Here is a 288,358-nt window from a genome sequence, read left to right as displayed (position 1 = left end):
GGTTACGGTTTTTTGACACAGCGAGTAGGGAAACAGGGGAAAAAAAAGTTTCCAGGTTCACACTTATCAATGTTTTCCCATTTGCTGGCCCCTAAAAGCTTTCCACTGGCTACACAGATTTCTGTGTGAGACAAAGCCCACTGACAATAAAATTACTTTTCTTAGACACTTCCATATACTTTGCAAAATAACAGCCAATGTCCCAGTGACCAGCCACAGAACAAAGACATTTGTCCAAGCACAGTGCTGCACTTTTATGTTGAGGAGAGCCACCTTTTGGTTCACCGTGGTTTCGTATTGTACTCCAGCTCCCTAAAAGAAAACAGCCACCTTAAATCTTTGTGATCATCAAACGGCAGCAGATGACTCATTTTGAACTAGCAAAAAACTATGAGAGAAAGAAAATGCCAAAGATCCTAAGTTCAGCACTCCAAAAATTACTTTCAATTTGATGAGCAGGAGTGGAAAGAGCTCTTCACCAGACTCTGAACTACAGCTCTGATAGCTCGGGAGCTGCAAAGCACAGGTCAGGCCAGTGAGATATGTAATGAAGAGCAAAACAGGGAGCACTGACAAAGCATTTGCCTTCACAGAAGAAAAAGAGAGAAATCATTCTGACATCAATCTAAAAAGCCTGATGAGAATTTTGTTCTTAACTGGAATAGTAGAGGGGTGGATATAATTCTAAAAAAGGGTGTAAGCCCTAGGAGGAACCTGGAAGACTCTCAGGGGACCTCTACATGGAAACATGAAGCACTAAAGCAACCATAATATTATTGAAGAAGTTCCATACGGATTTCACAGGTACATAATTCAGGAATAAAGCTGTTGCTAATCTCCAGAGAATCTCCAATGGGGCACAGATCAAAAGCCTGAAAGCAAAAGGAGATGATTCATCTCTGAGATGCGCACCCATCTTGCTGGGAGCAACACAGAGGAACCAGTTAAACCCCCAGAGAAGGTGATCAGAGAAAAAGGGATTGCTGAGTAACCTGTCAGCAGCTAAAGATACTATCTTATGACAATAAAGTTTTCTACAGTTTGTCAGATTCAGTATATGCTCAAGCCCTTAATCAAATTATTACATTCAGATATTTCTGAACGACAGAATGACACAGACTCATCACGCTTCTCAGAACATTTTGATTTCAAGACCTTGGTAAAGAAAAAACATCTTTTCTAGAAAGGTCATCCAGTTTGCAATGTTGGGGAGGGGCTGCGTTACTGCCGTGTAGTAGGAAAAGCAGCCACATCATTTTTGGCAGAAGCAACCACAGCTTTAGAGCAGAAATGCAGCACAGAAGCATTCAGCTTAGCTGCATATAGCAAGTAGGCACTTTCTGCACTACAAGAAGCTCAAAAAGAACAAGATGTGGAAGAGTTTAGGGAGTTTTTTGTCATATCTTAAAAGAAGCTAACAGCATGCAGGCAAAAAGCTGTAACTAGAATTATATCATAAATACAGCTTACTTGCTCTGTGGGCATTTTTACCTTCACTTCCTAATCTGTCTTCCAATGGGACCCTTACTAACTTTCCAAATACGTCAGAGGCTTTCAAAGAACCATTGTGTCTTTTATAGTGAGTAGCTTCAAATAAATAATTATCTTCCCTGAAGGTCATTAGTGATGCTCTGCTCTTGCAGTAGCTCATCCTTCACACTGATAAGGTGGTGACTTTTTCAACTAGTGTATTGTAATTGTATTTCACATCAGAGGAACCCTCTCACAGAGGCTCACTGCAGGTTAAGGGTGGATGCCCAGGCTGGCAAAGTCAAGATGAGGAACTTCCCTTCCTGTTGCAGCTGCAGGGGTGAGTAAGAGACTGTGACCAGAGAATATGCAGAGTTATTTTATTTAATGTTTAATGTTCATTAAAGTTAATGAAAGTTTTGCATGAATGAGAAAAAGCTCCAGAGCAAATGAACGAATGGCATGATGACAATTAGATACACAGATGTATTTTTTCCCAAATACCATCAAACCTCTGTGATATAGGGAGGAGTAGCAAAACGTGTACAAGCAGGAATCTAGAGAACTTTTCTTTTAGCTTCTACCACAGTCCCAAGCTGGGAATTCAAGCCAAGAGGTGTTTTGCAAAACAGAGTAGAAAAAGGAGACCTGTTAACATCCCTGAGTCTATGGGGTCCACGTTTCCAGCTGTTTGCCTGTTACAGAGCTGGTAAGGTAATGGACCTGTGTTTTCCTAAGGCTTGGCAGAGCATTCTGCACTGCAAGAGCGCTAGCATGTTCCTGTGATAGCTTGAAAGAGAACATGGGACATTTGACTGAGGAACATAAGTGTAGGAGGTTCCTTTCACCCTCCCTGCCCTTTCCAAGCAATGCAGGGCTCCAACTCAGCAGCATATTCCACATCTCTCAGCCATGGTTTGCTTCATTCTGAGAACCAAAAATCCTAAACGCAGCTGAAAAGATTTGCATCATACAAAGATTGTCCTAATGCCAGCACTGAGTATAAAATATCCAGGCCACCCAGAAGTGAGCACCCATGGGAGAGAGCCACACCTGAGCTGCTGTAGTCTGAAGGCCACTGAAGGACCTCAGAGCCCACAGGTGAGGGGACACAGCCTGACCTCCAGGCTGAAGTACAAAGGAAAGTGTCCAGCTTCCATATTGTGCAAGGACTCCTCAAAAGAGTTACCCGAAAAGCCCCCAGCACACTGGATAGGGCTGTCTAGAGCTGGTGTCAACCACAAGGTCTTGGAGCAGAGCTTGGGTCTCAACTCAGGACTGTAAAATGGATGGAACTCTTGGGGTCTAGAGATTAAGATCTGCTGGGAAGGTGTCAAAGAACTCCTTTGAGCTTGTTCCTTTCTCTGTTGCTCACCTGACATGCAGTAATCTGGTGGTTAAAGCACAGCAAGCAGCAGAGCTGGATTTATTGCTTTATTTTGTCTGGAATGGGATGTTCAAGCTTCAGCTTCCTAGAACAAATTTAGACAGATCAGCTAAACTTTTCTACAACATTGCTTAGGCTTCCGCAGACATGCCCCAGGTGTCTGTGTGATCTTTACCTCTTAAAATTAAAGGAAAAATTGTCTTTCTAGCCCTAACTAGGAAGTGCTGTGTTGCCAGCTCTGCAGCTCAGATCATGACTCAAACCTGACAATCATGAGACAGAGAAATCATCTCCTAGTCTAGGGGGAGCCAGGAGGGGAAAAAAAAGAAATCAAATTTAATCACTAGTCTTTGTAGCTTCCTACTTCACCTCCCTTTCCAACATAGCTGTGATAACTATTAACATATTTCCTTGCTAATTGCACTGAGGAAGAGTTTACTTTTATTCTTTTCAAAGGAAAATAATACTAATTTTTGATTTCTCCCTTGATTCGTTTCTTCCTTAGATTCTTACTTCCAGTGCGTAAACATCCACCCCAGATACCCCCTTTCTTCCTCCATACTCTTCCTTGCCTGCAAGTGCCCCCCTCTCAACACCAATCCAATGGCAAATCCTACAGCTGGGCCTCTGCTCCTTCCCCTCTCCTTCCTCCTGCTTCCGAGGCTACTTTGCCAGTCCTCACTGTCTGTGGGTACATCACTAATTTACATTGAAGATACATTAGGGAAGAAGAATCATACTGATCCCCCGAGCCACAGAGAGTCCTTTGCTGTCCCAAACAGCAGCTGTGCCTTCAGCCACAGGACCAAATTCAGTGTGATGGCCTTCATGTAAAGTGACCAAGTTCATGCATGTTCACAAACCTCAAGTTTAAGGCATCATCCTGCAATCACTTCAATTTTTAGAAGTTCCTGACAGGGAACATGGCCTTATTTTTCCTGTAAAATCCTGAAAAAGTTGACATGAATGAAAAACTGATGGGTTTTTCAATCCTGGCTTCTGCTTCTCACTGCTTTGTTGAGAACTGGGGTGGGATTTACCAGATATATGTAGGAGGCATGTAGGCTGCCACCTGCTTGCACTTCACTGTGAAGCTGAGGGATTGCATAGGATGCCCAGCTCTGCTCACACCAGGTCACTCTGCCCCTGGTACTGCACTAAAACACATGTGCTTTACCTTCTCTACAGTTCTGTAAATCACCCACAGTGATGACTACAGAGTGACCAACAGGCAAGGGAGAAACACTGGTATCATCAGGGGATTGGTAAAAATAGAAAGACAAATATTACCTGGAAATTTGTATGCTCTTATCAGCTTGTGTCATTTTTAGCTGAATTGGATAGAAAATTGTGAAAAGAGGTTTTAGCTTGGATTGAAAGTGGATATCTGAAAAATGGCTTCTAAATAAGAACAAATGTAGCTTAACAGAGTCGTGAGTCAAGTTTCTAGAAGAAGAAGAGAAAAGATTTCTTTTTCTAATGGTAATGATAGTTCCACTGGCATAACTATCTCTCAATGCGTGATTGAAGGTAATACTCAGACAAATGTCCGCATCATTTAGAGACATCATAATCACCCATGAATTTGGGGCATATTAAAAAAATTGCATTTCATCAGATCATCCATGCAAACAGCAAATTCTTCAAGTCAGTCTACTTTAGACTACCTTCACTTTGCTGTTTCCACCTACAGAAGGCACCAGGCAGCCATCAGCTCTTCCCCTTCTTTTTTCTGTTTTCTCTGTTTAAGGCAGGTCTGGCAGGTCACTGAGATACCATTTCATACACCATGGTATGAGCAGGAAAGTGGTGGAGGCCATTATTGCCCACAAATAACTCACAGGGAACAAGTCCCCGAAGCTCGTGGTAAGAGACCCTGTGCCCTGCCTGCCCTCCCACCCGGCTGCCTGTGCCTGGGGGTTGGGATGGGGTTTCCTACAAGCCCCACCAATATCACAGAGCTCCCTGGGCTTGGGACCATCCCACCCAGCTGCAATGGCACCTCCAATCCAGCCCTAATGGAGATTTTCAGCTCTTTCTCTTGATTTATAACAGACTCTGTCTGTAAGCAAGGATATGCCGTAACTGCCTTCTATCACTATTGCTTTCCTTGTAACTTTCTCTGTTTTAAAAGCAAGAACCCCATTATTTTTCTCTGGTAGGGTAATTTCCCCTTGTATTTAAAAGCATCCACAGTAAAAGGTTATGCTAGCTAACACAGTGAAATAACAAGGTCCTTGAGCATGGTGTTGCTTTTGTTGACCTTATGCTGATGTGGATAAAACACTAGGATGATTTTACACTGACAGGTCAGACACAAATCTAGAAGCAGAACTGTCCTCCAGTGGTATGGGGAAAGAGAAAAAGAAAAGCAACAGTGAGAACATTTGTGGGTTAAGATAAAAAATTGTTTAATAATTGAAGAATGGAAGGGAAAAAGACAAAACAAAACAAGTGATGCAAAGACAATCACTCACCACCTCCTTTGTGTAGACTGATGTCCAGCCAGTTCCTGACCAAAAGATGACTAACCTGCCTAACCTTACTCCTGCCTGCTTTATCACTGAGCGTGACATTCTATGGCATGTAATGCCATTATATGTCATTGTTCTGGTCACAAACCTAAAACACAGGACCTGTTTTTAGCAACCTATAAGGGCTGCTATGAAGAAAATTAACTTCATCCCAGCCAGACCCAATAGAGACAAGCTGATTTTCAGATAAGATATGCAGGTCAGGCTGTAAATAGCTACATTAATAATACAGAATTCAGAGCCTGAAGCTGATCATATTTTTGTTATAGTTATCAAAATTGCCTCTGCATCTTCAAAGACAGAATTAATGTGCTTGGATGAGCTGGCCACTGAAAAATCTTATGAAAACAATAATAATTTCATGTCAGAATTGTTTATGTAGCACAATTTGCAGAGTTTTATTGTAGATGTGGATTTGTTTGCTTTCTACAGAGAATGTAATGATAATTCTTTTACATTGCACCTAGCAGGCTTGTCTTTAGCTTAGGGGGTTTTTTTGTGGGAGAGGAAAAGAGCTGGGGGAAATAAAATATTGCTGACAGAACTTGCTAACAATTTGGCAATCAATTGAAGAAATACATATTACTTTAAATGCATCTGAGTGAAATATTTTGACTCAAATCCACACGTTTCAATCTCTTGTTTGGAGTCTGAGGTACTATCTTCTAGGTTGAGAAGGGAGAGAATCAAACTTTGTGAATTTCTGGACTCATCAGATCTTGGCTGTCAGATGCACCTCAAAACCTGTCAATGCATGACAAGTCTTTCGTTATAGGTCATCAGCTTTAAAATCAGATTTGTCCTAAGAAGGATATAAAAATGACAAACCCACTCAGTTACAAAACTACTCAGTTACTGCTATTAGTGCAGGATGCTGCAGTTACTCTTCTGCTGTTTTATCTACCTCCAAATTTTAACACTGAAATAAAATAGGCTTCCACATTTTAATTCTGGGAAGGAAAACAACAGTTGGCCTTTGCATGCAGCCCTGCTTCTTCGCTCCCGCCATACCCATATGGCTTCTGCCATTACTGCCACTCACACACCTACAAAGGCAGGACTGGGACTCCCATACAACACTGTCTACAACATGTTCTGTCATTTAAAAGAAGTGACAGGATTTGCTTCCTCAGCCTAATACTTTTTTTCCTACTAAACCCCTCATATGAAAGTAGCTATAATCCTCCAGACAAGGAAAGAAGACTGACTGAAGATTTTTTTAATGCCATGCTATCTGCACAGCACTGACTCAAATGGTTAATGATGTGTGGGAATATTAAGTAAAACTTGAGTCATTTTCTTTTATCAGGCCTTCTGCTTCTTAGATGTATAATCTAAAAAATAACTTCAATATTTTCCCAGATCTGTATAAGGTAAGATAGCTACTCCAAAACTTGTCCGTAAGATTGAAAATACATAGAATAAAAGACAATTATCTGCCAAATCATAGAATCATAGAATAGTTAGGATTGGAAAGGACCTTAAGATCATCTTGTTCCAACCCCTCTGCCATGGGCAAGGATGCATCACATTAGACCATATAGCCCAAGGCTCTGTTCAACTTAGCCTTGAACACTGTCAGGGATGGAGCATTAGCACTTCTTTGGGCAACCTGTTCCAGAGCCTAACCACCCTCACAGTAAAGGATTTCTTCCTTATATCTAACCTGAACTTCCCCTCTTCAATTTTAAACCCATTACTCCTCGTGCTATCACTACAGTCTCTGATGAAGAGTTCCTCTCCAGCATCCTTGTAGGCCCCCTTCAGATACTGGAAGGCTGCTATGAGGTCTCGTTGAGTTGCACTAGTGAGTCAAACTCTTTATCTGAACCACACTTCCTGCTTTGATTTTTTTTTGGCTTCTTCTGCCAGCTGCTTTGTTATCAAATAATAATGATTCCTACCAATCTATTGCAAAATAAACCCATGTTCTTATGAAGACAACACGCTAAGATGGTGTAAAAGTGCCATAATTTATCTGAATCGGGCCTACCGTAGTTACAGGGTACTTAACCTAAACTAGGGAGGCTGAACTGTAGCAGGGCAGATGTTTTGTACAAGAACTGTAAGGGTCATAAACAAGTCCTCTTGTTTATGTCCTTAAGTAAAATGTAACTGAAAAATTTGGAACCTTTTACCTTTAAAGTATATGTGCTCACAGACAAACTAGACTGAGTGTTTTTGTTCTCTTTGCTATGCAACAGAACTAAGGAGGCATTAGATGAAACAGAAAATCAAAAGCTGATCATAGCAACCAATTTTTCAAGCAGCTTTTGACATCTGCAGATTTGAAAGTGAAACTGTAAAGAACTTCTAGGACTGAATTGGATCTTCACACAATCTCCAGAAATATCTAAAATTAGTCAAAATGGTAGAGGAGTCATTGCTCATCAAGGCTGCAAGGACAGCACTATTTTATAGCAGGTAGTAGTATCTGTTATTAGCCTTTATGGCAAAGAGACTTCCAATCACATGCACTTTGCTTCATCAGATACAGAGGTGAAGTATTTCAGACATGAAGAGGAGCTTTTGTTCCCAGAAATGTTAAATATAAGATATTATAGCCTCCTCAGAATTTATAATAGCCAGTGACAACAAAAATCATGGACAGAGTATAAAACACCATGCCTCAGACATGTATTTTAAGCACAATTTAACAAGGAACAGCTACAGAAGGGAAAATGACTTCATTTTGAGCTGCAGTGTTCAAAAGCATTAGACAAACCATGCACACATCTTACCAAGCGTGACTTCTTTTCTTCTGAAATTTTAGTGCAAGATTTTCCTGAAGACCAGCAACCTCCCTCCCTGCTCCAGGAAACAGTTATTTACTCATTTTCAAACACCTTCAATACCAAACCAATAAGTAAGACATAAACTTATAGAAGAAGTATAATTAACACTTTGCCATACCCACATTAGGGCTTATTAAAAGTTTGACAGCAGACATTCAAGTCTTTTCAGTGCTCTTCCTCCACTGCTTCCTGCGGGAAAAACTTCACCCTGTGGGACTACAATGGTTTATCTTGCACTCAATGGAATTCATTAATCCTATAATTACTAACCATGTTTGGATTCTAACCAGAGGCTAAATACAGAGACACTTTGTATAATCTGTTTTCTAGGTGTCTTCTGCTGCTGTATGAAATATTTGCTAAGAGGTGGAAGTGGTAGGAAGCAACTGAGGCTGCAATGAAGACAGAAAGCAATCCAAGTACTGCTTGCTAATCCTAGAAAGTTTCTTGTTGTTTTTTTTACTTCTTAAGCGTAATTTTGTCAGGCTGAAATTCTCATCTTTCCTTCTAATCAAATTCAGAGGTTTACCAGTGGGGAGCAAATTAAACCAGTGGTGTGGCACAACATGGGCTACAGAAGCCAAGGATAGGAAAGCAATTCTAACTTCCTTTTAGCTCTCAGTTTTGGAAAATTCAAAATGAGTGAAAACTGTGAGATGGGAATACCAGCAATTAATTTTATCAAGGACTTTTGATCTGGACTAGGCCATTGAACAGATGGGAACAGTACCCAGGCTAAGTTCTCAAAGCACATTGCTTACATTGGTACCTTATGAGCTCTGCCAGCTGGAAGAAGAGAACTGAATGGAGAAACAGTGCCAGTGTGAGCCTGGGTGTGAGCTGCCTCTAAATCTGTTCTTGCTGGAGGAAGGAGATATACAAGTGTAGCCAGTTCATGAAGACCCAGCCTTGCATGGGATGCTGGGACCATGTAAGTCTTTGTGTAGCTGGTCACTTTTTCTTATATTTCGGCCTTCTTCTTTCCTGTGTTATCTTCTTGTGTATGGATATTCTAACTCATAAAGATGGAGACTGGTCGTAATATGTTGTTCATCCTGCAGAGGAGGCAAGAAGACAGCACATGAGACCACTCTCACTGTTTAAAGCCTCAATAGATATGATATCAGTCCAAAGTGCTGGCAGTTAAAGTTTGTGCAGATCCCACCTCCTTCCATACAGTCAGAGACATAACTGAATAGTTGAGAGTAGCAGGACTTCAAAACCTGACACAAGTGACCAATAAGACCTCCAAGAACTTAGGAAGCTCTGCATCTCCTTTCTCAAAAGAGAACAGATTCTCAAGGGGAAATAGTTTGGCTCCAGTGCTGGACAAACCTGAAGTCAATACACCATGCTGGTGGACCTAGAATTGTTCACTCTCACGTCAGTCATAGGTCAGTTGCAAGTAAACTTGAAGCCCAGTTTGTGGGTGACCGATATAAACAGTTAACGAAATGGATCCAGGCGTTATTGCCCTGGTCTGGCTTAAGCCTTGGGAATGGTAAAGAAAACACCTGGTGCTATTGCCCTGGTCCAGCTTAAGCCTTGGGAACCGTGAAGAAAACACCAGGTGTTAATGCTCTGGTCGGGCCTAAGCCTTGGGAACTGTAAAGAGAACAATGAAGGGTAAAGATCAGTTAGCAAAACAAGCAGGTGGTTTGCAAGACAAAGCAGGATGTGCATCTCAAAGACAGACCAGTGTGAATGTTTGTAACCCTTAGTAGTTCTGCTAAATCGGGATGATAAGGGAGTAACAGAGTGGAAAGTTACTGCTTAGCACTTAGTAGATTATAAAAGGGATGTGAGATGCGAAATAAAGGTCTTCAGATTTCACCAGAACTGGAGTCTGTCTTTGATACGCCACACCAATTCCAGTCTGTCCTGAGATCATCACTGCTTGCCAAGTAGGAAGAATACAAAGAACCAAAGTGATATTATCACATGACCTGAGAGCCATTGACTTGAACATAGACCTAGACATGAGTCTCTTCTGAATTTGGAATTTGGAATTTGAATTTCACAGGGAAAAAGAAAAGAAGTTTGTGGAGGATAATTTCTAGCATATAATCTTTCTAGCTATTGTAGGTGAAAGAAAGAACTTCATGTGCACATTTACAGGCTGCAGATAACTGGTATGGAGGAGCAGTGTCTGAAATCAGAAGCTCTGAACTCTCAAGGAGAAGCCTCCTACTGCAACCAATACAGACTGGTAAATTTTGGTAAAACCTGGACTGAACTAAAATGACACATCCTGAATCCTCCAGTAATAAAGAGGTGTGAGGCAGTCATCAACTAGCAGTCTGATTATGCAATGTGCTTCTGCACATAGACTGTGGTTCTTGGAGTCCTGGAGAGCAGAGGCAATGCAGAAAAGCAGTGCTTCCAAAATGAAGTAGTCATCTTGGAAAGAAGAAGGAAGCCTGGAAAGAAGAAAGTTGAGATCTTAGCTAGAGGAAAGATCTGGAAAGTAGGTTTCCTCCAGCTATTGATTAGCAGCTCCTCCTAAGGAGGCTTTAAGACACTTTTAGGACAATTTATGCTATCTAACAAAATAGAAAATAACTTTTCTCCTGCACCAAACAACTTTCTCTAGGGTTCCAACTAATATGCTAGGAAATCAAGGAGAGAAGAGGACAGACAACAAAAAGACAACTTTAGAATGGCAAAGTCATCATCTTCACCACTGAACAATCTGTCCTAGTAGATTAAATTTATAAAGATTGTATTGCTGCCATCACTGAATTCTTCACATTTGCTCGTATCATAAGCACTGAAGCATACCAGCTTTTAAAAAAGCAACTGAAAGCTGGCTGTGCCTCTTTGAGCCACAAAATAAAGCTCTCAGCCCAGAAACTTTAAATTAAGGACATGCTTTAGCCTCCTAAAGGAGGCTGCCTGAATGTGCAAAGAGGCACAGACGTAGCACAAGCTATTCTCCAGTCGGCCCAAGCTGATGGAAATGTCACATAGGATGGTCCTCATTTTACATCTATTGCTCCCAGTGCTGCAAAATCCTGCTCCAGGGTCTTTTAATAGCCCCTGTACATGAATGGATGAAGTAGTATGTCACGGTCAGTGATCTGCTTCAGTTCACAGTGAGAAAACATGAAGCAGACACTGAACCAAGTGATGCTTACAAGCAAGAACGGGTGATCCTGCTTAATCTGTGCTTGCAGAGCCATTCATTTTCCACACTTTTATGTTGCATTTCAAAGTCTGTCCAGCTGGGATCCAGATTCACTTGCAATATATACAGGCATGTTGCAAATGGACTGAGTAAATGCATCTGTAATCTGGAAGATATTAAAATTACCACATTTACACTTATGTGGAATTTTGGACAACAGTCTTGAAAAGAAATCCCACTTCCACACCCAGCAGATTTTCAAAGCAATATTGTCTCCAAGTGCCTAAAGCTATGCCATTACATATACCACACTGCTCTTCATTTTTGCTGAGACACCTTCCCATCATCTGTGGAGGGCTGGCACCTGAGGACTAGGTATTCCTGCATTGCTGGCACTTGCTTGATTTAGCAAGCACACTCAGGGCCTTCCATTTAGCATGACTCAGAAATACAGCCAGTAAAGACAGTATCTGCAATGTGTACCATACTCTAGTGGTTAGAGACTCTGCTGAAAACAGGGATTAGCTTCTGCCACCTCCAAGGACAGCTGCTGAGCTGCAGTGTGTTCTCTCCCTTTCTCAAGCCTGGGGCACTACTAGGCCAATACTGTGGTGTGCACGGATCCAGAGGGAGTACCAGGATGAGATGCTGGGTTTTACCTGGTGCAGGTCTTTCTGCTAACATAGTGAATACATTCAAGCATTGTTATTTTCACTTTTCCTCAATAGTATATAAGAAAAGCATTTAAATTTTGGAGTTTACTCTGCCAATCTCCGCAGGCTGTTACCATCACCTGGTTATCCTGAGAGACACCACTAAAAGGTTAAGAAAAAAGGACAAAAGTATTCTTCAAAGATGCAAACCAGTGTGAGTCTTGTACAGTATAGAACTGAAGATATGACATGATATCTAAATATTTATTTAAGAAGTTAAGCTGTCTCTTAAGTTCATTTCCAATCATCCCATCACTGTACAAAAGAATCTCTACTCAATAGGCAAACTGATAAGAGAAGTTGGTACCTTTGTATCTGAAAAAAAATACCACTAGCATTTGTATTTAGCAGAAAGCAGAACCCCCACATCTTTCGTACTTGCACATTGGCAGATTTGGTCTTGAGTCACCGAAAGTCAGCTCCATAATATCATGTTACAAGGCACCACAGGAGATCAGCTTTTCACAATGAATATATGCATAGCATCAGATTTTGACTATTTTCAATACCTTATTTGCAGAGATTAAAGAAATCATAATACTGACACACACAGCACCATTCTACCAGAGATTTCAAATGGGACTAGGCACCTTCAGAAAGCTTCTAGAAGACAGACTTGCCGCAGAACTAGGACAAACCTCTCAAATTCTCTACCATCAAGCAGTAAAACAAGCACTGTAAAGCACAGTGGGAAGATGATCTCAAAGCCCTCTTTGCTCTCAATTCCTTGACTAAGTATTCCTTGCAGGATGATGTAAGGTGTCACTGTGGAAATTATTTTCCAAGCTTTAACACAATGGGATGAATATTACAGCTCTTTATCTGCTGCCTAGCAGGCTCGCACTTGAGTTGTACCTGTTCAATGATAAAATGAAGTGGCAATTATTAAGTTATTCAGAAGTGGGAGGAGGGGATAGCACAGGGCAAGAGACTCTGTGGATCCTGGGAGGAGAACACGATTGTTCACTTTCAGTCCTCTGTCATCTTCCCCTCAGAAACCTCACCCACCTCTGTACAGCCTCCCAGAGCCCACAAGCCCTCAGGGGTGCTCACTGCCCAGACCCCATCCTGACCCCTTCCAGTTCGTTTCACCCACTTGCTCTGAAACATACTGACCTCTGTTATCACTCCTGCCTCAGCCCTCTGGAACAGTGTCAGTTCCTCCAGGTCCCCTGCCTTCTTCAGCTGCCACCAAATTTCCAGCTTCCTGGACCCTCAGCTGGTTTCTCTCATTCCTCCATAAAATTGTCTCCTTACCTCTTACCAGGCTATTTTCTTCCCTGTGTCAGACATGGCTTTGCTGTTACCAGGATGTTCAATCGTGCTTACTTTGGTCACTGCTGCTGAGCTGGTCCTCAAATTGGCACTTTTCTCTCCCATTTGACTTATGAAACCTTGATCCTTTGAAAATACTATTTTTAAAAGAAGGGCATTGTTTGAATTATCAAAGTAGCTTTTTTAATACAGAAAATACTTCTACCTAAGATGCTGTTTAAAATTCAGACATTGTGTTATCTAAACAGGATGTTTTGAAGGGTCATGCAATACATTTTACCTTCTGAGGAGGCAGAAACTCTTTGCACGCTGTCAAAAACTCTGCACTTTTGTTTCACTGAATATTAAACAAAGCATTGTTTAATATCCATCACCAAGAGACATCCAAGAGGTACTTCTAAATCATCCCCTTTTCTTATTTATCTCCAAATGCTTAGAGACAAAGATCAATTAGCAAATCATTGTGAAAATGCTTTGAATATAAAATAGTTGAGAGAAATAATTTTGTACACTCCCTCTCCCTGCACAATTCAAGTTTGGGTTTTCAAAGATTCTCAACTCTACACATACGGGAGACTGCATAATTGTATTTGATTGTTGTGATGAAAGAATAATAGTAAAATGGGTAGATCTGACTTGCTTCCTTCTGGATGAATTTGCACATTTTGTTTTTAGAATGAGAGAAACATTTAATTATCCTGTAAATATGATGAAATATAGTTTTGTGTACATATATATAAAAGAATATATGCATGCATGTAGGTGTATAATATCAAATGCATATACTCTTCACAATGAAAACATCCAGTCTTTATTTCTACAAAAAGCTAAAAATTCAACCTCTGTAGATAATATCTTTGTTTATCTCTATGCCTAATACTGATTCATTCTCATTTTGTATTATGAAGCAAACTCCCTAAGAGCTTTAAAAAAAATCTATTTGCACTTGTCCAATAAATTGTGTTTCTGTTGAATATTCTTGTGTTCAAGAGGGAAATGTTGTTTGGGAAAAATACAACCAAACAACCAAACAACATTAAAAGATCTGAAAGATTCCCTTTGGGCTAGAGACATAACGTAATTTAAGTGTAGCTTGAGGTAGTTCCAGGTTTGGTGACAATGAGGTACCCAAGCAGCTAACTCCATGCCAGGAGCTTCTGTTCACTGAAGGAGACTAATTATATGAAGCTAACAGAGAAAGCAAAAGGTCAAGGCCAAAGGCTAGAGATGTGGATTTTTAATCTTACTAAAACCCTTTCCAATTAGAAAAATGAGGCCAAAGGGTAAAAGAGGGCACGCTGAACCTCTTTGTTAATATTTCACTCATAGGACATTTTCAAAACTGCAGCAGGTCAGCTGCAGACAGGACTTCTCCAATGTCCTCCAAAGCAACCAAGCTCACGCTGCTGTTGAGGCTCATCTCTGCTTTGCAGCCACCAGACTCCTCAACAGCTCTGAAAAAACTATAGGAATTTAGGATTTCTTCCACTCAGTATTAGGCCCCTAAACAATGGCATACGTGCAGTTCAGAAACCAAAACCCTGAGCAGCTATTGTAGCCACATCCACTCAAGTGCTAACCAAGAAGCAGATAAACCAGAGAGACTACACCAACCAGATGTCATTTACAACTACTTTTTTCAGGGTATAACCTCACAAAAGAAAAATGTGGTTTCTTTTTTATGTAGTAAATGCAGGTCAAAGCAGTTGTTAAAGAGTTCAGATTTCCTATTACATGCAGATTTTGAGCATCGCCCTTGGGAGCAAGGGGTCTACTGTGCAGCCAAAGTCAAGGAAGCTGGCATTTGTGGTCAAGGCCAAGGTGCTTGCACATTAGGAATGACTCAGTGCTGTGCAGCCCCCTGCACGGGCTGACTCTCACTGGACCAATTTCATGTGAACTGAACTTATCTGTACATGTTGCTACTGTTTCCTTCCATATTTTTCAGATCTCCCTGCTAACGCGAATCAGCATATTATTAGTAGCAGAGCCAGAGCATTCCAGCTTCTTCTGGTAGCAATGAAAGTGCAGTACAAGATATAAACAAGTATTTGTTATTAACAGTGGGGAGTAATTCATGGGAAAAGTTCTTAATATTTTTTTATGATTACTGCAATGTATTTTTCAAACCTCAAAAATGTGACTGTGATGGCTGTGATATAAATGATTAAGCCCATAAAAATGTTTATCCTCCTTAAACAGCTATCTGTCCACTATAAATATAATTGAAGGTTATCTCCACTCACAACTGAGAACGGATTTAGACAGATAACAAGATAAAATCATCTTGTAAGTTTTCTATTAAACTGAAGTTCCCTGTGGCTGGCCGGCAAGCTCCCCAAAAGAAACCAATCTATCACCTGCTTCAGATGACAATATTATTTCCATTCTTTATACCCTTAATCTCATTATTGTTCACTGCAATCTTACCACTGCTACAATAAACAAAAAGTTAAAGAAAGAGGCATATCTTTGGTGCCCCATTACTAACGGAAATGTCCTCATCTATAGGTGTGATTGTGCACATCAGTGCTTTTAGACCAAAAGTATACCCTTATCTTTGAAACATCAGCTCAAACTTAGAGACGTTTTCGTCTGTTCATGAAAACATAGCGCACTATACAGTTACCAGGGCACTAAAATGCATTCAGTTGTGGCAGATCTGAGATATGATTAAAGTGGAGTTTCTCTATGTGAACTTTGTGAAGCTCCTGGAAAGACTGAAAAGTCTTCCAAAGTTTAAAAACAAATAAGTAAATCTGAATAAAAGAATTATTTCTCCATATCAGCCGCTCAGTGTGCCAACTTTAACTTGTCATCACCCACGAGCAGAGAATAACAATAGTAATGTTCATTAGAAGTAACAGTAGTAATATTTATAAGAAGCCATGAGAAATAATTTCATTGCTCTGTGACCAAAGCCCACATCCATCACGGAGGTCTTCTAATGATTTAAATAGGCACTGAATAATTTTAAAGATCTGATGAATCCAATTAAACAGTATCAAAGATGGCCTCAGAGGAGAAAAACAAATCTCTGCATCATTATTAGCACCAACATAGGTGTATACCCTGCCTTCTGTGTGACAGTGATAAAAATGCCCCCTGTGTTAGGAGTGGTGATTTTGGCACACACAAACAGCTGAGGGACTTGTGACCTCTCATGCCTCCATGTCTGATGCATGTTCTGAACACTGCCTCCAGTCTTGTCAGTCTCTTCAAAGCTGAGTTTACACATGGTTGACTCCTAAGTGGTGTAAGATTGTGCTTAGTGTTATTTCTACAAGAAGCCTTCCTACTTCTGAAGCCCTTTTTTGTTATATGTTACAAAAATACAGGAGTGCTCAGTAGGGAGCCTCCCTGCAGATACACACCAGATGTGGCTGGCAAAAGCAAAAAACACAATGAAAACAAAGGGATGAAGTACCTAACTTACAAAAAATATTGCAGCAATTTCTCTCCCTGTGGAAAGTGTTTTGTTTGTGCTCATCTCTGAGAAGTTCATCTACATTTCTTTAGCTTGGGGAGAAATAACAAACATTGTACAACCCACCATCCCTTGTTAAAGCCAGAGCTTTAACAAGACTCCCCTCTGGGGGGCTGAATAATGAAAGAGTCTTCATGGTGTTTCCAGCATTTTACACAAAACACTGTTCTTTCATGTACTCCATGTCCCAGCTTCTTAAAAATGAACTGACATACCTTCTTATGTTCTGTTCTTTCACTGAAATGAACTCCATACCTTCTTATGTTCTGTTCTTTCACTGAAATGAACTCCTCTGTCATCAGTTAACTGAGGCAGATAACATATGGGCTACTGATACACTGACCCTCCTTTGATATGGAGTTATCCAGGAGTAACAAAGTAAGCTGTAACGCAAGATTTGGCTGGCCAAGAGGTAATTTAACAGTGACACATATTGCAAGGTAAGATTTCTAAACAGTAACATGAAAAGGAAACTGGAAATAATCTGGGAGCTTGAAGGTCAGCCATCACTCAGTAGTAGAGTAAGTAATGATGATTCAAAGCCAAACTGCACCATACATTCAAATCATTAAAGTACAAAGGACAGAAAAGAAAACAAACCTAAAACAGAGCTAGCAACAAGTGATCATGCTTAATTAGGAAGTAAAATGCATGACAGGAGCAAGGTGACTTTAACAGAAGAAAACATGTTGATGGGAGGCACAAAACCATTGGCACAGATGAGTTCCAGAGTGACACCACAAGGATATGAGGATTATAAAAATCTGCTTGCACTTCCAGTGAACTCTGCTGTAAGGCTAGGCAGATGCATTAGTCCTTAAGAGAGAAACCATTAAAAAAGTGGGGCAGCAGTTTCATCTGAGAGAAACAAGTTAAAACAATCCTTTTGGGGGATGTTTTCATTAATATGGTCAACCCCTTTTTATAGTTCTTTTTAAAATATTATCTTACTAATTCTGAATACTCTAGCTTTGCCAGTGGTAGGTAATTAGGACACATTAAAAGGCAACAAATTATGTTATGAGTCAAGGAAAGGGTTTTCTTTTAGCTACATAAGGTCAAACTTTGCTTCAAGCAACAAAAAGTACCTTCTGTCTGTCTTTTGAAGCAGAAATGTTCCCTTTCAGATGCTCCTGGACTCCAAGGGATGAAGCCCTGTGACAGGTACACTTTCCAAGGACAGAGTCTCTATGATAAAGCCACCACCAGAAATCATTTACCAGCTGGAGTCATAAACTAAAAATTAGTAATACAGTTTTCTTTATTGTCTTAATCATGCTCCCAAATTCTGGGGGCATGCTAACAATTGCCTTCCTTCAGATCTAAGATAATACTGATTGTAATATTCTGTGCAAAGCTGTTACATAAACCCACTGATGGAGCTGTCATCTTCCTGCATCCCACCATTAGCCCACCCACATATTTCAGACACCCAGGCAGGTAAAGCCTCGACAAGGAGAAAAACACCTGTCAGGGTGATGCACTGGCATCTTCTTGTACACATCTACCTCTCCACCACACCTGCAGAGAATGAGGTCCAAGGGAACTGTCATACCACCGGCACAGGGATTATTTGGAAGACGAAAGGCTTCTTGTGGAGGTGGGGGGCCACCCTCTTACTTTCACTCTTACTAAGACTGAAACTGTTTGGCTGCTCTGTTCTGCTGCTGGAGCAGGATGTAACAAGCACCATCAGACTGCACAGCCTGTTGGCATGCAGGTGCTCAGAAACAGATCATGTTTTAGCTTTCCCCATGTCCCTGGGCTGCTTCTCATTCAATACGAACAAAATCGGATGAAATACTGGTGTTGCCCTGGGAGCTGGAGTCAGCACCAGGTGTCTGCACCTCTTGCACCTGGTTATGATAGGCTTTTTGCACAGATGCAGAAAGTTTAGCATGCTGTGCCAGCCTCAAAATGTGAGTAGTAACTAGAAAATGAAAAAATATAAATTCTGGTTAGGATAATTCATCACAGCACCACAAGAAGCAGTTTCCTTCATTTTTATTTGGGAAAATTATTTTATTCTAGGCAAGTTTATCTAACCAGCACAGGTAGAACTATGGTTAACTCCTGGCAACATATGATTGCTTTAGCAGAGGAACAGTAACATACTTCCCCTCAATGTCAAGCCATTACTAGGTTGAACCTGGTCATGAGCATTAGACCTGTTTTTCAAGCTTCCCTAAGCCACAATCACAATACACTTTTCTGAGGTCAGCTGTAGATGGGTATTACACCAAGATTTTATGTCAACAGCAAAGAAAACGCTCAGGCAGATGTCAGTCTTCAGTGACAAGCAGTTGAAAAAGTAATCCAAAACAATAATATAACCCATTAATATCAAAGACTACACACAAAAGAGTGCTGCTTGCAGACAAAACCAGACTGCAGCAAGGGAAACCACAACAGGATTTCAATCACGTGCTTTCTGAATTTCTCCCACCCCATACCGTAAGGGGAAATAAGACAATCCCCAAACCAGTATTAAGAACTTGACTTCAAAGAGGCTCAATAGTAAGTCTGTAACATTCACAACTCCCAGCACCTGATTTAATGACTTCCCCTGATCCGTGCTGCCTACTGCAGCTCCTACTTCTATACCCTACATTATATGGGGGCCTTCAGTTTCCAGTTAGGCAGGATGGGGGAGGCTCCAAGTCAGAGCCATTAGCAGTGAGTGCTACTGAATCTGCGTTTACAATCCCATTTAAATCTGCTCAGCTCATGGCACGGGTATTTTTAAAGGGTAAATGAATTCAAAAGTTGTTCATTTTGTGAGCCAAAACTTGAAATAAATACAGGTAATACTTTTACTATCTTTGATCATTTGTCTTGGAACTAAGATGACTTGATTTCTGAGCTGAAAGCTTACAAATGTTTCTAAATAAAATATTCCATTTGATGTAAATCTTTCAATAGAAACAGAGTTTAAAATACCCTTTTTCACTTTTTAAAGACTGCTTTAAAATTTTTGTAGAGTCTAAGCACTTAAAGTATATTTAGATTCTGGTTAATAAGCAAATAACTAAAAATAACACATCACCTGCATCTTTTTTCTTCTCTTGGTTTGAATGATTAGTTTGAGTTCTCTAATGTCTACACTGGAAAATTATTATTATATGATTATCAACATCATTTTCAAAAATAATTGTTGGGTTTTGACACATCCAGCTCCTAATTCTGTCACCAAATTCTTCTCATTAATAGCATCTTTAAAAACATTGAAGTATAGAATTAAGTGGAAAGTTTTCATAGCTTGTGGATATGTATAGTTGATATTCTTAGCTGCAGAGAGGGATAGCTAAAGAAAAACAGGCATAAATCTAGCAGTAAGTAGAGCCATATAAAAAAAGTTCATGTAAGTCAATCATGCCTGAGCCTTGCTTTTATTCCAAAATTGTATTTTCTATACAGACTATTTTGCTTTTCAAATAATAAAGTTTAGCTGTCAGTCATTCTAACCATCCAAATAGAAACATGGAAGCTTGAATACTTGTTGTAAACCTTGCAGAGTGACAAATGAAAGATAATAACCCTTTGATCAATGTAACTTTTATTTATTCATCTGGGAACACGGCAAGGATATCATAGGCAGCCACGCCGCCTAGGAGAACATGGATTTCACATAAACTGTTTTGGCAGAAACACACATTTAAATAATCATCCTAATCACCACCTCATAGCTCTATCTTAAAAATAAAAAATAGAAAAATAAATAGAGGAAGAAAATGAAACCCAAACCAACAGAGAAAATAAACACAAGATCTGAACAAACGAACAGCCTAGAAGTTTTCTCTGTTTAACGTCTCTGCCAGCCACATCTGTCCCTGACTTTAGAAGTTGCAATACTTAGCACTGACAATGGCATCTTTCATTTGCAAACATGTTATAAACAGGAACTGACTGTAATTATACCACAGTACCTCACCCCAGCTAATCAACACGACTGCATGGTCCTCTCTCAGCCTGGGGAAGTGCTGAATTAAGCCTGCGCTGCCAGCTCCCTGCATGACAGTGTCTACATCCTGCAAAGTGCTACACGTAGAATTGAGTTTAGCATGAAGTGACTGACCAAACTATAGTGTAAAATCAAGCAGGTTTTTCCACTCCGTGATAATATTCAGTTTTATAATCCAAGAAGAACTGACCAGGGCAGGATGCAATTTAATGTAAACCATTTGAAGTGAAAGGTGTTATTTTGCCTAGTGAAATCTCCTTCTCACAGTCCAGCTCACAGGCAGAGTCAGTGGCAATCTCATGGTCAGGGGAGATCTGGGACATCCTATCAAAAGGGTCCTCACGATTTTCCTCACAGTCAACCACATTTGGGATCATGTTAACATAAGCTGTCACTATCTCCTTGTGGAAAAGGGTGTCCTGGTTGTAAGACATAAGCTCGTTGCTTATATTAACAGTCTCGACTGGAGTACCAGAGCAAAACTGACCGCATCCCAGAAGGTTGGAGAAGACCTTTCTAAAGTCAGCATTAAAGGCATAGATGATGGGATTGAGGGAGGAGTTGGCCCAACCAAACCAGACGAAGATATTAAAGGTGGTCTCACTGACACAGGGAAGACCAGCGTGGGGATCACTGGGTGGGCTCTCACAGAAGGGAACCATGCAGTTCAAGATGAAGAATGGCAACCAGCAGCAGACAAAGACACCCATGATGACAGAGAGCGTCTTCAACACCTTGGTTTCTTTCCTGATGGAGGACTTGAGGCTCGTGTGATGGTGGCAGTCAACGTGGCTGCTCCGGCAGCTCTGTGCATGCTCGACTGCCCTCTCCAGGGAAGAGATACGACGAATCTGCACCTGGGCAATGCGGTAGATTCGAGTGTAGGTAACTATCATGATAGCCACCGGGATATAAAAACTGATCAAGGAGGATGAAATAGCGTAAGTCCTGTTGAGGCTGGAGTCGCAGTTCTCTGAGGGTCCAGTGAGGGTATCATTGCTGCCAGAGGTCACATCAGAGGGTCTCATTGCTGCTAATGCCACCCATGTGGTGCTCATATCTTCTGCCCAGGTGGTAACAGCACCTGCTGCTGCCCAGCCAGCGCCAAACCCATCTCCAATATCACCAGCATCCACAAGATCCCCACCTTTGTGCCAGTTGAGCTGGACAGGGATGAAGGAGATGAGCACAGACAAAGCCCATGCCACACTGATCATCACCAGCGCCAACCGCTGGGTCATCTTCCTCTCATAGCGGAAAGGGCTGGAAATAGCCCAGTACCTGTCCACGCTGATCACGCACAGGTTCAGGATGGAGGCTGTGGAGCACATGATATCAAAAGCCACCCAGACGTTGCAGAAAGCCCCAAAGGGCCAGTACCCAGCCACCTCTGCCACTGCCTTCCAGGGCATGACTAGCACAGCAACCAGCAGGTCCGAGACAGCCAGGGACACGATGAAGATGTTGGTGACCTTGCTCCTCAGGTGCCGGTAGCGGACGATGGCCGCGCACACCAGCACGTTCCCGAAGAGGGTCCAGAGGATGAGCAGAGCCAGCAAGCTGCCCGCCGCCACCTGCGCCGCCCCGGGGGCGCCCACCGGCTCCCGCGCCCCGCCGGGGGGTCCCGTCGCCGGCGGCAGCGGGCTCCGGCCGCCCCGCAGCATGGCTGGCGGCTCCCGCCGGCGGCGGGACGGCGGCGGCCGGGACGCGCCGAGCAGCCAGTGCCGCCCGGCCCCATGGGCCCACTGCCCCCCCGCCCCGCCGCCACCCCGGCCGGATGAGCTCCGATCGGCGGCTCAGCGCTTACCGGGCTCCGGACTCCGCCGCTCAGCGCGCCCCGCGCGCGGAGTCCCCGTCCCGCGGCTCAGCGCGTCTCCCTGCGCGGGGTCTGCGCCCCGCGGCCCCTGATTGGCCTTCCCACCCAGCGGCTCAGCGCGGGTTCCCCTGTGCGGGGTCTCTGCTCCGCGCCCCGCGGCTCTCAGCGGGGATCCCCGCTCCGCAGTTCGGTGCGTTCCCAGTGCGTTCTCTATCCCGGCTGTGGATACCCGCCTCTCGTCCTCTTGCCTGCGCTCCCCGCTGCGCGGCTCAGCGCGCACCCTGCTCAGGGTACCCTCTCCGCGCCCGCTCCTCGAGGTGGCCGCTTCGCGCTGCGCGGCTCCGCGCCCCCGCGGCTCCCGGTGCCTCCCGCTCGGGCTGACAGCTCCGCCCGCTCGGCGCCCGCTCGGCACCCGCTGGCGCTTCAAGCACAGCAGAGCGGAGCCCGTGCGGCCGCCTGCCGTTGCATGCTCCCGACTGCCCGACACCCGTTCCCCGGGCAGGCTCTTCCGCCCGCGGCCGCCCTATGAGCATGCTCCGCCGCCGAGGCGCCCCGTCCGGGCCGGCCGCCCTGCGGTGCTCCTCTCCTCTCGTCAGAAACCCTCGTAATTATTTTGCAGCCGTTACCAGCTTTGCGCGGTGGTTTTGCGCCGCTGGAGGCAAAAGCGCGGTCCCACAGCGGGGAATGGGGAATACCCCTCAAGCATCCCCTAGGAAACGAGCGGGGCTGCCCAGGACGGGCATGGCTTCTCTCTGAGAACGAGCAGGGCTGAATATTGCCGTAGGGGGAGTGGAACGGGCCGGGTTACTTTCATCTGGGAGGAGAACCTAGCCTACTTTGGTAACTGCTTCAAAGGGTTCTGTTGGGTGGCAGAGATATGCTACAGGCAAGAAACCTGACAAAGGAAATCCAATTCTCTCTCTTTTCAGTTTTCATGGGATGAATCTGTCTTCTTGGTAGGGCTCCACCACAGCAAGAAAACCAAGCAATACAGATGTGAATGCTGCATGGCTGGACTCGCCATGCACTGATGTCATGCCTGTGTTTTAAAGAACATAGATTCACAGAGTGATTTGGGTTGGAACGGACCTTAAAGGCCATCTAGCGCCAAGCCCCCTGCCCTGGGCAGGGACACCTTCCACTAGACCGGGTTGCTCAGAGCCCAATCCAACCCGGCCTTGAGCACTGCCAGGAATAGGGCAGCCACAGCTTCTCTGGGCGACCTGTGCCAGTGCCTCACCACCCTCATAGTAAAGAACTTCTTCCTTATATCTAATCTAAATCCACCCTCTTTCAGTTTTAAGTCATTCCCCTTTTCCTATCACTACATACCCTTGTAACAAGCTCCTCTCCAGATGTGCCCTTTAGGCACTGGCAGCTGCTTTAAGGTCTCCCCAGAGCCTTCTCTTCTTCAGCCTGAACAGCCCCAGCTCTTCCAGCCTGTCTCCATAGCAGAGGTGCTCCTTTAAACATGCTTTAGCTATTTTTATTAAAAAATATTACAGACTTAGTTTCTCCAAAACTTAATTCTGTTTTAAAACTGTGGTGAGGTCAAACCCATTCTTGACTCAACAGCCTGTTTGATCAGCACGAAGGCTGAGAAAGCCATTCTTCGGGAGCCTGCCAGCTACTTCTCCAGGCAGATGGAGAAAGACAATACTCACTCTACCTTGCTGGATCTGCAGTGACATGAAGGAAGATTTAAATGTTAGAGTTACTAAATACAGAGTAAGAAAAATAAACTCTTCAACCTTTTAGGTAATTTTCTAAAATTCTCACAAGAAAAACTGGAGCTTCACTTCAGCTCTTGCTTAAGAAATTGGCACTTTTCCATGTTTAGGCAGAGTTATATATAATATTGGAGGGAGAATTTAGCTTTTGTCACCACTGAATTCTAAACAGCACGACTAAAGATGTGATGCTGAGGCAATGTGTTGCTTGCACAAACTCTGCTTTCCTAAGCAATGCCTCCTACAATTCCTATAAACGAAGAACCACATTGCATAGGTAGCTCTGCACATACCTTGTTGAAGCTGCTGGTCCAGAAATGTGGGTATTTTATGCAAAAAAGCAATGATCTGATTTGATTGTTAAGCTTATATTTGTTGTTTGACCAATGTAAGGTGTGTGCATATGCATACAAATCCATCAGCATAGATGATGTATGTAATATGGTGTCTATATGCACATACATACTTACATGTATGCAGTCAGTATACATTAGCTATTTAAATAACCATATGTGTAGGTATCTGTCTGCTTGGTAATAATAGTAGCCCAGTAATAAGACAGCCTGCCCACAGCTCAGCAGCACCACACACACTGGTGGCTCGGGACAGCTCTGTTCTTGTAGTGAAGATGCTGGGCTGTGGTTGGGAGCAGCAGAAGCACAGGCACATGTTGTCTCCCAACAGCTCTGCTGTATGTGATGGAGTCAGGTGGAGAGGGGGTGCAAGCAGCTGGGAAAGATGCCTTAAGCCATTTAAACTAAAATTGTCAGGATTCACTTGCCAGACGTCTAAAGAATTAAATTTTACTATGTTTCCTACAGAAGTGTCTGCAATAGGCAGACCCAAAGTAGAGAGGAGTTTCCAAACTATTTTATCAGCCAAGCGTTGCATTTGGCTCTCTGGCTCCTGCATAACTCATAATTTAAAAGATATAATATCCTCTCCCACCTATTTTATCTTTAGCAAATGTTCTGGAATTTCAGTTGGTGTGAACTGAAGGTACTCACCAGAGATCCCAATAGAAAAAGATCTATCATTTAGCTGGGGGAAGTTTCATCAGCTCAAGATGCACTTCTACCTATACATACACTGGTGGTACAGTCTTCAGTGTTGATCCAACATGTCATGCACACTCAAAACTTCCTTTCAAATCAAAGATATGCATCAGGAGATTGAGAGTATTTTCAATGGTAGTAGAAAAAAATATTGGTATGTGATGGGGTGGCTCATGTTTGGTTCATATTTTGTATAAGACTAAAACCCACAAGCTAATAGAGTGTGATGAGCTGGGAATAAGTGGAGTAGGAGTGGGCAACAGTACAGCTGTTTGTACCAGATCATTCACAGCAGCACTAGGTCAGAGCAGCAACTGTGTAATGGGGATGTTTGTGGTGTGTTCCATCCATTGTCATCAACGCTTTTGAGCCCGAGATAAAAACCTTTAACAGTTATAGGTTATTAGTATCTTTTTTTTTTTTTTCACTTTCTGTAGGCAGTTTGCTTATAAATCTTATTTTAAGAATGCTCCATTAAAACCACAGCTGTCACTTGCTGAGAGGTTTGAGGTGGGGTTTTTTTCCATCCTGAAATTATCTTTGCAATGGCTTTTGTGCTTTTCCTTCAGAGCTTTGTCTTATTTTTCCTTTTTTTTATTCACCTGTTAAAATTACACTTCTGTCTCACAGCTGGCAGATTGGAAGTAATGGAATTTAACTGCTACTGCAATGGTTCTGAGCAGCAAAAAGAATCTTTGCAGTTCCTCATTTTAAAAACCTATGTATTGCTCACTCTTTCCCTTCATTGCCACTCTGTTTCCATTTCAAAATACACAGACCCACTGTTCTGCCAAATGATATTTATTTGAAAATAGACAACAGTCAGAAATTCACACATTCTCTCATCTGAAAGATACTTGATGCAAAGAGATAAAAAATAAGTAATGCTGAAAGGAAGTTAAAATATATCGACACAGATGTACCGCTGAGGTTTAGGTTGTAAAGGCATCCTATCAAAAACCTCCCATTAGTTAGGCTCTGTAACAGGCAAGAAGAGGTAAAAGTAGAGGTGGGAGAAGCTGGAAATCATAGAATCGCTGTACATGAGGCCAATTTAGCCAAGTAGCCAGACATACTCTCAACTGTAGAAGTATGCTGGAGTGAAGCTATATTTAGGACCACAGTTGAATGTAGGCTTAAGGTCTATCAGTTTTACTCACTGAAGCTGAAATGCTTTGCTGCACAGGGATGAACAAAGGTGTGGGTGTATATATAGTCACACAAAAATATTGAGGAAGGAGGGGAAAGAACAAGTATCACCAACTTATTCAGCACAGAAAAATCCTCACAGACTAGTCTGGGTTCTGCTGTTCGTGTTTCAATTTAAACTAAATATGAGTAATTGGAATATGATCAGAAAACCATCACAGGAATTATGTCTGGGAAACTTTCTTAGCTGAGCAGAGGGCACCAGGAGGATTAGAAACAGTTGGCGATGCCTTATAGGGGGAAATATTTTCTGATAATAGATAACTTTTAATCTCTCAGGTACAGTTCTAAGAACTGCAGTGGCTACAAACAATCTGTGAGAAATCAGGGTGGAGGTGAGGTGCACATTTTAACAGTGAAGATGTTTAATGGCTGATGTGATTGATTTTGCGTTGTAAAGGATTTGCCATCCCTTGCAGCTTGAAAGCTGAGGCTGAATGCATTTCTTCGAGGCTGTGCCTCAGCTCATCCCCCAGCTCTGTCTTGATTCAGATGGTATCAAACAGCATTCTGTAGTCTGCACTGTGGGAAAAGTCATTTTAGACAGTTACAGTTATCCCTGCTGGCCTTAAAACCTATTCAAGTTTTTGTTGACTTGGAACAGTGATGGATAGTATTAATTAACCACATGTAACAGAATGAACAGTTCTCCCAGTACCTCTGTTGCTTTTTTCTCTGTAATGAGTGCAATGTGGTTCCTGCATCAGCCATAGATCACTCTCTGGGTGAGATCATGAAGTAATTGATGCTGTCAGAAGAGATTTCTACAAATTTCTCTTTTCTTTTTTTTCTGACCCTGACTTCATTTAAAGCAGTGGTAAAAGATGAATGGTGGCGAAGACCAAAAGAAAAGAGAACAGGATTTTTGTAAATGTGATTTCCTGGTGGACTTAGTCACTTTTGTGGCTTTTCTCTAATAAAAATGTTATCCTGTATTTGTGGATATTTATAATTTTATAGTAAAAATTAGCATCGTTATTTTTAACATGGCAAGAGCTTACCTGGTGGAAAAGTACTGAAGATCAGTGACGTTTGAAGCAAGATGGATAGAGAAAAAGATGTAAACACCCTGATTTGTACAATGGTACATTTTGGATATATTATTTGCATTCTCTGGCTGTGCATGGCTATATCTGTCCTGAGAAAATGATCTAAATGAAAAAAAAGTTAATTTAATTTTCTAATATTGAACATTTCAAGATTTTTATTTTTTTCTTTTCTCAACTATATTGCCAAACCACAAATAAAAATCAGATGGGCTTAATTCCCAGAGAAACCACTGTAATTTTGTCTCTGGTTCAAATAGTGCAACAGTTGGAATAACAGAGTAATTTCAAAACAAATGTCACTGTTCTGATTACTCTGTTTCTCTCTGTTTCTCTATATATTAACAGGACCTATGAATTTTATATTGAATGTGCAAATTACAGGCTTTTTTAGCTAATATTTTTTATTGGAACATTTGCAATCAGCATAATTTATCTTAGGATTTTACCCTGCCCATTAACTTGGTGTGAGATTGTCTTCCACAGAATGAGTAGGAAAAGCTGATCCTTCATGGAATCAAGCAATCAGTAATTTCCATAATGAAAACAGATGCTATTGTGAAGACTTTTAAGTCTGATAGAAAAAGGGAACTCAGAAGACAGAAGTCAACACCTGGGTTTTGTCCTCTTGAGGAACACAGATGATGTCTCGTAAGGCCAGACAGTAACTCATCATTGGGCTTCCCTTCTCCCAAAAGGATGGAAGGGAATGAGGTTGGGAAGCAGGACCCCCACACTTAGTCTGCTTTGCTGGCTCTGTGGGACAGCTGTGTCTCACAGGATAGCCTGTTGAAAGCGCTAAACAGAAAACGACAATGCAAGGTGATTTTACAAGTGTGTCAACAGTTACAGCTGATATGGAGTTTGATCTGTATTTTTAAGAGTTGTACAGGACCAGGGCTCAATTTTGTAGTTCAGGATTTCTTTGGGAAAAGAATTCAGCTTCAAATTCTTAAACGGTAGTGGTAAGAACAAGCAACTTTGTCACTTTGAAATAAACAGCATGAAATTACTGCTTTTACTTAGTTCTGCTCCTTTTTTTTGCCTCTAGTAAGACTTAAAATAAAATGCTTCTTTAGAATCAACAAGTCTTGTTCATCTCTGTAGCAGAATTTCAGCAGTAGGGGTTAGAATGTTCTTTGTTAAACACCTATTGCAATAATGCTTAGGACTATTAGTGCTATTAAGGAACACAGATGAACAGCTGATGAAGACACCATTAGTCTGCTGACACAAGAGCTGTACTGGAATTGACAAAGCAAAACTAAAGTATATTCTTCTGTTTATCTGTGAGAGAGCAGTGACTATTTATTCTGAATTGTGAATAGCCTTCTGCATGCTGAGCAGCGGCATTTCATCCTACAGTGTGTCTAGATTTTTTATCCTCATGGTTTCTCCTTATCCAACACACATAAGAAGGGTCAAAGAAGAAATACACTTTTTTTTTCAGGTGCAGAGAGCATCCAGCACCCCCTGTAATGGACATTATGACTCCCATTTTTCTGTCTCACACACTGCACATCACAGGAAGGAACATACAGATCAAAAAGCACATGCTTTTTGCTCCAATAAATCAAGACAAATACCCAAATTCCACAAAAAAGCACAGCCACAGTGGATTGGCGCAGCATGCAACCTTGGAACAAAAATCACCTTTGGAAAGGAAGGAGATAGGACTGTGGCAGGATCGTGTGGGGCAGGCTCAGAACCTGATCAGTCCTGGTGAATTAGTCAGTCTCATGTGCATTTAGAAAATGCCATGCATCTGCACTCCCCTCAGGAAAGCCTTCTGTTAAAACTCACAGTGAGACCTAAGTGGTGGCTGTGACACTGGGAGTCAACAGTTTGTAATCCTTGTGTTGGTAAACCAGTAACTCTACCCAATGAGATTTTCTGTATGTTACTTTGGCATTGTTGGTCAATCAGAAGACTTACATATACTAACTTTCAAGATATGTTAAAAGACTATTTGTCCCTTGGGGATTCAGCAGAGGTAACTGTACACAGGCCAGCCTTCATGAGACATAAAATGTGCATTGATCTGTGATAAAAACAGTTGCCACAGGGAGCAGGGATTCCTGAATATCAGAGCAGAAAACAAAGCCAAGGATAGAAACTATCAATTGAAATATTGTCTAAATGCTTTCATCAAAGAAAATATTGCATATCAAATTATCAGATACTCGTGAATTGTTTGTTGCACGTAGACTGTACTGATTGCTCTAGCTACCTGCAATAATGATACCTAACTCTGGAGCTGAATTTTAATCTTAGAACAATTTGCAACTACTTATTTTTGCTTTTGTGGCCTTTACAGTTAAAAAAAAAAAACCTAGATAAAGCAATTCCTTTAGTACTATTGACTGAGATTTGTGGCCTGAAGAGGGATGGGCTATTTTATTTTAGCTGTATCTCTATCCTTTATCTTATGTTTACTTTCTTAATTGCTCTCCACTAATTTATGTTGTCTCAGTGTCAGGTCCCCACCTAGCAGTATGTGTGCTGGCTTGCTCCTGTCAGGTCTTATCCGTACTTGATGGACACATCTTGCAGTTTCAGTGTTGGTGCCACATCTACACACAGACCTGATGTCAAATGCGGGCACAGTCATCTCTCCTTGATATATTGAAGTTTGGGTTCTTGACTCTTACTGCACTGTGTTTTCCAAACTGGTGAGCAAAGAAAACTAAAGGTTTGGAGAGAAAAAAAGATGGTCTGATGCTTGGAAAATAATAATATTTTCAAAGGTATGTTTGGCCAGTGTTGTGTCTTATTAAAGTATTTCCTTGTAAGGAAGCTATTTGATTAAAGCAGGCACTGGTGGAAAATGCTACCTGCAAGCACTGCAGGAGTGCCCCTCATACCTAGGAGAGGAGCAATGTGAGGGACAAGGAAAGGGGTTCATGTAACCAGCTACCATTAACACATTCTTACAAACCTATTGCTTACTAACTCATAGCTTTTAGTTGCTGCCTTCCTACAACGATCATTGCTTCACAGAGGCTAAGTAACTAAATTCAGAAGATGATGGATTCAAATCTGAACCAAACACCAAGCGCAGATTTTGCTCTAGGTATGTTAATTGTTTCCATGCATCTTTAAAAGCATTCTGATCTTCAGTGAAGCCTGGTAGATATTTCGTTGCAGAATAAATTAGAATAAAAAAGTGACTGTGTTCTTGATAATCCTGACTGTGTGTTGGTGTGGTTTAACCCCAGCTGACAACTGAGTCTCACACAGCCTCTCTCTCACACACACACCCCCAGTGTAATGAGAGGGAGAATCGGAAGGGTAAAAGTGAGAAAACTTATGGGTTGAGGTAAAGATGGTGTAATAGGTAAAACAAAAGTCACACATGTAAGCAGAGCTAACCAAAAAATTCATTCCCCACTTCCCATGGTCAAGCAGGTGTTCAGCCATCTCCAGGCAAGCAGGGCTTCACCATGGGTAATGGTTGCCTGGGAAGAAAAACGCCATCACTCCAAATGTCCTCCCTTTATCTTTCTTCTTCCTCCAGCTTTATATGCTGAGCATGGTATGGGATATCCCTTGGGTCAGTCGGGGTCAGCTGCCCCAGCTGTGTCCCCTCCCAACCTCTTGTGCACCCGCAGCCTGCTCACTAGTATGGTGGTGTGAGGGGCAGAAAAGGCCTTGGCTCTGCCTAAGCACTGCTCAGCAGTAACAAATACACTGCTGTGTTACCAACACTGTTTCCAGCACAAATCCAAAACACAGCCCATAGCTGCTATGAAGAAAATTAACTCTGCCCCAGGCAGAACCAGCACATGTGGAGAGGAGCTGTTCCTCACTCTGCTGTGATTAAAATGCTGATGTGGTTCCCTGGAATTAATGGATCTATGTGCGCTTTTCAGAAACTGGCTTTTAATTGCAGTGACATTCAAGCAAAGATGTATTGGAAAATAAATATGAAGCACTCACTGCTTGTGCAAGTTTTGATAGAAAATCTTGTGTGAAGACAATAAATTGTGTTTGTTGCAAGTGAAGGAGGAAGATGGCAACTGGCTTTCCTGACATCCCTCTTCTTTCACAAATTTCCACCTACTACATTCATCTTTATTTCATAGCATGTTTATAGGCCTGAATTGTGCTCCATTTTTTTCTGGCAAGAACTAGAAAATGTGTTGGTAAAGATTTTACCAAAGGACATATTTAGAGAGTTGAAATTCAGGTCTCTTTTAGGTAAAAATAGTAGCAGAACTGCAGAACTGCAAGTTTTGCTTTAAATCTCAGCCAAAAAAACCCCAACAAACTTTAATGATTGACTATTGACATCAAAGTGAAACTCTAAGATCAAATTCATCCTTCAAACCTAATAAAGCCAGCCCTGTTTTTTAAGGTTCCCATTACCAATTGTAGCTGCTTCTATTCTGTTTAAATACAGATCTCATTTTATTCATATATGCACAGAATGAGGCCAAATCCTTGGGGACAAAAGCTCTCAGGGAATCCAGTGAGCCAGAGCTGTACATACATCATCTCTAATCAGACAGAGCCAGGTAAGAAAGTTTAAAAATGAGTGTTTGTATTAAAATCTTGAAGCTTTTTATTTCATAGGTTTTAGGTGAAATTTAATGAATGCATGTTTGGTTTTCATAATATATCATATGTAAGATATGGTCAAAGGTGTCCAGAGACTCGTTTTGCAGGATGCAGAAATGAATCATTTAAGAGTATTTGCACATGACTGCACATAGGCACTCATATCTCCATTCAACCTGTGTTTTGCATACTGTCAGGTCACATAGAGAATAAATAACACTCGAGTAGCATTCATTGATTTTGCCAGGCTGCCTTCTGTCCTGCCTTACTACAACTTCAACAGGGCAATGGCAGGCCTACTCTGATAACAAGTAAAGATGTAGCGTTACCTGTTAAAATGAAACATCGTTAGTAAAAGCAGAGCCAAGCAGTGTCCAGAAATGTCACCTTAGAGAAAGAACAAACCTTTTAAAAAGCCTTTTTCTCTTTATCCTTGCAGACATGATTTATGAGCATTTCTTAATCTTATTAAGTCAGAAATTAAATTAAAGCTCATATTGGCTGCACAAAATATTATCTTCAAAGTTACAAATAAATTACCCTGGTCACATCATTATGATTGAAATTTACACTTCATTTTCAGCTAGAAAAAAGTCCATCAAGCAACAAAGCCTTCACTTTAACTAAAGTACTATATCTTTCATTTTCTTTCTAACCAAATCCTGCTTCATTCAGAGCTCTTGCAGGAAACGGCAGAATAACACAAGCAGGATATAATACTATGTGCTCCTACACGGAAGAGCAGCTTAGATCTTGAAAGATGCTGCTCAATAGAAGAAAGAGTCAGCTTTTTTCTTTTTTAATGCCCTAATTAGTCTCACCAGGACCTTACGTTCGCAGTCTATGGAAAGAAGCATGTACTTAAATTACCTGGATAATTGCCCTCTTTGCTGTTCTCTGGAGCCATCTACTTCTTTGCACTGGTATAGTCCACTCAAAGTCTATGGACCACAAGAGGGCCATACAACAACACAGGAATATTTCCAAAATTATGAAAATGGTTGGAGATTTTTTGAAATTATTAAAAGAGGAAATTCAAAGAAATATCAGTAAAAGGAATTTGTTTCTTTTAGCAAGACTCGACCATGGCCTTCTTCCACCTTACAATTAGTGTCACTGACACTAAGAAAACATCAGAAAAATCTATGATTATGCAAATTTGACTCTTTAGGCAAATACTTGAAGATTGTAGGAATCTTTTTGCACCTTAACAGCCTTTGTTCCTGCAAATGCATGAATTTAAAAGCTACCCAAGAATATATTATTGAATAAATGAAATTATCTAGGGTGGAAGGGAGGGAGTGGAAGAGTCTAACAAAAGCATATGATGAACATCAGAGTATAGCTTTCTGATTATGTAGCAAAAATTCAGGATTCTTTACATACCAAGTTCACTTTGGAGTTGACTAAAGAAATTCCCTTAAAAATAAAAAAATTCTTTCTAAATAATATTAAATTTATCTCAAAGACATTCCCTAAAGGTCTCTAAGTAGACCAACTGTCCCCTAGAGGTACCTCAGGAGCATAGCAAGGAGCAGCTGTTACAGCTCTCTCCTGGGTAAGCCAGCCCTCCTGCCTTCTGTCACGTGCTTGAGCAGATAGGTAGGCAGAAATAGGGTATCTTCGTGCTATTTCTTATATTTTAAAACCTGTGATAAATTTGTATTGTGATATATGCGAGAGAAAAACAAAAAAAGAGAAGTTTGAAAGCACTTTTTGAACCAGTCAGGTTTAGCACTGATCAGCAAGCTAGGGCTCACACTACAGCAATCTGATTACTGTTCTGGTCCAAAAATCTGTGATTCTAAAATGTTCAGAGCTTCATACTCACACTTGCTTCCACAGTAGTTAAAATAAGACCCGCTTCTGGAAAATGTTCTGCATTCGGATGAAACAATATTTTTTTTAGAGAAATTCTCTTGCAAAAACCTCTTAAGTTTCTCAGGTTGTCATGGTTTAGACAAGTCTCTGGTCCTGAAACAGCACCATTTAAGTCAACAGGGTTTCATCGATGCAGCTAGGAATGGAATCTGCCAATTTGCATGTTGAGAGCATTTCTTTACTGCTAGACTTCTGCCTTAGTTCACTTTTCTGAATAAATTTCCATTTCAGCATTCAAAATTAATTTAATATTGTGGACAAATGAAATTATTTTCATAGTAATGTTAAGAAACTGAAAGGGCTAAGGAATTGCAGATGAAATTTAACTAAATAAGCATATTATTTATTTTTGAAACATCAAAATGTGTGCTGATTGTTTGCAGTAGAGCATAGGGCCCTTTCTTGGCACTAGGGATTAGCTAGCTCTGCTTTGGTTGAACACAAATGCGAATCAACTAAAGAGCACCAGTTCTAACAGAAGAATGACATGTGACCCATCCCACAGAAGCAGAGGAAGAAGACACAGACTCCCTCTAGCCATCTTCATGAGCACTTAAAAGATGAAGTGGAATTTATGAGCCTCCCTAATTAAATGATTTTTTTTTTCTGGTATCTGAATTAGTTGGAGTGTTGGTCCAACAGTTGATCTGGAAGGAAGATTAAAGCTTTATTTGATTATCTGGGTGGCTCTATTTAAAGTGGAATCAGTCTGAGAGGCAACCAAGGGAGTTGGTTAGAGCTGGTATTTGCATGGACATAGGTGAGATCAAGCTACTGGGCTCAAGGGGAAAGACAAAAGATGTTACTGTCTCGAATGAATGTATGGACTAATTGAGATGTGACAAAAGAGCATGAAAAGCAGCCCTAGAGAAAAGCAGAGATTACAGCAATATGATCAGGTGGTGACTCTTAAAACTTCTTAAAATTGAACTGAAATTGCTTTGCTTAAGGAGTTCTCACGCTCAGGTTGATTCATTTAATTCAGACTTCACCTGAGACTTCAGATGAAAGTTGCTTTACTTGATCTGGCTTTTGCAAAAGGTAAAGGTGGTAGCAAAAATTCCAGTCCAACCAGAAAGATTAATTATGATGTGAAGCGAGTCCTTGCGGGGATCAGGTAATTTATCGAATGGTCTGTGGTTGCCATCTAGTGGTACAAAGCCAAAGCTTTTGTTCTGCTGCTTAAGAGCAGACAAGGCTGCTGAAACCTGTCTCAGAAGCAGACCTCTCCCATTCAGATGTATGAGTGCTTTCAGGCAGATGGAGATGACAACTGTTTTACCGTCCTTTTAGGAGCTAGGTAGGGGCGGAAATTTTGCAGCCTTTCACCCACCAGGTTTAGGACTAGACCATTAATGTGTTAGCAAGGGTTATCCAGTAACTGATCTATCGCTCCCTGTTAGTATTCTGGTCGTTGTTCCAGTCTTTCGATATCACAAGTGCAGATTCTAAAATTATTCAGACATCCAACTTTTCAATGCTTTCTGTGAGAAGTCAGGCAACTAAATATCCTAGGGATCTGAGATTATGTTCTAACAGCATGCAGACCACACTTGTAAATCACACTTAAAAAACCCTTGGCCAAGGGCCCTCCAAATTTCTAGAGGCATTAGCTATGCTTTACAGCATCCCTATATGGAGATATATGATTATCTTCCAACCAGGACACTGAACTACAAAGCCATTAGCTGCTCATAAAAAAAATTGTACAGAGCATATACACCATTCCAGCAATGGAACATATATAACTAAACATAAACCTTAAGACTATTGTTTGTTCTCTCTTAAAGCATTTCAAGAATGTGTGAATAAAGAATTGAGAGGATTAACTTTATTTCTCAGTTATGTTGTATAGTAAACAAAAGACAAGGGAGATGCATTAATAGAAATATATTTTATCAGAAGAAATCGAATGCAGCATGATACCTAACCATACATGTTACTTCACCTGGATTTCTTGCTATACAGTTAAGAAAATAGTAACTATATGTTGATTTTTTTGTCAGTATTCAGGAGGTTTAAACCAATTCCCACATCCCATCTAAACAGCAAATTTTTTCAGGTTTTACTATAAAAGCATTGCTAGGAATTAAGAGTTAGAGTTTTCATAATATCTCTGTGATCCAGGAGCAGCACTCAGTTTAGCTGTTCCTGGGATTTTTCCCTCCTACATAATACAGATGAGGGTTTTTTAAACCCCTTTCACAAGCCACAGTGAATGAAAACAAAGCAATACAAATTATATAGAGGAGAAATCCCAGATGATTAAAACAAAGATTAATGAGACTGAATTAACTTTACTACATAGAGTTAACCACATCAACACTAATATGATTCTGAAAAGTGTACCTATACAATAACACTACATATATAACAAAATACGTGGAAGCAAAAAATAATTACATGCTATTAGCTACAGTCCCTTCTTTTTAAAGAAATTATTGAATCTTCCGTGTATTGAGCAGCTGTTGCTATGTTCACTCATTCATTCATCCACTCATTCAGCTGTTACTTATTTAATTAATTATTCAATCAATTGTTCACTGAGGGACCCTATATGATCTATGTCTTACAATTGACCTCAAAGAGTGAGGCAGCTGAATGCATCCGATAGAAAATAGAGAAAGGCATTGCAAGGTTCACAACAATTATCCAGGGTTCAAAGCCAAAAACTATTTCTTCTAGTCCATTGTCATATTCTGGGCGGCACCCGAAAGCCGGTGGTATCCACAGCTGCAAGGAAAGAATGCAAGGCAAATATTAATCACCAGCAATACTAGTCAATAGCCTGTAATGACTGTGACCCCATCGAACTGCAAATTGGTTTCAGAAAGGCTAAGAAAATCCTCCCTGTTGCTACTGGCACACACTGAAGAGGTTTCAGCTTCTGCTGCTGCTACAGTTTTTGTACTACAACTAAAGCAAGCCTAGGCTCCCACATTCCATGTTTAAATAAACTGTTCCCAAAGGCAAATTCACTTATTCTCCCAGAAGTAGTAAAATTTACTTGATACAAACTATAGAGCTTTGTAACTTTAATATACTTATCAGACTTGAGAGGTTGGGAAGCTTTTGGCTATTAACTTGTGAATTATGTTTAAAATGTCTTACCGAAAGGTTGCAGAGGAATAAAAATGCAGCGATGTTCTTCAGAATTCTCCTCCTGTGGTTAGTAACGGAGTTTCTACTGCAAAATGAGAAATCTGAGCCTGAGTGCATGACCAAACTATTTTCCTGACTTGCTTCTTCCTTGGCTCCACCACCACCATTTTCTCTCCCACAGATGCTGCTTTTAAATAAGCAGGGTACCTCCCCATCGTCATGAGTGGCTCTGTCATTGTAAATCTCTTTGTACGAGGGGGTAAGTGATAAAGTGTTTCCCCTAGATATAGTCACTATTCGAAGAGTTTTAATATCATCATTCACCTTGTCCTGCTCACGATGTATGGATTCAATGATGAAGAGGTTCTGAATATATTTCTCAATAATAACCAAGATGGAGTAGGGCAGGTTATACCAAGTGTATTTTGGATGCGCTTGGGCACAGATAATGGCGAGGATCGAGCCCCAGGAGAGGAGCCATGACCCTGCAGCTGTGCCCACCAGCAGCTCTGCATCAAGTTTTCGAGCAGGGTTTTTTGAATTATCCAGTGATCTGCCTTCCAGTCTGTAGATGAGAAGGGCGACAATTCCAGCTGTGCACATGAGAGCCAGCACAAAGATAGCATGCAAGTAAAACATAGTAAGTGCCAACTCGCTTTTGATTTTTGAACGTCCAATCTGGATTAAATACACTACAACTATGGCTATTGTGCTGGTTAAGATGATTAGACCAAAAATCATTCCAACAGTTATGCCATGGAATTTGAATAGAGTTTTGTGTTGCTGGTGGTGCTCGACTTTGCGGCCGATGTTCTTCCACAGGACATAGAGCATTGTGGATGCTAGGATGTGGTACTCTATATTAAAGGGATACAGGTAATATATTCCTTGAGAAAATACAGAGCAGAGAGTTGTTGTTGTGCAGTTGCATTGAGGTGCATGATCATCTAAAACTAAAGGAGAGGAAGAGATTAGTTATACCCATTATAAAGACTTATCATTTAAAGTGCATAGATACAATATAAATAAAATAACAAAACATAAAAAAGGTAAGATTTCAGTCAAACAACACATTATATGACCAAGTTAGCCACCTAAGAAAAGGTCTTGCCATTAATTCATTAATCTAACAAAGCCTTTGCAGGTTCACTGTAGTATAGTTTCTGACTTCACTGCTCAGGCTCTGAGCAATAATCACATCATGAACAAATGCTGCACCAAAGTGCACCAAACTTCAGCAGGGTCTTGGTAAAAATGCTTTTTTATGACACAAAAAAACAGATCCAAAGGGCTTTGAGTTCTCAGCCCTTCAGCTTAGAAGGCTTTTATGGAAGCCCAAAGATCTGTGGATCAGATCAAGGACAAAATTAACAAGGAAAGGGTTCAGTTCTACTCTCATTTTTATCAGTTATTTACATAGTGTGGTCTCTAATACCAAACCCACTTTATTAAACTCACTTTATTAAAATGTCTAGAAAAGAGGCCAAGTAAGCCACAAATACTTTCAGTCCATGTCCCAGTATTGTTTTAAGGTTAAAAAACATTAAAAAAATAAAAATCAGCCTTCTTCTTTTGAGAAGAACTAGAGGAGCTATGAAATCATAATCTCCCTGCTGTGCATCCACTTGCATTGTAAACCCCTAAGGCATGTCAGTGAACAATTGCTCATATTTGCAAAATACATAGATTTAATGTGCATTTTCACAATGTATGTATTTATAAATGTGTAAACGCACATGCTGAAGAACACATTTTTAGGCACTGCTCTCAGATGTGTGCCTGGAAGTTTTTCATTTGTTTTCTATAATTTTAGAAGAGAAGAGGAAATGAGAAAGTTGGAATTGTTTTGTCTCAAGCACACAGTGTTAAGAGATGACAAAAAACTGCTTTTACAGTGGATGGTATGTTAATGCCAGACTTGTCTTGTAGACCACTACTTCTCTCCCCCTTTAAGATGTTATTTCTGACTGTTCTTAATTGTATAATGATTCTGGTAGCAGAATAATACGACGTAATATAAGGAAACTGCTTCTATTTAACAAGTAGAAATATCAAGAAGAGCCACTAACTTCCGATTTACCTGTTCTCACCTAATGTACCAAGATTATGGCCATAGACTTAAACACAAGAAGTTTTGCCTCAGCATGAAGAACTTTACACTGAGAGTGGCAGAGCACTGGAACAGGCTGCCCGGGGGGGTCGTGGAATCTCTGTCTGTAGAGACATTCAAAGCGCCCCTGGACATGTTCCTGTGTAACCTGTTCTGGGTGACCTTGCCCTGGCAAGCGGTTGGACTAGATGATCTCCAGAGATCCCTTGCAACCTGGATCCCATATATGATAATGATAATGATCATATAACATTTCATTATGATCTGAACTATCAGCTCACTACCATTTGTCCAGGAATGACTATGCTGAAATAGTCATGAATGACCCAGCCCCGTCCTACAGTGACAAAGTATTTTGTACAAGAGTGTGCTAGAGCAGGAATTCAAAATGTACCAACCTTTTCACTCACCTATTGTTATGTTCCCAAAACCAAGCGTGATTAGTCTTTCCTTATGTTCATTCAGTTGATGTTTTGACTCTGTTAACACTCCATTTGTCCACAGGAGCAAATTTGTGAACACAGAATGGATAACTCCAAACCTACAAAATAAGGTTATTACTGAAGGAATCTGAACAGAGTATACCTCCATATAGGTTAAATTAAATGGATTAACTTTCTGTAGACAAGCTACATGGTACTATTTGTTTGTCAGTGCAGTGGAAAAATAAATCATAACTGATCTCTAAAGATGTTGTGTAATGGAGCACAATGAATGTTAGACTTCCAAAATTTACAGAAATACAATGGCCTAATGTATTAAAACATTAATAGGATGCTGTTATTAATTGCTATGCTCCCTTATGTTATAGGTTTTATTCTTTGGGCTGAATAAGCTTCATGTTAATGACAGGGATTGAACAGCCTGAACGGGGTTAATATTTTGCAAGCCATATCTCAAAGCCTTCTGCAGTGCTTCTTCATACTCACTGTGGCTGGTCTTTCTTCACAGATACCGCCTTCTCTAACTTCTGGTCTATGCATTTTTGCCTCCTGGAGAGAGCAAAAGCTAACAGAGGGCTTTATTCCATTCAAAGTATGGGTACAGTGAGGTAGGTCTCCATGCATTTTTGAGACTCTTGATTTCTGACAAGCTATTTCAGCCTTTGTGAAACAGAATAGCATTGGTGAAAGAAGTGGGTTAATTGTTCTGAACTTCCTAACAAAGTCCACACAATAGTTCTCTGTTGCCCAGCACTCATCGCTCCACTTTTGTAGAAGGCCGTCATACCTCTTTCCTAGGCGCAGTTCTATCATCTACCATTCTCCCAGGTATGGTTCTCCTGCACCCGAAGCTGATAATGTTTCTTCACCAAGAACAGTTCCTTATTACTGCACTGTTCTCAGTGATAAACTTGCAGTTAGGGATTTTTAAAACCTATTTATCAACCAAGCTGATTTCACCAGCTGACATTGCAAAGCCTTCTGTGATCACCCTCCTCATTGGCATGGGGCTTGAACACTTGCCCAAGAGAGCAGAACAAATGGAGAATCTTCACCACAGACCGTATTTCTAAGTAAATTTATTTTACTTCCTGTAGAAACTGGTCAGCTCATTGACAATTTGAGGTAAGTATTTTTAAAGTGACTATGTTTGCTTATTTATGTTCTACGTACAGATAAACTACATTAATCCACCTTCTCACAAAACCAAAAAACACATTGGAACTGGCTCTGCTGCCTCAAACACTAGTCCTCAGTTCTATAAGAAATGTGTGTATTCAGCTGTTTCAGGGGACACATCAGTTACCCTGCAAGAACCAAGTTCTTGTGTCAGAAACATGTACAGCCCTTACTGATTTGGGTACATAAGATACCACCAGGGAGGCTGCGTTTCCCAGGGCATTTGCACAGTTGCATCTAGCACAGCTGACTGGTGTGCTTGACGTGCTTGAGGGATAGGATGCCATCCAGAGGGACCTGAGCTTGGGAAGCGGGCTCATATGAACTTCATGAGGTTCAACAAGGCCCAGTGCGAGGTCCTGCACTGGGTCAGGTCAACCCCCAGTATCAATTCAGGCTGAGGGATGAAGGGGTTGAGAGCAGCCCTGTGGAGAAGGACTTGGGGATATTGATGAATGAAAAGCTGAACATAAGCCAACAATGTGCACTCACAGCCCAGAAAGCCAACTGTATACTGGGCTGAATCAAAGAAGGATGGCCAGCAGGTCAAGAGAGGTGATTCTGACCCTCTGCTCTGCTCTGGTGAAACCTCATCTGGAGCATCACATCTAGCTCTGGGGTTTTCAGCATAGGAAAGATATAGACCTGTTGGAGTGGGTCCACAGGAGGGGCACAAAAAAAACCAAAGCAATCAAACACCACTGCTAGGATGAAAGGCTGAGAGAGCTGGGCTTGTTCAGCATGAAGAAGAGAAGGCTCCAGGGAGATCTTACAGAAGCCTTCCAGTATCTAAAGTGGGCTTAGAAGAAAGATGGGGACAAAGTTTTTAGCAGGCCCTGCTGCAATAGGACAAGGGGCAATGGATTTAAACTAAAAGAAGGGAGATTTAGACTAGATAAAAGGAATAATTTTTTTACAATGAGGGTGATATAGCACTGGCACATGTTGCCCAGAGAGGTGGTAGATGTCCCACCTCTGATAACATTCAAGGTCAGGTTCGACAGGGCTCTGAGCAACCTGCTCTAGTTGAAGATTTTCCTGCTTATTGCAGAGGAGGTTGCTCTAGATGACTTTTAAAGGTCCCTTCCAACCCAAACTTTTCTACGTTTCTTTGTTCTAGTTCCAAATGGTGATTTCCATAAAAATCAATAAAAAATACTTCTGATATATTGCACTAACTGCAGGTTGCTGATGCAGATTCCCTTTCAGTAGCTAAATAAAGAACACATAATATAGTGCATAGTCCCAGGACACATACATGATGCTTCCTTCCTTCAAAAAAATCCAAATGACACTTTGGTATCATACATTGCCCATATCCCTCTCTCTGAGAAAAATGCATGTATTCTGTGACTAATGTATATTATAAAATATAAGCACAGATTATAAGGGTAAATGGATTTACTTTCTATTTAACTGCCCTATTTCTTTCTAGTTAACACAGTCAAGAGGAGAATCAATCTCTGTAAACTTTTACTGTCCCTCATAAAGTAAAACTGTAGGTGTTGAAACAGACCTACAACTATTAGCATTCTATGTAAGGATCAGATCCACTTTACCTTTCAAGTGTTTTGAAAGACTGGATAATATCCTTTGCATGGCACCACAGAAAGTAGACCTAAATGAAATGAATACAGAGAAATGTCATTACACCAATAAGCATGTGAGACACTCAAAAAGTCAAGTGCATCTGTTGTCAGAAACACGAATGTTTAAATCCTCTGATGATTTAAACTGAGGTAGCTCTGTCTCCTGGCATGTGAAATAACTCATGTTTTCCTGTGACATTCACTCAAGAACCTCTCTGGCATGAAGAGCCTGAGATTTCTTGTATGCACAGTGGCTCAGTATGACTTCCCAAAACATACTTTGCTTCTGTATCTGGATAGGCTTTTACTTCAATGACAAAGGAAATAAAGCTACCAGAGGTGGACATCAATATGATTACTGCAGGGCATGGCTTGAATAATTTATTGAATATATAAAATTTTATTGAGGGAGAGAAATAAGTGAAAGGATGCCAGACTCGATTAATAAAACAGTGGACACCCAAGAAGCAAGAGAAAAGTTTGTACTATCAGTCTGAGACAAACACATCAAGAACACAGCAGTTGCACTTCAAGGATAGCACAGAAAGCTCATCTGGACAATAAAAAAGTGAGATAACAGTACTGAGTTAGCAAGTAAATGAGAAAGAAGCATAAAACTGGGATGGTCTGTTTGTGGGAATATAAAGGAGACCTCATGATAGAGATTGTTGCTGGCACAAACCCAGTTTCAAGTGCTGATAAATGCAAGGAGAATGATACCAATATTATTCAGGGATGTTAGGGTACAGCTAGGAGTCCTATTTACTCAGAATAGCTCCTAAGACACTGAGCTTGACAGTAGGTGAACGATTAGGAGAGAAATGGTCCAAAAGGTTTCTCTTAGAAATCTGCCTGGTTTGGTGTTCCAGGAATGGTCTGGAAAGTGCAAAGAACTTTGGGCTCTTTTTCAGTAATAACTGGAAGTCCATTTTATCACTAAATATGCCAATTAGTGTAGGGTGCCTATGCCACCCAGCACTCAAATGTTCATTCACTCCCCTACTGATGTGTTTATCAAAAGGAGGTGTGAGGACTGTAAACCCCCAGATGTAAAGACCAGAAGATATCATGGAGAATTCAACTTAAATCAAACAAATTGAAATCAGCACCTTACTCTCATCTAATGTCACGTTCAATTTCCTGTTCTGGGATAGATGCAGCAAAATCTAACAGCAGAGGTAGAAGTATCCTTCAAAACTTAAAAACCAACATAAGTTTTGAAGACCTGTTCAGACATTAGAGTCAAGAAGATGAAAGTCAGTAAGGTAATGAAATACCATAAAATCCAATATTTGTTCACAGAGTAGTCATTGCCCCAAGGGGAATTCTGCCCAAAGGGACAAAGGCTGTGCATTATGTGAAAGAACATGATGTACAACATAATGCACAGCCCGCCTTGGAAAGACAGGTATGTGTTAGTTCATTGCTTGCACAGGTGCAGTATGTATATATTTGTTAATTTAATGGCACGTATCAGGATGCCTCATTTAGTGTAAAACACAAGAGAATCTGACACATATTCGGTAGAAAACACATCTTTCAGTGTTTAGATGACACATAATTAGGGATGTTCTCTGCTGTAATTTCATCCTGCGTTTCAAAGACATGATTAGATTTGTCTGAGGTAAGAGGTAGCTGTTAAACCACTTTTTAATTTTTTTCTTTGATTGCTCAGGCAAACATTCAAGCTTTCATTGTTTTAAGCTAAGCAGATGATAAATTCAACAACATTGGGTGATGTAAAATTTAAATTAGAATTCAATTTAAATTAGTTCCCTTTGTTCAGCGTTGTTAGTACACTGTTTCTTCCGCACTCAAGTTCACAGTAAACGGAAACCTTGTCAGCCCAGGGCCACTGAATGCAATGAGGAATGCTACATGCAGATCAGCAGGGGAAAATGTCTTAATTTCTTTGGTTTGTTTTCAGAGCTAAAATGAAGAAGGTGCAATACACAGAGAGTAGATATTACAGGAATGTGAAATTAAGATTATTTCAACCAAAACAGAATTTCACCCTCAGAGAAAAAAACACAAGAGATCACAGTTACTGCTTAAATTTCAATGCTTTTTTTTTTTTCTTACAGAAAGCAGAAAAATGAAAGTTGTTCAAATGCTCATTTCCATGTAGCTACAACTGCCCGGAAAAAATTTCTGTTCTTTCTGAATGACTTACTGATTGCTGAAAGTGCATTAAATGACCTGGCTATAAGTGAGCATCTTAGTTGACTGGCTTTTTCTTTCCTTTTTTCCTACAAACCTGCTGACAGGGACTCAAAGAAATTCATGTGGTAAGCAATCAGCTATGGAGTATACAATACAGACCTAAAGCCTTACAACAAAAAAGCAGCTAGAATATTTTACAGGAGTCATTATGTTTGCTACTGTGTAGCCACTCATAAGCATACCCAAATGGTTCTAGAAGGAAAATCCACATTTGTTTGTTATAGGAAAGGTGTGCAAGTATTTTATAACCAGGCAGGAAATGTTTTTTGCCTTTTGAACTGTCAGGCCTTCACCCCTAAACCACAATGGGGCATCAGGATAGATTGAATTGAACTTGTCTGGCAACTCCTACCTACAGAAACAAGTGAATTGTCTTTAGCCAAGCTGCTCATTTCAGCCTGAAATTTCTGAAAGTTAAATATTTAATTTGAACTAAAATTAAAAGCATGTAACTTCAATTCCAGACGAGCATGTTTTGATTACTTCTTTTTTGAACCCATGTGAATTTTACAGCTGAGCAGTTTCAGGTTGCAAAGCCTGAATTTACACATAGAAAGGATATACACAAACAAGAATTCATCCCTCAGAAGTATACTGTGATATGCTTAGAAATGAAATAAGTGTAAAATCTATTGATGACAAGAAGATAAACTATATTTTTGTAAGAAATACAGATATAAAATAAAACTGCAACCAGTAACTTTTACCTGTAAGATGGTGTGCACAGCATGTGTAACAGGAAAAATGCCCTCAGTTGGTGATAAACAGTTTGAAAAATCAATATAATATCCAATTTCAAAAGAGTCCAGAACTAAAGTAATCACTGCAAATAATGTAATCCCACCTGCAAATGAAAAAGATATTAGAAAATATTAACATACAGTTACAGTGTCTAAAGACAACTTGTACAATATACTAAAATCTTTTTAGGGAAATAAAAGTCAATCAATATCTCTGTTCTTTCTTAGGGAAATACAAGGAGATCAATGTTCATGAAGACAATTGACTCAATGTAGTAAGTCCCTCTAATTTGTGAAAGCCTCTGCCCAATATGCTAGGAAAGTACATCACAGTACACACCTTGCACAGCCAGTTTAGAGGAGCCATCCCAGCAATCGCCAGGACCTGGAGACACTCAGCACCTCGCAGATGACTCCTGGCTCCCTGCAAAGTCAGCCTCTCAGGTAACGGTAGCACTGAAGCAACCATACAGCACATGAATTAACGCTCTATACAGCCCCATTGCAAACTAGACAGTTTCAGGGAGCTGAACAATCATGTTACAGTCTCCTGGCCCAAGAGCTCGACAGTAAGAAGTAACACAATCACTTGGTATGCCTTCCCTGTGGTTCCGGAGGTTACGCTTTAAGTCAGAGACCAGAACTACAATGAGCTGTAGGGTTCGTTCTCCTAGAAAGGAACCAAAGATTTCATTTCACTGTTATTTCCACACGTACACAAAAGAAACCCTAATAAGTTTCTCTGTGTATTTTGTATCCTAAAGAACTTTCAAAATATATGTTTCCCTTTGATTATTTTGTCTTTTTCTTTTCAGGAATGTAAATGTGACAGACTTATTCTGGGAAGCTATACGATAATACAACATATATTACTAAATTGGTGGGTTTGTACCTGTATGGCCAAGCACTACTGGCAATAAAATTACTGAACCAAACTCTGGAGACTTCATTTGTTTTTTGTTCTTTTCCCTCTTTAGGCTTTCACTGAATTTAACTTGGGCTCATTTGAATTAAGACTACATAAAAATCTATCAACAGACCTTAACTGCACCTTAAGATCCAGATCAGCGTCATTATCTCTGTATTTCTTTGTAATTCCCCACATAATAAATAATGTTACTTGTGTTGATTTTGATGAATATTTAGCATTTATGAAGGACCATAACCTAACTTCCTTATAAGCACCATGTTCCACTTGAGTTGTGTTAATAAAATATAATACTACTTTAATAATTTATTTAGTTAATAATACATTTATTTTTAAAGTTGCATTGATGAAAATTAAATATAAATGTTAAAATATAATGTATTTTTTGTTAGTATTTCATTGACACTTTAAAATTAAACAAAAATAAACTTCATTTATTTTTACCACAAGGTTATGAATTCCAGTAGGATTTTATGTTTCTGTTTTACAATTTCTTTATAATAAAAAGAATGGCAAATTACTGACAGTGTAATTTCTACCAAGAGATAGAAACCTTTGCTTTCATATTTAAAAATCTAAATCCCGTGCTCTGTACTTCATGAATGTGTACAAGCCCATGCATATTGTTTATATATGTTATTTTGTATTATCTCTAACACATATAGCAGGACTGGAGCCCACATGTAAATAGATGTGCCATTTTCATTATGTATATATAGCAAATGGCATCATAAAATGCAAAAGTTTAGGCTACTCTTGAGATCAAATCATACATTTCCTTCTTTATTCAAAGAATTTTAATTACTCTAAAATAAATCAGAGTTGTTGATTCTTCTGAAAGAGCTTTACCTGAGGTAACTGGACGTGTTCTGGACAAGGTGTTGAACCAGATGACCTTAAGAAGTCCCTTCCTACTTAAATCTTTCTATGAGTGATTCTATGAGTCATGGTTTATTTAGAAAGCATGCAGGAAACAGACTATTTTGTGGGAACTGCAAGCTGTCCTGTTCCCGCTATGTAGATAATTGAAGAAGAAGAAGAATTGTTGATAGTGCACCTGCATCTTCAGTAAGCCAGGGAGCGTCTGGGGGCAAGATCGGGCTGGGAAACAGCCTGGGGAGTGATTGTTTGTAGAATGGAATTTACAGTGACTGAAAACAGTCACTGGGAATGATGTTGTTGCTGTTTGGTTTTATGTCTCAGGCCCATATCTGTATGCTATATATTACCATGCTTGAGTGAATATAAAGTGGAACTAGTTGTGAATAAAGTGGAACTGTGTGTGTGTATATTTAGCCTTTTTCTTTACAGGCACTGCACTGTTTCACTTTGCTCTGAAAGGTCTATAAGAGGGACTCAATTTGTATCACAATTGTTTCAATAAGAAGGTAAATGCTGTCATCTGAAGCAAAAAGATTATGAAAATCTTCCACAATTACTCTACAGGTAATTGTGCATATGTTGCCTTTACAGAGTATTTTAGAAAGGTATTTAATTCCTGAGTCACAACACTAATAGGTTAATTTCCCAATGAATTCATAGTGTGAGATCAAGCCCTGAGGAAGTGCTGTAGTGAAGTAGTAATGTCAGAGCAAAATGGGTGAAAAATGTGTTTTACAATGTAAAAGTTCTGCATCCTTGTTTCCATTACTCATGAGAGAGGCTCAGCAAAATAGGATCACATGGGACTTATTAACTAAAAGGAATGGGAGGAGAGAAGGCAAGACAAGGCGCAGATTTGGGTTTAAATTCACAAAAATAAAGAGCAAACTCAGATTAGCAATCTGTCTCATGCACCGTACATACATCTTGTCTTTACAAGGATGACCTGTACTGTAGTTCTACTCTGTCTTGCTTCCTTTTCACAAGGTATTTCAGTTGAATAGTTTTACACCCCTGTCCAGCAAACCATTGGGGAGGGAAAAGAAACCATCAACAGCAATAACAAAAACTCAACAACAAAACAACCCCATAAAGTTTCTTTGACATTGAGTACTTTGATTTATGTCTTAGTATCTCTCTTCGTGTTTCCTTTACATCCATCAGAGATTAGTGAGGTTCAGTCTGTTCCCATTAAAATCTATAGTTTTGCCATTGTCCTCTAAGGATTAGAAGGCTTTATATGATTCATTTCTTTTAATATTTGATTATTTCATTTATTCAAATGATATCTCGATGTTTCTGGTAATCACACAGGTGGTCACACTGTAAGCATATACTAAGTGTCCAACATGAATATTTAAGGGGCTTCAAAAGAAAATGATCATACTAATTTGCTTAGTCAAAAATCAAAGCATAACATATAATGACCATACATATGGTATGCTAATGGTTTCCGTGTTAACTTTCTCTGATGGGAACTTAAGGAGTATATGCTAAATACCAAATACTGGACAAATATCAGTAATTATAAATAAGGGAGTTAATTCCACTGGTTTGCTATTTCTATTTGAAAGTTAAAGAAGTGTGAAATGATTGCTATTGAGCACTGTATTATTTAAAGGAAAAAAAAGAGGGTTTTTTTAAATATTAATTGAAACCTGTGCATTTGAGGAGATCAAGAATAGGATTTTCAATATTGCCAAGTGCTGCTTAATTCTTTTAACCATCAAGACAAAAAAGAAAAAAGCCATAATGATACAGTTGCAAAAATGCCATTCTAAACTTGAAATATTGTTCGAATAATGGATGATCCAATGCAAGCAGTAAATAAACACAAGTTGAAGTCTGCCAAAAGCTTTGTAACTTTTTGTTGACTCGCTGCTTATATGCTTATGCGATGCTGTGCTGCTGGAGAACATGATAAAGTAAAGCCATTGGTGAAGCCAATTGATTTTCATTTTGCCCTCTTTGACTCACTTGGCTGAACTTCCAAATAATGGCCAGAGAGCTTTTCCTAACGGGGGATGAACTCAGGGGAATAAGTCAAGGAAAGGACTTCCTAAGCTTCCCTGTGATTATAGGGTCAGGAAAACTGTACCTTATTAAAGACAAAGCTCCCCCTGAAACCTTTCCCACACTCAGACTGTAAGAGTGGCTCCTGATCTACCACACAAGCAGGAAGACAACTGTGCTGTAGGATTCACACAGTTGATGTGTTGGTGCAAAAGCCTCTAGGAAATCTTTCTGTGGGCAACTCTTGTAAATTGACCATCTGTCCTTCTAGCATTGTTAACCATGTTGTTGACTCATTTTTTTTGTTAAATCATCCTATTTCAACATGTGTCATAGCAAAACGCTCTACTACTACTACTGCTTTTACCAAAGTTATATTCACAGTTCAAATGGAATCATGGAAATACACTCATTTTAATCTGTTTAACACATTTGCTCTCACAACCAGAGCAAGGAGATACACTTCAAATGGAGCTGATAGAGCTAGTAAAAAATGCAGCAAGCTTTCCGTGGAAAAACTTGATGAAAATTTGCCCTGCCCTTCTCCTATTTGGACTTTTAGTCTTTCAGATAAAAGATCTCTATGACAAAACCATTGATAAAGAGGAGGGCAAGGGAGATCTTGGCAGAGGAATTGCTACCTGAGTTTTTCCTTAGCTCAAATAAGTTTTCTTTTATCAACAGAGGGTAAAGGAGTTGTAGAGGTTTCTTATAACTACAAGAAACTTCCAAGAATAGCAAAGTGTAGGTCTCTCCCTAAGGGCGAATTTGTTGAATTGCAGCCTAGACATCCAAGAGAAGCCATGGAAGCCGCACCACTTGAGAAGCTAGTACAAAGAGCCATCCTGTGCTGGGAAAAGAAATGGATAAGGTAACCTAGTAGTTCAATCCAGTATCTTATTTCTAAGTTTCTGTGACTCCTCATATCCTGCAGGACAAATGAAATGCTGTGAATGCTGTGCCAAAAGAAAAAGGGCAGGGGTCCTGCTGTAGGAGAGGAAAGGTACCCTCTAAATAACAAAAGCATAGCTTGGTCCAAAATAGGATCGAGTTAAGCCTTGCATTAATGAATTCCGGGAGGTTGTAAGCCACATGAGCTAATAAATGAAAAATGACTGAGAAGTGATTATTGTTTTGGAAAACAGTGAATAATCACGGAGAACAATTTAATAGTTGTTACATGAACTCCATGCATCTCAGAAGAGAGTCTACAGACCATGGCTGTATGCTAGACATTAAGAAAAGAAAGTAAGGTTTTCCCTGAGCAATTCATACAGCACAATTGTTAACAATTGCAAAGAAAATGAAAGACACACAAGCCCTGAGACCAAGAACAACTGACGTTTCTACAACAGAACCTTACTTCTCAAAATATTCAGGTTTTAGATGATCCTGGGATTTTCATTTAGATAGGTCATTAGCTGCTGTGATAATTAACTGCTGTCTCATTGCTAGTAGGTAGGAAATATTTTATGGAAAAGATGCCTTACACCACTCCACTTAAAATACTTACTTTCCAACCTAGCATTTACAGTGCTGAGACTGGAAAAGAGATTGGTAAAACAGGGCTTGCCTACTACTCTGCATGGTGCTGATGTAGGTTGTTTCTTTTTCTTGGGATCCAGAAACACATCATTGCTGTCACTATTACCCTGTGAGGTTTCCCCATCTACCTTCTCTCAATACACCTACATATCCTCACCCTAGTACACACCGGACTCTGCATAGAGAGGCCATCGCATCCCACCTTGCAAACATGTACACTTTTCCTACAAGCTAATGCTAGCTTTAGAGTCCTTGTTTGGATGTTTAATGTACTAATCTACAAACTGATCTGGCAGTGGAATTTTGTCCTAACTGCAGATGTTTCTAAGGCATCACTGTGCACATATAAATGGGAATCTCTATATACATTAGTATAGAGTGCACTTGAGGACTTTTCTGACTAAAGTAGCCTAAAGTAAGTTGGATTACAGTGTCTGGAAAAGGTGATTATTCCAAAAGGATTTCATGACACCAACAAAACTGCCTCCTCCACTAGCTGTACTTTATTTTTCAAGTGTTGCCTCACCAGCCTGCTAAGGAAAAAAAGGCACCGGAGCTTTCAGCACTGTAAATGGTAGGTTGGAAAGCCAGGATGTTTAGCAAACAGCTTTCCCATACAATCTCCTAGTATGTTCAGCTTATGTATATATTTACTTTAGAGCGCACTGCATGTGCGTTAAGTTCGTGAATACCAGGATGCCTGCTGGTAGGGATGGAGAGGGTAACAAAGTGGTAGCAGAGACAGGTGATGGCACGGATGTCTGCAGCTCGATACCACCCTTTGTGCCACAGGCTAGTACTCACACTTCAGCCAGCGGGCTCCAGCGTGTGTGTCCTTGTCCCGGATCAGCCTTCTCTGCGTGCAGCTCCTGCAGAGGTACCACAGCATCCACAGGAGCTGGATGAGCATCAGCGTGATGAGGTAGGAGAGCAGGTGGCTCTTGCTGATGCCCACAGCATGCACAGCCCAGGCGAATGTGAGCAGCAGCCCGGCCAGGAACAGGTTGATGCCGTACTGGCTACTCAGGATCTCGGCGTTTTTCTGCGGGTAGCTGCCGCCCAGAGAGGGGGAACCGACGGCTTTCTCCATCACCCCTCCGCCCTCCAGGTGCTGCAGGCAGGCGGCCTCGCTTCCCCCGGGGAGCTCGGAGGCTGGGGGCTGGCCCGTCCCCCACCGGCGGCTAGGGGCGGAGCGGGACCGCCGGCCCTCACCGTGCCGCCGGGCGTGGGCTGAGGGGGTCCCGGCTGCGGGAGCGCCTGGGTGACCCATGGAGAAGGCAGGCTGCCGGGAGATAAAGGCTGCCGATGTTTTGCGGGACACGGGGGGTCTTAGCGCAGGCTGAGCCAGGAGCTAGGGCAGAGATGAGGGTAAGGGAGGTTAGCCGCGCGGTGCCACGGCCCTGCAGAGGGGCAGGGAGTCCCGCAGGGCTGGCTGCAGTGAGGGACACGGAGCTGACGTCCGTGTTGATAGAGACATCTATCAACATGCGGCAGAACATGTTCCCTAGATAGGGAGGCGGGGAAGATAGCGAGCGGTAGACAAAACACCTCCGACGGTTAATGGCTGGCTGGAAAGCTGAGGAACTGCCAACGTGTGGGAAGCTTTCGGAGGAAGGGAGAATGGGCGATGGATAGAGCCTGCCTCGCAGCCGGAGAGCCAACAGCCGGCGATGCACACAGGTGGCAGTGGGGTCACCCACCACACGTTCATGCTCTGGGCCTCACAGTCCAGCTTCTTTTTGGCAACTGGCACTTCCATTGGCAGGAAATAACCTTGATGTTCAGGAATTTCCTAAACCTTTCCAAGGCAGAAATTTACCTTAATCTTTTTTTAGTAAGTCCCGTTCTGACAAGAGTATTACAGCGATTGCTAGCTGGAGTAGCATCGACTCAGCTCAAAGTAGCAACAACTTCAGGAAAGACTGCAGGATTTAGTCTACTGTTTATTTATGCAGTCATTTTCACAATTTTTATGCCCATTTTAATTTCAACTGCTAGGTTGTAACTGTGACCCATATCATAAGTTACCAAGGTGTGCAAACCTCAAGACTTGGAGCACCAGTTGGCTGTCTGTAGGGGTTGAGAGGAATTTAGCCCAGTGTAAAACACTAAATATTTTAAATGGTTTGGTTTTTTTTGCATACAATACAAATTCCCTTAATTCTAAGCATTTAGGTACCTAGCCATAGCTTGGAGGCCAATACCAAGACAGACTAGTCCTTGTTCTGGCCAGGCAGGTCTTACATTTTTACCCTGTATCTGTTGGTAGCATATCAACTATCCAGAGCATTGTTTTTTACAGTGAGTGACCTATGTCTCACATGAAATTAAGCCACTGGCTCAGCTACATCAAAATAAATGAAATAAATGAAAAGACATAATCTATTTCACTCCACTTCCGCTGACAAAACTTAGAACAGCTTTTAAGGCTTTTTGTCTTCTGAAATCAAAAATTATTAAAGTTTTTTTTTCCTGAAATAATAAAGGACATTTCTGGACTTATATGTACATTCCTGACATTCACATTCCTCTTAAAGAACAGGGAAGAAATACAAAATAGCAGAAGGGTGGAATGAGTGAGTTCTACACAGTTACCTATGTAGGTAAGCGTAAGGAAGTAGTAGCTCATGTCCTTTATTCATCTTGCCCTGTTCTCAAGAAACAGGTATTTTAAGCCATTTTCCTTTTGAAAAATGCACTTAACTGAAAGCCAGCTTTGTTTCAGCCAGGCCCATAACAGCAGTATAAATAGAAAGTGTAACTAGTCAAGCCGTTAAGGCTTCAACCACCTCTAGCTCAGAGCTACATCCAGCATTATTCGAAGCTTATGGAAGTGCCAACTTCTATTTTTACCTTAGGTAATGTAACCTTTAAAGAATAACAAAGATGCTTTCATATTACAGAGCTTCAGGATAACTGTGATAAATTATCTTCACTGTGTGAACTATTTACTTCAAGATTATTCTACAGCACCCCTTGTCACCTGCGAAAAGCTCTTTGTTGCCAATACACATTCTCAACCTCAAATGAAATCAATGTAAATTGATACAGAAAATACCTATGGTGGTCTGCAGCCAGCTAATACATTCAAGCTTAGGGAGAGGTAGGGATTTTGATAGCCTAATAACTGTTTTCAGCAAACTATTAAGATATCTCTTTCTACTCTCTTGCCCCGAGTTCTTTATTTTATGGTGAGGAAAATAACAAAAGCAAGGAGTTCATAGAACTGTTAGTGGCAGCAGCATTTTGTCAGGTCACCTGTTACAGCAAACACTGCAGCGCAGTCCTTAAGAACAGTGGAATTAGTTAAAACAATTAAGTAATGAACAATAACTGAACACTTTTATACAAAGTTTATTATGTCCAGAAGAACAAATGTGAAAAACAATGTAGCAAACAGTAATTTTAATTCAAGAGTACAAGGCAATTTAAACCAGCTAGAGCATTTATATAGCTGGCAAATAAAAATACAGTGATAATTACCATCCCTGAGCAGCACTGCTTTTTAAATACCATAATAAACAAGTTACTCAAATGTACCTGTGTATGCGCATGTAAAATAGTTAAAAATTGTTAAAAGATGAAGATAAGCAACTCGCCTTTTAAAGATGAAGTACAACTGGGTTTGGAAAACTTAAATATTACATTTAAACAAATCAAGCTGTTAACTTACTCTATGAGCTACTTAACAGTAGTGCTAAATATATTTTAGTTTGGTTTGACTGATCCTTTGCATTGAATACCAATAGCAACATTTTTCCATACTGAAACACTAGCAGCTAAAGACAATGTCTATCATTTTCATTACTAAATATTCCATGTATTTTGTACTCAGCAATGGTGTGAATTTGAAAGTCAGAATGAAAAACACAGTCTCCTCTAACAGTCCAGTCTTCAAGCACCAGTCACAAGGAGTATATTTTAACAAGTTTCAATACCCAGCTTCTACATTCTCCTATCTTCCAAAAGGTGTGGGTATGTATTTAACACAAGGATCTATATAAAATGGTCAAGCAATTACATGGTGCCCAGGTTTCCAGATGATTAAGCACCTCAGCCAAGATGAACAGACAATGTTGTTTTGTTTTCCCAACTGTGCATGACTACTTGCATTTAAATTAATATCAGCCTCTTTATTGCTGCAAATGGAAAGAATCTAGTATTAAGATCCCACAAGATTTGAATTTTCAAATGAAACAACCTGCTTTGAGCAGGAAGTTAGACTACGTGATCTCTGGAGTTCCCAGAGATGAGCCTTATGGTCCCTTCTAACCCAAACTATTCTATGACTTATTACCCAGCTGTTTAAAAATGAAATATGAATAAAAGCTTTACAAAATAGCGAGGAAGTGCTTTATGTCTCTAAGAGAGGTAAAACCTATGCATCCTTCAATTATTTACTAATCAGTTGCTTTCTCCCAGTCACTGGCTGACCCACGGTTATGTCCATTTGATTTATAAATCAGGCAGTACAATAATTACAGTATCAGTTAGAACAAACAAGCAGTATTAGAAACAATAAAAGCATTGGAGTGTTACAAAAGTGACATCCACTTGGCAGGATAACAGTTGCTTGAGTCCTTCACATGAAGCTGAAAGAAAAACAAATCCAACTTTAACAAAAATACAGTAATGCTGTATATACTGCACAAGTTTGTCCTAATTTGACATTATTAGTTAATTATTTTGGATCACCAAGTAATAATTTGGTCCTGATTATTAGCCCAATAATTATTTGGTCTAATACAGAATTAACAAATTCTGTATAACACAATTGACTTGGCTGTTCATACAGAAAAGCAGAATGTTTTCATAAGATTCAGCTGTTCAGGATATCTGTAATTCACTTGTATTTCTTACTTTCTATATACAAACTAATACAGAATGTTCATTCTAGTCTGTTAATACAACCAGCTCTAACACACTGAAATGTGTCTTTCCCCCACATCCTTCCAGTGCTCAAAACAGAACATAGCTAATGACAGAACAAACAAACATGATTTGAAGAAGTTTACATCAGCAAGTGTGACTGAAGCTCCCATAATGCAGCAAAGAGGCTCTGAATCAAATATTGTATTTTTCAGAAGTCTATAGGTGTTGTCAGAGTATGACTTAAGTTAATTACCTCCTTAAAAAAATCAGGCTTCTTGATATCTAGAGAGCAGGAAAAATTGCAACACTAGTTTCAGTTTGCTCATGCAAACAAAATCTGTGTTTCACTGTCCCAGCCATTAAATATTTTTTGCCTACAACTCTGACACTGTAAGAGGCTACACTCAAAATCCAGCACTGTCTCATTCTTCTTCATGTGCTCATAAAAATGCTCAGGGACTTCCTCACTGAAAAGGATTTATGATGGCAAGCAAAACTAAAGAGGCTTCCCCACATTCCCTTGAGAAGTATGGACAAGGAAGACCTGCCGAAAGGAGTCACTTCCCTGGATGATGTAGACACCTGTGGTACAGAGGATATCCCTTACCCTACATACTGAGCCATCTTTGATGTCTTCCTTAAGCTTTTTCAGTTTCATTTCAATAGTATACTTCAACAAAAGATGCGAGAACCTGCTTTCAACATAGGAGTTTTTCAAGTCAACAAAATACCCAAGTTTGCCTTTGAAAGGTTGTGGTGTTGTTTTGCTTTGTTTTTGAAAGAACAAAGAACTTCTGATACCTGGCAATTTTCCAGGTAGCAGGTTGATCTGGACTGCTCATCACAGAAAATCAAAAGAGTGTACTTAAAGATAAGACAAGGGCAGTTGCATGCTGACATTAATAGCTTCTCCCCTTTACAATCAGGACAAGCAACTCCGCTAAGAGTTTTTCTCAGTCTGGGAAAAACTGCAGGTATTTGGGCTATATGCCCCCAAACCATCCGTTCTCACTAATCACATCTTTTCACTGTCTAGAATGGAACCTTAGAGAAGAAAAAAAAAAAAAAGGGGTATTCTTCCCCTTAAGATACTTGCATGTTCTCCAGTTACTCTATATGCCACAAAATGTCAACATTCTAGAAGTGTACAAAAAACAGAGAAGGAATTCTTACAATCCTTAAATGTCTAATAAAGCAGTTCATGTGGAAAGATGCCTATTTTTATGTGCTTAAACAATTAAATTATTTACCTGAAGGATTTATCCCAGGAGTGACACAAGCATCACAACACCCATAAACTGAATGAAGAGCAACAAAGGTGTCATAAATGACCAGACAGGCCACAAGGCAACATTGAAACTGCAGATAAAAGCAGGAAAGTTTTGGTAAGTTCAATGGCCATATTATGGAAATACCAGTAATACATAGAAAACATGGCACCTGGAAAAATACTTGTTTCTTTATGAAAACAAACCAAAAAGAGCCCAACATCTACTTATTGAATTGATAGTTTAGTTTACTGCTTGTTTACTGACAGCTCATCCTAAAACTTCAGTAGCTGCTGCAGATTTTACACTGAGCAAATCCAGTCAGTCCCACCAAGGGTAAAAGTATCTTCTACTTTCAGGATCTCTGTATGGCCTGTACGGACTAGGGAAGCAATAATCCCCCTGAACTCAGCACTGCTGAGGCCACACCTCAAATACTGTGTTCAGTTCTGGGCCCCCCACTACAAGACAGGCACTGAGGTGCTGGAAAGGGTCCAGAGAAGGGAAACAAAGCTGGTGAAGGGTCTGGAGCACAAGTCTGATGAGAAGCAGATGAGGGAACTAGGGTTGTTCAGTCTGGAGAAGCGAAAGTTCAGGGGGTACCTTACTGCACTCTACAACTACCTGGAAGGAGGATGGAGCAAGGTAGTGGCTCATCTCTTCTCCCAAGTAACAAGTGATAGAACAAGAGGAAATGGCCTTAAGCTGCAGCACGGGAGGTTTAGGTTGGATATTAGGAAAAATTCCTCCAGTGGTAGGGTAGTCAGGCATTAGAACAGGCTGTGACATGGTCTAGTAGTGGACTTGGCAGTCCTGTGGTAACAGCTGGGACTTGATCTTGAAGGTCTTTTCCAACCTAGTTGATTTTATGATTCCATATGAAGCACCTGAAAATGAACTACCCTTGTTCTCCCATGGGCATACATGGCAGCTGAGAAAAGCCTTAATTTTTACTTCCAGACAAGCAGATATAACTGAAGAGAAAGCAGGAAAACCAACTTATTTTACAATTGGATTAGATTATAGATTTGACTAATGCTAAACAATACGGAAGCTTTGTCTTCTTCAGACTTCCTTTTTTCCCAGCACTGAAACAAATACTGACTGGAGTGATACAGATACAACACTTAAACAAGAGAGAACGACCTTTCATGCAAAGAGCAAACAAATATACTGGCACATATGTATATAATTTTTTTTATTCATGTGCACATTTGCTCAATTCTGATCCCCATAATCTCATAAATAAAGTAGCTCTTACCAAAAGTACCATTCTCTGACAAGATATAAAGTAGCTCTTACCAAAAGTACCATTCTCTGACAAGATATAAACCTTAAAGCTCATACAACAATAGCCAGAAGTATAAATTTCACTATACATTTGCTATTTATGGATTGTTTGATAATGAACACCTTTGTATTAGAAACTGATCAGGCATAATTTTTTCTCAGCTAAAGAAAACTCCTTTGTCTTAACTGGGTTGGGGCAATCCCAGGCACAGCTACAGGTTGGGCAGAGAAGAGATTCAGAGCAGCCCTGTGGAGAAGGACTTGGGGGTGCTGGTCGATGAGAAACTTAGTATGAGCTGGCAGTGTGCGCTCGCAGCCCAGAAAGCCAACCGCATCCTGGGCTGCATCAAAAGGAGCATGACCAGCACGTCGAACGAGCTGATCCTGCCCCTCTACTCTGCTCTCATGAGACCTCACTTGGAGTATTGTGTGCAGTTCTGGTGTCCTCAACATAAAAAGGACATGGAACTGCTGGTACAAGTCCAGAGGAGGGCCACGAGGATGATCAGGGGACTGAAGCACCTCCTGTATGAGGACAGGCTGAGAAAGTTGGGGCTGTTCAGCCTGGAGAAAAGAAGGTTGCGTGAAGACCTCGTAGCAGCCTTTCAGTGTCTGAAGGGGGACTATAAGGATGCTGGGAGGGACTCTTCATTAGGGACTGTAGTGACAGGACAAGGGGTAACGGGTTCAAACTTAAGCAGAGGAAGTTTACATTGGATATAAGGAAGAAATTCTTTACTGTGAGGGTGGTGAGGCACTGGAAGAGGTTGCCCAAGGAAGCTGTGAATGCTCCATCCCTGGGGGTGTTCAAGGCCAGGTTGGACAGAGCCTTGGGTGGCATGGTTTAGTGTGAGGTGTCCCTGTCCATGGCAGGGGGGTTGGAACTAGATGATCTTAAGGTCCTTTCCAACCATAACTATTCTATGATTCTATAACATGTAAACCTTATAAATAGCTGTCAGAGGTGAGCAATTTACACTAACAGAGCTAAGAACTTCAGCTTTCAGTGGAATAAATTATGCTACATAGAACTGGTATTGTCACCAATGTACTTAGTAAAATTACAGCAATTACACTTATTATAAAAAGATCCCATTAACACAGTTAGACTTGCTCAGGTTTAGGAGAAGTTTGTATAGTGTTCGAACTTACCAAATTGCTGCTGCAATAAAGGTAGCTGTTGTGATAGGTATCAGTGCTGGATACTGTGTATCATAGTCCTCAATGCCACAATACCACTCAAGATACAGTATGCAGTAAAAGGCAACAGATAAACATGCAGCCAACAAACAACTGCCAGAGGCAAGCCACCAACTGTGGGGAGGAAAGCATGGTAAAGCATGTTACACACAGGCACATTGCAATTTGCACATTAATCTTCATTCTAGTCCAGCAACAGAACAGGCAATTATACATATTGGCCTAGAGTTCCTGTAGGTTATTTCTTAAATTACTTTTACAAAATACTTTTTGCCCTTGTAAAGCTGTGTAATACACATCACTGAGTTTAATTTTCCAATGCAATGTTCCTGTCAATTATTATTCACTCAAGTATTTTGGAAATACAATGAAACAGAACCTGTCAGTGATCTAATACACTACCACACCAAAAATCCTTTGTCAGTAATTAAACAAAATAGGCTCCACTGTAACTGTGCTTCTCACTATAAAATATTTGCAACAGAAACATTACAGAAAGCTTTAATAAGGTTTCAAGTTTATGAACACTCAAATTTAGCAGACAACAAGCATGAAGTTTCTTCTTCAAAAAGAAGAAAGGTGGAGACACCGTGACCTCCCTGGCCAGCCTGTAGCGGTGCTTGGTCACAGTGAAAAAGTGTTTCTTGATGTTCAGAGGGAACTTCCTGTTTCAGTTTGTGCCTATTGCCCTTGGTCCTGTCACTGGGCACCACTGAAAAAAGCCTGGCTGTCTTGTATGTATCCTCCCATATTTATATGCATGCTAAAATCCCCGAGCCTTCTCTTTTTCAGCTCTCTCTATTCCTACTGTACCTTTTGTTTATCCAAGATTTAAAACACAGTGTTCAGATTTAACAAACTGAGTAGGGCTGTAAGATTACAGCACAAATTTCTTTGTAAGAAAAGGTGCCTTACCTATCTGCTTGAATAGTTTCTTTAACAGTTTTAAAAAAATCAAAGTAGTATGTCACAGCAATTGATGCCAAAATCCAGAACGCAGAATGAATATTCAGTCTGGCAAGAGGCTGCTTCTTCTTTTCTACAGCTGTAGACTCTTCTGTAAATAAGAGCATAATTATAGCACTAAGGACAGTCATTAAATGGAGGAGGATTATAGCTACATAAAATACGATGCTTTATCCTTTTAATTCATTTATCTTTGGAGATTATTATACTCGGTATAATACGCTTTGTATTACAGAGGAACTATTCTAAAAAGCTCTGAAAATTTCCTGAAAGACTAAGCAAGGTACTCTTAGATAAAATATAAAGCACCAACAACCAGCACATTCTGTGTCTGTTGCATCCATTTAGGAAATTAACAGCTGACTAGATTTTGTAAGGGTTATTTAACTGATTAAAAACCTTATGGTGTAACTAAAGCATTTTTATTAATCTAGCATACCGAAAGTCAAGTTGGTATTTCCACTTACTGGCTTATTTCTATCATTTTTTTTGTTAATTTTCATAGTTGCAAAAAAATTTCAGGCACAAATCATTTCCTTGTGCTCAACTGCAGCTCCTTCACAAGAGATGTTCAACTTCATTTCAGGAGCTAGCTTGATGCATGCTGCATACCTTCAGCAGGTAAACTACAATTACCATTGTGCAGAAAAAAATCTTTTTTTCCCTCACTGGGGAGGAAGACAAGAGCGAGCAGATCAGAAAGTGTATTTTTGTGCATGACCGTAACCACCTAACACACTCAATATTTATATGCAGGGTCAAAAAAGGTGCCTTTGATGTTTCCTAATTTGAACATTATCATTAGAAGTTACTGGCGGGGCGGCCTGTGTGCCCCCAGCAGTGGAATGTATGCTGACTCCTCCACATGCATCACCAGCCGAGTGCACTAACAGCTCTGCTGGAGTTTACAAGGCGGATTTATATTCTGTTTCCTAGATTCATCCTCATCTCCTGCAGCTCAGGTCTGGAGCATTTAACCACGTCACCTCATCAGGAAATCCGCGGCTGCACGTCTCGACACGACTCACGTCTCGCTTGTCACATCGTACTGCCACGGCCAGGCACCCGGGGACAGCCAAGCTCACCGCACCAAGCAGCACCTCTCCGGCGACGCAGCGCGCCCCGTTACCGAGTCCCCTCGCTCCAGCCGTGAGCGGGGCTGGCCCCTGCCCGCCCTCCCCACCCGAGCACTGCTGTCACACGGCCCGCCCAGAAGAGCCTGGCTCCAGCTCCGCTCCGCGCCCCCAACACCACGCACCGGCCGTCCCTCCGGCCCCGAAAGGCGGCTGCGGCAGCAGCGGGTCGCGGGGCTCTGCCCCTGGCCGTAAAGGGCGGCGGAGCCTCGGGAGCCCACCCCCACGGCTAACGCCAGCCTCCATCTTGGGCTGCTCCGGCAGTGACGCAAGCGGGGCGGGGAGTGCGGCGGCCGTTGGCGTGAGGGGCGGTGACCCGGTGTGTAGGGGAAGGGTCGTGGTAAGGGCTTCTTGGATTGGGTAGGGTTTATCGTAGTCTCGCTAAGCTCCTGCTCGGTCGGGAAGCTCGTTCGTCCTGATGTAAATATAAATGCTTGAGTGAGGGCTGTTGTCACAATAAGAAAAATAGGGGAAAACGGGGTGCCTATGTAAGAAAGTTGCAGAAGGGCTTTTTATAAGAGCGGGTAGAGATAGGAAAGGGAAAATGGCTTTAAACTGGAAGAAGGGATATTTGAATTAGGTACTTGGAAGCCTTTCTTCGCGGTGAGGGAGGTGAGACACTGACACAGGTTGCTCAGAGAAGCTGTGGATGCCCCAGCCCTGTGTTCATGGCCGGGTTGGACAGAGCCTTGAGCAACCTGGTCTAGTGGGCAGTGTCCGTGACCGTGGCAGAGGGAACTGGGTGTGCATTATTTGCATGTTGTTAAGCATTTATCAACATAAAAGCCTTGCAGATACTTTTCTGTAGTTTCACGTTGAGAAAACAGGAAGAATGGAATGTAGGCTTGGGATAAATAGTTATGTATTTTATCAGTAAACCTTAAAAAATGTCAGGCCATCCTATGGGTACATACTAACTGGTAGAAACTAATTAGGGTACAAGCTGGAGTTTTTCTGACCTGCACCGTTTTAAAGCAGTTTTAAACCTGTTGTGTAACTAGTGACCTTACCAAATGCTCTTTGAAATGGGTGGGGAAAAAAATTGAGATAAGTATTAATAAAATAACAGATATTCTGCATATATAAACTAGTTCTTACAGTGTTGCAGCAGGTTTAACTCAGTAGACTTACATCAGTTGAACTAGTGCAATGATGAACCCTGAAAGTACATAAGACTAAGCTTTGTCAATGTATTTAGTTATCATAATTCTATTTAATGTTTGGTTTGAACTGTAGGTACAATTGCATTCTACAGTTACTGTAGAAACAGCACTGGCTCTTCATTTGTCATGTAACCCAATCTGTAGGTACCCTGTGTTGTGTAATCCACCTGGAGATTTCACCTTTTCAGCAAAGGGGAGGCTAACAGTAATTTATCAGGAAAAAGACTATATTTTCCTAACTACCCTATTGCCTGTTTTAAAGGTGAGTGAGGTTCTAGGGACAAGGGATGTGAGGGTTTTGGTGGTTGTTTATTACTTTGCATTGAGTTTTTTGTAAATTCAGCCAAAAAGATACAAGAATGGAAGAGTTTTCTTCTTTTCTCTGCAGAAATTCAGGCCTTCATTTACATCTGAATTTCATGGGAGCCATGTCGTAGTGGGCAGAAATTGTTTTCCCAGCCTTAGAACACATTTTATTTAACAGCCAACCACATCATAGTCCTTAGTGACTATAGGGATTATTTTTTATGTAGTTCAATTGAATATTTTGAAGTTAACAGCTCGTGGGAGCCTCTGAGCTCTGCTTTCTTAGCAATGAAATAGAGGTTTCTTTGTTTTATTTCCTTTGAGTGAAATGATTACCTCAGCCTTCACTTTCATGCTAGTGATTCAAAGAAGAAACAAAGGAAATCTTCATGTACTTTCTTTGCAAAAGCTATTCATAGGAAATATCTTTGATTTAAACATAGCAATTAAATAAATATGTATGCTTGAAAAGGTAAAGATCTATTAGTGTTGTTAAACTGAAGACTCCTGTTTACCTACAGAGTAGGTATTGTGCAAAGAGCTGAAATAAGAGCTTCCCTTCTCTGGCTCAGTATTGACCTTAACCGAACCGCTTATGTTCAGTGTTTGTAGAGCTGAGATGTTCTCTGTGATCTTTTCACAGAGCTTCTCTGATTCAGAAATTATTAATCTGTTAAAGAGTAGATAGCAATCAGGAGCTGAGCTGAGCCTGTTAGAACATGAACAACCTAATTAACAAAGCAGCTAAACAATGGGCCTGCTGGATAAGTAATTCTTGCAAGTTAAAGACTCCCTGCAGAAATGTTAGGAAGTATTTTAAAATGTGGTGCTTGATCTGATAAATTTAGTTATCCATCTGTGAGAGGAATTTGTGAATTTAAAGATTCTGTGAAAGACATGTACAAAAGGTGAAGGTTGCAGCAAGTTTTTGTGTTCAAGTGAATTCCTGGTCTCTCATATAACATGAGTTCTTCCCGCATTTTCGGAAACTAACTTCAACACCTTCGTGTTCTTTTCTTTTGAATAGAAAAGAATGCTTTGTAAGTTATTTGAATGTTTTTAAATATTCAGGTTTTGTAATTAGTGAGGGCTGAATTTTGAAATCTGTTTGGACATTTTGAACTTAATTTCCTTGTTGCTTGATGAGTATTTACTATTTACTGATTAGTTGGTTTTATGTTGATTTATAGCTAACTTAACAACACAAACAAGTGGTAGCTTTTTATGTTCCTTGATTGGGTACATATAAATTTTATAATTAGACTTCCCAGTTAAATTCTCACTTTTAGAAAGTCAAATTAGTTTTCTAGTATTCTAGCAAATATTCATAACTTTTTCCCTGTTACAGAAGTCAGTAGCTAAATTGCCCTAGATGTTACCTGTTCACAAAAGACCTGATGAGAATTGTCTTCATTTCTTATCTAAGTAGTGCTGGCTTCTCTCTCCCTGTGTTAATTTTTAGCTGAAGTATGTTGGATACTGTGTAGGCATAGTCTTTATTTTGAGCAATGATTGTGCAAAATACTCTGTGCTTTCTATTCATGGACTAAATAATAATAATAAATAATAATAATAATAATAGTAATAATGTGCTGCTTATCTTCCACTATCAGGAGTAAAGGGATTGGATGGGTAGAGATTCTCAATGCTTTCTGAACATTATTCTTGGAGTAAAGCATTGCATGTCCTCTCTTACCCTTGAGTGAAAACGTAAATACATTGTCTTAACTCATCTAGGTAAGAAAAAAGCCTTCAAATAGTACTACAGTTCTCTTGCTTTCATCTAGCATCCTTTTAATTTCTTTTAAATACCATACAATGGAAAAAAATCAGAGAACGGCTTAAAAGCACTTGGTGTGAATAACTTAATGCAGATCTGAAAAACAACTGAAAGTTAAAACTCAGTCGACACTGAATGTGGTACATACACAAACTATTGAACTCAAGTTGAATTCTCATGTATTAAATTACAGTGAAGCCCTGAATTGGCCCTTTAGGAAGGAAACAATACATATAATAGTGTGTTTGATACTAAGAATGCACTACATACAAGCATGCAAGCATTTGAACTTCATGAAGAGAAAGAGAACAGAAAAGATGAAGGTAGTTGAAAAGGCAAAGAGGGCATCTAAGAAAACAGATAAAGCATGCACCACATAATGTATAACGTCATCTGATTCATCTAGGTATGTTATTCTTCATCTTGAAACTTGTCTGCAAAATACAAAAGAGCAGTTGGTCCAGAAATTACTTTAATCTGAAGTATTGATTTGATGGAAGATCATTTCAACACACTCAATTGTCCTAATTAAAAAGGTTAGGTAGCTTCAAGGTTTTGCCTTTGCCTTTTGCTGTAATTGGCATTAAGACATAACATAAGAAGACTGTTCATTCCAGCTTGGATCTTCAAATATGTAAACAAAAACCATAAAATAAATCTGGATAAACCATTCTCCTAGAAGTTGCTATGTAAATCTTCCTACTCTCTCTTCTAAATCATTTCTTGAGGTTAGTTCCACTTAACTATGCTAACTTTCATAGGGAGTACAATGGCTCTCAAAATGTTTCCTAAGACTACAGTTTAATGATACAAAGCATTTGGCAGCAATACTCCACCTATACTTGTTCTTGACTACTCAATCCCCAGTAGTGGTATCTAATACCTCTCAGTTTGAGGATTTGATCTGGTTTTAAAAGCCTGCAAAAATGCAGGGGATGGCAGAGAGGCAAAAACAAATGGCCAGATGTGGGAGGGTGGGAAAGGAAACACTTGGAAATTACTGAAACTGATTTTCTTACTGAAGAAAAAGCCTGTGCAATCATGCATCTGTAATAATACAAGAATTGCATACCTGGGGCATTTATGAACATCCTACAGTTTTGGAGTTTGGGGTTTTTTTAATAATGAAGATCACAGATCCAATTCACACTATCAGGAAAGACTATCAGTTGTGGGAATGGGCATTAAAGTTATTGTTCATCGAACATCTGCTCTATAGGAGTATTGCTTTCCTTAGGCATGACACTTTATTTCTGTATTCATAGAGGTTAGCATTTTTTTTCAGGCTGTGGTAACATGTTAATGATTGTTTTGGAGATGGTCTTGTGTCCCCACTGCCTGTAGTTTGCTGTAGTGAAGCAGGGACAAAGTTTCTTTGGAGGAGACATGGACCTCACTGTTAACAAGATTGGAAGGTACAGATAATTTTCATAATGTGTTCAGCATGGCAACACCTCACTGATGCACACTGTGGAATTCAGCTGTTTGCCTGGAGAATTTTTCTGTGGAGTCCTGAAAAAATCAACACAATAAAGTGTGCTCTTACACACTTAATTTAGGTGGTTTAAAGCAGGTTTTATAAGCATTTATAAGCAGGTTTTCTTTACCGTTCTCCTTACAGTCCATTACTACTTATGTATCCTGTAGGGTAATTTTTTTGTGTATTTTGATCTGGTATTGTAATTGAACAACAGAGTTAGAGGGAACACTCTGTATCCTGGGCTGCATCAAAAGGAGCGTGACCAGCAGGTCGAAGGAGGTGATCCTGCCCCTCTACTCTGCTCTCATGAGACCTCACTTGGAGTATTGTGTGCAGTTCTGGTGTCCTCAACATAAAAAGGACATGGAACTGTTGGAACAAGTCCAGAGGAGGGCCACGAGGATGATCAGGGGACTGGAGCACCTCCCATATGAAGACAGGCTGAGAAAGTTGGGGCTGTTCAGCCTGAAGAAGAGAAGGCTGTGTGGAGACCTCGTAGCAGCCTTCCAGTATCTGAAGGGGGCCTACAAGGATGCTGGGGATGGACTTTTCATTAGGGACTGTAGTGACAGGACAAGGGGTAATGGGTTCAAACTTAAGCAGGGGAAGTTTACATTGGATATAAGGAAGAAATTCTTTAGTGTGAGGGTGGTGAGGCACTGGAATGGGTTGCCCAGGGAGGTTGTGAATGCTTCATCTCTGGCGGTGTTCAAGGCCAGGTTGGATGAGGCCTTGGGTGGCATGGTTTAGTGTGAGGTGTCTCTGCCCATGGCAGGGGGGTTGGAACTGGATGATCTTAATGTCCTTTCCAACCATAACTATTCTATGATTCTAACACTGACAGAGTGCTGTACTGTCAAGAGAGAGACAGAAATAGAGGAAAGATATTTCCTGGTCTGAAGACTGAATACCTCAGTTTCAGATTTTACCTGGACAATAGTTGTACAATTCCTGTTATTGCTCTGGCTAATCTGTTAATCTGAGCAGGTCTTTAAGAACATAGGCTGAGTTCCTGTCTTTTCTTCTCAGAAAATTTCTCCAATGCTCTGAAACCACTTAAGTTCTGAAAGTTCACCAGAAAAGCTGAACTTCTGAAGGTAGAATAAGTCAAACAGAACTGTAGCAGCAGCAGGGAAGAGGAAATGTATTTCATGGTACAAGACAAGGAAATTGTAGGAACAAACAGTCCATAAAATATCTTGTATTAAATGGTAGAATGGATGGATGGAAAAAAAAAAAATCAATAAAATGCTTGAAGCATAAGAGATGTCTGTACAATTCAATAAAAGCTTTTATACTAGCAGTTGATTTAGAAGTCCAAGGCAGAAACATAGGCACAAAGTATTGGCTTCTAAGTGAAGCACTTACTTTAATGGTAAGAAAGAAAAGTCTAGGAGAAAATTCTGGTCCTGTCCAGCCCATGAAAACCTCAGCCTTTATCACGTATGACAGCATCAATAGCTGTGTATCCCTCCTTGAATTCCTTCTCATCATCAAGAGTCAAAGGCCAGCAGAATGGCAGAAAATCAAATGTATCAAAGTACACTTCATGCTTTGTATTCATACATTAATGGCTGGTTCACAAGAGTTCATTACATGGCTACTGCAAAGAACAGAGTGAAGTAGTAAAAAATCATGTGTTTTGAGCCATCTGCAATGCAGGTGGAATTCTGGTGTTATTTTTCATTCAGTTTGTCACCTAAGTGAGATGCAGTGACTTGAATACTCTCGGGTGTATTCATGCTGCCTGAGAGGAAGATATCACAGTGTTCAAAGCACCTTTTTTTCTAATAAATCTATGTGAGAGTTGAGCTTGATTGTAATTAGGCCTCAATTAGGATTTTGATACTCATTTAATACTAATGCATTCCACCTAGAAGTTTGGAAATAGTAGTTTAATGGGTAGGCATACAGAGACACAATTTCTGTTTTTCTGTTACTTTCAAGTCATTTCAGGAGCTATAAAGCTACTTGTGTAGGAAGTCAGTTATTTTACTTCTGCTTAACTCAGATACAGAGTTGAGTGGCAAGGGCAGTTTCTATACAAGAGAGCTGGTGAGGAAGGCAAAACAAACAGTCTCTGAAGGCTGGACAATTGTAAGTCTTCCAGAATACATTTTTAAAGGATAAATGAAAGATAAGATGAAGATTTGTTTGAGAAAGGACTAAGCTCTCTGATCTGCAGTCTTGCAGAAAAAAGTCCAGTCAAAGCAAAAAGCTTGAAGTCTTTTCCACCCTTACCCTGTGGGAGCATAAAAGCATGAAGATTCAGATGCAAAATGAATTCAATTGCAACAAGTGCAATAGAAAAGCAGTAGGTTACAGGTGCAAAAGGAATTGTACTTTAAGAAGTACAAAGAAAAGTTACTACTAAACCTTCCTCTAGTCCAGGTGAAGTTTAGAATTCAATATAAAGTAACATTTCCTGTGAAAGTACTATGGTAAATATAATACACTGCTTTTCTTGACTGACAGAGCAGGAAAGAAACTTAAAGGACTTATTTGTGTTTTTTTCTTAAAGGCTAAATTGGGAGAAGAAAGGGATAAATGTTGAATATGCTGCCTGAGATAGCTTGTAACCTGTGAATGCAGCTCAATGTATAGAACAATATGCCTTTTTTTACTTATCTCACACGAAGAGTTTAATATTTGCTCTCTTATTTCCTTAAGAAGGGTAAGCTTTAAAAGTTTCTGAATGAAACCATGTATTGGGTGTCTGTATCCTGTGGTCACCAGCTCTAAGCCACTGCTCCTGTCGAGGGCTGACTGCATTGTACTGATGCAATCGGATTATAGCACCAGGTGGGAGGATAGGTTTTCACTGGGAGACAGAAGAATGAACTACTCTAATGCACCGACACAGTGGAGGGCTGAGCCCAAGGAATAAGTACCTTCCTTTGAAGCTGTTTTCTTTCAGTGATTAAACTCCCTGCTTAAATGTTTGTGCCATACTTCTAAAGAAAGCCACTAGCTTTAAACAGTTTTCTAATTTACCTCTTCCTTCCCCACTCTGCAACCAAGACACTCCATTTCCAGCACACTATTTTAGAAAGGAAAATTGAACACAAAGGTGTATTTCATGATTTTCTAACCAGCATAATAGATCTCTGCAATAAAACCAAACGTATTCTGGAACATTTTGTAAGCTATGTACCTGTTATCTGATTGTTTCTCGTAAGTTCATTGTGACAGTTGACATCAACAATGACTACTAAGCATACAATTGGTGGAAAATAAAATAATAGTTAAAAAAACCCCACATCATTTTGGCTGTCAGCACACTCACAACACCCAGAACCACTGCAATTACTGTGAGCTAGATCTTCCTTCTTCAAAACCAAGCATTCACAGAAGGATGTCAGTCCTGTCATTTGTCCTCAAAGGTGACAGGCCCCAAAGTCACTCAAGTGAGGACTTAAGAGCTGTTCAATCAGATTAATCATCTGACTTAGAAGCTGGGATCAGATAATAATACTTAATGAGCACATTAATTAAACTGCAGGTGCTCGGCAAGTTTTCACATCGCTGCTGTGGGTTGTGCCTTGCTGTTCTCTTACACTGTCTGGAATACTTATTTTTAAACATTACATGCTCTCTGAATGCAATTGGATAAATCGGTGCTGTTGCCCTCTTGCATTGGTATATCTTAAGGATGTACAACCTCCCGCCACTTAAAACCAGAAGAGCCTCCAAGGTACATAACTTCACTGCAACAGATCCATGGGATTTAAAAAACTACTGGAAATTTGCTGATTAATCCCCAAATAGAAATTAGGCCTTAATGGTTGTCTGTCACCATGAAATATTCTGAATGGTCAGCAAGGGATTATGCCCCCCTCTGAAATGACTACCACTAAATTGGTAGTCTTAAAGAACAGTGTAGCTTCAATCTGATCGAGACATCAGTAGTTGCAAGGAGTAAATTAAAGGTCAAATCTGTTGTAAGTGGAAAAGCCAATTTCAGTCCTCCAAGGAATCTGTCGTCCAGTGAAAAGACAGAGGTAATTTTTTTTTCCTTTTACTGGAGAGCTGGATGCCAATAATGTGCCTATGCGTGGACTTCAGTAGCACTTGAAGTCATCTGTAGTTAGAGGTACAGATGCATCTACCACACTACAGCGTTTCTAGGAATATTCAGCAAAAAAACCTATACCTATAAAGCACATTGCTCCCCTCACCCATTCTTTTTGCCAACAGGCTAACTAGGAAAAGTTAATACTATTGTAATGGTGTATAAGGAAGTAATACTACCCTAACAGGACTTAGACACAATAGACTCCCACTAGTGACCATCAGTATAGCCATTAATTTGATGTATGTCTGCCAAACCATTCAGCTGGTGCTGCTCTGCCTATTATACAGAATGGGAAAGAATATGATGCAGAAGTCATCTTTACAATTTACACAGCACAACCATGGCAATGCACAGGGGAAGTTGCGCATCTAAACCGTTAAGAATCACAACAGCTACTGCAGGAAAAAATGCTAAGGCCAAATCTTATTCAGATAGCTTGTCTGTGTACTGTTAATCAATACTCAGTCTGCTGCTTTGCTTCAGTCAGTGATCACTGAAGTAAACCCTGAGCATAAGACACAAGAACACTGCAGTGACAGGAACCAAGTATCTGGTTATCTGTTAGACTGAATAGAGAACTGCTGCACAACTTCAGAGGTTCTTTTAGACTTTTGTTTCCATCTGATAGATTATCTGCTTTGTCTGGAGGTTAGAAATTGATGGTGCTTTTCATGAGCAGAAACTGTCATTCTCCTAAGCTGTGAAAGACAATTTGCAACACTCCAAAGTAAGAATTTGCTGTGAATATTTAATGCCTGGCATAAACAATCCAATCTGCCCTTACCTGCCTGAAAAAGGAAAAAAGATGCAGCTGATGAGGTCATGAGCATGCCAAGAAAATAGTAGGCCTTTATTGAAAAAACATGCAGGTGATGTAGGCTGCTGCACACAGCAGAACAGCCAGCAGTGCTACAGCACAGCTCATGGGGTGACTGGAGCCAGCTGGCTGATAGGAGTGGTGGCACGGAGCAAGAAGGCAGTCCTGGTGTGTGGACTGGTGCTTTGAAGTGTTGCGTAGAAGGAGGCAAGATCCTAGGTTGAGGGTAAGGGAAAAGAGGGTGGAGGCATGGCACAGAATTACTTCCCACAACCATAGCAGCTGCCAAGCGCACCCGTAATTGCTGCTGTGGTCAACAAGAACTGGTATGTATCATCAGCAAAGGTTCAGCACATGTTCAAACGTGCTGTGGTCAACAGCTATGGGAAGATGAGCAGCATAGAAGAATGGCGTAATTTGGAATTAATTCTAAACACAACTCCCCCCCCCCAAACCTGTAACAATTATTGTAGCAAAACTATTTAGGATCATAATTTAACAGTGTTTGTTGTAAAGTAAATACAGTGAGTGACAAGATTAACAGCACTGTGTTATTTCAATTTCACTGACAAAGACTTGTTCTTGTATAGGTCTTTTCATTAAATCAAAACCAAAGAAATCTAAGCTTTTGAAATGTGTTCATTCAAAGCTTCTCAAAGATTTTCCATGTCTGTAAATGAATTTTATTCTGTTTCTCTTCAAAGCAATTTTCATGAATTAACAACACTTAAGGGATCTTAAGTTTATTAGACATTTTATTGCAACGTTTGTAAGATGACAAATATGTATTCAGAAAAACTGGACCCAGTGTAACAGACAGTTAATTTCTTCATATTTCTAATATATTCAAAATTCCTATAAATTCAGGTATTTGCACAATGGAGTTTTATAAAAGTTTATCTGCTGGGAACTGTGTACTTTCCCCAAATATATCTTACATACTGCAAGAGTTCTTCCCTGGCTTTCTACCACTGTTTTTAACAGACTACTTCATGGTAGGAAATTTCCCATCTGTAGCTATTTTGCATATGATTAAACCTCTGTAAACTTCAAGTAACTTTTCCTGGACAACTCTGTCTCTTACATACGTGTAGGATTTCTGGCCTGCCTAAATTATTCTGGCGACAGCAACGTAACAGCCTCTTCAAATTCTATGTAAGTTGTGGGTTTATTATATAATCATAAAGTGGCAAGATATATTATATTGAAGGTGGTGTTTCAAAGTACTTTATTTAATCCATTTTTGGTCTAAGTGAGCCCTTGCATTGAAGTCAGCTGTGTCACTAATTAAGACATTCTGTAGCAGTGCATATACAGGTAACAGTCCTCAGATTTTCACTGATCGTGCAATATTACATACACAAACTTGACAGACACTTATATTATGCATGTTGCAACAAAGAATTAACAGGTTATTACACAGAATTAACAGGCTATTAAAGCCCTGTGTTAAGGGGGATATCAGTCACAGAATTTTAGCATGACAAAACATTTATTCCACAGTGGGGATTTGAATATGAAAATGCTAGTTGCTCTTACAATAGTTTCTGCAAAAAGACACACAACCCAGGTCCTGATAAACATTCTTGCCTATAAATTATATCATTAGAAGAGTTTTAATACAAGAGGCAACAATTATTTTCAATGTCCCTTAAAACTTGTACCAAAAAATATACATTTTCCATAAAATCAAAAAATAAAATATCTGAAAATGTTCTGTGACAAATCTAGAGAAAGAGGAGGAATCCAGTCTTAAAATTCTGCTCTCACATAAACAATTTGAGACCAGTGCAACATATTTGTAGAGCTGACAGAAGAATTTGTCTCAGTCCAATTAAAATGCAGATGTTATGAAAAGTATGCAAATTCTTATTTCAGGAGTTTAACTTTGTCCTTTAAAACTTTAAACTTGGGATTGTTATTCACTTTCTTATTAAATATGGCTAGAATATCCTCTTCTGATTTGTGATGTTCACCAGCTATGGCGTAATACTGAGCTATAACCTGCATAAAGACAGAGGAATGGTTCTGAGTTAGTAAAGATGCTTCCACTTTCAGCAATAATACATTCATGTTACTCTATTGAAAATATCAGAGAATCTATTATGTTATTATTCCTTTGCAGAATTAGCGCTGAGTTTCTCCTGTAGTCCAGTAAGCAATAAGGAACATGCCCCTCAGTTGATATTCTGCCAATCGTTAAATAATGTCAAACTTTTTTTGCTTATGTGGGGCAGGAGTTTATGAACTTAAAACATTATGGAAAGAAATTCACAAGACCAAAGGAGATTAAAAAAGCCATGTTGCACAGTACCTTTTTTCTTAGTTTCTTAATTGAAATTTCATTGTCTGGAGCCTCTTTCAGGACAGCTTTGATGGTTCCCTTCCAGTTGAATTTACCTACAAAACGATTAGGTGTACAACATCATTAATAAAATTAGGTATTTGTAAGTCTTCTCTCATACGAACCAGCCTTCAATCACCTAATTTTGGAACGAGTTCATCTACCACAACAGCTGGTCTCTTACTGACCCTACAGCAGCAGGGTACCTAAGCATAAAGTCATGTGGGCTCTTTCTGAAGATTTTAATAGGACAGACATGAAGAACCAACACACTACTTCAAAGGCTGGGGTCAGGGCTATTTTTACTTCTGTGCTTTAGATATTAAGCAGCAATTTTTACATAACCCAGGGACAGTTGGGAAGATCCCATCTCTTTACCCTTAGAGCACAGGTAGTCAATCCCACATGGTACCCACTTGAGAGGTCATGTTTACAAATAAATGATCTGTATGTTCAAGTACAGACAATTCCCCAACAGTAACAGTCTGTTGGAGGACAGGCATAAGTAGGTTTGTCCAAGTATCAACTAAGGTCCAGCACGGCTCAAGTCCAATTTATGACTCACTGAGCAAAAATGGAGGATGTAAGAGCTACAAGAGAGCTGTTACCCTTTTTCATGTTGGCTAATGTCCTTTTGCAGAATAGCTTTGTAACTATCTAAACTCCCCCTTTAAGAATATGTTACCTCTTCCCCCATTCTCTTCGTTGCCATTGTTGTTTTCTGTTTCCACATCTTCTGAAATGTTTTCAGTTTTCATTCTCTTTGTTGTGATAGAAGGTTCCTCTAGAGACAGAATTGGATAAACATACACAAAAATGTACAGAAGTAGAAACAAAGTTCTGATGTTACTTAAAGTTTCTGTTCTTGCAAGATGAGTTTATATTTGCTAAGAGGTTCAGACTTTATACAGGACTGTGCAACCACAGTGTTAAAAAATAATCTGATGTGTGTGTATGTAACTTACTGTTTAAAAAATTCTACTTAGATAAATTATTCAGCTTTAGGGCATACAGAAAAAGCATCTTGAAAACAAGCAAGAATATAAAGTGCAGGATGGGTACCTTCTGCATGTTTATGCTTGCGTTTCTTTACATTTGTTTCCTTTCCTACTTCACTCTGATGGCCATTTCCATTTATTTCAAATTCATTCTCCAAGCTCTCCTTTTCTTTTTTGGACTTTTTACTCTTTTTTACTTCTGTCTGGTTTTCTAATTTCAAGTCCTTTTTCTCCTTCTTTTTGTTCTTCTGCCTCTCTTCTTTTCGTTCTCTCTTATTCTTTTTCCTCTCAGTTTTATCATCTGTAATTCCATTTTCTTCTGCCATTGCTTGTTCCCCAGTTTCTGCAGAATGCACCTCTTCCTTCTGCTGTGGTTTGTCTTGTTCTTTTTCACTTGAAATCTTTTGTTGAAAGACAGATTATTACAATTTTTACATGCCTTTTTGACATTGCAACTTTACTACATAAAGAACATTTTCTCCATGAATAACACTAATATTCTGGATTCAATTAAATTGCTTCCAAGTGGTAACACCAGTTACCTGAGAAACAGCACTAATGGGGTGGCTAATTTTTCTTTTCACCCAAAATGCTAATTACCTTAACATCACAGAAGAAATATTAACTTACAACATATATTATTTCTATTTGAAATAATTGTCTATGTATTTGGGGCTTTTTAATGCAGACAAAAACATGGTCTATTACAGCAATATACAGAACCTATTCCCAAATACATGGCCCTTGAGTAATAATCTTAGCTTTGCCATCCAGTTCCCTGATTTGGGTTTTGGCTGGGACAATGAACGATTTACTGCAAGATGTCAGCAAAGGCACTGCTGGTTGTTTTAATTGTACTTTTCTCACCTTAACATATTTGGGTTTCTTTTAATGTTCCTGGGCTTATACTAATTTTCTTGTAGAATTAATATGTCCAAGTTTTTAATCACAACCTATTTAGTACACACAACTACTTCAGCAACAGTATGTTCCACAAATTAGCAAGGATATTAGTCTAGGAATATAACATATAACATAAGCCATCATAACAATGGGAAACAGTATTAATGATAACATCTACAAAAGGAGCCTGAAAGGTTTTCCTTCCAGCATTTTTGACTACATTCCTGTTGTACCTCTAACTTACGTTTCTGGTTGCTTCAGAGAAAATATCCCACACCTGGTCTTGCAAAGTGATGTCAGTAATTCTCAAACTGTTCTTCATCCAATTCTGTGCCGGAAAAAACCCAACCATAACTGAAAAGGTGCATCTCTGATACATTTACTTTATGAATCTCTTAAACCTCATAATCCCTGTGTACTGTCACAAGGATATACCAATATATGAGCCTCTCAATTGCCTCACTTATAGCAATCCAGAAGAGCCAAATATATAGAAGAGATAATCTTCAAGCTTTTGAACACAGCTGGTTGTGTTAATGTCCTGCCAAACCTTCTGACTCTTTCCATGAGGTAAAACATTAGGATCTGATCTTACTTATTTGTGTACTGGACAGATGGCCATGCTCCTAAATGGATAGCTTAGTTTATTACAGAGAAGTAAAACTGAAGCAAATATCTCAATGCAAACATCTGAAAGTTTTTAGGGCTATTGCAGGAATACCTGCTGAAAATAAAAACAAAGCAGTAAATTTCTACAATGAACTGCAAAAACTTTAAATCTTCCACTGCAGCATCTTACCAAAAAGAAAGAGGCTTCTTGACAGTATCACTTTCCCTACTTAGAACACTGATTTTGTAGAAAAGCATTCTAACTTTCAGCTTGCTAGCAGCAATTTCACTGCAGCTCTACTAAGGTCTATCCGAGTGCTTTGGAAGCAACCGTGATCTTCTCTCAGCCTCACAATCTGAGGCACAGAACAGAAAGGAAAATAAATAAATAAATAAGGCCATCTTGTCAGTAATTCTTTACTGATACCACATGAAACATTTGGAACTTGCTTTGGCTGTGATGCAAAGTTTAGTGCAGCATGCAGTGTGGGGGATTCTGTTAGAATCTGAGCCACAGGAAAACTCTCAGTATCTTCATAGAATAGAATCATAGAATAGTTAGGGTTGGAAAAGACCTTAAGATCATCCAGTTCCAATTCCCCTGCCATGGGCAGGGACACCTCACACTAAACCATGCCACCCAAGGCCTCATCCAACCTGGCCTTGAACACCGCCAAGTTGCCTGCCTTTACCAGGAAAAAAACAAAAGCATAGAAATAAGAATCCTTTAGGAGTATGTCTAAGAACTTAGACATTCATTAAAAAGTGCAAATATATAAAAAAAGGAACAAGCCTATGTATGGAGATTAAGCTTGAATGGCACATCTCTGCTTACTACTGAATTAAAATGATACAGATTCTTTTTGAGCAAGGAGATATATTTTACAAACACTGCCTTATTTGAAACTCCACTATTACACCACCTATTTACTAATGCCAAGACAAGCAATTTGTCCCACCTTTATTAAGAGAGAGTGGCTCTCACTATAACAAATCTCTATTAAAACATACCTGAAACTTTACTTTTTTTCTTGGAATATTATCAAAGACACGCATTTGCTCCAGAATGTTCCGCACTTTAGGGCTTATGTTTGGCTTCTTTATTACTTCATGGATTTTCTGAATGAAGAAAAACAGAACTAAATCAGCAAAGAAGCACAAAGATCAAGTGATACATGCAAGGTATGTGTCCTGGTTTCAGCTGTATCAGTTAATTTTCTTCCCAGTAGCTGGTGCAGTGCTGTGTTTTGGTTTTAGTCTGAAAATAATGCTGATAACACATCAGTGTTTTAGCTGTTGTTAAGTAATGCCTACCCTGATCAAGAACTTTTCAGTCTCTCATGCTCTGCCAGTGAGGAGGGGCACAAGAAGCCAGGAGGGAGCAGAGACAGGACACCTGACCCAAACTATACCACAGCACGTCTCAGCACAGGAGAACGGAGGAGGTCAGGCCAGGACCCTGTGGCAGTTACTTGAGCAGCACTGCTGCTTGTAAGGGAAAAAGGCCCTGCTTCCCATTAGTTAAAGATATTGGACACTGGAAAGCCTGCCTGTACTTCTGAAAATCTGTTTTCTAAAAGGTTTTGTGGATGTTAAGACTACCAGGAAAGGACACTCTGTAATAATCCCTCACCTTTCTGTGTAGAAGAGACTTACTATTGAGGAAAGCTAACAATTTTCATAAGCAGCAGCAGCAGCATTCACATCATACTGCCTTTGAGCAGTGTACTTAAACAGTGTTCCATCTCAACAATGGCACTGATCTGTTGACTTCAATGGTATTATTCATATGCCTTATCAAACTAGTAAGAGATAGATTCAAAATAAACAAAAGGTGCATTTCTTACCAGGAAAAGCAACAGACCTACTAAGGAACTGCCAAAGAAAGCTGTGGATACTGGGAAAACAGATCTTTTGTTTGATCAAATATAGCCTCTGCTGCATCTTTAACAATTATAAACAACAGCTATTTATCATATCTGTCTATAGTACAAACCTTACCTGAATCCACTCTTGTTGTTTAGCATCTCCTTTGTTAGTTTTGGCTTCAAAATCTTTTCCACCATATTTCTGGTCTTCACTTACACACTTCACATGTTCTTTATAATCATCACCCCTGAACAAAGGAGATTTTTAAGTGTATTCACTAGAGTCCTTTGAACTACACAAGACTTACAAAACCAACAAACTGAAGTAAAACATGATAGCATCCATCATTTAAATCCTAATACTGTCAATGCTTATATGAGGAAAGTATATGCTTGTAAGACTGCTGACATTTCTGCCATGCTACAGCCTTCAGTGAATATTTCTGACTTGCAAAACCAGAGAAGTCTTCAGTATAGTGCTGCTTTTCTTAATGACTCTCTAACTTAGGCACATTTGTATATGTAGCACATACATGGCTATTATTACATTTATCGGTGTTTTACTACTCATATTGACACAGTTTAACAATAGAAAAGCAGGTGAAAATGTTTGCAAAAACCTAATTCCTAAATACAGATATACTAATGTGGTAGTGTAGTTCTGACCAATGTGTAGATGTCCCCCAAAAGCAATGAATAACACAGAACTTCATCTTTGTCAGTAAAGAATTGAAAAATATAATAATTATTTGCGGACGTTATTTTCTCACGCAAATTCATATATTTATATTTAGAAAGCAGACAGCGGCACTGCTTTCTTCTGAGTTCCGAGAAGCGACAACCCAACCCAGAATTTTCAATGTTACTGCCAGTCTCACTCTCTCTGTAATAACTAAATAGTAGCAGTTGTGGATGATCATAAGCTGAAAGCACTGCCACCTGAAACTGTAAAAGACTGCACCTCTCTTTACTGCGTGGTTTAGTTGTCCTTCTGGTTCAAACTTGGGTGACTAAACTTGAAGCTATATAAAAACATATATCATTTTTAAATACAAATACACATTATTCAGCAATTGCCTAATTTAATTCTAATATGCCATAGGAAAGTCTTATATTGGTGACAAGCACTGCTGAGTGAGCAAGGCTACGTACCATCCTCTACCTACCAGAAATCCTTGCCACAATCCATGCAAGAAAGGCACTGACAGCTCCTGCAGATGTTCACGTGTTTTTCAACCTGTGCTTTCTTCACAGACTCTCCACACGCATTGCATGTGAAAACAACCATGCTGGCGAGTGGTCAGCAGCTTCTATGAACGGGGTACAATCTGTTTCTTCCCACACAAGCAGAGCCCTAGAAATACAAGTTTACAGCTTGAAGGATGCACTTGAACGACTGAAAATGAACGCAGCTGTGCATCCGCCCGCAGAAAACCTAAGCAGTTTGATTTTGCATATGCAGTTAAGGAGAAGCTAATTTCGCCCGGTACAAGGGAAACCAGTAACCCTGAAACCAGCACCCCCCTATTCCCCCTACCCCATGCCGGTAAGTTTCCGAAGTTCAGGGTTCCCCTCCGCTTCCCGGTGCGACCACTCCGCCCTTCCGTCCCGCTCCCTGCAGCCCACCCGTCTCCACCTGCTGCGGGCGAGCGGCACCGCTACGTAGGAGCCGCCTGACGGGGACCCAGCCACATGGGGCGGGAAGGACGGAAGAAAGGCTCCTCAGCGGCAGCAGGCCGCGGCCGTGCCCTCACCCCGCTCCCTGCACACATCACTCCGCACCTCAACCCCCACCTACCAACAGCCCCCCCAACGGCACGTGTAGCCACCACCCTTCCTCCCGCCCCGGCGCCACCGCCCTGCGCCTGCGCGGACCCCGCCCCGCGGCGGAAGCGGAAGGAGCGGCAGCGGAAGCTGCGGCCGAAGCTGCCGCCGGGCGGCCGCGCGGGGATGGACCTGGGAGACGGCCGGAGCCGGTAAGCGCTGGGCTGAGCAGTGCCGGCTCCGTCCCCTCCGCGCCTCTGCCAGGCCGCGCCGCGTTCCCCCCACCGCGGGATGTGTGGTGGCTGTGCCCGTGTCGTCCCGCCGCGGTGGCTAGCGCTCGACCCACCCTCAGCCCTGTCCTCCTCGGACCCCGTTACCCATCCCGCCTGCGGTGTCACTTGCCTGGCCACGGTACCGGCTTGTCGCCTGATCCCGGGCAGAGCCCGCCCGTCCCTCGGTGCTCTGTCTTGTCTTCTGAAGCAGACGCTCCCGCTGTGCCGTGCTCCGTGCCGGGCCTCGAGCCCGCCCTTGAGCCAGACACGGCAGCTTCAGCGTAAATAGCGGGTATGCTGCTGGGGCTCCGCTTGCTCGGGACCGGCTCTCGACGGCCACTTTGTCTGCTGGGAGAGTCTGAATTCAGGGGTTGTTAAAAGCCCTGCCAGATGTTGTTAAAGCTGTTATCTGGGAAACAGACGTGGTTTCTTTATTTTAAAGCGTGGTAATGCTTATATATAAAAATAAAGATACGACAAGAATAGTAAGAACTCGAGTGTAATAACCCACTTTAATGCGGCAGGAGGAAGTGAATCACGGAATAACACAGTAAATGTGGAGCCCTTAGCACTCTTGAGAATTGGAAACGGGGACAACCACTTTCTTGTCATGTTTAACCCAACGTGCTTTTTCTGCTTCATTCATTAGTTAAAAGACTGTTACCAGTCCTAATTGTTATAACAGTTGGAATGTACCTTTCATATTTATAAGTGTGCAGGGGAAGAAATTAATCTTTTCCTTTTTTAAAAAAAAAGGATTGAATGGAAACGTGTTTTGTGGGAATGTTACTTGTCTTCCCTTCAGCCTGTTCAAAGAAGTGACTTTTAAGAGAGACTTCACATTGTATTAAAAATAACAAAAGTTGCCTTGCTAACTTGTCTAATAAATGAGATTCATGTGGAAAATGTGCTTCCCTACAACAACAACAACAAATTGGGAATAAATAATGCTACTACAGTGCTCTTCCTTTTAGTTTAGACGGTGCAGATGCAGGTTTTCTTCTACAAATGCTATTGGTTTTGTAGGTATGATATGGTTTTGCCTTAGAATCTAATTCTTGTCAGAAGTTGTCTAAATTGGACTTTTTTTGTTATGGAGAGTTCAGTTTATTGGCAGTCCCTTTAGCACGTTTTGGCAGAAGGTGTTTGTTGTAAGAAAATCTTAATTAAAATCAATATTTCCTACTTGTATGTCTGCATGTCTACTGGTGAGCATACTTGTGGCTCATCTTTAATCAGAAAAATGCCATTAGAGCTCACAATGTGGGTGTAAACTGAAGTCTGGTTCCTTGGGGACCTAAACAAGTTGTAAAATTGTTCTTGATTTTCTAAGTTAATTTTTGCAATTTAATATTTAAGATTCATCTTAGTATTTTATTCCATTGTAGGTAATTTAAGTGATTTTCTAGCATGGACACTGTTGCTAGCCATAGTTGTCATCTTCTCCAGCAGCTACATGAACAGCGCATTCAGGGTCTTCTCTGTGACTGCATGTTGGTGGTGAAAGGTGTCTGCTTCAAAGCACACAAAAATGTATTAGCTGCTTTCAGTCAATATTTCAGGTATGTGATAGAAAATGCTTTGTTTCAAAAAGTGAACTTAAATGCTGTTGATTGAGGTTTTCTCTGAGAAGAGTATTTTTTTTTTTTATGGTAGTTACAGACTAAGTAACTGTTAGAGTATAAGGGAAAAGGTAAAATTTTTTTTTTGTCCAGAGATACATCTGTATTAAATCTAATTAAAAGCTGCGGCCATCATAATTTATTTTCTAGGCATACATAGCTAACTGCTGCACTGGTTTAGTCTGGCATTTTCCTGATCCTTACTTATGGTGCCTCATAATGGACTCTGGCATTCAGTATTTCAGTATGAAAAAAATAACTGTTTACAAGGAGTATAGTAGAGTACATGAACAGAGCCAGATAAAGGGATATAATTGATGAAACAATTCACGTTCTCTGTTTATAGATAATGTGAATTGTTTCATCAATTATCTATTCAAAGTAAAATTTGACTATGCAGGTTATTATTGAATTTCTGTTTAGAACAGATTCTCAGAGACAACATTTGTGTTTTAAAGGTGGGCCATGAAGCCATATCACTGATTTCTTTCCCCTCTGTATAGCCCTCATTGATCCTCCAAATTGTGAGGAATGCTGGATCTCCAAATTTAGTGTTTTATGTTAGCTATGAGTAACCTATTAGATCTGGCAGTTTTTAGACATTGTTTCTTGAAACGTCTCTAAAGCTTGACTACCAATTCTTGCATAAGAAAATTATTTCTATGTTATCACCAGGGAAAAAAGGTTGTTTTTCCTTTTTCTCTCCTAGTGTTGAAATCCTGATGATGTGAAATTATGCTTAAAGACTGAATTTTGAAAGTAGTTAAAAAGAACTAACCCCGCAATTATTATGAAAATTCAATAGGATATAAGTGACTAATTAATTTAAACTCTCTACCCAGATCATGATCCCAGTTCATTATTGTTCTGGTTTTAATTTAGCTAACGTGGGCTGGATCTATGAAAGAATTTGAATGTGGGCATTGCCTTCAGAGTAGCCTCTGCATTTCTAAAGTTTAAGCCTAGTTGAAGCCTCTTATTTTCTTAAGATTCAGAGCTCATTGATACTATGCTCACCTTTAAATAAAACCTAATTTGAGAGTAGTCACCAGGTTCAGGGCATTTGCTGGTGTAGGAAAATAACTACATAAGACTGACCTGACCCCATATATTTATATATATCATTATTTACTGTGAGAGTGTCAGGTTGGAGACTGGGGGTTTTAATGGAAGGGTGTGAAGTTCCTGAGGCAGAGTACAAACCCACTTAATCTAGGACTGGTTGTGCATGTGAAGAACTGCTGTTCTTATGCTAAGAATGCTTTATATCAAATAGTGAAAAGTCTTGTGAATTCAATGGCAATTCTGTGCGTATTGGTTGGATGGCTGTTACAGGTTAATGTACCTGTACTCTTTATTATTCTTTTACTTGGTTCTCATGCAGTACCAGTACCATATTCTTTGCATGAGAGAGAACAGACTGAAAATAATGATATTCTCTCACTTACTGTTACTATTCTCTCATCTTCTTGTGGAGAAAGAGCTAGTAATAAGAAATTTAACAAGATTTATGGGTAAAGTTTGATGGACAAGCTCGGTTACCAGAAGAGAATAATTAAGCTAACTTTGAGGTCTGTCTTCTGCTTTTTACTAGAAAGTTTTTCCATGTCCCTTTTCATTTGCCATGATGGAAGGAGAAACACCATTCTGAGTCAACCAACTTTCGCCAATAATAAATACACCACTGCACCTAGTATGTAAAGAACATTGAATAGGAAACCACTTGTATAGGGTCTGATTTCAAGACATTAAAAAATGGAAAATTAAAGTTACATAAAGGATCACTTGCTTTGATATATACTAGTATACTTGTGTAGGACTAATATATAAGTCATTGAACAGTTTTGGGATGTTCATCTGCAAAAACACAACAATGTAGATGAGACCATATAAATTGTTGTTTCATGCCAGGCAGTCTGAGGTATATGTGTGGGTTTTTATAACAGTATTTGTGAATTATTTGTGTTTGTGATTGAATATTTGCATTATTTTATTAGGACCCTTTTCCAGAATTCTTCAGGCCAGAAGAATGATGTCTTTCACTTGGACATTAAAAATGTAGGTGGCATAGGCCAGATATTGGACTTCATGTACACCTCTCACCTGGACCTTAGCCAGGACAATGTACAAGCTATGTTGGATATTGCACAGTGTCTCCAAGTGCAGAATGTGCTGAACATTTGCCACACCTTTTTAAAATCATCTACAGCTGTAGAGCAGACAGCCAGCACGCCTTGTAGTAGTGTATTTTCACTGCAGAATACTTTGACTGCAGATACTAGCTGTGCCAGTGACAGTTATGGAGCAAACCTATTGCATGAATGCTCATCTGACACACAAGCTAATAAAGTCTTGACTGACCACCGTTCACAAGCATCACAGTCTGTGAATCTTCACACACCCTCAGGTGATGGACAGAAACAACCACAAGACTCCTTAGATGGCAACTGCACGGAGCTTCCATTTAAACAACCAAATTACTATTATAAACTACGCAACTTTTACAGTAAACAGTTCTATAAGCAAAATGCTTCCTCTAATCATGAGAGAGGAGCAGAACAACCCTTTTCTTACAACCCATCTACAGAAATAAACACAGTAGAAAATAGTTCGTGTACTGTCAACCACTCTGAGTGTATTCTGGAGACCTCAGATCATTTACCATCAAACTTTCTGGCTCAGTCCTTGAATGAAGCTGTTCCAGAGCAAGATGCAGAAAGCACACTTGTGCAGCCCACCAAACAGATGCAATTGAAAAAGGCAGTACACCTCAAAAAGTTAAATTTTCTAAGGTCTCAGAAATCTGCAGAGCAGCCGCCTGAGCCTAAAAAAGATGACAGTAGAGTAACAGGAGTAATTGAATCTGTAAATGAAAGTACCATGGACGTGACGAGTATAAGAGTTACTGATGAAAAAGAAGCTGAAGATTTAGTAAGTTCTGAGAATTTTGACCAAACTGTTGAAGCTGAAAGATCTCAAGGTCCTTTGGAACAAGAAGGACAATCACAGACTCTTCAGTCACAAAGGCAATATACTTGTGAATTATGTGGGAAGGCTTTCAAACACCCAAGCAATTTGGAGCTCCATAAAAGGTCTCATACAGGTACAGTTATCAATAACTTGGTCTGCAGACCAAATATTTCAGTTAAAGAGGATGTCTTGCAGTATCTGTCGATTCAGAGATGCTGGTGAAGGGTTTACTTTCAAAATGGGGGTCTTTTAAAAAATGATTAATCATCCAGGAATAAAGTCTGAAAGAGTTCTCATATTTGTTTTTAGTGTTCTTTTTCAAAGTACTTTTTGTGACATTTCAACAAAAAATTTTTGTCTTGCATTTAGAAGAGGCGTTTCTATTCAGTTTGTCAGATGGCCCAGAAGTTTGAGTCAGATAATGATAAATGGATAGGAGATAATACAAGAAGTGCTCTAGATGACCTTGGTTCTCTCTGATCATATATTTGCTGTAAAATACAAGTGATTAGGGCTTGATGGTCATTTCTTTTTAACCTGTAGAAATATGCTCTGTAATAATTTTATACTTTTTTCCTAGTATGAATAACTTTCATTGTGTTTACCTAGGGCATAATGCTCTTACGGATAAGTAGGCTGCAGAGTGAATGGGAATTTTGAATTAATTTACTTTGTCTTAAAAACTCACAGGTAGTCATATTTTTAAACCTAGCATAGATGTATTTCTAAGGATCTTTTTATTTTAGTGAAAAGACTTAGTTTAACGTTGAAGTAACTAATTTGTCTGTTCAGTTTAACCAGCATGTTGCATTATATTTCTGCCTCTTTAGGTATGCTTTTTAAATGTTTAAGAATTACCTTAGCTTGTGACACTGTTGATTCCAAGTCCTTGAGATAGCTGATTAATCTGTTGAATGTTTTTTGTCTTTCTTTTTCCTTGCATTAAATATACAAACACATCTCTGTCTTATCAAATAAACATCCCTTTGCACTGGTACTTTGTAAGTAAATGAGTCCCTCTTAGCAGACACTGTTTTCTTAGATTAATCAATCCCTAGTATTAAGAATTATTTTTCCATTTTATTAGTAGAAAAATCTTTCCAGAACCTGAAACTAGGAACATTTTGCATTAGTTCCCTGAAGTTTTCACTTGTTGCCTTTGACTACTTCTGTATGTTCACATTACTAATACTATTTTATTATTTTTAATTTGATCTCCTGTGAAAGAATAGCATATGTCTCTTACCTAGATCCTCTCTTTGCCTTGTATCTTTTTTAATCTTTTATCAGATTTGAGCTGACATAAGGTATATTTTAATATCTTAAAAATGTCAGGAAAACAGGTGATCAGGTAGAAGATCGAGCATCTAGAGAAGTCCCACCTGAAGGAGAGGCTCTAAAGTCAATAACAATTAAGTTTGTGCTAGAGAATCTATATGAAAGAGAGACCCTAACTGTGAGGAATCTGTTAGAATTTTCCCTTCCTTAGACATCTCAATCACTGGAAGAAATCTGGAGTTCTGCCCATTAAACTACTTGGGTTTTTAAGAGTATGCTGTCTGAGTGATAGACTTTGTTATTGTATGGTTTTGAAACTCTTAAGTCGTGTTAAACCATTTAAAACATGAGGTTCAGAATGTAGTTTACCTCTTTTAATGTATTTTAACTCAAGGGTCAGGGGAGTACTGGGTTATAAAGAGACTATAGCCCTTGATACAGGTGATTTACAAATTACTTTTTTTTAACTTAGACACAGCATGGCCAGCAAACGCTTATGAGAGTAGGAAGTGGAAAAAGAGGAAAAGGGTTGCAGTAGCTGTGCAACGTTATTTATGTGTGCTGCAATTAATTTCTTTGTTCTTTTTTGAGGTCTGTGTACTTACACATGCTTTCACTCTACTTAAGCTCTAGATGTTGCTTCACATTCCACAATGCTGCCAGATATGAACTAGCTTTATACATTGTGTAAAATAATGTGATCCTAGACTTGGTTTTGTTGTTGTTGCTGTCCTTCTCTACTAGTCTGAGTATACACTGGTTTCAGGGATTCCTTGCTGCTTTTCATACATTATATACTTCCAATAGTGTTCAAAAAATTCCAGACTTGAATGCTACTTAATGTGCCATTAATGTTCTGACAGCTTGTCACTGTTAAACTGACCAAGTTTAAGAGCATAAGTTTAACAAATAATGAGCACATCAAAAATGGATAGAAAGTTGATGCAGGAATATGAGTAGATAGGCCTGTTTGCTTGCCTGTTATTTTGGGGTCGTTGATTTTTTTTCAATATCCAACTACTGCAAAAAGAGTATTTGGAAAATTGCAATGGATAGTAAGTAGGATGTTAATATAGGCAGGATCTGTAGCTGGCACATCTGTATCATTAGTATTAGGTATACTGGTAGTTAAGTAATGTAAGTGTATGCTAAAAGATATTTCCATTCATTTGCCCCTTCAGAAAGTATAGCAAATCGCTGGCTAATCAATTTGATTTAAAACATTAATTTTCTAGAACTAAGCAAGAGTTAGCAAGTATTTAAGTATTATAGTGCTTACTGAAAGTCCTCCAAATCTGGCTTTGCTGGAGAGGTAAAGGAAGAAGTTACTAGAATCAGCCTTTCACAGTGGTAAGCCAGTTTTTAGCCTAGCAATGACAAGTCTTTCAGCACAAGTGCTGTGGTGGCCAAGGAAAAGCACATGTGAAATTCTCTGAACACTAGGAACCACTAAAGAATTTACTGGCTAGCATGGCTACGTTAGTGAGTTTTCTATGTGAAGGACAGGCATATTGTGTTCAACACAAGTCATTGTATTACGTTATCTAGCTGTTCTAATTGTATTACTAGTGGATAGTTAAAGGAATCTCTAAACAGAGCTTATTGCATTGACTTTAAGATTGGTTTTGACTTGACTGAATGTTATGATTTGGTTTTTATTAGATTGACCTGTATGAAAAAAAGGAAGCAAGCATCTCTCTTATACAGTCCTTACCTGCCCAGGAATATCCAGGGTCTTGTGGGGTTTCGGTTGGGTTTTTTTTTTTTTTTGCCTGTGGGGTTTTTTTCCCCTCTCTCTGTTTTGTTTGGGTTTGGGATTTTTTTGTTTGTTTGTTTATCTGGTGGGTTTTTTTTAAAAATGTTTCAGGAAACATCCTCTCAAAAAAAAAAAAAAATCCAAACCCCAACCCTGTGGAAAGAACTTTTTTATTCTGAGCTTTGCTTGAGCATGTTGACAGCATTCCATGCCTTAGAGGGTTCTGCTCCTCACCATTGTGAACTCTTCAGGAACACGGCTTCTGCCTTCATACCTTTCTCCTCTGGAGCTGACACACCTGCTGTGATCCTATGACTGTGTACTTCATCTCTTCTTGTGGAGTGTTGAGCAAGAATGATGCGACAGAAGATGAAAAACACAAACAGTCCAAGGGTTCAAAAGCCAAGTCCCTTGCATGTTTGTTCAAGCATTGTCTTAATTGTAGTTCAGTTACTACTTTTCCCCAAATTTTCTCTATTGCTGTTGATCCAGTCATGGTCTTTGAGAAGATTAGTTGGTTTGTAATTTAATGCTGGTTATAGAATCATAGAATAATTTGGATTAGACTAGATCTCTGGAGGTCGTTCTCTGCTCAAGGCGGGTCAAATTAGATTGGGTTTTTCTGCTCATGACCTTGTGTAGTGTAGTCAAATTTTGGATATCTCTAGGAACAGAGAGATTCCACAGCCTCTGCAGCAACCAGTTCCAGTGTTTGACCACCCTCAGGGGTAAAAAGTTCTTTTCCTATACTTAATTGCAGTTTCTGACCATCTAACTTGTGTCTATTGCCTCTTGTCCTATCACCATGTACCTTCAAGAACAACCGGGTTACATGTGTCTTCCCGTTGCATGTGGAGAGCAGTAAGATTTCCTGTTGGCCTTCTCAAGACTCCAGATATGGTCTCACCAGTGATGGGGGGAGAAGAATGACCTTCAGCTCACTAGCTGCACTCTGACGAATATGCTGTAGGAAGCACATAGCCACACTTTACCTGAGGGATGCTACACCACTAGGAGTAATTTAGTGTTTCTGCTAGAATTCATTCTTGGAATAGGCTACTTGATGTGTCCGTTGGTTTGGCATTTTATACGGGTGCAGAGTTGAAGTTGAACACAGCCTACACAATAGGTTTGAGAAATTAGAGCCTCCCGTTCCCTTCCCCCTTCTTTAGTTATTTCAGAGTCGGTTTCTGTTCAGATACTAGTCTTTGTGTCAACAGGAACTTGGGTGTGGGGTCTTTTTTGGTGTAGGTAATTTCCGCAGAAATTGCTACTTGTGTGTTTTATCCTCCATTTCAAATTGCCTTAATGCTTTAACACTTGTCAGAAGCCTTCCCAGTTGCCACAAATCTTGCTCCCTGTTGATTTCATTTATATTTGTGTTGTCAGTACCAGAATTTCTAGTGGTTTCAAATTTAGAGCCCTAGTGAAATCGAGCCTCAGTGCTCTCTATAGTTGAGTTACTGGTTTCTTAGTTTTTTTTCTTTAATTGAATAAAAGCTTTCTCAAAACTTGCTGTAAGATTTCCATTCTTCATCAAGTAGAAAAAGTAGATGCAGCCTCAGGTTGTCAGACTAACTGCAAGATTGCTATCTGTGAAACCACGTAACTGTGTATGTTTACTCTGTGCTTTAAAATCTGAGAGTTGCATTTAATCCTTGATCCTGAAATATGTTGAAAGAACATCACCTGTATTTGGCAGCAGGGAAGGAAAACACCTGGATATTGTATGTATTGCTCATAACACTTCCAGGGATGAAGGAAGAAAACTGATGTAGAGACTTCTTGCTGGAAGAGTTGGCTGCAAATACCAGGAGGTGTCCTGTAAAATCAGGAAAACTATAATTTAAGGATCTGATGAAAAAGATTTTTGATTCAGCACCAAGATAAAACACAGTGTAAGATCTCTTTCTTTTTCTTTCTGGAAATAACCTGCACTGAAAATCACAACGGTTTACACTAATTTTGCTTCCCTGTACCTGTGGGCCAGATTGTATCTGTCATTTTGACATAGTTAGACTCACGGAAAGTATCTTTAGAAGTCTCTGTCACTGAGTTCAGTGGTATTTGCGCAGTTACTGTTTTAAAAATTCTAGAAGATGCATAGAGATTTCTATCAACATGTGTAAAAACCTGGGAACCAAGAACTAACAGGGAAAAAACCTTACCTTTATTAAATACTGAAGAGGAGAAAAAATGATTAAAAAAAGATACTTGTCTTAAACTGACAGCTGATGGAGAACTGAAGTATTGTGCAGTCACATGCTGGGTTGAGAATTGAGTTATTTTCAAAAGCTAAAGTGGGCAGTGCTAATTTTTTACTAAAGCTGTTCTTTTGTGGTTTTGGAAATTCAAGAATACCAGTATAAATTCAAAATTATGGAGCAAAATAGTTGGGTTAATTATTAGATACTCTTAATATAGGATGAGAATTTGAAGGCAAATATATACCTGCTGGGAGGGCTGGCTACGTGATATCAGAGATGTATGGTACGCATTGAACAGAGGAAATGGAATCCTTCCAAATTAGTATTTCTACATTCCTCTTTCTTTTTAAGAGTGATCCTTTGTGTAGACGAGTGGGTAAACTGGTGCACTTCCCATAGCCTTTGTTGTTGCGGGACCTTGTCACCTATTCTGCTCTTCCAGGAGGTTGGGTACTCCATTCATTTGGGGGAAAAAATAAAAGGAATAGAAAACATTTTCATTCATATCAAAACTCCTCTACCTACTTGTTTTGAAAGATAAATTCTGTTTCTGAGCAAATCTGCCTCAGAAGCTTAATGGTAAATGCTTTCGCTTGTACTTCTTCCCTTGAATTTCCCTTAATGTACTGTACTTCCCCTTGAATTTCCCCTTAAATATATGGTAAGTGTTCCTTGCGGGATATTTTTGCTCTTACATTACATGTTGTAAAAGGAAGCCAATTTAAAACATTTCTATTCTATTGCAACTATTAGAAGTTCTATGTTCTGTTTCTTCTCCTTTTAGGTGAGAAACCTTTTGAATGTAACATTTGTGGGAAACACTTCTCACAGGTGGGAATATTTTATATTATGGTATTTACACTTGAAAATAAAATGCATCTGTGTGTTGATTCTAAAACACTTGGGTTTATGCTTATAGATATTTTTTCTTCAAAGACGGACTTCACTTTAGGGATAAAATATGAAAGTGTCTTATTTGAAAATAATGTTAAATGTTTTAGATTTTTTTTGTTACATTTTGTACCTTTGATTCTGTCTGCTCTCAGTAGATGTTATGAATTTTACCTTCAAATGAATATTTAACTATAAAGAGTCCCAACTATATTTAAAATACAGACAGCAGTCTTAGACTGTTCTTTTGCCTTATGCTTAGGGATATGTTTTTAATAACATTTTTGCAGTGTCTGAAAAAAATACAGGTTAGAATTTGATGTAATGTTGTATTCGCAAGAGTTTCATCGTCCTAAATGGCGTGAATTATTAAGCAGATTATTTTTTTTGAGTCAGATAAATTTATATCTATATAAATCCATATAATTTGGCTTCTCCTGTGAAGAGCAGCAGCCTGTCTGAAGTGACAGAATTCAGCTAGGATTTAAAAAAAAAGTCTTGTGAAATTCCCTGCTTACACACAGGGCCCTAACTTTATCTGTCTTAGTTTGCCCTCCACTGCTTGCTTCCTGTTCTGGGTACAGCAATGATTTTGCATTTCTTCAGATTTGGTGCCTAGTTGTCTTATGTTTCCAAGATGTCTATTTCTTTTCTATTTTCTTGGCTGGAATGTGTGTACCTAAGTACAGGAGACAACAGAGAGATGCATATTTTTATAATGAGATTAAATAATAATTACCGTTGAATAACTTTGGTCTTTCTTGATGGTCCTGGTTTAAGAATTATGTGGTCTTTGTCTATCCACACACCAGTGTTTGCACTTCTCTTGCTCCAGTTTTGTAGTCCGCCAGTGGGACAACTTTGACCCATGATCTGGTGCAGTTGCATCCTCCAGTCTGTTATTGAATATGAACATAACGCTGTGCCCAGTGAGCAGTACTGTTTCACCATGCTTATGAAGCCATTTTGAGCAAAACTGGATCTGCTTATTTGGCAAAGAGTGCATTTTCATTGATTTTGATGGCTGACCTTCTAGTTACTAAAAGAAAAAAGTGGGTATTTCTGAATTCGATTGAAAGTACTTTTGACAAATGGAGTGGTGTTCTGTACCATTTCTGTGGGGAAAAAGGGAATAAAAAAAGCTGCACACACTCAGAGCGTATGACAGGCATGGCAGACTCCTCATGCAACATGCATTGCTCCTCTTCAATTAAAAACAAACCCCAGTAAAACTGGAAATTTCTACCTTTTAATTAAAAACTCTTAAACAGCTTCCCTCCCTTTCCCATTACCTCACTTGCCCAAAGATATAGGTAGATACATACTGATGGACAGTACCTACAGGTCCAGAATAAGAGCTACAGCATTCAGCTTATGTGCTGCAGTTCTTTCTCTGGTCATAAAAAAGAACTTGAATGCTTCTAAGGTACATGTGTTTGAATCACGCAAGTAAGATGCAAGGATAATTACTGTCTATTTTTTGTTTAAAAGACCATCTCTGATCTTGTTCTTGATCTTCTCAGCTTGCAGGCAAAGAAATAGTAATACTTTTCTTATTTGAGCCTTCGTGTTCTGTGCTTTTGAGACAGTGCAGTTGTGCCTGATGGTATGTCTGTTCCTGCTGAATGTAACTGGTGTTCTGTGTGTTGGAATGTGAAACAGAAAATGAAAAAAGTAGGGAAAATTGATATAGGAACTCATAGCCTGGAACAAATAACCATAAATGTCTTTGACTTTTGGACAAAAAAGTTCCTTTTGTGTTTCCAAGCCAGCATCTTCCATTACAACTGCAGAGCCATTGCTATGTGGTGCTCCTCTGGCTGGTGATCCAGGATATCATGGGCGACTACATACATTAGTTCCTTCAGTTTAAAAGCATGCCAGTTACAAATGGACCAAGCCTAGCATTTCTCTCTAGTCTCTAAATTTGTGAGCAGTGGTATACTGCAAGTATTAGTAAAAGGATTTTTCTGAGCACTTGTTAATGTCATTATTATGAGGAAGTGACAGGCTTGTAAGAAAGAAATGGATCTACTTGCTACTCTGTAAAATGTTTTTATTCTGGCTAAAAATCCCTGTTGAGAACTATTTCAGAATAATTGTTGTGGTTCAAATTCACCCTCTGTCTTTATCCAGAATAACTTTCAAATGCCTGTGATATGGTTTGTTTTGTGACATGGATAAAGGTAAAGGTTCTGTCTTTCTTACATTTCTCTCAAATGCACCTCTGCGTAAAATCCCTTGTCTTTGCAAAGCACAAATTGTTCTGTGATTAGTCTTTTTCTCCCTCAGAAACAGGTGCCTAATGCCTCTCTTCAACTGCGGTTCAGTATTACAAAGTTTGGCCTGAGAGAGCAATGGTTCAGTCATACTGTTGTCTGAAAAACATTACAGGGGTTAAAGAAAGTTCTCTCAGGGCTCAAATGGTGATCCATTTAATACTGTCTTCTGTGTCTGCAGTGCCCTAGTTCTGGTATATTGTAAACTCTGATTACAGTGATTGTTACAGGACTGGGAGAGGAAAGATACATAATAAAAATTAGTTATTAGTAATCCTATTTGTTCATTTCAGTACTTCCTGTTCTGGTTTCTTTTGGTATGAATAAATATTTGTAGGTGTGGAGCCCTTGGCTTGAAGTGTTTTGTGGATTGAAAAAGGTTTACCCTGTTCTTTTCTTTTTAACCTTCCGGTAGGTGAATTCAGACGTCCTAATGTAACAACATTTTATTTGCGTGACAGGGAAAGTAAGACTGACATGAACCATATTAGAAGAAAGTTTTCTTTTCACTGCAATCTACATAGTGTAATTTTCATTTATAATTGGATCTGGTTTCAACTATAGGGCTTTCTTTTTCCTTAGCATTTGATTCCAGGCTCTTTTCTTATTTTCTGTTCTTGTCAGTGTATAATTGCATACATAAGCAATTTGATCTTGAAAGTAGTCTTTCTTTACTAGATAAGAATGCTTGAGTTCATATGTGGTTTGTATCTTCACTGCCTTAGAATTAGAAATAAAAAGGCAGTCTCATAGTTTCCATCATTGTATTTTTGTCTGTATACAACAACAGGCTAGCTGAATTTAAATGTTTAAATTACTGTCCCTTCAGGCAGGTAATCTCCAGACACATTTACGTCGACATTCTGGTGAAAAGCCATACATTTGTGAAATCTGTGGGAAAAGGTGAGTAGAACTGTGCACTTAGTAAAGTTAACATGATAAAACTAAGGGCCAAGAGCTCAAGTAGCACATTGCTCAATTTTGTTTAAAAGACATTGACTTTAAATGAGTCCTGATGAGATTAAAATACATAAATATCTTCAAGTGTCCTGTTGCAGGTCTCAATAATGAGCATGTCACCACATATATAGCCTGTGGTCTTACTTAATTTCTTGTATATTGGTGTCTTTAGTTAAAGGCATATTGTTTTGTGTATTTTGAACAGTGTGAGTGACAGTAAATCATGTGAGTTTGTACCTTTCTGTTATTTGGTCATAGAATTTTTGTTACATTTTATGGAAATTACGAAGTATGGGAAACTTGATAAATTTAAGCAAAGCATTAAACGTTTCTGTCTTTGGCTTACAGGGGATAGAAAATATACTAGTGTAGGAGTAGTATTAAATGCAGAATAAATTAGTAAAATTAATAGTGAAAAGGATTTTTTGGTTGGGTTTTTTTCCTAGCATAAATTTAATTGGACATTACCAGATTAATTTTTTTTTCTTAAATGCATCCTTTTATCTGTGGATCTTAATCTTTATTCATAACATCAGGCATTCATTATAGTTGTTTTCCACAAAATAATCAGTATAGGAGAATAAGGGTCTTACAAAGACCATAATTGGGTTTCCATATTCTGTTACAGATTTGCTGCTTCTGGTGATGTTCAGCGTCATATTATTATTCATTCTGGAGAAAAGCCTCATCTGTGTGATATCTGTGGCAGAGGTATGTAAGAACCAAGGTTTCTGCCTCTAAGGATTTTTGATTGAAAGTGAGGAGTCATTTTAATCTTCAGTTTCTGTTGTATTTTTGTAGGATTCAGTAACTTCAGTAATTTAAAGGAGCACAAAAAGACTCATACAGCAGATAAAGTGTTCACCTGTGATGAATGTGGGAAGTCATTCAACATGCAACGAAAATTAGTAAAGCACAGAATTAGGCATACTGGAGAGAGACCATACAGCTGTTCAGCATGTGGTAAGATTTAATGTGCATGGCTTGGTTGTGTCTGCTTTTTAAGTAAGTAAAAGTTCCTATGTCAGCAGAATAGCAATTAACCAAAATGGTTTTAAATTGAAATACCATGTTGTGAAAGCTTGTCGGAAAATCTGTCTTGAATGCTTCATAGTCTTTCATTTGGTGTATTAAACTGCTTTAGCTATTGTAAATAAATTCAAAAGTGAATTTCAGCTGAAGAATACAGAAAGTAAATAAGAGGAATCAACACTGTACGTGTACTTGCTGCTGCAAAAATTATTTCCTTTCAGTATAGTCCTTTCTGATGGAAATTCAGATTTGGCATCACTGGGTTTTTGTGCTGTTTTTTCTTTTTCTTCTTTTTTTCCCCCAGTTTATTTTACTGCATTCAACCATAGAGTTTGATAATAACAACCTTTTGCTTCAGCATCTGGAATAAAATCAAAACTTGACCAGTGCTTCATACCAAAGAACACCCATGTTCAAAACTTGCTAGATACATCATACTTCCAGATGGTTTGAAAATGGTTCTTTGATCAGGGTGATTCATCCTTGTATAACAGTTCTCAGAAGTTGCATTGTCTGTCCTTACCTCATACCTTACTGACCATCCTATTTGCTTTTCTGCCCTTAAGCTGTTTTGGTATAATTTCACTTATGTTCTGAGGAATCTTCTTTGGCAGAGGGTAGCTCCTCCAGATAATGTCCAGTTGCAATATGTTTTATTTGTAATGTCTTGAGGCACAACAAAAGCAAGGTCTTGCAGAAGGAGGAAATAGAGACATGCAGGATATAAAAGTATAAACAGACAGTTGTCTTGCTGACATTAAAATAGGCTTATTTTGATCTTGTTTTGCAGTGCTCTTTGATTGTTTTTCATTTTAGCCAGGTCATCTTGCACTGAGAAGGCAAAAATTGTGCAAAAAGGATCTGATCAAGCATTAAGAATTTTGCATTCACGTTATGCAGAAAACCCACATGCATCATTCCAGTAATTTGTAATCTTACTCTTACTGTTTAATGGCTTTTCTGAAGAGAAATCTTGGAAGTAGAATAAAAAGTATGATTCCGAAAATTGAGACTGCCGTTTTACTGAGCTTTCAGATAATACAGTTCATTTTAGTTGGTATCTGTTCACACAAAATAAAATAACGTTTAGCCTAGATAAAATGAGATAAAACCACAAATAGGAACCAGCTTATTTCCACTGTCCTAAAGAATGTGAGGTAGCAATTCTGGAAATTAATGCTCTCTGGTTCTTGTTCTTCTACGCTTTGACTTGCTTCAGCCTCAGTTTTCTTTGCAGTATGGTAATTGAGCTTGTTTGAGCCTGTGGTTCTGAAAATAGGCAAACAGTTGAATATTTTATTGTCTTGCAGTATTTACAGCAATAAAAAATTACAGATTTGACCCATTCTTTGGCTAGAATATGAAAGAAATGGACTGCTGCATTACATTAGCTCAGAGTTCAGAAAAAAGCTAACTGTGTCAGCACTTTAAGAATAGTTCCTTAGTAATGAACAAACCATTACTTTCTGTGATGCAGTTGTTGCTGGAAGAATATATTTAGAAGCTTATCAAGGATACTGGTTTTCTAGACAGACAAATTAAATTGCTTATTTTCATTTTTTCCGCCACAAAGATTGATACAAACTGAGAGCACTCACAGCTTTTAGATACTAATGGATTTTCCCATCTCTGGAGACTAAAACTAAAGCACTGGTAAACACAAGTTAGAAAATCAGATCAAGAAGAAGAAACAAGTTATTGTAAAAATAGAACTTGTTTGAACCAGATCTAGATGAACAAAGTGCCATGATTGGGACATGACATCAAGTGATATCTTCTCTAATTAAAACATGTTTATGCACTGGTACTAAGAACAAAATCTTAATCTGTCACTTCTATCTTGTAGGGAAATGTTTTGCAGGCTCTGGTGACCTGCGTAGACATGTGAGGACTCACACAGGAGAAAAACCATATACCTGTGAAACCTGTAACAAGTGCTTCACCCGCTCTGCTGTTCTGCGGCGGCACAAGAAAATGCATTGTAAAGCCACTGATGAGGGTCCAAACGCACTAGATGAGTTTACTCAAGGAATTGAAACATCTGACCTTGACAAGTCACAGAGTTCTGACTCTTTTGGCCAAGAAACGTCTGTTACCTTGTTACCAGTGTCTGTTAAATTTCCCATTCGTCCAGCTGAATTTGATAGTTCTGCGGATTCTTACTGTAAGCTGCGATCAATGATTCAACACCATGACTCGGCAAACCAGCAGAAACTGAATGTGGGTTCTGCTAAACTCCCAAAGGCTCAGCCCCAGCAAACTCCACCACCACCATATAGTTACGCAGATGTAGATGTATCTTCTGCAGAAGAACCCTTACAGTCTGATAATATTCCCATGATTCGTTCCTCTATGGTTAGCTTGGACAGTCATTGTAATGACCCACTAGGCAGTCGAACACTGTCTGCTGTATACAAGAATAATGAAGGACCATTCTTCTCTAGCATGACTCTCTGGGGTTTAGCTATGAAGACTTTGCAGAATGAAAGTGAACTGGAACAATGAGGGCTCAGGTGACTGCATCAAAACTTCTTAGAGGCATTTCATGCTAAAATGATTGCGATGGCTCTGCAGCAGTGAGAGGCCAGAGCCAGTTTTTAAGCCAGCTGGCTTGGATACTGGTAGAAATCATACCCATGCCCAAAGCCCAGCGTTGGCTGCCTTTACACTGCTTCTCAGCACAGCCTGGGGGACCTTTGTGCTGTGACTGCACTGTGTAGCTCATGTGTTGCCGTGATTTACTACAATTAGCTGTTTGATAAATTTACCATTTGACTGGTATTTTTCACCTGATAATGGAGGAAAGGATAACCCAATGCCTGATTTTGTGAAATGGGTGCAATTGCAAGCATGGTCATCAGAGTTGTGTAAGGGTGTAGATATGAGAAGAGGAAAGTACTTAACACATCCCTAGTGAACCTGAGTTTCAGTAGTAGCTTTCTGACCGGTAGGATCATTGGTTTACATGACTTGAGTATTGTGATATGAAATGTAAATGTTAAATACCTGACAATATTTGTGATAGTGCAGAGTAACTGTATATCTAGAAAACTTTATTTTTTTACAATAAAAACTTTTTTTTTTAGTATTTTATAAACTATTTTGCACAGCAGATTATTTGTACAAGGATCATCTGACCAAGATCAGGAAATACAAATAAAGGGAAGTTGTTTTACATTGTATCTTAACTGCTCGATGTGTTTCATCTTTTTATGGAAGATTTTCAGTAACATAATTACATCCGTTCCAGGTATCTTTACAATGCTAATGGGGATACCACTGCAAGAAGAGCTGCACTATAAGCTCAATCAATATACCAGTATATTTCATTTCAATGAATTGGTGTAAAGCAATGGCTAATTAATGGAATGAATAGACTGCTACATGATAAGAAAGGCTTGCAGGCCTTTTTCTGCTTTGGTGCTTTGAATGGTTGCATTTCATTTTAGTATAGATCTGTTGCTGCATTTCATACTGCTTGATACAGTCACTTGGGTTTTACTGGCATAACTTTTTTCCATCCATCAACAAGTTTTAATGTGTCGTCAAACCTTTTGCTAAAACATTCCTTACATACTGTAGTTTCTGACACAAAAATATCCTTGTACTAACCTTTTTTCTGAACTTCATTCACAGGCTGGAAAGTCTGAAGTACATACTGCTTACTTCCTGTAAGGAGTATGTAGGCTGAGAAGTAGATTCCAGTGTTTTACATCAGCTAACAAGATCTGGTATCACCACTGTTTAATAACACTGCAGTTCCTCTGCTGAAAAGTCAGGTTTGTGTAAATCTAATAGTTGGAACTGTCTGTTAATTAACATGTGATATCACATTGTCCTGGTATTAGAAAATATATTGGCACTTGTATCTTAACTAAAGTCCAAACATTCAAATTTATTATGATTGTTTGGCTCTTGGTAGAACAGACCATGGGTGACTTACAGTCCACTGCTTGTATTCTGTGGAAGTTCAGAGCCTGGAAAATACATTTTTTTAATATTTGTAGAGTGCTCATCACTTCTTTCCCCCTCCCTGGCATTCAAAACTAGCTGCTCAGTTTCTTACTGTGTTAACACCGTGCATTGCAATTTGTGGCTTCCTTTCCTTTATTTGGCCCCTTACCCTCCCTGTTTTTAACTGCTTTTACCCTGAGTTGAAATGAGAAAAACAGTGTGGCTGGCCAGAGCATAGCACCCCTTGAAACAAAAGGGGCACAACATTACACTGCGTACGTAAGTCTCGAAAGATACAGATTTCTCTCAGTCATCATTTAATGTTATGAACAACTTTTTCACTACATTAACAGACCAGTTAAAAACCCCGGATGCACTGGAGAGCAAATGGGGATATTTTTCCACCTTTCTTTTCTTGTAGTGCACATATATTGGGAAACTCTAAAACATCTGTATTTTTCCAGCCAGTGAAGGCACAGAAGCTTTTGCAGTGCCTCATTTTAAAAACAGCATGTAGGCCAGCAGAACACAGCCCCACTTAGGCTTAAGCAGGGAACACTTTGCATCTTTGAATCCCTAGCTCTTCCCTCATTCATTTTCTTTTACATTATTTATTGGTGAACGCTGCAGACCTTCGTGGAAATCATCCTCATGATATTCAACAACCCATGTATTATGGTTCTGACCCTGACCATATGTGCTCATGCTCTCCTTTGCTCTGCTTTCCTTGCACTAGTGCCTAAGGCAGAATGTGAGTATCTGCCAGTCAGTAGCTCTGGAGCTTTCCTCTTGTCAGAAACTATTTTTACATTTACTTATCCCAATAGAAAATAGAAATTTGATGCTGTTCCCACAAGGATTCTGTTGCTTGGAGAGGACAAATCTGCAATTTGTGAACCTCCTAACTTTGGAGTTGCTTCTGGATCTGCAATGGTTTTGCTTTCTCTGTTGTGTTTTGGTGGAGGCAGTACAGAATAGGTTTAAAACAGCATGTTGCAAGCTTTGTGCTGGTAGTTAACAAGAATACTGAAGGTCTGTACACTTTGCTTTGGAGGAATGTGTTATTGCTGAAGACTGTCCTAGGGTGAAAATGGCATCTTGAGATGCTTGTAAGCACATGGATTAGATTGCTCAGTATCAAGTGCTTTGTGCCAGGAGGACAGCCATGTTACACTAAGAATAACTTCTCTTGCTCGGCCATATTTCTTTCTGTGGGACAGTTTCACACCAAAACCATGAAGGTTCTCAAACGTGCTACCAGATTGTGACTATGGTTTGCAGTTTTGGAGGGTTTGATAAAACTCCATGTTGCAAGGTGCCATCTTTGAGAAGGAAGCAGAGAAAACACAGGTAGGAGAAAGCAGTTCCATCTGAGTTTGTGCAGCTGGAACCAGAAAAAGCAGGAGTTGCAGCACTGGGCAGGAGCGCTAAGAAACTCTTATTTCAGGCTGGCTTGAAGGAAAAGCTGAGCAAGAGAGAGAATTCAAAAGGCGAGTAGATAGATGGAGTCAGATGGGAGAGAATGAATTTTTATGTATGGAGTAAGATGTTTTGGACTAAGAAGCCCCATCCCTGCAGCCACTTTGCAGTGAGAATATCACTGCCTGGCTGCAAGAAAATACTTTTCTGCCTTTGAGTTTCTAAAATCAAATATAATATGTCAATTTAGTATTGTCTGAGCTCTTTTTAGTGAGACCTCTGTAGAAAATTTCCTTGAAAGGATCTTTTTCTGCATCCTGATAATTTCCATAGGTCCATAATGAAGAGGATGTTTGGGAATAGCAAATATGGTCCGATAGTCCTAATGCTGGCACAGCTGGAAAACAACAGCTACCCTGTGACTTTGAAGAACAGGCAGAAACCGTGACAGAACTCTTGAACCAATAGTATTTCCAAGCTAAGCTGTTGCTTGTAAATACCCATAGCCAGCGTGCTGAGTGAGGGCTATGAATAAGCATCAGTCAGTGGCTAGGAGCAGGCACTGCTGAAGTGCCATTATAATCGGTGAAAATGGCATACTATTTAAAGAAAATGTTTTGGGAAGAGGATGTTAACCAGCTTGGTATAGTAAAATCGATTAATAGATGTTACTTACTAAACTAACTGTCCTGCAGTCCAGAGCTGCTATTGGTTCATCTTGCAAACTTGAATCACTTTTGTTTCTAGAAGATGCAGGTGACTGCTCAGGGCTTTGTTAGGGTTCAGTGCAGAGATACCTCTGTCACTTGACTCCTGCACAATATAAAACAGTTAAGAGTAGTAGCTAAACTTTTGAAGGCATTACTGGCTTGGATGATTTAAGTTCATTAATCCTGTTCAGAATGTAACCTGCCATGTTTATGTGGGTGTGTTTTCTGTGTGTACATAAGAAAATGATACATCATAGAATTTAGTTCAAATAACTCCCCCTCAAAAAAAAAAAAAAAAAACGAAACAAACAAAACCAAACCCAACCAAACAAACCCGAACAACAAAATCCTCTGCTTAAGACTTACAATTTAGTTTAGTTGGAACTGAAAATAAAAAGCTGTATAAGGAAGGATAACTCCATTAGGAAGGACTTGCCACTTTATTACCGGTTGCCATTGAGCACGTACAATGTTTCTGTGGTCTGAGGCTTTATTTGTGTTCTCTTTCTCTTTTTAAACCTGGCCTACTACATGTTACACAGTTTCTTGAATTCAGAGACTGGGCTTCTGAGCAGAGCACTTGTTCTATGTTTCTATGGCTGCTTAAGCAAGCCCAAATAGGCTTAAACTCATGTTGATAATTTTATAGGTAAGTAATTGCTACACATGAAGTCTTCTCAAAACATCCAAGTGGCATATACAAGAGCAAGCCAAATTTAAGACAAAGTCAGTGTGAAGCAAGTGGAATGGCCCCATGGGCCATTTGCTTCTGGAATCCACTTTTTTCTTTCCTTTCATTGTCTTCCCCACTGTGGGTAGCCCCATTCATACGTGGACAGCTGCATTCAATTCTTGCTGCTCACTTCATGCCACTTACCCACCCCTCATAATCCAGACCAGAGGTTAACATATTCAAGCTCAGTGAGGAAAACTGTAGAGGTAAACGGAGTCCCACATAGTCGTAAAGTGCTTTAAAAGTCTCCAGGCTCCATGTTTTGGGTTGTGTGCTGTAATTTTGGATATTTAGCTTTCTTACTAAAGATGTGTGAAAAGTAATACGTAAACATGACAAGAAACAAGAATGATGCTGCTTGCACAGAAGACTTACTAGAAAGCAAGTAACCATGAGCTTTACAGGCAGTTTTGAAGGAGGAAAATGTGATAGCTTGGAAAATGTGTTCCAATGAAAACTGAACAGCTTTAAATGCAGCTATATTGGCATTAGCATTCAGTATGCTAATGACTTCAAAGTGACCTGGGCTCTGCTGTGCTGCAAATAGATTTCTTTGTATTGGTACACACAGCCTTGTGCTTTCTGGTCCACAGCCTTATTCATTAATCCTTACTGACATCTATTATTGAATTTGCCTTCTCTAAACAGTTGGTTTCCACCTCTGTTATTAAATCTCCATCCTAGCAAATAGATAAAAATCACCTTTAAAACACAGCCTAGTGAGGACACAAGCTAGTGCCTCGGACATTGTTTTTTCTGAAGACAGTAACCCTACTGTTTCAATGTGTATTTATTTTTGTTGGTAGTTGATATTCACATGTGTGTTCAGATCTGACAACAGTTTTGTTCTCTTGGTGAGGGAATTTTTCCTGGAAGGTTACAAAAGCCCATTAATACAGCTGCACAATGCGGTGCTGAGGAGCGTGCATGCATGAACTACAAGTCTGCCAGCTTTTTGTGAAGCTCTGCAGGGGACAGTATACTGAAATAAAGCCTTTCAGGCCCTTTTAATGTAGTTCTGACCTTCCACTCTATATTAAACAGATGACTGGAACCAGAAAGATAGGTCATTGTGATTGCAGTTAATATTTGTAAGGACCAAAGCAGCTCTCAGCCTTTGAGGTAGAAGGGAATCATCTTAAGTGTGAAATGTATCATCACAAGAATGGAGAGGATCAAAGGAAGGCCAGCTGGTGCTCGGACATCTTTTCATAACCTTTATTACAATGCTAGAATACGCTAACCTCAATGGGAAGTCCATTCAGTTGATGTATTTCAAATAGATAATCTGTATTCTGGAGAAACAAAGAAAGCTTAAAAAGCCCCTTCTCAAAAGGGGGTGGTCGACACAAATTTGCCTATGATTTAATCATATTGGTTTTCTAAAATCAGCTTAGCTTTTTCAATGCAAATAGATGAATGTATGACATGCTTATTTTAGAAGTGGCTGAAAATTTGTATATTTAAGTACAGAGAGTTCTGGCTGCTTTCACTGTGGTTTATTTCCATTTCAGAATAAAGGCCCTCTGCATTTTCACTGCCATGCACAAAAAGTAAGGCATGGTATTTCAGGGAAAAACTATACAAGGGAACCATAAGCATTAAATCATCCAGGAGGTGTGTATGTTTGGAGTCATGAAAAGGCCAGGGTCAAGTCTGACTAGTTTGGACAAACACCGAAATTGAAGTCTGGGCTTCCAGGAAACATCATACCACTGTAAATATATATCACATTAGCAATATCAAAGCAGACAATCAACGAAGATTGCTGTTTAGTGGTAGGCTGTTGCAGTAAAGTCGCGTGTCCACAGGCTGAGGGCTATGCTACTGGATCTGTGCTAAATAGGTAGGCAAAAGCAGTGGGAGTGCAGGCAGAGACCAGAGGTGAGAACCTCTGCCAGGATATTTTTTAGATAGGGAACACCAGAGATCAGTAGAACATCAAACTCAAGTGTTAAATGGTTTAGTCATTACTTTTAGCTTTTGGATTTCTATCAATCGCTTTCTGCGTTTGTTCCATGGATCGAGAATGGGGAAAGTATTCCTTCTACTTGTTGAGCAGGGACTTCCAACCAACTTTATGGTGTTTCTGTCTGAAGATTGACACCTATGTAAGAACTGCATTATTTATGATGTTAAGCCTTGACAAGATATTCAACAGTCAGTCTCTTAATATTGCAAAACACCAAATGCACAAAAGAATGTTGCCTTTTCCTACTCAGAAAGCGACGGCAGACAGTCATCACGTCAGCGGAGCAACAACCACCACCTGTGGAACGGGTCTAAGGGGTACTGGAGTTCTGACAGCTTCAGGAGATGCAACAACTTTGTTTCAATTCAAAAGTCATTAAAATAACTCCTAAATTCTAAAGCTCAGAATAAAAGGTATTTAATTTCTTTTTCTCCAAGTAATTTGCATGTCAAATCTCTCTCCCTCTCTCTCCTTGTTGGTGATGTCTCTCTCAGCAACTGTCTAGTCATGAATCACTCCTGTCATCTGAAGCATATTTTTAACACTTCTGGATGTGCTCTAAAAGCAAATGCTGTTAAGCAAACGATTTGTGCTGGTTTTCCATGCACTCTCTTCATTTCCCAAAACCTTTCATAATCATGATTTTACAAGCTGGGTCACAGGGGAATCAGGTACTGGAAAATACAACCTGTTGTATTTGTGAGAGTATCATAATGTTACATCAAGTTCTCATGTAATGCAGATCTTCCATGTGACTGGCAGAAGATGTGAAGTTGCCTGAAGCTTGAGAATTTTACTTCATTAAGATTCATATAAATGTTGCCTTTGGTTTCACTCATTGTAGTCTGCACCCTCTCAGACTCAAACCTCACTTTGAGTTTAGGAACTAAGCATACAAAAAGAAAATCACTGCCAAAGCTTAGTTCAGGTGCTGTTACAGTGAAGTAGATTCAGATTACACCATGTTTGCTTTAGAGCAGTTGTTTTACAGCCTAAAATAGAAAACGTAATCATGGAGCCTGATAAATTATTTGTCTTGTAATCATAAGTTTCAAATCTAACAGAAAAGGGACACTGACCAAAAAGGTTTTGATCTTAAAAGCTCTTCTGCTTTTTTCATCTCTTGATTTGGCAGAAGGATGCCTGCTGGGGCTTTAGGGCACCAAGGATCTTTACTAAGTGCCTAGGAGGCCTTTGGAATAATCCAGTAACAAGCCAGATAGGAAGAAAAGTGTATTTTGTTCCTCTGCTGGCTAGTAAGTGACTCTTCTGGTAATTTGAGTATTTGTCAGGAATATTAGTTGTTGAGCTCTGGATCCAAATGATTACATTGGCACATGGGGAAAACAGGAATCCTGATTGTGCCCAGCTGGGAATAACTTTTAAGGCTTTTAAATACTTAGGACCAAGTTAGTTTTGATTTTTCCAAAGCTTAGAAGCCATAACCCTAAAGGATGCTTTTGAATGAAGTCCTAATGCAGGTGTTACATAAACACTATTTATAAGCCATGCACTTTGTGTCTGCATCTGGAACGTTGTTTTTTCTTTCCGGCTGCTTTCATGTCACACCCCTTTGTATTTTTTAAGCACTTAGAATAATCCTAGTATGACAAAATACTAAATAATAATCAAAGTCTAGGACAGAAAATGATATTGTGCAATGTATTTCTGATAAGGAGTCCTCTCATATGTGGACTGCAATATGGATGAGCATCTCAAGTGCTCTGACTGACTGTCCTGAATGTATCATTTTGTCCTTGTTAGTAACCTGGCAGTAGTGGAATCATCAAAGAGTTACCACTTTGGAAAACTTTGCTATAAACAAGGAAGCTTTGTCAACCACCATTAACATTACCACTATTCAGCAGCTCAACTATGCCATTTGTGCTATTTGCTGTTCTCAAAAGTTCTTTCCTCTGAAGATGTGATTAGGTAAAACCTACCATTAAGAGGGCTTAGCCCTCAGTATGGCAAGAAAAGCCTGACATATTGTAAGTGCCTAGAAATCAGAAGACAAAAAGCATTTCAAAATACCTGTAGCTATGTTTAAGTAACATTCCTGATATATAGGATAGGATATACCCACGTGATTTCTGACTATGTGGTTTGTTTGGAGTAATAGGTTTCTTTATGTCTCCCTTATTCCTCCATGAATTTAAGCAATTTATTTTGTCCCATAAATCCACTGGGCCAAATTTCTCTCTGAGGCATCACCACTACTAAATCGGGTTGAGTAACTCGGCGGTGTAAATCCATTTGTCCACCGGGTGGCAGTGAAAGCCCGAGTTACGAAGGGGACGGTCGCTGTGGCCGAACTGCTCCATTGTGGCTCCCGGGAGGCCGTTCTTGGACCGCGAATACCTTCTCACTGCATATCCCACGTAATCAGACCGTGGCTCTATCAGTAGTGATAAACCTCACTCCTTTATGTTAGAAGCGATAACGTGTTACCTGGTTTGCTATCTACATCTTTAACAAACTGTAACGAAATTATTTCTTACCCTTAGGCATTCCTTTCCAGACAAAGCTGGAGATGGCATTGCCAGCAACAGCCAGAATACATCTGTGATCCAGTCCTGCAGATATTGCAATATGTGATAGAAATATAATCAGTTTTATAAGGCACTTTGCCATGAATACGTGCGCCTACCTTATGCCTTAATGCTTCACAACTGTTCCCTTTGCTGCAGGTTGTTGCTCAAAATGAGCCAGTTCCCTAGCACTCACACAGCGGGTCCCTTGGCAGCATTCCATTGGCTCTGGGGACCTCTTACTGTTTCCTGTTACTATTTTCTAAAGAAACACTAAATTACTCCTTTTACTTAAAGTGAAAGGATGCTCAGCACACTTAGTAGCCTTAACACTATTTTGAACTTACTGGTAACCACCTTTTGCCATTCATTGATTGTATGATGCCTACCTGCCAACTCACCTCCTAACCTAGGAAGTCATTCCACACTAATTCTCCCTGAAGACCAAATGTCTTGACTTCTACTTCTGGCAAGGACCTGAAAGCATTATAGTGAAACTGAAAGGGCAGGGATCAGAGGAACTGCATAAACACTAAGAAACCCATGTTCAAAATAACTGTTTGGAAATGGTACAATTGACATTGCTTAGCTATACCCTCCCCAGCATGGGAGGACAATAGTTTAAAATCAATAAAAAAGAATCTGAAAGTGTACATATTAGTAATAGATGCAGGTCAAACACTACCGTTGGGTTTAAACCTACTCACAGGTCTGGCAACAGTAAAGGAAGTGTTATGAGTCAAATAGTATGACTTTGTTAGTGCTTTAGCTTTACAACCCAACTACATTTCATCACTTTCCCATTTGTGGTGAGGATTGTTATCACTACAACTGGTATTGCCATATCTCTCAAAAAGACACCCTCCTGTACCTACTGATACACAGATGCCCACAGATATGTAAAAATGTCTTTAAAAGTTTGCCTTCAGTTTCCAGCAGAGCTGGACATTGGTGTTCTTTAGAGTTTGTGTATAAAATGTATATTGCGTTGGTTAGACTACTGAGGAACACATGAACCATATTTGCTATCCATTTGCAGTCAGTATCATTATTTATGCTTGACGTAAGTGTAATTTTCCCCAAATGTGAGGAAGAATTTTAATATGGATTAAATGTTATTCCCATGCAGTGGGGAGAAGCAGCCAGTCCCTGCTGCTGCTACTTCTAGAATGTTTTATAACATCCATAGCTGCACAGTAGGACTAGATTTGCAGCACAGATACGGTAGTGCTTGAATGGCTGATGTCCTCCTTTAGTAGAAGTGATAGATTCTTCCTTGTCTTTGATGAATATTTCCTTAGCAGCAGCCCTTTTTGACATTCTAGTAGTTGTTATCTATGTACAATGATTTGAGATAGATGGAAAAGAGAACAGACTATTGGGAAACAACAGAAATATCCACTTGCTCCACTGTGTCTGGTGAGCTGTTGCTTTATGATCTTATGACTATCTGCAAATTCTTTTTTTGTTATAAGCCAGTTGGATAGAGTTCAGCTGAGCAAAATGCAGTCAGGCAGTTGGCCAGGTATTAAAATACACCTCTTTGGACTCCTTTGTAGGGATTATAACCTGGAGATTGCCACTAAACTCCTGCTGTGAATTACCTTGGCCATCCCAACACTTTTGAAAACATTGACCTTTTCTGTCTCTCAAGCCTCGGGCCTGATTTGGTTTTATAGAATCATAGAATCATAGAATAGTTAGGGTTGGAAAGGACCTTAAGACCATCTAGTTCTAACCCCCCTGCCATGGGCAGGGACACCTCACACTAAACCATGCCACCCAAAGCCACATCCAACCTGGCCTTGAACACCGCCAAGGATGGAGCACTCACAACCTCCCTGGGCAACCCATTCCAGTGCCTCACCACCATCACAGTAAAGAATTTCTTCCTTATATCCAATCTAAACTTCCTCTGCTTAAGTTTGAATCCATTACCCCTTGTCCTGTCACTACAGTCCCTGATGAAGAGTCCCTCCCCAGCATCCCTGTAGCCCCCCTTCAGATACTGGAAGGCTGCTATGAGGTCTCCACGCAGCCTTCTCTTCTGCAGGCTGAACAGCCCCAACTTTCTCAGCCTGTCTCCATACGGGAGGTGCTCCAGTCCCCTGATCATCCTCGTGGCCCTCCTCTGGACTTGTTCCAACAGTTCCATGTCCTTTTTATGTTGAGGACACCAGAACTGCACACAATACTCCAAGTGAGGTCTCACGAGAGCAGAGTAGAATTAGTTTTCTTTTGGAATTCAGATTTGTCTATGATGGGAAATGGAGCAGGGAATTGTTAGTTCATCACGGTCCAGTGCTTTGAAGATGTAAAGTGTTTTTGGAAGCTGCTTGGTACAGTTGCTCCTATTTTGCTTAGGCAAAGGAACCTCACATTTGCTGTCCACATCCTGCCCTTAGCCAAGCATTCAAGGAGCTCTCACTCCTCTTCTGTTCCCACAGGGCAACTGGATGTCTTTACTGCCAGTTCTGATTGAAGACATTGATTCAAGAACCTGATTTAGGGAGAGTCCTGAATGTGTTTGGCAGATTTCCTCAGCTGCTGTACTTCAGCACTCAGTGGGAAGCCTGTCTTTCTGGAATTGTGCCTTGCTTGTAATTTGTATTTTCTATTTTTCACCGCGTTTTCATTTTGACTGATTCTGTTGCAAATGTGCACCACATTTAGAGATGTGATTGATTTAGAATTCATAAGTACTGGGTTTAGATTTCTTAGCATCTAGGGTGCTTAATGCCCTCAGTCGCAGCTTCCTGAAGCACGTAAGTAATTCAAATACAGTGGTGGCAATGCTGCATAATTTACAGAATAAAAATAGTTTTTAAGTTCTTAGATCTCTTGCTGTGAAGTACCAGCAATCCTGTTACAGTCAACATCTGCGCTGACTGGAAGTAGCTGGTCTTGGTTTCACTTTTTTCAGCTAGCAGAAAAAGAATTATTCCTGTGACAACCAGATCCTGCAGGGTTAATGCTACTGCTTTGAAGTTACACTGATACTGCTTGCTACATCTTTTTGTCATCGTTTTTCAAAGTATCTTCTCTTGCACAGATTGTCAGTTTAAAGGAATGCAAAATGGGTTACAGGATAGGAAAAACTCTGCTGTTTTAAAGCCATGATAAAGCTCTAATCTTACAAAAGAGTGTGTGATATGCAGTGCACATGAGCTATGAATGAGGGTTTGTTTTTATGGTCCTTAGTAGCAGGCAGGAGTTGGGCATATAAAACCCTTTCCACCCAGAATATAAAACTAATAATATTTTATGTTAATAGCAATGCATTTGTAAGTCAAGAGTACCCTTCTGATACCAGTTAGTTATACTGTTCTACTTCATTCATTGAGTTACTCTATTTTATGTGGAAATGGCTCAGAGCTGTGCCATGGAGGTTCAGACAGGACCTTCGGAAGCACTTCTTTACTGAGAGGGTGGTCAAACACTGCAACAGGCTTCCTAGAGAGGTGGTCAATGCCCCAAGCCTGTCAGTGTTGAAGAGGCACTTGGACAACTCCCTTAATAACATGCTTTAACTTTTGTAAGCGCTGAAGTGGTCAGGCAGTTGGACACGATGATCACTGTAGGTTTCTTCCAAATGAAATTACTCAATTCTTCTCCATTCCATTCTATTCACTTCATTGCCTTGCTCCAGCTACCCTGAAAAGTATAATAGTAAGCACTGAACCTTGCTGTTCAGTAACATCTCTCTTTGCAGTTCTGTTTTTCAGTGTAATATATTCAAAGCTTTATTAAAAAAAAAAATACATGGGAAACCTGTTGCAGTCTAAGCACCTAATTCTAATAATTCATTACTCCCTAAAAGGCATAATTCATCCTTTCAGTGAAGGTAACTGGCTCGCTCATGACCCGGGGAATTACAGACCAGTCAGTCTCAACTCTGTGCCTGGCAAAATCTTAGAGCAGATTCTCCTGGAGGAAATGCTAAGGTACATGAAAAACAAGGAGGTGCTTGGTGACAGCCAGCATGGCTTCACTAAGGGGAAATCCTGCCTGACCAATTTGGTGGCCTTCTATGATGGGGCTACGGAACTGATGGACAGGGGCAGAGCAGTGGATTTGTGCAAAGCATTCGACACTGTCCCACATGACATCCTTGTCTCTAAATTGGAGAGACATCAATTTGATGGGTGGACCACTCGGTAGATAAAGAACTGGCTGGATGGCTGCCCGCAAAGGGTTGTGGTCAATGGCTCCATGTCCAGCTGGAGACCGGTAACGAGTGGTGTCCCTCAGGGATCGGTGTTGGGATTGGCCTTGTTCAACATCTTTGTCAGTGACATGGACAGTGGGATTGAGTGCGCCCTCAGCAAGTTTGCCGATGACACCAAGCTGTGTGGTTCGGTTGATGCGCCGGAGGGAAGGGATGCCATCCAGAGGGACCTCGACACGCTTGTGAGGTGGGCTGATGCCAACCTTATGAAGTTTAACCATGCCAAGTGCAAGGTCCTACACCTGGGTCGGAGCAATCCCAGGCACAGCTACAGGTTGGGCAGAGAAGAGATTCAGAGCAGCCCTGCAGAGAAGGACTTGGGGGTGTTGGTTGATGAAAAAATGAACATGAGCCGGCTGCAGTGTGCGCTCACAGCCCAGAAAGCCAACCGTATCCTGGGCTGCATCAAAAGGAGCGTGACCAGCAGGTCGAAGGAGGTGATCCTGCCTCTCTGCTCTCATGAGACCTCACTTGGAGTATTGTGTGCAGTTCTGGTGTCCTCAGCATAAAAAGGACATGGAACTGTTGGAACAAGTCCAGAGGAGGGCCACGAGGATGATCAGGGGACTGGAGCACCTCCCGTATGAAGAGAGGCTGAGAAAGTTGGGGCTGTTCAGCCTGGAGAGGAGAAGGCTGCGTGGAGACCTCATAGCAGCCTTCCAGTATCTGAAGGGGGCCTACAAGGATGCTGGGGAGGGACTCTTCATCAGGGACTGTAGTGACAGGACAAGGGGTAATGGGTTCAAACTTAAGCAGGGGAAGTTTAGATTGGATATAAGGAAGAAATTCTTTACTGTGATGGTGGTGAGGCACTGGAATGGGTTGCCCAGGGAGGTTGTGAGTGCTCCATCCTTGGCGGTGTTCAAGGCCAGGTTGGATGAGGCCTTGGGTGGCATGGTTTAGTGTGAGGTGTCCCTGCCCATGGCAGGGGGGTTGGAACTAGATGATCTTAAGGTCCTTTCCAACCCTAACTATTCTATGATTCTATTTTCACTTATTAGTCATCTGGAGTGAGCAGATGTTTGCACATCCCCCCTTGTCTTTCTCTTTTGACATTTAGATATCTTAGTAAATAAGAAGCATATTTAAGAGCCACAAAACAACATGTATGAGGACTGCCATAGTCACTAAATGAAATCCCTACAGATTAAGGTTCCTTTGTCACTCGGCTGTTTTGGGAAAAATTCCCATTTTCCTGCATCTCTTTCCATTCATTTCAGCATTTCTTCTCATCATATATTTAAATACTGAACAATTATCAAAGTGATCATTAATTTCCCATGCCTCAGATTAAGAGTGGACCTTGACTAGCTGGCTCCCTTCCTTTAGCTTTCTTGACGCCTTTCCATTTCCCTGCTAAAGACTAAGAGACGCCAAAATCACTTGGTGCTTTTGGCAATCTCAGTCATTGGATACTGAAGTGAAAGTGAAATCTTCTTAGAATTCTATTACAAGTACAAATTGAATGAAAAAGCACAGCCACAAAGATACAGAGCTTTGAATTTACATGTACATTAGAAACAGCCTGAGTGCTTTTTTTTCCCCCCTCGACAAGTTCTCTTTGCAAACTGAAATACATCAAGATCAATGACATGTGCAAAAACTTAAATGGCAGCTTTTGAAAAATTGCCCCATTAACTTGATGAGTTTCTAATTACAGTAAGATGTAAAAGCTTTTCTTCCCCGTGCTATGTAGGATTTTGTCCTAACAGTTTTTTTAAAGCCACCCTGCTGTTAAAATAATTTAACTGCAGTGTTTGAGTATAATTTGTCCTATATTTCTTTTGCTTTCTCTGAGGAGTTATGTAACTTTTTCATTTCTAATGAGTTTTCCTAAATATAAATTGTGATGTTATACTACGCACCTCCTTTGGCTCCAAACCAATTAATCAGAGGTGGTTCAAGGCCAAAGAGAAGTCCAGGATCACATCCTGCATTCCTGGTGAAAGGTTTGTTTATGTACTTTTTGTTTTAAATAAATGGTTCAGTGGTTAAGTCAATCTTCTGCTGAAATTGATCTTATCCTTTAAATTTAACACTAATACTCTAAATCAATAGAGGATCTTTTGGATATCTGCATGACCTTCTGTTACTTAGATGCTGTTTAAAACCCATTTGTATAATAGCCCAAACATTAATGTGCTTTCCTAAATCAGATAACTTCAGCCATTTAAATGACTGTTTAAATCATAAGCAGGATTAACCTGGGAAGCAATCAGTAAAAGATCAACCTCATTTCACCCCTAAAGCAGTGCTTCCTTGCCTTTAAGTTTATCCCATCACTGCTGACTCCTCGGATCCCTCTGCCAGAGCTCTGCCTCCTCCTCATCATCATGACTGTCACCTTTCCACTCCAACTTAGCAAAGTGTCAGGTTGGTAGCTGGGAATAGCAAGAGGCACAGAAAACAACTCATCTGTCAGTACTGGCACTCCTTTTCTCCAACAGACCCAGAACATTCATCTCCCCTGCTGTGTTTTGGCACCTTCTCTTCACCAAGAGATGAATCTGCAGGTGTACTGACAGTGTGAGGAGGAATGGTACATGACCTGCCTTGCAGCAGAATTTCTCCCTTCTGCTGCATCTGCAAGCTCAGAGTACTGACTCAGAGCAATCCTTCTGGCTTCTATGGTGCTGTATCTCATGTGGATATATCACTGATGTTTGCTTCACCATTTGAGAAATGCTGCTCTTGAGAATCTGAGTGCTTAGAACCTCCTCTGTCTCAGTGTTATTCCAATGTGTGGAGTATTTTCTTTATGAAAAAATCTTGTTTGGATGTCCACATATATATTCAGGATGATTAACATTAGGAAGCCAGGCTAGAAGAATTGTTTGACATTTTAAAGTATTCCACAGCTTTCTAGTGACCACTTCTCAATTTTCCCCAAAGAATTCAATCTCCTCCTTTTCAGTGATTTTGGAAGTAACAGGTATACATTCTTCAACATCAATACCTTTATTTCCATTCAGCGACTATACAAATTTGGCAGTATATGTAAATCACAATTTTTCATATTGCTGTTTTCTGTCATCAACAGGGTATCACTTTTGTTCATGCACAGGTTCATTATCCATTTATCCATTATCCATTTTGGCGTGAATGCAGTAATTCTGGAGCTGCTCACACATAAGCCTAGCACATATGGAAATCAGAAAATGAAATCCTAAAGAGGAAGTTCAGTTTTAGCTTTGTTGTTGTACCAGTGTGGATCTACTGGGCAGAAGGATGGACTAAAGGGGCTATATAAACCTGAGTACCTTTTGGTGAGGTGAACTCGGGGCAGTATCATGTGCTAGCAGCCATGGAGCTGGCTCTACCTGTCTGACATCGCCATGCATTTCTTGCATCTCCTTTGGTGCATCACTTGCTCTTTTTCCCTACTGTTGACTAACAATATAATTTCTGAAGATTACTGGTTTATGAGCATTCATATAAGAATGTTTTTTTTTCCTTTGGTTGTTGTAAGTAACCTCAGATACTGAAGGGATGGACCTTTTGATGTGTTGGAGAAAAAAGGTGCTGGGACACCTGGCAAACAACAATAGGTAGTGCTTCTTTACTTCAGCAGCATTTGTCCCTTTTCATGAATGCTTATGTTGCACAAGCAATTGCTGCATTGCACTGCATCAGCACTGTTCCTAATCCTGATTTGGAAACATCAACTGTTAACTTGACAAAGCATGACACATGGTATGTTGAAGTGTTTTCAGCTGCACTAATACAACGAATTGTAATGGCTCCAGAAGAGCCATTTCAGTTGATTGTGTCAATAAACTACAACCCACAAAGAAAAAGACGTGGACAACCTGGATGAAGCATCATCAAATCACAGATAATAGGTTAATGGTCACAATTTTTGTCCTCATTTTTAGAAAAACTACTTTGCAGGAAAAAAAAACCCTGTAATTTCTAGAGCTTTTGCCTGTGCTTAATCTGAAGTCCAGCCCTATGGCACTTCCCATTTTACAGTATTTCCTTCGTTGCCATATGTAGAGAGCGTGTGACTTATTCTTCATACTTTTGCTACAAAATGAGACCTTGGCATGTGTTGTCAGGTCAGATCAAAACACCGTGCCATGCAATTGCTCTTTCTCCAGCTTTTGTGAGCTACAGACCTACTATTATTTAAGGAAGACTTCTGCACTATTTCCTGGACCAAGTGCTGGCAGACAGAAGCTTAGCACTACTTCCTTTTTTATTTTTCCTCCAGTAGTTCACTAGGATGAACTGCACCTGCTTGATGGTAGTGAAAATTTTCTGCTTTCATAGTTAGGCTGATGGCACACACAGTTGAGTTCTAACCTCACCGAGACCATTAAGGTTTCAGAGTAAGTAAATCAGGGTACAATCTGACTTAATGAGACTGGCCTTTAGGTCATCAATTCCATGCTTTGGCTGCTTTTTCTGCTGCCTGTGTACCAGTCAAAACCCACATGGAGCTATTGTGTTTCCTTAGAGATCACTAACATTAGATAAAGATTGCTAGCCATGACACTTAAGTGCCTCAGCAAGGATGTGCGCTATTTGTTAAGCACCTTGAACCTGAGTTACTCTGTAGAAAGCAGAGATGAGCACAGCCCTTTCCCCAAATTTACAATCCCCTGAATAACCATGGCAAAATGACCTACAGCACAAGCCCTGGAGGACGGAGATGTGCTAGTTTTGAAGACACATTTATTTTCAAGTATTCTTTACATTTGTATATATATACTTTTTTGCATCCTTAAGGCAGCAACTTCTCACCAGGAAGCATGCCAGTTTCCTTACCAAGTTACCTCATTCTTTCTTCTAAAATCACCAGTAGCAAACTTCAGCTGCTTATTTGATATCAGAAATGAAATCCTCTTAGCTGCCCATTTCACTTGACTGGCAAATAAGGACACTTTTTAGTCACAGATATTGTGGGTATGTATATGCACATGCACACACAAACATCTATCTTTTTCTCTGCTACGTCATAGTATATGGGATGAAATGCACTTCAGATTAAAAATGTTAAGCCAAGTATTTGTAGTAGTACTGAGTGGCAACTCAGTGCAGTGTCTATCTGCTTAACAAACATGCTGTGTACAGACTTTTCCATAAATCTAGAGAAATGGGCAAGACTATGCCTAGTTAGTGCAAGTTCATAAAAGGCAGATTACCATTAAGGAAATGCATGGTGCCAAAGACAAGAATAACTTACACTGTGGAGAGGTTATCCAAAATTCTCCTTTTCTTTACAACAGACACTAAAACAGAGTACCCCTGAATATGCTCAAATAACTAAAAAAAGGGCCACAGCAATCAACTGGGGAATTTACATCCATTCATCTTAATCTGATACTTCCTCAGGCACACTCTTAATACACAGTCGTCCTTTGCTTTTGACTATTTTCAGCCAACAGAAGGGCTCAAATATAAAATCACAGAAGCTGGAGATGAAAGGATGTCGTCAGTCAATTTGTTAAACCATTTGCTGTGTTATTTTGGCTCCCTATGGTATTCTGTCAAATACGCTTCTGATCATCACTTGGACTTTTGATGTTATTTGGATTCTGAATGACTCTGGCTTCACATACAAATAAATGAATTACACCCATCCATCTGTGGGTTATTCATCTGTTTGCTCAAGAACACTTGCTTGTAAAAGACAAGGGTATTGCCAAAATTAAATTAAGTACTTCTTGTTTTCTGAGAAACCCCTGTATTTCCACTTACAGGTGCAATTTTTATATAAAATGAGATTTTTTTTTCCTACTTAACACATCCATGTATGATTTATGAAATGTTACTCAAGTCAGACAAGCTTATTTTACACTTTATTTACTCAGAACAGAACACTGATGAGAGAAATAAATGAGATCGACAAGACAATCCATAGTCAGACGTGACTTTCTTTATGCCACAGCCAGGAAGGGAACCTGGGCCTCTAACATCACAGGCCATTGACCTCGGAAAAGGAGAGATGGAGTGCATTTGGATCTGACAACCGGAACAAACCACACTGAGGGGCTGCTCATGCTGTCATCTGTGAGAAGAGCTTGGTTTGGTTTGAGGCATAAAGGCCAGGCGCCTGCCTGCCTCTTCGTCTCAAGAGCTGCCACCATCCCAGTCACTTGTTGCATCACCTACAGCGGGTTCTGCTCCACATGCAGCTCACCTGCCAGACTGCAGAATGAGCACGCCGCTTGCCTTGGGTTATAGCAGACTGTGAACACGAATCACTTTCGTTTCCCCCCAGGACAGACGAGATCATAAGATGGATGTCCCCTCCCCTCACTGGGGCTGCAGAGCTCTGCAATACGCATTTACCTTCAAGCGACGCGAGCGCCAAGTCCAGCACTCGCAGTGCCCCCCTTTGCGGAGGGAGCTCGCTCTCACCACCCTGACAGGCACGATCGTCCTTTCCTCGCAGACGCGCTAAGGACGAAGCTAACCACGCGGTGACAACCCCTCGCCTCACAACCAGCACCGCCGGCGGGCAAAGGCGAGGCCGGGCCCCCTCCGCTACCGTATTCACTGGCTTCCCCGCCCCAGATACCGCGGCTGCCTCCGCCGGGGCCGGACGGCCCGTACTTCAGGGACACCGGGGGGGCCGTGAGAGGAACGGCGGCGGCTCCGCGAGCCATTAACGCAGGACACTGGGAGCCACCGCTCCTCCGGTGCTGTTCCGTTCCATAGCATTCCGTACGGCTCCGCCAGGGGAGGGGCTCGGAGGGCGGTGCGTCGCGTCCCGTCCCGTCCCCCCCGCGCCCCGCCCCCGCCTCCTCCACCTGCTGCCGCTGCGCCAGTAGCTGGCTGTGGGGAGCCGCCCGCCTCATCCCCGCGGGTCCCCTTTGTGCTGCTGTTGCTGCTCCAGAGCTGCCCTCAGCCACGCAGCGGCTGCGTCACGGCCCAGGCGCTGTGTCCGCCCAGAGGAACCCCGCGGAGGGACAGCAGTCGTTTCGACCCCCGTTCCGCCATTGCTGCGCGGGCCGCGGCGCAACGGAACGACGCCTCGCCGCCCCCCGAGGAAGGGCCGGGAGCCGCGGCGGTGAGTGGCGGGGCCGCGGCCTCACACCTCGGCCAAGGGCCGGGAGCCGCGGGTGGCCGTTACCCCTCTGAGGGGCGGTCAGGGAGCGGGATGCCGGGGCAGGGCGCGGCGGGTGCCCTGCGGGTAAGGGCAGGCGGTGAGGAGAGCCGGGCTGGCTGGGGGATGCGGCGATGGGCCCGAGGCGGGGACCGGCACCGGTGCCCGGCCGATCCCGCGGGCTGAGGGGCGATACCGCACCGGGGCCGGGCGGGGAGGCGGCGCGGGGATCAGGCTAAAGTGTCGGGCGTTTTGGGGTGCTTTGGGGTTTGTGTTTTGTTTAACTACGACAACAAAAGCGCTGGCCATTGTACTTCCCAAAACGCTAAGATGTAACCGAGTCACAACGACCAACGCTGTTTAATATTAATATTTAACATTTACTACTTTTTTTCCATAAGCCATTTCCCTGAGGGCTGTGGAAAGGTCTGGTGCATCCCGAGTTCTTGACATTTTGAATTTTTGTGCGTGTGTGTCAGCAGAAAATCCCTCTAGCCTGGAAGAATGGTGAAACTGGGGAATAATTTCAGCGAGAAGAGCACAAAGCAGCCCCTTTTGGAGGATGGATTTGACACCATCCCCCTGATCACACCCCTGGATGTCAATCAGCTCCAGTTCCCGCCTCCTGATAAGGTACAGTAGGCATTAGTTTCCACCCTGGAGAATCACACCCAAATCTCAGGCGAGCAACAAAAGAATAGGTTATGTGTAAGGAGCAGCTTAGAAATGTCAAGGAATACGGGGTGTTTTAAGGCATGCTAGTTCCCTCTGGGGAAAAAGATTAACAGTTAAGCTAATGAAAATCCAGTAGTAATGATTTGCATTAAGAAATAGTGGGAAATATTAGCAAGAAGCATCTATAGATTTCAGTGCTGCTGTATGAAATATCTAAACATAAAAATGCAAGCTTTTCTATGCTGTATTGTCATAGCCCTTTCCATTCTGGAAATTTTTTATGTCTGTAAGGTACTGTGTATTGTCTGTGAATGATACGAATTTTCTGTCCAGAAAATGCCACCCTAATGCGGGGGATAAAGCACTGCTTTATTTCTTTGCAAGATGTGCATGGGCAGACTTGCCACAGGAAGAAAGAACTTCCACAATCCCTCTGTGCTTCAGTAGGAAATTAACACTAGACCCTGACAAGCTGAAATAATGAGATGAGAACAGGCCATTGAGTTTTCTCCTTGGTGGCTGATTTGGTTCAGAACCCTCCAAATAAGTGATTTAGATGCTACACAGCTGGAAGGGGACAGTCCAAGGTGCTGCTTACAGGTTGGAAGGGAAGTGTGCATCCTGCATACCTCGTTACGTGGCTTGCTTACTAAGGATTTAGGAAGGTGATGTGATAGCATGTAAATGCATTTATTCTCACAATAAGAATTCAGCAAGTGTTACTACAGGTAAGGCATACAGTAGTAGGATAAATTTTCAAATATTCCAGTATCCTGTTTTTCAGTATCCTGTTTTAGTAGGGTACTTATTTGAACATTTCTCACTTATGCATCTGGCAAAGAAAATGCTTTGTAGTCTTTGAAAAATAGCAAATTTAACTAGGAAATAGTAATACCTTTATGCTAATTTTTATTTTTGGCATTGTGTCTTCCATGAGCGCAATTCTATTTCTAGATAAACTGATAGCTATACCTTCCTTATAGCTCAAAAAAAATCACATAATCTTATACTGGAGTAAAGAATTTTACCTTGTGAAATTTGTCTCAGGAGAGTGTTGCATGTAGGCAATACAGATAAATTTGTGACCTCCATTTTAATTGCTATCAACACCATTCTGTGTCATGTGTGGTGACCAGTTGGTAAGCATAAATGCAATAAGCCATAACAGCTGTTAGAGAGCATGAGGGTCCATTTTCTGCCCTTGGTTACATGGGTGTAAATCTTGTAACTGAGGACAAAATTGCACCCTAAGGCTTTAAAACAAGTTAAGCCTTACTGTGGCTGATACGCCTGCCAGCTGGTGACTGGATATAACCGATTACCAAGGACCAACGTCCAAAGGAATTTGTTATGTTACTGCACTGCTAAGCAGGAGTCTGAACTGGGGATCTGTATGGTAATAGGTTTAACCTGAGCAGAGCCTCTTTAGTGAGCCCAGGAGGTTCTCTGCCAGCCTGATTGCTCTTACTAAAATGAGGCAGAACTCCTCCCTCCTTCACGCCATTTGTCTGGAATGAAAGCAGATTTACAGCTAGGTTAGAAGCTTAAATAAAGGAATATCTCGTTGGCTCTTCTACTCTTTCCACGGTCTATCTGTATGTTAGCTTTCCTTCCTTTCACAAACATACAGGGGAAACAATAAAACCATTATATTTATTTGCCCTGCCGGCTGTAACTGGTTAGCGAGGTCAGTGTGACTTTACTGGTTGATACAGGCCTAAAGACAGTAGTACAGCAACTGATGTGAGGAAAAAAAAAAAAGAAACAGTATTAAGTCAAGATTAGCACACAGATCAAATTCTGAAGTACAAAGCTATTAATGTATAATGAATAGAGTACATCATATATCTATGCTTATTTTTCACCTACAACGCTCCAATATGGCAGTGAAGCATAACTTCTTGAACAGCAGTGACTACAACACTAAGAATTTCATGATTTTGACAGCTTCTAAATTAAAGGGATGAACTGATCTAGATGCATACTTAGGTATATTAAACAAAAGAAGACATTACATAACCACAAAGATAGAACTTTATGTTCAGTGTCAGCTGAGGGTGACTTGAGTTGCCTGAGGTTATGCAACATAAAGGGGGAAGTAACATGTTAAAAAGCATTCCAGAAATCTGCGGTTTACTTCCATGATGCTGTTTCGCAGTTGTAAAATTAAATAGTAATTAATTAGAGCTGAAAATAGGTAAAGTAGTTCTAAACCTTTGCCCTGCACATATATATATGTGTAATGCTGTGTGTCTGGTAAGCTCTGTGGTACTGAATCCAGGTACAGTACACATTCTAGATGCCATTTCAGGGAAGCCAAAGCTTTAATTTCACTGCCTGCTGTCTGTAAGTGTCACAATCTTAACTTCAGAATAATGTAGTTGCTATTGAGACCATGGGTAGCACTATAGATAGAATCTGGTTCTGAATCTTAGAGTCTACATATTTTTAACTTGAAACAGCAGAGAAAACTGAGCAGATCTTATTAGCACTGTTAGTATGATAAACTGCACCCTGTCTTGGGAGTGGTACTTTGAAAAAGGTCCTGAAAAACTGCAGAAGGCAAGAATGAGGCAAATAGGTTAGGTTTGTAAGAATTTTGTTCAATTAGAATGCCTGGGAGAGCACTAGAGCTGTGACTGACGTAATGGGTATTTTAGGAATATGGGTAAGGTGCTAAATGGTGTAGCTTGGGGCAGTAACTCATAGCAAGGAATAAACTGAAGTTGAAGAGCCTTGGATTATTCAAGAAATCTCATTAACACAAGGGTTTGTGGGCATCTTGCTGCTTGCAGCTGGCAATTCCAAAGCTAGATGTTGAATATAGGAGTGCCAAGACCTATAGTCTAGTACATAGTGAATAGCAACTAGTGCTTTCAAAGAACATGACTGTTGGTGGCATCATCTGCTAGATTTCTATCGGCACTCTTCAATAACTGTCTCGTCCTATTAGTCTCCAGTTTGAAATTCCAGTAGTGGGACCTCCTGAAGCAAATGGAGGTGGCTGTTTTCAAACTATGTAAAGTGGGAAGTTTCATGATTTGGATTTGAAGTAAGTAGATGCTGGCCTAGGGTAGCAGCACAGTACCACTACAGCTGAGAGAACTGTTTGTGCAACTGTTGCATAACAAGTCTTCTGTAGGTTCATCAGAACCACTTTGATGGATAATTGGGAAAAATAACTGACAACCTTCAGCTGCCAAACAATTACACAAGTAGGGGAAAAAAAGCACTGTGGTAGATGTGCTTGTAAGCAGGTAAAAGAAGAGTTAATGAATAAGTAAGATTTGTATGGCCAGTTCAAGATCAGGTGGGATGGGGCTTTGAGCAACTTGGTCTAGTGGGAGGTGTCTCTCTCTGTGGCAGGGAGCTGGAGCTAGGTTATCCTAAGGTCCTTTCCAACCAAACCATTCTATGATTCTGTGTTTCACGTGACAGCTTTTTGATTTGTTTTATTTTTTTTTAAAGGTTGTGGTCAAAACAAAAACAGAATATGAACCTGATCGCAAGAAGGGGAAGTTCCGTACTCCTAAAATAGCTGAATTCACAATCAGCATCACTGAAGGGGTTTCAGAAAGATTTAAGGTAAGCAATGCTATATGAAGATGTTAATGACTTGGTCGTGTTCACAGAAGTGCTTAAAATCAATTGCTGATTGTGTCAAAAGTGTCTAGAACTGACAGAGTGGCTGTTGTGGGTATAGCAGGACATGAGAAAGATAAATGTTATAATAGATCAGTATTTAGCAATTAGGAGCAGAGCAAATCTTGCAGCATTATTGCTTGCAATCCCTCACAGGCAGATTAATTCCGAAGGCACTTCAGTCAGTGTGTCGGTTATAGAACGTGGCTGGCCAGGGTGTATGTGGGCTGCATGCAGGTAGCTCTCAGGAAATGGATAAAGCTCTTGTTAGTGTTGAAGAACAAGAACCACAAGAGTATTTGTTTTCTTTTTGGCTTCTTATTTTTCACTGTGGCCAAACCATTCTCTTAAAAGCACTGTCACAGTCCATTATGTATATTTTTATAGTTAAATGTATGACTTGGCAGCTCAAGCATGTATACCAGAGTTCTTTGCTATCAGTTTTCTTGGTCCAGTTGTATCTCACAGCTTGGTCATGACTGTTACTGGCAGACAGCAGTTCAGCAAGAATCTGCCTCAGATTTACTCTTTAGTGTCCACACCCCTATTACTCCCTTTAGTACTACTACAGGAAAGCTGAGAGCTTAACTTGTGCAAGGATTCAATTACCGTTTCGTCTTCTCACTGGAGGATAGGTTTTCTTGCTCTGTGTAAGTAAGGCAAAGCAGGAAAGTTGGCACTTCAGTTCATGCTTTCCAACTTACTCTCTTAAAGGAAGACTACAGCTTTTCAGGGCTGTTAATTTGGAATATTATGCAGGGGTGCCAAAGCATTTTTGAATGGTAAGCAATGACACTGGTCAGTGCATAGGTACAAATACATTGGGAAAGCCTAACATTTACTGTGAAGGAAAATTACAGAGTTTCAGTAAGGATGTGGATTTTCTTTATATTGCACACTTCTAACCTCAGTTTGCATGATGGGAGTTGTAATGCCTACCCAGAGACTGTAGTTCTGTTGTTCCTGAGCTGTGGTTCTAAAAGCTGCCCAGGCCCAAGCCTACCTTCAGAACTGTATACACAGCTCTGTGGACTATGCTGAACAAAGAAAGTGAAAGGTTCAAGGAGGGGTTAGACACTCTGGGCTACGTTTGCAAAGGAACTTCGCAGAGCGTTACCAGGACAAATGTTTTTAAGTGCAGGTCACCTGGTGGAGTCTTCAGCCACACAGTGAAGCCTGTAGGTTCCCAGTAAGCTATGTGGGGAGCCATGCCAGATAGCTAATAAGAGAGATGTGGTGTGGCAGAAATATACTAAGGAGGTAAGAAACCTAGTTCCAGTTTTTCTGTTCCCTGGTGTGGAGCAAGGACATCCTATCCCTCAGGGAAAATGCTACGTTCTGACTGACGCTCTCCTCCTTGGCACCAGTCCTTGAGAATAATCCCCTTCCTCTCAGGTGAGGAATACACTGTATTGTTGGGTAAGATGAAGATGGACAGCTGAGAACAAAGGGAACTTATGCCTGGCTGTCTTTTTGTGTGTGTCCTGGTCACACTATGGTGATCTGAAAATACTTACTACATTATAAAAAAGCAAAAAAAGGGAAGAGAGAGTATTTAGTTTGCGTATGCTGCTAAGACTTCGGTTCCAAGCAGCTGAGCAGAATCTATACCTGAGGAATTCTGCGCTTATCTACTAGCTGTTGCGACTAAGGGATTTCATTGTTACATTAAATTGTAGATAAGGAAGGGTTCTGAACATCTTGATTTCATCTAAATTTTTTTGCACATCCCTTTATAATCTGGGCTCTTTCCGTTTTTGTTGGGAGAGCTGAGCAGATGAGACCTTACTGAACAATAAAAGCTTGTTGTGCTGTTGGATAGTCTTTCCTAATTTGAATAGCTGAACAGTTAGAAGCCTGAGCATTTTTGTATTGCCTTTTTATATACCTTTGGATGGCATACTTAAAAAAAAATAGGTTTTAGATACTCTTTTATGGTGATAACTCTGGGATTAATCTCATACTACAGGGTTGCTAGGTTTTGCTGCTAGGTAACTACTGCATCAGAGAGAGGTTTCAGTAAGATCTGGTATCTCTAGGCAATTGCAGGGTGATTCACACTGTGGCTGTAAGTCTGGGCTGCTGAAGAAGAGTGTGGGGGTTGATCAATTAGGAAAACCAGTTCAGTTAATTGAAAACAATCGTTTCATGCAGAACATCCAGGTCCTAAAAATGTCCCTTAATCTCTATGTAACAGTTTTAGAATTGAATTATGCTGCTTGCAACATTTTCAAGAGAACTGACTGCTTCTCCAGCAGGGATGATTGTCGTATTCACCACTCCCAGTAGTAAATATTACATGAATAATTGATGAAATTTCATAAATATGTAGATGAAAAGTACTGATTGTGTGAGGTTTTCTCCCGAGTCCTTATTATTTGTGAACCATCATGTTAACTACTGCTGTTGATTCTGAGAGAGCAAAAGGATATTTGTTTGAAAATTAAATATTTGCTATAATTATGAGATGCATTATTTAACTGATGGGATATTGACTTTGGCTTGGGTTCATGAAAAAAGCTTCAGATGCTGTTTCAGTGACTTGAATATTGTACATCACCAATGCCTAAGCTTGCCACAAAACCCAGCCTGCATGTTGTGCTAAAAATAAGAGTCAGTCCTATTTACAAATAATTCACATGTGTGTTCTCAGATGTGTACTTCTTAAATAAGGACAAAGCAGATTGCATTTTTGGGATTCAGCAGTGCAGATCATCTAAAGCTGTTCTTCTTAAGAAACGACACATTCTAACAAAGGAAGCAACTCCAGCATGTGCATATGTCATGTAGATCATTTAGTGTTTTAGCAGCTGGGTGAATAAGAAATTACAAAACTTATTTTCTGCATTCTCCACATTACCACGGTTATTACAACAGAGCTGAGAATGTTTACAAAGACAACTGCAAGTATAATTTTCCTGTTTGAAGCCACATTCTGAATTCAAATCAGAATCTGTCAGAAGAATATGAAGACTTCCTGATTCTGAGAACCCTATTGTCTTCATTTAGTTTTATGGCACTAACCACACCAAGGAAGAGGTGATTTTTTTCACTGGAGGTTATTTTTCATTGAGAAAGAGAAGTCTTGCTTGTGTTCCTTGAACAGTGCAGGCTAATGCGGGGAGTTGGTCCTTCACATCTGCAAAGCAGCTTCGAATGAGACAGGTTTTTCTCTCCTGTAGATTGTAGACTATACAGAATAACACAACAAGACTGGAAATGTCATTTCAAATGAGCCTTATGATCAGGACATAGGAAGAAGTTATTGCAGACAAAAATTAATGGTATCAGTTACGCAAGGCCAAACCTTTGCCCTGCCATTGTCAGAGCAGCATTTTTACGAACTCCAGTTGGATTTTGCAGTGGGATGTCTGTTTTGGCACCTACTGAATTGGGCTGCAATTGACAGTTTTGCACAAACACACTGGTTTAAAAAATGTTTGTTGTATCCAAACAAGAGATTTTTTTTCTGTCTTTGAGGGAAACCTGAATAAGGAACATAAAGAGGTATTTTGAAAGCACATACTTATGTTTCCCAATACATTTCAAGTCCTTAAATAAATCCAAGCTGTGGTATGTCTTCAGCCATTTGGTTCTATTCAAAGGCAATTCAGTTCTTCAGATTTTATCCTTGACATCTCTACGTACATCTAACTACAGAGCCAAAGCCTTAAGCTTATATCCGTGGTAAGACCATACGATGCAAGCCATGTACTGTCAAGTAGCAAGCAGTTGTTGAAATATCTGTATGAGGTTATGGAAGGGGCATCAAGACTTCCTTTTTAAATCAGTTCTTGAAGTTTTACCTGCTGTTTTTAAGACTGGAAAAATGTATGCAATGTATATTTAAATACTTCATTTTTGACCTGTCTTAAAGTGGCATCCTTTAAAATATATTTCTGACTTTTTAACCTGTTCTTAGTAACACCAATAGTTATTATTGCTGCAAAAAGAATCTCTTTGTTTCTGTGTGATACTCTGTGTGTTGAATAGCTCTTTGTTCCTACTGAAAAAGTCTGTTAGGTGCAGGAGATGTCAGCTGATTTCTGTGCAGGGTATCACATCCTTAAGTATGTCCTGTGTCTGTCACTTAGTGCTGGAAGAGTGACAGGTACTTACTGCCATGAGTAGTTCTGTTTTCTTCAGTAGCACTATTCAGAGGATTAAAGTTACTCACAAGCATAAGCGTTTGGCAGGGTTTGAATCTTTCTATTATTACTTCAAGAAAGAAAAATAAAGGAGATTCTTCTTTCAGTGTAACTGCTGTTCCAAATCAGTTGATGTAAGTAAAGGCTCTGCATGGCAACTGTTGTTTTTTCCATTTCTTTACCTGTTAGACAAGTCTCTGATGTGACATTGACAATCCTTATGCTAAATTTTTGGCTAAAAGGAATTTTTGTTACAGTCAGAGCTGGAAGATTTAAGTTAAGTGGATGCCTAACAGCACCTCCCCTGCTCCAAGTCAAATGTCCTCTGCTATTGTATCCATTAGAAATCCTTTTCTTGGAGCAGAACCAGTGACGCTGGTGACAAAGATGATGTTTTGGGCCTCTCCATATGTAACACCTCTATAGCCTTGCCTTTCCTGAAGTAACCTTCTCCAGCCTTTCTGCTGGCCTCAGTAATATCCTCTTTGTTTGTTTGGGAAAGTATCAGAGTTCTTATCTGAGGGCCACAGGGTTTCTTGAACTGCTTCTTCAGATCCCTGTAGTTAAGAAACTAATATATGGTGCCATGTGATGGAAAATGAAAGCAATATTCATTGTTGAGCCACAAGTGCTGGACCCTCAAGGCCACTGCCTTGTTAACCTGTTTTTGTCTAACAGTATCTCCCTTGGGTTTCATTAATCTGCTCCCCTTCAGGCTGGTTCTGTTGTCTTGTGCTGTGTGTTAATAAGCTCTGGGTCTGTAGTTTCATTGCAGTTATTTTCCTTCATGTATCTATCTGCCTTTCTTGCTGCTCCTCCCAGTCATCTCCAGGTGAGCATCCAAGCCAGTTCCCTCTTCATCTTTGTTATTTGTGTTTGAGAAGGACAGTCTTTTAATTTCTTCTACTTTTTCTGTACACTTTACCCCACACTTTGACCACAAAGGTTTGATGTGAGTGTTCTGGTGAAGAAAGTTGAGTTTAATAGGTAGATACCAGTCACATAGCTAAACGTGACATCATGTTAGAAATACTCTTCTGCAATGCACCTGGTTGTCTTTTGAGTTACTGGTCATCTTGTATATGTATATATGCTCCTGAGACAAACAAGTATGGGAAGTTGTACCAAGTTGTTATGTATAATTTAGGTTGCTCCATAAATAAGTCAAATATTGCATGCATAGATACAAAAGTTCTTTTTTTTTTTTTTCTTTCATGTTGCCATTTACTTCAAATTGAACAGTTCTTAATGTTTAAGTGCGTTTCAGACACGTTTTTCATGTAGACTTCTAGGGACAGGTAATAACAAACAATATAATTTTGGAAAAGCAGGAATATTAGAAGTGAAGTGCTGATTTCAGTGTTCTCCAATGTGCTGGTAGAGGGCATTGTGCAGCTGGAGATGCAGGATTTCAGTGGAGAGAGGTGAAATGGAGGTCACGGCCATTTGCAGGGAAGTCAGTGTGGTGTTTTACGAATTTCAGTCTGTGAGCTGTAGCCAGACACAATCTATTGTAATTACAGTCTGCCTGCCCAAAATTCTCTTGTAGTTTAAATTGGATGGCAATAATCTTAATTTCCTGGCCTAAATGGTTGTACAGAGTTGCTGTTTTTCATCCCAGTGGGCTTTGCATTTCACTGGTGAGCAGAGCATAAATTGGTTATAAATCACTTTGTATGAAAGGTGCTCTATAAATTTATGTCTTCCGCCTTTTTGTTTAGTGCTAGCACCAAGTCTGTGCCTAGTACTGTACAGGCAAATCGGAAATGAAAGTTGTGTTCCCAAGAGGCTGCAATTGAAATAGATAATGCATAAACGTGGAGCAAGATGAGATGTGACCAAGTGCCAGTGATTGAGCAGCGAAAATTACTGCATGTCTTGTTAGTTCCACTTTAGTTCCACTTTATGTAATAACAGGTATGCTCGTAGTTGGGTTTGTGTGCAGAAAGGTGCATGACAGAAGGAAAAGCATGAAGGAAGGCAGTGCAAAGCAGCACAGTAAGAGTGTGTTAATAAGAATGTTGGTCAAGAGGAAGAGGCATGATTCGAAAGGTGGTGAAGGCAGAGGAAAAATCAGCTGCACCTAGGCTTTAGTGGGATACAGGCAAAATGGAAGGAGATAAAAAAAAAAAAAAAGGGGCAGACTTGTGCATGGCTTGAAACATGATTTGTAATCTGCTCAGAAAGGGACCGGAGCCAGGAAGGAGTGTGAAGAGAAGCAGGCACAGCTGGTGCAGTTGATGAATTTTGCTCTAATAGTCCAGCTTGATTTAAAAGGCAGTACAAGAAACATTATAGCAGAGTGAGGAAGGAGGAGACTGCAGCAGCCAGGCAGAGAAAATGCAGTGTGCAGTGTTTTGCAGCTGTAGCGAAGTAGGATGGACTGATTGGGAAGATACAGCAGATTCTGATGGCAAGGCCTCTCACAAGCTGTTTACATGTTAGTGAGTTGTCAGATCTGGTGAGTTTAATTTGTTCAGTAAAATGCTTACAGAGACTGAAGACAGCTTTTTTGCTATGGGTGCACTTAGTTCATTCATTAGTCATCTCTCATTTCGATTACTGTAACGGCTTCTGGCTAGACGTTGTCCTTCTGCTCTTCACTTACAATCTATTAACCTGCCACATACATAATACCTTGTCGTCTTTTCTGTTCACTTAGTTTTGCTGCCAGACCCCTTAAAACCACCTTTAAAGGACACTCTCAAGATGAAAACAAAGCCACACTTGGAGTTCCTAGTTCAAAGGAAGAATTGTTTCTGCTGTCTTGTAGTTATTTTATAAAAAGCATTTTAAAAGCCCGTCACTCTTGTGATGTGACAGTCACCTTGGAGTTTGGTGGGATGTACATGGCAGTGAACGATCATAGTAATTCAGAAGACTTCTGCTTCCACTGTGTGGGGTTCTGCACTATGCCAGCTGGCTACCACAAAGAGAAGAGATTCCATATTCTTTCCAGAAGGGAGGGAGTGGTGCTTGTGCATGCAGTGGATCCTCTCCTGCCTTGAACAGAGGAAGATGGCAAGTTGCTGCTAGTGCCTTGGTAGAAAGAGGAGAATAACTCTTTCATAGTGAGTGTACAAAGCTACTGTGGAAGAAGGCAATAAAATGACAGCTTTGGTAGAGCTTGTGGTCTAAAGAGCAGCTTTGATGGCTTCCCACTTCCCATGCTTTTTATTTTTGGAAGGCATCTGGGAGAAGAGGTCTCAGAAGGTGAGGTGGGAAGCTAGGGTTGTACTGTGTTACTGGAGGGGGAGAGAAGCTGACTGTCTCAAGTTTAGAAGTGAACCTGAGAGTCTGACAGTTGTGGACCATCAGTGGTGACTTATTATGAGAGTAAAGGAAAATGGCTATTAAAAGGAAGAGAAGGATTTTCAGCTTATAAGAGAGAAGTGGATTGGGTTAACAGGTGGTTGCAATCACCTTGGAATCCAGTGATGGATTTCTTTCCATATTTGTCATTTGCACATGTGACTGTCCTTTACTTAGATGGGTGTTACTTGTATCCTGAAGGATGGATGGTAAGAGAAGGGAGCTTCTCTTCTAATAGGAAGGATACAAGAGCTTACTTGATTAGGGATTTGCAGATTGAGTGTGATTGCAGATTATTGGAGATAATGAGAATAACAATTTACATGTTAATACCAAAATTAATAATTTTTTTTTTTTTTAATGTACATGTTAATACCAAAGTGAATAACTTTAAGAAATACAGTAAGCAGGAGAGACCCATGAAAATTACAAATTAGGAGCCCTGAGAGTGCTTTCCAGTGGTTTACTGCGTGGCAATGGAGGAACCATGCTGGATGTGACGACCTGTGTGAGCAGTGAGAACTCACAGCTCCATGTACGTCTGTGTAGCAGATAAATGCTCCATGTCTCAGCAAATCAGCCGTGAGGTTCTAGCTCTGCAACTTGCCAGGCTCCAGCAGTCTGCACAAGAGTCGGCTTTTGACCTCTATCAAAAAACATCATTACTTTCCAAAACAGTTTCAGAGCTTTGGAGATAGTGGTCCTGCAGTGATTGTGGAAATACAGATCTTTTTCTGTTAGTTTTTATTAATAGTTGGTCTCAACTATGAATGAGCTTGTTATCTTTATAGTATATTCCTGAGGCCTCATCTGTATGTCAGAATAGTTACAACTGGGAACTACTGGTATGAATCTACTATTCCCAGCTCGTAGGATAGCCAGGGAATATGGTTAAAATGCTTTGAGATATGAGAATATTTTTCAAAGTATTCTAAACTGTTCACTCCTATTAGTGGAGGAGGCAGATGTGAGCTGAATTCATCTGTAACATAGCGATTGTTCTGCTTGGTGTCTGTGTCCCATGTCGCAGGCCTGTGCTTCTAGAGAGAGCAGCCTTTGTCAGTGGCTGTGTGGAATATATCTTGTACGGCATGGGAAGCCTCAGCAATAATCCCATCTGGATTTTATCTTTTCTATCCCCAGTTTCTAGTCCCTTTTCCATTTCTTCTCCAAGAGAAAGAAGCAAAAGTCAGAGCAAAAGGAACAGTATAGCACACACACTTTGAGTCAGTGGGAAGTGAATGACCCAAAACCTGCAACTAGACTGTACTGTGTGTACTGGGTGAGGAGCCTCTGGCTCCTTTCTGGTTCCTCACCTTCCCACACTGCTTCATTGGGAAAGGTGGCCTTGGGCCCATGACCCCACAGGCAGGCAGAGCTGTGAACCTGCATTGGGGCCCTGCATACAGTACAGCAGGACTTAGGGACAGCAGCAAGGCGATAGGGAGGTGGGACAAGGAGCCCCAAGTGGGAACTGCAGGCTTAGGGCTGAGTTTTCCTAGAGCCTGGAGTGCAAGGAAAATTCTGGGGGGAGAGTAGAGAATAAGGCTTGTTACAGTTGTAGGGAAGGGAAAATGGTGGAAGGTGGGATGCCAGGTTTGGGCCAAGCTGGAGTGTGATGGGCCTTGTACAGGCAGGTGGGTGGAATAGTTGAGGAAACACAGGAAGAGGCCCCAAACAACCATGGAAGAGAAAAGGGAGAGGCCTGATTAAAAACACATGAGAAGGGCTGAGCTAGGGCATAGCTTGGGTAGGAAGGGGGGGGAGGTGGAGGGTATGTTGTTCATTATTAAACTGGGCCACAGAGAATGACCAGAAAGGAAAATGTGCTTTATCGCTTGGATTCTGGAGCTCTTGGACATACCGAGACAAGGAACATGTCAGCAGAAAATGGAAGGTTGGCAAGACAGAGTGAGCCATGTTAATTAACCTTTGTGTATGCAATTAAATAATAAACTTGGGGAAACACTAATTAGGTTTGAAAATGGATGTCAGTGTGAGGCTTTTGCAATGCAGTGACTGTTCAGAGAAACTGAAGGTGATGCTGTTAACCAGAAAGGTCCTTTGCTCCTTGTCTTGTTTCAATGGACATTGTTACATTAATATCTATGCTTCTTCTGCTAAATTACTTTCTGACCAGTAGTTCTCCCTGCCTCTCTTCCAGCCCTCCTTTTGTGCTTATTTTCTATCTGTCAAAAATCCTTACAAAATCCTTGGCTTCAGCAGCACGTGAAACTCCCCAGCCTTGTTTCAGCCAGGAAGTGCAGCACTCGCTGTTGTCTGCCCATGATGAAGTTCACTGCCCAGCATGAGAAGTCCTAAAATCTCATCTCAGTTCTTCAGTCCCACTGTCACACACAGTTCACAGTGCTGCAGATCTTGTTAGTTCTGGGGTTTATCATAAAGGCAGTGTGTCGTGGTGGTTTTTACCAAGAGTCAAAGCTACAAGAGTTTTTGTTGGTGGTGGTTTCTCAAATACCAGATTATTCTTGTTTGCATAATTGACCCTCATGTGTCTAAGTTCTCTTTTCACAAGATGTATACAACTGGCTTACTTGTCTTCCTTTAAAATTTAGATTATATTATACTTTAATTAATCACATAATCTTGCTTGTTTCTGTTTATTGCTGTTTCTTATGCTGTAGAACATGCTGGCTTCTTTCTAATTTTCCAAAACCCCAAAAAGCTCAACCACTCTTACTGTGTGATCTCCTTGAGCCACTCATTTGTCTGTCAGTAGGAGCTTTAGAATAATAAAAACACACTTCTGGACACTCTCCCAGGTAAAGAATGCTATTTGCTCAGCTCACATCTGAGCTGAATTGGGAGCTTTGCAGTGTAACTGCTAGGTCAAAATCTTGTTCTTTTCTGTTGTCAGAGGCAAAGTCATTCTAGAGGTAGTTCTGTCTCCAGCCTACCCTAAATAAGGCTGCTGGTTTCCATCTGCTCTAGGTTTATTCCTGAGAAGGGTTAGCTTGATACTGACACTGATTGTAGACTCAACTTCAAACCCAAGTTCCAGACCAGAAAGGTGCTTACAGACATGGTGGAAAGTCAGTGCCACATAATGCAGTCTGTAATGGTTCTGTAATGTAGTGTTGCAAGGCCAGGTTGGACATGGCTTTGAGCAACCTGGTCTGGTGAAAGGTGTCCCTGCCTATGGCAGGGGGGTTGGAACTAGGTTGTAGTTTCTCGCTACTCGTGTGGTGAGGGACGGAAGCACTAGTTCCCTCCGAACTAGGGTTAAGACATAGCGCATTCACAGAATGCGGGTCAACAACGATTTATTGCGCAGTTACAATTCCTTATATCTGTTGCCTAGGCACCTCCCCAGAGTCAGCTGGTTCCTGTCCCTCCTGGCAACTTCCCGTCACATCACGTGATCTTCCATGTGCCAGTCCCTACATTAAGTGAGCTTTATGGTCCCTTCCAGTCCAAACCATTCCAGGATTCTCTGTGAGCACTGTGCAAAGAGGTGCAACATTGCTCCTTGAGGATAGCCCAGTATTGAGCATGGTATATTCCCTTATGGATCTGGCAGTGAGCTACTCCTGCACAGTCTGTGTGGCAAAGAAGTACTGTTTCAACCTATAAATTCAGGAGGATTGAGCAACCAAGCATGCAGACTTATGGTATAACTATCTGTATGTTTGTAGCAGGTGCAACAAACTCTCTTCCTAACAAGAGAGGGCAGATATTACTTTCTCCATGCCCTGCTGCAGTCACCTTTGTATTATCCAGATGACACCTGTACTAAAGCGCTGTCACCTGACTCCATTCTGGGACAGGCACAGGGAAAACAAACATGCTTATCAGCTGACATAAACTAGACTTACACTTGCATCATCCAGACAGCAGCAGACTCAGGCTACCTCCATGTGTCCTTCTGGCCTCGTGTGCACTTAACAGAAGAAGCGCAGCCAAACCCACTTTGCAGTACAGAGGCAATGGGCCTCTGACCAGACAAACTGCTTGCTTCTCAGAGAAGGGGGATGTAGAAGCACTTAGGTGCTGCTTCCCTGTTCTCCCTCAGTAATTAAGCAGCTGTTTTAATCCTTTGCTTGATTTTACTGTAAAGTGCACTCAGAGGTGGCTTCTGTTGCTGACAGTGACAAGCAGCAATACAATTAGCAGTGCGTTACTAACATGAGCATGTTTTATTTTCCTTCACAGGTGACTGTGCTGGTCCTTTTTGCCCTCGCGTTCTTAACCTGTGTTGTATTTCTGGTAGTCTACAAGGTTTACAAGTATGACCATACCTGTCCAGAAGGATTTGTTTTCAAGGTAAATTGCATTCACATGCTAGAAAAATTAGGAGAGCATGTAATATTCTGTGTTATTTTCTGTATAACCTTGATCAAGTCATACTGTATTGAATACAAAATTATGCTTGTTTACAGAGGTTACTGTGCTTCCTGCTGTTTCTTTCTGCTTAATTTATAATTGAGGTTGTATTATTGCATGATTTTCCTAACATTGTTATTTTGCTAATGCTCTTAACAATACAGCAAAAGTCCCAGCACTAGTGTCCTTCAAACCTATTTCACTTCTGGTTGTCTGGGCAAAGCCCTCATTTATTAGGTCATATGGGTTAATTTTGCTGTTCCTCTAAATTCATGTGTCTTAGGAAAGAAGAGAATGATAAAACTTGGAGGGGGAAAAAAAATTGCTCTGGAATATGTGTCAAAAACCCAGTGAGTGATGTTCTCATTAGGAGCAGCAGACTGACTTCAGGGTTATTTCTGTAGAAAAAACTTGTTCTAGAACAGTGACCTTGGAGCCCTACTGCCATGGGCCAAAAGTGATGCCAAAAAAAGGGAAAACACATTTATCAGAGAAGACCTCTGGTTCTATCCGAAAGGGAGGCTGCAGAGCACTTCATTTGTGCAAGATATTAGTGCTGGCTCCTCAGCTGTGACCGGGGCTCAAAGTCAGAAAGGTAACATTGATTTCTCCATTGTAAATTCAGCAGGGTTGAGCTTGGCTGTAATTAGATAGAAAAGTAGCAGTGATGATGGCATCCTTCCCTCTAATTTGTTAAGAATACTTAGGCACGTAATGAATCAAATGGGTACCTAGTGTCTTCAGAAGGACTTAAGAAGGAATGGCTGCCTCAGCACTCCTTGATGATCCTGTTTAGGATTTTTGATTCTGTCACTTCAGGCATATAAATATCTTGCAAGGATCTAGTCCAAAATTATAATCAGTGATGCCCTGCTCTATTAACTTAGCTCCACGTAGTCAGTTTTAGGTTATACTGCTTTCCCTTGGTTCAAGGGCAGAAGATACTGTGGTGAGAATATCTGAAGGTAACTCAGAGATCCAGTGCTTGGTTTTGCTGTTGTTTTCTTGCATTGTCTCAGACAAGCACTGAAACCTCGCTGTGCTCATGTCTCATGGGACTATAGCCTTTTTTCCCCTAAGATTTCTCTTTGAGCAATTTGGAATACAGACTCTTATGTTCCTACTGAGCCTGTCTTGATGTGATCCTGACTTGACAGGAATGGCCAGTTACATATTCCTGCTGTAAGTCTAGTTAACAGCCTGCTGATTCTGGTTCCTTTCATACAAGGTTGTATCCCTTTGAGTTGCAGCCTTCTGGCTTTTGTCTCTCTTCCTAGTGTTAAACATGTTTAAGGGGAGAGAACAGTTTCTTAGCTGTATTTCAGTTACACTGTGAAAGTGTGGTTGGGTTTCTCTCCTTAGGGCCCTGTGTTTGAAACAGAGGTTAGGCAGAAGGTCCCATAGCTCATGCTCTGTGGTTAAGGTGCAGCATATACACAGGCCTGCACTACTGTTACTCTCCCAGTGTTTGAGTTTTGAAGGCTGATTCCTAGCTGCTTGATGGCGTAACGCCAAGAGACCCAGCATCTTTGGTCATGTAACTCTTGAATACGAGTTTTACAGGATAAACACATTAGCAAATGACACAAGGCCTGAAACGATATGAAACTATGAATCTGTATTTGTTGCCTTTGCATTTTTTTTTCTGGGAGAGTCTGTAGTATGTCATGTCAGAGCTTGGCACAGATGTCCTAAGAGGCATGAAGACTATATCTGTCGCCTTGTGACCAGTGTCTCAGTGGACTGGTTTTGTGCTTGATGTAGACTCAGTAACATTCTCCATCCTAGATGTCCTTAGGCTTTGGATGCTGATGTGATTTCCAGGATAACGGCAGAGGTGTCCCCTGCCTCAGGAAGCCTGGTACCATGGGAATCTCTGCATAAAGGCTGATGTACCATAGCTCTGAGTCAGACTTGTTCTTCTCTGCCTTGATGCTCTCATACATGGAGCAGTTCCAAAGGTTTCAGTGTTCTCAACCTTCCTGCTGTCCTATACATCCAGGGCTTGAAGGTGTGCTTAGAAAGGCGTTCATCTTCCTTTGCATAGCAAAGTCAAACTCCTCGAGCCTCAACTCTCTGCTTGCTCAAGCTTTCTGACAGAGCCCTAGTACTTACATTGGGTAGATCACTCCTCTGATGTGATTTTCACTGGCTTTTGGTGACTCACCTGCGTTTTCCTCAAAGACCTGAGTCCACTTCCATCCAGGACAAGTTTCTGCAGGGCTTCAGTGTGCCCCAGACTACGTCTGTTACCCTTCAGCTTTCATTGCCAATGCACTTGCTTTCTGTCAGACTCATGGACAGTACAGCAAAGTAATTTCAGTGCATTAAAGACAACACCATCATCTATTATGTTCAGAATTACTGACCCAGCAAAGGTAATGTGACAGAAAATACTATTTAGAAGTGAATACCACTGGAGTCTTCATGTCAAAGGAACAAAAGGAGTCATCATAACACAGCCATAGACTGGCAACCAGGGTTTTCTCAAAGGCCTTAACCCATAACTAATTTCTGAAATAGAAGAGTTGTGAAACAAATAAGAGACTGTCAACTCACTCTGGAGCATTCCAGTTTCTCCTCATGGCATTCCTTATTACTTCTCTTACCTGCGATCCATGGAAACAAAAAGGATGTAGAGATGTCCTATGTAAGATGAAGGTATTAGGCAAGCAGCAGGATGAGCATTGGTCCCAGTTGCCATTGCTCAGTCACTCCCAGTGCTGTGTGGCTTGTTAGGAGCTAAGCAGAGGGGCTGTCCTTGAGCAGAACACAAGGAGCAGTGAGCAGAAGGGAGCTTTTTCCCGTCTTTTCTAGAAGCATTCAAAAATGCAGTCAGGATGGCAACTGCTGTGTGTTTCTTTAGGCTCTTCGGTCAGATGTTGTGTGTGTTTGTGAACACAAAAAAACCCCTTACTGAGTCCTTTTGCCTGTTACAAAGCAAAACGATTCTGAAAGCAACACAAGATGCTGTGGCATTCTTTTAGACTGGCAGCAATCTTGGCTTGTCTTCAGCACCAGTAATTATATTTGCTTGAATTTCTGTGGCCAGATTTCACTAGGCCAATGGATTGATCTGATTTTAAATACTTACAATTTTACAATTGTGACTGCATCGCATAACTGGGTGAAATAATCACTACAAAGATGGCTGTGTCTGTCTGCTTCTTAGTCGTTTTATCACATCAAAAGTAGTGTCAGCTCTCCCAGATAAAGCGTGGATGATACTTCCAGAAGATGGCAAGGTTGAGGTAGGAGAACATTCATCTCAAGTAACTCTGTTCCATATTTCTGGATTATATGTTTTAAATCTAGGTCCCAGTCTGGCAGCTGGCATATGTAATGGTTATGGCCACAGGAACTAAAACAGTGCTGAATAGGCACAAGCGTCTGCTCAGCTGGGGTGAAATCCTGCCTGCTCTGTAGTGCTACTTCCAGCAAAACACTGGGGAAGAATTTGCCCTTGTGCCTCCTTAACAGATGATACCAGATAAACCAAACCTGGGTGGATGTGATGGTAACTTGGAGCACTGTTGCAAGTCTGACATGCATCAAGGCTTCTGTCACAGGAGCAGGTTGGCACTGAGGAGGTGTAACTCGTGGGAGGGCTGTTAGTCCCATGGCAACGACTCTGCTTGCAGCACTCACATGTACTCTTCAGGGCAGGCAGGTTCACGAGGCTACCTGCAGGCCTCTTGTTTTGGCAAGTCTTCCTTTTTTTTTTTCATACCTTTTGATGCTTTTTTTCACTAACATCTTCAGGATTCAAAATTTATATTAAGGTAAGACTGTTAGATCTGACCCCCAGTTTTTGTGCTTTACGATTTAAACCATTTGAAACTGTTGCTACTGGTGCTTGTTTATGCTCTTTTGGTTTTCTGACAAGGACTAGAGTCAACCCAAAAGGAAAGGTGGACACATTGAGATGGATAGCACCTGGCCCTAAATCCCATGGCATTTTTGCATGTGTGTTTGTCCTCAGCAGTCTCCAATATTAAGTTCCATTTGCCAATTTCTATGAGACCAGCAGCAGTTCAGAGTTGCTGTGCTGGGATATTATAAATCTTAGCCAGTGTGGGAAGCAGGAAGACCAAAAAGCCCATTTCTTTTTAAAAGAGGGTAGAAGCTATTAAACTTATTTTTCTTCAAGCTGCAGCTACTCCTAGTTGGTATCGTAGAAGGTCCATTCAGTTGCCCAGGGGTCTGCCCCAGCACTGGGTTGGTTTGGGAATGGTTATCAGGCCAGGCAGCCTGGACTGGCAGATGTGGCAGAGGACCTACAGAGAGACCTGTCACCTTCTGCAGCAAGACTTGGGGAGGTCACAGGATATGCCCAAGTAATTTTTTTACCTTCATGCAAGTAGCTGCTGCGTTGGCTTTTACTGCATCATCCCTGAACGGGGGCTAGATGATACCTGCTGACTAATGCACTGCACTCCCTTTGGTTCTGAAGATTACAGCAAAGTTTGGATCCTACCCTCTAAATCGCATATTTCTCTTTCAAAAGCTCTGAGCATTCAGCAGTTTCTATTCAGTTCTCTTACACTTAAGGGAAATTAAATAATGCAGTCCCGTGGCTAAAGATAGCTTTTTAAAAGCCTGCTGCTGCTGTGTCTTTCTGACAATCAAGAGTGAAGTATTCTGTATGTGTGTACACACTTGCACATAAGCTTGGCTACTCACTATGTTTTTCCTGTATGTCTTTCTTATGGGGCTATAAAACTGTTTGTACCTTGGCACCAATATATCTGTATTAATTTCTGTCCCTCAGAGTGAAAACACCATATAAAAGTGCCTGAAGCTAATCCAAGGGTAGGATACAGACAACTGTAACTGTAGGGTAAACGCTTGGAAACTAGATGGGGAGGAAAAACCATTCCAAAGTATGGCTGGAACTGGGGATTGAGTACTTTACTTTTAAAAATAATTTCAGGCAAGCATATTTCTTGTGTATTAATGGTTCTGGCACATAAACCTGGATTGGTCTTGCTGGCAAATATATGAGTAGTTTAGGGATTGTGGGGAAGAACATTTTGAACACAGTAGGAAAACATCGTAGTTAATTGCTTTATGTTGCATCTTGACTCACAGAAAATAAATGCTGGCTTAGACTAAAAGGGAAAGAAGAAACAAACCAAACCTGACTGAACCACGTTCAGTATGTGAATGGGGCTGTATCTGTAATCTAATTGATGGATTTTCCTTTCAGAATAATCAATGCATTCCAGCTGGGTTGGAAAACTACTACTCTGAACAAGACTCCAGCGCTCGAGGGAAGTTTTACACAGTCATAAACCACTACAATCTGGCCAAGCAAACCATCACACGCTCAGTGTCCCCATGGATGACAGTACTGTCAGAAGAGAAACTATCGGAACAGGAGACTGAAGCTGCTGAGAAATCGGCTTAGTATGATCCGCTAATTAGTAACACTATGTCATTTGAAGGTAACTAAGGGACTTTAAGGAACTTTTCATTAAATATAATTACGGATAATTTAGAGGTTACTCATGTTTATGGTGCAATTGCTTCTGTTTGCTGATACTGCTTTGCAAAAAAAAAACCAAAAACTTGCTGCAGAACATTCATGGGCGTAAGACAAGGTGCCTATCAGCATCGCTTTAGAGCTTTGACACCATTTTCAATGTTAACAAACCCCCAATGTTAGGTATGTTCTTGCAGTTCATTGGATACTGACAGATTTCATCACCGGATTTTTGGGGCTTGGACCTTAGATAAATCATGTGTTCTGTTCTCTGAATTGATCCTTTACTTATGACTTTTTTTATTCTCTGTCATTTTGCAAACTGAAACACCCCAGCCATAACCAGAGTGATCTCTTGTTCAGCTCAAAGCTTTATCTAATACTTACTTTTGGCTCAAGCAAGAATGAGAGTCAGCATTGATGTCAAGGGCATAATGTAATGACTTGTATGGAGAAAGAAAGTGTCAGGTAGCATTTTTCTTACATTTTTCTCTACTGTTGTTTCTTTGTAAGTGATGATGAAGTTCTCCGCAACAAGGCATGCTCAATGTTTTATTATTGCTGTCAGCAGGATTTAACTGCATTTCCACTGTGGCTTTAGCATCTTGGTACGGATGTGCACTGAAACACAAACTAGGTAGATGTCATGGAAAAACACAGACAGTTTTAGTGATGGATGCTGAGGATAGTGTAAAAAACCAAGGCAGTTCAGGATGTCCTAATGAGAAATTACATCTTTTGGTCATAGTTCAGAGGCAGAAAACCTATGCACAGTACATGTAGTCTGCCATGTAATTTGTTGGATGCAAGTGAGGGAGTAACGTCTAAATTTTCTCTTATTACATTACATTAACATTTTCCCTTTTTATGAATTGGAAAGAGCTCTCAGTGTATGCATAGTGTGGAGTGTGATACTTTTTAAACCACAAAGCATCACACATGAAACTAGCAGACTGGGTACCACAAGTGGATCTTTTAAAGCTACACATGAAACAAAGTGAAGAGTAGAACTGTTCATATATGGGGAGGGGAAAAGACATAGAAGAACGTAGTATTGTGGATGCACGCAGAAGTTCCATTGTAATTACAGACTTATCTATTTGTGTGAAACCATGTTTTCATTTTTATTATAAATCTTAAATATATATTACAAAACCCACATTATTAGTTTAAGAGTTAGACAAAATAAGTGCGTGAAGCATCTGGTCAAGCCAGTCACCCTTCTGTTCATGTCACGTGAATGGGACAAGGGGTAGTGGAGATGTCAGAAGTTCCTTTTTGGTAGAGACTGTATCAAAATGAAGGGAAAACCCTCAGTATGGGCTGTTTCTCAAGATCTGGTCAGCTCTACTTGATTTTTCTCCAGTAGATTTGCTTTATCAACTACCTTTCTTACCAGTACAGTTAAAATAACCATTCTTACTTCATTCTCTAGGTTTGACATGAAACATGCATTACACAGCAGATGTGTAAAAGGCTTTTTATTAAGTCATAAAAAGCAATAAATTATGTGCCAAATTTTTCTTTGCATTTAAAAACTTCAGTCTTACATTAAGAAATTCAAAACATACCGTGTCTGCATTTTGCAATAGGCAGATGCTGTATCAAATGTATTCATGGGTAACTTTTGACATTTTCACTCTGCAGAGTAAGGAATAAGGATGCTGCTGCTTGTTGCATATAACATCTAGAAATAGACATTTCAGGAGAGATAGCAAACCATACATTTCATATCAGCGTAGCTACAGCGGCCAGTCAGATTTTACAGGATAGAAAGATCTGTTCCCCAGCACCCTCCTACACCAAAGTGATTATTGAGACATCTGCTTCCCCCTTTAAATTTACTACAATAGAAACACCAATGCACAAGTAAATACTGATGAGAAACAACTTATTTCTCTCTCTGATAACAATGAACATGGCTCAGCTTTAGAATCTAGGAGAAAGAGATTGCTTATGCTTTGTGAAGTCTAACCCAGTTTCCCTTTGATTTAACAGGAGGGAGTTTATTGATTCTTGTCTGCAGTTGGTTTCAGAACTTTTTTTAATCTTGGTTAACAGATTGCTGCCAATGAATTGTTTTGCTTTAATGTTGGCTCCTTGGGCTTTGTTCCAACACCCCAGCACATCTGTTTCACTGCAGAATCTGTTTGTGTTGTACTCTCTCTTTTCACCTAGAAGTAAAGCTCTTTAGTTGACTTCTTACCATTATTATTACTATTAAATCAGCCTGTTCTCTGATTCGAGTAGTTTCAGAGGATGGGGAGTCGAGGTCATAACATGTGCAAAGTGATCACTATGTACTGCAGTGGTGTGATTAAATAAAAGCCTGAGACAGCGTAGATGCTTTTGCACAGTACCAGTTTTCTCTTGCTCTGGTCTGCACACAGGTAGCTGGTCTCCAACCATCACAGATGTGTGGGTGATTATGATAAAACTATCATTGGTTTATTTTCTCCTCTTAGCTGTGCTCCTGCTTGCAGCTTTCTTATCAGCTCCTTCAAAGGTTTCTGTGTTCTTTGCAGGATTAAGCATGGTTTAATGTTCGATAAAGGAATTTAAAATGAATGCTATCAGCTCCCTCTGCACTAATGGATATATACACGTTTATTTACTGGAAGATATTCCCATCATAGCAGTATGAAAAACTTCATAGAAGAGACAGGTGTGCCATGTACCCCATTCTGCTGAAACCAGTGTCCAAAGTGCTACAGATAAAGCATGGAGACAGCACTGTATTTTTAATTATCATACCAGTCCAGGAAAAGCAAGGAAAATGAACACATCACAAGGAAGAATAGAATCCATACTCGAAATCCAGCATTGTTTTTGATGGCCTGTGAGGAAAAGGTTCTCCATTACCATCACCAGTAAACACACAGTGGCATTTCAGTAGTGGCAACCCAGGATGGCCTTTAGTGGCTTCCCTCTTCTCACCCACAAGAGAAAGAACAGAGCTCGCTGTCAATTTCAGGTGAATAAGTGAGGTTGGCTGCACCTCTTCAAATCTGTCACACTGAACTTCCTCTCAAAAACTTAAAGTAGGTCATGTTAAGTGGAACTCAAAACATTAAGAACTACATCAAAATGTACATGTGTAAAGGGCAGATTAAGTTCCAAAAGTGAACTTCTGTGGTGAGAAGTAATCAGGCCTTCACCATTCTAATGAACAGTGCCTGACTAGAAACATCAAACCCAAAAACACCCCCAAACCCAACAACTGTTTCTGGAGTTGGGTTAGCACCATCAGTCATGTATTTCAGTCTCAGAACAAGTATTCTCTTGGATTCCCCATGCTAACATTGAGACCAGCAAATACAGGGACCCAACTTTCATTTTTCAGATTTACACATGGAATTTTTTTTTATGCAGTTCATTCAGTTTTGTATTTGTCACCTTTCTCTACTGTTCCTCAGTGTGGTTTAGGAAACTTAGTTCTACCTACAGATGTGAAAAATGAGGCAAAGACAACTTCAGTTCATGCCACATTTGATGCACATTGCAGGAGAGCTGAGCAGTAGATAACACAGAATATGTGAGTCAAGGATGAGTTTTCAGGAAGGAGCAAACGAAACAACTGAGCTATTTACTCAGCAGCCTAATTCAGGAAGTCTGTTTTTACTGAAATCTCAGTTCCTGAAAGAAAACATCTTTTCATTCTAATTAGTAAGACAGTGGGATAGATTAGCTTGCTAGGAGCATGGGAAATGGGTTCAGCTGACACTCAGTATTTAACTCCAGCTTCAACAATTCCAGCACTGTCCTTTATTCGTAGTCTGCAATTCCCCCCCACCCCTTTTTGGTTTTTCATCAAACTCCACAGGTGCTTAACCTCATGTCATTCTGTTCAGTGAGGCCAGGTAGATGCTGCAGCTCCTGCTGGCCTGTGGAGCCCTTCAGTCATGGTCAGTGAGACAAGCACTTACCACCAAGAGCCCTCCCTAGCCTGTACGAGTGTCCCAAAGTGTGCCTCAACACCCCAGCACACACTGCTTAGTGCTGTGGGTGAACTCACAGGAGCTGTTAAAAGCAGCACTTGGACAAAGATGAAAGTGAAGAGAAATGAGTTTAAAACACAACTTCGAGACATTACCTCTCGTATGTCTTCGTTGCCTTCTTTGATATTCTCTGTTGCACCCACGACTAATTGATGGATATTGTCAATGTCAGTTTCCTGTTAAAAAATGAGAAACAGAGATTAATATCAGGGGAAGAACACACCTCCAAAGACTTGGGCAGCAAACAGAGTTCTAGAATCTGGTGTGATGGACATCTTCGTTTCAGTGATGCAAAGGTACAGACAATTAACCTGTAATTTCTTTACCTGTGATTTCATGAGTCTGAACGGAGACCACCCAGACCCGCAGGAAGTCTTCCAGTTATCTAGAACCAAATCTAATCTAATTGTTGACAGCTCTTTTGGAAGAGGTGCCACTATTTCCAGATGAGATGCTATAACCTGTTTACCAGGACACTAGTTCTCAGACAGAGGGATCATTCTAACACATACATTGTATTTTCCATCCTCAGTACAGACTAGTAAGTAACAACAGTAAATATCTTGATTTTCCATTTGAAAATCAGAACACTTTTCTTTCACATTTTCATCACAGATTAATGACTCTTAAGCTTCCATCTTGCATGTAACCAAAACCAAAACACCCCCCCTAGTAAAATCCCCCAGTTGTATTTGCTGGTATAGTATTATACTGACCTGTTGCAAGACTTTTTCAGTGAATATCTCTTGTAATCTGGAGATTTCCACCACTTTTCCTTCAATTTGTCTGGGCAAAGAACAGAAACAGCCCATTAGACACTAGTGCTAACATTGCTTGCTCCTGCAGATGCAGGTTCTCCAGCCTGGGATGGGGCTACTCAGAAGGCCACCACTGGCAGCTCCACAGCAACAGTCTGCGATGGACACTACGATAGCACATGGCTGGGACACACCAGCCCCCTGGATGCTCTGGAGAGGCTGCACCTGGAAGCTGCCAAAGAGTGGCCTTCACTATGAGGATTCCACCTATGGTCCATCTTTCATCTAAGATAACAAAATCCATGGTGAACCATAAGTGGTTCATTCTGACATAGCCTTTTGATGTGCTACTGTGAAGTGTGGAATTCTCCTTACCTAGTTCTAATAATCCCACATCCATTTCCACGTTACCCACTCAGGTTTTCTGCGCAGCACACAGAGAGTGAAGGGTGTAACCACTGAGACAGGTCCCTGCCTGGGGGTCAGTGACTGCACCTCCCTCTGCATGTGCAGTGCACAACATGGTACAAATGGAAAACTTCATCTTTTGAAACTTAACTGAGTCAATGTAAACCTTCCGAATTTAACCAGTGCTGTTTGGACAGTTTGTGTGTCACTCAGAACCACCTGTGGGACAGCACAACGTGTGAACTCACACGGTTGGTTTCTTGGATCCCTCCCCTACCACACCACTGCCATTCCCGCAGCCAGGCATCCTGCACAAATGCACCCTGTGGGGTGTTGTCCAGGTTGTGGGACTATCAGGCACAGCAGAAGTAACAGGAAATGGTACCTGACTTCGTCAAAGAGGTTATTCATTTCACCAACGAGTCTCTGGTTCTCCTGTTCGAACTGGAAGAAGGAAATCACACACATGAGCTCACATACTTGGTCTTGGTGAACCCTCTTCAGTACCCACCCCAGATCAACCAACCTCCACCTGTCCTTGCAACCTATTTACAATACATCCCAACTGGAAAGATGTTCAGGAATTACTGACAGTGGTCTAAATAAACCGTATGAATCTGCTTGTTTGTAACCAGTCCTTGTAACACTTGTCATTCTCCTCCCCTCAATGAAACAAACGCCAAATCTAACTTGTGCACGTTACTCTGCAGGCAGGAAAAAGACAGTGAGTGAAATCTGTTCCTTATCATTGAGTAGGGAAAGCCACTGAGTGCTTGTCATGCTCTTTAAGCATGTGATGCTCTTCATAACATCTTTGCATTGTCCTTCACATTACTCACGTACCGCCCATGATATGAACAGCTTTTATATTTCACTACAGTATGACATATTTTGATATATATACTTCATACTTCACAAATACATTTGCTTTAGTTACTCCAGTAGACCTCTTCCATTTAAAACTCACGAGTAATCAATGAAACACCTTAGTAAACTTTTAGCACTACATTTTCCAAATACAGCATAGAGACTTTATACAGGAAAATCAGCTTTGACTTTTCAGATGTACTTGACTGCCTGATCCATTTGGGATTCATGACAGAACAAGCCATCATGCAGCAAGTACGATGACACGGTTTGCTGAAACAAAACCTGCACAGACAAAATACAATTGAAAAAGGTATCCCTTGGTGTAGTAGAGCCTGTTGGAAGCTGTGCCATAAGGGTTTTGTTTTAGAAAGAACCAGTTAGGACAGCCTGAGCTAGGATTTTAGAGGTGCTGAGTGAGTTCATCCTGCAGTCTAGCAGCTTGGCCACTTGGCTGCAGGCAGCTCACGCTCAGGGAGCTCTGGCCTGCCCCAGCCATCAGGGACAGCAGAGCACCTTGTATCAGAGGGGACACAAGCCCCTCTCTGGAGGGGGGAGGTAAAGCTTATTCAAGGTATTCTACCAATCAATTCAACATGACCAAAGCCTCAGTAACAGCTGGACCTTTGCAGTACACCCACAACCAACAAGGTCTCCGCACTTTCCTCACAAAGCTGACAAAGACCTTGTCTATGTGGTTACACAGAAACAGACACAGGATACACATTTCCACTGAAACAGGACCTGCTCCCTGCCTCTGGCAAAGTGGAGTGGGAAATGCAGCAGTGCAAATACCAGGAAACAGGATTCAGAATGCAGAGTTTGGCAATCGAGCTGTGTAGGACAGCAAAGCCCTGTTCTAGGTCAGTCTCCTTGTTCTGAGCCAGCCTACATTAACACACTGGGATCCTGGCATCATTCAGTCATGTTACACTTTCATTAGCAGTACAAGTGCAGCAGTCCTTGTGGTCACCTTGCAAGGTCTCATTATCCTTTTTAACAGAGCAGTGTCTTGCCAAAAGAACACCAGCAGAGCAGCACTGCTCACAGTCTGACTGGGTTTGCAGTCACTGCAACAGGAACTGCTCACTATCTGGGCAAACACCTGACATTTAAGTTGGCAAAAAAGGAGGGGTTGCCCAGAGAAAATAGTAAGTATTTAAAACAGTCATCTTGTGACAAAAGCAAAAGGGAGGTGCGGGGAAAAAAAGGTCTGAATCACAGAGAATTATGGATTATGGGAACAGCAAGCGTTGTGTTACATCAGTGAAAGGCAAATGGGCATTTTGCTTTTAGAGCAGCACTACTGGAATAGCTGGAAATGAAGCACTCTGTACTGCAAAGGAGCTTAAACACCACAGTTTGTCATTAAGACGCAACATGAAAGTCAGTGGCTATGACATGCAGTTCACATGACCCCCAGCTGCTTGCACAGAGCCAGTCTGCAGCAGTATGTACATCTAACATTAGTGCCATGTCTGGTGGCCACCTTTGGCTCACCACTGTGACCCCCTCCCTCTCCCAGCTGTGCCACCAGCATCTCTACCCCAGGTCTTGAAGATCTTCCTTACACAGCTTGTGCAGCTTCTCATGTGCTTCCCTTAAAATGATCAGAAATGTTCCACCTGAAACTTCTGCTGTATCAAGTACTTCCATAGCACTAACAGAGAAGAAGTTAACGTGTGCACACTACTGAGGGTGCAGTGAAAAAGATCTACTGCAGCCACTGAGGAATTTGTCCTGCTCCTCTCCCCCCCACATGCACAATCCCAAGCAAGTGCTGCTGCTCATCTGATTTCACACTGTGACACCTTAGCTCACCGACCACTTCTCCTCCTGAGTTTTCTGGTAGGTTAATAAACTAGATCCCACCACAGGACCAGATGATAGGGCTGGCTTCAGGGATATTAGGGAGCAGGAGCTGAGCAAGAGTCTGCACTGCCACAGCAACACAGAAAAGCAAGAGAATGAGAGAAGGCAAGCCACCTTTCTGACCCTCACCTTCACTGCCTCCTTAGCATGCCCCACGCCATCACCACTGCCACCCACCCACCCACACACACACACTGTGCTGTAACAGTTTTCATCTTGCTTTAGGCTCATCAGGGCCTCAGAGGAACAGTACCTGACCCTCTGCCAACAGCAAATTAAATGTCAACCTGCATGGCTCATGAGAAATGGCTACTGTGTTAAAAACCAGGAATCTGTAGGTTTAATCTGGCACAAGTGAGTGTGAAATGACAGGTAAGCTTAAACAGTGAATCTCACAGATTCATAGTCTTCACAGTCTGACATAGGTAATTTATGTCATGAAGAATAATGAAAAATGATTTTTCATTTCTTTTAAAATACAGATTTCTTTTTGTACTAGAGGTTCACTGTCTACCTGACTAGCAAGATCAGCTTCCTCTCCTTGGCTAAAGGGCTCCAGAGTGTCCAAGCTTACAGATAAGGAGGGCAGCTACTGGGTACTGTTACCTTTACTATGGGTAGAGCAGCCTGACCCCATGACTTGCGGAGAACACACTGCACAGCTCCCTGCACTCCCACTGACTGCCACCTAAACCTCAGTGGTTTTGTTAAATATAGAAGTGTCGGTGTTGCAATATACTCAAGTGTCATTGTCACTGCTGGCTGTAGTGACTCCTTCTACAGATATACATGATTACATAAATATATATCAACATAATTGACTAATACAGTGATATTTGCTTCACAGTGGCAGACGGTAAAAGCTGTTTCATCAGTGCACTCCTTTATGTTCACTGTATGTCTCTGTTTTTAGTGAGTCACCTGAGGAGTCACCTCAGAACAAAACCAAGGAACAGAGCAATGAAATAGAGCCACAGGATTTAGCACTGAGTAGACTGGCTGGTCCTTAAGTGACTAAATGGGGCCACCAAGCTGTAATTGTTTTTCTGACTTCTGTAGGAATAAGTATTTCTGCACAAATACTCAGCACCAAAAATTCCCGATTTTGCTGCCTTAGTGAAACTGAGATAATTAATTTAGAAAGCAAATTTTCAATAAAGAAGCAATGAATGATTTTAATCCCTTACAAATAGCACAAATCCACTTGAGAAAGCATTCTTTAAGAAGTCCCTTTGATATTTAAAACGCTCCACTGTCACAGATTGCCTTTTAAACCACTAAGTGATCTTTGCAATGTGCAATCATGGCTGATGGACCTTGGTGCAGACAGACAGCAGTTAAGATATGCTAAACCAGTCAGTTGAACAAAAGGTTAGAGCACAGAACACATCACATACCAGTGTGTCACAAAGGGATTTTCCACGATGGGAACATTAGCCAAACTCCAGTGATCAGGATAGCTCAATGATTCATGGCTTGTTAAAGGAGTCCCTCAGGACAGGGAAATATTGTTACCAAAGTATGGCATAAAGTGACAAACTGCTTAAGATACCTCTGCAAGTCTAATGCATGCAAGAAATAACCACAGCTCCGTTTTGATATCCCATGAGGTAAGTCATTCCATGTACTGCATCTGAATTTAAGACAAAACCAACCAACCAAAAGAAGATAAAGTCAGGGAAAATTAGATATTTTCACTACTTAAACAGCAGAGACAGATTTTTTGCCACCCAAAGCAACCACAAGACACCTGCTCACTGTAACTATAAGAATCATTAATATACCTGTACTCAGGGTTATAAACTGAAATTTATTGTGCAAATCATACCATAGTCCTGCAACCACTTTGAACAATGTAAAGCTCTCTCCTGTGGGTAAAATACTGATAGAAATCACTGCTGTAGCGATACGATGGGGCTTTAATTCATTATTTTACCCAGAGGAGGGATCACGGAATCATGATTGAGAATTGTTAAGTATGATCTGACACAATACATTCCAACTTAAAACCAACACAGCAGTTTCTACACTGTGACCTGTCCTCTTCATAGCATCATTTAGGTTGGAAAAGACCTTTAAGTCATCAAGTCCAACCATTAACCTAACACTACCAAGTCCACCATTAAACTATGTCCCTAAGTGCCATATCTAAATGTCTTATAAATACCACCAGGGATGGCGACTTCACCACTTCCCTGGGCAGCCTGTTCCAATGCTTGGCAACCCCCTTCAGGCAAGAAATTTCTCCTAATATCAGCCTAAACCCACCCTGCTGCAGTTTCTTCTCATCCTATCACTTGTTACTTGGGGAGACCAACCCTCACCTCACTACAACCTCCTTTCAGGCAGTTGCAGAGATCAGTAAGGTGCCCCAAGCCTCCTTTTCTCCAGACTAAACACCCTCAGTTTCCTCAGCTGTTCCTCATCACATTTGTGCTCTAGGCCCTTCACCAGCTCCATTACCCTTCTCTGGCCCCGTTCCAGGACCTCAGTGTCTCTTTTGTAGTGAGCGGCCCAGAACTGAACACAGGATTCGAGGTGCAGCCTCACGAGTGCTGACAATCACAGGGGGATGGTCACTGCCCTGGCCCTGCTGGCTATGCTATTGCTGATACAGGCCAGTATGCCACTGGTCTTTCCTGGCTGCCTGGGCACAAGCTGGCTCATGTTCAGCTCCATCAATCAGCACCCCCAGGTCTTTTCCACTGAGCAGCTTTTCAGCCACTCTTCCCCAAGCCTCATGCAATTGGCCTCATCCAACTGATCCAGCCTGTCCTTATCCCTCTTGTAGAGCTTTCCTATCCTTTTGGAAGTAATTTTTTTACCCAGCAAGCAGTACACCCATCCAAGCCATAAGCAGCCAGTTTCTCCAGCAGAACAGTATGGGGAAACTGTGTCAAAGGCTTTACTAAAGTTTAGGTAGACAACATCCACAGCCTTTCCCTCATCCACAGAGCGGGTCACGTTGTCATAGGAGATCAGGTCAGTCAAGCAGGATCTGCCTTTCATAAATGCATGCTGACTGGGCCTAATCACCTGATTGTCCTGTATGTGCTGAGTGATGACACTTAAGATGGCCTCCTTCTGGCCCTTCTTACAGACGAGCATCGCATTTGCTAACCTCCAGTCAACCGTGATCTCCCCGGTTAGCCAGGACTGCTGATAATATGTACAAAATTCTCTTTAAAAAGGAAAGCAGGACTAAACCTTTAGATTTCAGACTGGCACTCAAGAACAGTATGAGAACATAAGGAGCAGCCTTCTGAAGGACGTTTTCTCTGACAAACCATACCATAATAATGTGCAACTTACTCATCTCTGACGGGAAGAGTGATGCATATTGTGTTTGGGAACATCTCTAATCACTGCCAAGGAAGCTTCACCCAGTCATGCTGCAGCAGCCCTTTGCTTTAGTAAAAGTCACAATTTCGAAAATTGCACATCTACTGGCTAGTCATAAATCAGGTTTTCTTTCTTTATATAAAAGAAGGCAACGTGTGCTAATGGAGGGGGGCTTTCTAAGAAATCTGAGCCATGTTCAAAAGGAGAAATTTTAGGAATATCAAAAAGCCTAACAGATAGGTTGCCAGCAGTCACATCTATGTCAGGAATTCTGTATGTATCAGTTCAACTGCAAGTAGAATTGGATCAAACAAGGCATAAATGTGCTTATTAACAGGGAAACACAGAAAAGAATCCATGAGAAAAGAAACGCAGAATCTATGAGATTCTGTTGTGACAGAAAGCTTGTTGCTATTCCTTGTAGTAAACCAATCTGATTTTGATAATCCAAAAAATAATAATAAAAAGGAATAAAGCATAACTTCATAGTTAAACAGTGTAATTATGTAAGGTGTGCTGCTGAAATAGTCCACAGAAAAAAAACAGCCAATGCTTTATTCTTTCAGAAGTTTCATAATGCTTTTTCTGATGTTGCCTTGACTTCTATAGTTTCCTGGCTAAAAAAGCAATTCATAACTAATTGTAAAAACTATTTTAATTTCAATTGTTGAAAACCAGTTGTTTCTCATTTCCTGGCTCCATGTAAGTATTTTGTAGCAATTTTAAATATTAACTGCTACCAGGAAGCCATGTGCAAAAGGTATCTCTTGTCATGGCATTCTGCATAAAATGAAAGTTGAAAATGAATTTGGGTGAATCGCTATTTTCACACATATGAATACAGCAGAAAATGTAACAAAATGGACAGTAAGACACAAGAGATACTTACCATTTGTATTTCTTCAGGTGACAGCTCATCTTCACCTTTGCCATCCCCCCATAATCCAAAGTTACTTTGGGCATCAGGCAGATTCCTGTCTGTAAAAGAACCACTGAACACTTGAGACAATGCAGGACACCAAACAGTGAAGTGAAAATAACTTTTCATCCATTTCAGAATGCTGATGAAATTGTTTTCTCTCATTTGTCATTAACTGAGATTCACCCTACATTTGCAGCGCAAAATTACACCAATAACTTTTAACTTCTCAATAGGGACAAAAGTCAATGCACATGTTTAATTTTGTGAACTACAAGGAGATGCATATTGACAGGGAAGGATGTGAAACAACTCACATTGCTCTAAGACTTGTTACAGCACAAAATACCATAACATTTGTCTTTTAACAGGAGAAAACACACGATTTTCAAAATGACAGTCTGTATGCAAACTGTTATCTTCCAATGAGACTTGACCAAGCCACCAGCTCCTCATTCCAAGAAGTAAAATCAGAATCTCAGCAACATTCTGAGCAAAGTTCACAGGACAAGCTCCATTTCCTCATGCTGTTCAATCTGCATATTGCAGTGCCAATCCTGCTGCATGCCATGCAAGGGGTCTTCCTGTGTATAACAGGAATCGGATCTGATCCCACAAACTAACCCTTACGCATCATAGCTGCTTCATTGATTTCAGTAGTACTTCCCCTTTGATTAAAGCTAATCAGCTGAATAAATCTTAGCAGGAGTTGGGCATAAAAGAACTTGAACAGCTATTTCTGGAATATTCCCTTCTGGAAGATTTATTTTTAGGCTTAATTATATACTTTTGATTATAGATGAAGTTAGAATGGGAAAGAAAAGACGCTGTGCTGCAGGAACGTACTGTTTCTGAAGCTGTTCGAGCCTCAATGTTTAAAATCCTAACGATAAGACTGCACTCTTGAGAAGGCCTCTCCTCTCCTCACTGGCTGTGGCATTTTTACAAACCCCAACAGAGATATTTGCGTCACCCCACAATGGATCAAATCTGAACTTGCTTTGAGTTATCAGATGCAGGCTGCAAATTAAAATACAGGAAGATGTAGTTTTCACTTTTTCATAATTTCAGACTTCCTTTTATCCCAGTCCATTTTTTCAGGCATTTCCAAGACTGTGTTTGGTTTTGCTATAACCTTCTAAACCTGGTGGTTTTTTTTCAATTGCATAAGCAGCACTAATGCATCATCGTTCAGATAATGACTTGTCTTGGGAAGCCTCTGAAAGGAGAAATCCTATTCACAAACAAACATATGAGAATAATTATAAAGAGAAATTTTCTCCTTTACTATTTGTGAAAACTCTCAAAACACAAATATTATGAGTACTGTTGTTTATGTCTCCTTTATAAATGTGTATTTTGCTTCCCAAGAACCAAACCACAATGTACAAATAATGACAACGTTACAAATGAGGGATGTGAATAAAGAACATAGAAAATAAACTAAACCAAAACCACCCCAACCCAACAAACTATGTTTTCCATGGGGTATCATCAGTATTTCAAGTCTGTTTCACAGAAACACAAAACTTAACTTGTTTGGGTAATCAGTGTATTTACATTGTATCAATGAATTATTTACCGGGTTCAAAGAAAATAAGATAATTAGTTTATGGAGCCAAAAAAAAAAAAAAAGACATATTTCTATTTTATCCCAGAGGAACCAATTACTTTCAGACACTGTCAGCACTGTTAAAAAACAGCACCTGTATCCAATGTGATTGTTAATAAGCAAGTTACTTATGGTAAGAGGTAAGAGAGAAATATGTACCTCCCCAGGGTTCCTCCTGTCACTGCGGTACCTTTCTGGCTTTCTGTAGCTTTCATGGAGCTGACATTAATGCTTTTATACAATTCACCCAGAAAAAGCCAAACTCCATTTCTTTTGCAGAAAGAGAAGTAGTTAACGCATGACTACAAAAGTCATGATCAAATCCTCTGAACCCTTCCCCATGCTGAAAGGAGACAGCTGCTAAGCTTGTGGACCAGTTCAAAAGCTACTCATTATTTACATTTACTTAAAAAACTAAATGTCAAATTAGTGATATGCAAATAAATACTGTCAGCATAGAAAAGCGATCTCCAGAGAGACTATTTTGCTACCATGAGGCACGTCCAGTATAATTCTAATGTAAATGGGCACTCTGCCTCAAAATAAAAGTAATTACATTTTGCTTTGGTTTCTGCCAAAAACCCAGACAAAACCCAAGTTGTGCTTCAGCATGCCAAGTAGGACATTCAGCTGCTCATCATAACGTTCACCTTAAGGACAGGACCACAAGCTGCTCTCAGAACCATCTTTACAGCTGAGATACTGAATGCAAGAGACCCGATGATGATAGCTTATTCTTAAATACAAATGATCACCATTCTCAAAACCACCATCATCCTGAGGATGAAACAGTTTATTTCTAAAAGTGATCTTTTTTCCAGCTGCTTTGAAATTTAAAAAGTTACTTGAGGCAGAGGGGAAGGCTGTAAGATTGAAACTGAGCTGCTTGCTTCCTAGTCAACTTGTTCATGTTGTTTCCATTCTTAGACAACCACCTACCAGCAAAGTCACGAGGCTCATTTCTATAAGCAGCAGCAACCAACACTTACGTGAGGAATCAGAGGCCATGTGCATTTACAAACTGTTTCAGATTTATTTTGATGTATAAGATTTCAAAGACTAGTCAGCAATCCTTCCTAAGCATTGCCTCAGCACCACTTACATGACAGGACCCTACTTTCTTATAAAAAAATTAAAGCATAAACTAGTAAGAGACAATTGGAGTAATCAAAATTAATGTGCAACAAAGCAAGCCTCATTTCTGCTTATTGCAGTGGTTTGCTGTGTCCAAGGCAACCAAAGAAGAGCATTTTCCACACTGTGGCACAAAATTGTGTTGCTAAATGTTGCTAAATTGTTGCTAAACACAAAATGTTGCAGCTAAAAATGGTACAGACACTGTGGTGGGAGTGCACACTTCCTGAGGTTGTGGAGACAGTACCAAGGGAAGAGCACAGGGCAAGGAAGATGCTACTACAATGCTGTGTCTCTGCTCATGCTAGCACACAGCTGTGGAACACTGACAATGTGTTAAGGTGAAACTCATCTGTGTGCTGCATCACTTAAGATGCACTATAAAAATGCTGCAAGCACTAGAAACAACCCATAATCAAAACCATTACTTCTTATAATAAATTTAGTGTCTGGGGCGGGGAGCTGGGGAGAAGCCTACTGATAGGGCTACAGAAGTACAAACTGGTTTACGAAGATAAGCAATGCCATATCAGAAAACGAAACCACTTGCACACTATGAGGTAATTCAGTATTAGAGACTTCATCCAGAAATGGAGTACCCACTTCACATGAGTCCATCTTTTGTAGTACCCTCAAATCACCAACCAGAGGAACTTTACTCTTTTAACAAAAATCACTCAAGAAACAATAACTGATTATCAGAATAATGTGGCCATCCAGTGCATTTATTCTGTCTTGATGAAGTATTTCCCTAATTTAATGTCACATTTCGTACAGCTTCTGCTTCTTTCAAAAAAAAAAAGAAATTCATGCTGTATATCACTGTGTACCTTGGACTCCTCTAGACAGCACAAGCAGGAGAACTCAAGCCAGGAAAAGGAAATCCAGAATCACAGAAACAAGACTTCTCTCTTTAGGTATGAAACCTGAAATTATCTGCATAGTGATGATACCTCTGAAAGGCACCCTGCAACAAAGTTCTGCCACTGTACACATCCCAGGACAGACCAAAATAGCCAAGAGAAGGGACTTGTATCCCCCAGCCTCAGAAGCATGCCACCAAGGAATCAGAAGCAATGTTCACGTGTTCTGTCAAGAACAGCACTAGCTGAAATGACCCTGGGGTTGGAAGGACTGCCTGCATCTTCTGGCTATCTCCTGCCCACTGAAAGATAAGATGCGATCCTTCCAACAGTGAAACTCAATGCTGTGGAGAAGAATATCCCCAAAACATCTGGATCTGGCCAGCCAGTAACCTCTTCTCTATAAGCATGTTCTACCTTTGAGTTGCTACTGTACAAGTGTCCAACTCAAGGTCTCTGTGCTCGAAAACTAGAAAATGTTCTCACGAAGTCACTGAGCTACCTTCCAATTCCCTGCCATCAGTGAAAGGAATGTGGAAATATCAGACAGACCTCAGCAGACGAGTAAGTAGATGTCTATTGATAAAAGTAAATAAAAAGGGAAGAGTTCATACAGAGTTTATTGAGAGGATGAAGGATCCACCAAGGCATAAGATGTTTTAATGCTATTTGGAAAAGCATGCCAAAAGTTTAAGATTTTGCTTCTTCGGTCTCACAATGTGCTTCACCAAAGCCTGATCGACTCCGGGAAGATGAAAATAGAAGAGTGCAAGTCACAGAAACAGGCCCTTGTAATGTGAAGGAACTACTATTGACCAGACAGGCCTTACCACAAAAACTAAACTACAACTAGGTTTTATTCTTACCTTTGCTTTCCTCGGCAGAAAGTTTTTCTTCTGAATCATCTAAAGGATTCTGTGAAGATTTTTCAGGGGAAAGAGGTGATCTGGACACACTGCTCGGCTCAGGTTCAAGCCTGGACCTGGAAGCACAAAGAGCCTATAATTTAACTGATATTATAAAGCTGAATTTCTCTGAAATGAGAACCACCACAGATTATTAAATTCAACACTTTAACTTTTTAACTGTTGCAAACTTTGTGTTAAGTATTCAGTTGTACTTAGCAACTTTCACTGCAATATTATTACAAGTAATATTTACAATTTTACTTTATATTGTCAATGATCATTGAAGGGAAAGTAAGAAAATAAAACAGAATTAGCTTTTTCCTGAAATAAGTATTTTTATTTAACTAGCTTTAAAGAATCCTATGAGTCTATGAACATGGTAAAAATTTCCTCCTCACCACCAGAATTTCTTTTTAATTTCTCAGAGTTGCAGTCATTGCTGTTATCAATATGAGCTATAAGATTCAAACTATATGAAGAAAATTTGATTACAACCTGTGGCAACTGGTACGAGGTTCAACAAGGCAAAGTGCTGGGTCCTGCATTTGGGCCACAACAACTCCATGTAACACTACAAGCTTAGGGAAGAGTGGCTGGAAAGCTCATCAGAAAAGGACCTCCAGGTGTTGACTGGTGGCCAGGTGAACATGAGGCAGCTTGTGTCCAAGGGCCCAAGAAGGCCAATGCCATTCTGGCCTGTATCAGCAATAGCGTGGCCAGCAGGACCAGGACAGTGACCATCCCCCTGTACTGGGCGCTGGTGAGGACCCACCCAGTTCTGGGTCCCTCACTGTAAGAGAGATACTGAGGTGCTGGAGCAGGTCCAAAGAAAAGCAAGGAAGCTGGTGAAGGGCCTGGAGCACAAGTGTGATGAGAACAGCTGAGGGACCTGGGGTTGTTTAGTCTGGACAAGAGAAGGCTCAGGGGAGACCTCATCGCTCTCTACAACTGCCTGAAAGGAGGTTGTAGTGAGGGGCGTGTGTGTTGGTCTGTTTTCCCACGTAACAAGTGATAGGACAAGAGGTAACGGCCTCAAGCTGTGCCAAGGGAGGTTTAGATTGGGTATTAGGAAAAATTTCTTCACCAAAGGGTGCTCAGGCATTGCAACAGGCTGCCCAGGGAAGTGGTGGAATCACCGTCCCTGGAAGTGTTCAGAATACGTGTAGGTGAAGCCCTTAGTGACATGGTTTAGTGGTTGTCTTGGAAGTCCTGGGGTAATGGTTGGACTTGGTGGTGTTAAAGGTCTATTCCAACCAGGCTGATTCACTGATTCTGTAATAGTTTAACCAGGATGAGAGTTATACTTGTCTGCTAAAAGACACAACGGACTATTTAGAAGCAAGGAAAAGTGGACTATATAAACTATATACTACATCTAAGTCTCTCCTATGTAATTTTAATACAAAGGCGATGCAAAAAGTAAGAAGAATATTCAGCCATTCTCTATTAAGTACTTGTCAAGTATGTTTCACTGCAGCACCAAAAAAAGCTTTAAATTAGCAGCAACATTTTTTCCAGCAAACTCCTGTGGTTTACTGTGGTCTGCAATGAATGCTGTAACTGCCACACAGTAGACTGTTAAATGTTCAGTAATTACACTGTTAGAGAAGCTAAAGAACAAAAAATCAAAAAGCAGTGGGTCTGAATCACCTTCTGTGCCACCTTCATCACTTCCTCCCTTCTCAAACTATCAACAGTTAATCTCACTCTGATCTGCAATCTTTCCCTGCTGCTTAACTGGAGGTGTTGCATTTTGCGTTCTTCTCTTTTGTATTGTGTCTAAATTCTACCCCATAATTAGAAAATGCTCAGAAAACCAGAATATAATGCATTAGTCATCACTGAGTGACTACGTTATTTAAACAAGGAAAAATATGTAAGTGGGAACCTGTCTGAGTTCTAAAACCTCTGCAAGTAGTGGGCTTTTGGTAATTTTACAAAAAGAACTCCTCTCTCATCTCCTCATTTCAAGTTCCAAATTTGCCTAATAATGAGGAAAAAAAGGCGTATCTGGATGTCCATGTAGCTCAAATAATAGTTTGGATACTAATAAAACATCAGTTCCCCAGATAATAAAAATATCAGCTTGATTTGAATAATTGCATACATAATTCACAAGATATTCTAATGGAAAAAGAAGTTTCAAATTGAAACAAGATATGAATTTGAATACCAATAAACAAAGACTGGAAGCCAAGGACCTGTACAGAAAGAGCTGCTGGTGTTTCTACTTCTCAACTTTTCATTCCTGGGAATTAGTCCTGTGTAATAGGCAGAACTTTTTAATCAAGAAATACGAGCTAAAACATAAAGGCAACTTATGTAAGAAAATTGTAACACTCAGGCAATTTGCTGAAGAGCTTAGGATGGTCATCAGTATAAAAGGAAACATGATGAAGTAGATTTCTACTGTAAACCTTTCAGTATTGTCTTGATACATATTTTGACTAATTTGCAGGAAAAAGAAAGATCTGCACTAGGATTAATTTACTTTTAAAGAAATGCATTCTTTATTCTTTTTTGTTCTTACTTTGCACAATATGCTAATGTACAGAGTTTTCAATCAAAAAAGAACAAAATGCCTGGGATACACTATTTAAAGAATGCCTAAGGTTTTTAAGTAACGGAACATGTTCTTATCATCACATTAGTGCCTGCAGAAATCCTTGGGGAAATTACAAATGAACTAGTTGAAGGCATATGAAAAGAAAGATATTTTTTCTTCAAGTCATCATAAAGACTGGTTTATGCCTGTAATTTATTTAAATTGAATTTTAACTTAAATGACAATTTAGCCATTACATCACATCTGCAATGATACAGACTCCACCTGGTCGACATCTGTTTTCTACCTCTTAGATCCATAAAGATAGACAAAGAGGTATCCTCCAACATTACGTGAAAGAACTGCATCTTCTGGGTTAATTTTTAATGCCTTATTGCTCTTTATTTAAGTAGTGTTCTAACTTCTGAAATAGCTCTTTCATTGCCCCATGTTTACCAAATTGAGTTTTCTCTGTTTAGTCATTTGAGAAATCTTATATTACTGTTTCTACGTGAAATACAAGAGTACAACAAACAGGAGAGCTGGCATTTGTTAGCCAGTTCTGTAACTGCAGGAACCATGCTATCTTTCTTTGAAGTTCTTTAGTGTGAAGAATATTGATAAGGTTATGTATTTTTACACACAAAAAATATCACACAGTTTGTTTCTGTATATTTTTTCTGAGAAGTTATGCTAGTTACAAAAATACCAATGCCTGCCTTTTCTCTCTTCGCAAATTTCAGAACTGGTTTGGGATATTTTGCTTACTTGGTTTCGGCTTGTGCTACTATTTACATCCCAGGAGGACATATTTGAGTGAATCTAATTGTACTTAATAGTGCTGCATCACTCTGAAAAAGATGTACTTATGGACTTTGAAAACATCTCTCTAGTTTCAATGTAAATAGTTGATGGAGCCAAACACCAAACTGATAAGCAGCCTAAAGTCTTGGAAAAACACTCAAGAACTTATTTATTGATGTGTATGTTCTGGAACTTGTTGGTTTTAAACTGGAATGTGCAGAATGGAACGTAAGGTTAGAATTCAAATAATGCTGGTTGAGAAAACATGGAAAGCCTTCCAGGTATTAAATTCCAAACCTGTTTATTTTCCTTGTCATTCTTACTCCTGGAAGTCTGCAATAAAAGCAACCAAAGTAGCATGGGGTTTGATACTTGACTGAAAAATACCCAAAATCAAGTGAAAAAAAAAAAAAAAAAAAAAAAAAAAAGACCAGAAATGCAGGAAGCACATCATCTTCAACTTCTCCCAGACATTTTCACCTCTAAAATAGCAGCCTGAATATATACCACGACAGGAAGCAGAAACTATTTTGTTTCAGCTACAAGGTATACTCAAGTTCTTAGGTGCCATGAAGACCTGCCCTGTCAAGCAGCATTTGTCCACAACACAGCCACTTGCTTTAGCAGAAAGACAGCGGCTTAAACAAAGAAGAGAACATAAGAGAGAAGATCTCTTGTACCCAGATAGTATCTTAAGTAGCATCTTATGAGACATATTAGCAATGTGCAGGATTTTGTTCTAAAATTAATTTGTGCAGAATATTACTTTATGGGACACAGGAAAATGTTTTGTTGCATTTGTAGAAATCCAACAAGTTTATAAACCCACATTTTACTGGTTTGGTGCTTTAATATTTACATAAATGAGAAGCACAACAGTATTGGCACTCTGCCACTTAGAGATACAACTTTACATGCCTGAAGTACCTGGACACGCCTACTGACAGCAGAAGTTGCTCATTCAGCTACAGATTTCTATTAAAACAATCTCCTTAGAATCTAAACATGAGTAATACTTTTGTTGAATGTCCTACAAACTAAAGGCACAGTTAAACTATTTTTTTGACACTACTCACAGTCTCTTCTTATCTATCACTCGCTTAACTCGGATGGCTCTTTGTTCAGAATACAGCTTACACACTCCTGTTCAAGACAGCAATAAACAAAATTTCAGGTGAGAAAAGCATCATTTCTTTCTTGGAAAACACAATCATTCATTTTTAACCATTTAATAAATATTAAGTACTTTTTAAGTAATCTTCAATGAAGTCCAAGACAGCTGTTCTGTGCTCCTTTACCTGAGCAGACTGGACACCCTTGTGTGCTGAAATACAAAAGAAAGATACAACACAATCTTTTAACCTTTTACTGAACTGCACAAAAGTTTGCCTTTACAGTTGATACACAAGTTATATATTCAAGAGCCTATTAACATTTTATATTTATATATATCTTAGTATTTATTTTAAACACAGCTATATTTAAATATAGGTTCTGTGAAACAGCGAATCGTTACAATAAACCGAAAGCTGAAAACAACTAGTGTCTTACAATATTTATGTTATTGATTTCTTAGGTACGCCACTGCGTCATATTATGTCAATTAGATTTCTAAACAAGTATAGATGTCACCAAGCTAAGCATAGCAAAACAGAAATTGAGATTTAACTTGCTTGTAACATTGAACCTCTGACATTTTAAATTCTTTAGTGTACAGATTACGTGGAAATCTTTGGAATTTACTGCATCGAGCATCCGTTTAGTTCACATACCTGAATACTCCCTATTTTGATGCCATGTAGTTCCCATGTGTGATTTTCAGTGATTCTGAATAATGTTATAACTATGTTTCCATGGCATTTCAAAGCTGATGAAAATCTTTGGTATATTGATAAAGCACACGCATATAGCAAGTCAACTTGAAAATGGCAAAACAGAAGTTCTTTCTACAACTTGCATGAAATGGTGCTGTAAAGGTATGATCCCCCATTCAGGTTGTCAAAAAGGCTGTTATTTTACAAGGACTCTGTTACAGTTATTTAATTATCCCAAACTTGGAAAGATTATACTTGTAATACCTTACAGGTGGACAAGGTAGAAAGAGACAACCATTGAATTTAGTGAGCTTTGGTTCAGGCCTCTGTGCCACAGTGCTGAATTCCTATTCAAGCAGTAAATATTTAAGACTTTTTTACACTTTCTAATAAGTGAATTTAAAGAAATAAATAGAATTTTATGCTCTGCCTTCTCTTCCACTAACATTAGAAAATTAAGTACAGTATTAATCAATGAATGGGATTACAAAGACGCAAACAAAAAGGCAATGAGACTTCACGAATCTCTTTCGAGAAGCATCTCAGATTCACCATGCAGTATTCAGCATTGTATCAGCCTTTATCAATAACTAAGGAAAACAAAAAAGCATTTAAGAGTTGCTCAGTTTACCTTCTGTTCTAAGCTGATGAATGGCATCGGCACATGTCCTCATAAATACCTGAGCATCTTGATCTATCTGATCACGTTCTGTATCTGTCATTCTCACATACTCGGACATAATATGGCTGAGAAAGAAGACAAGCTGTCACTGAAGATATCCCCAACATAAAATCTACAAGTAGACATCTTAGATCTTCCTCCTATTCACTATACTCACAAAAGCTTTTCTGCAACATTGATTTTCATGGAAAAAGAAGTAAAAAGTGCAATAACCATTCCTCATAAAAACGCCACTTCAATAAAGCTGAAAGGGTATTTTAACACATTTTTGACTAGAAATAGGTGTAGAAAGAGCAATATATCCTATAAATCATACACAACAAAATACTGAGCAGATAAGGAGAAGATACAACACAATATTACATTATTAGCCTCAGCAGTTATTCCAATGAAGCATATTTCAATTCTGAAAACATGAGAACAAGTAGGATGAAGGAATAGCTCAAATGTTGAAAGAAATAAAAAAAAATAATAATAATTTTATTTTACTTTCAGTATCCTAAATACTGAGCTTTTAAAGTGGATGTGCAGTGAATTATGTGAATTCAAACCAGAGTAAAGAACAACACTGGAAAATAATGTGTTGGAAAACGCACTAGAAAATTATTTTCAATATCACATTAATTATAAGATTCATTAAAACCCGTTCCCATTGTTTATTTCTATTTTTAGATGATTCATTATGTATTTAATAATGTCTAATAGGATACATATATCTTTTTGTTGCTAAATTAATAAAAATGGAGGCTGTAAAATATAGCTGTAGCACATGGTTCATCTGGCTTGAAAATTAGTTTCTGCTTGCTGGCCAGCTAGTACACAAGCACAGATTAGTCAGCAAACAGTTACACAAACTAATTGGAAGCAATATTATAATACTTGTTATAAAACTTGTTTGTTTCCAATGCTGCCATGTCTTTGACATCTAAATATCACAGCTTATTCCCTCCCCCTACTAAAAATTAAACTATTTTAAATGTTACAAAATCATTTTTTATGCCTTACAGAAAAACATACAGGAACACATATAGTGTTTCCATTTATATTTTACTAGCTGAATTGCTCTCCTTTGGTCAGGATAGACTGGTTTCATAAATTTGTGGCAAAATCCTCATGACAGCTGTAATCAGTGGTTTTGTAAGCTTTAACTTTAATTTGCACTCTCTGAGAAAGCAGCTTCTGAAGGATGAAAGATTTGAAATTGTCTGGTTTAGAGATATCTGATGGAGCAGCTCTCCACAGCCTGCTTAAGATAATATATTGATAGTTACATATTCAGTGTAAGACAACTCATATTGTTAAATATGAGGAGACACCTCTCCCCCCCCCCCCCCTTTGCACAGCTTATATAGATGGGTCTTTTTACTACTAGTCTGTGGCACAGCAAGTTCTCAACATGTGTAAAGTCAGAAAAATCCATTTCTACATCCATCTCTGCACAGACCCAGACAGAAGGCAACCATTACGATCATCGGGGATGAGTTCATGCATAACATCATTCAGCAAGCCCTGCCTACAGAGTTACTCAAGCATGTTAAGGCACATAAATTCAGATGGAAAATGGAGAATGGAGTTACAGCCTTATGATGGCTCCTTGATGAAGCAAAAAAAAAAAAATCTCCACTCTTCTATTTCAGATTACAATAGGAAAACTTCTGGCTGGTCTGCTACTGAACAGGTATGAAGAAACAGAAATAGAACCATTCATTTTAAAAGAAATGACCAAGACAAAAGAAAAACACATAAAAAGTGAACAAAAACCAAATGAACAAAAAAAAAAAAGCAGCCGTCCCCTGCACGTCAGAGATACAAATACTTGTTCAGAAGTGCAGTGGCAGTATCATAGCAGTGGACTGACACATCACTAAATCAAAAAAGGTCAAACCAGGTTTTTCAGAAGCAATCAGAAGAATTAGCCAAGACATGCACTGGCTAATGCATGCAGATAAGGGAGGAAGCGAAAAAAGAAATTCTTCCAGATTTTTATCCTAATCCATAAGAGAAAGCTTAATGAGAAATTGGGCTGGAAGCCAACTTGGGTTATTTATGATTTTTAAGAAAGTGGGTGAAGAGTAAGATAAAGACAGTGGCTATCAAGCAGGCAGTCTTCAATAGTCTAAAAAAGTTAGGTGGTTAAAGTTCATAGAAAAGGGAAACCTAAAACAGAGCAGAAAAAAAATTCAAGTGAACAAGTAGTTTTCATGTAGAAATTACTTTATGATAATTTGCAGTTCCACCCTTGATGAAAGGGAAGAATAGGCAATGCACTAAGAGATCAGTGTAGCTACTTCATGAGCTCTTCATCGAGCTCAAACACAAGAAGCAGAAGAAAGTGCAAATCAGGTCTGATTGTTACTGACAAGTCTAAAGGAACACAGCATGCAGGGACTCAATCAGAAAAGGGTCAAATGCTGGATGAGACACACCTGGCAAGGGATGCCAATGATAACAAGGGATTGCTCTGCAAATATTACATAGAGAAATGCCTAAGAATGTGGTGTTGGCTTGTTAGCTCGGTAGGGAAATAAAATTATACACAGAATATGAATAAATACTAGATGTTTAGTGCCTTTTTTTTTTTTCCGCACTAACTTTCATCACTAAAGTCACTTGTAAGCTGCAGTTACTATTCCCTTTAGCTTACTGCTTCTAAATCATTTGGCCACAATTTAGTACCTCCACCATTAATAAAAGAATCATAAACATTTGTTGATATTTTCATCAGGAATAACAAGTGTCAGCCAATATATTAACAACAGGATCCTGAGTGAATGAGTGTACAAGAAAGAGTGCTATACAAGCCAGGTCATGGCACAAGTGTACCTTGAAAGGGCAGTGCTTCCTGGGATAATGGTGAAGGTAAACTTGATGAAGTACATATCCCTCCTGTATGTGTGCCAAAGGGGTACACTTGAAGGGAACTAACTGGCTTCCAAGAAAGCCCAGGATGTATGCACATCAATAGAGTGTGCAGAGACAGGAGTCCAGGCCTTAGAATAAAATAGCAAATGCATCAAATGGAAGGATACATTCCCACTGCCAAGAACTGCGGGAGGCTAAGTGAGTGCTTAGGTTGATGAAAAGATGAAGTATAGCAACTATCTTTAAAAAACAGGGTTAAGCGGAAAAAAACCCCAAACAAACCAGAGAATCATAGACCACCCAGCCTAGGAAAATACAGGCACGACCAATCAAACAATTTTCAAGTGCTTAGGAAAGAACGAAAAGATAACCGGTAGCCAAGCTATATCAAGAGTAAGACAAATGCAGTGTAATGTACTTCTGGGATGCAGTAACAGGTCTTACGGTCGGCCAAAGAACAATTATTGCTATACATCTTCTCTTTAGTGTAATTTTTGTTATACCATCTCTCATGACATTCTCATTAGCTACCAGTGAATAAATTAATCGGAATAAATAAGCATCATATGGATGTGAAAATGTTTGAAAAGCTGAACTTGTAGAGTAGTCATATACCCAAACAGAAGGACACATTGAGTTGTGTTCCACAGGGGTTTGTTCTGAATCTGATGCTATTTAACTCTCACATTAACAACTCAGATGGTAGAATGGAGTATACACTTATTAAATTTGCAGAGGCATAAAGCTAAGCAAATTAAAACTGTATCAAGAGAACAAGACTTCAATTCAAAACAATACTGCCAACTTGGAGAAATGACACGAAGAATTTGAATAAGGAATGGTCAGAGGCTCTTAGTTGCAGCAGGAACAATTATCTGAACCCACAGAGAATGGGGAACAACTGATTAGGGAACGGTTCTTTAGAAAGTCAGCTGGGATCATAGTGGATCATAAACCAAACATTACAACAACGCTGTTGCATAAATAGTCATTACAATGGGATGCATAAATGCAGTATAATCCATTCCAAATGAAGGTACTATTTCTGCTATCCTTAGCTTTGGGCAAGGCCTCAGATTTGTTTCACTTCAACACCTCACTGCAACACCAACTGGGAGAGCATCCAAAGGGGAGGAAAAGTACAATCAAAGGACGAAAACCCAAATGTACTGTAATTGTTGATTCTAGAAGAGACTGAGGAAAAACCAAAATAAACTAGCACAGAAAAGGAAACAGGAAAAGGCAGAGGGATGATATGGAATCTCCACTGAAAGAAATATTTAAAAGTAAGCAAAACACAGTGGTAGAAAGACCTAATCATTCTCTTTTTGAATGTGTCAGCCACGCTCCTTCCAAGCCTATCATTTCTATGATCCTGTTTTGCTGGCAAAGCACAAGGAACCAGAGCTGATGGAGGCATTACACCAGTTTTTGGAACTAGTAACTATTTCTGCTGGTGCATAAAATATTTTCTGCTTACTGATTCAATAAAGATACCAAATCAAGCAGAAAAACTTGACTTTCCTCCAACAACGTATTACAAAAGAGAGAGAAGCAATAAGCTGAAATAAATCAGTTATAAAATACTGATATGTTCTGTTTGAGCAGAGATATGTCCAATTTACCACCTGCAGATATTGCCTTACAAACATATACATAAATGTTCCTCCACACACATACATGTAACTGTGTAGGTATATGCACATATGTACACATAGGCATAACTTTAGCTGGAAATACAGCAGACATTTTTTAACTTTTTCCCTTTAGGCACCTAGCATATTTTAACTATTTTATTTCTTATTTAACTACTAAATTTAAATATTTGTTACATTTTGCGTGGTTTAATTTACTGCTTTTTTTAATCCAAACGCTGTTTGACATAATTCCAAGGCAAAAACTCATCAACTCAAATGAGAACACATTCCCCAACAACATACTTAAGACATTATTTTTTCAAAAGTCTGTGCGGAAGCTTTAGCTACAGAATAGGCAGCACAGAAATACCCAAACTAGTATTTTCTTAAGGTATTGTTCATCACTAATTTACTAAAGATACACATTAGCCAAATTGTAACATTGCTGGCAAAGTCCTTAAAGATCACAATTTAGCAGGGGTAATTTTCTAATATATAAATGTCTGGTATTTACTCATCAATTTAATTACTTTTCTGATTATCTAGTAAACTAAAAAAAGTTTATCAGTTCTGTTTAAAGGGAAAGTCCTTGGTTATTTTGCCTCAAGGACTACACCCCATATGTTCTTTCTAAACACCATTACAAAGGCTAACAATCCTACTTGAAAAAGCTGATGAGGAAGCCCTTGAGTTAAATCATAAATCAGATACAAACAAACATCCAAATATGTTTACCATTGCTGGTTTTGAGTATTGTAACTAATTACTTTTCAAATACCCTGAGATGTCCCAAAGCATTTATTGACTGTTGAGTTTCACTTCTTTACAAAGATTCTTGGAAAGAGACTGCAGTTAACAACATCACAAGTGACAGCTCAGAGACAGCTACTATTCAGCAGGAACAGCGGTGTTACAGCATCCCACCACATAGCTACACATTTATGATAAAAGATCTGCCACTGAATATGTTCACTGATCATGAGTATGACATTCAAAGGGCTTCATTAGGTTTGAAATGTGTCTATGAAGGCAGTAAGAAAATAATTAAAATTATTTAAGTTATTTTTAAGACAGGGCTCTAATGTGAAATAAAAGTAATGACACATATACAGCTACTGAGTGACATGAGTCACTCCTAGTCTTTGCTACTCATTCAGTGTTTTCATTATTCATTATTTTTCCTTAAAATGTGTGCTGCAGAGGAAGCCCAAGTTTTCACTATTACTGCCCTCAATTTTTAAGCCAAATGACAAGAAATAACCATACATTTGGAGAGAAGTTTGAAGGAGGAGCTTCTTTCTATACATGCACCTCTGTAAAGCAGAGTCTTCTTTCTCACAGGCCAGTTTCAAGTTTCTTTCCATGGTAACTCATGCTGTCAATGGAAGATGACAGCATATCTCTGGTATTACCAAAGCTCTCAGAAATTCTATCCAGAGGAGGGAACTACAACAAGATAAACTGAACAAAACAGAAAAGTTCCTTATCACAGAAAGCTGAAAAACAAGGTGTGAGAGAAAGCAAATGAAGCCTGATAAACAGGAGAGGGTAGAGGTGCAATGGCCTGTAAGCCAGCAAGCTTAGATCACTGCATCATTAGTTTCATGTATTTTGCCATTCACATATTTTACAGCTAACAGTCAAATCAAGAAGAAAGAAGGTGAATAAGCAATTACTAATTCTTACGCTTTTTGGACTCAATTTAGGCATTTTATTTAAATATTTAAAGTTTGATCAAACGGGTCAGGGCCTTTTTTCAGTTGCCTTTCCCATTGCTGAAAATCTCCCTTTAAAATGAATTAAAGACATACCCCTGTAGCAGGATATTTTATGTATGTCAAAAATAAAAACTCTATTATTAAAGTTTATAGTCTGCAAAATTAAGGTCAAAGAAGCAATCAAGAACCTGGATGTAATGCATCATGAAGAAGTTTTAAAAGGCATACATTCTTAACTCAAAAGCTGAAATTCATCAACACATTGTGCTACAGTTGGAAAAACAAATAGCAGGGTTGACAAAATACAGGAGTCAACTTTCATGAACAAAATTAAGCTTCCTATATAAATTCCAGAAGAGCCTTTTAGCATTAAATTCCTTAAAATTTTTCTCATGGCTTGAGTATTGAAAAGTTATTAAAACTGTCTTGAATGAATCAGGTATTTACTAAGACTGCAAGACTGACAGCATGGATGCTATGATCCTCTTTACATTCAGAAAGTGGAACAGCATAAGCCATCTAGTGTGAAATTTGACAGTACTATCTGTTTTAAGTTTAACCATTATGGGCAGGATCAACTGCAATGACAGATGAGATTTGGAGGATTATTTTACTGTTTAATAAAAGAAATTACACTTTTTTCTTCTCCTTAGTCAATACCTGAGGGGGGTGTGTGTGCAAAAATCACTGAGAATTACCACGATGACTGGTTAAAACAGAGTGTACAAGAAGAACATTAAGAGCTTTTAGAAATCAAAATAGCCTGGACAAATTTTGACACATCATGTCAATTTTATGCACATTACTGGTAATAAATTACAAACAGTACACAAAAATTAACTGGCACTGACTGTTCTTACTGCAATTATTTGCAGTTTCTCAGCCTATGCAATCACAAGAAGTTTTCACACAGTAAACACAGTAATTTCAGTACTAAATTGGTAGCTCCATCTAGTGTTGTTCATGACCTATTCCAGCAGAGAGCTAGTCAAAACACGTAGCTGTACACTACTGCTTGCTGCTTGGAAAAGCAGCTCCTCATACACCTTGCACACAGATTTGACACCCACCCAGAGCTTCATTTTTCACTGCCACTGACTATGAATAGCTCTCATGGCCTTACACTTACAAAATGTGCCAAATTCTTTGTTTCTGTGAAACAACAAAATACTGCTTTTAACCATCTCAGGGAGACAAAAAAAAGGTGCCAGAAGTCTTCTGTCAACTTACTCTGGGACACATTTTGCTACCACTGACTGTATAGTATCACTATTACTGTGACAGACCCTTTCAGGCCTAGAAGTTGCTCCTCAGAAAGACTGTTCCTGCAGTATAGACTGAGCTTAAGGAATAGCAGCAGACGGATCTGTTCCTATTGTCTTCTCCTAGGGTACGGATATCTGCCTGGATAACGCTCCTATCTGGTATCTGAAGCCTTTTGAAGAAAGGTATTAAATCGACTTGGGACTTCAGTGTCTTTAACCCAAGATGACTTTAGACTGCATTTTCACTACCCTGACTGCAGCAACAGCTTAGCCTTAGTCAGGGTTGTGGCAGAATCCGAATGCAGCCAGGGCTGACTCCTCCATGCAATACTGCAATTATGTTACACAGGAAAATGACGTTTTAGAAGATCCTTTAAAAGGGAAAAATTACTTACACTGTCTCATTTGGATATAGGTTTTGAATTTTTCCTAATGGCTGAAGAGCACTAAAACTTTCTCCATAGAATAATAACTACCAGAACTGAAGCCTTCAGTTTTGTTTCATTAAAGCAAATCCTGTGGTGCTGTCGCCTGACGTGGTGTTCTCAACAACGACCCTCATCTGAAATTCACATTCCAGAGTATGAAGAGTTTGCATCATTCTCCTCCAGGTCCTGCTGATGCTACTGACAGCATCCTTAGTGATAACAGGTTTCGTGTCACAGAGTGAAAGGGAAAACCTGGATCACCTGTATCTACTATTCTGCTGTCACAGGAACCACTTCAGAAACCTACTCTGCAGGTCCTTAGAAGGTGTCAGACTCTAACTGCCAGGTTGCTTTGTTTCAGAACTCACTCCTGAAAGCCAGAAATCTTCAAATTCTGAGTCTCATTTTATTTAAGAAGAAAACAGTGCTGTGACAGCAGTATTCATCATAAGTAGCTTACAGTAAGCCAATTAATAAGCAGTCTAGTTTTGGTTTTAGCCATTATGCCTATAGATTTCTAAGCAGTTCACTTTATAAATCAGAAAATAAGTAGATCTATTTAAACACAATGCACACTTACCTGTACGCATTAATGTAATCCTTTCTGTGTTGCAGAAGAAAATCCTTCAGCTTTCCAATATGAGAAATCTAAAGGAACAGAAATCATAATTAAACTGCAGTCAGATAATAGATTTTTTTTTTTATGTTTAAAGTGCAGTATTCCACACTTCAGATGTGATTTTGTAAGACTATTCTGTAATTAAATAGAACCATAAGATTTACTCTCTTACAATTTTCATTTTGCAAGCAGTCAATACGTAAAAATCAACTAAAAAAGATCTGTTGTATGAAAGTACAACTCAGAGAAAAGTAATAAAAATATGTCTTCTATCCCAGAAGCATAAACTAAACACTACTGAACACTAAATACAACTACAGTATTAAACATAATAATACTAACAGAAAACATTTTCTAAACTGGCAATCCAGAATCTAATTTACAGAGCATATATCCCCATCAAATTTCCATTTCTGAATTTCCACATCACTGTGCATACATTTTACTATAAATCCACTCAATTTTCTTTACTGAAAGTCTTTACAAAGATTCTTTGAAAAGATGAGAAGGAACCTCCTAAAAATCTGAGAGAACTTTTGCAAACTTCAGTCTGATTTAATATATTTGGTGCAGTGTAAGACACTGTTTATTTTAGAGAACAGAGGATCTACAGAAATCTAGTTTAACTGGATAAAGAATGTGATGACTACGACCTATGACTTCCCTGGCAGGTCTTGAAGGAGACATGATGGGGGGTGTAGGAGGAGAATTATATACATTAGTGGTATATATTTTCAAAGGGGATGCAGAGGGAGCCTTCCTAAAGCATATTCTCAAATATTCATTAATAATTCAGTGTAAAAAAGCATGCAAGACATTTTACAAAACAATACTTGTTTTAGTTTACAAATACAATAAATGCGGCTTACTTCATGTATCTGGGAAAAGGCATCAGAAGCTGTTCAAGCCTTAAAATCCCATTTTCATGCAAATGTTCCTTGTAATTAAACAAACAAAAAAACCCACAGAGAAAGAACACAGAACAGTTTGGATAAATAGAAGATTAATTCCCCCAATTATTTTTTTCAAAAGGTCTCTTTGAAAGAAGTAAGAGGAAAAAAATGTGCTCAGTAAGACCGCAGTGATTTGTACAACTAAAAGTGTTTCCTTGTGCAAATAAATATGCATGCATTTCCCTAGTATTATTTGCTCTGCTTCATTCTTACTACAACTCATTGTATTGAACAAGAATTTTCCCAGTTTTCATGTTTAAAGTTTTCCATGTGATTAACAGCACAGGAAATCTCACCCCATTCATAGGAAGCTGAGTTCTGTTAGTACTTCCAGTAGATCCAAGGTTTCCTAAACTGTGTTAGCACCATCATGCACAATAAAAAGGGAAATACTGAAATTACTACAAGACAATGAGGCACAAAAAAGTAAGCTAAACCATTCTACAGATGTTCCTTCTCATTGTCACTGGAGCAATTTTCTACATTAATCTCTTCTTCAGCTCAGACTTGGTATGTCATGAAATTTGCTGAATAGATAAATTGAACTTGACTGTGAAAGCAAAACAAACTAGTCATACAGTGTTTCAGTAGAACAATAATACTTCAATAGGCAGAAAGTACTGCAGAGGACAAAAAGGAGAAATGCAAAATAAGAAACACATTTCCAAACATTTCCATTAATATTTGAACAATCACTAAACTAGAAGAGACATTCACAAAATTTTATAAGTAATAAATCTTAATATTACTGCAATAGCTACAATTTAGGAGTGATTAACAAGCAGAAAGAATCAGAATGACAAGCAAGAACACTGTCTTACAGTAATTAATTCATCTAGTCACAAAGAGCATTCTATTTAGGCTAAAATTGTCATCGTGTGTTTGAATTGCTCTGACCTCACTTTGCCTCTCCTTCATTTGTAAAGCTATTTTCATGAATTTAGAATGACACCATTATGCCCATACTCACATCAAGCTCTTAGTTCCCAACATTTGCATCAGAAGTGAGACTTCTTGTTCTACTTTCCCTCAAATTCTAACAGCACCTTCTGCGATCCTGCGCTGCTGCTATTTCTCTGTTGCCCGTGTACTACGGGCACAGTTTTGAATTCAATTTGTCATTATCAACAGAGTCAAACAATTTTTATGAAAAGAAGGTCTCACTAGCATGAAAGGAAATATCAATTTTATTTAAAACTAAAAAAAAAAAAAAAAAAAAAAGGGTCAGATGTGATGTTTAACCTGCAGACACAAAATATCCCTTATTACACAAATATAAACCTTGAAAATTTCTTCAGGGTCAACCTGCAAGTATTCTGGGGTTATTAGATGCATACCATGTACTCTTTACAAAGTTATCATGCTCCAGCCTAAAAGTAATAAAAGCATCTTATTCCAACTGAATGGCTTTATTAGAATCCTACTGCTCTTATTATGAGTAAGAACCACCAAATTTCCAGGTTTACTGCTTAAAAACAGTCCTTTCCTATAAAAGCTCTGCTTCCCTGCATGTGTGTTAGAGTTTACCATCAGTAATTCTACCTCCCTCTAACTTCTGTAGCCCCAGACAAAATACCTCAGCTTCTTAGTTTCTTCTCACAACATGGTTCTGAGGTTACCTAACCTGTAACTTACTTTGCATTTGCTCCAGTTTGTATCCATCCTTGCTGATGACTTAGAAGCACATTCACTGGTGTTAGTTACTTGTAACTCAGCTGGACATACCTTTTCTCCCACCATTTTCATTGATTAGTTTAAAGCTTACTCTTTGTTTCAGTGTCTATATACATACTCTACTGTTGAATTTCTTTCTTCTCCCAACACCCCCAGACCCCAGACTCATTCAGCACTTGCTGTAAGATACCCTCCCCCTCCTTTCCCTCAGTACTCATCAGTAACTTACATCAATTTACATGAGTAAGTTTTACTGATCCATCGTACTCTGGGATTATTTGTAAAACTCATCCTGGTTACTACTGTTCTGATTTTGGGGAATGCAAAAAGTAATTCCACTACTAACCTTTCTTCTGCCCAACACTTCCTTCAACACAGAAGCACTGCTTCTGCTTATTTACCTCATTCAGTTAATATTTTCTCTGCTAATCTCCTCCAGACTTCTTATTAGCACATTATCAGGCAATGTACAACCAGATACTAGGTCATCTTAACGAAGAAAAGCAGATTTTCTTACAGATTCAGGTTGGTTGGGCACATCCTATTTTTAGTAAGATAGCAAATTATACTGCACTGTATCTTGCCTTCTATTTTTCCCCTTATAATCTCTTCGGAATCCTGAACCACTTCTGGGTCAGGACCTGCCAATGCCATTATCAGTTTCCCTCTGCTGACTTAATTATAGGCATTAAATTTGCTTCCCTCTGATCAAAGGGTAGATGAAAGCAATTTGAAGACGAAGCACAAACACATTGTGAGCAATACAAATATTGGCCTCTTGCTACGGTTCCGGTTCTCTGTCTCTGGAAATTGGCTTCTTTCTTCCCTGAAAGTCTGGAGTAGAGAAAGCAGCCTCTCCTTCAACTTTGAAATAATGAAATTATTTCCTTTCTTTCCTGAAGGGATGGGAGGGCTCAGAGAAACACCCTTCATAGCTGCAGCACTCCTGCACTACATTAAAACTAAACGTATCTTATGGGGAAGAACACTGCTGAATTTCCAGGTATAACTGACAATTTATTGAGAATCATGGGAAAAAAATCCCCACCTTTCCTCCCAATATTGCCAAAGTCAGTTATATTTTTATACTAAAAGCATATTCTTGAGCTTCTGTTCATTACCAGAATACAGCAAGCCACATTCTTTCTGACAATGAAGACTGCTTATGAAACAGCAGGCTCTCCCCATTTTCTTCTCATTCTCACTGGCACTCCCTTGAGTTTCAATACCACACACCAAAACACTGAAATGACTTTAATTACTCTTCTAGAAATGGGGGTTAATAACGCTTAAAGACCAAATCTGAAGAATTGGTTTCTTTCATTTCAGCTCCACAAATACCTGCATCAGCACAAGGGAGGACAGCAGCTGGATAGCATCAGTAGGAACTTCCTAACAGACACATCTGCCATGAAAGGAGATATGTTTATTACAACTTAAGAAACTCAACATAATCTCCTAAACTCAGGTACCGAAGCTGTAGGCTCCAGGAGTTATTTAAAAACTCCCAAGTGTAGTTGTGATTGTCAAAAACCAATTGATTCTCTACAGGGAAGCAGCAGCAGTTTTCTGCTGGATGGCAACAAAAGCATCAGCATCACACAAGTCAAAAACACTCTATAAATTCACATTAGAGCCTGTAATGTAACTTAAAGTTACTTTCTGTTCCTGTTTGTACATTAAAGTTCATTATCTTCATTGTAAGCTACCTCTTTAATGCATAAATCTGTATTTTGTTGCCACTGGAGAGTTTTTAAACAACTCTTATCAAGACATAAAAGCAAATATTGCATATAATGCAGGTCCAACACAAAAGGAAGCTGTGAATGGCTGCCATCTGCTACCACAGGTGGCATGCACAGCTCTATTTATACTTGGGGCCTTTGCTAGAAATGGTAGATGTTCCTCTATTTAGAGATTTTTCTTATGATTTTGTAGTAGGCTGCATTTTTAAATAAGAGGAGAAAGAGGAAAGCATTCCCTCCAAAGCAGCATCTTCAAAAGATACATATACTTGAGAAGGAAGACACTGACTATGCTTCCTTCAGTACCTTAGCAATATATACAGCATTTCTTTCCACTCCCAACAAAGAACTGATCACTCATGAAACAGTAGGTTCCAATTTGCATACGTTTAACCCACTGCAAGAAGCAGCAGCATTGTTTACGATTAAAATGATTGGAGTAGGTTCCCGTGACATATTGTAGAGAGAATTCGACAGTGCTGAATAGTCATTTTCGTTAAACAAACATAGCGGTTTATCAAGTTTACCCTTACACCAGAACACACAACTATTTACTACCATATAAAATCGACTGTTACACTTCGCACTATATAGCCCCTCTGAATCTTTAAAAGATGTGCTTTGTTAAAGGAAAACTGACAAATACTTAAAACCAAAACATAATAGAAAAGCTCTAGCAAGAGTCCTAAGAGACACGGCATTTAGTGTGGATTCAGCAGCACTGACAAGCACTGCTGATGGAAGCATCTTCTTAACTACAAAAATGAAGTTTTACATTAAATACATCCAAAAAGCCTGATCTTCAAATGTCTTACCTAAACAGATTCCATCTACAGATTCATGAACAGGTGACTACATTCTACAATCCCTTCTGCAAAAAGCAGAAAAATTAAGATCATCATAATATTAATATATCTAGACACTTATGTTTTCAATTCCAAACATACAGTCAACCCAAACATACCACTGGCCATTTCAGAAGAAATTAAGGATTTCAATAAGACATCAGGTGATACACAGGACTGCATGCTTCTTACCAAAAAAAGTACAGTCTCATTGTGGGAGGAGATACAATAACTGGTGTAAGAACACAAACTTGTTCCTATTATGAAAAGAAAATGTTTCCAATGTCTAAACCATAGTAAGAGAAAAAATAGAAAGGTAATTTTCCACAGTTAGTGCATGTACTGAAGGCGTTTTCAGAAGTCTGGAATAAAACCCGAACAGAATAGATACTATAAACAGAAACACAATTTCTATTAAATAAATTTTAAAATTATGAGCAATATCTAAACTATTACAGTTGGGAAAGAGTAGTTAGGAAAGTTTTGATGCAGAAATGACGCCTAGGGAGAAGTTTTCCACTACAAACTACTGTTGATTAGATAGACCATATGAAAAGTCAGGTCCCACACAGCTTCCTTCTAGGTTATAAGCACATTTAAGGACAATGTCAGCCCACTAAATTCACACAGGCTCCTGCAGGATGTTGCCTAGGAACCGACAATAATGTGGTTTTAAAGTACTGCTACCTGGGTTCTACATTTCAGAAACTGGAACTTTCAAAAGACAAATGACAGAGTTCCCTGATATAGTGACATACAACAAAGATTAAACCAATGAGATTAAACCAAAGACTAAATTTAGAGCTGAAGCTTTGAATTTAAGTGTGGAAACTGCTATTTAAGGGGTTTGGATTGTGACTTATTAGCAGGCCATGAGGTGGTGCTGTCCCACCAGAATTCACCGCAAAGCAGCACTACGTGCCTTCAAACGTCAACGCGCCAGTCTTCAGCTGATTTGTCTCTTGAGGGGATACATTTGGTTTAGGTTTCCCCAGCAAACGTGAAAGTTTCTAAAACAGGTCACGCAGATCAATTGCTGTCGTAATCTGAAACCCAAAAGAGCAAATAATACCTAAACTGCGGCGTGGGGGTGGCCCGGCGCTGGAAGCGGTACGGGGAGGCAGGAGAGGAGACAGCCAGCCTGGCTACCTCTAATCTCAGGAAAATTGTGACTTTGTTCAGTTCCTGCTTTACATCAGCATATATGTTACAGCAGCAGCAACGGGCAGAGGAACGTTTCAATAGCATTTTATTAGTAGTAGCCTTGCATTCAGAGCAAACACAACCAAGAATGGGGGTGTTGTATTAATGAAATGCGCAGTACATGGGATAGGAACATTCAAACGTGAATTAATTCAATTAAAAGCCACGAAAATTAAGACTGGGACATTTTGACTCTTCAAGGTAAAGACAGTACAAAACTTAATTATTTTTTTTTAAACTGTGCAATATTATCAGTATTTTTCTTATTTAAAATAACTTTTTTTTTTTTTTTTTGTAAGACTGGAGTAAAATTTTAATGAATCGCTACCAAAATGCGCATTAGCCATTGTGGGATATGGGAAAATACATCCTGTTTGCAGAATACCACAGGCAGCCTTCGGTGATCTTAACAAACAGATTAAGAAACCTCTAAAGTGGAGTAAGCAGCAAAACCAATTTCCTAGCACCTGGTCTGGAGCTGAAAAATGCTTCCTTTTGCTTAATATGAAATTGGCAAAGAATAGAAAGTAAAAAAGCATTGTCTTGCACAGTAAAGAAAACAACAGTTTACTTTAAAGGAGTCGGGAGGTTTAATTCCTGCTTTACTTCTGCACGTATTTATAAATACTGCCTATAGTTCAAAAATTTACTCATTGAGTTTCGCTATTCTCAGTTCACATTTGAAGCAACCTCTAAAGCACACTCTGATCTGTACTTGGTTATTTTGATTTTGTTTATTATACAAAGTGGAAAATTTGGTAGTAAATAACTCATTGGCAGCCTAAAAGCTTCACATTTCATTTTAATATTCTTTCCTTAAAAACAATGCAGAGTTGGTGTAAAATTTGGTCAAGTGCATGATTAAGAGATTATTTTGGGAAATTTGTGACACAACTGCAAAACATTTTTCATTCAAGACTCTTCTCAGTAAAATGAAATTAAATCCGAACAATGTGAAAGCTCCAGTTCTCCACTGATCACAATGAAGACTGAGAGTACGCAGTACTATCACTGGATGAAGGTTTTGCTGTGCTATTTGGAGTTGGGGCTGCTCTACAGTTCAAAAATGCTTATAGTACTTACAGCAAACTCCTACTGTATAGAAAAATTATTGTGAAGGCCTTGATTTTTTTTTTTTTTTAAGGTCAACATTATCCTAGAGGGTATCATATATTCTTAAAACCATTTAAAAAATGCAGGTGTTTGTAAATACAGGGGGAAAAAAGAAATCTTAGTTTATAGGATGATTACTTACAAACACTGACTTTCAAGTCTGAACCAGAAAACTGCAGTACATATAGAAGTTAAGATAAAGAGGTGTGAATTTGGTCATGGTTTTCTTAGGTCTTGTGGGAACACACTGATTTGATACCTGCATCTACAGAAGCACACCTAAATATTCTGAAAATGGTCTACAGAACGTAAGATGACCTCCAGAAAAACTTAACAGTAGGCTTTCTACAATGTAACGTCATGCTAAATGTTTTTAGCAATTCAGTCATTTATCCTCTGTGGCAACAAATACTTTCAATACAAAAAAAGGCAACATCTGGTTTTAATAAAACTTTCCCTTTTTCTTGTTCATGGTCCGACTCTAATCATAACTTTCTTTAACATTTATATTTTTACACAATCATCCAAAACCTCATTGACTAAAATATAAACCCCACAACAATTGTGGGGAATGTTTCGGTTGAGAGATAAAAGTAAATTGGTCAAAATACATATTTGCAATAATTGGCCATTACCATTGCTGTTCAAAACACTCCATTTACAACCTTTCAGTAACTGCATTCAACTCTGCCTGTGACTTTCTGTAAGAGGTATTTTTTTTGTCCCTTGTTCTCACAGTCTGGACTCTCATTTAGTACTATGTTTTCTTGATTCCAAGCTGTTTTATGATAAAAAGAGATTTCGAGTCTCATTTAACAGATACACAGTAGTAAAAGGTTACACTGATGACCATCATTATGAAATTCAGAATCCAAATTTCTGCAGAGAGTTTCATGTGCATCCGCTTCACTTTGCGACTAAACTGCAGCTGCTCCAGCAGAAGCCATAACAGGGCACCAGAGCACTTAAGCCTATGGCATTGGCTGTGCCGACGAGCTTGCTGCTGAAGCTGCTGCAGCCAGACTGAAGCCTCCTCTGCATGCAACGGCAGTCCCACGCTCCTCTGCCAGGCCCTTTTCAGTCAGAGTTCTACATTTTCAGTGTATTTACACTAATACACCTATATAGTGATGCAGCATGAACTGACACAACACTTACTCTGTTCCTAAGAGTAAGGGGAACAAGCACCATTTTGTTTCAGTGTTCCGAGTATTTTACTGGATTTTCATTATTGGTACAATAATATTCTCGGTGCAAAAAATCCTTCCACTGATTTTTCAACACCTTTGTGTTACACAGATGAAACACTACTTTAGTGCTTGCTCTAGCATTTATGCCAAGTAAATTTCACTCCCTTAAAACACTGGACTGGACCAAGAAAACATCTAGTCAGAAGTGAGAAATTGATTTCTTAATGATGCCTTCTGTAATGTAATGAACATGTATAAATTAGGTACAAAAGCCTGATTTGCACATAAATCAATATACTGGAAAGAAGCTAATTCTGTAGAAATCAAGATTTTCATTCATGTGCTTTACAGTATCAGCAGAACAATTAAGACAAAGGGCCTGGGTTTTTTCCCCCCTCCTCATGTAACAGGAAACCCCAAGACCTGGATCATCAGCCCTAAATCTTAGGAACTCACTGAGCCCTGGTCACTGTAAATCCTTATATGGCTGATGTGGAGTGACGCACTGATAGGGGCTATTCGCATCTTCCGTAAATCTCAACGAAGTTCCTCAGCCAGGCACACAGCTCTCTTCCCTGCTGCACCACTTCAAATGAGCTGCTTGGGCTGCTAAGGATAATCCTTTTATAACTCTTGGATTAGACAGGGATACTAACAGAGTCATTCTAAATCCAGTCTGCTAATACTATCCCTCTCCCTCCACCCTGCCCCTTGCTAAAGAAATAGAAGTGTCTTATAAAACTGGCAAACCAGGACAGGTTCCCAACTCTACAGCAAGGGCTAGAAGTTTATTAGACCACAAACTGGCCTAAAAGCACCACTGAAAATGAAGGCACCTTACTGTGTCCCCACTCTAGAATCTCCTGACATAACCAAAGTCCAGCCATAATGTCTGAGCAAAACCCTTTCCTTTAGAGTACATCACTCTTCCATATTTCTGTTAACTACCAAATGACCATGAGCTTCACAAGGTAACTTATAATATGGCATGAAAAGTGTCTCTGGACCTCTGCATTTGTTCACCACAAAATGCTACTCATATTGATTTTGATCTACCAAGATGTATTTGCCAACTTGTTTGACCTATGAAAAATATGGTCCCCCCAACCACAGGGCAGAATAATTTCTACTTGAAAATATTCCAGTAGATAGTCATATAGAAATTTCTCCTGAGAAAGCTCTTGCAGGAGTTGGGAGCAGTAAGATGTAGCTGTAATTAAAAGGGAAATTGATGCTGTATTTTCACATCTGAGTAATGCTGACAATTCAAAAGCATATTTTTGATCACAGAAAGCAGAAACTCCTGACACAAATGTAAGCTGTGAAGTAAAGGCACTTTTCCTTTCTCACTTTTTCTCAGCCATGATTCTCAGTAAGATTTTTTAAATGTCCATTTCCTGTAATTTTGGTAATTTTAGAGTATAATTTTTACATTTTTATGATGCCTTTGGGGTATCATTACAAATATTTTTTAAGCATTTAAACTTAGAAAAATAAAATTAAGTAATAGCTTCTCTTAAGGACTGTCAGCCCTGTTCTGAATAAACAATCCCTTTTAAAAGCAATCCAGAGATTTATATCCACTGTAACCTTTTCATACAATATAATATAATATAAATAATAATATTTATAATATATATTTTTATATATATTATATATATTTATATTATATATTATAATATATAATAATATAAATAATATAAATATAATTTCATAGACATTAATCTTGAGTTTAAAGAAAAGAAGAGTAAAACACAATTTCATCAATATCAGAACGCTGCTATTGCAAATGAAAGTTGAGTTTCTGGTTTTTTAATTCAACAGACAGCTTTGTACACCATCGTAAGAGTCTTACAACTTAATCACAGTCACTTAGCCGATGTGAACAAAGCATTCACATTTCTGAGTATCTTAATTTTACTTGAGATAGATGTCAGCCAGTAAGAAAAAAGTTAGGATTTTAGATTAGAGAAGCTGAAGTTAAATGTAAGAAACATTTTTAATAAGAGCAACCACGACAAACTGCTGTAACGTTGCGAGGCCCACAAGATGACAGCACAAAAATCTGTGTGAGTTTTTCAGAGAAAAAGTTTGGGAATGGCAGAGAAGAAAAAAGCACAAACTGGGAAACCTTTTTGTGTGTCATAACAGCTAAAAAAATTGACACTATGTTCAGTGAAAAATATACCGTTCCCTACAGACTAAGAGTATTCACAAAGCTGCATGAAACATTCTAGCATGCAGACCCTCAAAACCAATGACAATGCATAAGGAACTTCAAGGTTAAAATAATTCAAGATTTACAGCTTAGCTAAGTAAAAGCTAAAAGAGCATCAGCATATACTGCACTTTCAAAAAGCAAGGAAAAGAACCTTAGGTTCACATGAGGAAACACTGATACACTTTCACAATATAACATCAAACAAGGGATCATAGCCTAAAACCTAGGAAATTTTTCACATCACAATAGATTGAAACAGTTTCCTGTGGGAACATCAGTAACAGCCACATAAATTTAATGTAAGTTGTGAAAAATATACAAGTATATAGTAGAAGGAATCTTTATCAAAAGAAATACAACCTAACAGCTCACTTCTCTAATTCCCATCTGTATTATGATGAACTATTATGTGGCACTTCTGGCTGTTACATTATCTGTACATAAAGTCACCTTCCAAGCCTCCCTCAATCATATCAATAGGAAATTATCAGACTGTATCAGGGAAGGAAAAAATAAAATCAGTCTTATTTACAACTAGAAAGCTAAACTCTGAACTTCTAAACTCTGAACTTGATACTTTAAATCAAATTATTCTATCTATTGTACAATGACAGATATGTAACTGAAGAAGAGAAAAAGAATATTAAGCTGCTTCAAAAGCCAGAAGTTTCTAAAAAGACAGTAACTGCTTGTAAGCCAGAGTAAGAATGCTGAAGTCCTCTGGAGATGAAAGCTTTTGGCTTCCTTCTCTTACTCCAGTCAATAAAGGAGAACAAGAACCAAACGAGAAACTCATCACCCAAACCCAAGGCTCACAGGGATACAGGAAAGCTTGGTGTGGAATGCAAACGGGAAAGATGAAACTCAATGAACTGAGCTTTGCAAAGCTATACAAGAGACCTGAAAATACAGCAGTCCATTCCTGGATCCTAGCTAAGTCACCTGTTCACTGTAATAGACTACCTCTCCCTGCAACATATTATTCAATTCTGAAAGCATTTTGTCAATCTCTACAAAGCCTCAAATTCATAGGAACCCACAACTTAATGTAGTGGAAAGCTTTTTGATGGTATGCGTCTACAGAAAGGAAAATACATGATGTGCAAATAGGGAGAGAACACAGAAACAAACCAAAAAGCCTAAGACAACACAAGAACAGGAAAGAAAAGGGCTGGCTGAAATAAAACTGAGCAGCATCTGCACTGAGACCTACCACCACCGTATACTGCTACATCAAGTCTGAGACTTTATCCAGTATTCAACTCCAAAGGGCCTCCAAGAAGAAAGGGCTGTAACTAAAGAGTTATTTTGACGGCTGCTCAGGAAAGCAACACAGTCCCCATTCTGAAATTATGAAGTGACTGACTATAAATACAAGTGAGTGCCCAGGCACCTGTGAGACAATCTTAAGAAGCGAGATGGTGAAACACACACTGACACATCTTGTATCCATTGACAAATTCACGTTCACAAGCACTTCACAGTGACAGCACACTTCAGTTACCCAGCACCTAAGTACACTGAGATAAAAAACATATTAACTACCAGTGGAGGAGAGAGATTGTTCTTATTCTGTAAACTCTGACGAATCAGAAGAGCTTCAGAAGACAAACATCTATTAAAACACTGTTTGGCAAAATGAATCTGAATTCTGATTTTACTTGAAAAAATCAGCTAGAAAGAATAAAACAGGCTCTGCTTTCCTTCCCATCCCATGATTTTCTTCAGATGTATTTTATAGGCAACATCACAGTTTTTAACTGCTTGTGGTACATGAACACTGTCCTGGTCCAGCAGCAGCAGTCATTTTTTCTCCTTCTTAGTAGCTGGTGCAGCGCTGTGGTTTTGACTTTCAGCCTGGGAACAGAGCTGATAAAACTGATGTTTTCAGTTGTTGGTCAGAATATTTACCCTGACCAAGGACTTTGTGAGTCTCATGCTCTGCCAGGGAGGAGGGGAAGCCAGGAGGAAGCAGGGACAGGACACCTGACCCAAACTAGCCAAAGAGGTATTCCATACCATAGCACATCATGCCCGGGATGTAGAACTGAGAGTTCCCGGGAGAGCTAGATCACTGGGGGGTGGGGGCAAGGTATTGGTCGGTGAGGTGTTGTATTCTCTTCCCTTGTTATTTCCTTTATCATTATTACTATTGGTGGTAGCAGTAGTGATTTGTGTTATACCTTAGTTATTAAACTGTTCTTATCTCAACCCGTGGGAGTTGCATTCTTTGGATTCTCCTCCCCATCCCTCCGGGGGGGGGGGGGGGGGGGGAAGAAAGGGTGGGAGGGGAAGTAGACTGCCTGGTTCTAATTTACGGCCTGGGCTTAAACCATGACAAACACTTTTGTTCATGAAGATGTTTGAATGTTTCAAAGATATTTCAAAGAAGCCTTACTTTTCACCACTCTTTGCTAATATACATATGGGCATTGCTGTAATGTGTAGGGCAAGAAGGAACCATCAAGTAACTAAAACACCACCGTGTCAACAAGCAAACACAGACAAATTGTTTATGAGTTTAGAGATTAACCGATAAAGAGCTGCTAAGAAGCTTTTTGTTAAGATTCACTGTCCATTAAGCAGTTTCACTGTGTCTCACCAACCTGTACACAGTGAGGAAATCAAAGTTACTTCCTTGTCTTTTGTTGCAAGAACTAGATTGCTGTGGTTAGGCTGCAGCAGCTAAACGCTACTGCACTGCTAGGAGGAAATAACAAAACAACTGGATAGAAAATAATTATGCTTCAGCAGATATGCATATGTAGAAATAGGAATATCTCCTGTAAGATGGATACTGGTTTGTATACAAATGTAATTCTGTGAACAGCCTCTTGTATTATTTGGGTTACAGGCACTTGATTTATAGATGTCATAGCTACCACACCACTGCTCCACAGTCCTGCTCTGCATTACTGCAGATAAATCAGTAATACTGAAATATATTTCATCAGTATTCTGCCCATGCACTGGCACGATATACTTAGGAAGATGGTGAACATGAAATACCTCCCCAAAGGGAAGCTATCTCACTGGCTTTAGAATGAACATTTTAAGGCTATGAAATCAGAATAAGAATGTGAAAGCTTAATACTGGGAAGAGAATTTACCATAAGAAGACTGGTCAAGATTACGGGGCAGATGCCAAGCAGGTATCTGACTGTATGAGTAGATGGAACAGGAGTTGCTGTGACAGAAGTGAAAAAAATACGTGCAACACTGAAAAGTGAAGGAAAGGGAGAATGGAAGATGGAAGAGAGCATAAAAACGGCAGCATAAGGGTATGGTCTGAGGTAAAGAACAAATGCAAAACACTGTAAAATACATCCTGGCTAAAGCAGTAATTATGTTTTTCAGTGCAAATATGAGACAGACGCCTGAGACACAAGAGCTAGCATGCACTTGGAAGAATGGGACCCTTCTTTAGGGTAATCAAACAAACAGACAAAAATTAATAGGTGGAAGAAACAACCCCCCTAACCCTTAATTAAAAATCTTAGGATGTAAAATCCTCTCCTCGAAAGCATTCAAAATAGCCTAAACAAAACACTGTATGCTCCATACATATATGTTAGCAAGGAGAGGGTTATTGTGACCTCATGTTTTTAATAGCCTGCTTTACTCCTTGCCTCATCAGCATTCGAACCAGGCTATCCCAAAATTATAACTTCCCCCTAGAAACACGCAACAATTTCAAATGCCTGCAGCTCTAATGTCACACCCATGGCAGACATGCTGTTCCCTGCACTGTTTAACTGTATAACTGCAGAGCAGCCATGTAGATACTGAATATCACAATTCTTCTTCATCCCATACATTCCTCAGTCCCCTTCACAACGATTCAAATGCTGTTCCTGCAATAAGCAACTCAAGTGTCTGACACAAACACAGCATCAATGATCATGGAAGAGACTGACAAAAATGACTAGTGATAGAAAAACAAAGAAGGAAAACAAAACCCATTGTCCAAATAGAAAGTTTTACTAATGTAACTTTGTTTAGTTATATTTAGTTGCACTGCATTGTTAGCTGAACTGTGACTTTTTATGAAGTTTAAGTAACTGAACATGATTTTTATCTTAATTGTTTGAGGAATCTGCATTTCAGAAATAAAAAAAGCGCACCTTTAATGACTGCATGCATCTTTTTACTGCTTAATTAGTAGCCATTATTAATACTAATTAATGATACGAAAAGAAAAAGACCAAAAAACAAGAGCTGGACAAGAGAGGGAAAAAAAACAAAGGAAAAATTGATTCTATAGATTGGAGCTTCACAAGGACTTCCCTTTTGCTTTTTATTCTTTGTCTTAGACAAATTAGGCAACAACAAAAAGACTAAGCCTGGCTTCTGCTGCAGAGAGTAAGTAAACCAACTGACTGGGTATTTGTGGGAGAACAATTTATCCTTCCTGCAGTTAAAGTTTTCTTACCATTTAAATAAAAAAGCAACTGTGAATTCTGTACTGTGTGTTAGTAGAAAGTCAGAAACCAAAACCAGTAACAAAGGAATCAAATGGAGTGCAAATGAAGAAAATACCAACAATAAGAAATCGGTGACGCTCAAATTGCAGGAGTGAGATGTCAACAGAGAGCTATGATGAAATGCAACAGACAAAGCCAGACTCCTGAAGAGCACTAGTTTCTGCCAAAGCCAAGTCCAGGGATGATAATATAGTTAATATTCCCTTCAGATTTAAAAATTATCCAACAAAGAAAATTAAATACATTTACTTGAATGGAGGCAGTTAAAAGATCTGTGCTGTCTGCCTGGTTCAAAGCGCATGATCCAAGGCAGAGGACATATGTATAGTTGTAAGAGCTGATTTAAGTAATCTGGTTTGAAAACAGTCCACACAAAAACATCCATTGAAGTACAAACGACAAATACTTTCAGATTAAAAAAAATCTCTTTTCATTAAACTGAAAACACCATTAAAAATAAATAAATAAATAATACTGTTTTCCTCTTACATTACAAATCTAAAGTGTATGCAATGCACACAGCAGAAAATCTGCTGTGCAGTGTTAAACGTAACTAACTGAAATTGTGTAGTTTCTTGAGACAGTCACAAAACAAAGTCCATTTGCTAATGAGCAAAGAGGTGGAACCATACCAACCAACTCCCACTTGGGACAAAGAGAGTGGATAAGGTCATGAAAAATCTTGAGAGGTGACATGAAACAGTCATTTTTTCATTTTTACTGTAACACAATTTTTGCCTATTGTAGCAGGCATTACGCTCCAGATTCATTTTGCCAAACACTGCCAAATACCTGTCAGCAGCCTTTGCATTTGGGGTGAGAGGAGGAAGAGTGTCACTACACCTTAGGATGAAAATTATGTAGATCAAAGTAAGCAATACAAAACCTAGACTTCTCATTTCAGGTAACTCACAGATTAAAGGCACTGCCTTAGTAGTTTACCCTCAGAGCATACTCATTTTAGCTGTTGGTCTAAAATGCTTTCATTTCTGAAGCTCTGTGCAACACTGAAACTATAAAATAAAACAGAGTGCAAGCAACAGATCCAGCATCCTGGATGTAGTAGCCTTTTCCTATGAAGCTATAATACAGGTTTCATTACATAAATTAAGATTTCAGAAATGTGCATCAACAATCCTTCCTTATTTTTAATTACAAAGCCTGGAGGTACGCTGAACTGCAGTATCAATGATACTAGAATTTCCAGGTGAACTGTTTATTTCTTGTGGCCATTATGGCAGAGGACGAAAAAAAATGCTGGGGTCTTATTGGAAGTACTCAGTGTTTTCAGACAGTGTACGGTGCTATCTTCTACGATAAATCTAATAATATAAATATGATTGTACAACAGATTATGACATTGGCCATTAGCAACAGATTAAAGCTCTTCTTAGCTCCTGACGTGGAGTTAAGACAGGGAAGAAATAAGATATTCTCAGTGATTTTATAAATAGGTTCTGACAAAGGACTGAAATTGAAGACTGGATTTCCTGACTTCTGAGTGCCTGACAGTCCTTTTCTGAAAGAAAAAGAACCAAACTGATGTTATATACCAAAAACTACGTTTTCTCATCATATACTATTACAAATTCTTCTTTAAAATTATGATTATGAATATAATTTGATACATTTCCATACTACCTTTTCAGAAGACTATCACTCATTCAGAAAACTACTATACATTACAATAAACACAGAAAACAAATACTGGAGAACTTTTGCTTATAAAATATAGAGACAAATTACATTCAGAATAATCAATGGGCCTCTCAGCTTTACAGTTAATACAACATTTCATTAGATCAGTTTTTTCTCAAGTGTCATAAGGAAAACCAATTAAACATCAAAAGATTCCTGCTTGTCACATCAAATTTACTACTCATAGAAACAGACTGCTTTATTCGCCAAATGCGTGTTGACTTGGAAGTCACCATGAACCACATTCTTAACTAATTACAGCAACTGCTACAAAATACTGATTACTATTAAGAATCAGTGAGTTCAGCTAAACACGGCAATTATCATAACCTTCACTTGCCAAGAGACGCCATTCCACCAAAGGCACACTGCACAATTAAAAGTTAAAGACATGGTGTTTATCCTGTCCTTAATCGTTGTTCCTCCACTGCTACCCAAGAGATAGGACACGTACTACTGTAACAACAGAAGTCTTGCACGCTGCAGTTGGTTTCTGCAAACTACATACATCTTTATTGCAAAGAATGCTTTATAAGTGAAGCTTGCACATAAACCGTTGTGTAAGGAATAAGAACATCATGTGGGTGATGTTGTTAGGTTACACAGTGAACGCAGCTCAAGATAATTCTCAGCAAGATGTATATTATGTGGTTTGTTTCATTTGTGGGATAATATCAAAAAATGCCTGGTTTCAACTTCGTGGTCAAAGGGATAACCTATACTTGCTGCTGTAATTTGTAGCTGTGTATGTATTCTTTCACACTGTCTTTATGGCTAAATGGAGAGTCTGCTTGCTGTAACAGAAATAAATTAATAAAATAGTAGACAAATATATTTTCAGCGTAGTTTCTAAGCTGGGTCAGCTACTGGCAATACTGCAGTCATGTAGGTTTGGGGTTCACTTTTCTAAAAGAGAAAAAAACAAAGGCTTTTTTTCTTAATCTGAACATTATATACATTAAAATTTAATATAATATTATACATATATTTATAAATAAATATAAAGATACGGATATAAATATCCGTATATTCATATCCTTATAAATATATGGATATGAGCACAGAGAATAAATTACATAATTATGTGCTGATGCTTTCATAATTTCATTTTAGAAATACTAAAGACTCAAAAGAACTGGTTAACCCACTTCTGTTACATTTTAAACGATTTACCCGATAAACGCTTAGGACTTGGTGTCATTTTATTAACTTCACTAGGATAAAAATGTAGCCATAAATGCTGCATCAAGAAGTAAAAACTTTCATGATCTAGCAACGAGATAGCAAAATAAATCCTTTAAAAACTATCAAACAAAGTTAAAAATAAAATGAGATATAAATTCAAGTTTTAGACTGTGGTCAATTGAGGTCTAGACAAAACCCTATGTTTGTTCACTGCCCAGTCTCCAGTCTGCTCCAAGCTTGAAAAGGTAATTGAACTCAGTCTATAATTACTGGATTAGATACAGATGGGCTCTGTACATTTCAGGGGAGGAAAGAACTGTTTTGATTCATTTTATGATTGCCTGTAAGGTCAAACTTTTCAAAATGTACTTTCATCTGTTAAATGGTTTCTCAAAGTCCCAGGGGGACATCTTCAATAACTGATGTTTTAAGCAATTTGGGTCTATCAGATCCAGTCTTTGAATGTAATACGCTGTCCATTTTCTAGAATTATAACTGTGCATGTAGGTTAATTGCTACAACTCAGACGCATTTTCAAAACTACACTTTTGTGAAAAATTCCAAGGCTTTACCCAACAACTGTTATGCATAAATATCTGTAGAATCATTTTGGTTTAGGGGACAGAATATTTGAAATTTCCTTACTCGTAATTCCTTCCTATTTGTCAGAAATTCCTGAGAACACTGTCTTAGCACCCAACTCAAAGGATGAATAGTCCAAACAAATTCAGTTCATTTCTTATAACCAAAAAAGAGGAATGTACCTTAATAAAAAGTCCTAAAAAAGCATTTGAGAAGATTTCTCTTTCAGTCTCTCTTATGTTAGCCTTCATCCTCACTCTCATTCAGAAGATAAAATGTGGAACAAACAATGAGCATTAAACTTTCACGCTACTAAGAACTTTCTGCAAACTCTTTTCTTCAGTTAAATCAACCAGAACGCTTCAGCCTGTTACAAGTAGAATTTTATCTTGCATCTTTAAATATCTTGCTTAGTTAAAAGCTCAAATGTTCCACAAAGGATATCAAGCTCTGCTCTCCGTTAGGGACTCTGAGAGCTACTGTAATAGCATTTTAAAGCAGAAAAAACATCATGCAATTAGAACGCAATAGAATAGTTTGGTTCATAGACTTAAAATAGGTAGGAAACAACTCGCTATTCATGAGTTTCAGTTTATTTGCATTACAACAAATCTTCTTGCTTAGAAAATTCCTATAAGAAAGTTGTTGGTTTTTTTTTTTGTTACAACATACATTTGTGTTTAACTAACAACAACATCTCACTGGCAACAGCCTCAGTCAAAAAGTCATCTTTGTAGGATGAGACATGTATAGAGTTGTTCTGCCAGAGATTTTGTATTTAAGCACCAGTAATAAGGATAATAGAAAATTCCCTGCCCATAGCAGGGGGGTTGGAACTAAATGATCTTTAAAGTCCCTTATAACCCAAACTGCTCTATGATTCTATGATATCTGTTAACATAACCTCCCTAATTCCAGGTGTGCTAAAGAAAAAGGCTTAAAAGCATAGCAAGCCATCTCATGTAATTTCAATGATTAACAATTTACTCATACTATTCCAAAGTCCTCCACGTAAGGAGCAAAACCTGAAGTCAGAACCAACCATCACAAAGCCCCAACTGGAAGATACACGATAATAAGAGTTACTAGTACGCCTGCTCTGACGGAAGATCACACCCTATCATTATCAGGCTGTGCAGAATTCCCACAACAATTTACAAATCTCACTGAAAGAGACAACTTCTACTATGTTTGAAGAACCGGTTGATACAAATGTGTTTGTTCAAAATGGTTCAATACAGAAAATGCCTGCAAACAAATTTTTGTAATAGCAGGTTTTTTGTAAACATAAAAGCATCAGTAACAGCCTCGTCTTAAAAAAAAAAAAAAAAAAAAAAAAAAAGGTCTTGGAATAAACTTCTGATTCTTATTAGAGTCAAACACAAGCCACGCAAATTTACTCACAAGACAAAATCCATGCAATATTTGCATTACTGTCCTTTCTATATCCCTAATGGATGCTCTTAAATATATTCATTCAAAACTGGAATAATATTGAGATTAGAATTCACATAGGGTGCATATGCTTCATTAAATAAAGACTCAATTTTATTTAAGAGCTATATAGAAAAGGCTTCTTTTCATTCATTGCAAACAAAAGTTTCCTACAAAAGATGTTCATGCCTTATTTTCCCTGCAAAATAAAATTATATTAAGTATTTCAAGTGTATTGTGTGAACCCACAAACCACTCCTGAAACTACTGTAATTTTTCAGACAATAAATTGTGAAGAAATGGTAATGTAATAGCCAGACCACAGCACCATGTGTTCTGTATGCCATAACACAGAAGGAAATCAATATAAGAAGTTATACTAGGTCACATTTTAAACCAACTAATTTACTCTTTGATATTTTTCCTTTTTTAATTTTCCTCCACATTTTAATTATTTCTAAGAAGTATTTTCCTGTATTTGCTGTAGGCTTCTTTACATCGTATTCAAAACCATAAGAAACAGTATCTGAGCTCTCTTAAGTATTTCCCATCTATTCTTTAATGGGTTCCAAAGCAAGTTAAAATTTTCAGGAACTGGAAATAACATCATTAAGAGAAATAAAGTGTACTCTTACAGTAAACTAGTTTCGCCTTATGGTGCATAATTGTGTCTTTACACAACTCTAAAAAACAAAGAAAGGAGAAACCCACTTATATACATGAAACTGAGTCAGTGTGCAGACTACAGCATGTAGTGTTATTTAATCAATGAATACATCACATTGGTTAATGATTCCTTCAGTCTTTACAAAAATCATTTACCTGTCTTTGTACACCCACTCATCCTCTGAAATTTGTAAGGAAGGAATCAGAAAAAAACCTCCCAAACATTAAAAAGTGGTTGCTTACTTTGCAGTGACTCACTCCTGTGGTAGAAAATAAGAATAAGCACCCTGTGAAGTCTAATATGGCTATTTCATTTTAGAAATGCTTTAACACATTGCTTCCTGTAAGTTCATTTATTATTAAAAATGAAGACAGAACATTCATACACGCACACAGCGTAAGGTCAGGCTGATCAGAGTCATAGGTCACCCGAGCAGTAGTCTGGGATTTGGAAAACCAGTATCCAATTCTCTGCTTTGGTACAAAGCAGTGTCCCATATGTAAAAAGGAATTCTTGAGCCATCCCTACACACGTTAACTCCTGCAATACTTGTTGAGTACTGTATGTATTTTGATTACTGTATGTATTTTGAGTACTGTATGTATTTTGGAATAGATGCACTCGATTTAACAGATTTCAAGTGATGCAGAATCTACCGAATCAAGGATCAGCTGACCACTACAAATAATAATGACTTTTCTCAGCACTGTATCTTATTTTTGCGTTTTCATTAGATCCATGGAAAAATTGGAGACTTTTTTCTTGTGGTCATGTCCCTAACAAAATCAGATGAAAGTTTCTCACCAAGTAGATTTTTCAGATGTCAGCTCATTTTCACAGCTCTTTTCTAAAAAAGCAAAACACAACCTCTCCCTCCACCACCACCACATTTCTGGAAAAGGTGGACATCAGAACTGGATGCAACATTTTCCCATTTTAGTAGCACTATATGCTCTTCCTTTAACTGATAATCCCATCTCTGTTCCATTCAACTTGCATCTGTTTAAAATTGAAGTTTCTTTATTTAGTACTGACTCCTGTCGGTATTTACTAGAGGACAAATTATGCCCTCCCATATCCACAACCACATCAATAAATGCCCTGCTTACACATGCAGAGGTAATATCAGGCCCAAGAAACTTTGCATAGATGTAATAATTTTTCTATATGGTTGGAGGAGCCATGGCATAAAGGAACACTTTCCTATCACGAACTGCAGTATGCATCACACTGTCCAGCAGAATTGACCCAAGTAAATAATATATAACAAAGACAACTGAAGAAAGGAGATTTTAAAATTAATCAAAAATTTGTAGCTGTCACTAGAAAATGGGCATGCAACAAGGTTCTGAAAGAAGAATATCCCATGAACACACACATCTGTTTAATATTACAAGCCAACTGTCAACATCCTAAGTGAAGTTTTAATTTAGTATTTTTTCTCTCTTGATGTTGTACCTTTAGTCAATGCCTTGTGAGAGTATCAGCTTTCTATAAGAAACTGTTAAATATAAAGAAATGTTATTGTAGCATGTTTATAAAATCATAGTTCGAGAACTTTTTATTTTTCTAAAGCCTGACCACAACTTAATTATCTGCAGGACATTCCAAGCTCACAATTGCAAGCTCCAGTTCCCAAGAAATTTTAAACACTATCTACTGTACAGGACATATGGTATTGCAAATACCACAACATGGCAGTGTTTCCAAAAGTCAGCATTAGAGCCTTTAGACATGGTTTTTATTTTCAAGAAATATTTGTTGCCTTACTAATCATTAAATGGTTTTCATCACCATTACATGTTTGTCTTTCACATGTCAGTTTGCTATCAGCATTTATAAGGAAGACAGATATAATGTATAACATCTTATGTTATACATAAAGTGTCATAAGAGTAAGCAGTAGGTTCCTCTGCAGCTCACACAATGTTTTGCTTCTTTTCCAGGAAAAAGCAAGAAAAAACCACCCAAACTAACTGCTAAACTGGAGATAAGGGGTGTGTGGGGGTGTGTGTGTGTGTGTGTGTGTGTGTGTGTGTGAAACGAAACCGTTAGTTCAGCCAAAAACTCTCAAAGGAAAGCTGGAATTTCTTTATGAAAGAGAAATCTCAAAAAGCCTGAGAATTCAAAATTGTTTCTATTCTGCAAAACATTCAAACCACCTGAAAACAAGCAAGAAAACAATCCATGATGCAATTACATCTGTTTCACACATGTCAATCTGAAAACCAGACAATATAAGATTTCTAGAATAACTCAGAACTCCAAAAGCACGTTTTCTTCCCCAGAATACCAATACTCTGTAGAACACCTTGGTTTCAACACATTGCTGACCAGCTCCCCTGTCTTCCTGCCCTTTTAAAAAAATTCTCCTTTCTCTGAAGACTGAGGAGTCTAGCTACTCTGCACTCCCCAGCAGCTGCTGCCATAGAGCCAAGGTAAGGAGTCCCACCACACTCATGGTGGGCTGCTGTACAACCCAGGGCTCTGTTCTCTGCTCTTCTTTTACCTCCCAGGCCTCTGGTGTCTGTTTCATTCCAGAAACCTCTACAAGTCCTGCAGCAAGATTATTTCTGGTCTTCTAAATGTAGTGATATTTCACTTTCACCTGGACTAAACATTTGAGGACTTACTTTACTTTGCATTAAAAAAACTAAAACACTGAATGACCACATAAGAATTCTGATTAGAATATTACTCCATATGAGGCACCTAATAAATTTAAGATGCAATCCAAGACCCTTTCAACCACAGACCAACATAATGCTTAAAATAATCCTCACAGAACCTCTACCAACATTCACGAGAACCCACTTTCATATTTGCTATTCAACTGAGACATGGAGAGGTGGGAATCACCAGTCCATTGCATCTTGTACTACAGAAATTAAATATTCAATTTAGAATAGTGAGATTAAATCCACATTCAAAACCATTTAGAAATCAACCAAAAAAGGAAATATCCAGTGGGAAACATCAAGCAATCTATTAATAGTGGGAAAGCAAAGATTGAAAGGAAGCTGGATTAGATTTAACTGTATCTGGTTTTTGTTTTGTTTGGTTTCCAAATGCTGGACAATACCTACGGAAACTGAACAGATTGAAATTTAAGCAGATGTAGTACATCCGCTTCTCTATTGCTCTCACCACCCTCCATGAAAAGGGAAGGCAGAGTCAGAATCAAAGGGTAAAAAGGGACAACAAAAACCTCAGGGCTGGTACCTGATCACTACAAAATGTGTTCTGGAGCAGACAGAAAGCTTTGACACACCACCCTGAAGACAGGAAACCGACATTTTCAAGCAAGTACCCGTCATTTAAAATTCTAGGCAATTAGATCACACTGTAATATTTTCAACACTAAAGCACATTTTCTCAGAATTGCTGGAAACAATTCATAGCTCCAATTTTCACCCTTTAATCGCTGTCATTGCTGAAGCTATTGTACCAGGTTTTAGTATTTGCCAGCCTGACACATATTTTCAAGCACAGTGGTCTGAAGTTTTAAAGACAGCATATAATTACATAATCTTTCAATGAAAAATTACATCCTTTTGTCTATGCCAAAGCACAGAAAACCTTAATCCACTCATTACCAAAAATCACAAGGAATCAGCTCAGCGTTACAGCAATAACTAATCCTGATGACCAAAACCAGCCCAATTAGCAAACCACGTGTTAGTTCCACTTGTTGAAAGCAATGATTTGTAACTGATTTTTGTGAGAAGCTGCAAGATCTTTATGCTTTGAAATACCTGTTTGCTGAGATACAGATTAAAACTCTTTTTGCTGATCATGTGTGAAGCACAGCATCCTAAATTACCTATCTCCTCATCTTGCTAATATTCAATACACTTCAGATTTCAAAGCAATTGACGTGTGAGGACTCAGAAATCCTGCCTGCTAATTGCTGCAGAGAAGAATACTCCTTAGTCCAAGTCTAGATTTAGCAGAAGCAATAGAAGTAGTATTTCTCAAATGTCCAAGAATACCCCTCTCTACCTAACTTCACAAGCAGGATACACCATGCACAGATATGAGAACTGCAGGATGACAGGAAGAGTCATGGCTAAATTCTACTCTGAGCTACTATTCACCAGACTTGTTCTAGTTTCAAAAGAGGAGGAGGAAAATCAGAACCTAAAGAACCAGTTACTAACTTCCAGATAGTTTTATTTTGGCCTCACTGATAATGCCTGGAAAAGTAAATCCCAACAGTTATATCTCTAACAACTCACACTAATATTAAGTCTGCTTATTTTTAAGTTCATTTCTGTCCCAAACAAGAGATTTTAATAAACATAAATACAGAGCCCAAAGCTTCTAGTGATGGCAGTGTGTCAAAGTACTCAAAATAACAAGCTGCTCTTGCTCCAAGATCTTTGATACAGAACTTGGAGAAACAGTAAAAAGCATAAATGCATCCATTAAATTCACTAACCTGTAAGCTGCATTCTCGCACTTCCATTTCCCTTCCTTTCTTTCATATTTAGATGTATCCTATCATAACCTCCATATGCTTTCCTGCTGTTCATTCTTTTTCTTTACCCATATTTCTACCTCTCATGTTAGATTGTCTCTTCTCCAATCTACATCATTCTATTGTCTTCCAGCTAAGCCTACTCACTTTCTGTTGTCTTCTATTGAATCACTCCAGATTTTCAGATGCCACAGGAGCCACCACCCTGTCCCTAACCCGCCTTTCTTCTTCTTCAGATGTCATGCTAATGTAACCTGTGTTGGAAACTACAGATGATAAACCTCAGCTTTATTCCACTTCCACATGTACTACGAATGTCCATAAATTTTATCTTTATTTGTGGCAAGATGACAAATCAAGAACTCACAGGAGGTGTCAGTTTAACGGACAACCATAGTCAGAAAAGAGTTCATAGTGACCAGCTACACGATATAACATTTCCTCCAACAACGAAGTCAGGAAAGAACCTCCCACAACCAAGCTGGAGGTGAGGACAAAGACAACGTCCTCAAAAAGGGAACTGCAGCCTCAGATACTTTTGGACTTCGCAGCACCACATGAAGTCCAGTTAGTCAAAACAAAACTAACAGACGACCAAGGAAAGCTGTCTCCCAAGCCAACTTTCAATCCTGCTGTTCAGTTACAGTCAGAAAATAATTCCCATGGAGTTAAGAATGTACTTCAAAACAAACAAATAAAGCAGTGGGGGACAAGGACAGACATTTGCACTGACATTTCCCAAATTGTAACTCTTCCCCGAAGGCCAGTCTCTACCCTCACCACTGTTACTGATGTGAGTTTCGCCAAAACCAGAAGCATCACAAGGGGAACATTAGTGAATTGGCATTTAATCCTGTTGCATTAAACAAGGTCAGCATTGCATTTGTCTCCAAAAATCTTAAAAAACATCTTTCCTCTGCTATTTCCTTTCTGGCTTTTTAAGTGTTTCTCCTCTACTAATCAAAATTATCAAGTTCTTTCCCCTCCATCTCTCAGGCTAAATTTCTTCTCTAACAAGGACAGAGGAAATGAGAAGTAAAACCAATAAATGTTTGTAATAAAAACATAACATTACGCATAATTTGCAGAGAGGAAGAGATAAGTCTGAAATCTTAGAAAGCCCTACAATGTACCCCCCCCCCTTGAAAAAGTGTCACTTAGAATTGTATTTTCTGCCTAGAAAATGGGGGAGAGAAACCCACGTATATGTAAAAGAGTACAAAATGCAGCACTAGCAGCAAACTAAGAGGAAAAAAGTGACTTTATAACTGTACATGGGAGAAGCCAGGATTAATTCTAACGACCTCAGCCATGGGCCCAATTTATTAGAACTAGCCTCTCATTAAAAGTTAAGTGAACTGAAATATCACTTGCTGTCCAAAATTTGGCACAGTCATTAATTTCTAATAAAGACTATAAATGGCTATACCATAAGCAGTATATATTTCCTTGCATCCAAATATTCTTTCATGGGACTTATGTAATCATTAAAGTCAAAACGATGGTATAAACTAACCTTATTACATCAGGTTAGATTTTTTTTTAGTTTGAGTATAAAGCCAAAAACATTAAAGCACACCATTTTAACCATTTTTGGCCATTTCCCTCAAAGCACTGGTTAGTGTCAGCTATGCAACTACAACAGAAGTAGCTCACTACATGACCACGCAGTCTTCGATGCACTGTCTGTGTTCTGCCCCGGACTTTAAAACCCCTCTCATTCAGGTCTATTCTAAACCGGGCAGGTACATGTCCTATCCTATGAAAGTTAATATAGCAAGATGGCCTTTTCATTAATTAGGATATTTCTCTGTTGTTTAAACAGCTTCGATACAATCTGATGCATTCTGGAGACACCAACCTGAACTTGACTCAGAGCCATCAGCATAATAATTGTCATATTCCAATAAAACATTTAATACTTGGCATTTTTATGTTCATTTACCTTCACTTTTAAAACAGTAATGATGTTACTCCCTGCATAAACAGAGTGGTACCTGCCTATCACCAAAGCTACAATGTATCTCCAAAAGCAGGCAGTGGAAAAGCCCATGAACCTCCCAATCTACAAGCCAACTCTTTTTTCTTATGATACTAAAATTGTATTAAGCAAGAAGAATCCTTTGTTTGAAATCTCGATCTAATCATCTACTACTGTTTTTAAAACTGGTTTTGATCAGTAAATCCCTAAAAATTTTCCAGTGAGAATGCAGACTTGTCCTTCTCTATTAGTGCCATATACTAGCTACAGATTATTTACTGTAACCAGATCCACTGCACATTTTTAATGTCTGAATTTTATTCTTGGTACCTCTTCAAACAATCCTGAATAGTCTGAAAAGGATCAGAAAGTATGTATGGTTAAAAACACTTTTAATGGTGCTACATCAATAATTATGTCATGCTATTCAAGGTGGTCCTATATGGTGAATTTGGGGGACCAGCTACGGGTTTGGGCATTTCTCATACTTTTTTAGGCTTTATTAATACAGTGACAAAGATTAAGGCACTGTAAACACCACATACAAACACCCCAACCTTTTCTTCTACAAGAATGCTCTAAATACCAAATTGCACGAAGATGGGCCATGTTTGGGACCAAGGACAAAACATCAGCTCTCCATCTCTTCCAATAGCAATGCTACTTTGAATTATCCTGTGGGCTTTGTCCAATCTGCTCTACTTACACAGGTATGCATGAAAGGCTGTTTTACTCAGAGGATGTAAAATAAAACCTAAGAGCTAAAAATTAAGTCAGGTGGCCTTGAAATCAAAAGGTTTCTCAAAATTTATATTCAATGTCATTTGGTTTGGCTTTCATAAGAACCAGTTTTGGAGACAAGTTTTATGTGGGGATTTTTCCTACTCATTACATATTTGTACAGAGCAGCTGAACATATTTTTGATGTGAATATTGGCCTATCATAACAATTTTTTTTTGAAGAATCAGTTAATCATCCTACAGAATCCGTACACAGAAGTTATATGAATAACAGATGTTGCAGCCTCATGAACCTGGCATCCTTATGCGTTCAACAGTTTCAAACACAGACATTTGATCATTCTGAAATTCTCCATTTAAAGACTTAGAAACATTTAACCTTTCAAATTTTCCATTCTCAAGGATATGTTTTCAGATAGGTCTGGTATTGCTTTTGAAAGATTCACGCTCCAACACTTCATTTTTTAGCTTTCTGCAAAACCTTAAAGAAGAGAATCTCCCTAGCGAAACACAAAATTTCATTCACGGCTGCAATCAAGCCCACCATGAAATTCTGTTTGGCCATTAATGGATATTTATTTCTGTAATAGGCTGTATCAGCCCCGATTCCATTCCTCCAATACATACCGAAGAGTCAGCAATCATAAAAAGTTCATTCCTTCAATACACTCAGGTAACTAAGAAAGAAGCATATTTGGCAGGTGGTATTCCCAAAAGCTCATCCTTGCCTTAAAAAAATAACAGGAAAGGCTTCAATAGTCAGGTTTCCTAAGATTGTCGTAAGACAGAAGTTCAAGTGCCAAACACCTTCGAAAGCTGACAACCTTTTAAAATACCCAAATCTGCAGGTTTAAGACCATGGTAATGTCGTGAACGAGTGCCACATATACTGGGCCTATGCTAGATCTGAACTGCTTATGTTTGTCCCCAAGCACGCACTTAAGGCTGGAGCAGGGAAATGCCCAAAGGAAACTCTAACGCTGTAGGAAGCCCATGCTGGAGTAGGCCTCTGTCAGGATCTGTGGCCCCATGAAGAGAGAAGCCCACACTGGAGCAAGTCTGCTGTGAGTTGTGATCCCAGGGGGGATGCAGTCTGGAACAGTCCATTCCTGAAGAATGCACTCCATGAAGGGACCCATGCTGGAGCAGTTCATGAAGAACTGCAGCCTGTGGGAAGGATTCATGTAGGAGAGGTTCATGAAGAACTGTCTGCTGTGGGAGGGATTCCATGGCGGAGCAGGGGAAAAGCACGAGGAGTCCTCCTCTGAGGAGGAAGAAGCAGCAGAAACAACATGTGATGAACTTACCACAACCCCCATTCCATGTGACCCTGTACCACACCGGGGGAGGAAGTAGAGAAAACTGGGAGGAAGGGAGGGGTGGGGGGAAGGTGTTTTAAGATTTGGTTTTTATTTCTCATTATCCTACTCTGATTTGATCAGTAATAAATCAAATTGACTTTTTCCCCCAAGTTGAGTCTGTTTTGCCCATGACAGTAACTGGTGAGTGATCTGTCCCTGCCCTTATCTCAATCCATGAGCCTTTTGTTATACTTCCTCTCTTTCCTTTCCCCTGTGCAGCTGAGGAAGGGAGCGACAGAACAGCTTTGGTGGGCACGTGGTGTCCAGCCAGGGTCAACCCACCATAACTACATAAGCCTGTAGAAGTATACACTACATTTCAAATAGCTGGGTTACTGTAACAGTCTAACAGAAAAAGTCCTGGTTTTGTTTTAATTTACCAAAAAGCACTATCATATACATAATGAATTCTAACAGTCTTTTTTAAGTTGCAAGCGATGGAAAGTCTGTCACTGTTATTGCAGATTTCTTGCAGGGAATCCCTCAACGATCGTTTCTTATCTGGTCCTAGTCAATATGTAACTGGTGAGCAGGTGGTGAGATGCCAGAAACATTCACCATATGTGCAGCATTAGTCACCTTTCATCACGTATCAGCCAACCCAACCTTGTACAATACAGATGATAGACCAAAACAACCCAAACCAAATAAACAGTGATAGGTCAACGCCAGGTCAAAGAAAATCCTTTCATGGGCATAACGTTCATCTTCGGTTTAGAAGAGCATCCATAGGCAAACAGGACAGTTTTGTCACAGCTTAATAAATGTTAATGAGCAGCAACAGCAGCCTCTGCTCTAACACCACAATGATTTTATATAACCTCATAAAATCCTTGTGTTACCAATGCAGCCTCAAATACAAACGCCTTCATCAGCTACCCAGAGGCTGCAACAACGCAGTGTATATATATATATGTACACATACACATATATATGAGCACAAAAGAGTCAGCTTTGAAAAGAAATACAAATTAATGCAGAACCATTAAGTACTTTTTGTGACTAATGCAAAGTACCAAGAGCACACAAAATGTATCCTCCCATCTTTGGTTTCCCACACACTACTGATTCAAGTCAAAGCTCTGATATTCCCTATTCTCTGCCTACTCCAGTCCACCTAAAAAATCATGTTAAGTTTGAGAACATAAAAGAGGACTTCATAACTCTATCTCCCAGGTGCAACGAAACTTTACCATAAATACAGAAGCCCACTGTGCAGACACAGAGCTTTCTTAGGGAAGAAAAATGAAATTCAACAGAAAATAAGGAACTGTTACAGCTTTGCCAGCTTCTTCTCCAAATGTTAAGTACCTTCAATGTTCCTTCTTAAACACCACTTAAGAGTCTGTCTACAAAAAAGACCAGAAAAGAAAAAAGTAAACATTTCCAAAGTCCTCAAATCGTACAGCAAAACTCATAGTCTTTTGGGGCAGGGGAAAGGAGGAAGAAAATACTGTATGTATGATAGAGTTACACCACTCAATACAGTTCAGCCAAGTGCTCAAACACACTAATAATGTGATACAAAACCACTGTGGGATGGGCTAGGAAGGAGAATTCCGATCCCACAGCTGTGTGGCAGCCCCAGGCCAGGCTGAGCACCCATTCAGTACCACATTCCAGCTGTGCTGCTGTCTGCTTTGGACCAGAGCTGGATGTTGCTCCCACAGCACAGGACTACGGCTGGGCAGTGAGAAGATGAACGTGAGGCTAGGCTTCGTTATGAACCGAATTCAAGAAAGAAAACCAAAACCGAGAGGCAGCAAATGCAAGGAAGCAGTGGTGATAGGAAGGGAAGCCAAAGAAAAGACTAGGAAGGAGGAAGAAGTAGATGTCAGCCTAGTCTGAAGCTATAAATTGTTTGGAATACAGACACTGAAACTGAGAAGGAAGAACTGAACGCCCCATCCCGGGCAGTGTTCAGTGCCAGGCTGCACAGGGCTTCGAGCAACCTGGTCTAGTGGAAGGTGTCCCTGGCCATAGCAGTGGGTTGGAACTAGATGAGCTTTAAGGTCCCTTCCAACTCAATCATTCTGTGATTGTGAACTGCAGGCAATAGTGGAGGCAACTGGGCAGAAAGTAAAACACTTCAGAGGGAATGACCAGAAGTCTATAGCTGTAAGAGTATCTAGAATGGAACCTGAAAATCTCAGATTTCCTCTTGATACCACAAATAACTCTGAGACACTTCAACAAAGCATCCAAACACTGTCTAGTGCTAAACCTTTAGAGAGCAACAACCTGCCCTCAGCACCAGCTCAAGTGCCAGAGCTCTGAATGGAAAATTTAAAAATCTCAGCTGTGTTGATGATGGAGATAAATGTCAACATGATGCCCTCTGATAGTCAATTGTTTTTTGAATTCTAGGAATTTACACACACAAATAGTGTTAAAAATTAAAAAGACTGCCCTGGGGTAAGGCTGAAGGAGCCCATTCTCTCTAACACTGCAGAATGTGGAATATCTGCATCAGGAGAGGCAGTGGGGGAAAAAAGGTAGATCTCATGGGAAAAGATCTTGACTGTAGTTTTATGGACCGATCTGATTACTGCAGGTAGATCCCTACCACTAACAGTGGACAAGTCACTTATTAACCATAACAAAAAGTTGCTTTATATTCATTTAACAGGTACCCAATCTTACACCCTCTGCTTAGGCCTCTAAGCAATCGCTGAGCTACTCAACACCAAACATCAAGTGTTACAATTTACATTGGTTTTTCAGTACTCCCTCAGAACAGGTAAAAGTACAATGAGCACAGAAATGTGACATTAATATCTATGCTTGAAAACAAAATTAGTCATAACTTAGAAAATGACAGAACAAGCTTACTTGTGTGGTTTTTGTTTAGTCCTAAACTTGTATTTTCACTCCGTAAGCCTGTCTCCTCAGAAAAGAGTACTGAGCAGTCCTTTTCTCTGAGTTTTATAATATACAGTCCAGTACCTTATTAAACATGTGTTATTCAAACCCTGCTTTGGTACCAAACTTTTTTCCCTGCCTTTTACTCAGTATGGAGCCAAATAACCTGCAACAAATTTGGTTTACAGCATGACTGGCCTGAGGACCGTTAATAGTGCTGGTCAGCCTTCAGCTCTGTAATTTCTTAACTTCTCAACGCTTGTCTTCTCAAATCTTAAAATGTTCTAGTTGCCTTTGTATACGTAATTTGTACAGAACTGGCACTTCAGAGCCATATGGCGTGACAAACCGAAAGCAAAACTGAAGACAGCATACACGGTGGAACATTACAAGAGCTTATGCTCACATCTGCTACAGGAGCGTTCTCTTACGTGGCAACTGGCACGAGGAAATACTCGTATCAACGCACGCACGGCCGCGGCCCACACCAGGAGCGACAGCCCGCCCGGAAGCGGCCGCAGCAGGCAGAGCCCCCCGGGACGGTCCCGCCGGGGGAAGGCGGGCGTCAGGCGGGCTCTGAGCCTTCCCCTGCCGGGCCCGGCTCTCACGCTGCACTCCCACCCTCCCGACCCACATCCGTGCGGGAAAGAGCCGCCCCGGGGCAGTCTGCGAGAGACTCTGGGGCCCACTCGCTCGCTCCGCTCCTCGGAGAGGGCCGGACGTGGCGGCCCGCTCCGCGGCGGGCCCGGCTGCCGCTCGCCCTCCCCGCGGGGCCCGGCTGCCCGCCGCCGCACTCACCACTTCCCGGGCCCGGCCGGTGAAGTCGCTCTTGGAGCGGGCGGCGCTCCGCTTGAGCAGCTCGTCCCTGGCGCTGTCACCCGCCGCCGCCACCCCCAGCGCCTTGTTGCGGGTCTTCACCGTCTTCACGCTGGCCTTGAAGAGCAGGGTGATGTCCACCGCCATGGCGGCCCGCCCCTCAACCGGCGCCGGTGCCGCTGCGCACCCTTCCCCGCGCAACGTAGCTCCGCGCGGCGCGTTCCGGGCCGGGCCAAGCCAGTGCCGTTCCAGGGCTCCCGGTCCCGCTCGCTGCTACGGGGCCATGCTCCTCCGCAGTCTCTCGGAGCCCGCCAGGGCTACAGCGGAGTGTGCCGTACAGGGCACGGGGGGCTGAGAGCGGGCGCACTTGGGTTAGTAAGAAGCGCGCGCCTCCCGCTCGCACAACCGAGCGCCTAAGCGGGACGGCCGGAACGGGGCTAAGTCTGGCCGGCTCTGGTCTAACAGCCACCCTGTGGAATAAAAGCTGTGCTCCACAGAACTTTGACGTCCGGACCACGCCGCGGTGTCGCCGGGGCAGGTGTCACCAGGTGGTGCTGTTAGACGCAGTCTGCCAAGATCTTTGCTTGGCAACTGAAAGTTATGGCCACACTGGTTAATTAGGGCTGATTAGTGCATGTCAGCAGATCTGCACTTTCCGCTGATGTGAGATTCCCGCAGAAAATGTCCATAGGTGTGTGTGCCCTGGTTGTGTACCTGTGAGCTGTACAGGTGGAGAACCCACGCCTAGAACATGTAGCGATAATTTCTTCTCCACCAGGAATCCAGCCTCCGAGGTCCTCGATCTGCTGCCATCCAGCACTGGGCCAGTATCATGCTGGTACCTGGAAAGTGTATCACACAGTTACAGTGCTGATCTGTTTGAGATCTGACTGATCCTGTTTGTGAAACAACCTTTGTTGTTGAGGCAACTTTATTACCAGGTTCTGTGCAGTAGACTGGCTGTGTGACATTGCGTGTCAAAGAGAGGAAAATAGGTGATCAAATAACTAGTAGTGATCTTCTGTTTTGTTATATTGATAGATACCATATAATGCTCTGGGGTCCAGCAGATACCGTGTAGTTTTTAACTGTGCTCTCACTGACCAGAAGCACGTTCCCTGAGACAGTCTCCAAAGAACACAGTTTCAAACTCCTGCCTCTCCCCAGCAGACTGGAACTTAATCAACCGCAACTATTTTTCCTATTTACTCCAGAGTATCAGGCTTTCTTCCCCTGCTGATTACTACTCTACTTTCAGTTCAATTCTCATTAATTCAGCCTTAGCTATAGATTAGCTGTTTCCTCATAGTAATATTGTAATAGTATTCATTCACACTTTGTTGTTATAGCTCTATTTTAAATGGAGTTTTTGTTGTGGCACAGATGTGTATTTCTGATTAAAGGAATAGACTGTTTCAAGTCCCTGTCCTCGGTGCTGGATTTACCATGAAAATATATTTAAGGTATTTAAAAAATGGGCAACAAAGGAGATTAAATTTTTAATTCCAGGAATGACAGCAGTAGTTTATTGAACTTTGAGCGTTTGCTCTTTCAAGATTAAGAAATTCAGTATAAAAATACTTTAGCAAAGGACAGAAAACCAACTGTATACAGGGCAGCATCAAAAGGAGCGTGACCAGCAGGTCGAAGGAGGTAATCCTGCCTCTCTACTCTGCTCTCATGAGACTTCACTTGGAGTATTGTGTGCAGTTCTGGTGTCCTCAACATAAAAAGGACATGGAACTGTTGGAACAAGTCCAGAGGAGGCCACGAGGATGATCAGGGGACTGGAGCACCTCCTGTATGGAGACAGGCTGAGAAAGTTGGGGCTGTTCAGCCTGCAGAAGAGAAGGCTGCGTGGAGACCTCATAGCAGCCTTCCAGTATCTGAAGGGGGCCTACAAGGATGCTGGGGATGGACTCTTCATTAGGGACTGTAGTGACAGGACAAGGGGTAACGGGTTAAAACTTGAGCAGAGGAAGTTTAGATTGGATGTAAGGAAGAAATTCTTTACTGTAAGGGCGGTGAGGCACTGGAATAGGTTTCTCAAGGGAGCTGTGAATGCTCCATCCCTGGGGGTGTTCAAGGCCAGGTTGGACAGAGCCTTGGGTGGCATGGTTTAGTATGAGGTGTCCCTGCCCATGGCAGGGAGGTTGGAACTGGATGATCTTAAGGTCCTTTCCAACCCTAACTATTCTATGATTCTATGATTCTATGACATATTTAATAAAGCCATGTGGAATTTACACATAGTATATCAAGTACTTTCAGGTATGTTTTCTAATATTGGTTGTCTTCCTTTTCTTGGAATTACCAAAACCAAAGTAAGCACGCTTAATAAAATTCCAGGAGTGTCTTGATCACTCTTGAGTGGTGCAGTTGACACTCTGGAAGGAAGGGATGCTGTCCACAGGGACCTTGACACACTTAAGAGGTGAACTCCTGAGGTTCAACAAGGGCAAGTGCAAGTTCTTACACCTGGGTCAGGGCAGGTGGAAATTCTTTGGGAGAATTAAATGGAAATTCTTTGGGAACAAGATTGTGTCTTTAGTTCTACTTTAAGTTATTTATTTACTTTTACTTATACTGGTCACATGCTTTGTGTATGTGACCACTAGTTACTTGAAAACACTCCAAAACAGTAATAGTAATATTGTACAACCAATTTTGAACCTCAACAGTCTTAAAACTACCATTCAGTTGCAAGAAAATAAACAGAAACACAGTTTAAAAGAAATGCATTATTAAAATCCCATATAGCTGATTCATCTGTCAAAAATGGACTGAACAGTTAATCTTTCAAAGGAAAAAGTTAGACAACCTTTTTATTGTGAAAGAAGGTTGCTCAAATAGTCTAACTCATTATGTACATAATACCCAGGGCCTCTACCGTAGAGATAAATAGATACCTTTGAAGATTACAAATGCTTTAAAATCAGTTGTTAAGAACTGGTGTCCGGAGCTTTTATTTGAACTTGATCCTAGCTTCCTGTATACAGTAACTGCATCTACTCAGTACTTATTTGCACTTCCACAGCTACCTTGTTTTGAAAGCTTAAAGCTTGCTTTGGAGCAGATAGGTTTCAATAATACATGCTGAAGCTTCCTGTAATTGCTAAAAAGACTAACCTTGAAATTTAAGATTTTAAGGTTGGAGTAAAATTCCAAAACACACACAAAGGCCTACAGTCCCACCACAAGCAGTGCAGGTAAATCTGTAAGAACGCATGCACTGTGTACTCAGTTGTGCCTAAGCAGGAGCATGCCTGGAAGAGGAGGAATTAGGAGCTTACAAACTGCAGTTTTGTACACTGTGTGAGGACAGCATGGTGATCATCAGGTCTTGGTCTACTTGCTTAACCTGGGCAAACCCACCAGGGAAAGAGAGTCAGTGTTTCCCTGTGGTTATCAGTCAATGGGACCATTAAACAGGGGCCAGTGAGCTCATCTCCACTCAGGGGCAGGTAACTCCTCAAATTGTAATTGGTTTTTGTGACAGAGGTAAACAAAAAGGGTAAAGCTCCTGAACATCGTCCCTTCCGATGCACTCCAGCTACAAAGGTCCTAATTTGGCACAGAAAACTACATGCGGTTGATTTTATATATTTTGTTTTGTTTTGTTTTTCTGGCATAAACCCTGTAGCTTTCTTTATGCAATGGCAGTGTTGCAAACTGAACAAAATATCAAAAGGAAAGCAATTTGCTTACAGCACATCTGTAATCAACATAGATCAAAAGGGAAGAAGATATATTTGATGACTGTTTAAACTTTCAAGCCAATAGCATGTATGCTTATTGGCTGAAAATCAAAGCAAACACAACAAGTTTGTAGATATATAAAGGAAACTCCTTTGGTGTTTAAAAGTAGGATTAGAAGACAGTACACACTGTACAAAGGAAGTAGTGTCACTGTGTACAGTGAAACAGTTTTGTGGAAAGAATGGATATGAACTGCATAGCTACAAGCAGCTTGTACTGTCTGAGGCAACAAATATTCACTGCTAGAAACCAGTTTAATTTGCAGCAACATCAAGGTTCTGTTATTCCTCTTGAAACTAGACCATCAAACCATAATTTACAACTAAAATAATTTTAAAAATAGATGTAAAATATATTATTTTTATATATCATAGATATAAAAAATTCATGTGACATATATTTTTGCCTAAAAATATATCTGTATATACAATGTCTAGCAATAGAAATTCAGGGAAAAAAGTGATAACTTGATTTTCCAATTGTTCAAAAGCATATTTAATTCTTAGAGATGTTATGTATAAAACCATTCTTTAGTTGTAATATATATCCTAACATGATCTATACAATCTGATTTGCAACATCAAAGAGGTGTGTGTTCAGTGCAATTCAGCCTGATCTATAAAAGTGTTAGAGATCTGGCAGGTAAGAATAATTCTCAGAAGTGCTGATTCTTCCTCCCATAAATGAAAACACTCATGACCATCATGTGGGCCAATGTCAATGAGATGCCCAATGCCTTGTGCTGGGGTGCCCCTGGCTGCGCAGCTCCCATCATGCTGGAGCAGTACGACAGGCTGTACTGGCTAGGTCCTGCTCTGCTGGCTGTGGTATTGCAATCAGCTCCCTAATCCTGAGCAAGCAGCTGGTGCTCACTTTGCCCTGAGATTGGGCACCTAAATACCATCATTTTGACTGTCATAATTAGAACAGATAAGGCCAGAAGACAAAGCCTTATAAATTGGGCAGCAGTCAACACAAAGGAATCTCAATGCCGAGTTCTTGCAAGTATAATTTAATACAGGCAGTTAAAATCCCTAACTATATATGCCAGCCTAAAGGGCCTTAGAAATGAGATAAAAATAGGCACAAACTGGACAGGCCTGGATTTTGCACGTGTCTGCCCACCATGTTGAATGCAAGAGGATTTGGCTTGAAAATACATATGAAATAAATACCATGTACATGGGATGCTTGCATTGTCCCACAGGCTCTGAGTTACTAGCAGTGAGCAGAGCTGAGTATATATGCAAGAGATCCTTTAGACATTCGCCAAGTAAAATAGTCTTGACATGCCCACTGTGGAAAGAGTAGGAGAGAGGTTGAAAAGAAACTCTTTTCAAGAACTATGCTACTATGAAGGCTGAAAAGCAGTGCAGACACAGCAGTTCCCCCTAGCATAGTCCAAATCCAATTTATTTCTCAAAATTCATGGGTTTAGGAGTGAAAGCAATGTAGCCACTCTCTAAAATTCCAAGCCCTGAATAAAAATGGAGAAGAAAAAACCTCTTAGAAAATATTAAGGTGAACTTCAGTCATGGAGCACAGCACAGAGCACACTAATGTATTGTATTGAAGAAAAACTGTATTTCAATATGATCTTTTATTGATTCCATGTTAACAACATTCAGAAGTGATGGTGAGGTGGCCCTTACAAAAGAATGGGTATAACAGAAATGCAAAAAGGGTAGGAAAATTAAAATGTACAAAGAATCTGTTTAGATAATTATTTTAAAGGAGAAGAGCAGAGCAAAAGCAAAGAGCTCCTCTTAAACTATTTGCAGACAGTGGTATAAAAAAGGGAATTGTGAAATATGGACCATTTTTGTTCAATTTTCCCATAAGAAACTCTAATCCTGGTGTGTACATAACAAACCATGATGGTTGAACAGGCATTGAATTTATATTATTACAAGTACTTTAATAGCATAAGAGAAAAAATCAAACTGGGATTTCCATTCTGGTTTATTTGATGTTAACTGCAATGACCAACTGATATGTCAGGGAAACAATATCTTTCTTAATGCCTGAGTGCTCCCCACATTTATAGGGTCAGAAATAACAATAAGCCAAATCAAAGGCATTTCCATTGTTGGTATTTGAATCAGGCCCAGCATACGTCACTAGAGATCCTACAAAGTCTTTGCCAAACCCACAAAGGACTGAAGTAATTCCGTAGCTTCATGCTGACATTTCTGAGGTTAGGCAGTGGCTCACTATCTGCTGAATATCATGCAGATTAGCAGTAGAGTGGCTTGTCACTGTGGCTTTCACAATAAACAAAGCACCAGTAAGACACCAAATTAATTGACATTGCAATATTCAAAGTTAAGTTATCTTTAGTTCTATTGCTTATGACTTTACCCTTATGTATGTTCTCACGATATTTGCCTATTTTTATTACAGCTAAGCTCCCCGAGCATTTCATGGGCCAGTTGCACAAAGCACTAATGTGGGTACAAGGGAAGGGATGGGAACAAACAGCTTGGGGAAGAAAGGGTAGAAAGGGACTACAACAGCTTATACTGATTTATTCTGTCAGTGGACAGCCCCAAAAAACAAACTAACAGAAATAAACCAGGCAGACTAGCCTTATAGAGAATAATTTTAGTCACTTGTACCTGCTCAACTTAGTAACTCCACCAAGCTAGGGGAAAATGCATGGAAAATATAGTGTCTGACTCTGCTCTTGCTTATCTTGGTAGAAGCACTAGTTAAACTTCATGTAAATAGGTGTTAGAGCACTTATGGCATGTTTACAGCCTGCTTAGCAGCGCTGCATAGAGATCTCTGAGCTGGCTCCAGGCAGGCTAGCATGTCCACAGCTAGTGGATTCAGTGCCTTGAATGCTTTGTGCCAGAGTGTAATCATATCCCTTTAGCCTTTCAGCTTAGGCTTGTACAAAGGCATTATTATTGCTAAACAGAATGTACCTTCCCTGGTAGGGTCTTACAGCCAACTTGTTCTTTTCATGTTGATGACTGAGAGTCAGTGTCTGGGCTTTCCTGGTCCTCTGTCTTTTCCAACTGATGAACCTCCAGTTTAGAGCAGAAATACTTCTTGTTAGTCCCTAGGGGGAAAAGAGGGAAAGAATTGATACTCCTTAACTCTAAATAATCTCAAAGTGGATACACAGTCTCAACTCATTCTCTAGCCATCTCCACAGCCAGTAGTCCTTTTGGCAAAGTCTGCCATTCGGTCTAAGGGATATCTGTGGTGGGTGAGATGTATCTTCTACTTGCAGTGCATATTTCACAATTTAGCTTAGACTTTAAGCTTAGAAAGCTTTTAGCTTAGTTTTGAGGCAGATGATTTTAGGTTAGATGAATGCAATCTTTCTTATCATGGTACTTCCTGTGATAAAAATGGAATATACAAAAATGAAATGATTCAGTACTTCCTTGAGAACACTGGAGGGAGCTCACAGAAAGAGACAGGAAAAAAGAGAAAAGGTGGCAGGACAGAGAAATTGTTGCAGTTATGTGAAAATTAACATAAATATTTACACGTATGGATTGTGTTTCATTTCAATTCATGTACAAATGTAGAAAAAAAAAAAGTATTTTTGCTTATGTTAAATGCCAGTAATTTTTCTTTGTGTTTGTATCCTGGCATCATTTTAGCCTTCTATTTTGAACATGTATATTTAGTAAACATACATAACAGGCCTTTTCCTTTTCGTTTAAATTGATGTTTATTTGAGTTCTCTTGTTTCTGTTCACTTGGCTTCATGCTCTGCAGTCTGATATTTAATCTAAAACAAGGGAGAGGGACTTTGGCAAACTGTAGTTATACGTCCCCTAGGAAAATACCATCATCTTCAGGGAACACAATATAATGAGGAGGTGTCCTATTACATAATTGAGGAGGCATTGTCTTTTATATGCATTCTGGTTCACTTTTCACACTAAATTAATCTTAATAAGCATCTGCTTTGAGTAAAGAGAGTTTTGTGATTTTCCAACCATGACCTCTCTGGAAGTCCAAATGATTTCACTTTATATTTCAGACTGGAGTATTCTTTTGAAACATTTCCCTTTACTATATGATAATCAGTGTGTTAACATGAACTGATTAATCTCATCAGTCTAACACTGAGCCCTTTCACCAGTAAATTCATGGCTGCAAAATCACTGGCTTCTTAAATGAATTCAGGGCAATCCTACAGATTAAGTTATACAGGAGGTCAAACTTGATGATCACAGAGGTCCCCTCTGGCATATAATCTATGAATCTGTAACTCAAAGTGAAAAAAAATACAAAGAACTGTACAATAGCAGTAACTGAAGAAATAAACTAGGTGCTTTTAAGACAGAGCTTGATATATTTATGAAGATTATATGAGCTGGTTGCCTGCAAAGCTGGAGCATGGACATGGTGGCCCTGCAGTCACTTCCAGATCTATTTTACTGAGCATCAATTGCTAATCAGCTTGTTCTCATTTTTCATATTTATTTTAAAACAGTTTTTGATACAGTTACTGGGATAACAAATTAAAGATGGATTTTAGCTTTTTAAAGAAAGGCTCTCTTTCATTTCAGATGACAGACTGAATCAAGGCCTATGAATAATGCTTGTGTTGACCTGCCAGAATATGTCTTAGCAGTGATGAATTCTCAAATACCCAGGCTGAGCTTATTCATTTTGAAGTCAATGGGAGGGAAGGCAATAGAGCCCTGTGCTAGATCAGGCTGCATTTTAGCATAACGGCAATCATATACTGTGTTTTCTTTTAAAAAAAATAGGAAAGGACTTGGCAAAAGCCACATTTGATTTTCTGAGTGTGACTTTTGACAATTTATCTGCTGGAAATTATACTGCCTTACAGCGTATGTTGAAGTAAATGTTCAAAATTTGCCGAAGAGTTCCACAGTTGCAGTTCTCTCCTGCCCTAGTAGTTTGTCAGACTCGACAGAGTTGCAGCTCAGGGAAGAGCTGGACTAGATGAATACAGGAAATGGAGACATTTCCAAGAAAAGTAGGAAGTGGGTTTGGTAATTTTTTTCAGTAACACACTAAGGATTTGGTCCAGTTAAAATCATTGGCAAAATTTATACTGGCTCAGAAGGAATAAATGCAGGCCTACTCTTTTTAAAGGGAAACTTCTTACTCTGGAGATATGTCTCAGATAAGACAAAAGGAGATTCCTGTTTCTGTTTGTTGCTGCCACATTCATGGCACTTTTTAATAAGATTGGGAAAAGGATTATACACCATCATGTCTTGGCCCGATTTCATCTCCAGTAGCTATTTTTAACCACCTGAATTTCTTCCTGTGGTTTCCATTATTTATAGTGTTGCTAGGTTTTACTACTCCTGCTCTGTTTTCCTCAAGATGTACTTGCCTTCCACCAGCAGGTGACTAGCTCCTGGTATATTTTGCTGCCTCATGGAAAGATTTATGGAATTTTGTAGGTATTTGTGAAACACTTAGAGCTACTTGTTCAAAAAAGGGCTTGGAAATGCTGGTTTAAACTCATAATCACTGTAAATCTCAATATGTAAGCCAAAACCCTAAAGCAAAGACATACTTAGGATTCTTTTGTAAGCTTTCCAGTCTTTCTTTTCTGCTTTTCTTTCACTGTGACATGCAATATTTTTTAATTAAAGGTTAATATTTATTGTATTGTTTGCATTTCTTCATCTGCTTATTGGCAAAGCACCAGCAGATTGCTTACATAGTCCAAGAAGGAAATGCATGCAGACTCAGGGTGCAGTTACATCATCTCTTAAGGTAATATAAGTTCAGGCTCGTGCTGAAAGACCTGTCCTGCCTGTTGTCGGCCCTGGCAGCCTGTGCCCATTGCTGTCATTACCACTTGTGTGGCTGCCCAGTCAACCACATCACTTTGCAGTTTCTGTAGGCTTATATTTCCATCAGATTGGCTTGCTCAAGACCACGAATGCCAGCATATTTAATGCAGTGAGAATGCATAACCATAGGCAACTGGAGCTTAGGATTCCCTTTTTCAACAATGATCCCATGTAAGAGTGACACAAACTGATGGAGAAACAGCTGTGATTTTAGTGGTCACTAGCGATTATGGCTGCCTCTATTTTGGGATATCTAATTTTAGATATTTTTAGAATATATGAAATTTAAATGTTTTGATAACCAGATCCTTTTAAGGTGCTCAAATTGATTTCATCCAAAAAATTGAACCATTTCTGAAAATCATAGCCATAACTCTCATAGCTGTACATCTAGGAAAACCTTTCAGACATGGAGTATTTGGTTGTCAGTTTTACAGAGCTGAGCATCAAAACCCCCTTCTTTATGATTATGAGATGCAACAATACAAATAGGAGATATCAAAATAACAGTAAATCAATATACTAAGGGGGTCAGTATCAACTGAGTGAATTTAAAAGATACATTAAAAGTCTTGTTTGGTTTGTTTTAAAAAGAAAATGCTCATAAATTCCTTGCAGTGTCACATGGATTTCAACATTTCTACCTGCAATCCAAATTCTGAATCAAGATTTCTTGAGTGGGTATCAGTTAACAGGCATCACCAAAACTATTTATTCAATTCAGTGTCCTCTTTCATTTCCAACCCACAGTTCCCTGTAACATACATGCTTAAACTTGCAGCCATAATTCATATGTCAACACATTTCCATTAACTAACTGCAAATTATCAACTTCAGTTCCATAGGTCTGACCATAGGTAAGTTTTCCCTTTGTCCAACATACTTTAGAGCTCAGATCGAGATTTTGAATGTGGTTATGAGTGATAAGATATGTAACGACAGCAGTATTTTGTGCCTGAAAGGGCACTTTTAGACTTGCATGCTGTTAAATAAATTTGTGTTTAACTATATTAGCATGAACCTATCATGTGCTTACAGTCCAGTGTATATGCATATAGGGTTATTCAATGATTTTAAAAAATGATTAGTAACTTTATTACTTTAAAATTAGCTTGAATCATATGAGATATAAATGTGTAAGTCAAGAAGATTAAAAGGAATATTATCTGTAGGAGAAATGTAACTGTGGGTTAGAATTTGCCTTGGAGAAGAATATTACATTAGTATGGCAGGGGTGGCCTTTCCCAACTGATTCCCCAGGTAAGAAGGAATATTAAGTGCCTCCATAGCTCAAAACCACTTCCCAAAGTTATATGATAGCATTGTTAAAGAAGTTTACCACAAGACTGAGCACACAGTGCTGGTAGACAGTCATATGTATTTTCAGCTTTGTGAAATCATGGACCTTAGGTGTCTGTGTGATCACTGACAGTCTATGGCCACTGGTGAACACGTGTCTCTGGAGCCCATTTATGAATTCCGTAAAGGATTTTTTCCCTCATTTTTTTTCTACCAAATGAACTAAACCAACTCCTTATTGTGAATTCAGTTTCAGATGTGTTAGGTTGGGCTAATTACTGATACTCATTATAGCAGAGATTTTGAAGACATACGTTTCTATATGGACATGCAGCAAATATTACTTGGTGTCACTCATTAGAGAAACTGCAGTACAGACAGATCTAAAACTTTTCCACTGGCACTTCTGTTATATTAATACAGAAACTACAAACAAGCTATCTTTTTTGTCATTCATATCCTAAGGATTGCACTTTCTTACTGACTTGAAGATATGAAGCAAGGCAGATGTAGAGCTGGTAAAAATATGTAAATGTGATTTGATTTATCTGAAAGGCGTCATTCCATAGTTTTTTAAAGGGCAGCAGTACTCTTGCTTTTCATTTCAAAATGTTATTTTGCATTTATGACAATTTCTGTTTCTCATTTGGTTTATCGTGATAATTCCTTATTATGTTTTACAAGCAAAATAGTTGACTACAAAATGTTAAAACCTCTGTCAGCTTGTTATTAAAGCAGTATCAAATCCTGAAACTGCTTGTTCAGCTTTTTCACTACCTTTCTCTCCTTCACACTGAATCATGGAAAACTAGTGCTAAAAAAGTGAATACAGATTTCAGCATTTGTCCCCGAAAGAGTTGTAAATTGTTATGCCCAAATTGCTAGACATGTTAACATTTATACACATTCATATATTATATTTATACTTTGAAATCAAACTGGTGCAATATTACACATTCTCAGTCTTCGTGTGAGATGATTTTGAATCCATGTCCACAGTCTTGTCAAAATGTAGCTAAATTGGTAAAGGATTGTTAAATCAAAACAACCCTTTTATATTGAGACAGTCATATTAGCACAAACATGGTCAGTCTATTTGTTCACACTTGGCTGGATTTATGACAGCTTAACTATTTTGAAAAGCAAATGTCTTTATGATAATATAAGTGGATCCAGACTCCGGGATTATAACAATTTAATTTGTCTTTTTGTTTGTTTGTTGCTCGGTTCTGGGTTTGTTTTTTTTTTTTTTTCAAATTATTGATCTGGTCAAATTGTTGGGTGCAAAAATTGAACGCAGATCAGGCCTCAGATCATGCTCTTATTAGCAAACCAAACACTGGTGTTGTTTTTGTTGCTGACGTTGTTTGTTTTCATTGCTGTCTGAATGAGCCTTTTATGGTCTCTGCCTTTGCCTGGCTGACTGCACCCGATTGTATTTAATTACATTTACTCAGTAGTTTTAACTGGGATCCCCAGCCATTACCTATCAAGTCCAATCGCTATTATTTAAATCCAATGACTCAGAATCAGAGAACTTATCTTTTACACAGTTATTGCCTAAACATCCAGCATAAACATGCAGAGATCTGGAGGACTTGTTCTGACTGTGCTGATTAAAGGGAAAGAGCAAGATGGATGGAGTCAGTTGTGATCAGCAGGCTACAGCGTCCTGCTGTGCTCCAGTCTCTGCCATTGTGCTGGGCTCTGGGTACCAGACTTGCCATGGTCCTCTCAGGTCTAAAAGGAAAGCTGGCTTTGTTTGCCTGTAAGCATCTGCAAACTGTTCTGACACATGATCTACCCTCTCAGCAAGGCCACTCATTAGGCTGATTATCACTTCAAAGTTTGTATTATCATCCATCTCTAAAGGCAATTAGGAATGGGTGGCTTTGAGTATCAGACACTGGGTGACACTAAGTGACTCATCTTTATTGATTCTTTTGTGAGCAGAGACAGTGATTGAGATGATAGGATTGCAGCCTACCTGCCCCTTTGACTGGTAAATACTGAAGAAAAACGGTGTGTAATTAACTGACAGTTAATATAGGTTCTGTTTAGTGTTCAGAAAGCACAATAGTGGAAGCTGCCCAAAAGGAACAAAGTAATGAAACTCCTTTGACAAGTTAAACTCTAAAGCCAACTGTGTAATTATCTGACAGTTACAGGGGGGAGGGGAGGACTTGGTTTAGTATTTATGAGACCAAAGGAATTCCTGCGCCTGAACAATGGGGACAGTTACTGACAATAATCATAACAGCTACACAAAATATTTGTTTGTGCAAGTCTGGCTTTCAAGTGAATAATGATCGGTTTCAGGGACCGAGGAAGTCCTGCGGTTCAGCTCTGTGGTGCTGGTGCCACAGCTTCCCCTGGCCTGTCCGGCCGCTGCCCCTCTGCTCTGCTGTGCTCTGCTCTGCTGTGATGTGCTCTGCTCTGCACTCCACTGCTGTACGCTGCTTTGCGGTGATATTCACTTCTCGGCACTGCTCTGCAGCGCTGGGTCTGCGCCCTCAGAAATTAAATTAACTAACTGAGCTGCTTGCATCAAAGGTCTACAGCCTGATCTGCACCCAGAAATGTATTGGCAAAACTTGATCCATCCTGGCTACTATTCACATGTAATGTTCTCCTGCTAAAAAACTCTTCCCTTTTCCAGCACAGTGATATATATACCTTTTTATTTAGTGACACAAGCCTTCAGCCAGAACAAGTCGATCAACACTGAGGTATTTCAGAAGCACACTTACTGGTCGTCCACTGCAACATGATAAGCTATTCTTCACATGCACACTCTCCCACGATGCAATGTTCCCTGTAGGAATAGCCAGCCTGGCAGCATTCTGAATTCTTCTGCATGAAAGTCACAGTAAAAAAGGGAAGAAAAAGTCAAATTCATGTTCCAGTGTGAACCGTACTGCTTTGGGAAAGGATATACTCATAAGGTGCTAAGGAGAGAGCTACTGACTTTTAAAGTTCACAAAGAAGGAGTCTTATTACTGAAATGAGCCTTCTGGTAGGTACTGAAGTCCGAAAGAGATGATCAGGGTGTGCTGTTGGAAATGTCAGGCTACTAACTACCATTGATTTTCAGAGGAGGTCCTGTCAGAGTCTTTAGGGTGGCATTGTGTGGACTGAGGCTGTTTAATATTACTTGTGATTTCATCACCCTTGGTGTGTGGGTGTTTCTTTTTTAATTTCATGTAAATTGTTAATGAGGAAGTAATGCTTTAAGCTTCCTTGTGAACTGAGCATCTCAAAGTGCGTGTCAGACTAAATAAGAGAATGTCCCCATGAGATGGACAAAGAGAGGGAAGCCTGTCAGCCCTGCAAATTTTAAATAGTACATGCATATTTGGTGTATAAATGTAGACTAGGTGGCTTCTTGAGAGGACACTGCTACGTGTTTTCCTTTCCTCTTCTGTTGATTTCCAATTGATGTCTTCCACACAACAGAGAAAGTCTTTGGGGATACAGAAATGATGGCTTGGACTTCTCATTTTGGGTGGTCTCTGATGCTAGCACTAGCCACATCTTCTTGGACACGTTCACAAGAGGGATGAAAATGATCTGTGAATTTTGTGGGGTTCAGCAAAGGCCCAAACAAGGGAAAAATTAGGATGACATAAGGAGCTATGAGGTTAGACATGGGAGAGAAGGTAACTTGGTGGAGAAGGGGATTTGGTTAAATGGGGTGGTTGAATCTTCAAGCAATATCAGTACCTTGTGGCAGTGAGAGACCGGCAAGACTGTGTGGATAGACATCTGAGGCACGTACGGGTTATCTACTTTTAGTCATCGTGCTAAATAATGAACTGAATACAGTAAGGCTGGAAGGTGTCTAGATGTGTTAGCAGAGGACTAACCAAACACAAGGCAAATATTGCAGCTGTACACGGTCTTCCTGAAACTGCTGCAGAAGCGGAATATTGTACGAAGTTTGAATACAGATTCTCCCAAATGAAAACACTGTTAAGGTAGAAGTTGCACAGAAAAGAGTTATAAAAATCTATGAGAAAGACTAACAATCCTAATCTATTTGATTCATCTAAAAGAAGCTGAAGTCCAAACAAAACCTCCACTACTAATTTGTAAGGAGCATTCTACTTTCCCTGTCTCTCACTTTTACCTTCTTTCCAATTTAATCTGATCCAAACAAATTGTACATGAGCAGTCATTTTCATTTAGGACTTGTTCACTGAGATACTTAGCAAACAATCAACTGACGGACAAGATAAGGACCGCAAAAGAAAGATAAGCTTTTGTTTAGATAGTGGAATCACAGATAAAGACCTAAGCAGGCCTGCACAAACTCAAGAACCACTGATGTTATCTTTTAAGCTATGGCACTGTGGTTGCTTCCATTGTATTTACTCTTGCCATACTTACTAATAAAGCCTAATTCTTTACAAATAATTTTCAATGTGCATAATCCAACCTTTTGCTCTTTTGCGAAATTGAGAGAAGTAATCTGAAAAATGTATTATTTGCTTTTGGACATTTAGGGGTTTGTTCTGGAAATGGCAAAGCAGAAAAAAATCATTACCTGAGCTGACAGGAAAAGAGGAAACAGAAAAGTTACAATGTGGGAATCACTCTTTTCACTAGGACTTGATTTTATCAGTGGTGTTGGAGAGCGGATACCATAACTATAAATGTAGTACCAGTTCTACAGATAAAAACACCACCACAAGGGACATGCTGTGCTTCCAAGTCAAATATTTCAAAGCACTTTATAAACATTAGCAGAATAAGCCTTACAGCTTCCCTGCAGTGTAGGTAGGAGAGATTAAACCCTCCTCATGGATGGGCAAACTGAGTTGCAAAGCAACCAGGTGGCTGGCCTGAGGTGAAGCAGCAGGTCCAGGAGGGTGGGGAAGCAAAACCTGACATCCTCACATACTCTCTGCTCCCTAACCAGAGGACCTGTACGTCTATAATGGTTGATGTAAAGTAATAGTCTCTAGACAAAACCCATAGAAAATTGCAGTCTCTGAATGTATTTATTTGGCACCTTTCACGAGCACTGCAGCCACACCATTCTTTTTGAAAAGCACACTCCCATTTAAAATGCACTGAAGACTTTAGCGATTCATTTATTCTGTGAGAAAATATGTGTGTACAATTAGAATACAACTAAATATACAATTTGATGAATGAACCAAATATTTAATTTGAGGAATGTGAACTTTACTAGCAAGTTTTGCTGAGAAGATATGTTTAAATGTGTTTCTGTTGAACATATATACAGTATGTACTTGCATAAAATGTTGATGGAATGTGTGCACTGTTATAAATATGGCCACAAAAGATACTTAAATATGCACCCAAGGATATTTAAAATATAAGGAACTTAGAACTTGAGCCTACAGTTTCTCCATGTCAGAGCAATAGGCTTTTTGTGAATTTTTGTTGGGATGGCTTTGTGTATCTGAGGTAAAATTTCTTTACTTTAGTTTGTGTCATACAGAAGCATTAAATCAGCACTTAGGCTATCATCACTGTGCAATGAGAAAACTGAAATTTCCTACGGATAATCTAAATACTGGGCATACGTGCCAAGAACTGGGCTGATGGAAGCCTTATGCTGACTGCAGACACTTCACCATTCTTGTGACTGTCTCAGCCAAGGCACTGTCCATGCACTCAGGTGTTCACATGCATTTTAAAGAACTATGAAAAGAGATGTTGTGCTTGTCCACTCTTACACCTGTTCAGAAGATCAGAGCAGAAGCAGACATAAAAATTTCCCAATGTTTTGTGCATCAGAACTCAAGGATGATAATTTGGCTGCTGAGGAGCAGATTGGTATAGCTGATTAATATAACACAAAACAAGAAAGGCAAGGGAAAGAAGTTCAGGGCATTCTGAGGGGAGTAAGGTGTGAATCTGACGCAGTGAAATGAGACAGACTAATGAAAGGATTCAAGGTGCCTGTGATGGATTCCATGGTCAATATGGTGGATAGTGACCATAACAGCAGTGTTTTGAATGGGCAGATTGTATATACAACAGACAGGCAGAGCTGGGGACAGGAAAGGAGGAGAAGGAGAAACAACTTAATGATAGAAGAGCTAAAAATCAAGCAAAGAAGTGGAGGGAAATGTGAGCCCTGCTGTGGAAACATTAGGGAGAAAGTGGTAATACATTTTAGCTGTAGTTTTGGTGTTTGGAATGAAGGACAGGGATAAGCTGAGGAAGAAATAAAACTTCAAAGTAAAGAATTCTTAGATCTAGATCTGGCTCCAGGTTTCACACATCCTCTACTCTGGAGTTTTGGCTTAGCTCACAAAGGGAGGAGCCATTCAAAACTGGGTTCAGATTCAGTCACATTAAAGATGCAAGGTTTTGGTTTGACACCATCTTAAAAGAAAGCCCCATATAAGCCAGCTTCGAGTTAGGTCTATATAGAGGCCAAAATATAGAGTATTATGGTGATTGATATTTGTTTGGGAGTCAAATTTGTTCTGCATGAAAAAGCCAGGGAAAGGGTTCCTCTTCTCTGATTCAATGAACAGAAGGTAATTGAAAGATCTCTTTATGGCAGGATTTACGACCCCTGAGCCTCAGTCGTTTTGAGCTAAATAATAATGCATTTGCATCGTAAGTGTATCTAATTTGAATTTCGCTTCCTGCCTAAACACTTTGAAAAGATGCATGCCTTGAGGTGTCTGCCTGAATAAAATTCCTGTGGAATTGAGGCTAACAAATAAAGTATGTCGTGGTGTGTTAGAATCTGCTCTGCCCTGGAGAATAGCTCCCCTGATAAACTGTCTGATTTATAATGACAACTGCTCCCACTGTTGTATACAAGTATACCTTACAGTAATGGGGAATTAAAGAGGCTTTCATGTGAACCAAATATTTAGCTTTGAAGTCAGTGGGAGCTGAGAGAGCCCAGCACCTCACAGGATTAGTCCCTTGGGAATTAACCTTTTCACCTTACTATGGAGGAAGGATGAAATTTTAAGAAGGGATTTTAATGCTGTGAGTGTACTGAGCAACAGGAAAGATGGGAATTCATAACAGTGAGTTACCTTTTACTTCAACAAACACTAGGATCATTCTATAAGTCTGCATGACTTTCTCTGTACCTTGTCCCTGCCAAGACTTACACAGAATTAGTTTTCATAAAGAATGTAGCCTGTGATCCTTTGTCATAAGCTTGATCATGTAATATATGATATATAAAGAAGGGACTTTTGTTTTAAGTTGCTGTGTTAACTAAATTATCAGCAGCACATCAGTTGTGCAGAAGCAATAGCAGTTTTTACATTTTCCTGTGAGAGACTTTCCATCTGCTTTTTGCCTTCTGTTCTCTGTTTGAATTAACAAAAGAAACCATGAAAATCCAACTCATTCTGCAGTTTGTCTGTCAAAAGTGAGCGCATTTTTTCCAGGTATTCTTTTGTTGATGATGATATTAAAAGTGACTTTTAAATTGGCTATTGTGAAACAAACAGAATACACCGTTGAGGGAAAAGACAAACTACTTATAATTAGTTCTGGCAGCTGGAGGATGGCACTCCTGCTGTTTCTGCTTCTGGCACTGTCAAGTACATCATGTCACAATGCATGAGGTCAGCTCTTCAACACACCCAAATTGCTACCAATTATTAATTAATTAGTATCATTATGGGACTGCCTTAAGGGCCCTATCAGACCCCTTGAAATAAAGTGACTAAGAAAGAAAAGAGGTAGAAGTGATTAGGGATGAGTAAAAGAGGCAATTCTAAGGACAATCTCATATGGGTCTAATCTTGCAGGATACCTAATGCTTCCCAACTGACCTCAAATGCTCTCCTCATGATCTCCAAATGCATTTGAGTTGCATGGGAATATAAATCACTTGTTGCATGTTAATGTACTTTTCATGGCTAAAATTTTGCTATTTAAACATTACTATCCACTTTTACTGGTTTTATTATATCTTTCTTCACCTGCTCTTCTTCTGAAGGCTTCATTTACAATACTTGAGGAGCTCTATTTCAGAAGACCTGTGTTATATACTAAATAGTGCTACAGCTAGTATTTTGTCATCTGCCCTTTGAAATGAACTGAAGAACTGAATACTGTGAAGATTCCCATACAATTCAAAAGTTAAATTACTTAGAATAGGGTTTAACAGAACAAATGCAATGAGAGGGGAAGAAAGATGCAGCTTATTAACTGATGATTACAGGTTAGGAATGATTGAGACAAAGTCTCTAGTCCTACCTAAGTACCACTTCAGCAGTATAAGTCCTTATTTATGGAAAACCAACACCATCAGCATATACTAGAGTCATTGTAAACATGCACAAATAAATACATATCTAATGCACATGCCTACTGCAAGGACATATGGTTGTGCAAAATAAAGGACATGCAAAGTTCAACAGATTGTGATTCTGATACCATCCAAGTTTTCCAGAAGTCTCCAGTCATTGTAAAGTGCTAATTATAAAATGTCTAAAAATATGAGATGATGATGTCTAAAATGATAGTGAGTCAAATGTTGTGGGGCCAGAGAAAGAAGAGAGACTCTGTGGCTATGTGCTGATTGTATGCTTCCTCTCTACAGAAAAGTATGCCTGATAAAAGTATTCATCAGTTGATGTAGAATGAAGAAGATGAGAACAGCCTTGATTGATAGACATATATGAGTTAGTAAATAGTTCTTTAGCTCAAGTAAAAGGCAAATATATTTTTAGGGGATAAACCTAGAAATTGTCCTGAAAGTATTTTGCAGTCTAAACCACAAGAAACAGACATTTGTAACTTACATTTTTCTAGATCATTTATCACTGGAATATCAGAGGACCAGAGTTTTGGAAAAGCTCAGCACCCACCTAGACAGGTAGGTGAGATTTGCATTTCAAAATTGCTTGGGATACAGCGGATCCCAGGGTAGAGCTCATGGGGAGGGATTTTCTTCTGTGAAGTGGTGCTCAACTCTTTGAAGACCAACCACTTCTTTTGGCACAAAAAGATTTCATGCCTTCCTAAAACAATTTCTAAGGACCTCAATTCTACATGTGGGAATAAGCAATTAAGCAATTACAGCAATTCAGTAAGTGACTGTAATCTCTGTTTTCAAGTCTGCTTCTTGCATGTGTTACCACAAAACTTCAATGGTAAGTCTATGCTGTTCTGCCTTAAATATTTTCCGGAAACATTTCTCAGAAATAGGGGAACATAAATAAGGCAAAAGAGCTAATCTCAGTTATGTGATTTAAACCATGGATGCCCATCATTGTTTCAAAAGAGCTGTCTCAGGGAAGCCTTTAAAAATATATTGCCACTATTATATGTAATTGCAGTGATTGTATTTTGGGTCCATAATAAAGTGAGGTGGTTTATCAACACATTCTCTTTCTCCAAATGCATTGCAATCATGATGGATAAAGCCACAAGCAAAGAAAGCTAAAAGAAGAAAGGGGGAGTAAGTTCTGGAGAGAATAAGCAAAAAAGGAATTTTCCAAGCAGGGGAAGAGCATTCCCTGAGTGGATTCTACTTCCCTGGAAACAGGGTTGCTTTGTTAGCTACTTACAAAGTGTGGCTTTTTTCATGCGTACAATACTGAAAACATCAACCTTGGCACAATTTACCCCTCCATCCTCGAATCCACTTCCTATGTTGACTTATCACGCAATTATTACTTTTTAACTTAAATGATGCTTTTGCTTAGAAAGGGTAGTAAGTATTGAATAAGGACTTAAGCATATCACCTGCTGAAGACAACAAAATAAGGGGCCTAATATGTAATTTTGCCATTCTGCTATCCAATATGATGGTTTTGCTTTTCCAGTTTTCAATTTAATCACTATTCAGTCACGGTTGTGCTCTAGGATGCCTTTCCAGGGAGCAGTTAGACTTTCAATGTGTCATTTGACCTGATTATTAAGAATGATATCAGCTGAGACATTTCACTCCAGAGAGATGCCCCAATGGTTGTAGCTACACTCTTAAAAAACATCTTTTTTTTTTTTTTAACTAATTAATGACTGTAAAGAACATACATTTCTGTGCTGGATTTTGACTTCTTCTGAAATATATGTGAGAGCAGTTCAGAAGCAGTAACTTCTGCAAAACTGCACTGGCATTGGTTCATATGAACATATCAGACAAAAAAGAGTTCATGTCTCTGATAAATGGTGACATTAGGGTTGAAACTGCAACATCAGCACAGTCTTCCCAAAATACCTGCACAATCGGGCAAGATTTTCCACCCATGACTTATATCCGTTCTCCAGTATGCTGATGTGAATCCAAAGCTACTTTTCCCCATATTTTCTAAATTAAATGGAAGGATACATTCTCTTGTGATGTTAACCTACACACAAAATGGTTTTCTGCAAGCATCTGTTGTCCGAAACAGTCTGAAAGAGAGCTTCATTATGTTATGACAAACACCATTAGGGAATGCGGATTTTTTGGTGATTTTTTGTAGAATCTGGATGTTCATAATAAACTGTTCTGAATAGGCTTATCATCTGCGCCTTATGTTCTGATGTCTTGTAGTCAGAGTGCAAACAACCCCATTAGTCATTCCTGTGGATTATGGTTCCTTTACCTGGTCTGCATTGTCAAGATCTCTGAAGAAACCATCTAATCTTTATGCCCACTTTTGGGAGATGTTTCCAGAACAAGCAATGTGACGGACACCTGTATGATGCAGAATCTGCCAAACTGCAACCTACAGTGACCACATTTGGATAGGCATACTCAAGGCACTAGGATTTATGGCCAATTCCTTCACAGACAAATGTAGACTAAGGAAAATGTCTGATGACATTCCTGTGGTTTTGATGTGGCATGTCAGGCATGCTTTGTCTTCTCAAGCACTGTGTACGTTGTACCACAAGTAACAGATCCAGACATGAGAGGTAACCTGCTATTGATAAGAGCAATATTAGATTACTTTCAAAGGAGACAAAAGAAGAGCCCCAGAAGGAAACGTTCTTCAAGTCCCAATCTTTTTTTTTGTCACGTAGGTTACAGTGAAGTTAAAGCATTATTTGTTAGCAGAACCAATACAAGGTCTGCCTTTTTCCTCAAGAAAACAACTTTCACCACAACTGCCCTCAATTGGTTGGAAATTAAAAATATGTAACACCTTTCAGAAATAGTAACTAAGTAGGTAAAAGAACATTTTGTTTCAGATGGGTTTTTTACCATTACAAGGGATGTGCCATGTGGTTTAGGGCCTCAAATTAGGTTTCATGAAGTTGTTTTTTGAAAAGACGGTAGGAATGGAAATACTACCATGATCTGTGCTCATTATAAGGGGAAATGTTTTGCATTTGAACATTCCCTTCCAGTGTTGTGAGTCCAGTTAATGCTCTAGGAGTGCCTGAGAACCAGGCTATGAACCTAGCCAGAAAACAGCTATAAAACCAAGAAACATGGACTACTCTGTTTTCCATTTGCACTTAACTCAAGACGAAGGTAATAATAAGAAAATTGGGTTAAAAAATGTTTTGGACCAAACTCTGTCAGGCATTTGTGCCTCCTTTTACAGGCATGTACTAAATTGTACCTTCCCCAAAATCTTTAGAGATATCAGTCACCCCACAGAAGTCCATGAAACAATTTTTTGTACTGCAGACTAAGGACCAGAAATATGCACTTTAGGTGTGTATGGTCTTGTTTGTCACAGCTCTGTGTAGTCTTTTTATATTGAGTGATTCGTGCTCCTGGAGGAGTGCCTGGCCACACTAGGTAGATGGTTATCCTTATAGTTGCTCTTGTCAGCTGTGCTTAATGAGCTCAGTGCTCTGATAGAGGTGGACTAAAGTGGAACCACCACACTAAGAGCTGTGGCTTCACCTCTTCAAAGCTTTTTTACTCTTTTTTGGGTGGCTAGAGACCAATAGGTTAATAAAAAGGGTCTGCAACTGTGCCTCAACTACTGCTCAGAGACAAAAACATCTGTGTTCTTTTCTCCCATTCACATTAACAAGGTTAATTTGGAAGGAAAAACATGAAGTCCATAAATATCTCCCAAGTAGTTATGAAGAACCAAGGACTTATTAATAGAACTGGCTCCTTTTCTTACCACAGTTTCTTCCTATCAGAAAGTGTAATTTAGTTGACCAGAGTATGTCTGGTCTCATTTTCATGAGGAAACAGTTGATTGAAAGTTTTTTACAAGGAAAATAGGATAAAAATATATTTAAGTCTAACATAAAACCAATTTTTCACATTTCAGTTATAAATATTTTACATTTTCTGTAGAGAACCCCCCCCCCCCCACCTAATGTTCCCTGAAAAATAAAATCTTTCTAGGTAGAAATGTAGATCTCCCGTTTTCTACCCCCACCGCTCCGTAAATACATGACGCTATGCTGATGACCTTCCTATAAATATATATCCTTTTATTATTTGTGCTGTCACACAGAAGTATTGGGACTGACAGCTCTTAAATCTGAAAGGGCTCAACAATGCAGTCCCATGCATTTCTGAAATGCCAAGAAGACGAAATGTAACCACATCCTGTTGAATATCTCCGGGTAGTAATGACATGGTGCAAAACTTTGAGAGAATGTGTCCCAAATAGTTAAATTCTTTGACCAGCTTCCTGTTCTTTGGTGCCAGCTGCCATATGGAACCTCTAAAATCTTCCCTGACCATGGGTGGAGAATTTTCTATGTATAACTCACAGGTAGATCTGAATGTTTTTCAAAAGGATTCTTTCAGACATCAAGTTCAAAATGATTATCTCTTGACAATGAAATGTAATGCATTTTGCTGATGAAGGTGAGCCACTATGGTCACAATAAGAATAAATCTTGGGTTTTTTTCTACAAAGCCCAAACTACTTCTTAAGAAAATAAACACCCAACAATGGTATTCCACCAGAGGTTTTCTTAGAGGAGTTTTAAATTCCTTGGCATTTTCACTTGTTCCATTTTTCCCTGGCTGGACATTTATCATTTATCATTAGTGTTGTGTCAGCTTTGTCCCCATCTCAGCCAAAATGCAAAAAAATTTGCAAGTCACACAAAAGCAAACATATTTGAGCCCTAGGTCCTGATGTCTTCCCTGCTGAAGTCAGTGAGAGTCTGTTAATTGATTTCAAGGGGAGCTGGATGAAGTCCTAGTATCAGATATAACTGTTTGGAGAATTTTTGGCAGGTAGGGTCCAGATAAGCAGCTAAACATTTGATTCATTATCTGAAACTCAATTGAATTGCCAGTGCAGAAGGTTCATCCATCACTTCTTTCTGCTTTCCAAGTTCATAGCTCAGGGATTTATCTGCTCCTCTTTCATCAGTGAATCACATTACTAACATGATTATTTAAAGCAATGCAGAAGCAGAGCTCTACCCAGCACTTTTAGTGAAGTCTCTTGCAATACAGTAGGTAGAGGATTCTGTTGAAGGAGTACTGAGCACATCTGACATAAAAGCATCCCCTGACTCTTTTCCTCTGGTTTAGCTGAACAGTCTGTGCTGTCTAATATCACCTCGGCAGTCTTGGCTGGGTATTTAAGCAAGGGACTTCAGATAATCCCTAGCCTGAATCCCTTGGAGTCTTGAAAAGTTCAGACCAGTAACTTTTTAACTTTTTGCTCCAGGTTTCAGCATTTGTACAGAAGAGCTTTTCTAATAGAGGAGATTCTGAATTCTACTGCCCCATTTTTAGTAGTTAGATGATAGAAGGACTATGTTTAAATGACACACCTTACATTGCATTTGCAATGAAGTATTTGTAATTTCTGGTTGTATATATATATGTTGGTAATGATCCAACATTTTAAAGAGCTATATGTGTTTAAAGTACTTCAGGTCACCTTTATTCACAACACATGAGGATGCTGTTTCAACTTCAGGGTTCAAGGGTCTTTAGGGACTGGGGTCACTGGAGTCTTTTGGGTTGGACAAACCAACCATCAAAGGAGGCCACAGTCTCCAGCTCATGCCACTCTTACTTTCAAAGCATCTGTGGGTACTCTCACACTGCAATTTCCTCCTCCACAATCTGACAAAGACAGTGTAGCCATGGGACTGCACTGTTCTTTTTCTCTCTTTTCTTCCTCTGTTCTTGATGCCTCTTTCAGCTTTAAGGCTGCTACACAGTTGTCAGAAGTCTGGCTTCAATGGTCTGAAGGGAGACAGATACTGATAAATTTCCTTTTGATCTCTGCTCTGCAAAACCACTCACTCAGAAAAAATAGAAGGGTCTGTGTTTATAGGGGTTAGAGGATGTGAAAGGCAAAAAGCACCCTCTCATGCCAGAGCAAGTGTAACTCCCATTTCATATTGGAACTGAAAGATGAATATAAAGAGTTTTGTATACATTTTGCAAATCAAGACAATACACTGTAAGAAAATGAAGCCAATGAGTAAAATGGAGGTAATGATACTGATCTCCTTTCTAAAGTGCTCTGAGATCAGCTGATGAAAAGGACTATACAAGAGCTAGGTATTATTATAGTTAGACCATCGCAATTGCTTTTCTCAAAAAACCTTATCTTTTTTGTTGCATACTCATCAGGATCAGTGTTGAAAGGTTACAGTTTATAACAACTACTTTGTTATACTATAAATGAGACTGAAAAAGAACTTCTGTTTTCATGGGGCTACAGAAATTTGCACGTATCATTGAAGGATGCATCTGTACAGCTGTAGCAGGTGTCTTCCACTCACCTTGCTGTATCTGCCCTGATCTAAGGCTGAATGAAGACAATGCAGTAGCGATCTGAACACTGTCAAGTGAAGAATGTAGTATTTAAAATACAGTATATTAACCTTGATTATACATAGTCAAACAGTTACGAGCTCAGAAGTCTCTTGAAGCAAATGAAGCAAAGCTCAGAAACAGGTTAAAGACATAAAAAGAACCAATGCTAGTATATGCCCTAGGAGAAGTTTACCGAGTGTATTGTATTATTGGTTGGGCAGTGATGAGAGGATGTATTAATTCTGGTAGCTTGAATCCTGGAGGTTTCAAGAAAGCAGGAATTTCTTTCTTGGAAATAAACTTTCTCAGAAAAAAGCCAGGGATAAACATCAGAGAAAATTTACTCCATCAATTTCTCCATCCAATAGGAATAACCTTTGAGGTCTCAAAATATGGCTAGTTGCTCAGATCAAAAAGAGTACCATATGTTTCTCACTATCGTTAATTACAAAGAAGAGTAAATTACTGAAAATGGCCTAAAATTTAAACAATTCCAATAAAAATAAATCTGGTTTATTAACAATTATGTGCATTTAGATACAGTTGAATTTCAGTTAAGCCTTTAAGGTATGGCTGTTATTACTGAAGTGGTGCTCACTCATGAACTGAGACCCCACTTGGGAAGAGTTCTATGAAGAATGGATAAAAAGCACAGTCTTGCCTCAAAAATCATCTAAGATAAGACAAAGGAACAGATTCAGACAAATGAGTACAAGGAAAATATGCAATATCAGTTTAATCTAGTAAAAGTAATGACAAGTAAAGGTCTCTGCAGGCCAGCAATCTAGAAACTGGCTAAAAGGCATCAGAGAAAGAGAACTGTGAAGAAGCCATGTCCTCTTCACATTTGTGGACAGTTACTCCCTGGCATAAAAGACAAAGCAGGTAAAGAAGGTACTTGTATTAGAATTTATCATGTGAGTATAAACTGCTGAGAGCACTTCATATTCTTGTTAGTATCTGTAAGCCAGTTTTTGAAAATGAAGAGAGATACTAAGCAGGATAAGGATACATGGTCTGAAGGTTTGAAAAGACTTTGGTGATCATTGTTTTGTAGAATACATGAAGTGTTGGCTGTAAAACATTCTTTGATGGAGCCAGAGGAAAGAAACAAAATTTTTTATTCAGTGAATTTGTTAAGTAAAAGGTAAATAGGGCAATTGCTGGAGAGACAAGGGTGGTGACTGTAGGATAGACTGAAGTAGGATTGTACTGAAAGAGGAAGGTGACAAAAGCTATAGACTCATAGAATCATAGAATGGGTTGGCTTAGAAGATCACCTACTTCCATCCCCTTACCACAGGCAGGGAAATCTTCCTCTAGACCAGGTTGCTCAAAATTCACCCAGCCTGGCCTTGAACACTTCCAGGGGTGGGGCACCCACAACTTCTCCAAGGCACCTTGTGCCAGTGTCTCACCACCCTCACAGTAAAGAATTTCTTCCTAATATCTAATCTAAATCCACCCTCTTTCAGTTCGAAGCCATTCCCCCTTGTCCTATCACTACATGCTCTTGTAAAAAGTCCCTTTCAAGATTTCTTGTAGGCCACCTTTAGGCACTGGAAGCTGCTGTAAGGTCTCCCCTAAGCCTTCTCTTCTCCAGGTTGAACAATTCCAACTCCTTCAATCTGTCTGCAAAGGAGAAGTGCTCCATCCCTCTGAAAATAATATCCACCACAAAATTATAACTACAAATTTATGTATCAGGGAAAACCATTATTTTTAGGTATGTTGTTAAACCTCAGCCATGCTGGGTGGGATGGAAGGGGGTGTTTTCATTCCTGTAAGTTTACAGGTATATTTGCATCTATAAAAGCTGAAATTCATGCTGCCTGTAGGAAGAATAAAGCATGAAATGGAAGAGAGTGATCAAGCGATGGGATGAGGCTGCCAAAGAAAGCGGAGCTCTAAGAGGAAAAAGGCACAACAGCATCTCTGCCTTAACGACAAAGAGAAGAAAGCTGGGGAGGAGAAGAGAAAACAAAACAAAGCAGAAGCCTTTGCTGATTTCCTTCTAAAGATGTCAGTGAAATGCAATTTGAGTAGAGAGAAGTGGATATAGGAGGGTGGAAAGCTGAAAGAGTGAGTCAGAGATGTGGAAAAAATTACCAGGATTAAGTAGATTTACTCTGAAGAATGTTACTTGGGGAAATGGCAAAACTGGAGGAGAAAACACATCTATTGCACAGAAAGTCATGTAGGCCATCAAGTCTTACGGTGCTGTGCAAGGTCACGAAAAGAGGAAAGGAGTAGTGGGAGTGAGTTAGAGTTCTGTTGCCAGAGAAGGGATAAAAAACAAATAAAGAGCAGAGGACAGGGAATTACAGAGGCAGGAATTATCGGATAAGCGAGGGGAGGGAATGGAACAGAGTGTGAGGCAGAGAGCCGGTTTCCTGCGAGTTTGCTAGTCAGGGTTACAGATTGCTTTGGCCTCAGCTCAAGAAGTGGTTCATTTCTGTGAAGCTAACCACTTAGTCCTAACATGTAATCAGTCAGACTGTTAATTATTTTTCCCTGAATACCAGCTCTCAGACATGATTTCTGTAACACCTCTAAGAGGTCAAAGTTAAAGAACAATAGTTTGGTAAATGGCCATTTGTCACTGTTTGCCTGGTCCAAAAATGTCTCAAGTAATACAGTTACAGTTAAATTTGGAAGCAAATTCTTTCTTACATCAAAACTTTATAGAAATACAGCAGAGAAAACACGCTTTAATAATAAACATATAATTAAAACCACTTGAAACACATGTATGTGTTTTATTAGTGACTAAATCAATGGTATGTTGCAATTTAGTTATGCAGGCTGATTTAGTATCATGTTATGTACCAGTTACATAGACATGTGCTATGGGCTTAGTCATAAAAGTGTGGAATGCACCACTAACAAATTCAATTTTTTGCCCTTAGCTTCTCAGAAAACTCCTCTTGTTCTAAAGGGAAGCCACACATCAGCTCTTATAAAGGGCTCAGTCAAAAGGAAAGCCAAAATAAAGACAGTCCTTAACGGTCCACTAGACCCTCACTAAAACTATGCATTTTGGGGGAGAAACAAAGAAAAAGAACAGTTAGGAATGTTCACTCCTGTTCTTAGAAGAAACTGCTGTTCTTAACACAGTTCATATATGGCAATGAGATAGCCATGTCATTTGGAAAAGCTGAATATGTGTCAAAGAAAATGCTTACAGATACTTTTTCTGTCATTCTGGTTAAAGAAGCAAAACGCATGTCTGGCTCAATAGTACATTAAAGATTGCACTCTTTGGCTTTGTATTGGAAATTATATTTTCAAGTACTTCATTTATTAGGGCAGACATCTGAAGAAATAGGCCTTCCTTTGGAATGCAATGTCACTAATGCCAAGAAAATTAAAGCGTAGACATTTTCACACATACATGCCCAAACGCCTAGCCTTGGCCTGCAGCCATGTGTATCTTTCAGCTGCCACAGTGCCTCATAGGAATTGTAGCTCGAGTGAGTCGAACCTGATTGTCCTTTACTGGCTGAACTTCCAATACAAATGTCCTTGTTCCTGCGATACCTTGTCCAGTGAACCAGAAGGGAGATGTGACTTTGCTACATTGGGGAATGCTGATGTCAGAGCAGAGTAAGAATAACAGAATAAGAAATAACACAGGTTGTTAAAACTGCATTATAAACTTTGTGTTGCTGGTTTACTGCTTACATAGGTGGAGGAAGGAATCCCCCTAAGCACTAAAAAAGATTTGGCAATCCCTTGTGAAGAAGTTGGAGTTTTACCTATGTGACACTGGCTCCTTGCAAAATGCCCTTATTATTACTCTCTTTTTGATGGGTTAGGGTTTTTTTTGTTTTTGTCCTTGAAATAATCATGTTTCAGGGAATGCCATCAGTAATATAACAGCAACAAAGAAATCCTTGTCAGTCTCTTTTTTTAAGGTTTAAATAAATGCATTATGGTGAAAGCTAGTTTTGTGCACTTCAGAAGTTTACTGAGCTTAGGGGACTGTTTGTAAGGCTTGTCATTTAATTTGGTGTTTGGTGCTGAAATCATGGAATCCCCATACAAGTTTTGCCTAGGCAGCTTGTAGCCATATTTTGACTAACAAGTATTTTGTGTGGCAGCAGGAGAGTTGAATCCTGGAATAGCTCATCTTTCTGCTCTTCAGTGCTTTCACTGCTAGTTTTTGTGACATAATACTCACCATGGAGAGTGATAAGAAAAGACATTTCCTATCTCACAGAAGAAAAAGATGAAACGACGTGAAATTAGGATCTAAACCTGTGTTTTGAGAAAACTCACATCATGTGCTGTTTGATCTACCAATGGAGACAGTGTCCTCCAGCTCAAGCAACACCTACCATATGTAATCTGCCTTCTCTCTGCCAGCAGGAAGACGGAGGAAGAATTACAGAAGTACTCTTTAGCCTGTATCAGATGATATCAAAACACCTACACTGACAATTTAATTTAACTTAACTGGCTATTCCTGAGCCAGCATGAACATGATTCTTTCCTCCAGCAGAGCTCTGGGGCAACAGTCCACAGCCAAAAAGGAGTACTAGCATTTTCAGCTTGTGCCACAGTACCCATGCCCTGCCTCAGGCTTCAAAATCCCATGTGAATGACTCCAACATCTGCTTCTGAGGTGGATTTTCTTAGTCTTTTTTTATAGAAGCTCTTTAAATCTGTTTAAATAAATAAAGACATAAATAAATGCTAGATATAAATCCTGAATATTGTTATCTCATATCCCAGATACTGCCTAGTCTAATGTGGGTTACTCTCCTTCTCTTATTTTGAACAAGAACTGCTCCTTCATTAGAACTCGTGCAAATATCCCACCGAGAAGTTTTGATTTTGACTGACATTCATTGAGAATGACATGACAGGAAATCCCTGCTGAGCTCTAGGTGTCACATTTGCTTCACAGGCGCTAAGGATTCAAGAGCAAATGCACTCACCGGCTGCCTCCAGGAATTGCCAGATGATCATTTTTCAAATTACTTTTCTAATAACAAACTCCACACTCACCTTTTGCTAAACAAAGCCAGTAGTAAACAAGTTACAATGAATTAATAAGATATAAAGCTCCCAAATGTTGTGGTTTAAACCCAGCAAGCAATCAAGCCTCACTCAGCTGCTTGCTCTCCACCCTTGTGACAGGATGGGGAAGAGAACTGGAGGGTAAAAGTGGGAAAACTCTTGGGTTGAGTTAAACACAGTTTAACAGGTAAAGCAAAAGCCATACACACAAACAAAGCAAAACAAGGAATTAAATCCAACTTCCCATAGTCAGGCAGGTGTTCAGCCATCTTCAGGAAAGCAGGTCTCCATCACGCATAGCAGTTACTTGGGAAGACAAACACCATCACGCCAAATATCTCCCTTCCATTTTCTTCCTCAGTTTTATATGCTGAGAATGACACCATAGGGTGTGGGATATCCCTAGGGCCAGTTAGGGTCAGCTCTCCCAGCTGTGTCTCATCCCAACTCCTTGTGTACCTCCAGCCTGCTTGCTGGTGGGGTGGTGTGAGGAGCAGAAAAGGCTAAGCACTGCTCAGCAGTAACTAAAGCATCCCTGTGTTATCAACATTATTCTCTTATTAAATCCAAAACACAGCACTGTACTAGCTGCTATGAAGAAAAATAACTTTATCCCAGCTGAAAACAGGGCAGTCTTAAATGGTATTTTTACTGCCAAAGAGAGGTGTACTGTGGATCCATAAAATCCATACAATAATTAAGGCTTACTTGTATGTAAATACCCTTACAAACTTAAGGTGGTGAACAGAAGTTATCAACTAGAAAGTGGGTTTGGGAATTAGAACTCTGAGTGTGGAACAGTTTCACACTAGCAATGTAACAGAAGTATCTAGCACTGTAAAGCTTTCTCAAGCCAAAATGATCTTTTCTGGACCTTAAACTAATTTCTATTGTTACAGGATTACATACAGCAAAGGAATATTAAAGGCAGTTTTCGCTGTGCGGAATGGAGTAATGTGGTTCCAAATCAGTATGCTAATGCACTAAGACAGGAGGCTTAGCACATATATGAATTATTTTGCCAAAAATGAGACAGCTAGATTATGTCCCATTCTTTTCTATGAGCTCTTTCTTTTTGCTTTATTTTATCATCTGTTTAGTACAACTTGGAAAGATATTTGTAGGAGTAACTCAAGTGTTACAAGCTGGATTGATTTGAAAAAGACTCTTTATAATTACGATCTCTACTAGTAGTTTTTGAAAAAGCAGTGATTACTCCAATACTTGTGGCATAGAAATGGAAATACAGAAAAGCCTTCAATGGAAAAAATAATAGACAGTATCATATGAAACTGAAATTTACTTTATGGGTTATGATTACTATTCTGGGAAAATACTTTCAAAGATTCCACATACTAGCTAGACTAACAACTTCTAGTAGCTGAATCAAAGTACATTTTCATACTAATGTCCATGTACATAACCATCATAGTAAAATCAGTTTTTATTTTAAACCACTGATTAACAGTTTGACATCTGAAGTGCTACAGTGGTTGATATGGTTTTGTTTATGTTTCACGCCAAAGAAAATTTGTTAGGTTAAGTTGCCATGTTTTTTGCATCTGGATTTTATGATGCTTGTCTTTGTAATGGCTGTATATAGAACTGATTCCAGTACTTGAGATTCTGGCTAAATGTAATTAGCTTAAGTGCCTAGAAGATGAAAGTTTATTTGCTTTATACTGGATTAGAGTGTAAGTAGCAAAGGTAGCATGAACAGACTGTATAAGTTACCTCCAGCTATTCAAGTTCCAAAGATCTACATACCAGTAAAGGACAGTGGTGGCCAGGAAGTCTAGGGATGTCGGAATTTATTAAATTTGCTGTAAGAAAACATCAAATATGTTCACGGACTAAAAAGGTTAAGTGAAACCACAGCTTGCGTCCTGATTTGTCTGATCGTATTTCTTCTCAGATATTTTATCACATATGCATATCATACATCAGTGCTTGCAGATTGAACAACATTATAGGAACATAAACTTGCTCTCAGGTTTTTCTCACTTTCCGTACTGAAGAAGACAGCAGTAATTTGCGCCATCATAAGTGCTGAGGGGTAGGAAGAGGGAAATGGACAGGTGATTACTGGCATTAAATTACACTGATTTATACAAACCATTAGTGCAGGAAAGCAGACATCACAAACCTGATCGCTAAGACCAGACACTGGCAACCTAACTTTGCTTTTTATGAATTGCATGTTAAAGTGCAGTTGTAGCTAAATAAAGATAAGATGAAGTCAGAATGCCAGAGCAGTTCCACATGGGAAAGATCACTGTTGATTGCTAGATGTGGAAAATACACACTAAGGTAAAAACACAGCCTTGTAGGCAGTAGATACTGGCAGATGGAACACTTATCTTTCTGAAAGAGATAAACATGTATGCTTGGATGTTATTCTGTATTTACAAAAGCAAATTACGTCAGTTTTAACACACCTGAATTCATGTAAAACACACGTTATCTGGTAATTGCTTTGAATTCTCTTTAATGCTATTAAACCTCATCTGATGTATAACTTTTTTTTTCTCTCCACTTTGATACTGGAATAATGTGCAACTTTTGCACTATACTTAATGATAGGTGATGTGACTGCCAGAACCCCCTGGTTTGTTCTCTTTCTGAACCTCTACAGATACTTTTGTTCATTGAAGTAGGCAGCTGATATTGCTCAAAGGAAAGACCTTGCTTTCTTTGACTCTTCTGTTCTTTTTATCTGGAATTGAAGGCATGTAAAAATGGGTGGAGGTAGATACAGAAGCTGCTTTAAAGTCCAGCTTTCCTGATCCCAAACATTTCTGCAAATTCCACATTTGCATTTTTGAGGAATGTGATGGAAAAAAACTGGGCAAGATTATATTTATGATGCAAGTTAGAAGATACTACTATTTAGCTTTTAAACCAAAATAAATTGCTATATTTTTTACCAAAAAAAAAAAAAAAGTAATTTGAGTAAGAAACATAGAAAATAATCCAAACAAAACTGTAAACGTTACATTAAAGTGTATTTTTATACAACTTAATTTTTATGGAAGAGTGTGTGTTTGTGAGCCAGTGTCTCTGTGTATGCAACTGTAGCTACCATTCTTAAGAATGTGAAAGCATCACTCCTTTTGGCTTCTTATGCCACACTGGAAAATATATATTCTCTTTTTTGACAAACTTAAAGTGTATCTATATCAGTAAATAAAACAGGCCACAGACTGTTTTCTGGCCTGATACTTAAGTGGTATGACACTGCTTACATCCTTAAGGTTGAATTCTCTTGTAATCAGAGGGCCAAATCCAAACTATCTGTTGACAATGGTCATTGCCCAGAAGCAGTTTGGGAGACTGGCTTTTTTTGGCACAGGCCAAAACTGTCCCAGCGATTATGCTAATAATTTAACATCATGGTTGATCATATTCTGCAGCCCAGGCATGTGTTTGATTCACTAACACAGATACAGTTCTGTAGTTTTCATTGTAAAATAAATGCGTACTTACATATTTGTCTGTACTCCGTGGATTCAGCAGAGTCAGTTGACAATAGCTTAGTTAACTGTTTAAAAATACAGAAATAGAACACCAAGCTCTGGATGTTATATTGCACTGCAGATCAAAACATATGGACACTTTACTTGCTCCTAATTTTTCTCCACAATTCATATTTTAGAGCTATCTTAGGGTGTGTTCTCCAGAGATGAAAGAGGCCAAGTACTAACTTGCATCCTTTCTGTGGTGACTAGGGACAATCTTCTGTGCTTCTCCATTAAATTAATAGGAACAGGCAACCTCATTAACCACTTTCAAGTTCCAGGTTTCTTCAGAACTGTTTCACAATGAACACCATGAAAGCTTGTAAAGATGAAAAAAGATGAAAGGCCCCACAACATTATTGTTTCATACGTGAAAAATGGGAAGGAGCTCAGATGCTTGGAGCTAAAAGTAGCTTATTGCATCAAGTACCTTTTTAGGGCTTGTGCAACAGGGAATCTGCAGGTAAGCTTCAAGTATTGCATTTTAACCCTCCCTCCAGTTGCCATAGAGAATGTAAGGAGCAAATTGTGATGAAACGTGACCATATTGCTTACAACATCCTGATCCTTGGCTTGGAGGCTGTTGAAACCTAGAGGACTAAATGCTGTGCATCCCCAAATTTCTTTAAGAAGAAAAAGAGAAAATGAAAGTTTACATTCTCATGGTGGATGAAAGAGTTAATAGTAAGTGTAATTAGCATAAATGTTAGAGATAAAATCTGGGCCTGGTAAGAATCAATGGGAAACTGGCTCAAAGAGTCAGGATTTCATCTTCTTCATTTTTTCCCAAAGACATTTCCATGCTGTAGTTTTTTGTTCACAAGTTTCTGATTTCCTATTCCATTTTCTGAACAACTATAAAATGAGAGAACCATTGCATTTAGTACCTTCACCCTTTGAAAACATGATTTATATTTTTTAAAAATGCAGTTGTTTTCAATACTGGCATCTGCCTATTGATGTTGTCACAGGAACCAAAAGGTAAGAAGTATCAAAAGAATGGCACACAAGGATCACCCTGTAAAATGCCTGAGGATGATCATCATATTCAGTAGACAGACTTAATTTACAGGTTTTGCAAAGCAGATGTTTGGCTGAAAATTAAAGATGTGTTTTAGCTGCAAGAACCAGAGTGGAACATGAAGCCTCTCTGTCCCCTGAAAAGGTTGAAGTTGCAAGAAATACCACAGATGACATAGGAGAAAAGTCCTGAGAAGGTGTGAAATAAGAGAAATAAAACTTTTACACTAAAAGGATCACATACATATGCCTCATGAAAGAAGGAAGAAATACATGGTGTAAAATTGGGTTACACATCTTACAAAAATAGGTCATTAAACAGCCAGCCTCTAATCCACATTCTGTGTACAGAATGTGACTATTTATGTTATACTCTGGATTTATGCACATCTTCTTCTAGGAGCAGAACAGAATCTCTCTAGGCTTGAAAAAAAAGGCACTTTCTTACCCAGCACATATAATGCTTCCTTTCAGAAGCTAATTAGAGACACATCTCATTTGAATCAACAGATCAAAGCCAGAAATTATCTTCAGAATGGTGGGTATTATTTATATATATTCAGAATAATGACTATGGCAGCATAGAAAGAGAAAACACTTGCTCAAAATGAGCTTAGCAAAATAACTGTTGTAATTACTTCTGCACAGAATATGAACCTTAAAAGCATAAAACAGGTAATATGCATAAAAAGATGTAACACAATTACAACACAGATGGTATTTTATCCTTTTTCTATGTGTTTTAGATCTAACCCCAATATTCACTGTAGTCTGGGTGTAGTGTCATGTCTTGTGGTTGCTTTAACATGATTTAGGAATGAAGTGCTAAAGGGGGTGTACCGATCCTTTCTTAGTCCCTGCTCATACCTTGAAATTTCTTCCTGTGCCAGCTCTAGCAATTAGACAACTACCTAATGGTTTAGATTAGGGAACCAATATACCTGGATTTTAATATACCAAAAACAACTCAGAAAATGCTGCTTTCTTAAAAATTCAGTGGTTGGACTTGCTGATAATGCAAAGCAGTTTTGTTGTACATAAGGTACCTGGCCCGGCTACAGCTAGATGCAATGTCAGCATAAGGGACAATGTGAGAATGTATTACTAGCAGCGTGGAGGTTTCTAGAGGGCTTTTTGGCAGCAGCCTGGTTTTAGATCAAATTAAAACATTTGTATGACCAGGATATGAGGTTCATTGTACTCAAAACTCTGCAACTTCCACCAGAATGACTGGTCCCTGACCATTTGCCTTTTCTCACTTCTTTGTGTCAGCTCTATTAGAGCATGAGATGGTTCACTGAGCTGATGCAACACAAAATTATTAGTTTTCTTTTTTCTTTTGGTGGATTGCTTTTCCACAGGAACCTTAAACTGTTCTAACTCACCCTTAGGTCACTTTGCTATTAGGTCCAAGGCGAGTAGAGCATATGAAAGAAGCAATGCAAAAGCAGGAAAACCCCACTTGAGGGTTACAAGTGAAATTGCATGAGGTTAGATGTAACATCAAACTACACTAGTCATAAAACTCTCTTTCAACTTGCAGTAAATAAGTACATGACATTTAAGTTCAGACTTATGTAGTCACTTCCTGGCAAGCTAGACAAACATCTTACCTAAATTTTTTCTTCTTGATCATTTCAAAATACTAGAACACGTTCAAATAAAACCCTGATGATTTTACCACCCATTCTTAGGTTTATATTGCAGTGATTGCTCTTAACTTTGAAAACTGTTATCGGCAAGAATTCTTATTTTTTCTTCTTTACAGCAGCAGCTAGAAGCTCCAATCAAGGAAACAGGCTAGATAGTGTATGGATACGCAGTTACTGTCCCATGGAGTTAACCATGAAGATAAGATTGAATAAAATAACATTTTATATCCCTTAAAACTACAGTCTTTCAAGTCTCTCCTTCTTCTCAAAAAGTATTTGCAAAAGCTGTGAATCTGCAGATTCACAGATCTTACAGAAGGTATGGAGACAATAAAATCGTTCACTGATCTATAAGAAGATGAAAATAGCATGCTGGAGAAGAATTCTGCAGAAGAACTTCAGTCTGTTGGGGGAACGTTTTTAACAAGAGAATAACCAGAGATTTTAACTAATATTAAAAATCAACTGTATTCTAATCCCCAAACTAGATCACACTGGCATGTCATATCAGTTTTCCCATTTGGTGTTAGCCACATAAGCCCTCATATACATATGTATTGGGTACCTAGTCTGAGCTGAGAAGTCGTAATTAACTACTGAAAACAAGAAGTAACACCTGTTTAAACTGCTTGCTTAACCTGATATTGATTTAGATTCTAAAAGCAATTCAAGCTTACAGGCTTGACTTGGCTTTGAAAATGTGAGGTTCATATGAGAAATGGTTTTAAGAGGTGCTGATTTTCAGATAGCAGCTGCTTAGCTGAGAAATTTATCAGTCTCTGAGATGGCTTCAAGGCTTAAACAGCTATCAAGGCAAAATCAAACAGGCTAGCTGAAATCGCTGCTAAGGAGGAAGCTTTAAACTTACCAGTTTGTCTGTTATTTGAAATGCATTATAATTTTTCATACAGTCAGAGTTACAGTGGAGAAAGTGATTAGGAAACTATTGTGTATGGCCTCTCAGCAGTTAGGTCTTACTTCTGTGACCAAACAAGAAAATGCAGCTCCCAAATGCCTTGACCATGGCCTCTGCTTCACTGTTGTTGCAATTGCTAGTCTCCTGCTCAGCCTTCTGACTGCAGCCCTTCCTTGCTCCCTTAGTAGTTTGAGAGTTTGAGTTTGACTTTAGCTTAATCATCTCATGAACTGTATCTGGTAACAAAGAAAATCAACAGGGTTTCTTTGAAGTCAGAGCATTTGTTGGAAATAAAAGATAGGTAGAAAAGGCCTTACAGAGCTAACCCAACAAACACAGCAGTGTAGGAAGCATCCTGGAGTGAAGCTTTCTGCTGGCTTAGAGGAAGCTGGAAGAAACAATGCGTTCTCCATGATGTTTTAGGAAAGCATAGCTACAGATTCATGGCTATGTAGCTGCAATAAAGCATCCAAGGTAGGTGGAATTTATTGTGTGAGAAGACGACCACAGTTTTTCACTGGCTATACAGGAAGTCTGGGTAAGTGGTGCAGACTAGACTACTAAACTTTAGGCAGCTATATTTAGGTAAGATAAATCCCATCTGCAGTTTCTCACTTTCTCCAGGGAGCTGAGCGAGGTAGCTAAGCTGAGGGTAAACTCTTAGCCCTCTTGAAGTGACAAGAAAAGCTTCTGAGTATATAAGCAGCTAAATAGAACAAATACTGTTATTCAATGAGTGCTCTAGTCTTTAGTGCATATTAACTACATGAAAGTTATAGGTGTAAAATAGCTAATAACTACTTCACTAGTAACTGACACAAGCTCAGCTCCCTTTTTAGGATAATTATCATATTCTGTCCTCTTTTTAGGTTAATTTTTATTTTCACTTTCTTGCAATCAAGGGATATATTTTATGATTTATTATCAACCTGAGAGCTTTTGCACTGACTAGGAATAAGTGTGAGTTTCATGGAAAACTTGTATTAATAAACAAAGTATTAATTTTAATGCTCTTTTATGAATGCCTGAATAATTGTCCCAAAAGGACTAGAAATTGCCTGAAGGCAGGGACAATCTTGGTTTCAGACAGGGCTTTGTCTCAGCATGGAGTATTGGATAGGATCAGGTTTTTGGTATAATCCCTTACTCAGCTATACTATGTGTCTCTTCCAGTGTATTCAACAGAAAATGTCCCAGAAACTGATTCCTAGTGTCCAGTCAAAGAAAGCAATATAGACATCGCAGAAAACTCTTGCAGAAAGTCAAAGAGTAGAGTAATATCCTAGCTTAAAGTATATTATGTTTCTTTTATAAAATCAAAAAAGAAGGGCTTCAAGCATTTTTAAGTTAGCTGGAAAAGTGCTAAAGTGAACAGAGAATGAGCAGCATAAACAGAGCAAATTGTTATTCACATGGTCATCACTCTGCCTACTACCCAATCATTTGTAAAATACTTCTGCCAAAATTGGATACTTTCTATACAGTTCAGTGAATCATATTTTTTTATTTAGAGCTTGACTTATTTTTTCTCATCCTGCCTGTAATCTTGAGATACTTTGTTTCCTCTTTTGGTCTAGTCCTGATTCAGCAAAAAAAATTCAAGCAGGCATTGCAGCCAGCTTCACGTCAGGTTTGTAGATGGTACCATTTGTCTAAATCTCATTGGATTGAGGTTGAATTTTCCCTTTTGAGGTAAGGGGACAACATGAGAGTAAGGTACTACTGTCACAGAGTGGCATCGACTGGGTCATCCTGAGTTAGCAATTGTTTTGAATATGGTTATGTCAAAAAGGAAGTCTACGTTTCTAGAAGATTCTTGGCAATGGGTGTCAATACTGCCATCATTTTCTTAACTGGGAAACACTGTTCTGTTACTGCAACTACTACCACAGCCTCCAGAGAGCTTGTCAGTGGTTGCTCTCCTTGTTCACCTCGCACGTCTGGCTGCATTGACTACAGCAGGATCTGGGAGCACTGTGTGACTTACATCTTACATTTTCCTACAGTTTCTGTTGACCGTGACTCCACAAACGTAGGTATTGTTACTGCATATCTGGTCTAGACTGCCAGATTTTGATATAAAAAAAGGAAGCATATCTAGGACAGTTTTACATACAAATCTTTGACTGACTTGTCCTAAAATTTCCACCTTCGATTTACCACCTTAGCAAAATGCAGTGTTGGTTATTAGTTATTAAAAGTTGATAAGCAAACATAGCCCTCATAACCATAACATGCAAATCACATACTCTTAGGGCTTCCTGCTTGTGATCCCCCCCTTTTTTTTTTTTTTGCACTTTAAACAGCACCCCCCTGATCTGTGAGTATCTTAGCTTTCAATTACATTCCAAACCTTGGGCTGTTGTAGCCTTTATCTCTGTTCTTATCAACCTTTACTACTCAGTTGGTTTAAGAAACAGATATAGTAGTCAAAGAGCAGTGCTCCTCCCTAGATTTTGACAAAGGCATTTATTGACAGAGCAATTTGTAGCACAATAGAAAACTAACCTATTTAGAGCATCGACAGGGTACTTCTAAGCTAAAGACATATATAAACTGCAATTTTGCAGTTACTTTTTGTGTTCTTTTGGAATTGTGCTTAGTGAAATACACCATGTGATTAAATTCCAATAACATCATAATAACAGAAGATTTGTACAGAAATGAAATAATGTGAAAAACTGTGTTAAAAGATTTTTATTTAAAAGCAGATATTCGTATTCATATTATACATTAAGATATATCTACCGAGCTATAAAGCTCAGTAATTTCCCCACATACCCTACTGCTAGGGTATTTAATTCAGCTGAAGCGAAGTATTTTCTAACATGCTGTATAAATCTCTCGAAAAATGAGCTTTTCAATTGATCTAGGCACATAGCTGCTCATTTTAGAAATCAATTACTTGGTATGTCCTAATAAAAAACTAAATTAAGACAGTGTTAAAACCAAGAAAACAATTAATTCAAGGAAAAATATTGTACAGATTTGTTTCAATTACATCAAAGTCAAAGCTGGAAAACGTAATTAAACTTAAAGGAGATCCACTCATTAAGTTAATCAATGAAGATTAAGGCTCAGAAACATCTTTAACTGTGTGGTAATTATATGATTCTAATTATAGTATTTTGTATGTGAGGTCCTGGATTAGATTATATTTCATTTTGAAAAGTACATGAGATTCCTCAATCCTATGTTTTCTCTACTTGTGGTATCACTGAAGGGCAGAGTTATTTAAGTGCCAGACTGCTCTAATCTTAACGTGTTTGGATTACCATTATGTGTAACCAGACTCAAAGAAAACACTGACACAGATGCTAAATTTCTTGAAGGAATAATCCTGTTTTAAACAAATTATGGGCTAAATTAAAATAATGTCTTTACCTGGGGACTTAAAAAGACTCATCCTGCACTGCAAAATTGTGTTGTAAGTACAGGGTGTATTTGTGGCTGGCTAATACATTCTCTGCTTTGGGTACACAGTAACTGAGCCTTCCTGGCAGAGTTACCCCTAGTTTCCCTATTATTGCAACACTATCCACGTGCCTTGACCTAGACGGCTCATTGCACACACAGATACAGGGAGTCAAGAGCTGCTGAAGACCGTCAAAAGTCTAATCTTGGAGACTCAACACAAGGCCTCTAAGCAGAGGCAGCCATTTGTCGAGAGGTCTTACATTGCACATAGAAGGACAGATAACACGCAGGGTAAAAGGAGGATTCCCATCAACATTTTATCTAGGGAAGCTGCCTCCAAGGTCCCTCTGTCACCTCTTTTCTCCTGCTCAAATGGGCTTGAAGGCCGATATGAGGACAAACATGCGCGTTGGTGTGAAGTGCAGGTTAGTAAATTAAATTTGGACAAAATGGCACAGGAAACACCTTCTGCAAGGCAAAGTCTTCCTGATGGCAAACCCCTGGTTATCTATGTAAAGAAAAAAATAAATAGTCTGATTGATAGCTTTCCAGCAAGTGGCAATGTGAGCTTTGCAGCCAATAAAACACCTGTAAGCAAAAGCAGTTTCTTTATACTAGTAAGTATGCATTGTTTCAGCATTAAGTCAGCATTATTGTACCCTGCTGTCCATTTCACAAATGTCAGGGATTGTTTATACCATTGGCAAAAATCTAGCAGAGAGCATAAATTCTTCTTCAGTCTGCTTCCACATAACTCTGTTGAATCATGTACCACCTTTCTGTGCTCTTATTGCATTATACTCAGAATCTTGATTTTGTTTCTTGGTTAATGCTTGTGTTTTGCACTTTCATTTACAATGCAGTACACTTCCAAAAGGACATTTCTTACAGCCTGTCTAATTTTAAGACTTGACAGAAGTTGTGATCACACTGAGTTCCACTGAAGAGTAAAAGAAGTATGAGAATGAAATTAAAGCTATGAGTAAAGAGTGAGCTTACAAGGCAATATCAAATGGGAAGAATATAAGAATATAGGCAGATGAACAGGAAATAAATTGTCTTTCTAACTCCTTACCAAGTTGGCAGTTTTTACAGCAATTACAGTGTGTTAGAAATTCCTGCTTAAATCTTTTCACTAAAGATTAAACCCCCAGTTTGCACTGACTTATGAAAATACTTTCAATTGTTACTAACAGACTTTAATTGCACCAATATGCTTTTCACTGCTTAAAAAGGTCTTTGTTCTTCACATATAGTGATACAAAGGTAACAGCAATACTTTAGTGGTTTTTACTGCTTGAATGCAAAATAGGAGTCCTTAAGCTTTAAAAATCTTTTCTCTCAGAGATACCATCTTTTGCCTGGAGCTAAAGGAATTAGGGGATATTTACACAATTTAAGGCTAATTTTATAGCATATTGTGTTCCCTCTTTGCCACAGAATCAAATACTAGAGGATTTGATTTTTTTTTAATGTAAATATGGGTAAAATGTAATAAAACTATTGTGTGCATGGGAAACCTCCATGTTAATCTGGAAACAATATGCAGTATAGGAATTGTGTAACTTGGTGGTCAGCAACAGGAAAAATAACAATAGCTCTGGGAAGATAAGTACACATGATAATGCATACATAATTCATACTAGAAATTTGGAACAAAGTCAGAAATGACATTTTAGCTTTGAAATGTTATTGTTTTGGTGACAGGGAAAAAGAAAACAGTCATAAAAACATTATGATAGATATGAACGAAACATTACTAAAACCTGATAGTTGCAGCACTTTAATCAAAGCCATTAAACTCATAATTTCTAAAGATAATTACCAAATCATGGATTTCAGCTAAGAATTCCAGAAAACTTTAGCAACATTTTGGTGATGGAAAATGTGCAATTAATGTGGAGGAGGAACAGTTGCTGCTTTTCTCTGAAGATAATGTTTAGCTCAAGGCAATGGCAGAGTAAGACCAAGCTGCCAATATACAGAACCACTGGGAGATCTGTTGGTTTACATGGATGAGAAACAAGGGAGTTTACTAAAAATGAACAAAAGACAGTTAAAGATCTTTGAGAATGAAGCCCTGTGATAAATGTTTGGGCCAGTTAGAAAGAGCGATGTGTGGAGAGGACTATTGAACAAGGGACTGTGGGAGGTCTATGAAGAGCCAAATGCAGTGAATGGAGTGAAATCCCAGTGACCTAAGTGGGCAGAATATGCGGTTAGGATGATGGAAGACAGACCAGCGAGGCTTATTTTGGACAGCCATCATTAGGACTTTCAGTCCTCAGGCCAATGAAGAAGAACATGGAAAGATAATATTGAGCAAGGCCTAATTGCTCATCATATGAATCATCATCAAAGGGAAAAATATGCATTTGGCTAAAAGACGTAGGCAAAAATCAGCCAAAGATAGTCTACAGAGCTGAAGAGTAATAGCACACAGATTCTAGGAAATTTCATGTGATTTCTCCCATCTTTAGTTTTGGAATGGATTCACAGAGAAATGATTGCCTTCACTCTTGCTAGAACTTCTGAAAGAACATTTAGAGTATGACAGCAATGAAATGGCTAGCAGTTGTCTGTTCAGAGTTTAACTTTTCCACAAGTAGTTGGGAATGAAGAAGGAAGGGGATTGCTTTACAGCTGCATGTACAGACACATTTTGTGACAAATGAAACATGAAACATTCTACACCAGCAAAAATAGCAAAAGGATGCTTGAGCTTTCAAATTGCATTATAACTGTTCCCAGATTTATGGAGAATAATAATCATGGAAGTGACAGCAGACATTCAGGTCCAAATCCTGCAAAACTCCACTAGTAGGAGTAGGTTTTTCTATTTTCTTTTTTAATACAGTGGGACAGACCACACTTGCAGAAGAATCCACATGAATAAGAGCTAAGACCAGTATGAGAAGCTTGATGAAAGATCAAGATATAACTCTTTGTGGTCCTGAGTCAAAACTCTCATTGAAAAGAATGGAGGATCAATTAAAAAAAAAAAACAAAAACAAAAACAAGGCTTGCTGAAATGATCTGAAAAGTATCTGTTTGTGTATGTATTTTCTCAGCATTTCAGCACAAGCAGACATTCTTCAAACACTTAAAAACTGAAAAATGAAATGACATCTTGTAACTGGCAACATAGAACAGTTTCTTCTGTTTTAACTCTAGATTTGTCTGTCTAGTTGTGAGTCTCCCAACATGTGTGTCCCCTGACCATTCCTTCCAACCTCTTATCTGCCTCATTTGCTTATATGATGAAGTAAAGGATTTTTTAACTTCTATGACAGAAAATGTAATGTTTTACAGCAAGAACTATTGCACATCCTGACTGTCTCAAATGAGGCTAGAGTCTGACCCATAATGCCACCAGCATCTAAATGAGCAAGTTTGCATCAGAATAGTTTGTGGATCAGATTTTAAATAAACCTCAAGTATGCAAGCTATAAAAGCATGTGCCAAAGCAGCTCTTACTTTTGGTTTAAAATTCTTGTACTTGATATTAATGCCTTCAAACCACAGGCAGTAAACCTTTAACAAAATATACTGTACTTTCTCAGTAGTCAGATTTCCAGGCAAAATGTGATGTTCACACTCATTTGTGTGCAATTCCTGAGTTTAGGTTTGGACAGCAACGGAACCTGTTATATATAATGCTTTTCTTTAGTGAAAATTCATTCACACATTTAACTTTTCTTTGGATACCACCCTTACAGCCTGGTAAGCTATGCTTGTGTTTAACAAAATGTCCTGCATTTGTCATTTGCTTACTTTGCTTTTCAACAGCAATTTTATTGTAAGATATAGAATCCACTTAAAGATGCAAGTATCTCGTATCTTTAAAGCAGAGCTGAGATTTCTCTGTAAGGAAAAGCTTTGTCAGAACTTCAGGATTCCTTCTACTGGGGTGATTTTATATCGGTAAAACATTTTTGCAAGTTTGAATTTAATTTTCACAAAAATCCTTACGTGGTGCTTGACTTTGATTTCACGTTTAGGATATGTAGGGTAGTCTATAAAATGTAGCCTTGCTGTTAGGGACTTACCAACTAAAAAGCGTATTTCTCCTGTCCCACTTTCGAGCACAAACGTAGTTTTCAGAACAAACACAAGAGGGGGCGTTTAGATGATGTATACGTTTTTTAAATGCTGCTTTATAAGTTCTCAGTAAAACACTGGGAATAAATGATATATTTGTAACTTTTGACTCATTCTCTCTCACTCGCTTTCTACTAGTGTCTTCTCATAACTTCTCAATTAAGTGACACCATTTTTGCTTTGATGCACGAGCAAGAACCAGACTCTCATTTATTTCCTCTCCAAGAAAATTTGATGTACTGCAATGTGCATTTACTCTTACTTTACACCCACACACTACAGACACATACTCATGCACCAAATCTTCCTGAACTTTGAGACAAGGCTCCTAAATTTTACAGCCCACAAACGAAAACAAACAAGCAGTTAAATCGTTCCACACCCCATTTACAGTCCACTGATCAATTTTTCTTCTCAACCCCAGCTACTTCCCTTCCCTTCCCCACAACCCACATACTCCCACCTCAATCCAGAGCCACCAGCATACAGCCTTGTACTTTAAACAATGTTTATTGGCTATAAGTTCCTATGTTACAATGATTACTCTAGGGTTGGTGTGGCTTTCGTGAATTACACTTTAAGTAATTCTGCATGTGGTTTTCTGTTGGGATGTTTAAGAAAATGAGATACAGTGAAAAATAGAAGCTGTAAGTTCTTTCTCTAATATTCAGGCGAACGTCTGAATGGCTGATCTATGTTTAAGTGATTTTTTTTTTTTCCTACATTTGGTATTCATTTTTATGAGGAAATTGGAGGTTTGAAACCTGCCAAAGTGTTTGCTTTGGTGTGTTACACTTATGGATGGAGTTATGGCTGCTGCTTAGTTGCCCAGGATATGAGTGGAGATATGTAGGCTGTAGAAGAGGCAACAGAAACCAAGAAGAGGGTCCAGTTCATACAGTATAGGTGGAGAGGCACAAAGGGTCTTTGGATTTTCTTGAGTGGGCCAGTTTGACTATTTTTAAAATGATGACAGCTGTTAATCTCACAACTACTATCACTGATGAACTGTTTTTTATATTTCCCCAGTGAAAGTCATGTGCCTTTTGAGTCCTGTCTTTCCATTACTAGGTGATGAAAATCATCTGATAATGATGAAAATCTCCCCTGTCTGCTCTCTTCCATCCTCCCTCTAATTCTGAAATGGTAGAAGTACCTGAATTTCCAAACTATGATATACTGCTACTGCTTGGTTTTGCTTTCTGCACTGGTTTCTTACAGTCACTCTTAGCAATGATGCAGTGGCTGTCTTTTGCAAGATAGATGCAGTTAGGGGTAAACAGGATTGTTCAGGAGCAGCAATAGATAGCAAGGTGAGACTAGTAATGAAATTGGCAGTACAAGTGCTTGTGAGGAACTGGTCAGGCATGAAAATGGAAAATGAGTAATGAACAGGTGAACCGACTACACTGAGGAACCTCACTTCAAAATTAGTCCAGTTATTGCAATGGAATGTGGAAATTAATCATGCATGCACTAGGCTTCTCCCTCACCAGAGCAAAAGCAGGTAAAGGAAGCAGCCTCGGGAGTCTTGCTGTAAAATCTACATTTTGCACTGAAACATTTTGCATCTTTTGTTATTAGAATTAAGATTCTGGACTTGATTCACTACAGCCACTACTCTGCTATATCAGTTTTTCAGAAAGTATCAAAAAACCTCAACACCAGATGTATGGATATCTCTGTATACTTTTGTTAAGACAAAACCAGACTAAAATCTCTCTACTGCATAAAATACTTTTTTTCAAGTAATGCTTCTTAGCCCCAAAGATATTGTAGCACACAAATTATCCAGAAAATGCTCCTGACACTCTGTCTCTTCAACTATGTTTTTATATTTTGACTTGGACTGAAACATTTCAACTTGGCAACTGTCTTCACCTCATCAAATACAATCCTTGGCAGACAGATGAAGGTTGAAACATTCTTACAGGTTCAAGTATTTTTTGCAAAAAGAGACTCTTTAAAATAAGAATCTAAGGTCACATATTTAGGCCAGAATACATTGGTTTTCAGGTAAATTGATGGTTTCTTACACAAATCTAGCCACTTCAACCACTTGCACAATTTTCTCGAAGGCTCAGGTTTTCGACTGGTAGCTGTACTTAGAAATTCAAATCCATCACCTGCTTAACTGGCTGAGGAATTTTGCCAGCAACTTCTCTATGCAGTTAGTAGCTATTTCTACCTCTGAATAAATTCCCCTGCTCTTATGGTAGCTCAATTGTGCTAACACTTCATCCCCCCTCTACCTTGAGATTTTTTTTGGGTGAAAAGGCAAGATTGCTGTCTAACATTTTTCTAAAGTCACCAAATTTTATCTTTTGATGTATTTTTATGAGCTATTGGAGAGTCACAACCAGCAAGGATGATTCACTCTTAGTGAGAGTGGTAATAAGCTACAATGGCAAATTTTCAATGCTTTTCAACTTCACAATAGTGAAGTTTTAACAAAGATTTCAGGATTGCCTGAGATCCTCCTTATGCTCCTTTTTCTAAGTTGTGTATGTTAAGCATAGTGCCTAAAACTGTGTTGTTCTTCTGGGTAAACACACAGCTTTGTATAAAATGTAAAGGCACTAATAAAGCATGCTTTCCCCTGATATGACCTGAAATGATGATATGATGCTTGCAGAGCATTCAGAGCTAGACAGTTCTCAACAAAGCAGACATTTGGGGAAACAGCATGCACTGTGAATCTTTGGGCTGGTAAATATAATAACAGACACTGCAGGCAAAGTTGGTAGAAAAGGAATATAAATTAATCTGTCCTCAGTCTCATCTGGAGGTGGCTCAACTGTGGAGCTCTGCAGTCACAGCCTGTCTGTGGCAGTTGATGGTGAAGTTGTCACACTGAAGGGACTGCAGCTGTGCTGAGACAGTTACCAGACTGCATGCTCCCAACAGGAGTTGTTCTAGCGTACAAAATGTCTCTAGTTATATTTCATATGGTCAGAATCTAAGTGGGGGATATTTCTTAATCATGATTTTTTTCCCCCCCTCAGGTTCACAGCCAGCAAATGTCTCATTCACATCACCACGAAAAATTCCTTCCAACTGTGGATATTCATTCAGATCCTACAGGAGCAAGGTCTTCAGCTGGACAAAACACACTTCACTTTCTTTGAAGTACTGCAGTCTGAAAAATTCCTTTCCTTTGATTACATAAAGTTGCTGTCTCCTCTAACAGCACAATAGAAGAGGAAGCTTTGGGCTGCAGAGGTGCTGTTGGATACAAGTCTAATGTTTAGACAATTTCTGCTGCTTATTTAATAATAGACACAGTTGAATCAGTTCTTTGCCTCATTAACTTTTCTTTGACAGAATCTACTTGACAAACTCAGCTTAGTGTAGTGCTTTGGCTCTCTTATAAACTTTTATTTCAGACTCATCAGGGGGTTTATGAGTGTGGGACATTAAAGCAAGCACATTTACAGTTGCATTCTTCCATTGAGAGACTGCTGGTCTTATTTTTTCTACCTCCAGTTTTCATTTCCTTTGAATATCTCATATGGCTGGATACCAGATTCTATTGCAATAGTCCTTCTACAAGGGAGGAGCAGGCTAGATGATCTATGAGTCCCGCCTCATTTCAAAGTGTAAATACACTTGAAAGTATGTGCAATTAAGGATCCTATCTCGAGAATGTTCTTGATTTATTCCTGAGTATTGTGCATTGCCAACAAGGAACTCGGTGTCAGTAAACAGTTTTTTTAATGAAGTCCATGGAATTGTTTGGTGTCTAGGAAATTATAACTTGAGGTTTTGTTACTTTGACGCCAGGCTCAGTGTGGTGAAGATGGACACTTTCCTCTGCATGCTTTATCTATGTAATCCTCAGTTCTATCAGCTATGACAGAATGGTATTGTGAACCATAATTAATTTCCTTTACAATAGTGTGGATAACTTCACGGCTCATTAGACTGATGATTTCATTCTGAATTGTTGGACTTGTGTAATCTTGTTTTCTCTTCAGCTAGCTTCCCAGGGTCTCATTGTCATTGCTGTGAAGCTTCAGTAATTCAATAAAATTCTCCTCATCAATCTGATGGCCATGAATTACCAAGCCTTGTCTACTCTAGTAATGTATGGTGAGTATTATTTTATACAGTGAGCAAAACTGATCTCCTACATAACATTTCAGCTTGCTTATCCTCCAGACATGCTGGAAAATGTGAGGTTCCGTTATTCCTATCAAACAAAACAATCTGGGACAATTTAAACAAGTTTTTGGCTAGGAAGCATTGATGAATGGTGGAACTTTGGCACTAAAGTGGATTTGTCTTCCCCCTCTTTGCCACTACTGACTTGATTTCTTCTGCTGCTGCTTTATATAAAGCTTGGTGTCAAGTGGTACAGCTGTGGCATCAGAAGGAAGGTAATCACTGGTCAGCTAACTTCTTATAGGTGGTGAATTTGTGATATCACACCAAAGGACTTGAGAAAGTCGTGCAGAAGTAAGAATTACTGAGGCACAAACATAAAAATATTTTATAATAGTTTTATAAAATAATTATAACAACTATTTCTGGTAATCAGAAGTGTGAGGAGTATTTGCTTGCCTAAGTCTGCCAAAGTACAGTGTCATGACATTATTCTTGGAGCTATACCGTATGTTCTGGTATAGCTCCAAGAATAATGTCATGACATTGTATTTTCATGAATGACGTTAAGGTGGCTTGTATTCAGATTTTTTCATCTCCAAGAAAACAGCATGAATGTTAAAGGGAAGGGTGAGAAAAAGTGAAAACCACGGCAATTTGCAAAAGTAGGAATGGAAAAGTAAATACATTCTGTGGTTAACTGCTGTTAAGGCAACATCCAGCTAAGAGGATGCATGAGTTTTTAATTCACACATCTCATCGGAAATATTGAACTGGAGTTGGTACATGGGGCAATAAGCCTGTCATGCTCAATTTTCTCAGAAATGGTAGGTCTGTTAATAGATGTAGAATTTATGTTAGGAATTGAGAACAAGATTTGTCTCTGTTTTCATTATTCATCTATTTGTGTCTCAGTTCTCACCTATGAATGGGAAATACTTTATCATTACCACAGGAACTTCTGACAAAGATAAATAAATGAAAGATTTAAAATATTCACATATTAAAGTAAGGGCATGCCTATACATGTGTAGAAACAAGTCTAAAAACAAGACCTCATTTCAGTGTCATTTGTGAAGAGCTTAATAAAATTAATTCTTAATGACAAAAGATGAAGTGGATAACACTTCAAGTAAATAATCTAATATGCTATGAATTCTGTAACACGGATTATGAGTATAATCTCAAACTGGTATGTTTGTGTTCTCACAACTTCATATTGTAACGTTCACTATTACAGTTAAATCCTGGAGAACTTTCAAGAAGAACTGATCAAAAAGAATTAATGAATGAGAAGTGAGAAGGTTTTGGGCCACACACATTGAACTTTTAAGTCATAGAACAAACCATAAGATAATGTTGTTTATAATGCAACAATAATCAACACTATAGTTACACTGTATTTAGCATATCATTACATTGTGCTGTGTTTTGAGTAACTGTGGCTAATTCTGAAATTTATATAGTGAACATGTAAATACATTTCTACACATTCATTTCACATTTAAAGTCTATTTTTAAATCAGACTGCATTCCTTATAAAATTTACTTCAGAGTAAGCACTGTAATTATAGAGTTTATTGGTAATTAACCTACAAATATAAAAAAGAATACCCATACAGTGTAATTACTGTATTAGAGTAATTATAACATTTTTTGGCACGTATCAACTAAACAGCATTGCTTAAATATTCTTTTAAATTATACTCAGTACATAAGAGTGGAAATTGCAACATGGCACAAAGAAATTTATTAGAGCACCTGAATTGTGCCCAACTCACAGGATTCAAACTTGAATTTAGTGAGGATGTCTTTCTATCATATTCTTTACACAAACTATTTCTATTATTAGACTACATAAAAGCTGGAAAACCCACCTGGACGTATTCCTGCGTAATGTGCTCTAGCAGGGGTATTGGACTAGAGAATCTCCAAAGGTCCCTTGAAACTCCAACTGTTCTGTGATTCTGTGATTCTGCGGAACTGAAATAAGGAACCTATCTTGAGTCATTTAGAGAAATGGGAACCAACTGAGAGAGACCATCAGAGACAAAACACAACATGATCAAAATGATGAATAGGAACCTTTTGTGCTGACATGTAGTATGGGACAAAAGTGTATTTGTTACAGGAAGAATAATCCATATATTGCACAGGAACCTGGATGAGAAATTAGCAGTGTGGACAGATAGTTGTGTCTAAGAGGTTATGGAAACAAAGCAACCCTGTAGCAATTAGGCTTGCAGGTGACCTGGAGGTGTGAACATCTCTTGCAGAGCTAGAGGAGATATCAGAAAGGCAGCTCAGGTTTGGAAGGTGGAGCATTACTGACTTTGTACACAAACCAAGATGATGTCCACAAAGAACACAATGATGCCTGTTTTATCGTACAGCATCCATTTTAATTCACCTAACAAGATACATAATTTCAAACTTTTTTGCCTGCTAATGGAATAGTCACATACCAGATTTCTTTTAACAACAGAAGAAACCATTTTCATTTTAACAGTTTAATTCAAGAAGCAGAATTTTCTTTTCCCTGTAATTTTTCATACAGTGCCACTTTTTAATTCTATTTTCCATGTGATGGGCTAAAGGAAAAGAATTTGGCAACCATTCTAGTTGACCAACCAACCATAAACCCATCCAGGACTTAAAATCTTTGTTTTCTGACTTTGAACATACAGCTCTCTCATGTGTCTGACTCTACATTTGTTTCAGCTTGAATTTCAAGCCTCCTTGGTAAGTGACCTACTAAAAGTCCTTGTCCCTGCACATCCATTTTGTTCATCACAAACTGAACTGAGAACACCGTTATTCAGCTTAAGCCAGCCTCACAGCTTTAGGAAAGAGAATTTTTTATGCAGATACTGTGTGATATTCCTGTCACTAAGAGCATTTCCTCTAAGTTTGTAGCTAAGGTCTGTAAAGGTGTCTGGTTCACACTGAGGGAGTTTCAGCTATATTTACTGTTTCACTGATCTTGAACCATACTCAAGCAAAATCAACCCACCCATTGCTGGTTTTAAGACACTGTTAGAATATAGATTGCAAGTTTGAGGCTATATAGGCAGAAATTTTGACGTAGTAGATCTTACTTAACTAGTGAAACAAAATGTGATTCAGTGGAGTATTTCAGCAGAGAGATCATTGCTAGTAGCCACAATTTGTAGGGCCTATAGCAATAGCAGTGGCATGCATACTTGCTTTCAGGAAATTTACATCCACCAGGGAACATGTAAACAGTACAAGTCGGCCTGAGCAGTAAGAGATAAAATTCCAAATGTTGGATGGTTAAAAAGCCTCTGATGTTCTTCATGAATAGGGTATATGTGGAGACCAAATACATACTCTCCAAATTTGATTCAATAAAGCTGAAACTCTCTGCCTTGCCCTTGGCCTCACAGTGCACCCCACATTAAAACCATTCAATAAAATTTGATACGTTGCCAACTGTTGCTTGCCTGAAGATTAAACTACTTAAGTTTTCAATTACCTATGATATAATACAACAAAGACAAAAGAGCAATGTCCTTAACCCTCCAGCTGAGCAATGAAAAAAAAAAAGAAGTCTATTTACACTGGAGGAAAGCCTGAATAAAGAGATGGGCTTTGCACTGTGCCCTGAAGGTCAATAGAGCAGGACTTGGTCTACCCATACTACCTATATAGATTTCTAGTATAACTATGTCAGTTTGTGGCCTGATTTTAAACATATATAACCCTTGACATTGATGCACTTCTACCAGTATGAAGATGATTGATCTTAGTAGTGCTGATGCACCTATTTTCACGCAAGTGTAACTTGCTGATGAGGGAATGCGAAAGGCCATGTCTGCACTGTATCCTGTTGCAATGATATCTAAGCTAACTCTAGCTGATAGCAGTGCAGAACTGTAGCAGTGTTAAGACAGCATTGAGGCTCCTAAGAGACAGTTATAGTAAGACAACTACAGAATTGTGATAATCTGGCTCTGTTTCTGGGCTTTAATGTCTGCTTTCAGTTAATGCTGCACTGTGCTCTGTGTACAAACCTGCATACTCAGAATTAATTGGTTGATCTCTGCTGTGGTTCTGACTTACACAATACAGACTTAATCACTGCTTCGCACTATTTGATCCCTGTAGATCTGACCCTTACACTAACAGGAATAATTTTCCTTCTGTTTCTCTTCTGATTCTAAAGGAAGGCTAGATGTTCAGCTGGAGAAGCTCACATTGTAAATACATTACTTGGGATGAATCTTATTTTTATGGTTTTGAGCAATTGAGGATATTAATTTCTATCCAGCTAAATACCCATCACTAGGATAGTAAAAATAAGCAAATGTAATTAATCAAAGTAGTACAATTTCTACATGAAGAAGACGCAGCTGCAAGAACTCTTGGAATATGGGGATGAAAACTCCAGAACTGAGAAGTCTGGTGAGAATCTGATGTTCTCATCTGCAGCTAAAATGCTACTAAATCACTTGTTCTCAGCGATTCTCAAGAGACTTCCAGGAGTGAGTAAAAGAAAATGCATCTCAGGTAGTTAAGCCTCAGATCATGTATTAAGCCTCAAATCATGGAAGGCTCTCAAAGTGAAAAAAGCATGCTAATTTGCACTCTGAAGGGAAGCAGTAACTAATGTACTGGTGCAGTGTGATTCTTCTGATCAGTCTGACTAAAAAAGAGGGTCACTGCATCTGCACCAGCTGGAGCTTCTGAGTGACTTTCAGGAGCATAATATGTTTAGCAAGCAGCATGGTAATCTAATCAGTGAATGGAAAGCATGACTGTAGGCAAAATGTGGCAGAATGGGAAGAACTTACTAGTATAAAAAGGAAAACAAAATGAACTTCCCTCACCATTTCTGAACCTGCGTTTGTTTTTCTGTTTCCAGGGGTTATAATTAATTTGCTTTCTATGTTAAAAATCTCATTGCCAAATATTTTAGTACCACATTAGCAGCAATTTAAAGTAACATTGTACCTTACCAGTTTAAACTGTTGCATTGTAAATTGCTGCTTTACTGTGAGTTGAAGAAATATGTGCAAAAACATCTGGCCCTATTTGCACCTAACTCTAATTTGCAGATTCCTTATCTTTGTAAGAGTTCTAAAAGCAGCGCCTGCAGAACTCATGCATTGGGACTGAATTTTGTACATTTTCAAAGTCATAACCAGTTTCTACTTAAGGTGTCTGAAGTAGCAAGCTGACATCCCAAAGAGAAGACTGGTCTTTTATTCAGAGCATTGCAGAGCACGTCAATTTTGTAATTTCAGATGGTTTTGAGATAGAAGCATTTGAATACTTTAATGTAGAGCATGACACTATAATATGAAATTACAGCAGATGTAAAATTAATTTGCTAATTATATTAATATATCTTTTCTTTTAGGGCCCTATGAAGTGTCTTGTAGAAAGACAGTAGGTTCTGCCCTTTAGGGCTCTTATTTAGCTTTTATCTTATTAGGTCTAACAGAAAGAATAACATTGACAAAGACGCAATGCATGTCTCACACATGAAACCATATTATCCATCTAGCCTGCCACAGAGTGAAAAAAACCCCTCCTGCTGAGTCTGCATATTTCAAATTAATTCATTTTTATTTTGTAGCAATTTGTAGCAAGTCAATTGAACTTCTTGAAAGTATTGAAGTATTGGACCAACATCCACACTTGATTACACTAGCGAAAATTTGGAATTACTGCCTTGAAATAAGAGAAATTTCAATGAATGGAATTTCACACATAAAAAATGTATTTTGGCCCATTACCTTTTTGCAGTAAAGTGCAAAGACAGTATATTACTTTTACCACTTTGTAGATAATTTCCCTGTCCTTCCGTGTAAATCCCTAAATAATTTTGCAGATTGCAAAGACAGCATTTGACAAACTGGATCAAACTGGTGGTGTAAACTGCTTATGTCAAAGGCTATGCTATCAGCTACTTTAGAGAACGGTTAAAGGAACTGTGCGAAGAGGAGGTATGGAAGAACCTGCTACAAGCAGAAATGTGGGGAAGTACAGTAAAAGAGCATATATATAAAAAGAAAGGGTGTAATATAGCAAATGCATGCAAGGAGATTAACTCTCTCTTTTCTAAAGATAGTTGAAAATTAATCTGTGCTATATAAAGTATCAACAGTTATCCCTTCTATTAAATATTTAGAGTAAATTCTCTATTTAAAAAAATGCTGGGTACTTCTTTTGCATCCAATGAATATTCATTGGGAAGTTCATTGGTGGGTGCCTATTCAAAACTGAAAGATCAAAAGGGAACTGTGTCAATTTTGTCCTTTTCGGGGTTGACTGCTATTTTTTGATGTAATAAATTGCCAATTTTAGAAGGGTAAAGAACAGAAATGGAAACGAGTATGCCTTTCAGGAGACTTTTGACTGTGCCATTATGAATAGTCTCCAAACAAACAGCTTGTTGCAAGCCATTCACATAGTAGATAGACATCCAATTGTTAGCCATGCAAATAGCCATATCCAATGGTCAGACAGCTGTTAGCTGGCTCTTAGAATGATTGGTAACCAGACTGTTGTAGAACTTACTCATGTCTACAGGCTGCTGGGTCTCATCTTTTTCTAAAATCTTATTAATAAATTGAACACGTTTTATGGGATCATTGATGTCTATCACCTCCTTTCTCACAGTTTCTGTCAGTAACCAGTAGAAGACAGAACCAAAAAAGAACAAGTAGGAAAAACATATTTACACCTTATCTTTATAGACGAGTTTTATCCCCACAGGAATCTCATGATGAAATTAAAGCCTTTTTTGTGCAACCATTGCAACACCTTTGTACTTCCAATGCAAAACCATTATGTAGGCATACATATACACATGTATATATGCCGACACATGCTGCTTACACACTTATACACATATTTCTTAGTCTCAAAGCCATATGCTGAAAATGCATGCACCAGGAGCAAATTTAGACTTTCAGAAGTTCATGAAAACTGCTGATGATATCTAGGAAAGTTTTTTACAGGTGCTTTTCTAGAACACTGTGCTCTCTTTTAGTTGTGGATGGCTTTTCAGGTCTTGGTGGAGCTCTATGTGTTGCAACAAGAATTTGTATAATGTAGATTAGCTAAAAATACTTCAGATAAATAGAAAAAAAGGGAAAAGAAAGGAAGTTGAAAGCTTGTAGGGATTGGTGCACAGACGGGAAGTTGCCAGGAGGGACAGGAACCAGCTGACCCTGGGGAGGTGCCTAGGCAACAGATATAAGGAATTGTAACTGTGCAATAAATTGTTGTTGACCCGCATTCCGTGAATGCGCTATGTCTTAACCCTAGTTCGGAGGGAACTAGTGCTTCCGTCCCTCACCACACGAGTAGCGAGAAACTACAAAAGCTCACTAGACATCATGCTCCTGATAGTGCCCGCAACTGCCCAAGTATGGTAGAATTCTGTAGCTGGACTCTCCATCCTGTTTGCAGAGCTAGATCCATAACCCAAATTGCAACAGATAGTGGGAGGAGGTGAGTTTCTCTCACTTCTACTTAATTCAGTAGTTTCTGACATTTTGGTAGCTGATATTTATTTAATAAAATTGACGGTGTTTGGACTTAGGTAATTCAGCCCCTGGCTTCCTCTCCTCACTCTCTTAGACTCTCATGACCTTATGTTCCTCTTCCACAGATGAGGCTTTCCTGTGCTGCTTCATCAGCCTTGTTTCTCTTGCACCAGACTGCTGGTGTCTCTTGAGTCCTCACATTGACACCACCCCTTCCAGCTCCTGCAAACCCAAGCATGTTGTCTCAACTCCACTAATTCTCTAGAGACACTGACATGTCTCTGCACTGTGTTGCTTCCTCAGATCTTTCACTTCTGGAGGAGAACTGTACATTTTCCTGAACAGGGTCTCTATGGTGCCGACACAGCTTCATGAAAACGTAGCTCCTTAATTCTGCACTGAATCTTGTAATATCATCACTGAAACCCACAGCACTCAACAGGAACCACAACTCAAAGGTTAGTGGTAACATGGGAGTGTTCAATGAGATTTCCATTTCTTTGTGAAACAATTTGAGCCTTTGCTTTCTGCTGCCTTAGTAGTTGAATTGCAAAGTTTTAGACTGAGATGAAGCCCTGCTGTGCACCTTTTAAAATTGCTGATATGAATAATGAGCAACAGAAAGTTAGAGTATAATTAAATAATCTTCTGAGTTAGGGCACTCAGTTGAAGAGACAGAGAGTTTTATTCTTGCAAACGATTACTTAGGATGTTTTTTGGCTTCAGAATTAATTGTAAGATTATGCAGGTGCATACCTTCCCCACCATAGTATGCTTCTCACTTGCAAGTTTATGCTGTATTTTGCTTTATATAAGCTTTCTCTATTTTTTCTCATCTCCTTCTGGCTCAATATTTTAATTATGTCAAATAAATAGGAAACAGAAGAAGCAGGAAAGCAGAAGTCAGATATACAGCCACCTCATCCCCTTCTCAAGGCTCTGTGTAACCACCTAAGGAGGTCATTTACAGGGAGAATAGTTTTCATATAGAAGGTAAGTTTCCTGTCTTGGAAACTTACTTGGCACAAGTTTCCTGTCTCTGAATGAATATTCGAACAAGACCATGTTCATGGCCTCCCAAATCTCCCAGTGGAATGTATACAAGATTGAAGCACTTCTATGGGTTGCAATAGGTAACCAAGATTAGATACAACATTATATGGCACCATGATGCTTAAGCCCATCTAGGGGTAACTCTCTTTGTAGCTGTTTTCCATATCTAAAGTTAGGAATTACCATGCTATACCTCAGGGTGATGTTAGAGGTTAAACTTCACAATAATAATAGAATGATTGAAATTATATCTAGAACTACGTAACATTCCCCCCAAAATACAAACAGTTAAAACAGAATTCTGAGGGACTGAAATAGTTAATATTTGTCTCTGAAATATTTCTTTCTGAACATTATGAATATATGCATTTAGGAGTTTCTTGGAATGTTGCTGCTAAAACTCTGCCTTGTCCTGTGAGAGTTCCAAACGGGCTTATGGATTAAAAAGTTTTCCCCCTCACCTAGTACATGGAACTGATTGCATGTATTCATCTTTTATTTTCCTTATCTATTTTGAAACTAGCAAATGCTTCCTCAGTTTCCATTACATAAATATATCCATTAATCAAAGACCCCTAGATGGTATTTTCCAGGTCCTCCAGATTTCATAACAGTGTATCTTTTATTAATTACCTCAAAACCTGCTTTAATACCCCTTACAAGGTATCTGATTTTCCTGTTGCCGGATGTGAGTTCACTAGGTGAAAGTTGCCTTGAAACAATTTAATGGGAGCTTCAATCTCATTGTTTTTTACTAATTATTATTTATGTATCCAGTGCCCCAGGTGTCTATGGAGCTTAACAGGCGGTTTAAAAAAAGGCCATAGCCCAATTAACTAAAACAGTAAATATTAAAAAAAGGTGCAAGTGTTTGGGAAAAGGGCAAGATGACAAGAATTATTGCAAGATTGAAAGATCACAAACATGCTTACTCTTACAGATGAAACTTGCCCATTTAAGGCAAATTAAAATGGAAAGACTGGAACAAAGACTGAAGCGCTCAGCACTGGGTGTCTAACTGGAAGCTGAGGACTTTGGAGAGAGATCTGAAAAAAGGAGAATCATTGTGCAGGGATAAGAAGCATGAAGCAAACAAAAGCATGTGTCTTTTGTGAAACAAAGAGGCTTACGGAAGTAGAATCTGTTGGGCTGCTGGGGGGAAACAGGGCAAGTCAATAGGGGGGTTAAGGCAAACCTTCCCCTGGAAAGTGAGGATGGAAAATATTTGCTAACATCCATTGCTGTACACTGCACAGAGGACATTGTCTAGGCCATAAAAGAATTTACTTTCTGTAAGACTGATGGTTTAGTTTTATCCACCGTGGTTCTTGCTGTTACCTTTATCAAGCTGCAGCTATGCCAATGCTGAAGAACAGGCTTACTTCCAGCGTCAGGAACTGCTGGACTATCAAGGCAAGTTCTAGAGGACAATTCACTAATTTTGCCACTGGACTGAATATGCGTAACAATTAAAAATGTTGCATAGAATTTTTTATCCTTCTGCTTGACTCATTATGGGTTCCCTGAAGAAACTTTTTCTCCTGAGTGAAGATGAAGTATCCTGTGCTGCTGCTTTCCTGAAAAGCACACTTTGAATTTTGTAGCTGCAGCTTGTCCAAATGTTTCTTTCATGTTTAAGTGCAGATTCTCTTTTTTTATGAAAATTGCAACTTTTATGACAGGGGAATTTACACAATTCTGTGCTATTTCAAATTTCTTTGTACCAACAGCAAAGATGGTGTCAAATCTTCAGCTAGTGGAAGTTAAAATTACTTCTCTTAACTACTATTATCACCTTGCTTAATCACAGCAGAAAATGTGACTTTTGCCTTAATTAACTGGAATATGGCATTTTAACCATTTCATGTGTGTTTTTTATAATGATCTCTTGGTTCTGACTTGAGTATGTTAACTGCAACAGCAGCACTAAAAGTAAAGTCCAGTTACCACATCAACTAAACTAAACCAAGAAAGTTAAGGTTACATTTCTCACAGTGATAAAAAAATGTAAAAATTCCTGATGCTGAACCTATGCTGCCTATTTCTTCACTTCATGTTTCCTCACATTCGCTAGGACTGTAATATTTGTTTACATAAAACTGTCAATGAAAACATAAAGTTGTTCCTCGATTTTGGCTGCATGCACTAGTTAGTTAGTAAGTTGCATTCCCTGGCATGCTGCTTTTAAGAATGCAGGTGTGGGCATCCTTCATGACAATTATGCTGCTTCAATAGTCTTATATCCAGAAGTGGATGGCTGCAGGCCAGTATCCAGTTAACTTTCTGAATACAAGAAAAAGCAAGCTATCTATCTCCTTCATTTTAAATATACCTTTCTTTTTCTAAGTAGAACCATTAGTTTTTATTGATAGGACTAATGCTTTGAATTTAGCCCAAATTACAATAGGAAAGGAGATGCTTAAGGGTAACTGGGTGATGAAAGGACTACATTAGAGTACAAGTCCAAAGGCTGCTGTTTCCTATTTGTAATGCTGAATCCACATGCAAGTCATATTTAAGCTATAAACAGTGGCGCCTAGGGAGTATACACTTAGATTGCCTTGAGAAACTAAATACTTTTATCAAATCACCAGATGGACTTGTGTTTGAAAAACACTGCTGACCAATGTGGCTTTTCCTATACTCACCTTCAGATGATAAATGGGGCTTTCAGCAACCTGGACAATTTAATTAACATGTTGCCTCTGATCTTTTACACTTTTACTTAGAGATGCCTACTACACGTATTTCAGACTACAGATAATTTCACTCACCATACAATAATTCTAATAAGCATCCACCTTGTTTTAATAATCAGAAATATTTTGCAGTTCTATTACCTTCAACTCTTTTATCAGAGGACTGTTAGACTAAACCATTCATTTTCTCTCCTCACAGAATTATCATTTGCAGTTGGCTGAGTTTAATCATTTGATGCTATGAAGTTTTAGCCTCCAGAAGATCATGGTTTCAGCACTTGCTCAGAGTTATTTGGAGAATAAAGAGACAGGACCTGGCTAAAAGGAAGAAACACATCCAGAGTGTGCGATTTTCATCATGGCAGTAGAAGGAGGTGGTTTTTTAATTCTCAGAGTGTCTCAATGTGGCAATAATCTGTGGGCTGAAACGATCTTCATTGTAGTAGGAGGAGCACTGATAAACATGAAGATGTTATTAAATATACTTCAAACCATAGTGGCTCAATAGAGTTCTGTTAACTCAGATGTCGTTACTTGCAAAGTAAAAGGGAAGACAGGGATTTCTGAAACAAGAGAAGAATAATAGTAAAAATATATGAGTTTAATTACCTCCATGTCTGTATATATATTTGAGGAATATGTCAAATGATCAAGAGGAATGATACAGCATCTGACAATGATTATGGCTTTGGAAACATAATGGAAATTCTGACGGGTGGATTGTGAAGTGAAAACCAAGTTCAACTATAAGAAAGAAATTAATGGAAAGATGAGATGTCCTCAATGTCATAACTAAAAACAAGCTTACAGCTATAAAGCTGACAATATGAGCATAACATAATATATCTACAATTATATTCAGCTTTATATCTATAAAAATTAAAGGCATCTGAAAACTGAGTACTCTGTCCCTAGTAAATGTTGTGTCCTTTTGGTACACTAATTTTGCACCAGTGTATCAAAGTATTCAGAAACACATGGCCACAGCCAAAACCAAAACAATTTAAATGTCAAGGTAGTAACAAATATGACCAAATCTGAACAGGAAAGTGTGTATAAGATCTGAGCCACTGTATGCTTTGACAAATTAAACTCTCCATGAAATGTAAACATTGAAAATAATAGATAGCTAAAGTCAGTATTGGATAGGGATGAATATAGGCAGTGATAAGAAGAGGGAAAGAGAAGTAAGTGAAGTCCAGCAGAAAGTCATTTCAGACTTACAGATGGGAAAACAAAGTATTTGTCCTAGAGGGATTCATACTTAGTAATATGAATAAATGAGGTAAAGTAGTTCTTTCTAAATGAACAGAGGATGGGAACTGATGGTAGTCTTCCCAACTTAGTTGTAACCCAGTTTCCTTGATCAGACATTAATAAGAAAAGAACCCTGAAAATGGAACTACCATTAATTTTAAATTATCCCTTAAAAATAATTTAAAAAAAAATATAGAGGAATGAATTAGGGTGGCACTAAAACTGCCAATGTTAGCCTGACTTTGCTAACATTATAGCCAAAGGTAAAATTACCACTGATTTTGACAGAACTGGGGTTAGGTCAGTGCTGAATGCTTTTGAAAATTCCCCTCTCAGAGGATAACTGAACCATCAACCAAAATTGCTCGTTGAAGAGTAATGCTTGCTAGACAAGTTGTTTATTTGTTTTGTTTTGCTTTGTTTTCTTTATGGGAAAACATAACAAAATTAGTAGATGATGAGAAAACTGGGGGAGGATACTGGAGTCTTAGAAGAATGGTCAGTACAAGTTCCTCATGGGCTCTTTCCATTAGCTCACTCTGGCAGGGAAAACAGCAGTGCTCCACTGAGAGTATCCATTGGCTGTGGTCAAGCGAGAGGGGGAATTTACCCAGAGACAGAGCAAAGCATATGGTGGTCTGGGTAGAGGAAAATGGTGACACTTCTGAAGCTAGCTAACTTTCTTGAAATTTACTCATACAGAGGCAACACTTCAGCACAGTTCTGCCTTAATGACAAGGTTTTATACAGCACCAACCATGCTGTCAGCACTTACCAACAAATACAAAGTGATGCTGCTACTTAAGAAGTAGATCGTGTTGTAGACTGAAAGGCTAGAAACACAAGCAAAATAAAGATTTACTGAAGGACGTGGTTTTACTGTCCAGTAACATGAGCATACTTAATTCTTATATTTCCTAGGGTTTCATTCTGAATGCAATTAGAAAAACCATCTTTGAAAACAGTAGTGCTGAGGTCATGGATAGAAATAATATGTAGCGCACTGGACATTACAGCTGAGATTCTAAGGCAATATGTCAGCAAAAATAAAAGAAATAATGAAATTCAATCTTAAACTCTTGGAGTTTACTGAGAAACAGCAATACTTTATAAAGAATACAGCAATAAACCCCTATAAGATTATAGGGCTATTAAACTTCATGATATGCATCAGCTGCATAAAAGCACAAAAAATGATAACTCAAGTAGTGTTAGGCTACATTTTAAAGAATACAAATTTAAATGTGCTAAGCAAAATATTTGATTTATACTGGTGTGCCCTGGCTTGGACATTTTACAGAAAGGATTGTGAAGAATGATTCAACAATGTATTTTGGTTGACAAGTTGTCTTTTTTACCTAACAAACTGGCTTAAGATGCTAACTCAGTTGAAAAAAAAAAAAATTACTTGGAATGAATAAATTGTGAAAATATTCTGGACAATGTCATGCTCATGGTAGACTAGAAAGGCAAGGCAGAAGAAGTAGTTAAAGTCAAGAATGAACAGTTGACTCTTTTTTCTGATGCTGGAATCAGAAATGGAATTCTTTCATATTTACTCCCTGAGCTTGAGGAAGTTCCAGTTTCTTAGGATTCTTTCTGCTTCTTTCCTTCTTTTTTTCTGGTAACATGGGCAAAAAAAAAAAAACAGAACACCATGTGCAATGGGAGTTATCTTAAGATGTTGTTGGGATGCAAGATTTTTCCAGCACTTGATGGGGTTAGAGCCTTTACATGACATCAGCTTGTTGAAGTCACTGAGGCAATCTCTGAGGGTGTGTCTGTACCTCAATAGCTGTGCCCAAGTACACATTTTTATTCATGTGGTTTAAGTAAGTTGTGTCTGTACTGCTTAATTCACCTCTGAGTTTCTCTGTTTGGCAAACATGCTTCCCTGCTCCAGATCTGAGCCAAAGTGTGAGACAACTCATAGGAGCAGTATAGATGACTAGGGAATTTAGTCTTGCATACTAGTGTGAGCCATAAACTAACATGGCTGTATAGACTTACCAATAAAGATTGGTATTATAAAGTCAAGCAGTTAGGGATGCTGAGCCGAATGACCTCATAGAGACCTGCATCTTGACACTACAGACACTTATAAATAATTGCCAATATGATACGGGACACAAATAGAGCAGCATTTTTCCCACAGACATTTGTCTCAGCCAGAGCAGGGATGGCTCAATAACTTCTCAAAGCAGGACCATTAGTCAGATTCAATTTTCCCTCATCCCATCACCAACCACTAATTAGGAGTATTCCCTGCTCTTGTGATTTATATCATGGTCATGATATTTGATACTTCTCTGTAAAGCCCCTGTTTTGGAGCCATGTGGTTACATCAGACAGAAAATTTCCTGACCTAAAGGTTGGTTTTGGTTTGTTTCTTAAAGAAAAGCTGTAAACCAAAAGAACAAATAGAAAGCCTCCAAATTCTTAGGCTTCTTAAGTGTCATTATTTCTGTGGCCTGACATTACTTCAACATTTGAGGTTAACAATATGAAGTTAACATCATGTTAAACAAACAAACAAACAACAAAACTGTGTCCACCAAGGAACCAAATTAAATTCCTCTAACTTTTGGTAACCACCAGCTGAGTTTTGATCTGAACCAGGGACATCTATTTACTTCCAGTCTTTTACCTTTGCTCTCTCCCCAAAGCATTTCTAATTATCTTTATTAAAATAGCTTGCTTCATTGAGCAGCCCTCAGGATAATTCAGTCTTGTTGATACTACATGGTCTTTTCCATGTAAATAAACAGAAATGTTCAGTGCAGGGAAATGTTAAGAAGGGTAATTTCAAATATTTTATGGTGAGAAGTATTTGAAACTTTCCTTGCTGGCCAGGAATGTGCAGTTTCTAAGCCAAGTGCCCATTCCAGATTATGTAGTTAAACTCTCAGTATTCTAAAAGACATGAAGACTTTTCTTTGTGAATTCTATGGCCTGTCATACTGTTTTCTGAACTGATTGTCATTTTGTTACACAATTACTTTTAGTGATTCACCTTTTTAATGAGAGCAGAAAGGAAAGAGCAAAGAAAACGTTTCTCTAAAATGTTTTCAGAAAGGCCCACTGGAATTTGAAATGGGTCTTATTTGGTGTACTTTGCATAATTTGTTACACTAAATACGAAACAGATTTCAACTGCAGCTGTAGTGCATGTGTTGTTCAGGAGAGCTTGAGTCTCCCAGAACACAGCCATTGGCTTATTCGGAGTTTGTCAAAATTGTAATCTCTGGGCAGAATGATACAGAGTAAAAACACCATGCAAAAAGGAAATGAAAAACCAGTCAGGAGCAGACACCGTCCACTGAGGATTCACACACATTTGCTCTCCTTCACCTTTGCTTCTGGCAAACTACATCATTACTTCATGGTAAGTGCACTGAGGGAGGGAGCAGCTAATATTTTACCGATCTGTCTGATCAGCATTATTGTTATCACATGGGGACATATGCAATGAGAGAAACATACCTTGTCATGCACAGGGGATTTCACCAGTTATATCCACCAGAGACCAGCCATGACCACTGCTCTATCACTGCAAACTGCCTCTGTGACCACAAAAGGCTGTGTGAACTTCAATTTGAGCTAGTGAAATGTCTTCAATTAGGCATTACACTTCTCAGGTGCAAACGGTCTGTTCTGTCTTTGCCAATGTGGTTTGAATTTACAACTCTAACAACAAAAGTAACTAGAAGTTATGTTGCTGTGTTGATAGGAGCTTCCCAACATTCAGTGTCACCTTCTGAAGTGGAGGGTGATCATTGGTGTTAGCAATTACCACCCTGAGGTAGCAATCACAGCCGCTTCATATATACATATATGTATATGTATGTATGGCTATAGCTGCAACTAGACCTTAACAGTGAAAAATGTAATCACAGGTAAGCTGTACAATTGACATATTTATCTATTTCTATATAAAGATTTAGATTAAATAACAGTAAAAGTAAATTTATACTGTAGCTTTTAGGAAAGAGGAGCTGGTTTTTAATTGTGTTTTCATCTTGCCAGCAGAATTCAGGAGTGGAATAAGATGAGTCTCTTCTGCACTACCACAATGCAAGCACATAATAGAAGAGGTAGAGTCATGACACTTCTCATTGTTAAGATATCTAATATTTCATGTTATGCCTAACTTTAGTTGCTCATTGTTGGGTTTAATTTTAACATCCAAGCAAAACTCTCCCTGTGATTTTCTCTGACATCATTCTTGGTCCATTATGGACAGCAACAATCTTGTGTCCAGGAAGTACATGGGGAAGAAGGTTCCTTTTTCAAGCTGTTGCCTAGACATGACAGAATGGGAATAAGAAAATGGCTTGAAGCTTTGCAGAGTGGATAGGCCCAGTGAAAGTTGTGATGTTCAAATCAGACAGAGGCACAGGACATGGGCAAGGAGACCAAGTGCTGGTACTGTCAGCACTTTAGAAAATAGAAGTTAATTATGTACTTGAAATCACATGCCTAAGTGGCCAAGTTAAAACTACAGAAGAAACTTTGTGGAATTTCTTAACTGTTTTATTCCTTTTAACACAGTTTAATGTAATTCTTATCTAAGTTCAAGAAATGCCTTAAGGAATGACATATGCTACAGATAAAAATTTAACAATGGTTGACTCAAACTTCAGACATAATTTCATAACTGCTTCTTTCCTATGCTTAAAACTATTCGAAGTTTACTAGTTAAAATCTGCTGTCTTATTCTGAGTGGATTTCTATAAGGTCCAGTTGATTGACTACTGTGACACAACTCGGGATTTCACAGTATTTGAACCCATGATCTTCACTGAGTAAAATGTGAAACTCAGTTGTTGGGACTAGATATTGGCAGCTGATCAGTAAGAAAGAAAAAGAAAAGCTGACCCACCAGTTTTTGCCATGGCTAAGCCAATAGGAAAAGACATACTGCTGTTGACGAAGGTCCACTTTGTGAAGCATAAACAGGCATGCAGCTTGAAATGCAAATCTAAGAGCAACAGTTTTTGTGAAGTTCTGCTATGTCTTTTTCCCCAGTGTTTTGGGCCTAGGTAAGTATTCCACCATCTGAGAAATGTTTAAGTAAGGCCTGATCTTATACCAAAGGAATTCAGTAATAATATTCCTGAGCAAAATCAAAACTTTAATTTCCAAGCCAAACCATTAATTTCCTGAAACACCTTCATCTCTTCTCCTCCTGGCAGTTGCTCCCCTTTTAACCTTCCTTTATCCTAAAACCACCACAAACAGTTTCAGTCAGCATTATGGAAAATGAACTACTATTGCCAGGTAAGAGCAGCTGGCATGCAAACCAGGATTCAGTCACCTAGATCCTTAACAGAAGGGAGGCATTTGAAATGCTGGGTATCTAGGAATGAAATGAGGAAATAGCTCCTTCATATAAGTATCCATATATATAGTTGCACTCTTCATGCACGTAGATGACAGAACTTGTCAAATACTGCGAGGGAAGACCTGCAAAGGAAGAGATTCAAATACACAAAGGAATCTTGCATGCTCATTTTCCATTTAAAAAATTCAGGTCTTTGATTCTTATTTGTGATTATTTTTCATGTTGTTCAAATATGAAGTGTCTTCAATTAGCAGGCTTTATAAAAACATGAATCTGAACTTGGAACATCAGAAGTAGTCTTTGAGTAAGAAAGGATGAGGTGATGAGAAACGAAGTGATTTTATGAGAAACTTAAAGCCAGACGCTACCTGTCAGATCATGCTGGTCCCCAGCATCATGAAAATAATAGGTATCTGGAAGGCTGGCAAGGAGAGAAAAGGATTCAGAAAGTGAAAAATGGAAATATTGCCTTATAAGGTGCAATTGATAATCTTCTTTCAACCTCTAGAGGACAACGCAGGGTATTTAAAAATTTAGAGATTTCTTTTATTTATATGTTTGTATTTGCATGCATTCTTTTAGTCTGTCCTTCACTTTGTTGTTCTTAATGAAAACTTAGAAGCTGCAAAGTGTAGCTGAGGATTTTATGTATACCATTCCCAGATAGCTTTTATTCTCCCAGAGAAAACAGCCAAGTCTTTCTCATTTGGGCTGCTCTGTCATTATGGTACAATCATCTGTCACATATGCTCCTTGCAAAGTAACTGAATGCCGTGTTATGTCTAGGAAGTACAGAATACAGAGAACTGATTTTAAAGCAATTTACACCTTAGCTTGTTTTCACTGACCTAGTGCCTGTCTAAAACTTAGATGGATAATTTAATTAAGTTCCCTATTTAGTTAGTAAAAAGGGGGTAACTCTAAACAATGAATCATTCCTTCCTAAAATAGAATGAGTTAATTGTTGGAAATGCTCAGCTCTTCCCATTGATTAGAAGATTATTAGAAGTAGGTACCTAACATTTAAGTAATAGTAAGTCCCAGTTTCAAATATCATTTGATTACTAATAAACAGAATTATGAACATGATGTGGAAAAATAATAAGCAGATCATGTATTGGTATAAACAGACAATTCTGTCAACGACAATGTCTCTTCTGACTTTAAAATCACTATGTGCTTTCTAATTTTATGACCAGTTACAAGGTATAAGAATCAGGAAGGACGTAAATATTATAGAGTTGGATGTCTTCAGTTATAACAGTATGTCAGGAGTAATTTTACTTGAATCCAATAGAAATGCATGAGTGTAAAACCTTGTGGAAGCAAAGAGGAATTAGGAAATGGGATCTGATCCAAAACTCACTGAAATCCATGTGAACTTTTTCTCTGAATTCTCTAAACTTTGGATTAAGCTCCTATTTCCTTGGAAAACAACAGCAGTTCAGCTTCTTAGGGTTGCCAACATTTCTGCAGTAGTCAGCCATATTCTGCTCCACTGCATCTAGGAGGGTATTGAAAGAAATGCTCTGCCAAATGTATCTGTACAAAGCAAATCCACAGTTTCTGTGGAGGTTTCTGTTTCTTTACCATGTAAGCAGAGGACTAAATTGTATTTTAGAGCAACTGTGACCATGACATCTCTTTTTATCTGTCTCTTGTATATTCCTAACACCATACTGTTACTATGCAGTAGAAATGGCTGAGCTGCCCTTCCAAATAGGAAAGCAAAGATTTATGCCTTCCTCGTGATTTTAAGATCCAGGTATCTGTTCACCTCTCCAGGTTTTAACAGTTTATAAACTGAAAAAGTTAGAAGTAACTAAATGAATACAGGTTCTACATTTGCTTTATATTTATATTTAGGATGGATCTCCCCTTTTTGTATCAAATTTATCATCACTGTTTTTCATGGGTTTACTGTAAATCTTGATGCTCAAAAAAACAGCCAACATTTTAAAATTGACGTTGACCTAGCTTGATCTCAACAAGCAGGCTAAAATATGCAATAATGTGTAAAGTCGGCAACAATTATAGGAACAAGTAAAAAGATTTTTCTTTTCTCTTAAGGCTTGGAGAAGAGAATAGCAAACATAAAAAGCTAGAAATTTCAATGGTTTAATGTTGTTTTGATGCTGTGTTTAAGTATAAAAGAATCTCTGAGGCTTTTTGGGATGTGCCAACAGGTCAAAGCACTTTTCAGTTGCTCTAACTACTTCTTAATAAAGTGGAACTGTTTGAGGATTTGACAAGTCCCATGGGTCAGGAAACACATTAAACAGCCTTAGAGAATTTTGCTCTTTCAGTATTGAGCCAATATTGCATGACATAAAAAGTGGTCCTCCATTCTCTTCTCTGCCATACAGAGATCTCTTTCAGTGTCTTTTTTGAGTGTGAGGATAGGATGTCCCATTTTAAACATAAATCCTAGTTACTTTCAAACTGAGAAAAAAACCCTAAACAAAACCCCCACAAGCTTCTGTGAAGAGGGAGTTATAAGGAGGAAGAGAAATAGAAAAGGAAGACTGACAGAAAAGGGACAAAAATCAAGGGAATGTAAAAGCTTTTTCATTCTTCTCTTTCTTGCTTTCACTATTAGCTTCTCCCTTCATTTTCTTGCATGCTCCAGTTGCATTGTTTCATCCATCAGCAACTCTTTTTCTATTCTGTAATCTCATTGTTTTTTATTCATTATTACTCAACTCAGGCAAATGCCTTAAAACAGGCATACACAATGTTTTAAATATTTGTTCCCAGAACCCAAAGTCACCAACAAAAAATGTGTCGTTTTCCTGTGTGAGAAGATATTTTCCAGTTTTCTATCATGTCTACCAGCAAAAGGCAGCAGAGCTCTAATTCACAGGCTGTCATCTGGAGTACTTAATCTCATCTCCAAGCCTCTGTATCACTCAACAGTGGTACAACCACAGAACACCATCATTTGACCAAACTGTCATACCCAGAGGTAGAGCAAGTTGAAGCATTCCTCTTTCTTGCCACATGTCCCTTATTCTCAATCATTTTATTTAATATACATTTAAGATTTTATGTTTTATTTTCATTTTTTGTCCTCTTTTGCTATTAACTCCTCATTTTAATTAATTTTAACATCTTAATGGATTCTTCTTTTGTTTTAGAAAAACAATGATCTCCCCATCAATGCTTTCCTATTCCATCTTCTCCAACATCCTCAGTAATAGCCCAAACATCTGACAAAATGTCTTTAAAGTTATTTTACTTTGCCAGTCACTAAGAAATACTTAATTTCTGACCCTAAGTGATTTTTATGCACTGGTACCACATGGCTGAAGCTATTGCTTTTTTTATATACATACGATTGTATTCACAGGCCTTGCATTTGCTCCTTTCCCTAAATTCTGCAGCAAGACTATGTACGTGTAAAGGACTAGAGCCTAACAGGTATCAGAGTTGATGATATAATGTTATTCAGTTTTAAGATCTCTGAATAAGTTGAACATAAAGTAGGGATAGTAATAAACAAATCAATCAATCAATCAATAACTTTATACTTTATTTACTTGTTGTTGTTGCTGGAAAAATGCAGAATATTCTCATGTACACAAGTAAGACCATTTGCTGAGCTGACTTTAAAATAGAAGGATTTGGAGACAAATTCTTAGAATACAAAAATCCTGAAAGCAATTGATATACAGCACCTCATATTTTTTCCAATTTTTACCAAAAGCTATTTTGAATAATTTACATTGAAAAGCAGCTAATTTTGGCTGATGAAACACTTTGCCACTGTCTGCACTCCTGAAAACCAATGTCTTCTTTCAAAACCACCTCTTGTCTGTTGGATGCACACCGTGCCAAATTTTACCGTAAATGAACCATTTCCACTGGATAATCAATCTGACTGGAATATCAGAATATAATTTCCTCCAATCTATGTATTGTAATTCTGACTGTGAACATCAGGGATTTCTGATGATCTGTCTATGTCTAAGACTTGTTATGTGGACAGGAATTTGGTTATTCAAGCTACGTTTCTGTTACTTTGCACTACTTAAGACAATAAATGACTTCTGAAATAGATTAAAGGCTTATGATCAGGGGTACATCCAATCTAGAATGCTGTTAACTGTGTGCAAGACAGAATACAGTGAAGGATGCTCACAATTGCATAATGAGATAGTCATATGATGAATGCTTGAAAAGTTAAAATATTCTTTTCATTTTAAGTTTTAATGTCTTTTACATCAGATTCTACGGACAGAACACCTGACTTAATTGTATTAATAAAATGGTCCTACAAGTAGCATGCTGAAATCATATACAATTTTATCAAATGTACCAGCACCTTAGAATGGTCAGGTCATTTACTGACTTTTCATTTTTTCCCAAATTATTATCAGAAATGACCATTCAGCAAAATATCAGCTGCTGAGAGAGAACCTTATGCTGACTTATACTATTGTACGCAAGCGACTGAATCTGTTTGTGCTGAAGATGTTACTATTTAAAGTTACAGTTCTTTATCCTCCTTAAAACAAAATCATTACCCCCTGAAGATTTTCACTTTATGTATCTCCCAGTGTCACAATCTATCACTTTTTCACACCTTTTCAAGACTGACTTCCCAGACAGTCTGCCCTTACATCTCCCAAAGCCCAAAGAAAGCTGCAAATTCAATCCCAGAAAGCTGTATTTTATTTTGACCTGTTCCTCTTTTCCTTTGGAAAATAACCCTGAAGAACAGACAAGCAAGTGTAATATATTACCTCTAGTGGCTTAGCTGGACAGCAGCAGGGGCTTGTAATAAGGATGTGGTAATACACCACAAGGAATCTGTAGACTCATAAAACTTAACCTTATAAATCTCTACGTTTATCAATTCCATACAGCAGCCACTCCCTGTGGTGGAAGTCTCAGACCAATAAACCTGCAGTTGATAACCATACAATTTATCCTCAATTTTTCCCTACAGGCCAGCTAATCATGCTACATTAATAATGTCTGAAAGAAATTGGAATGTCATTTGAAAATAAAGACACCATCTGATTTTTGTCATTATTTTGCATGTAATTAAGATGTTAAGCAAACTAGTTTACAGTGATGACCAGGAGTCCAAAATTTTTAACTTGTTCATACCTCTGTTTAAAGTTCCTGCTCTCATCTGAAAACTGCTTTTTTTTTTTTTTTGGTTTTGGCTTTGTTTGTTTGTTTTGAAATTCACTTAGGTTCCTGAAGTAGATGACTCCCTTCTCCGGACAGTAAACACTTGAGAAACAAGACATTTCTGCTGCAGGGACCACTGCAGTGCTCTGTTGAGCAAAGGTGTGTCATGTACACCCAGCATCTTCTGGGAGCAAGCTTCAAGTAAGGGGGGGGACCTGGATTTGGTGCTAAAGACTATAGTCTGAATTCCCTTTGAACACAGGTCTGTATGCACCAGTGTTTCTGATCTGGATTCTATCTTTGCCTAAAGCAAGCACCTAAGCAAACAATTCCTTCATTGGATTCTCATGCCTATTGTTTCCTCCACATAGTGCTTCACGTTCTGGATACGCTTTGTGAAGTGTAGTGAGAATGATTTCAGATTACTTCTGGCTTTCAATAACAAAATTTATTTAGAGTAACCCCCCAAAAAAGACAATGAAAATAAATTTAAGAAATCCCAATATATCTTCTGATGCAGTATTTTTTCCCCAGTGGAATGGCTGCATATCTCCACTTGATAGCTGACTCCAAAGAACATTTCAAAATGTGAAGTGCACTGGGATGAATCAGGCTGTAGAAACTTAAAATAAGACTACCAAGAAAGTAGTAAATATAAGTGTTTTCCATTTTTAAATCTCTGCTTGCCACTGATACCTACAAGAACTCCCAACTGCAAGCAAGTTAATTAGGATTATGCAAGGAAGTAAAAGAGGATTGATCCTAAAAAGTCTAACTTGACTTCATTACTCCAGAGAAGCTAATGGATCCATCAGTCATCAAAGGCATTCAAATTGACATGCTTTACATTAAAGACGAGATTCGAGATCAGCAGCAGATCTTACCTTACTATGTTTTGCAGACAAATAAGGTTTCTTCTGTCAAAACCATTGCCAGAAGTATAAAACTGAAGTAGCTGCATTTTGATCTGCGTGCCATCACAAGGCAGATCCTAGGTCAATGGACAATATCCCATGTTTCTTGCCCAAGGAATATGTAGCCAAGGAGAAAACAGAAAAGAACATTGGCTCACCACCACTTCAGTGCACTTGAAGGAGTCAAAGAAAATATACTGCACCAAAAAAAAGAAAATACAGTTTATTTTCCCCTAGGAGCAACAGAGGAGAAAGGGCGAAGAGAAAATGATTCTTCAAGACGTAAAACTTTCTTGGGACTTTGGTTACAGATGCACTCATATAGCTCCTCTTATTAAAGAAAAGACACATCTCATAAGTAAAGTTCCAGACATTCAGTCTTGATTACAGATTCAAAGAAACTTTGTTCCACATATATAGATTAAAACTTAAAACTTGCATGAACAAGGCCACACCACAGCAATAGTCACTCAGACTGCCAAAACATGAAAAAAAGGCGATGCCTTTGGAAGAAAATATTTTGAGGGAAAACCAAATAGAAAACAAGTAAGTTATATAAAATATATATTATAAAATACAAATAAAAATGAAAAATAAATAAAAACAAAATAATTTTTTTTATTTAAAATATATCTATTCTATTCCATTCTATTCTGTTCTATTATTTGTTTTTTTACACTTTATCAAGACCAGCATAAAAATGAGCTGGTATTTGAACTTTTTATTCAAGCTAGTGTAGTTTTTTATTGTATATATATAATGGAAACAGTAAATTACAAACACTGGATCTGATTCTGCAGTGACCACTAGTCATAGAAGTTGTATCTCTGCTTTTTTCCATAGAAAGTTTATCTGCCAGTCCTTCAGAAAGTAATCCTGCTCATTAAATCAGTTCCATGAAGGGATTTCATGTCCAATTATTTGAATGACTAGGATTACATATGTAGGATCCACAAATTCAAAAGCTTGTCATTATCATATAATTTTTTTTCCAGCTGATTCGTGCAAAGTATGTCTATACTGTATATGGGAGAGAGTTGAAAATATCCTGGATGCACTACTAGCCTGACAAAATACAAGAACTATCCAGCGCAGGGTGTTGCTGGTGGACATACCAGTTCACCTATACATAGACTATTCTCTCTTGCAAAGTGACTGGCAAATTAGGTAAGATTGTTTTTTGACCTGAGCTGGCTTATGCAGAAACAGCACAGGCATCAGTGCACTGTGCTCACTAGACTTGCCAGTGCTCAGGTCAGCTGTCAGAGATCCATCTCTGCCACCTCTGCATCACCTTGTGTTCATACTGAAGCAGCATAATCATTCAAATATTTATGGTCCTACTCTTTGGCAGGGCTTTATGCCCTCCTCAATCACACTTCCCTCTCATCTGTACTTCTGCAAAATTAGTAAGTACAAAATGCTGCCATTCCCATGTAAGAGGGCATTAAGCCCCTGCAGCAGCTTATGCAGCTCCCCAGAGGACTGTATGAGTTTAGATTGCTGAGGTTAATTAGTTCCCATAGGGTGAAGAGGCAGAAGAAGAAAGTTGGCAAGGGTTCTTTTTCCGGAAAAACCCCTGTCATTGTAGCTGCAGCCTTTCTTTCAGACATTCCCAGTCTTAGCTTTTGCTCTGGAACCTCTCCAGTCGCCTGAACTCCACCAGGGACTGCCTACATAGGAAAACCACTGAAGTAGTTAGGGTAGAATGGCTGCTCAGGGGTAGTCTATTCTAGCAGAAAAGAAATTTAATCCTGGAACAATCACTACTTTTTCAAAGAGTCGCTATTCTAGAATAAAATCCCTTATTCCAGAAGAGAAATTTCACATGGGGAGTCATTTCACTGTAAACACTAGTCAGTAGAACTGTATGGGCAAGCTCAAAATGTCACATCTAGAGAAATAATGCCATCTCTAAAGATTTTGACTTTTTTTCTTGTCATACACTTCATAGCTTCATTCCAGCATTGCTGTTTATAGTTTGATTCCTGCATTAAATTCTTTCTTAGCAGATCTTGGATGTAACTATGTATATATTTATACAGTAAATACAATTAAATTCTACTCAAGGGTGAAAAAGTGTCCCAGTTTTTATGCTTTTTACAGAGAAAGTGACCTGTTTTCCAAAAGTAAGAAGAGGGAGAAGCTTTCCATGATCATCTGAGTTAGGTGGTGTACATGTGTGAAGCTGTGCTACTTACAGAGCTTCACACCAGGAAAAGGACACCACGAAATATGAGAATTGCTCAGTGCTGATCAAGTTGCAGAGGAGCTAAGAAGCAGAGCTTCCTGGCAGACAGAGCAGTGGGCTGACACTGTGCAAACGGGTTCTGGTTTTGGCTCCCTCACTGACTTGCTGCATTGGCTTTGTGATAATGATTATAGTAATCACTTTTGTAACATACTCAAAGACCCCATATGGGATGCAGATAGCTATCTTTTACAACAAATTGAGTGTATCTATGCAACTTGTATGTTCAGCAAGCCTTAAAGACAATATACATTAAATATTTTTAATTCTGATTATCTTTCAATATGTCTGTGACCATTATACGCTTTCCTATGAAATTGCTTCCTGTAGCAATATCTGGCAAGTGCTCCAAGGTACCTTGAGACCTCTTGAAGCTGGATAGTTGGTGCATTTGTTTGTGCAATCAAGATTATGATGACTTAAAATTATCCCATAATGTAATCAGCTAACAAAAACAGCACCAGAATCATTAATTGCACAATCTTTCAGTGATCATAGAATCAACTGGGTTGGAAAAGACCTGTAAGATCATCAAGTCCAACCATTACTGTTATAACAAATACTACTTGTAAGTCATTTTGCTAATTAAAAAAATAAATTTGTCAAAAAAACCTCAAACCCTAATTATTCCTTTCAAGCTTTATTGGCTTCTGTGGTTGGGTGGGGGTACTAGGTCTTGAACATTAATAAATCCTTGTTACTGTTGTAGAGAATTGTGTTCTGTGACAGGTGAGGACTTAAACGTCTTTAAGGAGCTGCTTTGGACCTCAGTGAATAGAACAGAAATGTGTGCTTAAAGTTATACTGAAGAGATCAGCCTTGCAAGTACATGCTAATTATAAATTGGTTCATTGGTCTGTAGTTAATCTAGAGAAAGGGGAAATATATCATTTCTCTTTATGAGAAGACAAGGTGGAAGAAAGCCAAAATTGTTCTCTCCTCCTCACTGCGGAGGAATGAAGTAGCAGTAGCAGCACTCAATAAGTGTTACAGGTATGGTCATGATGCAGTGACAGAACAAGCACTACATCTGGTGGTTGGCACAGAAGAGCAGATCATTGCACAGCAGCAGCTTGGCATGTTGTGGCAAGAGAAAAGTGACTCACATCTTTATCTTAGAGTGCTGAGATGTCTAAACCCTGTCTTTCTGTTAGCAAAAACATTGGGCTTGCTCTACGAGGTATTAAATAATGTTGTTATTGTCCAGCTGATCTGTAAAATTTGCTGGTTTTCTTCAGATTATTCTCTTTTTCTGCAAAATGTAGGGAAATAGTGTAATGTTTTTCCTGACAGAGTTCTAAGGCTGGCAGATTGGTATATTTATTTGCTTTTAGCACCAGGTTACAGAATACTATTGTACAAAAAGAAAAGAGGCTGGGCATCATTCATAAAGAAAAGCATTTATTTTGGGTGAATGTAAAGTCCTAATTTATTCAGCGTATTTTTTAGGCCCTGCACTTTATCCTTTTTTAATTAACTCATTTCTAATCTTTAAATCTCATAGAAAAATATTTTATTGGAATTTCATTACCATTGTTTTCCTTGGAAAGGCAGCTTATAATCTTCATGATATTATTGTAAAGCCATCACTAAGCAACATGCTTTGGCATTTGTATTAGCCTTTGTCCACCTCCTTCCCTCCACCCAAATGCACACATTTGCATTTACTGTTAAAATATTATGGATGCTGACACCAGTTTAGCCACAAGACCTGGTGTTAGACTGTCTCTAATTGATTTAATTATTCATAATTGCCCAGCTGGGGCTTATGTGTACTTCAGCATGATTAAGGGAGAACATACAAGTCTGCAGCTAATGATGTGTTCCATCATCATTTACAACCGTGAAGTTGCTAGAGCTACATTGTATCGTCATAGTACATTTCTAATCCTGTTCAGACCGCTTTTTCAGAACTTGCCAAAAAAAAGAGAAAGAAATAACCCAACCGTAAGTCTAATGCTTTTCATAAATGAGTTTTAAGATAGGATTGGAGCAGCATACTGTCTTTTGGTTTGTTTAAATTAAAATTATTGATAGACCATTGCGTATGTGATTTAATTGCAAAGCATTTATTTTTGTTGCCTCTTTCTAGTGCGCCTGCTCATCCCTCCTTTCTACTTGCTCATCTTGTGCTAAATATGATGAAATTTTCTGTGGAAAATGTTGTTATTTGTGATTATTAAAAAAAAAGTAACTTCTGTCAATACAATGCATTAAAATGATCTCACAGTGGCTTCTTTAATTGTCACCAAGCATGTTTTCATAATCAGTTCAAGACAAGCAGTTCTGACAATGCCATGTATATTTTAAGAGACAACATCCCTGAATACAGCTACTGAGAGACGGTGCCTTTCTTGTCTTTCAGCAGTTCCTTACACATGGTGAACACTAGGGGGGAGGGAGGAGTGGGAGAATAATAGCAAAAATACTAAAAATGAACATGATTTCCAGTGTAACTGGATAATTTCATATAGTGCCTCTAATTGAAAAAAACCCTCAAATTTCTTTGAAGATTATGTGTCTGGAAAGGAAAACAAAGATGTGGTATGCTGTGAATGATGAATATTACTTGAATTTCTATAGTCTTAACAGTATTAGAATGAAGTTCATAATTTCTTAAGAATTCAGTCAGACTAGTGCCTCAATCAGAGAGAGAAAGCACAGTTTAAAGGATTATATGCAGTTTAATCTTGAACTGAATATTAAATCAGACCAGCTGGTGATGCAAACTAGAAAATGCAGCATCGTTGCTCTGATAGGAAGGGCAGTGTGGCTTTGTCTGGAGCAAGTCTCAATTGCTGCTAACATGGCATTAACTTTCTGCAGTACTTTGTATTTTGGATGCCTCTGAACAAAGACAAAGAAGGTTCCAAAAATGGTTCTCCCTCAAGTCTTAGTTCCTAACACACACTTTTCTTTTTTGGACCTTGTGGAGACACAACATGAAGCATTTAGAATCGCAATGTATTATCAGAAGGATGTAATTACAATTATTTATTTAAGCTGGTTCTGAACCAGGGAATCCTGATATGAAGCTGGAGCCAGTAAAGGCTTGAAAAACTACTGACAATAAGCAATTCTTCATGGAACAAAACTATTACAATAGAGGGTCTTTGATCTTGCCTGTCTCCTGTTGCCAATTGAACTTTGTCACCATGCACTGTCATCCACAAGGGAGCACTTTTGAATTAAGCAGTCTACAGCAATTTAGTCTGTTCCAGCTTTGAAGTGCCAACATCAGTCAGGCCAGTACTAACTTTTTTCATTAAATTTTTTTTGAGTTCTCTTAGGAGTTTAGCAGTCCTGGCATTTAGATAACTAAAGTCAAGAAACCGAGGCACTAAGACATCAAAAGCAAGAGGGGCCCCTAAAATACAAATGTGAACAATCATTAGGCTTTAATGGTGCACTTCATTAATGTCCACTTCAAAGCAAAAGTTTACTGACTTTGGGATTGACTAATTTACACATTGTGGGAAATTGCTGCCAGCCATGCATGTAACCACTAAATGTTTCTGGAATAAATAGAAACGCCCTCTTCCTTCAGAAATCAGGAACTGCAAACTGAGCCTTTAATTGCAAGATGGCCTTTCATTTGAATCGGAATGGAAAACCTGTCTAGAGCATAAATTGCTAAGGCTGTGTGTAGTTATCATACAGACACACAGATGTCAATCAGCATCCTTTTGTAAATTTCTCTCTGTCCCCCACACCGAAGCTAAATAAGAATATTACAGCATAGTCTGGTTTTCCTTTGGGTACGTTCATCTATTTAGCATCTTCAGAAATTCTCATCTCAGTTGGGAACCAAGAGCCTGCTGAAAAGTCAGTCTTTTCTAAGTAAAACTGGTTGCTACACCACTGAGGCTGAGTTTCTTTGGGAGGAGAGGAAGAGCTGCACTGCTTTAACCTTTAGTTGTAACTCTTACATGAATAAACAAAATACCACTGTTCTAACAAACTGCATTCACATTCAAAGTCATACTAGTCCAGTTATATCAATTAAAAAAAAAAGTAATCATAAACTAATCACCAGAGTTAAAAACATAATTCAGATAATTAGAATGAAAGCCTACCATGCTAGAAAGCATCTAAGGTACATGAACTGGCTGATCAATATCTTCATGTAGAAAAGTCTAAGATAATGTAGGCCAGTTTGTAAGAGAACTGAGCACAAGCACACTTTCTTATGCTGTCAGTAAGGATTGCCTACATTACTAAATGTAGTTGTGTTTGAATGGAATTGGGATAACTTAGTGAAAGGACTGGAGGCCAGTCACAAGTTAGAGGTCAATGGAAGCCAGGAAAGATTGTGTTCAGCTGATGCTATGGTGAATATAATTTGTCCTTGTCTAAACACTAACCGCTAAGAGATGGTAACGTCCTGCCATCTAACTAGAGTGCTTCCAATCTTGTTCAAGTACAATCAAATCTTTTATCTAGACAAGCCTCACTGTGGCTGTAAAATCTCAGCCCCTTTGAAAAATCAAGTTGTTGGCTCTTAATGTGTAAAAGAGCCTAAAATATGTTTTGCTTAAAACGGATCTGTAACGGATTGCTGTAAATCCACACTTTAGAGTGACTGCTTAGAAAAAGAAAGCAATCATGGATGTGCACTCAGCAGAATATGAAGGGATGGTTGCCAAGGGTCATGATGAAAAATAAGGAAAAGGGTTATAATGTTTCTGCTTTAGATTTCAACTAACTTCCTTAATTTTTAGCAATTACCTTCTTGTTGCAACATTTTAATAAAAGTCTGTGCCTTCATGCCTGGTAGGGAAGCTGACTTGCCATGGGCAACAATGGCAAAAAAAAAAAAAAAATAAGGGGGGGAGGGGGGGGAAGGAAAAAAACCACTTAGCAAACCACAAATTTCAGAGGCCTAGTCACATCTGTGTTTTATCAGCTTTTTCCGGATAGTATTACACCAAACAATTGTCTGCAGATCGGTAGACAGCTGAGACTTTAAAGTGCTGAATTACTGAGAAAATGCTAGAGATAAAAAACAGCACATGTATCCTATCAATGTAATGAAACCAACCTGCTGCTAGCGCCATAGAGCCTTAGTTCTAAGTACCCTGTAGAGGAACGGAAGGCTTTCATTTAACTCTTAAGAGGAAAGCAAGGGAAAGAAGAGTAAAGGTCATCTAATACCAGCCTTAATCACAGAACTGAAATACACTCAGATATATGAAGGGAGGAATGCTTGGTGTTCAAAATAAAACAACCGCAGACAACAAGAGTGTGTCTGATCATACTGGGAATAGCATTTCCTGTTGGAAATTCCCAAGACTTAGGCTGATGTCAAGTGGAGTTACAGACTTGAAGCATGGCAAAAGCTGAAACTAAAAAACCTGGATACTCAGGCACTGCCACATAAAGGGCAATTCAATCTAGTAGAAAACTCTTCAACAGAAGGCAGATTCAATAAATCAGCCAGAAGGTACACTGGAAACGAATAATGGATATTTCCTGAATGGAGCATGGTTATTAAGCAGCAGAGCTACTATGCAATGACAGATGTAAAATTTGAAGTTATGTTTAGACCTCAAAAAATTTTCCAGTGTACTCTGAATATAAAGAAAATGGAGACATGCAGACTCAAGTAAAGTCCTTCAGCCACAAAAAAGTGATTGCTGTATTTCTCACCTTTATGTCAGGTTGACTTGACTGAGCATGGTAAGTGTCCGAGGTGAAATAACTCATTAAGTACTTGACTGTACTCACTGAAGGTAGCGATAAAACTTCAAAGATTATTCTTTTTAATTATTTAAGAAAAAAAAGAATTAATGGCACTTTATGACCTATTTCATTAAAGGTCAAATTTAGCATGCTGACTTCTACTGGAATAGAGGCTAGCCTAAAATGACTGCATAATTCAGGAGAGAACTTAACCCTTAGTGTCTGCTCAGGCAGTTCCACTATAACAAAAACCAGAAATTTCAACAAGAACTGTTGTACCAGTTGCTATATTACAGAAACAAAATATGGCCTCTTCCACAAACAAATCTTAGAAAAAAACAAAAGATAATGAGTGAGGAAAAACCTCATAGTTAATATAAGCATTTCTGTATTCATATATATTTTAATCAGGTTTTGATTAAATGTATGAAAGTAGTCTTTCTCCATTAGTCCCTCAGGCTCCAAATGACTCTCAATTAGCCATTTAAAGTTAGCTAATTTTTGTCTGTTTTGTGGTAGAACCATAGAAGAGAGACATGAAAGAGGAGCAATACTTAACTTCAGGCAAGAAATTCCTAGTTTTAGTAGTAGTGCAGGGAAAAGCACAAAGGCCACAAAGGCATTTATGAGCAGATAGAGAAGATTTCAGCGCAAGCAGGCAGCATGGCGAAAGTGTGAGGGATGAGAGCTGGTAAAGACAAAAAGTAGAGAGAGGATCTTTTTTAATTAAAAAGTAACATTAAAGCCTTTTGCACTAAAACATCTGAACATACTATGAATGTCATAAATAACCATAATGCTCAACACTTGAATGTAATGAGTGTTTTCAGATGAACTTTCTTACAGGAACACCAGTTTTGTATGTGTATATCAATATTCTTGGAATGGGTGTACCATGGACACATACTTGAACTGCACTTGGACATGTTGCATAAAAGGAATGATGAAGTACAAACCACTCATTTCATGCATTTCCAGTTAATCCCATTTTAATTCACTCTACTATGCAATCAAGTGTAAAAGTTAGAGAAGACTAATATGTACAAATCCTACAGATTCACCATATTGTCATCTAATTTAATGAATTCTCAAGGGAAATATAGTGAAGCGCTGAGTAATTTGTAGTTTATTTTTAAAGCTCTTTAATGAAATGTTTAAATCCCACAGAATTAAGTGGAAGTATATAAAATAGGCTTTTATACACCAAAATTCCTTCTAAAGGTTGGATTATGAAATTAAGATATCATGCATAAATTAATCCTAATGAATTACTGGGCTCTGTTCGTGTTGAATACTCTCTTCTACAAATCTATGAGGCCATTTCTCCAGCACTTCACAGATTAGTATTCATCAACCAAGAAGTGAACAGAACTACTTATTCTGTGTCAGATGGATATTCCCTGTTAAGAGAACAGAATACTTAGGTGTAAAAAGACTAGCCAAATACTGAAAGATGGAAGTAAATTTCAAACAGCTTTATGAACAGAATATGACTGGAGTTACTCTGTGTATTATGGTTTCAGGGAATATAAGTGATGGAATTAGTCCCATCAATACACAAATATAGAAGATTTTCTTTTGTTTACAAAGCTAAGATTTCAAAAGTTTCCAAGCAATAGCGCATGTCATTCACTTATTGTTCCAATTCCTTTCTTCTTTAATGTTGATTGATTTGAAAAGATTGTCTTTAATTCAAAAGCTGTTTTCATTTTAGTTTTCATCTTTCTGTCATGTTCCAAATGAGATGAAATTGAATTACCCTCAAGTATAAACAAAAGAGTTTTGATTTTCTTATTTGCTTTATACCCCAAAGACTACAAAGATTATGTATAAGCATCCTTTTATTCCTCCTACCTCTATACTACAGAACTTTCACCACAAGTGTATGAAAATTCTCCAATATCAGTCCTTTCTTACATTTTGTGCAAAAAAATTGTAGTGTTTCTTATCCCACTGGAAACATCTATGGCTTATGTTTTTATTGCTAAGGTATATTGCATCACAGTTTGTGTGCAATGGTACTCTACTACATGGTACTTTTATCATTTTGACATGTGGAGACTGTTCCTTCATTCAAATTGCGATAACTCAGCAGTTAGTTATCTGTGAAGTAGCTTAAAAGAACAGTGTTAAGGTCTCTAGGCCAAAAAGTTAATTCACATCATCATACTTTTTTGTCTAGATAGTTTGCTCTGTCAGACTCTTCAAGGCTCTGCAAAGGATATAGCTATTTTATCACTCATCAGTGTTGAATATAAGAAAATATTACTATGTGGCCAAACACAAGTGAGATTTTTCTCTACAAGGTTACACAGGTCCCCTTGTAAGGGAGAAGAAAGAAAGTAAAAACAGAAAGTTTCATGAACAAAATGTGGATGGGGTGAGGTGTGAGAAATCAAATCTTGGGAATTGTTATATAATCAGGAGATCATGACCAGAAAAGGGAAAATATAGTCATACCAGCGTATGTGCACTTTTCCCAGCTTCATACCAGGTTTGGTGGTGGTGGGACATGAACATGTTTGCTCTTAGAACAAATAGTAGTAACTTTTTACTTGCTTTTGTTTGGTGGCAGTGCTCTTTTGTATAGTTCTTTGTAACTGACTCTGGCTTTAGATTTTACTACCATCCGCCCTTGATTTCACTGCTGCAACTGTCTGACCACTCTCCAAGGCCATGCCAACATTACATTATGTAGCCACATTACATATGTTGGCCAATTCACTTTCATTTTATGGTACTTTCTTCCATCAGTCACATTGGCTGAACAGGGTAGTGTTTGGGTTTGCACAGGAAAATCATATATAAGTATCTTCTGACTGACAAAGTCAGACACTGACTCAAGGTAGCTACATTTCCATGTCAGCATGGGAAAAAAAATAATAATCCTTTCAAATAAACCAAACATTTAGTAGTCCAAAAGGTCAGTCCCATCCCCTATGAATTAATGTGAAGACACTGTAGGTAGGCATTTCTGGCTTTGTAGCCTTGAAAATATGCTTCTCATAGTACTGAAGTATCTCATTTTTTCTCACTCCATGTTTAAAGAAAACCTAGCATAATACGCATCAACAAATAAGACTCAAGAAGACAAATGGGTCTTTCAAAAGTTTAGTGTATACAAAATCTATTGCAAATTCTCTGATAAGCACTTTTGACATGCATAGTGGCTAGATCCCGGCAACGATTTACTGGGATTGGCTCGATCACTGCACTGATGACATGCATTGCTTGCTATTTTAGCAAATTCTTTTTCCTCCAAGCTAATTAGTTTTATTACGATTGAATTGCATACACTGAGTGTCAAAAGATTTTACAGTCTCTTTTTTCTTTTCAAAATATGCAGAGAAAAGGAGTCAAAATTAATCTGCAGGATTTTCAAATTGCTATGTGTAATTTAAGTTTATTTTTTTTTTATTTTTAGGCCTATGTTGGCAAACTGCTGACCTAATGGTTTCTGGGTAGAATTTATCTTCATTTCTTCCAAGGGAAGAAACGACCAAATGTGTGTTTGCTTGTTTTCAGCTATTTATAAGATTCATAGCTATTTATTTTCTAATACATTCTTATCCTGAAATAGTTTTAAGGTATAACAGCTAGTATAGCAAGAACAGCACCGATTATTTATTATCAAGACATCATGAAAGTAGAAAATATTTTACTGGTATATTCTCATCACAGAGAGTAATATAGATACATCATCTCTTTCTAAAATGTAATCCCTGTTTAATAGAAATAGAAGGAATTTCCCTTGATTGAAATCAAGCTAAGAAACAAACAAAAGCAATCCATTCAGAGTTCACAGTT

At 39.2% G+C, this 288,358-nt stretch overlaps 7 protein-coding genes across 10 annotated transcripts; 2 read left to right on the top strand and 5 right to left on the bottom strand.

Moving 5' to 3' along the window:
• Positions 1–20,955: 20,955 nt before the first annotated feature.
• DRD5 (dopamine receptor D5) lies at positions 20,956–22,413 on the bottom strand (the record flags this gene model as incomplete). The annotated part of the gene is made up of 1 exon (XM_080634448.1): positions 20,956–22,413. One exon carries the CDS (start codon positions 22,411–22,413, stop codon positions 20,956–20,958), a length of 1,458 nt encoding a protein of 485 aa, XP_080490574.1.
• A 14,195-nt stretch (positions 22,414–36,608) lies between these two features.
• Positions 36,609–51,890, bottom strand: OTOP1 (otopetrin 1; the record flags this gene model as incomplete). The annotated part of the gene is made up of 6 exons (XM_080620339.1): positions 36,609–36,779; positions 37,158–38,101; positions 39,669–39,799; positions 42,440–42,498; positions 45,400–45,536; positions 51,605–51,890. 6 exons carry the CDS (start codon positions 51,888–51,890, stop codon positions 36,609–36,611), a joined length of 1,728 nt encoding a protein of 575 aa, XP_080476465.1.
• Positions 51,891–54,138: 2,248 nt separating this feature from the next.
• Positions 54,139–61,779, bottom strand: TMEM128 (transmembrane protein 128). Its single transcript, XM_080624677.1, has 5 exons — positions 61,655–61,779; positions 60,346–60,487; positions 59,383–59,544; positions 56,923–57,031; positions 54,139–55,392 (listed from the first exon to the last, which is right to left on the bottom strand). Exons 1-4 carry the CDS (start codon positions 61,773–61,775, stop codon positions 56,932–56,934), a joined length of 525 nt encoding a protein of 174 aa, XP_080480803.1. The 5' UTR covers positions 61,776–61,779; the 3' UTR covers positions 54,139–55,392; positions 56,923–56,931.
• A 10,137-nt stretch (positions 61,780–71,916) lies between these two features.
• LYAR (Ly1 antibody reactive) lies at positions 71,917–79,750 on the bottom strand. The gene is made up of 9 exons (XM_080610771.1): positions 79,671–79,750; positions 79,039–79,226; positions 78,006–78,120; positions 77,016–77,123; positions 75,640–75,723; positions 74,557–74,893; positions 74,180–74,278; positions 73,465–73,550; positions 71,917–73,154 (listed from the first exon to the last, which is right to left on the bottom strand). The coding sequence occupies exons 2-9, from the start codon at positions 79,158–79,160 to the stop codon at positions 73,020–73,022; spliced, it is 1,086 nt and encodes a 361-aa protein (XP_080466897.1). The 5' UTR covers positions 79,161–79,226; positions 79,671–79,750; the 3' UTR covers positions 71,917–73,019.
• Positions 79,751–79,764: 14 nt separating this feature from the next.
• ZBTB49 (zinc finger and BTB domain containing 49) lies at positions 79,765–98,147 on the top strand. 3 transcript variants are annotated; one of them, XM_080610741.1, is made up of 8 exons: positions 79,765–79,848; positions 81,297–81,470; positions 83,528–84,633; positions 90,526–90,572; positions 93,741–93,814; positions 94,500–94,582; positions 94,673–94,834; positions 96,750–98,147. In XM_080610741.1, the coding sequence occupies exons 2-8, from the start codon at positions 81,319–81,321 to the stop codon at positions 97,406–97,408; spliced, it is 2,283 nt and encodes a 760-aa protein (XP_080466867.1). In that variant the 5' UTR covers positions 79,765–79,848; positions 81,297–81,318; the 3' UTR covers positions 97,409–98,147. The 3 variants fall into 3 exon arrangements, with proteins under 3 accessions (XP_080466867.1, XP_080466868.1, XP_080466866.1); XM_080610740.1 differs by having other exon boundaries at positions 79,809–80,200; XM_080610742.1 differs by lacking the exon at positions 81,297–81,470 and having other exon boundaries at positions 79,795–79,848.
• A 19,861-nt stretch (positions 98,148–118,008) lies between these two features.
• Positions 118,009–139,035, top strand: NSG1 (neuronal vesicle trafficking associated 1; the record flags this gene model as incomplete). Of its 2 annotated transcripts, XM_080623460.1 has the most annotated exons (4): positions 118,009–118,137; positions 121,648–121,764; positions 133,455–133,565; positions 138,835–139,035. In XM_080623460.1, the coding sequence occupies 4 exons, from the start codon at positions 118,009–118,011 to the stop codon at positions 139,033–139,035; spliced, it is 558 nt and encodes a 185-aa protein (XP_080479586.1). The 2 variants fall into 2 exon arrangements, with proteins under 2 accessions (XP_080479586.1, XP_080479587.1); XM_080623461.1 differs by lacking the exon at positions 121,648–121,764.
• Positions 139,036–140,576: 1,541 nt separating this feature from the next.
• STX18 (syntaxin 18) lies at positions 140,577–203,674 on the bottom strand. The gene is made up of 11 exons (XM_080636034.1): positions 203,383–203,674; positions 170,127–170,194; positions 161,586–161,701; positions 160,387–160,464; positions 160,217–160,283; positions 155,750–155,865; positions 151,245–151,333; positions 144,660–144,718; positions 143,825–143,894; positions 143,204–143,284; positions 140,577–141,947 (listed from the first exon to the last, which is right to left on the bottom strand). The coding sequence occupies exons 1-11, from the start codon at positions 203,545–203,547 to the stop codon at positions 141,852–141,854; spliced, it is 1,005 nt and encodes a 334-aa protein (XP_080492160.1). The 5' UTR covers positions 203,548–203,674; the 3' UTR covers positions 140,577–141,851.
• Between the last annotated feature and the right edge of the window lie 84,684 nt (positions 203,675–288,358).

The sequence above is a fragment of the Psittacula echo genome, assembly GCF_963264785.1.
Source record: "Psittacula echo genome assembly, chromosome: 1".
NCBI classification, from domain to species: Eukaryota; Metazoa; Chordata; class Aves; order Psittaciformes; family Psittacidae; genus Psittacula; species Psittacula echo.
The sequence above is the reverse complement of the archived record's forward strand: the minus strand, read 5'-3'. Positions and strand labels throughout refer to the sequence as shown.

Bases quoted from the DNA above. Each gene is read 5' to 3' on its own strand.
- TMEM128 (XM_080624677.1), bottom strand. From the start codon at position 61,775: ATGGAGGCTGGCGTTAGCCGTGGGGGTGGGCTCCCGAGGCTCCGCCGC. The intron at 59,545-60,345 runs GTAAGGCACCTT...TCCTCCCCACAG, and splicing joins GAAACTATTCAAGCAGATAG to TTGGTGGCTTGCCTCTGGCA. The intron at 57,032-59,382 runs GTAAGTTCGAAC...TTTTATCTGCAG, and splicing joins TTTATTGCAGCAGCAATTTG to TTTCAATGTTGCCTTGTGGC.
- LYAR (XM_080610771.1), bottom strand. From the start codon at position 79,160: ATGGTTGTTTTCACATGCAATGCGTGTGGAGAGTCTGTGAAGAAAGCA. The intron at 77,124-78,005 runs GTAAGGTTTGTA...TTCTTCATTCAG, and splicing joins AACAACAAGAGTGGATTCAG to AAAATCCATGAAGTAATAAA. The intron at 73,155-73,464 runs GTACTGTGCAAC...GTCTTTATGCAG, and splicing joins TTAAGAAACTAAGAAAAAAG to GTTATAGCTCAGTATTACGC.
- ZBTB49 (XM_080610741.1), top strand. From the start codon at position 81,319: ATGGACACTGTTGCTAGCCATAGTTGTCATCTTCTCCAGCAGCTACAT. The intron at 81,471-83,527 runs GTATGTGATAGA...TTATTTTATTAG, and splicing joins GCTTTCAGTCAATATTTCAG to GACCCTTTTCCAGAATTCTT. The intron at 90,573-93,740 runs GTGGGAATATTT...CTGTCCCTTCAG, and splicing joins GTGGGAAACACTTCTCACAG to GCAGGTAATCTCCAGACACA.
- STX18 (XM_080636034.1), bottom strand. From the start codon at position 203,547: ATGGCGGTGGACATCACCCTGCTCTTCAAGGCCAGCGTGAAGACGGTG. The intron at 161,702-170,126 runs GTAAGTGTGCAT...CTTCTTTCTCAG, and splicing joins GATTACATTAATGCGTACAG to CCATATTATGTCCGAGTATG. The intron at 160,284-160,386 runs GTACTTAATATT...TGTCTTGAACAG, and splicing joins CATTGAAGATTACTTAAAAA to GAGTGTGTAAGCTGTATTCT.